The sequence below is a fragment of the Astatotilapia calliptera genome, chromosome 12, assembly GCF_964374335.1.
Source record: "Astatotilapia calliptera chromosome 12, fAstCal68.1, whole genome shotgun sequence".
NCBI lineage: Eukaryota > Metazoa > Chordata > Actinopteri > Cichliformes > Cichlidae > Astatotilapia > Astatotilapia calliptera.
The window spans coordinates 37,110,370-37,347,808 of record NC_137433.1 but is presented as its reverse complement, the minus strand read 5'-3'; the positions used below and the strand labels follow the sequence as shown (position 1 = coordinate 37,347,808).

Sequence of the window (237,439 nt, the reverse complement as noted above, 5' to 3'; positions counted from 1 at the left end):
GGAACGAAGCCAGGGGCCACGGTCGATGGGCCCCTGGAGATTCGACTGCGATACCAAAATCAAAGAGTAGAAAACCTGTCACCTATGACATTGTCTTTCTGTAGAATGTTTTGATTCTCTGAAATACAGCGTCAAAGCAGCCTGGATGAAAAATGTAGATATTTGCTGCTGAAAACTGTTTACTTTTTATTGTTGTTCTGTTGTTATCGTGGCACTGGCTACCTACTTTTTGCGCTCTGTTACTGTCTAAACAGGATGTTGATCAAAGGCTAGATGGGTATACGGGGAAAAGACTGTACAAGTTCTTTTCTTAGGACTGTTAAACTACAGTTTGAGGTCTAAAAGCATGTTGTATTTATGATGTCGTGCCTGTTTTTTGTTTTTTTTTTCTTCCTAAATTTTAAAGCAAATATTCTGCTTTTTATTTGACTACATTGCTTTGCATTCTGTCTTACTAAAGCCATGTCACATGTCTGTTTTCACTCTAATGTAAACTATCAGATATCACAATAAAATTTTCAATGGCATTAAGTCTCAGTTTGTCAGAAGGTGTCATTATTTTTACATTTTAAATTTCATATGCCATTTTCCGTAGCACATTAACTTTTTCTGAATGTGTGCAAGTAAGAGAGCTTTTTGTATATTAAATTTTTAAACATATACAATCTAAAGATTATGCAACTTTTATTATTTATATTTTGAAATGTAAAGAGTAAGCAACCAAGTGCTACTAATGAAATCACTTGATTGATTAATCATTAATCAGAATGACCCTCCATAAACGTCATAAACATCAGCCATGAGAGAAGCAACTGTTGCCACTTTCAAGGAACTGAAGTCCATCATTCTACAGTTTTTCAGAACAATCTCCCCCGGAGTCGATGTTCCCACAAATTCACCCCAAGGTCAGACCATACAAAAAAAAATCCACCTCTCAGAGTCTGCAGGCCTTGGTTAGCTTGTTAAATGTTAAAGCTCGTGAAAATTACAATTAGAAGAAGCCTGAACTCTTATGGATTGTTTGGAAGGTTTGCCAGGAGAAGGCCTCTTTTCTCCAAAAAGGACATAGTACCATAGCTTAGGTTTGAAAAGTTCTGAAGAAAGACTTCTGGAACAATGGCCTTTGGGACAGACGAGTCCAAAGTGGTGATGTTTAACCTCCTAGGACCTGGCATCCACATATGTGGACATCACATTCTGGGTTATTTAGACCAAAATACTCAATTTTTCTCTACAAGGGCCTGATATCCACTTACGAGGACATTATACTGCTACTGTTCTATCAAAATTTTAAACCAATATCCTCATATGTGGCTCTTATTTTTCTTAAAAACAAAAATAAGGAAAAAAAAAATCTGGTAATTCTTTGTTTTGACGTTCTTAGGCCCCAATATGCCCAAATATCAAAGAGAAATTAAAAATGCATGCCGTGGAAGAGTTCGGGTCTTAGGAGGTTAACATAAGGCACAGCACCACGTTGGGAGAAAACCAAATCAGCATATCAGGACAAACACCTCACAAACTATCAGCACGGTGGTGGACGGGTGATGATTTAGGCTTGTTTCGCAGTCGACCATGAACTCCTCTGTGTATCACAGTATCCTAGAATCAATGTGAGCTCATCTGTCTGACAGCTAAAGTTTGGCTGATCTGAGTCATGCAACAGGACAATGATGCCAAGCACGGCAACAGAATAAGTGAAAATGAAAAAACCTCAAGCTGATGCGTTGGCACTATCAAAGTCCAGACCTCAACCTGATAGAGATGCTTTAAGGGGGGACGCACAGTAAATCTGCCTGGGACAGCATCAAACTCAGCTTTCTGCAAATAGCCTTGCAGCATATGGGTCACCTGCTCAGCCCAGTGAGCTACACTGACACTCAACAAAATGATTGCTGCTCTAAAAGCGAATCATGGGATGTTCTTCATTTCTCACACACTGCTTCTGCTATTCGGCTTACAGTTTACCAAATAAAAAAAAAGTGTAATATGTCGTGTGTTGTTGTTCTTCTAAAGCTGTGATTGCCTCATTTGAAAACCTGCGAAGGACCAGACAACTGCTTATCATGTCCTGATACGTAGATTCAAAGTCTGTAACTGTTGACTGTAATAAATATACTTTTTCTGTCTTTGTGCACTAAACTGTTAAGGTGAGTTAGTTTAAATGGTTATTCCCTTATACATTTTTTTGTGAGCACGGATAAACAACAAGAATGCAAAAATTAGACAATGGTTATGTGCTTATTTGAGCACCATAAAAAGCCCTGAAAGTGATAATGTAAATTAGACCAGAGCACTGGCCTGGAGCATTTAAAACAGGGATGCAGCTGAAAGAGGAACTGGTCTGTGGTGGATGTCATGTCTGTGAAAGGTGATGAAATGAACTTTGACAGTTTACCACAGAGGCGAAACTTCTTCATTGAGTATTACAGGCCTTGCAGGAAATATAGGCTTTAAATGTAAAACAATTACTGAGGCATGAAATTCACGAGTCTCCTTTCTGATGTGCAAGTGTGGAGGGTTGTCAGGTCATTTCTTCAAAACACAAAGAACTGCAGGTGACAGTGCTTTTTGTTTTCGGTTTGTGCAGCTGAAGAGTCGGACGTCAGCAGTTGTGTGTTTCATCGACTGCAGCCGCACTTCCTTTTACCCGGTTTGACTGTTGGCTCAGTGCCAAAGGGCATAGGGTCATAAATATATATATAAATAATTCTAATTATTTTTAGCAGGTCTCCAAGTGACAAACAGTGAATTCTTTAAGGCGGGGAAGCTTTATATAAATTAAACAAGACTATACTGTGGGATTGGGAATTGACAGTTTATTGATGAATAAATTTAGTCTGCACAGGTTCCTCAGATTTCTTGACTATATTTTCTGAGCTTCGGGGCTGTTTTGTTTTGTTTTGCAGTTACACTGTGACTATCTTCACTTCTATGACACTCAACTATTCTCAGTTTCATGGTCAAGTGAGGCCTTTCCCCTCATTATTCCATGAAACATTTAGCAGAGAAAAGATTCCAAGACTTGAACTTGGATTTTGGGAGCTGTTCACTGGAAGTTAGAACGTGATGTCCAATAATGGAAATGAAGGAGGACTTCAACAGTTCAAACCAAATGAAACCTAACAGAGAGATCATACCACCACATCATCTGGCAAACATGGTGGGGGATTGTTATGTATGAGCGTGCATGTAGAAACAGCTCACTAGTGTTTATTAATGTGACGGCAGATAGTCGTAGGATGAATTGTGACGTGTACAGGGCTGTACGCTCTGCTCAGAGTCAGACAAAACTGACTGGACTGTGCTTCAGAGAGGACATGGATAAATAAACCAAAGCAAAATGCAAAAGCAGTCCAAGAGTTTCTCAGAGCAAAGAAATGAGATATTATGAGATTTATATATATGAGAGACTGAAGACAAAACTGAAGGCAGAAAGACCCTCAAATAAAGCAGGTGGTCTTTAATTGCAAAGTATTTCAAATATGAATAAAAATGATGGCAATTCCTAAACAGTTAATGCAAAATTGTTTTTAAACCCCTTGAAATAAACCCAAAATTCTGCACTTCAAATTGATTGTTTGATTTAGAAGCCGATGTCACTGTGTACAGATACCCTAAAATATGAGGGGTCTTAAGATGTTTAATGGGGGTCACAAAGAAGGAAAAATAAAAGTTCTGCCCTATAAATTTTCTTTTACAATATTTTGTTAAGTTTTTTCCTCCTGTTTTCTGGTTTACTCGAGTGAAGTACAATGTTACAATGTTCACTTTTGAATGCAGTCCCAAGAGTTTCAGTTTCAGCTGAGATTTATATTGGTTCTTCTGTTCTCACAACAGTTTTGCTTTTATCTCACAGGTTAATCATTCTCTGTTTGGGTGAGTTAGACTGACACACAGCGAGTACTTCAAACAGAAAGGTTGCTGTTTTATAACTGATCTTTACTTCCCTCAGTATCATCATATCCATATCATGGTCATACATGTGACGGTATCTCAACAACAAAGGCAAGAATTCTGCTAAAGTATAAAAAATGTGAATTCCTTGCAAACAACTTTAAACAGATTATTTAAAATGACTATAGCCTGCAATGGTATGAAGATAAAGACAGTGCAGTGGGGGGATTGGTATTTAAATTTAATATGATGGATAAAAGAAGACTGGAACACTTTCCTCCTCTCTCATAAAAGTATTTTTTTAAATCATATTTGATGAGTGTGAAGGCCCGAGGTGACGAATGAATCTCACTACCGCTCTCCCAGCAGCCGCTCAGTCTGTTCTCACTCACAATTGTTTAACCTGCAATAGCTCAAAGTAAAGGAGTTATTTGAATTTGAATGTCTGTATTATGAGAATAACTGTGCATTATATATGTAAGGTCTGTGGAATAAACCTCAGGAGTTTACATGCATCACGCACACACAATGACTCAGAATGACTCAACAGAAACAGTAGTACAAATAACAAACATGTCATATTTTAAATATCAAAATATATTACGTATAATAATATACATATCAGTTATTTGATATTAAAGTGCAAAAAACAAAGATATTGCATAAACAGTTAAGGAAGTACAATAATTTTAATATACTGTTAAATGTTTTTAACAATGAAAGAAACAATGACAGCCGTCTAAAAACAAGAAAACCGCAAAATAGTCCGTCTGCTTCTTTTAGATGCTTTCCCAGGCCTGTAGCTGTCTTTAGTGAGACTTGCTTTTCCTGCGATCATCCACCGCTGTTGTTTTCTATTATCCAGGCCTTTTATTTTAAGAAAAGTATTATAAGAAGTGTGTTGTTCTTTCTTTTTTCCCCAGAATATACTAAACTGTTGATTTTGTCTCGGGGCTTCCACACAGTAAATAACAAGCAGCGACATGGCAACCAGATCACAGAAAGCTGATGAAATTCAAGGACTTGAAGTGATAGCTGTTGAAATGAACCCACCCACCCACTTCACATCACCAGCTCTTGTTTCCAAGTCGCCAAATGTCTCTGATTCTCTGGTCTCTAATTGCCATGTCTCTGCTCAGACCCAGTAAGGATGAACAATTTAATTTGCATCGTAAGCTCACATGTTGTAGGTTCACAGTAAACAAAATGCCACATACAGAATCATCTCTAGACTGCCCACCTGCTTAAAATAACAGTGCATCTTTAAAAATGTCATAATTTCAAATGAAAGCTAAGACTCTGCAGTTTAAGCCCATATTCATCACATAACTTTCCAAACAGAAGACATACATTTAACCATAAAGTCATTCTGTTATGTTTTCAGATGAGTTCAAAAACCTTCTTGTTTACCTTCATTTCTTCAAGCTTCTGTATTATTCCATCCTTGGTCTCTTTATTTATTTACAGTTACACCCACTACTCCAGCCTAAAGTCATCAGAAGACACAGAAATGTAAACTTATTCCACAAAAAAGGCTGCCACACAGTGAAATATCAATGCTTTGATCTCAGGAAGCTGTAATTTCTTTAAAAAATACACTTTTTTTCAGTTTTTGGCATGTCAGTGAAACAAGAGAAAGACTGGCTGTCTTTTCCACCAAAAGACACTTTCTTATAATGGTTTTTGGAAGCATTAATTAATAGATAAATGAGAACTTTAGCGTGTGGCAGACAGACCAACCAGCAAAGAGGAAACTGCAGAAGTAATAAATGAGAAGCCTGATAGTTCTTTTTAGCTGGTGGAGACCAAAAATGGAGCTAAAATAATTTAATCGGGATTTTAGTAAGATAATTTCATAGACAGACATTGCAGCAATTATGTGACAATAATATTTCATTACTTAAATACAATGTTGGATCCCATGTCTTCTCTCTCCTCTAATTTCTGTTTTGTCCTTTTCTTTCTTCTCTTTGCCTTCAACCAGTTGCAGTACAGGTCACCCAAACCTGCTTTAGCTGGAGGTCTCTGTGCTACTCACTGGTAAACAGTTTAACCCTTCAAATCCAGGTATATCATATTTGATCCATGTGTTTTGTGAGTTTCTGAGACTTCTACATGATCAGCATGACTTTTTTTTACCCCCCCCCCCCCCCCCCCCCAAAATGATATGAATTGCATGACACATTTTTAATAACTACATTGCAAAAATATTGCTTATGTAGCAAATGTGATTCAAATTAGAGATGGCACGATACCACTTTTTTATGTCCGATACCGATACCGATATCATAAATTTGGATATCTGCCGATACCGATATGAATCCGATATAGTGTTTTTTAATCAACAAAACTGTTTTTTAAAATATCTTGCTGCATTTTGCAAGTCTGCAAGTTCATACTCAAGTTTAAAACAACAACTACACTAAAGCTATTCTGTTATACCTGTATACAAAAAAAATATTTCATAGTTCAGCAATACTGATCAATCTAATAAACTTAGACCTACACCATCCTCCCTATTCTGGTATTTTAAAGAGTACTTAGCGTAAATATTAAGCAACCTAACTAATAGGGTTCCAACTCCCAGCAACAACAAACATAAATAAATAAAAAATAAGGAACCACCCCTCACGCGCCACCTCATGATGCTTAATCGACGTAATCAACCTTAATTTGATGCAGTGTGAAAAAAAAAATGCATAGAAATCAATTATTTTTCAAGAAATATTAAATAGATTCAACATCTTTCTTCAACAAAATTGCAGACTGCACAGATAGTACCTTCCCAAAGTAAAAAGTACTATAGCTTACTAGGGTATATATTAGACTTAATAGTCACTATATACAGTAATTGACTTCTATTCATTTTACATCAAATTAAAACTTTGGGTGTCAGATAATTATTTATTAAAAGCTCGACATTTTAAATGAGAATAAGAAAGAAAAGTATGTCTTTGTGCCCCCTTTTCCCTGTTAATGCCCTATCGGCCCCCCTGGCTAAACTTTGCTAGATCCGCCCCTGCACAGTTACCAGCGTCAGCTACGTAGAAAAAGATCCTGGTGTAGAAATTAATATTAAATACATTCTAACAACAGCTTATCAAGCTTAAACGTTCTGCTGTTGTTCAGCCGCTGGTTTCCTCTTTCTGGTGCAAAGTGGGCCAAAAACAAACTAGAGACACGGACTCCCGACAGAAAAGCCGATCAGCTGATCATTTAAGCAGTTTCACGATTGAAGTAGCAGCCGGAGAGCGAGAGGCAGTCGCTTGTTAAGCTTAACGTGGGAATGCTTTACAAACATTCAGAGATGGACTTACACACTTGCTTTACTTCTCTCGGGGATAACTTTGTCGGAGATGAAATGCTGGGTTGCTAGCGAAGCTCCACATGCTATCCAGACCACCGACAGGTCCGGCATGCCACAGCTGCTCTATCACGTGATGCATACTGCTCCGACTGCTAACGTTCTGAGGTGAGTTACGGCGTGTTGCAAGTTTTGCGAGGTGCTTTCGTGATATTTAATGGATCGGATTACATTTTTTATTTTTCTCCGATATCCGATCCAGTAATTTAGGTCAGTATCGGACCGATACCGATACGTAATATCGGATCGGTCCATCTCTAATTCAAATTAAAACTCATATATGCAGATTTAAATTTGATATATATTTTTATATAGTTTGTCTAAAGGTTCAACAAACACTCCATCATCAAAAAATGAAAGATTTCTGGCAGTTATTTCATGGTTCAGGTTTTAAAGGCTCAGTTTTAATCAATTTATAACTGTAGCTGCATCAAAGCACTTTATCTTGTAAGCTACAGACGTCGTAATATTAGTGAAAATCCCAACAATCAGACAATCACCTTATATAATTTAATCATTAATCAACTAATACATTTATTTATTGTTTAATCAGATCCTGTAAATTGCCCAAACACTCACAAATGTTTACTGGCTGAAAACTTTGTCAAGTGTGTATCGTGTATCAAAGTAAACTGAAAGCAGAAGCCAGATAAAACTTCGGCGTGCCGCATAATGCCACAAAATCTTATTTAACAAAGCTGTGCGTTTCAGTCCAGAAGAAGCGTCTGTCGGGCTCTGTGAAGTGTTGAGTCTGCTCTGCAGTGAGCAGCACAAATGAGGCTGTGGCAGAAAATATCCCCAAAACCTGGGAGAACTTTGTGCGATGCTTCAAACCCACTATGGGTGAGTCACACCGTGTGTATTTATGCTGATTTGAGTGTACTGACCATTTAAAAGGTGTCACTGAGCTCTGGAGCTTTTATTTTGCAGAAAGATTATCTGACCTGCAGCTGCACAGCTTATTAAGCATGAATCATTTGGTAAAGTACAGACAGTTCATTTGTTGTAATGACGGGAGCTCCTGTGACAGTACATACTTAGATAAATATTCTCTCCACGGTGCTTTCTATCTGTCTAGCTTGTGATGCTGATGCCCACACAGCCTCGTATTTTCATGTCCTTGAGGTGGCTGGCTTGTTTTCAAGCACAAAGCAGCCTGTCAGCCTCTAATTTATCCCACATTCTGCTTTTCTCTTAAGCTGCAGGACTATAAATGCATATTATTAATATAGATTTCCAAGTTATAGTTTTCAATATTGATTTGAAACTGTTTTAGACTTTTTATATCAGAGGCTGGTAAACTTATTGTAGTTTGTGGGGCGCAAACAGCCCAATTTAGAGGGGCCAGAGAACTAATATTACCAATAACCTGTAAAAACAAATACCTCAGAATGAATCCTCTGTTAGTATAAAGAAATACATTCTGAGAACATTCACATCAATTAAAGATGTGTACCCTGTCTTTTGCCTTGTGGCAGCTGGACAAGACCCAGTACTGTGACAAAGGGGACAAACCAAATTACACATAAAGGAATCTTAAACGCAACAAGACTCAAGATGGTAGAGTCAAAGCAAAAAATAAAAACTTGATCCACACCAAGCAGAGAAACACCTGATAATAAATACAACTCAAGTCAAGTGGCTTTATTGTCATTTTAACCATGTGTAATGATGCAATGCACAGTGAAACGAGACAACGTTCCTCCAAGACCGCGGTGCTACATGTGACATATAACAGACAATCTACACAGGACTACATAAAGTGCAAAGTGCAAAAATTGCAAAACCCCCAAAACAAACACTGTGCAACAGCAGACAGAACAGAACGACACAGACACGAGACAATAGAAAGGTGCAAAATACTGAGCATTATGCAAAAAGTAACGTGGTGTATGAAGGTGTGCGTGTGTACGAGATTGCCTATTGTCAAGCACTTATCTGCACAAATGACCATAATAGAGACACATCAGCATGTCTCCACGAGTTTATAGTCTACGAAACAGATCTGTAAAATGATAGAAAAAGTACTGGCAGTCTGCTCCATGATTTCCTGTAAAATTCACAGAAAACTAAACTGTCATCTAAGCTGATTTGCTGCCCTTTAGCAAAGCCCCCAGCAGGTCGGGTTGTGGAACTCTTGGCAGATCACTTTTGTCCCCAGGCCATACTTTTGACATGTTTTTATTCGATATAAATATATCTATAACTTCTAAAAAGTATTTTCATTTACACACTCAATACTTATTTGTGGCTCCTTTATCATGAATTACTGCATCAGTGTGGTTTGGCACAGAGGTGCTCAGCTTGTAGCTGCTGGGGTGTTACTCACAGCCCAGGTTGCTTTGATAACTCACCTGTATTTTTGGGTGTTTCTTATCTTTCGTTTGATAATGTGTAATAAGGGGAAAGGAGAAGGAAGAGGGAGGTCCTTTTCCATCGGGTGGAAAGCAGCTAAAACAAACAAAGTTCATGATCATCAACCGCAACCCATTACTCTGGTGGTGTTTATTGAAACAGTCCAAGAGATACACAATATACTAAAACTCAAAACAAACTATTCAAATAAGACACTGGATTCTAGATTTGTATGAAAACCATCCAGATCGAAATAAAAACTGCTTGAAATATTTCACTGCACGTGTAATAAATAGAGATTATGTGATGTTAAGTGTAAAAATGTTACTTTTTCCTGAGAGTCTACATTTTTGACATACTCATACTGTATAATCTGTATAATCCAAAGTTATATATACAGTTGCAAGAAAGCAGACCAGCTAGAATCATCTATCATCTCCTGAGAGTCCAGCTGAGTGTCCTCAGTGCCCAGATGTTTACAGACTGCTGTTCAGAGAAGAGGGGATCCACACAGCACTCAACTTTTTTTAGGATGTGTTGCTGCCTTAAAACTCCAAAAGAGCTAACCTTTTGTTTTGTTCTATGGTAAATAAAATATGGTTTTATTTGATTTCCGGATCATTGCATTCTGTTTTCATTTACACTTCACACAGCATCTCACTAGTAATTGAGGTTGTACTGTAATTTATGAATTTTTTCAAACGTTTAGACGAACTTTAGAGAAAAAAAAGATGTTTTGGGTTTTTTTAAATCATTCTTTTTGTTTACTGATGACTGAGTGCAGTTATGAGACACAGACCAGGCAGCCCAGAGTGAGAATCTAGCCTTTACTTTGTAAGGTCCATTTCCTGTGTGCAGATAGAGCGGCAGGCAGGGGGAATATGGATGGGTGTGCTGTTGGTGTTGTGATGGCTGCAGATAGCTAACAGCAGCACACCCTGACTGTTTATGTCTGCGCGTGTTACTCACATGTTCACTGTCCTCACGTTTCCTGTCCTACTTCTCTTGCACAGGAGGGTCTCTCTCTCGGTCTCGGTGGAAGGCTGTTTTCTTTTGTTCACACTCTGTCACTTCATCCACAGACAGGTTGTGATGTGAGAGCGGAGGGAGGGATAAAGAGAAGTGTTTGGGTGTGAGGGAAGCATGAGGAGTGAGAGGTAAACTGAGAACATGAGGGTAATGAAATCTTTCCATACTATTTCTCTGCTTTCTGCTAGAGGATTTAATGCAAATATGCATGCCGTTCATGCATAAACAGAAATACTTGACGTGGAATCTCAGTTCATCTTCTTTCTCATGTGAGCTGTTTATGTCCTCACAGTTTAAACCAACGTTCTTCTGATAGGCCGCCCCTCTCAAACAGGAGGCCCAAGCAGCAGGTGGGTGGATGCCACTGCTCGCAACCAGAGCTGTGTGCCCGAGACGGGAAGACAGTCTGACCCTGACTTTAAATCCGTCCGGTCTCATATGTACAATCCATGTTCATGAAATCAGGATTTTCCACTTTCAAACGGTGAAACAGTTCATGGTTGGAGGCTGGAGAAGGCTGCGGGCACAGGAGGAGCTGATGGTGGAGCTCGAGTAAATCACTTCACAAGTATTATTAATTTTTTTAACGTTTAAATGTGTGCTTTGATTAAATTTAGTATTAAAAACCATTGGTTAGAGTTAGGAATGAAACAGGACACAGTCTGGGTTAAGACACAATCGTTGGCACTTCCTTTAAAGCTGTTTTCTTGGTTGCCACGGTGACACATCCCCAGTTTTTATCTGTAAAAAGTAGGTGTTGCAGAGAAATACATTACATACACATTTTTACTGTCCTGATCAAATGTCACAATTCGAGTCCATAAACCTGAGCTATTCATATTTTGTTATGAGGCATTAGCTCTCAGTGACATCATACAGAGCCAGGATTGGAAAAAACAGTCGGATTCTGAGTGTGGAGATCAGTCTGTGTAAGCTTATTTCTACATACGTTGGCATCCATTCTTTGAAACGTTGCCATGTTTATTATGGGCAACTACTGTTATAACCACATATATGGTTGACATATTTGCAGCTATATTATGTACCATGAATTAGTTCATGTTACTGGTTTATTGCAAAGTAAGAAACAAAGACGACAGATTAAACCAGTGAAAATGAAAAATATCCAGGTACACGTGTTCAGTTTGACCAAACACAATTGCCGCTCTCATATTTTGGACCCCTTTTGAGTGAGAGTAGCTCTGAAAGGATGTTGAGCCGATCACCCCTCTGACTTGTTGCTCCTGTCACTTCATTATCTCCCCCGTCTCTTTGTTTTTATGGCCCACCCCTCCCAGTCTCACTCCCCTCCTCAGCTGGAAGTAGCTGCCTGGGTTGCAGGCCTCACAGCAGGATCCCATGACTGGAAGCTCTAATGCTGCTGCTGCTGCTGCTGCAGCAGCTATTTCAAGCCCTCTGATGTCATCTGAAGGAGGGGCCGGCCCTCATGCCCAGAGCGTGAGTCACAACCAGAGAAGGAGAAAGAGAGAGAGAGAGATTCAGTGAGGAGGAGCATCTAAACATCAGGGGTATGCTGTTTGTTCCCATCTTGTCACATGAGACATTAAAACCTTCATGGTGGAAAAACCAGCGCACAAACTGGTGTAACTGGGCTGATGCAGCTAAATAAAACAGTCAGTAAACGCAGCGTTGTCACGTTCTTCTGTTTATTGTGACTGTTGTATTTTAAAATGAACAAATTTTTTGAATTTTAAGTATTTTAAGAATATTTTTCTGTTGAATTTTATTTCTAGAGATTCTGTACTTCATGGTGATTTAATCAGCATTAATGAATTTGATCTTTTATTTTTGCAGTTAAAAAATATATTTTTATAACTTTTAATGATTTCTATTTTGTTTTTTCCCCTCAGCTTTTAATAAAGTGTCATATTTCTTTAATCACACATATGTACAAAGGTTTCCTAAATATAAAATTCAGCCAAAACTCATTTTTCAAACAGTTTCCAAAACATTTGTCCTGTAATGGAGAAGATTGTATCAGTACTGGTTTTCTTCTGCAGTCATCTTTTTGCGTACAGCAAAAGAGAGAGGCCAGTTTCTGGCTTTGCTTTGGGATTCAAAGTTGATTTCTAACAAAACGACCGTCTTTAGTTTTGCATCTTCCTCCAAATAACATTTGGTGTTATCGTCACGGGCAGAAAAACAGACACAGGAACTGAAGGCGATGTTGTTTTTCTCCCGTCTCCCTGAGTGATGTCATCCCCATTCAGACTCTGCCTACACAAAGTCGTGGCAGTGCTCAGCATCCACTGTCGCCATGGCTACAGCACTGCACCTGCCACACCTCCCTCAGATGCACTGCCGGGCAGTCATTGGTCAGTGCCTCGGACTGACGGTCACTTTGTCCAATGGGAGGGGTGGTGAGTGATGTCATTGAAAGGATGGATTTGAGGCAGAGATGCATATCCAAACACAGATTGTCAGATCTTCTGCTGACGCACCAACTTAACACGACAGGCCATCACATTATCTCTTTGAAGGAAACAGGTGAGGGTGGATGCCAGGGTCTGAGATCATTTACAGCTCAGTCCAGCCGCTCTTTAGCACTCATATAGCCAATTAAACCTGCGCTGTTCACGATGTCGGGTATTTCTGGGTGGGGTTTGGCATACTGCGGGTAAGTGGTTCAAAATATCAAAGCTTTTCCACGGACCTAAAGATCTATTACACCCAGAAACAAACTCTACACTATACCAGAGAGATATAAACAGGAGACAGAGCACTCAGAGGATCCTGAAGAGTAACAGTAAAGATGCTGGCAGAAGTATAAACACAAGTGGGGGAAATACTTTAAAGAAATATTGTGGGAACTAAAGAACAATATCGAAATACATGATAAGCTGTATTTTGAATTGATTTTAGGGTCACTTTGATGTGAAGCATAAATCTGTGTATGGACTGTTTAGTGTCATTAGAGTAATCTATAACATTTCTCATAAACATAAACAGCACGAACATTTTCTTCTTATTTCCACTCCTCCCATTAAAGATCATCTTTCTGACCTCTGCATCTTCCTGTGTCCTTGTTTCTGAGGAGGTAAATTTTCTAAATCTGGAGCCTTTCTTAAACTTAACATTGTTTTTAAGGAAGCAAAAGGAAAAGTAAGTGAAAACAAAGCCAAATAAAGTGTAAAAACCCCAAATCAGACATGAAGTGTGAACTTTCAAAGCATAATATGTGATTGCAGTCTCCTTCTGTGACTCCCCATCACACTGAGGTGTCCTTTGATGTCCCCTCCCTCATGCCGTGGCCTTTAACACATAATGGTTCCACTTTTTAAACCAAAAACATAAACAAGTTGAACGTTTGCCTGCCGGGACACTGTGGGAAGCTTTCTGCTTTGCACTTTATTTCTTTTCTCTCATTGGTTAGACTAAGGCTAGCTTTGGGGAAAGTTAATGAGCTGGTTTAAAGCAGGAATCTTTACCTCAATAACCCATTCACTGACAAATAGGAAGTTTAGAGTGATGTACCCATCACACTAATGAGATCAACCAGTGCTTCATGGTACAGGCTCCTTCAGACACCTATGCATAAATGAGTCGCAGCAGCTGACTTGAGAAACGCCACCAATTTATGACCAGAGATGAGAAAAGCCTTCAGTTGATCCAAAATGGTGCAGCAGGAGTCCTGAAGGTGACTAGAGAGCAGATTTCTCTTATATTGGCTTCCCTTCATTGTCTCCCTGTTTAATCCAGAATTGAGTTCAAACTCCTCACATACAAGGTCTTAAATAATCAGGCCCCATCTTATCTTAATGACCTTGTAGTACCAGATCACCCTATTAGAGCACTTCGCTCTCGCTCTGCAGGCCTACTTGTTGTTCCTCGAGTATTTACAAGTAGAATGGGAGGCAGAGCCTTCAGTTTTCAGGCCCCTCTTCTGTGGAACCAGCTTCCAGTTTGGATTCAGGAGACAGACACTAGCTCTACTTTCAAGATTAGGCTTCAAGACTATCTAAAATATACCCCAGCATACCTGACCTGTGCAACAGATGCAACACCTCCCCCTGTGATTTAACTCATATGTTTTTTGCCTGCCCGTCACTTCAATTATACTGGACTTTTTACTCTGAAGTGCTCTCTCGTGTTTTGAGCGTTACTCTCAAACCATGTCCACTAGTTGCCATTTTTGGTGTTTCTGAGGACGCCACCCTGAACCTTAGTCGTAAGCAACTGGATATTATTGCTTTCACTTCACTGCTTTCTTTCTTTTTTCTGTTTTATTGTTATCATCTGAATTTTAATGGCCTAATTTGTTTTGATATATGTCTTTATATCGGTTGGTACTTGCTGTATTGGGCCTGATATGTCAAATTACATGTGCAAAACTTTATATATAAAGAGGGGGAAAAAAAAGATTAGGCTTCAAACTTTCCTTTTTGCTAAAGCATACAGTTAGGGCTGGACCAGGTGACCTTGAATCCCCCCTTTGTTATGCTGCAATAGGCTTAATAGGCTTCACTCACTATGTGTTTGTACACCTGTTACATTCCCCTAAAAAGGTCCAGGGGATGAGGGAAAGTAACAAAAAGTGTCCAGGTTGAAAAAAGGAGACTGGTTAAATTAACAGGTTTTATTAACGTTTCTACTGATAACTAAACTAAAAGAGACGGACGAGCTGCCATCACCATTCAAAGAAAGAAAACAACAAAACTCAGGTGTTGGTCAGTAAACTGAAAAGTATGTAAAAGAGGATCAGTCACCAAACACACACAGCTCACACGCTGCAACCCAACATGACTCTCTGCCACTAGAGCTCTGGCTCTCTTTCACAGCATGTCTTTGTCCCGTCTTCCTCACCCCCACCTAAGCAGTCGCAGCAGATGGCCCCGCCCCTCCCTGAGCCTGGTTCTGTCTGAGGCTTCTTCCTGTTAGAAGGCAGTTTTTCCTTCCCACTGTCACCAAGTGTTTTCTCTGTATTATTACTTACAATAAAAGCACCTTGAGGCTGCTGTTGTTGAAATTTGGTACTTTATAAATACAACATGTCACCTCCCTTTGTCGTGTCCATCATCCGCAGCATTATCTGAAAGAACAGCAGAATTCATCGTTTTGGGGACCTTGCACCTCTTTCCACTGCTAAAAAATTAAATTGTGTAGTTCAACCTAACGATGACACCAGCTCACATTTTACAGGCACTTATTCACCTGATTGTTTTCACCTGTGCTTTGCTTTTTCTCTGTTGTCTGTTCACCTTCCCAAGTTCCTTACTTTGTGTTGCCTGAAGAGCTTTGTGTTAACTCTGTAAGCTGGGGCTGGATAACTTTTCACTTCTATACCTTTCAGGTTGTAATGAAAGCTCACACACAAGCTCTGTTTGTTGTTTTTCTGTAGCTGTAGAGCCATTTGTTTCAGGGAATGTTTCTTTATCCAGAAAAACAAAATGGTGAACAGAAGCTCGGCGCTTTCTGTTTTGCTGTAAGCCTGCTGTCGGCTCAGTGTGTGAACACAGCGATCCAGGAAATTTGACGGCTTTCAAAGGACAACATGAAAGGACTCGAAATAAACAACACCGCGTCTCCACAACACTTTTTATACTTTACTTTTCTTTGTGAAAGGGCGAATTATCAGAATTACCTCTGAGAGCTTCTAACATAATTGAACAGACCTCTCAACACATCAGACACAAGATCAAACGAAATGATCGTGATTATTGCAGGAGAAGCGTGCACCTTCACAAGAAGAGAAAATGGACCTTTAAAAGGTGTTTTCATCCAAAAACACAGAGGAAGCTCTTATATTTAAACCTAACGGTGTCCACTTCCATCTGTGATATCTGTTAATGCCTCCCAGGAACTGTTTCTCATGCTACCATGAGCACACAGTCAGGTTAAATAGTGAAGTAACCCAAACATCGAACCAAGCCAATAATCAGGCTGGTAAATGTCAGCTGTGCTTTCACATTAAAAGTAACTAAACTCATACTTGTAGTTTAAATATAACTATAATTAGATTCTGTAGTATTTGTCTTAATTAGGGTTGAGATCTTTTAAACCTGCCTTGCAGGTATTGATCTGAAAACGATGGATAAATTCTTGTCCTGTTCCACGTCTAGGGCACTGAACACCATCATTTCTTTGTTTTCACCTCATTTAAAAATCATGGAAAAGCTGCTGCCTGGGAGTGAGACAGATATGAGGAGCACTTTTTAAGACGTTAACAACAGCTTGTTATGACGAGGCAGTGACAACTTCTTGTGTTCGTCGATCTTCGATCACTTATCGGTTTGCCCCGACCTCCCTCTCCCCACCAGCTCATCTAGAGTCTTCCTTTTTAACTTCACCTGGTTTACTTAGCAGTGTATAAACCTTTAATAAATGGGTCACATACACTGATGTTTTAGCTCATATAAAGCAGTGTATATGTAGAAGCTTTCCTGGTAGTGGGGTTTTTTGTGCCTCCTCTCTCTGGACTATGTAACCTCATAAATGTTTCAGAATAAAACGCTGCAGCTCAGACGCAGCTCTGACAAACCCGTTCCCTCGCTGCGGTGCAGGGAGGAAGGGAGTCACAGATCACCTCCCTGCTCCAGGATGGGTGAATCATTTCCCCGTCTTATAAAGTAACAAGTGATCTCTGGCACAGTTTCAGTGAAATGGATGCAGCATGTAAAATGGAGGGCTGACCTGTGAAATGAAAAAAGACAGACAGCTGATGGTTGTAATTTAGAAAAAGGCAGATATAGAAAGACCCAGACTTGGTGCTGACAGCCTCGGGAGTCGGAGAGGCTGAAGTTTGGATGTTTGTCGTGGTTCTGGAATCTTTACACAAACCAGGACTTTTTATCCAAATACACAGCTGATTCAAATGATTCTATTTTCAGTTAAAGCCACTGTTTAATGCTGGAAATACAAGCCAAACAATTTACACTCTGTGTATCCAACGGCTGTCTGGAGCTGTATTTAATGCACTGTTTTAATGCCCTTAACTATGGTTGAGGACTGTCATCTGAATAACCCAAATAATAAATGTTAACACTGAATTACTCTTTAGATCATTAGGGTTTTCTTTTATTAAGCTAACTTATTACAACATAACAAACAATGACATCATTTCTCAGGGAGCAAAACAACATTAAATAATACTTTTCATCCTAATCCATCTAAACTGATCAAAATTTGATGGATTAATTAACAGAACAAAAGAGAGAGACATAAATTAAATAGAAAACATCATATCTGAAAAAATATTATTTGATATTTTTTGTTTACCCCCAAAATGTTTTTCTATTATTTCCTTTTTTCTAAAATATAGAGTTAGGGTGGTGGGTAATGTTGCCACTCATGATGAGTTATGTCTGAGGTCAGGGGTTAAAGTTGTCACTGATGGAAACTTCGATCTCTGGGCTAGATGAAGTAACCCTCCGATCACACCTGTATGTATAAATTCCAGCATAGTGGGATGTCATCAGTCTACTTTAAAGCACCCAACATTGCCTTTTTGTCTTGAGCACTTGAAAGCTGAAGGCAACTGGACTTCCTTTTTTTAGGCTCTTGAAGCCATTTCACTTCTCATCTGAAAGCCTTCTTTGGTTTCTCTTGAACTTCAGATGTGAAAAGCGGAGAGATCACGAGAGAAAATACATCGAAACTAAACCCTCTGCAGGGTTAGCTGTCATTAAGTGACAACCTTAACCCCTTAGAAGAGGAAGATTTTCATGCAAGAGGTGAAAGAAACCAAAACGAAATCCAGTTGCCTTCAGCTCAAGTGTTTAAAACTACCATGACCAGGATGACTGAAAACCCAAACAGACAGATGACCATCACTGAGGAGAAAACTTGGTTACCAAAAGCTGTATGGGTGGACCACACAGACACACATGCTTGTAAATTAGTGCTAAGAAACAATCTGATAAAATGCTAGAATTTCAATTACCAACACTGAAGCACAAACTTCTTGGATGGTTTGTCAGAACAGCTGTCAATCAAACTGGACCCACCTCTAACTTTCCAGCACTTCATCAAACTTTTGATGAAGGTCAAAACGACTCATAGAGGCCAAACTGTCAGGGTGTAAACACAAGCTTTAACACTGTTAAGTTGGGAATTTCAATGTGAGAGTCTAAAGACTCACTTACTTTTGAAGTCAGCCTCATGTGGCCACCAGAGGAACTGCAGCTTTTGACACTTGCCTTCAAGTCCTTTCTTCCTCCCTCTGCAGAGCCAGAAGTAAACAGCAGAAACAGGAAACACAAACCTATATTTGAGCTATAATATCCACTTAATGATGACATTAGAACCACAATCATCAAAAGAGTGAATTTAGTCAGTTACACTGAGAGACAACATAATAACTGAGCAGGAGGAGGTAAAGGTGCAGACCTGGTCGACACAGTGAAGTCCTGCAAATGACATAACAGCACCCATTTTTTCACTAGTGTGGCCTGAGCTTTGTAAGGTGAGAGGAAGTGTTGACACTTCTTTACATGCAGTCTGTGGTCTGGACCAACCAACAGCTACAGCCCTAAAACGCACTGGTGCATCAGAGCCAGTGTTACATAAGAAAAAATAGACAGGGAATGAGGACATAACCATTACTAAGATTTTAAAAAAGCAAGTGATATTCCTAGAAAATCTAAAAATCTGAAAGGGGATGCTAAACCAAGACGAGAATCTGACTGCTGCATAACTGTGCTCAGCATTCACCCACTTTCTCCCCCTGCAGTATCTCTGCTCATGTCTGCTCTCAACGGTCTACTTCAAAAGGAGGCCTGGGAATGAAAAGTGAGACTGAGAAGGGAGAGGGATGATGATGGTGATGATGGTGATGTGCGCAGACACACATTAGAAATTTATTCACGTACCCTACGAGATTTCTGGTCAGTTTTTATTATAGCACTGAGGCGGTAGGGTGATGACTTTATAAAGACTATGTCCTCTGCTTGGCCTTTTAAAGGCACTGAAACTGGATCTCTATAACAACAGCATGTGAGACATCCAGTTTCTGCAATTGCCTGACACAGCTGTTACTGCCTATTTAATTTGATATCAGTATTAAAGCTGGAGAAGGAAATGCCAGATAACTGACTGATGGGCCGTTGGTGAGTGGTGCTGATGAACACGGCCTCTGACTCCTCCTCAAACTCCTCAGGAGAGCATGAATACAAAGCTCCATGTTCACTCTCTCGGCCACCTGTTACTCTGGTTGCAGATGGCAGTAGCCATCACAGGTATGTAGTAAAAGGAGGGTTTTTTTTCTTGAATCCCTGGTCATGTTTACCTCTAAGAACGCTGTATCCCATTTTTAAACCTCTAAATTTTGATTAGGTTGTGTAAAACTAGGAGTTGTAGGTTTTCCTTTCAAGTGAGGTCGAGGTCCACCTTAGTGGGATCCTAGCCACCTCTGGTGATGTACCTCTCCACCAAACTTATGCATGTGAGTGACGCTACCTATCCAGCCACTTCACACTCAGCTGCAAACCACCCTAGAGTGTGCTGGAGGTCACTACCTAGTGACGCCAAAACAACCACATCATCTGCATAGAGGAGAGACGTGATTCTGAGACACAACTTGGCTGACAGTGACAAACTATTCTGGTTGAACTAATGAGCAATGTGGAGTCTGTTAGTCAAACTTCCAGGAGCAGCGATGCAGTTTTCACCACGGTCGTGCCACACTGGACCAGCTCTGTATCCTCTTGAGGGCACGCGAAGATGTGGAGGGGTTTGCCCCACCAGTCTACATGTCTTTTGCATACTTGCTTGATTTTCATTGCAGATTCAAGTCGAAATCAAGCATAAGAGAAGGCATTTGACTGCATCTTACGGGGGTCAGTGCTTTGGGAGTATGGAGAGACTGGTGAAGAAATGTCTCCAAGTCCTGTTCCTCAGAGTTTGCTGTGGTGGTGTGTTTGTTGTGTATTCCAGTTGGGCTTTTACCACCCCAGAGAGGGGATCTGGGAAGGTAAGCCGACCCCGAGCCACTGAAAAGGCATGGCATTAATGCTGGTACACAAAAGGATGGGAATGATTAACAGGAGGGTACTAAACACAGAAAAAACGACATCAAAAGGTCTGAAGCCAAGAGTGTGGCGACAAGATCAAAGAGTAAGACATAAACAACTAAAACAGAGGTCTAAAGGTTAAACACGGGGGTGGTTCCAGCAGGTACTGCAATCAGGAGCAACAGAATGTTCAAAGCAGAGGATTCAGAGAAGTGAGTCTTCATCAAAATACTTCATCACCCATCGTAGTGACAGCTTGGTTTGCACAGTCAGCAGCAGGTCAGACTCAACCCGGGAGGAGCTGGACTCAACAGTATCCAGCTTTTAGTTTTTTGTAATTACACAATATTGTTTGAATTTTTATATTAATATTCATAAAAATGTGTTCACACCTACGTTTAGTTAAGTAAACCAATATAAACCTACATTTAAAAATATTTCTACTCTTTGAAATCAGGGTGCTGAGACAGGGTCTGCAGGAGGTTTAACCAGTGACAGAGCATATATGAAACACATGTTTCTGACCTCAAACTATTTATCTTTGGACCGACACACGTTACAGTAACAATAAATCTTAAGTTTGTTTCTTTTTTAAATTTCCTCTCACATTAATCACCTTCCAACCCCGGCTCTGAAATGTTCCTGTGGACACACCTGACATTTGCTACCTGGGATCAAACAGTGAAACATACTTAAACATTGTTCATGTCACACGCCTGCTCAGCTTGGTTTTCGATTGAGTATACTTTGCAGATATTATTTTTCTTTAGTCTTAATTCGATTATTGTATTTTAATGGTGTTTTGTGCATTACATGAAGTTTGAAATTGAATTTTTTATTGACTTTTTGGATTGTGAGGCATCTTTGAAGCAATAACCTGCAAGAAAAAAAGCTTTACAAATACTGACTTTTGTACTTTAAGCACACTTTTCTTATAATTGTCCTGTTTCTGAGTTTAATGGCTGCAATTCTTTATAATTTATTCATTTATTATTTTATTGTTATCTATAGAAGCTTCAAATAAAAATCTGAACATTTCTATTGTTTGTGCATTACTGCATAAACAATATAATAGAGTGTTATAATGCATTTTTGTAATTAACAGTTATGGTTTAAAGAAATACTGTTCAAATGATGTGTAAAAACAGGCTTTTTGAACTATAGATACTATATGATTAAGGAATAACTGAGTAAATATAAATGTCATTACTATACATTTTAATTCTTTATTTAGGATTTGTACAGTTATGTTCACTGGGTTTGTTCTTTTTATCTAAATCATTTTAAACTTTAAAGTTTTCTTGCTTGTTTTTCCAAAAGGGGGGAACAAAACTGACGGTTTAATTATGCAGAAAATGAGATGCTGTTGGAGCCCGTTCTTTGTGCATTTACCAAGAATATTTCAGTGGTTAATGTTTTAAAGGACATCCAGTGCCAACTTTAGTCATTACTTTGTGAAACTGTTTTGCTCAATAAAAATACTCTTAAAATATAAAACTGGAACGAATTTGGGCGCCCAGATTAGATTTGACAACAATTCAAATACTTTCTGACATCTTAACTTTGCTCCACATCATCACCCAATCACATATTTGTAGCCTGAAATACAGAAATAAAAATAATCCTGCGTCCTGAAAGCTGGAAGAGCAAGTCTGGCTTCTCAGATTTGTCAAACAGCAAAACTTCAACTTTGACTGGAGAAAAATTCAATCAGGAATTTTTCTGTATCAAAATCTGAAAGCCTCAAATCAACGTAATTTCAATGATTTACAGTCCACGATGTATACTGGGCCTTGGTGCAACCCCTCAATCATCCTCTGTGTGACACAAGCTAATTTAGCTCTCCTTTAAGCTAAACTTCTTCTGATTGGCTGTCCCTCGCAAACAAAAAGTTCAAACAGCAAAGTTGGGTGGGGCTTCCATGACCATATTAGGCTCTTTTTTCAAGCGCCAACAGAGAAAAAAAGAAAACAGCAGGCCCAGCTCACGATTCCACCACAGCAGCCTTATAAGCAGCCTTCAGGTGGTTTGTCAGAGTTCGAGCTGCACCAGTCAGAAGTGTTTGCTTTTATTCTTGCCTCTACTCCTATGCGGTCTTCTTCTGAGACCTCGGTGTTCGGTTTTGGGGGTATAACCTTGGTTCGAGACAAAAAATACACCCTTTTAAGATGTATAACACATCAAACAAAAGTTTCTGACCGTCCCTCGGTCGCAGTGGTTAGAGACGGTATGTCCATGGTCTCATTTCAGATGCTGAAGGAGTCCTACTGAACTCCACTGAACAAACCTTCACCCTGACAATATGGATAACCAAAGCTAATTATTGTGACCAATCCACAGTATGTGACATGTTAGGAGGAACTGTTTGAAAGGGGAGTGATTTCAAGGACATATTTTAATGGTTCATTCAGTGAAGAAACTTTGGCATTTCAAAGTTTTGCATCATTTTTGTGCTAAAATAGAACCAAAGTGATTTACAGCAGTTATTAAACCTGCACTAATAAAAAAGCATTAAAATTATGTGTAAATCAAACAGTACAAACTGTAATAAATTATGTTAGTTGTGGGTCTGAAAAGTAAAGCAGTTGCGGATTTCTTAAAACAACCGTATAGAAGTCCGTGAAAGTGGCACTCAGCTCGCTCTCGATTAATTTTTGGTCTCAATCGCTACTTTCAAGGCTCAAAAATTAAGAAGAGAAAAATCAGTTTTACAATTTGCTTGTGTGGCTTTAACAAATGAACGTGCACTGTCCTGAACTTCAGAACAGGTATTAAAACACGAGCAACATTTTTTAATTAAACATCTTCTAAATTTTCCCAATATAATTTGTTATTTTCTAAAACTCAAATCAGATTTTGTTTATTTTAAACTTTTATAAAGATGTTTTTGGATAAAGAAAAACTACTGTGTATAAAAGTTTCATATACACTGTAACCCGGTACATGCTTAGCCTTCCCCTGGCTTTACCACTTGACTTCATTATGTAAACAACACACAGTTTACATGTCACTCCTCAGTCTCAAATTGCCCAGCCAATGCTTTCAAGCAGCACAGACCTTAATTATTCATTCTGTTAGTGACATCAGCATCTGAGAGCCTGCAGGAATTCATGTCAGCTGCTCTGCTGACGGGACAGTTGTGAGAACGAATGAGTGTCCGTCACGCTGCAGCGCCGTTTTAGCGCTCCATGTGTGAAAAGGATAATCGTGTAGGTCAAGAAGTTCAAGTTTTGGAGGGCACCAGCTTCATTTTCCACCTCCCCGTGTTTACGAAGCTTAATCTCACTCAGACAAGGGAGAAACTTAGGACACTCAAGGGTGTATTCATTCAGGTAAAAGCCCAAAGCGTAGCAACTGCTGCCAAGAGCAACGCTAAATGATGAGACTTGAGTGGAGCAGCATTAGGGCGATAACCAAGCATCCAATAAATTACGTGTTATGTGACACAAGGGGGCCATTGCAAATAGGTCTTCTGCAACAGCACAACAAGGATCTTTAAAAGGCCGATCCCACGCAGCTCCGTGGAATTACACGCCTGTTTTTCAGCCTTCAGATATAGAGCTAATGATTTAATACTCATCCAGTGAAAGCTTTCACACTTCCTGCCCAGAACACCTGATACTTTTGGTAATTCCCAGAAATATTTATAGTGTATAGGAAGTGATGTTTGCCAGGACCAATGGGTTATAGGAAAAATTACTCAATGCCCACGGTGCTCATTTCACATTGTTTTGAGGTTGGAGGAATTACACGACCGGAGGAGTGATCAGCCAAAAACGTCAGCTTCCTGCATATAAACCTTTCACTGCAGTCACAATCACCAAGTGGAAAATCCTCAAAAGCCCCATAAAGGTTTCTTAAATGATTGCAAACAAGCAAAGATTAGTCCAATAAGGTGTGGGAGTCACTGTTGAGCATCAAGAAGAATAATAAAATGAACTGCAGGTAAAAAGGTGCGTGTTTGTATAAATGTGCAGAAAACCACCTGTCAGGCTTATTTACAGAGACCGAAACGCAGTTTTTCTATTCATTGCCTCAGAGCGATGTTTCAAGCACATCTGTCATGGATGTTACCACATCTGCACGAGACTGCAAGTTTTGATTTTGCTGCTATTAAAACATTTTAAAACACAAGACGGATTTATGGAAGAAAAACGCAGAATCTGTATTTGTCAGGAAACACCAGAGCATGAAAAAACACAAGAACACATAAATAAATAAAAAATTCTTCAGGTTTTGTCCAAAAAACTTAAAATGACCTAAAAAAACAAAATAAATGATAGAGAGTCACAAGTTGTCTTGTTATGTGTTGAAAACATCCATCCAACGTCACTTTGTAGGCAGTAAATTCAGATCTTTCTTTGGTTTAGTCTGATCGTTTTCTATAGAAGCTTTGTGTGGATGTATGAAATGTAATTTTCAAATTATGCTCTCACATAAAAGGGATGACAGGAGCCCTCTCTGAACATTTATTTCAAATGCATGAAAACAATGAATCAATACAGACGAAACTATAAACACGAGAACAAACGAGGTTTCCTTCAGTGTTGTTCAATGAAAACTCAAGAACTGAAAGTATTTTCACATATTTTTTCATACATTTTCTTGGTGCTGTTGAATGAGAGCAGTGAATAATAAGGTTTTTGTCAAAGTAAAATAAAAAAATAAAAGATTCTAACCCTGAAGCTCTGTTGAAAAAATTATTTCGAGGTGATTTCAACCAGAATGAGAAAATATCAAACTATTGAGTTTGTGAGGTGAAGAGAAGCACTTCCCAGTGCTCGAAAATCACCGGACCATCCTTTTTTCTTGTTAGAAAATATTAACTTTATGAACTATGAAATTCAGAAAACATGAAAAAAAAAAACCACACAAGAGCTTTTTTCTTTCGAGTACAGTGAGCTTTGAGGCTCATTGCTTGAGATCAGGGTGGGGAACTCCAGGCCCCAGGGGCCGGTGTCCTGCAGGTTTTAGATCCCACCCTGGGTCACCTGAATCCAATGATGAGTTCATTACCAGGCCTCTGGAGAACTTCAAGGCATGTTGATGAGGTAATTTAACCATTTAAATCAGCTGTGATGGATCAAGGACACATCTAAGACCTGCAGGAGCCCGGCCCTCGCCCCCACCCCTGCTCTAGATGCTGCAAGATTAGGTCAAAGACTTTTCCACACTGCTTCTCGAGCACTGCTCTATGAGCCACCTGCATATCCACCATCAGTCCTGAGCTGAACCATGCTTTAGTTACATTTCGTAGGCTGGTAAACGTGACTTCTTCCTCCCCACTATCACTGGGTGCTGCTCACAGGAGGCTATCTGACTGTCGGGTTTGAAAACGTGTTAAATACACTTCATCATCTGTGCCATGCAGAAGCCTCAGCGGAGATGTCTGCACAGACTCATCGATTTTGGGTTTTATATCTGAATTTTGTATCTGATTCAAACAGCCTTTAACCCCAGTGCTGCACGATGTGTGCATAGACTGTACATAAAAGATGAACGTAGCCGCCGTAAAGTCCTCCTTGTTTAATGAGGCATCACTCAAACGAGAGGTGGATCTGTTTAAGAGACCTTGCATGTTCTATAAAGATGTGAAACTAGCCGCTGAACCCATAAACATATAGCTTTTGTTTACTAGAGACACTGTAAATTAATTATGCCAGTGTTGCTAGCAAGCAGCTAACTGTAGTAGCATAGCAACACTTATTAAACCATCCAGGACGAAACATCAGTGAGATATTTAATCCAAATACCGATAAGATTATCTTTAATAATGAAGAAAACAGTCTTTATGAAAAGGAGCTTTAATTGATAGTTGTCAAAAAGCCGATGCTACTGAGAGAAGAAAAACATTACACAAAAAAAAAGAATAAAAGTAATTCTGCTGGTTGCCATTCTGACCAGTAAAGATACAATCTGGTAAATTGAGAATGTGTCAGTGCTACCAGGAGCTGAAGTCTCCGAAGCTGGTTTTGCCTTTGGACTTCTTGGCTGCCGTGCCGCTGGTGGACGGACCGCTTTCATCTTCAGCAACTGAACGTTTTCTGAGAGAAAAGAAGCAGAATATGAACACACGAAGATCCATTTACATATTGCTTCTTGCAGATAATTCTTTGATCTTTCTTGTAACTCTGTTCTTTGTAAATTCTGTTGTGCATGTCCTTGTCTGCATGCTGGGCTCATATTTTCAGGCATTTCTTCTTAGTGAAAGTAAAAGTCAGCCTAAAAAAGGGGCGGTGGGGCGTACCTTCAGTCTTTGACAGATTGGTCTGTACATTGTGAAAATACATTTAAAAATGTTTTAATGCTTCTAACGGTTCCTTAGAGACTGAGGAAATGTCCCGTTTTGTCTGGTAAATGGACGGGTTCTTATATACTGCTTTTGTATAACTTATTCACACCAGCACGTTTTTCTACAAGTGCTTTCTATCCAACATTCACACTGGAGAGAAATATTCATTCAACTACTCATTTGATTATTTTTCCACTGTGACACGATAACAGTTAATGTCATAAACCTCAGGCTACAGTCCCACACACTGACATGAATCTGCTCCGCAGTCTGATCGTCCCACTGCTTCTGTGGGACCACCGATGACCACCGGCATCCTGATACCTTGTGGTAGCGATATAATAGCCTAAACCTTTACCTGTCTCTCCTGCGTTTTGCTATCAAAAAACAAACAAACAAACAAACAAACAAACAAAAACAGCTGGTGGAAACAAAGTTAAAAAGAAAAACAAATTCAGCCACATTATGATCCAAATCAAAAATCAAACCACAGCTGCAGCACGACTACTCACGACTGCTTCTTCAAATTTTAACTAAGCGCATTATATGTTAACACAGTTAAAAGCTTAACACGATAGATTAAAACCCCCCAAAAGAATGATCCCATAAAACACCATAAGAGGCCCTTTATGGACTAATAAAATAGAGCCAGAGGACAAAACTCTATTGTTTGGATCCATCTGTTTTATAACCCAGTGACTGAGCAATTTGAACAGAAAACTTGAGCAATAAAAAGTTATTCTAAATATTATGCCAAAACATGTGAAAACAAAAGGAATATCAAAAATATGTTATGGATAATAACCCTGAATTATCCCTGTGGGGAAAATTGGCAATTTCATACAATATGCCTATTCCCATTCTCTCTTGCTATGCTGCTATGTAATCATACATTCATTGCTTTCCACTTTCTCTAGTCTCTTACATCAGACGGTGAGAAAACGCTGCAACTTTTTAATGTAAATTCTGTCAACGGAGTGGAAAGAAACACTCTTTAACTCGTGTTTGTGCGCTTGCAGCTTTCATAGTCTCGCTGGTGCATATGAATGAGTCGTGTCTGCATTAAAAGCACAGGGGAGACTGTAGTCATCTGTATTCACGTGTGTTCCTTACATTGTGGCAGGGTTGATGTATTTTCCAACACCTGCTTTGAAGGTTTTTGGCGCCTGCTCCTCCTTGGCTTTCTTCAGGGCGATGTTGGCCTGCTGTTTCTCCTCCTCCTGCTTCTGTAGCTCCTTTTCTCGCTCCGCGGCAATCTGAGAGGCAAAAATCATGTAAATCCACACAAAACTCACAGGATAGCTTGAATAATCACTCTGACCCAGGGCTGCCAGGTTTGTCAATATAAGAGCTGTGACCTGACACTCCGTGAGCAGACCTATAAAAATCAAAAAGCTTATCTGCTTTACATTCCTCCGATCTCCTGTTCAAGGTCAACATCTCAGTCGTGTCCAAACAGCTGCTATTTTTAGACTGCTGACTAGAAATCCATGCTGACTACTTGCACTGCACATTCTGAAGTTTACAGTCCGCTTCTTTTTCAAACTGACTCGACTTTCGAGGATCATCACCGGCGATGAGAGCTTGAAGGTAGCCTGTTGAGAACAGGAGCAAGCTCCTCATCATTTTTAAATCGTTTTTTACTGAGCTCTGCACCACAAGAGTTTCTCGATCCTGAGGCATCTGAAGGAGAACGTTAGAGGAAACCAATGTGATCTGTGGCGCTGGTCAGTGCTGGCGCAGACTGTGTGAGAGGCCTCGAGCTCGAGCAGAGGTGGGAATTATCTTTACCAGCCAAACGAGGCAGAGCGTGATGGTTCTGAACAAAAACTACAAACTTTTACAACTGCTCAAAAGAACAAACTTTTCAAGAGGTTAGCACCATCACTATTGGGCAACAAGCAAACCAACCCCCAAGTGCCACACTGTACACGCCTGTACACCTTAAGCCCCTCCCACAGGAACTACTTTATCTACACAGTTGGCATTTTCATTTAAAAACTCGATAAGGGGATTCTAGACTTCTCAGAAACACAAATTCTTAAGTTTGAAAACAGCACAAAGCTGTTTCCCTCTGAAACGCCTCTACTTTAAAGATATTTATGGTTTCACAGTCACGTCATAGAGAAAAATCCAAACCTGTGCATCAGCTTCTTCATACGGGTCCACGAACACTGTCGTGCTTATGATCTTGATCTCCGACTGTGGAACAAACATTGAAGCATTAAATGCAAAAAATTTTATTCACTGATTTAACTTTAAGGTAAACTTGGAAAACTGCTGCTGGATTTCTTTGTTGTGTACAGCTGTTTACTACGTTAAACAGAACTCTCCCTGCATCGTTTCTAGTCCTGGTATCTGACCTTCAGATGATCTGTGTATCCGTGGCATGACGGTGGAGTCTTGTTCTCCTCAGCTGCTTTTAATGTTTCCAATCCAGAAACTTTAACTCATTTTAAAACTACAGCTCAACCATTTAACATGTAAAAAATCTGACATACAACAAACCTGAGGAGTGATACGTCTTTTCATACATTTACAAGCAAAAGCCAACCTTATACCTCACTGCTTCATACCTTTGGTTTGTCTGTTTTGGCATCGCTCTCCACGTTCTCCATGGCTGTGAGAGTCTCAAATCCACCGACCACCCTGCAACAGAGAAAAAACACAACACGTCCTTCACTTTATACGCTGCCGAGTCCTGACAAAGGTCCCCTCATGCCGACCTTTGCCAGGAAGAGGATCGTATCCGTCATAAAACATATCATGAAAATGTAGCCGTGAGAGACTCAGACTGCTGAATAATTCATTCCCAGTTTTACCATTTAAATGACACATCCATGTTAAGAGTGATGTGATGAGAGAGAGGAGCATGATGAAGCTTACATCGCCATGAGCTGATCCATCTACATTAAGAGAGCTGAACTGTGATTGCCCTGCACTCACCTTCCACTGCAGGAGGGTGTTTGACTTTAACCTTCCCTTCTGACTGATAATGGTACCGAGTCGATTCATATCACACCTGTAAACACCAACAGATTCCAGGACTTTAACCTGCAGCTGTTTTAATGGCCAGTCACTGTCCGGACTGACGTGTGGGCTCGGTCACTCCTGGACTGACGCCTCTCACGTCCAGTTTCAGAACACTTCGAAACGAGTCTTCACAAACCAACGGGCGACATGTTTCATACATCCATGTGTTATGGATCAGCACAGTGCAATTACACAATGATGATGTATATTAAGGCTGGGAACCTATTTCATCATGAAAACCCATCAGCTGGGATTCTTCTATCGGCATCGCGAGTCAGTAACGGAGGACGAGCTTGACTTGATTTGTAAAACTCTTTCTTTAGCTTGCATTCAGCCTTCAGTTGCTCCCCTGCTCGTCCTGTTGACCATTGGAGTGACTATATGTGGGTTTCTAACACAGCTGTATGAATGCCAGCATCATCATCTTATTTGTAAGGTTATGACTGCTACAGATACCAAACCTCACACCAGGATTTCTATAATTTTGTACTGGCAAATTTATTTCAGCTTATTAGAAACTCTGATGAGCCTTTCTGGAACTGGAAACGCTGCAGTTTCCCATCGTCACAGTTAATCGACTCAGAGTTTAGGTGGAGACTCTCAGGCCCCTGAGAGGTATACGACAAAGGAAGTTCAACACAGCTGGACCATTTTGTGTTAGCTGGCTTAACAAAACCTAAAACCGCAGCTTTCAGATGGTGGTTAGAGGCAGCTTCCTGCTTCAGGCTTTGTGCTTGTTTCACACATCAATCCTTATGAGCGCTGCCTACTCCAATCAGACATCATCAAGTGATGATGATAAAATATTATAGTCAAAATATTGTAAATAAGAGATTAACGCTGTAGAAAATTGTTAAATTGTTGGGATTTAGTGCACAGAGCGGTAAAATAAATACTTTAATTCAAGTTAATATATTCTAATTTTACAGTTTATTTGTAACTTGATCCTTCTACATTAGGGCTCTGAAACTTTAAGTCTTATAAGTAAAACTATATAAATATTAATGAATACTGTTCTCTACGAGATGTGGAAATTACACACTGGTTTGCAGCTGGGTTTGATTTGGTGGTTTCAACAAGATGCACATATAAAACACGTGTTTACATCAGATAATCTATACAGCACTTAAAATCATGCTGTAATCAGTGAAAACATGGCACCTACAGACAGTTTATACTGAAACTCTCTGATGACACAGAAAAACAATTCGAGCATTAATTAAATATAGAATAAATATATATACATGAACTCATCGTGAAAAACAAAAAGGTAAACATGAATTATGATGCCAGTGTGTCACGCAGCTTATAACCTCCTTAGTGAATGAACATCGTCTGCACATGGGGACAGCTAAACAAGCTGTGAACATCAGCAAACAGCTGCTTTTTCAGTTTAAACCTATAGAAACAGAACAGCGTTTATATGGAGTCAGGCTCTGAATCGAAGCCCAGTACTCACTACAATTAATTCTGCTTTTAGACACTTCCAACTCCTGCTGGAAAAATCTGGCTTTTTGGCTGATAAACACTCAACTAACCCTGTCTGCCATTTAGTGCAGAGCATGTAAGGTATTCAGAAGCATTTTGAGGATTTTCTGTTAAAAGGCTGGTTTCTGCAGGCAAAAATGACTCCGGGAGCAGTGAGTGTGAAATAAAATGGAAAGGTTTAGGTCCAGGCAGCCAAACAAAAAGCTGACTCGCTGATAAAGCTCAGTGAGGCCAGGAGGAGCTGCAGGTTTAGCTGATAACACTCCTCACTGGATTCAACACTCGAGCTTTGTCACGTTGTTTTGACGTAGTCAAGAAGTTGCTCTCACTTCACTCTTTAAACTGCAAACTCTTTCTCCAGCTGCTTTCATACGTTCAGGCGAACCGATGAGCACAAACACTTGATGACTCGCTGACCTGCGGCATCAGATCAAACTGTAGCGCTTTTAACTTTTTTCCTACCTCCCGGTGACCCGACACATTGTTTTTATCTCTAGGCCTTCCAGCTCGAGCCTCTTTTGCAAATTTACATTAAGGTATAAATTAAGATCCCACCTGTCTGCACAACAGGTACCTGCAATGTGAACAAACATCCTCTATATAAAGGTACAAAGAACCAGCGTTATATAATCGATTTCCAAAATAAAATCATTTGCCAGATAAAATAACACAGAGGTGTTTGGGCTAATCCAGCGAATGACAAATCATCACAACATCACAAACACAACAACACAAAGCACTCCCACTAATCATTTTTACAGGAAAAAAAACGCTTCATCAATTAGTGAATTAAAATTAAATTAATCTGAAATACTTCTGACAATAAAACGATCCTGTCACTTTACAGGAAAAAAATATTGTGAAGCCAGAATTCACATGCAGATTAATAATAATAATCGATTAACTGAGAAAATAATTAACAACAAAAATTCACCGTCTCGTAGCTCCACTACCTAACATGTCGAGATAAAACCAGAGAGAGTCATAGCAACAACAGTATACTGTGTACTATAAAGACAAAAAATAATGCACACAAAAATATATCATAAGTCAACCCAGAAAACGTACCAGCTCCAGACGAGCCCGACAGAGTTTTTGTTCTGTATATAAAGTGCAGTGAATTAATAAAATGTGTGTTTGGAGTGCTGGCGCTAAATCTGAACATCCCTCATTAAAACACAGTCAGAGACGTTTGTTGCATGTCAAACCCCAAAATTTCTGTCTTTCTTCTAATAAAGGAAGAAAAAAAATCTTAACATTTGCAAAAAATGCTAATAAAAGAAACCAATAAGCCGCATGAGAAAGAAAAAAAAAAAAGACTACACGAAGTGATGCCTCCGTGTTATACGATTCATTATGGTCAAGCAAAACAAGACATTTTAAACGTGACCCTAGACGATGGAAAAATAATCTATCCATCACGGAGCTAAACATTTAATCACTTACAAAAACTAAAATGTATAAAGAAGCAGTCTGAAAGTGTGATTCCCCTCAATCAGAAAACACTGAGGATGTGGTCGCACATCATTAATACGAGCGTTATATCTGTTTCTTTAGACATTTTTAATTTTCCATTCGACATTATTTATGCAACCCATGAAGGTTATTTAATAAGATGAAGTGTTTCCTCATCAATTAAAAACAAACACATTATGTTCAGTACTAGAACAATAATAAATATTCTTGATGACCCTGCAGAAACAGTGTCCTCTGTAAAGTACCTAAATAGATCTGGTTTGGTTGCCTAGGCCTCAGTTAAATGTGCAAAGACACTGGGTTAGGCGGTAAAAAAAGCTGCTTGCAGGGTTAAAACTGAAGCTTTTATAGTGTGCTGAGCATCTAAAGAATCGGCCTGTTAAAAGCAGTCTGAATATTTTTAGACAACAGTCAAGGCTTTTTGCAAAAGACGACCATTCGCTTAGCAGGGAGAGCGAGAGAGAAAGCCATCAGTTTAGGTTCAGCATCTCCTAAATTTTTCACCGCTTTTGACCAGAAGTCAGTTTAGAAGTCAGAGTACTGGGACCACGTGTATGAAAGATAATATGAGAGGAGAGATGGAGAGATGAGGAAGAACATGCAGGACTGTTGCCTTTCACACCCAAATAATAAACACATAGACACAGTACACACATACAGTGAATATGATAACACTTAAAAGGCAGATTTACCTTCCAAATACTGAGTGCTTCCTGTCGAGGTAGGTGCACGATCGAAATGTGATGAAGCTGGAGGGAGAATTTTTTTTAAAAGTTACACAAGTTTTGGAAATAGTAGCCAGTCTTATTTTACAAAATATGAGAAATACCCTTCAATAATACACACAGGCTAAAAAAGCTAAAGCAGGGAGGTTTAAAAGACTGGAAATAGTGGAAACAAGGAACTGTGGAATATTAGCTGAATGATCAGAGAGCTCTTTTGTGACAAAATTTGCCCCAGTTGGCTTTTATAACAGATATTTAACACTAAACAGCAAAAAAGTAAAAGGAACTAATGGCTGTGCTGTTAACACGAGTTTCTGTGTACGCTCAGCAGAGACAACGACACAGACGAAACACAACATAATTCCCTGCCGGCTGACTTTCTGGGCAACTGTTCTAAGTTTAGGAAAAATATGTCTTACAACTGAGATTTGTTGGTGTTTGGACCAGAGTTTGCCATGCTGAGAATCCCCCGGCCGGTATGGGATAGGTTGGGGCGAAACTCATCCTTGAAAGGTTTTCCCCAGAAGGATTCGCCTCCTGAGGATGGAGAAAGAATGACCGAGAGAAGGAAAACAACAGAAAACATTACGTCACGATGGAAAACAACAGAAACAGTCAAGTCCTTAATAACATATTTGCTTCAGAGTCCTAATTGATGTGCAGTTTTAACACTTTCTTGTGCTCTGGTAACGTGGCTGAAAATGTTTCTGCAGGTAAAGCTTCAATATTTGCTCAGGCTAAACCTTTTACACTGCAGACACTGGGTCATGTTAGCAGCAACTGTTGACGGATGCTGTACATCCTGCTGTCCAGCTTTCAAGGTCTTGGGATTAAGCATCCTGGCTCACTGGCGGTGTTTACTGGGCGCTATTCACATTTTGAAGATATATAAGTCTGAGGTAAAAAGTAAGCAAGCAAGTTAAATATATTTATATAGCACTTTTCTCTCTCATATCCATCCACTCATTAACCACAGAAGGCTAAATAATTACCGATATTCTCTCTTCACGCTTTAGAGAGAGAAATAAACTCAGCTGTGTTTGTGTGGGTGGACGGTGACCTCCTCCCCACCAGGACAAAGTTGGTTTTGGTTATAGCATGGCTGCTATATGGAGCCCAAATCATGCAGAATACATGGTGAGTGAATGATTTCGTAATACATTTTAGAAAGACTGAGTATGGTCATACAACGTTATATTTATGTTTTGGGGGGGGGGGGGTTTCCTAATTTGCGCACTACTTTTTCGTATCTCTTTTTTTAATATACTCTAGTTCACTTCTTCTTGCTGAGGCTTGTACTGCTGTAACATGAGGAATTAATAAAGCCCTTGTATGCCTGACGAGTTTTTTCTTCGTTTAGAAAGTAAATCTAAATTAACCCGGGTCCAGTTTGGGGCTGGCAGCCGTCTGAGCAAAGACATGATATCTCCAGTGTGTTCTGCCCCAGGGTTTCCTAACCGGGTTTTCCTCCCGCTCTGACTCGCCTGAAACACCTCTCATAGGAGGAGCCCCAGAGGCATCTTAATCAGATTCCCAAACCACCTCAACGCGTTGCTTTGATGTGGAGGAGTAGCAGCTCTGACTCCCTTCCACTCCTTCACTTAGGCCAACAGGTCGTTTCTGCCTGAGAACCATGGTCTCAGACTTGGAGGTGCTCCTTCTCATCCCATGTGCTTCACACTCAGCTGCAAAGCGCCCCAGTGAGAGCTGGAGGTTGTTGTTTAATGTAATCGAACAAACCTGTGAAAACTATTAACCGAGCTGGTGACAGAGGACAGTCCTGGCTAACTGGGATAGAGTCCGACTTACTGCTGCCAATGTGAGCCAGACTCTCTCTATGGTTGTACACGGGCCAGGCAGGGTGTAACAATGACCCCACACTCCCAGAGCACTCCCCACAGTGACCGAGTCCAAGTCCACAAAACACATATAGACCGGTTGGACAAACTCCTACGCTCCCTTAAATATCCTTGAGGGGAAAACAAACCGATCAAGTGTCCCATGACCAGGATGAAAAGTGCACTTTGAGCTTCCTAACCAGATTGGTCATGTGTGTACAGTAAAGAAATGCCTGTCATTTATCCACAGACCCACACGGTTGTATAAATAAACTGTGGTTTCTCGCTGATCCACAGCTGACATGCCCTAAGGGTGGGAAAAAGGAGACTGCTAGCTGGTATAAACAGATGGAAAACGCAACGCAGGTTTCAAAAATAAAAACATCAACAAATGCTTAACAGAAGGCGACACGTCGAGCCTCGAGGACACGCGAGGGTTTTAGTGAGAAACGTGGACGGAAAAACAACTTCGACGTTTGTTAGGAAAAAGGAAACATGTCCAAGTCTTGTTTTCAGCTTTCAGCTCCACATAAGTGCGTGTTATATTTTTATATTGTGAAAGTAACAAATCAAATTAGTTTGTATGAAAACAACTCGAGTTAGCGGCTCTGCCAGTACCACTTATTCAGATTCCTGCACCATGAGAGAGACAGGCAAGAGACCCGGTTGCCCTTGATCACGGAGGCGTGTTGAGAGCCTTCAGCTGTGAATCATTATTCAGACTGACTTCATCATTAAGAATCATCATAATGAGTATACAGGAATACGCACTGCAGGGGCTTATTGGCTCCCAACAGGGGAAAGGATCTGTCGCCCTGAGATGTGTTTCACTGTCCTGCGTGCTGCCAGCTGGTGTATGTGTGTGTGTGTGTCTCCACGTAGGCACAATATGTACCCGTGAGTGTGTTTGCGATGCATACAACCAACCAATCAATTCTTTAGAGGCTTCTGCAGCCACGACGTTCCCCCGGTGACATTTTTGTATAATTTATAAAGTCGCTGACATTTTACCTCGCTACGAATGGATCGTAAACGAAGGTGAGCGAGAGAGGAGGGCCAAGGGAGAAATTAATTCCCACCAGCGAGTTAACGATTAAATTAAAGTGAAAATCCCTCTGTGGGGAATTTCAAATATTCCTCAAATTAAATCAATGGTACAAACTTAAACTTTGCTCGACCTAAACAGGAAAGAAGGAAGAGACGTGAAGACAGCTTCAGCCTAATAAACATTCTTTTTATTTTTTATCGCATCGGCGATTTCACGGTTCAGTATTTAAAAATCAGCTCTGGCCAAAGCACCTGATCTTGCAGGGTTTTAGATAAATGAAGCTTTTCAAAACTTGGCAAAGCATTAACGCTACAGTGAGCAGTTAGCTGAATGTCATATACAGGAAGTGAAAAAGACAGATTCGCTCAAAACATTTCAGCAATTCCTGAAACTCCTGACAGGAAAGCACTCCAACATGACCTAATAACTTATTTTAACATCACTACCTCCCCATGCACACACAGTATTAATATTTTGACCTTAAAATACACAATTAGTTTTTGTTTTTTTACCTCATGCTTGTATTTGAGATATTCAGAAAACTTCACATTAAACAACATGTGAAACTCATCACATCTGCTTTGGTTTCCACAAAAGGGGCCAAAGCAAAACAACAGATTGAGAGTCGCACTCCAAACCTTCCCTACAGTTCATTTTATTATACAAACAGCATGCTAGACTGCACCCTACAACGTGCTTTGGAACTATTAAAAGAACAGTTCACCCAAAATCTAATTCATGCCTTTTGGAGATATCGCCTGTAGAGTCGTCTGCCTTTTCTTGAACATAATGGAACAAGATGGCATTTGCTTGCAGGCAGTAAAAAAAGCTATATTTAAAAAAAATGTTTTACAGATCGTCTTTCCAGAAATCATGATCCGATTACTCAAAGGAAACACACGAAAGTATTGTGAACAGTAACTATTTGTAGCACACCGAGCAACTGTATCACCCTGCAAATAAAAATGACGTATCTACCCATGATGAGAGTCTCAATTTAGGGACAGTGTAATGGGTTTTTCTCCTGAGGCTGGCGAGGCTTATTATTCTTTATGATGGGAGCAACAGGCTTGTATATGACACTATGCCAGAGGCCATCCCAAAAATATCCGAATATTAAAAATGATTAGAGGAATACTTTGCCCACTGTGGATCTGCCAAGATAAGTAACAATCACGTACTTGAAACCTACTGTCTGTCTTAATAGCCTTACAGAAACAAAAGAATCTCAACAGGGGAAAAGAAAGGTTGTAATGTTTTCCATTAAGCGTGTGGCTAGGTGGTTTTCAGCCCTTAAAAAACAACTCTTTCCTAATGGTGTCCATCCTCAGCTGACCTTTATTGCTAACTTGCTGCCTGCTTCTTTTGATTGGTGGATGACGACATCAGGAAGAAAACACTTCCTACATGAAACTGTAACAGCAAGTACTGTGGATTTTATGGCTTCAGCGTGTCATGATTTCTGCACAGAGACACTGCTGCTGAACCTTTTAATTTTAAATGCTCTTTTTTAAAAATTTCAAAGCCTTTCAAAGGATTAAAGGCATACAGACCGGGCGAGAGCAAGAGACAGAGGCAACGTTTGCCCTCTTCCTCATTAGGGGGGTGATATCTTTAGCAGACAATAACAAAATCCTGAGAAAGGGAAGTGAGTCAGTAGCAGTTTGGCCTTACATACTCGTACAGCTGTGAGAAAACGAAAATATTTCACATGAATCTACGCATACCCACCTCTAGAGCCAATATCTCCAAAACTGACCCACTGATAATAAATCTATCTATAAAGATAAACAGCTCTACAAGCCAGTGGGAAAAACACACCAGTTTGATTCTGGATGAACGGCCTCTTTAAGCACTGCAGAGAATCCCTCCTTTAAGTCCGGTTGAAGGTCTGCTAAGGAGTTGTGTGCACACACTGTTCAGTCCAGGTGACGAGGAACATTTTGCCCACAGGCCAGAAATTCTGCACCTCTATAAATCTGTCATGCTGGATGTGTTTTGCATAGAGTTCAGAGACGCCCACAGACACAAAGCTCACTTTGTGCTGCAAACTCTCACATCGGCTCCGACGACACGAAGGCAGGAAATTAACTACATGTGGCCTAGCAGTCAATTACACTTTTGCTTTTAAAGTGGTTGTAAAAGCAGGAAAATTACAGCATATGCTAGATGACTGGTGTTTCACCACAGCCCCATTCAGCACTCTACCCTCAGCCGCCTCTATCCACATCATCTCTGTTGCTTTGTACGCATGTACTCCCGTATTTAGTAACACTCTCGACTTGCAGTATTTGCGCAAAGCTTCCAAAAAGGGACTATTAATGATTCAACCACTCAAACGAATTCAAAATGTAGTTTAAGTGCAGTGCTAATCTTACCTGTGCCTGTGCCAGTCGGGTCTCCTCCTTGAATCTGGAAAAAAGAAAAGAAAAAATGACCTTTGGGTGACCTCAGCTTCCTCTGCTGCACACTGAAAAACTAAATGCGGGTTTTGTTCTGCAATACAGGAACAAATGATACATCGTTTTTAAGTGTTTTTCTTCCCCAAATGTGACTGTAAATTGATTATCTTTTGGATGGGAGGCTTCTGGATGTTTCATCAGTTTTTAAACATGCGATAAACGACACAATTGACAAAACTAAAGTTTCCCTTCTTGCCAAACACCCAACCTGGGGTCACGTTTCCCTATTAGAAGCCTGACTCAAAGCTTTCCAGGATACTGGCCCCTATTGTTCATTGTAAACTTGCCCGGTGTTCCTATGAGTGCTTCTACAGTTCTCTGCATTTCTTTAGTGTTCTTGTTTAAAGAGCTTTCTGAACTTTTGACCACCAGCATCACCGTGGAGCACAGTTTTGTTGAGTGGGCCTCCTGTGCTTCCATGCAGAAAACACTTCTAACGTCTTGATGCATGCTCGACCATCCAGGTAAAGAAATCCCCAAAAAGTGGATTCTGTTCATCTGGATGTTCTCAGTGGGAGAAACGTTTCATCATCATCCAGGTGACGCTGTCGGTCTCAGGTGACTGCAGGTTTCTCCAGCATTATAAACCTTATGACTAAAACTAGCACTGAAAGAACAACGGGCCGCGAGGTCAGTTCCTTGATCATTAATATGTAAATTGTCATGACCATTGATCAACAACCACCGATCAATGGTGATCAGATGAACAGAATCAACTGTTTTTGGACTTTCTTCTAACAGCACAGGCAGCTGATTATTCTGCATTTTGCACTGTTGCCTTTGAAGCCATGTTCTAAAAAGGAGCCAGGGACAGAGAAGAAAAGAACGGCTGCAGGGAAAGGGAGAAGACAAAGAGCAGAAGCATGTTTGCTCAAACAGAATTTGTGGAAACAGGATATTGTTTTAGGTACGGTTTATGCTATGCACGCCCCAGTGTGCCAGCCGTGCAGTTATGCTTTTTCTGCCACCCTTGTTAACCTGCTTCCCCCTCTCTCATTCCTCCTTACTGCTGATTGGCTCTTTTGTTGCTGCTGTTTTAACTGTTTTATTTTTCACTAGAATCTGTTTTACTGTTCGTTGAATAGTGCAACACAAATAATAATAAAGTTTTTTTAATGCAAAAGATCTCTCGTGGCATGAAGGTGGAATCAAACAAACACTGCACCGTCTCGAGTGTACTGGTCTCCCATGTTAGAGCTTTAAAAAGGTGCAAAAGACGACAAAAAGCAATGCTTGTAATGCTTCCCCATTAATACAGTTAATAAGTATACATATTATTCAATTAATATTAAACCTGAATTATTAGACGGCTGCATCATGTTGATGTTCAACACGTCTGTGCCTCTCATGTTTCAAAGTAAAACCACCTCTGGATGTTCAGCGATTCACAGGTCCTGCTTTATAGTGACAGTGCTTTTACTGCCACTACCACAGATTTTAAAGTGTTTGTTGCTATGAAATGATTCTCTGTGAGGCCTCCTCTCCTTTTGGGCTGCGGAGGATAAGCTGAAGGCGCTAGTGGCAGTGTAATTACGTATAAACAATTCACAGCTTGCCAGTGTGAATGAACGCCACAGGACAGAATGAAAAAGGTAACGGTCCTCTTGAGACCAGATGTCCACTCAGAGCCACTTTAATTATGGAAGCAGCAGTTCTGAAATACACAGATGACGGCTGATCAGACTCGCCGCCTCATATTCTCGGTCTGTGTTTAAAGCTTAAGCTGAAGAGACGCAAATAAAGTCTATCATGATTACAACAAAAACCAATGTAATAAAACACAGATTCTAATTATTCAGGGGTGGAGGATGAACCCAGATATATTCAGGTCATCCTGACTTCTTCATAATGTGAACTCTAATCACTGTTTAAGCCAATATAAATCCTCCACATTTCAGTTAAAAGGCAGCAGGCCGAGCATAGACCATAATTTCGAAATCCATCAGTTCCATCAGCTGTCTGTTTAAGAGCCAATTTGAAGCTTTTAATGAGTAATTAGAGCATCAGCGCCTGACCACTGCACATGTTCTGCAAACTCTTGACCTCTAATACAGTGAAGTTGCATTGATTTAAAAATCTGTGAAAGGAACTTGTGAATCACAGAGAAAGGTCTCAAAGCTCAATCCAGACACGCATTAATTGGTGGCTTTAGTGGAGGAAGGTAAAAGCAGGAAGGTGTTTTAAGCAGGTATTATTTCCTTACCATGAAATTCCGGATGGACCTGTGGAAGATCGTTCCATCGTAGTAGCCCTTTTTGCACAGACGGACGAAATTCTCGCCCGCTTTGGGAACCTTGAGGAAAAATAACGCAGGTGCTTAGCTTTGTGATTTTCTTCTTCACTGCAAGATCAATACTTTTCATTTTATCGCCACTCATTTGATAAGTGCCAGCACGAACAGTCAAAAAGTGCCCACTGTGTCAAACTAGTGTCATATACCAATATATGTTTTCTTTCCCACACATATACATAATTGCATAACCTGTTAGCATTTTTCAAGTTCATGATAGTACTTTTGGACAATGACACAATGTTTGTTCTGAAGTTCAGCTTTATTTTGACGTGTTTAACAAAAATATTGCTCTTCCTGTTCAGGAACTGCAGCCGTTTTTATGCATGGTTAAAAAAAAAAGTACTTATGGAGCTAAGTGTACTTTCACTCCATCCTCCATGTGAATATTTGACTTCTCTTATTGGAGCTTCAGAAAACACTGAACTGTCTGTATTTCAGCTTTCATGCAGCAGTTACTGTCAGCGTTTTACATTCACATAAACAAACTGAGTGGCACATTTTCAGCTCTGCCTGACCTGCTACAAAATGTTTGTTGTACCCATAAGTCTGTCATGAAGTAGGGCTCGTAGCGAGAAGGCAGGCTTAGTTCACATCTACAACAGAGCGATTTAAATGTTGAAAAATAAAATGGTTCATTGAAGGTGCTTCCTGGGTTATGAAACTTTTAGACGTCTTGTAAATCATTACAAAACACCAAGCGTCAGGCGCTAATTTTGACTGACTGGTAGTCTGTGAAACGAGGCGGCGACACAGCCCCGAGCAGAAGGCGTGGCTTTGACTATGACGCCGGTCAGGTCTACCGTTATTAATGTCAACAGCCTGGAGGAACACCTCTCCGAGTGTTCGTGCGAGAGAAACACACACCCCCGGCCCGGCAACAACGGTTTCCCCAGATTTATAAAATACTCCGTTTAAACCTCTTTATTTTAACAGCTCTCTGCTGGTCTTATTTCCACATACATCTTGATTTTGCTGGGGGTGATCAACTCTCTGGCTCCTTTTCCCTCTAACATAAATCCCAGATTTTCCAAGCACTCTGGTACAAAGAGGCTTATTGTTTTAAACCACTAAGTACACACACACACACACACACACAAAGTAATTTATTTCTATATTTTTGGATATAAAACTGATTTTTGGAATTGAAAAGGACGTCTTAAAATAGTTGTCTAAGGACAAGCTGTCTGGTTCAACAGATTACTACCACCTCTATGAATAAATACATAACAAATCAATATAAAAGCCTCCTTCTTCCCCCAGTGCTTTAACTTTGATTATTAACCAGTCTCCTGCGTCAGAGACACGTCTGCAAGTCCTCTCCCTCTCGCTGTTGCTGCTCTGTAATAATGGTTAATTTAGCGTGCATGCTTTTGCGTTACTTTGCGAGTCTCTAAAATGCAATTCAATTTAGAAACATGCCTAGGTACCTAAAATTGTCAACAATCAGCTGGTGTCAGCATGGAAACATTTGGTGACGCAGACAAGAAGGAAAAGTAGAAAATGTCCTGATTCACACGTGTTTACAGACTCGCTCACGCTGCCATGCAATCAGGCAGTAATGTGAAAGAGCGGAGGAGCATAAATCCATTAAAATTACTCAATTCATTTACATTTTAGCTGCAGACATTTACTTGTCTGCAGCTGAGATTTTATAGGTCCCACATAATCCACTTCACTAGAATAAATAGTCATCATTGTTTGTGCGTCTTGTTTAACTTTAAACTCACACTCAAAGACAAAAATATCTGACTTTACATTTTCAAAGGTGTTTTTGAATATAATAAAGCTTTGATATCATGGGCGACTGAAGCGCAGGCTCCGTCGGACAATTACAAAAATCCACCCCCTTGCGGACAGCGAGGGTTGGGCAGGCTGAGTGAGCAAACCTTACATGGAGGTGGGATCTGGGTCTGTGTGACTGAATGTGACAGTGAAGCAGCTCTTATTAATTCATAAACAGCAGGCTACGAATAGAGCTGCGATCTTGTGAGGAAACCACTGGGGAGGAAGGCGGGGTGGAGGATGATGTGGGGCACAGAGGGCAGGTTTGTCTAACTGCTGCAACTTTCCCTTCATTATTCTGATTCGACAGCTCAGAAGCCAATGAAAACCAGACGCACGAGGCGCTCGGTTACCAGGGAAGAAATATGTTCCTGGAGTTCACGCTGGCTCTCAGGAGCCCCCCACGTCTAAGCTTAGAAGGGTGAACACTTTGCCAAGACACAAGTTTGGCAAAGTGTGAGGTGGGGACACTGTCTATTTTCACAGTTTCAGGTGAGTCATCCTAAAAGCTATTTATTTAAACACATGCACCAGGAAAAACTTCATTTGAAAACCTTACAGCGGAGAATGAAATCACCCTGTCACCTGAATCAGAGCCTCACAGGCTGCACTTGTAAAACTATTCGTTTTGGCAGTTAGGATTGCTAATATCCAAGTGAAGCCATCTGCTCCTTTCAGGTTCCACATTGTTTTCATGTAGCCTAATGCAGTGGTTTGGTCCATTGTCTCAATGAACATCTGTTTATGGCCAGCCTCCATTTAAGCCGGTGGTTTTTAAAATGTTATGACAAGAAGCTGAAAGCTTAAACTTTGATTCCTGGTTAGTCTCTTAATAACTGTCAAAAAAAATGTTCGCTTCTTTGGAACATGTTCGACAAAAACTGCAAACTTGACGTGTGTGCATACTCTACACACCTTATTATACGTTATTCTGACAGCTAAGAAGTGAAAACATGTCCAGTCCCACCTTCTTACGCCCACATGTCACTCACCCATTTGTTCTTGTGCTTACGGCACTTCTGCATTTGCTTCATTTCTCCCACCTGAGAGCTACGTCCAGATTTTATACAGAGATAAAAACAACTCACAAAATCTCAATGCCTGCAGAGACCTAGCTGGCACCGCAAAAACAAAAAGTTATATATTTTTATTTTCCCACAGTCCTTCCTGTGCTAACTGCTAAGAACTGAAACCCCCGACTTACCCTACAAATTTTAATGAGCTTTTATTTTCTAGTTCTGTCCTGCAATGATCATAAGAAAACATCAATGAGGACTGTTACTATACTAACAGTAAAACCTGCTGAATTGCACACTTTCTCCTCAGTTTCTTGTCTTTTCAAAATAAACGTACGACGCTAAACGGCTGAAATCTATTCATTGTATAACACAGATTATTATAATTATTTCCACCTTATCGATTAGCAATTACCATCCAAATTATTCCTACTGTTCATGCGTAAATACAAGCGTTCTTACCTTATCACAGTGCAACTCAAGATTCAGGTCTCCCTTGTTTGTATGCAGGCGTACGTATCCCTTTTTCTTCACATACTGGTAACGCACAGTGTCGTCTGCAATAGCGTCTGTAAAACACGTTTAAATATAAATTTAGTTGACGTGCATATGATGAAAATATTTCACATTTATAGCTGGCACGTCAAGCGGGAACAGTTATTCTGAAAAACAATCTTAAGAGTTCATTGATTGTTTTGTGAGTCTCAGCTTGATGTTGGCACAGGTGAGATCTCTGACCTTTAAAGAGTCTGCATGCGTCTGCAGGGAAAGCTGTTATGTAGATTTATGCCTGAGTGTTTTTCTCCTGTTGACAATCTTCAGATCAAAAAGCCGTTTTTAAACATCAGCGTTTAGTTTTTCACTAGAAACACTGGTTTAAAAAAATAAATACAAATCCCTTCTTGTATTTCGCTAAATAAAGAGCTCTGTATAAATATATTTCAAGCCATTTCATCCCTTCTCAGAAACTTGAACTAGGTCACTAAATCCAAACATTGTCCTCCTTTTCTGAAGTGTGCTGAACCTACTATACAGTTGCATAACAGCAAATCTCTTTCATGAAGCAGCTCAGCGGCTGACAGGAGAAGAAAACGACAGTCGAAATAAGCAGCTCCCACTTGCAGCTGCATTTAAACCGTGTGAGCGTGAAGCTGCACTTTCCTTTTTAAAATAAATAAATAAATAAAAAGAGCACACATGGGCAGCCAGTCGTCCCTGAATGAATGCAGGTTGAAGATGAGCCAAACATTTGTTTTTACGGGGACTCTGTGGAGGCTTTGTGTGTGTGATGTGTTCACTTGCCTGCTTCGTGTGTTGTGGCAGGAGTCATAGCCGTGGATGTGAACGAGGCAGAAACTCTTCCTGTGGAGTAATGAGCCTGAGGGGGGAAAAAAGAACAAGATAAAAGTTTAAAAAGTCATGCCGATCTGTCATATGTCAATAGAGCTCAAAAGGATGCTGAATATAAATATGATTAAGACAAGAGGTTTACTTAATGCTAAATTCTGGGGGTGTTGTTAGCATCTTTATCATGTGGCACTTGTTACGCCCCTCTGCAGCCCCTAATCTCTTTGCAGTGGCAGTGCAAGAGTGTTCAGCTGTTGCTAATTGACCACATCTAGTCAGGTGTGGATAAAGGCATACCCGAGGCAGGCTTTCATGTAGACACACTAGCCTTCGTCTTAGTGGTAACAGCTATTTTACCTAACTTGTTACATAGTTGAAAATAAAACCTCTTCTAGTTGAAATTCTGGTGTTACTCTCCATATTTATGTTGCAGCTTTTGAGCCGTTTCGCAACATAACCGGGGGCCGGGTCGTAACAGCATTAAATAACTTTTCTAGTCTTATTGACCACTGGACACACTCATAAGTCATTGTTACACATAAACTTTGCACAACTCTTGATTAAAGTCGTGATATCCAAAACACGTAGCACACACCAGGAAAAACTACTACTTTTCTTTGTTTTTAAGTCACCTGAGCAGAGCTAGCAGGAGGCAGGACGCATGAGGCTGCTGACATGTCACCTGTACTATGCAGTATTTGCACTATTCTCATATAAACATAAACTGGTATAATCTGACAGGACTGAAGCTGGCAGGTTCAAGGCTGTTTAATGCCATCTGTTGAGAATTATATAGAACATCAGAGGTGCAACAAATGTGCAAGAACAGCCTTTTAGTAGTCACATCAATGGTGGCAGAATAATCTGGGGTTCAGTATTTTCCCCCAGGACACTTGGATATGCAGGCTGGAGGAGCTGGGGAATGAACCACTGACCTACTGATTCAGGATGACCTGCTTTAAGTCCCAAGGGAGGGGCACAGGTATGGAAAAAAAGCCAGTATGTGGATCTCAAGCTTCTGTGCTGCTTTAGTGTCTTTGTATTATTCTAGATGCAGGGAAAATATGTAAAATTTTACAATGTAATTATTACCTACTTAAAAAAACCTCATCACTTTCTCTCATTATTGTACATTTTTCTCTACTGTGAAATAATCCCTGGAGCTCAGAGGCAGCCAGGGCAGATATTTCCTCATTAAAAAGGCCTGAAGGTTCATCCACCAGTTGAGGAAGCGTCTTCTCCACTCGTCATATCTTTCCAGCTTCATTCTCGAATGGCCCCCTCGTTTGCTCTAAAGGGCGTGTGAGCTTTTTCAGGCTCCGCATGATTAAGAGCCGAGAACAGAAAGATTTCTATCACGTTATAATTACGGAGCACCAGAGAAGTTATCTGAGCTTAAATTATAGTAGAAAGCAATTGTTGGATCGTAATATACACCTAACAATACCAGAAACATGTGATAAGGCAGCTAGAGTTATTCAAGTGAAAGAATAACAACTCTGAAGATTAAAGCAGAGAAGTGAAAATGGATTTCAAAAGCTAAAAGTCTGTTCTTCAGTCCCCGCTTAGCATTCTTCTGCTCCAGTTCTTGTGAAGGCGCATGAAAGTGCAGACTTCACCTTGCACGCTCTGTCTGACCTATATTCCCTCTTCTCTCAGATGCTGTCAAAGCGTCACTATGAACTCGACACAGAGAGCGACCAAGGATGAGCTGTGCTGTAAAAATGAGGCACGGCGCAGCATCAAAGGAGAGCTGATAAGAAAGAAGGTGTAGCTGCGGCTCAAATTGAATCAGCCGTCATCCTTCCAGTAATTCAAGGGCACAGTCACGGCGGTAACGTCACCGCCAGTGACCTCCTTTGTTACACATCGGTCTGTGTGTGCGAGTGTTCCCCAGAGGTATGATGACTGAGAGCAGGCCTGGAGGAAGGTTACATTATGTATATGTTGAGTTTTCAAATGGATATAAACATGCTCTACATTTTACTCTCTCTGGTTCTGACACTGATGTTATTTTTTATCAACAATATTTTACATGCAAAATATTATCCATCAATCTCCCTTAGATTACGGTAAATATATTTTATTCTTTGTTGTTTCTGTTTCTGGATACAGCTGGGCTTTATCTGGTGTTTGTTTTTGTTTTCTCATCCACAATACTGTGAATATATTTTCTAATATTTGGCTCCCTCCTGTGGACAAAGTCAAACTAGCACATCTTCACCTGGTTCAGAAGGCTCTCTTAAACCTGCTGCAGTGACGTGACTAAATAACTGAAAAATCTCCTAAATTATGTTAGATTAGTTCTCAGCAATGACATTTGATTAACTGTCAGCTTCATTACTAGTTTTGAGCTTGTCCAAAAGTAAAGAAATATGACATAAAATAATGTAACAGTTTAGTGAAACAGGTTCAGGTCACATCCTGTCGGCTTCACTTCAAATCCAGTGTGGTGCCGTGTCGGCAAAACGGAGGAAAAGTGCATCCTTGTCTAAATACTTCTGCACGTGGCTCAGTTTCCATCACCTGGTCTAAATGTTGGGACTTTTCGTTCAGCAGCTTAGAAGCTTGGACACCCGAGCCTGGACAGTTTTTAAATTATTATTTATATTCTTAATAACCATTTATGAGTCTTTGTGATTCAGCATCATATTGGCCAAAGATCCCTATAAGACTAATTCATTGCTCATAGCAAATAAGATGGTGTTTACTAATCAAGTAACCAAACGCAGCAAGATGAGAAGCTCAAAGGTTTAAAAACAGCAGTGAGTTTTTCCAAAGGTGGGAGAAACCAGAGTTTCTGAGAAAACCTATGTAAGCAAAGAGAGAACATCCAGCAACCCAAGACCCTCTTACTATGAGACTGCTGTCCAAATATATTATCTAATCTTATTAACTAAAGTCACTTCTAGCAACTTGGTTTTTCAGGCATTTGACTCTACATCACCTTAAGTTAGCGATTAAACTCTGCTGTGGACACAGACAGCTGCAGATAACAGCAGCAGATGAGATGTCTAAGTCCACCCAAAAGGTGAAGGCGTTGAATTAGAGACTGACCAATATATTAACTGGTATTAAATATTGCAGATAAATTAGTGTGTCGGCATTTATAAAAGAGATGGCAGTAACACCCTTCACCCATCTTGAAGGGTTGGAATCTCCACCTTCAGGTTTCTGGGCATCCACATGTCCACTGATCTCACCACCACAACACCATCGCCCTGGTAAAGAAGGCCCAGCAGCAGCTGCACTTCCTCGTGTCCTGAGGAAGAAGAACCTGGACCAGAAGCTGCTGCTGGCCTTCTACTGCTCCTCATTAGAGAGCGTGTGCTCCTCCTACCTGGGTGTTTGGTACGCAAGGGTCACGACTGAGAACAGGAAGGCTAACAGAGAGTAATTAACACCGCCCCCAACATCACTGGCTGCCCTCTGCTGCTCCGAGACCATCGTCAGATCCTCCTGTCTCAGGAAAACTAGAGCCAACATAGGTGACACCTTGTACCCACCACCTCACCAATCTGAGCCATGGTCTGAATAGCCCTCATCACTCAGGCCACTCACACACGGACTCTTACTCAGACCAAGTCCTTTGCACTGCTTCCAAACACTTTGTCCTCCAGTGTTTGCCTTTCTCTAGTTTATATTTGCTCCTGTCTGTTATTTATTCTGTTGTCTTATTATTTATATTTAACTCCTGCACAGTTGTTGTGGAGCACCCATCATTTCGTTGTACATGTAGAATGACAATAAAGGGCTCTTCTATTCTATTCTATTCTATTCTATTCTATGGTCACAAAGGCATTGCTGCGCATGGAGCCTTGCAATGATGAAACCAGGAGCTATAAAGTGGCTTTAAGGATCATAGTGAGGATGGTTTTCTTACAGCATTTAATTTGTCCGTCTTCTTGGCCTGCGGCTCCTTCATGGTGGAAGCCAGAAGTTCATCCCCTTTGTATTCTTTATAAAGCTCCGCTAAAGTCTCCCTCGTCTCCAGATTGGTGGTCTTCAGATGGTATGCTGGGTCCTGCTTAGCCTTTTCCTCATCTGAAACATGCCAGAAAGAGCAAGAGAAAACGGATGATTTTACCATAGCACATTTATATAATGCGAGAATTACCCATCACCAGAAAAATACTGATAGCTCACCTGGGTCCAACACTTTCAGGTCGTTCTTGACATGGAAAAAGTTGGAGACGTTGAACTTATCCAGGTTTGTGGGGTCCTAAGAAGAGAAAACAACGTCTCTGTTCCTCAAATAAAAGTACTCTTTCATTGTGTAGGTGGATAAAAATCGTGAAACTACATCTCACCTGAAGAGTTATAATATCTTTTCTTGTGAAGGGTTCATCTGTGAGCAGATCTTTAAAACTTTTGGTCTTAATGTTTAACTGCTCAACTGCCTGCATGAAAACAGAAATATTAGAAAGAAAAGCCTCTGTTGGTCATAAGGAAAACAAACGTGGGCAGCAGGTAAAATTAAATTATATGTGTTTCCTTTAAGTTTAACACAAGCTTAGTATTACTACAACTGAATGAACAACACTTTGTGGAATTCATCTGTAAAAATAAACAGAACAACACTGTTTTTTGTTTGGAGAGAGATTTTTTGCACACAGCTAATTCTGTGTGATGTAAGGCAGCATCTTGTGAGACCATGTGGGCTGAGCATCTGCACTGTATCACACCAAGACCAAAATCAATATCATCTCTTTCTCCATGTGCGTAATTTTAGACATCGATTTCTGTCTGAAAAGCATCATCGTGAGGATCAATGCAGCAAGAGCACGAGTTCACTGACCTCATAAGAAAACACATTCCCGGTGACCTTGTTGGCAACAATGTGAGAATTATTTGTGAAGACGTTGTACAGAACAGGGCAGTGATACTTTCCTGGAACAAAACGAAGCAAAGAAAAAAAGTGAGAGAGCAGCAGGCTGAGCAGCAGAGTCCAATCTGCTGCCAGGGGCTGAATCCACTCAAGAAGTCAACGAGTACCTCATGCAATCCTCTGCTGAATTATATCACATCTTCTCCCCTCACTTGCTTTTTTGGATTTTTATTCCTCCAACCCCTTTTAAGTCAAGCTTTCTTTTTTAAGGTTCCCCTCACACAAAGCAAAGCAGTAAGAAAAGTGTGGATTTAAAAGAAAACTAAAGCCTGCAGGATTTCAGTGACTATGACCTGGCAAACTGGGCTAATGACAGCATTAAATTTCTTCTACATTCATTTTGTTGTGCCTCAGGTGCATCAAAGCGTAAGCATATTTACCATCATTGTTCTTGGCTAAGTTAAGTTTGATGAGGGACTTTGCTTCCAGTTTCTGTGGAGGAAAAGAACAAATTTGCTTCTCAAACTGTACAACAGTGCTTGCGCTACAAGTACAACCACAAATGGATCATCTTACAGAGATTAGTTTCCAGCTGTGACATGGGGGAAATTGTAGAGATGTGCTTCATGATGCATGCTCAATCATCCAGGTAAGTAAATCCCCAAAGTTGATTCTGTTCATCAGGACGTAGCGTTTTCAGTGGGAGAAACGTATCATCAGTCATCCAAGTGACTTCTTCTATGTGAAAAGGGAAAGACTCTGAATCGAGGAGGGGGCCTAAGGGTACATCTTTTGCCATCTTACAATGCTGTGATTGCAGCCATTCCCCAACTCTCTGTGAACGGTACTCATGGCCATTGATCAGTGGGCTTTGTTCAGTGGTTGTTGATCAATGGTCATGAGAATTTGCATATTAATGATCAAGGAACTGACCTCCCAGCCCATTGTTTCTTCAGTGGGCTGGTTTCAGTCATTATGCAAATGTACTGTTTATAAGGTTGAAACCTGCAGTCAGCTGAGACTGAAGACGTCACCTGGATGAGTGACGAAACGTTTCTCCCACTGAAAACGCTGCATCCTGATGAACAGAATCAACTTTTGGAGATTTACTTCCCTGCATGATTGAGAATGCATCAAGATGTGCTGTATATATTCATGACTGATAAGTATACTCATTAACTTTAAACAAAATGTCTGGCATTAACACTGTATTTGTGAGCAGCACTTTCTCTTACTTATAATAAAAGCTTGAATATGAAAGAGGAGCTGAACTGCTTATAAAGATGATAGTAACATGTTATACACAGCCTTACCCTAAATATTATTCTTATCATTGTAAGACAGTGACCGCTAGCAGTAAATAACATGTTTGACATGCAGGGTCACGGTAAAAACTTGATATTCTTCTGAATTTAAAATTTATAAACAGCTCAAGGTCAAGCTAACCCGACCCTAAGCTATTGAATTCCACCTTCAGCTTTTATAATTGGCTTGCTCGGCTAATATTTGAGGTCATGTTTTTATAGAAAATTGTGTTTATTTCTTTTTGCGTTGGATGATTAAAACCACAATTTCTGTAAATGAGAGCAGCTTATGGAGCAGTTAGATCATGAAGGAATCGTTGTCTCCTCACCTCTCCAGAGATCGGGTTTGTACCATACTTCTTAATCCACGGAACAATGCTCCTAAAAACAGGAAGTACACAGGAAATAATTTTTTAGGTTATGCCAAAAGCAAGAAAGGAGATGCAAAAATATGTAAGAGATACATCATGTTGTGCAAAATTATTTATGCCAAGTGAGATGTGAAGTCACACACCAGATAAATCATCAAAAAAAGAAAAGGAAAAATCACCTTTAAAAGCCAAAACTGAAACAAAACTGATATTTGTTTGGTTTTATTTAACAGAATTAAGGCAAGTGTGACATATCCAAGCTTCCTTTGTGTTAGCTGGCTTGATAAAACCCAGAAACAGAGTTGGAAGCAAATCAGGACCAAACATAAAAACATATTTTTACTGCAACAACTTAATGACTGAAACGCGACGCATAAAGTTTGCACTTCTGCAACTTTTCTGTACAGCTTCATCAAGTGGCAGAAATAAGATATAGCCGATGAAACTACATATATAATATCTATTCTTTCAGCATAGACTATATAATTTATCATGCTTAGAGCATGTCATCAGGAAAAGAATCACTACTGGATGATTTTAAACCAAAACTCTGAACATACAGGAGGAGGTTATGTGTTCAGCATATGTTCTAATCCAGCCGGGGTTAAATACACTGAAAACTGTCCATTAATGTTGCCTCACAGTACACACTCAGAGCTTCTTCCAATATCTTCTTCCAAGACCTGCCTGGCTACTGAGGGTGTTATGTGAACACTTAAAGGCATCAGACATCATTTACTCACAGCAGGTCGAAGACGACTCCCTCCTCAGTGCAGACAGGATACTCAAATGGCTGAAGGGACAAGCTGAAACATGTCACAGCACAAGTGTCAAACTCACTTCAGCTCATCAATTAACCAAAGTTTGTCTGTATAGCATCTTTCAGGCAGATCAGTACAGCTCAAAATTATTCACAGATGACAACAAAACAATAAAAAGACATAACAAGAGTTAACAAAGCAAAGCAAATAACATACGGAAAAACATTCCTAGCATAAGGAATTCAAATTAAATTAGGAAAAATTCAATTAACTTAAAATGTTTAAAAAGTAAGGTTAGATAAAATATGCTGTAAAGTACAATATCCACCAATATAAAAGCACCAATCAGTGAATAAAAATAAAATTATGTAATGATAAATAAAAATCTAAACAGTACAATAGGGAAAAAATTACTAATCAAATAAGGTAAAAGAAATAAGTGACTCGTGCAAATGTTGGGATGGAGAACAGAGTTTGAGTTTAAACATTTCCAGCTGCAACTTGGGGAACAAGAGCTAAAAACTGCCCAACCAGATGTTTGTCAGGGGACCTGGTCATACTCTGTCAGTATGAACTGATGGGAACAAAGCTATGATGTACCTTAAAAACAAACAAACAAGAAAAAGCAGTTTCTGAACATAGCAGGATTTGATTCTATATATGGGGTTTAAAATTAGTTCAATTTTCCTTCCCTTCCTAATAAGTCACCTGCCAGTACTAAGAGAACAATTTGTTCCCAAGTGGACCAAACAACTGCATAATAAAACATCCTTCTTTTAATATTATAAGATGCTCTTTATAATTTGCAGAAATCTAGAAATGGGTTGGCTGGCAATTTTTTTTTCTAGAGTGCCTCTTCTTCTTCGTCATCATCATGTTCTTCTTTCGGCTGCTCCCTTTAGGGGTCTCCACAATGATCATCTGACTCCATCTTACCCTCTCTCTATCATCCTGCTCTGTCACACATGCATGCCCTTCTTCACTACATCCAGAAAACATCTCTATGGTCTTCCTCTTTTCCTTCTCCCTGACAGCTCTTTCTTTAAAATCATCTCCATCTCAGCCTTGCCTCTCTACCTTTGTCTCCAAATCACTTAACCTGATGTGTTCATTTCTAATCCTGTCAAATCCTGCTCACCCCCTAGTTAAAACAGTCTAGCATCTTCAGCTTTGCCTCCTCTCTTTTTGTCAGTGCCACCATCTCCAAACTATAACACTTTAAACACATCACAGCAGGCTTCACCACCATCCTTATCTTTTCCTCTATCATTTTACTCTTTTGTCGCTTTCTAAGGTGCCTCTTCTCATAATAAACGAGTCTCCTGTTACCTGCAGTGGTCGAAGGGAAGCCGTCTGAAGTTTCCTTGTGGGATTTCTGGAAAGTAAATACACAAAGAGAATGTAAGACAAGTAAAAATCAGTTTCATTTTTAAGGACTAAAAACCACTGACAAACCCCCGATCAAGTACAGCAGCCCTCAGCACTTTTTACCTTCAGAGGCTCTGGTTCATTTACAGTACTTTAGCCAAACTTAACAATTATAACATTACTTATAACGACTAACTATAGATATTGTAATCCGTGCAATTAAATATGACTCAATGATAAAAAAAAAAAATTAATTCAGGAACATGATTTCAAGCAGCTAAACAAACTAAAGCCCCCAAAACAGCACACAGCATATAATATTGATTTTCCTTAAAGGCGAAACCCTTCTGAACACGCCTGTGTTAAAGCTTAGTGGGCTAATCTGAACGCACGCTGCAAAAACTTGCATAAACTTATATCAAAGACAAAAATAAATAAATAACATGAACAGTGTCTCCACAGACGCTGGTTTTAACCAGTTAGTCTGAAAATCAGCTCACCTGCTCGTTTCCCTCCATAAAAGTTCGTGTACTCTGTACATGTGATGTACCTGAAGGGTTAAACAAAACACAGGTGAGACAACAAAGGCAACGATACAACTTTAACGATAACACTTTAAACTGTTAGTAACGCAACACTCAATACGCTAATGTGGGTTAGCTTGCTACTAGCTTCTTAAGTGCTAACGGTGGCCAAACAAGCCCGTTTCAGAGCTGTTTGATGCTCACGCTTACATTTTGTCTTTCTGGTGCTGTCGCTTCCCCATTTTGACTGATTTTGCAGGTCTGAAGAAATATCCTCAGTCACAAAATAAAATATTAAGACAATAACACGCAATAACCACTGTGTGCCTTTCCTATCTTCCTGTTTACGTTCTTTGTCGTCGTCGTGATTAACTGCACACTGTATGTAACAGCTGCACTCTGCTGCCCCCTATCGACAGTCCGGTAAAGACATTTTAAGCATTGAATTGAAACAATTAAATAAGGAGCTATACACAATCATGTAGTTCGGTCAGAAATAGAGTATTGTGACTCTCTGTAGAGATAAATTGTAGGATTTTTATGAAATATGTAAAAACAGTGTTTGTTTGTTTGTTTGTTTGTTTGTTTGTTTGTTTGTTTGTTTGTTTGTTTTACCATCATTGAAATAAAATGAAAGAGTGACAACCACAGCCTAATTTGGAGTTCCAAATTCATACTGTAGACATACTGTATCATACTGTATTTTTGAAATCAACAATTTTGTGTTTTATGTCTTTTTATGTCACAGTTGAAAAACTGTTTTCTCATTCATTCTGTGAGCCTGCAGTTCATCTCTTTTACTTTTGGGGACTGCAAAGCACACACACTTAGCAGAATTTACGGTTGAGCAGAGAAAGCATCTACTGGGGCTCATAAGAGCACTTGAAATGTTACACAAAACAGGTTGATCATAATTTTTATGTGATAAATCATAGTCATACATGATAAAAACACCAATCAATTTTTTGCTGCTTTTTTTTTTTTTTTACCTTATGTCTGCATTTTATTTTGCCATGTTTATTATATTTTATTGCTGCTATTGTTCTTGTGTTATTGTAAGGTGACCCTGAGGGTCTTAAAGGCGCCTATAAATAAATTATATATTATTATATATTATGTATTATTATTATATTATTATTATATCATATTATATTATTATCATCATCATCCATTTGAGTGTATTCAAGCTGCCATAAGCCAAACAGACAGGGTCACAAAAACAAAACATTTTAATCAATATTTTTAATAGGCTGACAAGTTGTTACTAACTTCCGCTGCCTGCGTCCACGCACACTGTAACTGTTTGCCAGTAGATTGATTCAAGGAAGATAGAGTCAAACGTCAAATGATCTTAACCTGGAGCCAAACAAAAGCTATGTGTGCATTTACGCACTTGGCACAGTAACACTATCTACAAAGCACAGATCAGACACGTTTTCAGCTTTATAAAGTGGAATATAAGGTGACCTCCACGCCAGATTTAAAACTGATTTATCCACAAAATCCTCAATTTCTAACTGAAGAGTTTATGTTTACATAAAAAACACAAACTGTCCTTCAGCTGCCTAATTTGTCCGACGGTCTGTTTCCAGAAAAAACAGCGTGTAAAACCTGCACTTACCCTGTATACTTTTGGAAAGCATTTTATTCGTTCCTCACGGGTCTGCTCGAGTTTGATCCACTATTTTGTGTTCTTCTTAGTGGAATCCTTCATATCACTGAACTTACCAAACTGGCTGCGTTTTCGCAAACTACAGGCTCACTTATGTAAAATGATCAATTTCCTTCATTACAAATCTGTTGAATCGTCCAGAACCGTCCCGTCCGAGCTTTGGACACGTATTTGTCTTCATCTTCTTTTTCCTCTTCCAATCTGTGTAGCTGCATCTCTTATTTCTGACATTATTTCTCAGTGTACAAACATAACAAGACAATACAGGATAAATTCATCTACAAGTTTATTCTTTTCTTGGCAATTAATTCGTAATTATGGCTAATCATTGACCTCTTCTAACAAGAGAAGGGAGCAAACAAAACTGGTTACAGAGGCATGATCCAGGGCCGGGTGGTTAGTAAAATGTTGTAATGTGGAGCATTCAGGTACATTCAGATTGCACACTTGTCCTCTGAAGCATGAACACATGATAAAGCTCGACCAATCCCTTATCCAAGAAACAATAAGGACATTTTTAAACTTCACACAGACACCTTTAACGGTAGAGGATGATCTGGAGTGATGGGGTATAAAAATAGAATACAGCGCAGCAACACAAGCACCGCCTGCATACCTGAGTTACAACTTGCTTTCACTTCTCTCATCACTCATTTAAAAGAACAAAGAATAAATTATATACTCCACACTGGACTTCATGTTGCAGACTGAAAAACTCAAAAACAAGTTTATGTTCTCATCCTTGGCACTTTATCCTTCAGGCAGAAACCAAAATGTGACGATGGTGCAAGAAAGGTTTGGGTTACCAGACGTGCGTCTCTCACTGATGAACGAACATCTTTATTAATGACAAAAGGAAAGAAGTACACCGCACACTGACAGAAACAAAGGGCCCCAAGAACAAGTCCTTCAGCTGGTTGCTTGTTTGGAAAGTGCAACAATATGTGGAATATCTTCTTAACAGAACAAAAAACATAAAAAGAAAAACGTTTGCAGCGTTGTTCTTATTGAGAACAACCGAGGTCCATAATTATGGTAAACTCGCGGCCAGCATCTGCTCAGAACCGCCCTGAAAATAAAAATGAGTGTTTTTTTTCCCCAGCTTGATGAAACAGTCTGTGAGTGTTTTGGTGAAACAAAGGAAAGAGATCACCGCAAATCCATCATGGACACGGTGCCATCAGTGATGGTGACATGTCCGGCGTGCTGAAAAAGGAGAAACACATTTCAGTTACATGCTCAAACAGTTAGCCACTACCGTACCCCATTCCCATCCCTCCTCCCCCCAAGCAGAGCCAAACAAGAGCTGGACTGGGAATCGCAGCAGACGTTTCATGTGGAGGCAGATATACGTCTCCTTGTGATTATAGCACAGTACTTTTGAAATATTTATTTCCTGGTTTACGCTCTCTTAACATTAATTAGCATGCTGTTGGCCAACGATGTGGACAGTGAGCCATTCATAAAGCTGTAATATCACACGTTTGCACACAAATAACTTGTGGAAAAATCCTTTTAAATTCTATTTTGGGACAAAAAGAATCAGTTTCTCAAGCTTTTGTTTTTTTAAACAGATTTGATTCTATACATGCAGTTTTTCATTACTGATGAAATAAATAAAAAAGCAATTCTCAGGAAGCTTTAGGTAGTTCGATCTGATGAAAGTTATCCAGCCCACAGATTAGTACGGAGTTAAAACTGGATGGCTTTCCTGATGCAACCCTCCCATCTATCCGCCTTTGGGACGGCCATTGTGAGGACACTAAGCTTGTGACTCCCTGAGGCTGGATTTGTGTCTCCTCCTTGTTTGGATGCTGGGATTCTTCACATGTTAGAGAAATGTGTTAACTATTAAAACATTTAAGTTATTTTATTGAAAAAGTAATAATCAAATCTATTTAAGATGTTTAATTTTTCTCTATGAACCTTTAATCTGACTGAGATACTGCAGTAAATATAAGAAAACACCTCCTATTGAGTAGATTTGAGTACTCTTTGAGTTAACTAACCTTTTAAAAGTGACCCAAATATCTCACATAAGGAAGAAAGAAAAAGCTACACTGAACCCTGGGTCATCACTTCATCTGCACTTTTTTGGCAATAAGCCCTGCCCGTGCCAAAAATCATATATGACTTTCCACAGAAAACTGTGCACAGTACATCTACGTATCTGTAGGGAAGATAAACTGTACTCTACAGCTGCGGGAAACAAGATCTTTATTCTGGAGTGTTGCATCTACCTCCATACCACCCTGGCACGTAAAAAAAAAAAAACCAGGCATGTGAGAATTTTTAGTCATACGTTATAAACATGTTTACTTTTTGCAAGACTACAGTTGGATTCCTTTTGAGGTTATTTCCCATCATGCACATGGTGGAAATTTACAAGCAGAAAAACTGGAGCAGAAACAAGGAAGGAGCTTTTGGCCACACCTGCAGTTTTGTGTGGAGTAGTTTGTTCTAAATAAAGATAAAAGAGCTTTAAAAAATAAAAAAAAAAGATCTGGCAGAATGTGGGCACAGCATGGAGAGAGCGCAGACTTTGAAAACTTCAAATAATGTTAAACATGGCTGACTTTATTGGAATGCCAAGACAGGAAAAAGACTCAGTTTCCTGACCACCAAACAGCAGATGATGATGATGCAATCCCACTACAGCTTTAGTAAGACTTGAGGTTTTACTGCGACACTGAAATCACTTTAATAGTGATTTGGTGGGAGGCCAATACTTTTCCTTGTTCTAACTGGCTGGTTAGAGGCAAGTAAAATAAGTTTCCAGGGGAAGTCGTGAGGCTCAGTCACTCAGTCTGTCAAGATGAGATTATTTTTACATCATTATTAACAATCCTTCAAAAAATAAAAGACTCCAGTTAGTTACTGGAAATTATAATCCTGTTTAAACACTTTGGGATTTTCAAAATAAAATGTAACTCCAGTTATAGGAGTTATAGAAATTAATCTGGATGCACAGAAGATGTTTTCAATAAAAGCCACCAGTTAATTATAGGATGCTTTAGTGGTAGATTTTTCAAAATAACAGCGTGTTTTTCTTTTTTTGTGCCACTTGCAGTTAAATTTGTTTTTATAATCCTAAATCATCTATACAACTTCAATATCCCCAGAAATTGCATCGTTTTCTTTAGCGATACAAATTCTGTCCATTTGCGACAACACTGCATCTATGACTTCACAGCACAGATATACTTACTGTAAATAGAGGTGGCTCTTTGCTGTGAGGATGAAACCCTTTCTGTTTACATGTGGAAATCTCATCTGTTCCCCGATCTGTCAGTCTGAAGTAGCCAATTCTGAAACACACACACACACACACACACACACACACACACACACACACACACACACACACACACACACACAGTTAGATCACAGAAAAAGACAAAAAAAAAAAACAAAAAAAAAAACACATCCCATAGTCTGTAAAGACAGGACACTGAGTTCTCCAACTCACTCGTTGAATTTAGGCGAGCAGACTATAGCGATGGCCTCTGGCAGCATGATCTGGTAGGAGCAGTGCGTGTGGAGGTCTACGCTGGACAAGAAGGCTGTCTGTGTGGGGTGAGTCTGGGAAACACAGAGGGCAGACCTCAGTTTACTTCAGTGCTCATCACACAGCAGAACAGGACCAGTGGTAGCCATGAGGACTTATTCTTGTGAACCAAACTGTAGTTTATGCAGGTCAGAATGTCTAAAAAAAAAGTTTAACTATACACGTGAACTAATACAAACTCAAAACCAATCAGTGAACAGTTTTACATTAGGCGGCAGGTTTTAGTACCTACTCGCCACTTTGGTTGATACGAGGTTCCACACAGTTAAGCAGCATTAAAGTACGATTCATTACTGAAGAATGTGATGGGTGGTTTCTAATCCCTCTGTTTAGACAGTTTTTGACAGCCTCCATTAAACAGTCCTCAATTTTAGCTTCATATTTGAGCGTTGCTTCTTCCTGTTCTTGTCGCTATTTTCAGAATGTTTTTGTAGATGCAATGAGGTTGCAGTTACATCTTTACTCGTGTGACTGAGCCATTGGTTTGCTCTGAGTTAAGAAGAATCTCAGTATGAGGTGAGCGCTCTTATTTGTAGTATTCATATAGTATTTTAATTTATTTAATACAATGCTAATATTTGGTGTTGTTGTATTAATACAATATCACCACACAAAATATTACGATACTTTTTCCCCTCAGCCCTCGTGAACACATGAGGAAAATCTATTTCAGTGTGAAATCAGACACAGAGGATTACCTCACTATGAATCAGTGACCTCCTTTTTAAGACATTTTACAGGGTGGCTTTGGTGACGTCTTTATCTTCTGGTTATCGTCTTATTTATCATCTATGCCTGATTTTACTCCTATAATTTACACGCATTTATATTTTTCTCTTCTGACATGCTCTTGTTTTAAAATTTCAGTGAGTAATGTTTTAATCTATTCTTTGAATAAAGTTTATAAGCTAAGCTGACTGGTGTGGGTGACTCTGATTATTCGTCAGCACTGACGCCAACCTGCCCATCTTTTACTCACATGTATCCAGCCGAGTGTGATAAGATCATACTGGTCCTGCATGAGGAAGAGTTCCTCCTCGTTTTCCGTGTCACAATAGTCCGGTCCGCCGCACTGCTTTGGTACGATGACGTGGGTCACAGTAAACGCATTTCTGGTCTGGACCAAACACAAAAAGCGTCTTGCTTTTATACTCATTTAAATTATGCATGTCCTGCTGTCTGCCAAAGTGCTACCCAAGGGCACTGCCTGCACAAAATTAACACTGAGCACTTACAGAGCTGCTAGCAAAAACGCTCAGTCATGCTCATAGAAAAGTGGAAAGAGCTTGAAGTTAACCCCACCAGCAAATGATATAATGTAAACAATGGGCAGAGTAGCCAAAGAGCAATGAGATAAGAGTCAAATTATCTTCTACACCTCTGAAGAGGGACATCAACTGTTGTTTAATTTAAAATCCACATTCATAAAATGTTCACAGTCTCAGAATTATTGACACAACATTTAGCACCTCTGGGCTCAAGGGCTGCATAAAAGCAACCTATCGCTCCAGCATAGCTACACTGTTCCAGCTTCTTACCAGTTTGCCACATAGGATGCCACAAGTTTCTACAGCTCTGCTTGTGTTGGCCTCAGCCAACCTCAGAAAGCTCCGGCACAACTCAGCGGGAACAGCCAACTGCCGAAGGGCATCCACCATTGTATCTGCAGAGACCATACACAAAAGCTGAATGGGAAAGTTAGACTCTTGTGAGATTCTGAAACAAGTCATGGTGCAAACAAACAAACAAACGAAATTAAGTAGGTCGGGGGGGAAAGAAATCAGCTCAGAGGAATAAATACTTTCACCCAGGAGCAGGGCAGCGCTTTAAATCCTGTGAAGGCCAGCCCACCGTGACACAAAAGAATGAACTCACTGTTATTCCCCGGGCTGACCAGAGACCCCGGCTTGAGTGAGCGGTCAAAGCTGGGCGGGCCGGTGGTGGGTGTGCCGATGGATGTGGGAGGGCGGTTATGTTGGTGGTTGGACAGTTCACCTGGGATCTGAGGAAAGGTAGGGGAGACTAACGGGGGGCCCTGGATGCCTGGGATGAGGGGTGTGTCAGAGGAAGGCTCAGCCGGAGTGGCAAACTCCAGAAGCACTCGTTGGCGCTCCTTCTCCAACTCTTGGCGGCGGATCATCTCCTCAAAGGCACTGAACTGCTCCTGCTCCCGCTGCCGCCGCTGCATCTCAGCCACACGTTCCCGCTCTGCGTCCAGCGCTCGCTGCTTGGACTGCTGCCGCGCCAACACCTCCTCCTCCTCTTTCTGAGCATGTAGCAAACACATCACATACTGGCTTAGTTTCAGCCGTGGTTTCTCTTTTTGGCCCTTTTTTAAACAGCAACATTAAATGTATTGATCTTTTTGATGATGAAACAAGTTTGCTGTAGAACAGTTAGTGTGGCACATGAACTGCTACTGATTGACTATTCAAGGTCAGCTTAGGTGCATATTAATGAACTGTGATATGAGGTTACTGTGGGGCTTGTTAATGATTCACCTGCTTATGGACTTTAAATGTAAATTGGTTTTTATTTAATTACTTCAAATCTCTTAAACCTTTCCAGTGTGACTTAACCTCCTCGGACCTGGCGTCCACATATGTGGACATCACATTTTGGGATGTCTAGACCAAAATAAAAAATTTTACTCTACAAGGGCCTGATAACCACTAACGAGGACATTATACTGCAAATGTTCTACTGAAATTTAAAACAAATGTCCTCATATGTCAATCTTATTTTTGTCAGAGATAAAATCAGGTAAAAAAAAAAAATCTGGAAATTCTTTGTTTTTACATTCATCAGGTCCCAAACAGCCCAAATAGCAAAGAGAATTTAAAAATGCATGCCATGAAAGAGTTCGGGTCTTAGGAGGTTAATGCAGCAATGTGATGCAAGGGTGTAAATTCACAAAAGAGTGTCTCAGCTCACCTTTTTGACAAGATATTGAGCATATTCCTGTTCAAATCTTTTCAGTAGAGCCTTTTTGAGAATCTCAGCCTGAGGAAACGCAACATCCTTCAGTTTCTGTAGATTAATCAGAATGAAGTAAGTGAAGTAAGTGTCCAACTTTCCTTGAAAACAATTAGTAATGCAAAAAAACAAACAAAATAAAACTGGATGACGACCTTTAGTGTGTCCTTTTTCTCAGGAATGTTGGCTGTCTTATAATCCCGATGCTTGGGAAGTTTTTCTATAAAGAGCCTTAGGAGGGGGAAAAAAATATCAAGACCCATAAAGGTCAGAAAACTCTTAAGAGAGGTCTTTACGTAAACTCCTTCAGCTTACTTCAGTCAATGCGGACAGAAATGTGAAAAGACACTCACGTAATATATTTATTGTAAAGGACAAAGGCATGCTCGATGTTGCCCTCCTCCGTGTAGATGTTAGCCATGCGGATCATCTCCATGCCTGAGCGGAAGTAGCGGCGTGGGGGCATGTCGTCATTAATCTCCACTGAGCTGCCCTTCTTGGTCAGGGCGCGGACGCGCTCCTCCGGCTGCAGGCTGACATCAGTGTGATCGGCCATCACGATGGCTCAACCTGTAAGACTGGAGAAACAGGCTGACTCAGTGGTGCCTTTAAGCCAACAGTGGATTCATAACGCCGGGTTTAAACATCCGAGAGCCTTTGAACACACTGTCAATCTGAATTCTGACTTGGAGGTAAAACTAAACATGATTATTTTGGTTAATACTGAGAAAAAGACAATTTAACACAATTATTCAAAGACTGTGCAGAGTCAGACTTTCATTCTCAAACAGGAATTGGAAAGTCTAAGCAGGTAAAAAACAAAACTATAGAGCTAACTAGAGTGGGGAATAAATAAGAGAACATTTAGTTGGCCCCCTTTAAACCTCTAAAATGCTGCACATTTGTTTCACAGTTTTTATGTCAGACACTGCTTCATCTGCTTTCAGAACTCTTTACAACCTTCATGAGTCCTAAGGAAATGTACATTTTATTAGAAGTTAACAGCAAGAAGGAATCTTGAAAAAAAAAATTAAGGCATATCCAGCTGGAGTTTTTAACAAATGACTCTATTAGGAATTCACAATGACATCACTGGAAACTATGCGTATATAGAGTATATTTTAAGTTAATTAATTCAGTAAGTATGTAGGAAACACAGACTCTCGTATACGCTAGCACAAAGAGGCAGTGTGTCCTCAGTATCAAGGCCACAACTCAGTCTAAAAATCACTGGCTGCTGAATATATTTAGGGAAAAAAAAACTGCTGGGAGGCTGCTATTGATTCTCCCATGATGGCTTCTTGGCTAGAAGGCACAGAAACACAGTGTGTAAAGAGGCGGCCACTTCTTAACAGTTTAGCTCAAGAGGTGTGGCGCTGATAAAAGCAGCGGAGGGGTGGTACTTGTGGTTCATGTTGTCCAGTGCTATCTACCGTTTTCTTTCTAACATACACAGCTGCACAAACAGTCTTGTCCCCCCCCCCGCCCAAAACCCCCCCCCCCCCAAAAAAACAATACAATTGTGTGTGTATATATAGACTATATTATATATGGTCTATATAACAAGTTCGTAATATTATGCAACACATATTTAGTCACTGCTTTGTTAAGTCTAAATTATTTATGTTGCCCACATAAAGTAGATGATGAACATAAAACTAAGGAGATATTCATGGATAAAAACTAAACTTTATTACCAATTACAACACTGATATCTGCATAAAATATTGAAACTTGTTTTGTAGACTCAGAATAGGCCTGTAGGAAGTGACTACCCGTGATGGTATTTTTGGTAAACAAAATTTGCTTTATGGATAAGTGTCTGTAAGCCTAATTATAAAAACGGCTTAAAGATATTATGTATTTAAAAAGGTGTTATTTTTCATTTGGCTCCAATACTCTTCTTCTAAGCAAGAAAGCCTAGAGAAACCTTAAACCTTTTAACATGATTATCCAGTAATCTACCCTTATTGTAGACTCACACAGAATTAAAACAGGCCAAAGAGATGACACAACCACAGCTGGGGTTGGCAGCGTGTGATACTAAATTTTATAGTTGAGATAAACCCTCAAGAACTTCAGAAGTATTCAGTCATCAAATGCGGGTAAAAATTAGATTTCTCAACATGACTGTGTATTTTAAGTCTATATAACTATATAATATCAAAATTAACCTGCAATAAAAACACGAATAAGGTGCTTGACGTGAATAAATTCCTTAGAAAATTTATTGACAGAGTATTTGAGAAAGTAAAACGTAAAAACCACAGTGACAGTAACTTTTATGTTTACAGTCAGTGTGATCTTTATAGAAACGGGTAAATTACAAATATGTCGTGCCAGACTTCGTTTTTTTATCCAAACAATTTGCCAGCTCGGTCATGGCCTATTTAACCTTCAGGGTTGCTTTCACCTCCTTTAAAAACTTCACGACACTCCCTGTGTGTCACTATATTTTCCCATCGATCCCTGTATCCCTGTCACTGAACTGATCGAGCTCTTTAAAAACGTCGCGTTAGCCTGTGCTAAGTTAGCCTCTAATAAACGGGTAAAAAGCTCTCCACCTCCGTACAAATTCCATCATCCTTCTTACCTGATCGAGCCGTGAACCTGAACCCGAAGCTCCCACAGAACTACATACAAGTGGATAATAAACACGGTCAAATTACGGCCCCAAGGCTAATTGTTAGTAAGCTGCGCCTACAACCAACAGCATCTGTACACTTCCGCAATCAAAGCAACTTCCGCCCGACTAATCCTCACGCAAGCGCAGAAGTATCCCTGTAATTTAGTTTCTTTCGCATGGATATGGGCTTTGTGTTGTGTTTAAATATATATACACTGATCTGATTTTTAAAGGTGAAAATTTTCAGACAAAAAATTGATTTATTTTAAGTGTTTGATGGTCATTTTGCAGTCTTTTGCTATTTGTTTGTGTAGCTATTAACTTCATGTGTTTTCAAGCTTTTCCTATATAAAAACATTTTCTAGCATTTCATTGGACAGTTCGCCTCGTACTTTACACACGCATGCGCTGTCCTTCCCCAGGTGGCCTTGTGCTCTGGTACTTTCCCTTGCTTAGTGATATGCATTTGAAACGGCTGGTCCAGAACAGCGGATGCGTTTCAGGCTGAATGGGGTGACGTCAGCCATCAGCCCAGGCACCAACCAATCAAACCACGGTATCCTGAGAGAGAGCGACGTGGTTACTCGTGCAGTCTGGCATCAAAATGTCGAGACCTTGATTACTGTGCTCAATAATGAATATACTGTATATTAACAGTGTAACCAGCAATTAGCCTAGCTCGTTCGAATATGATGGACGATGTTCCACGAAGCAGCATGGCTCGTTGGTCTAGGGGTATGATTCTCGCTTTGGGTGCGAGAGGTCCCGGGTTCAAATCCCGGACGAGCCCTTTATTTGTTAATGTTTACGGACTGTATGAGATCGTGGGCGCTTGGGCAGTAAAAAAAAGTATACACATCCATTGATGTAGCGCACTTTATGCAAATGAGTTCTCACTGTGTTCGTCAGGCTTATCTGCGTGTCTTTAGGGTACTTTGTGGGTTTATTAATTATATAATCGTAAATAGAATTCACATGAAATGTTCTGAATTACACGGTAGGGATGGAACAACACATTTATTTTGAATTCCTTTTTGTGATCACAGTTTACTTCATTATATTAATTGAACATTTAAGGATGAAATTGGGAATTTAAACCAAAAATTAAATGACAAATAAATTTGGAAAATAAATCCATCCACTCCTTCTTTTGTAGAGTTCTTACCATAATAACATATTTGTTTGCTTTGGCATATTTTATATCATGACCTGTATTTATTTTATTATATTAAATTCATTTCTGCTAGTTTTTTTTAAAGGTTTAAGATATTTAACAATATTGTTTAGCAACACATGAACGTTTTAAATCATTGGTCAGTTGCCACTAATGGATAAATAGCTTGTTGACCTACTTCTCATTTTTAAAATATTTTGCTTCCAAGGTGCCAGACTTTCATATAAGTTGGCAAAGTGGGGTTTTTTTGGGTTTCTGCAGGTCTATCAAATTTCTTCTTTGCAATTTCTTCTTTCTATGCATAAAATACAACAAGCATTTTTGGGCATGTCTATCTCAAAAACCTACAATTTGTAATTTAGTTTACTCTTAAAAAAGAGAGACAAAGACAACAGAGTTTGACAGGCATGAAATAGTATTTCTGCACAAATAAAGTGACCCCCAAAGCATCTGAAATTAGGGTGTATTTCTTTTCTGAGGAAAAAAAAAGTTGGGGATGAAAGATGTGGCAGGCCTGAAAATCCTATCTACAGCAGGCAGAAAGGGAATTGGGTACGGCGGTGAATGTGTAAAGCCCTCTGTAAAACACAGTGGAAGCATGTTGATGGCTTTGCACTTCATGGCGATTGCCAAGATCTTATCAAAGACCTTATCTTATCAAAAATGACAGAAATATGGACACAGATAAATACTATGAGGGAATGTAATTTGGAGGGTGTCTGACTGGCAGAAGGTTTATTTTTCACAGACTGATCCCAAACAGACTGGCAATGCAGAAAAAGCATACTTGGATAGAAAAACACACAGAGGAGCATGGACCGGGCTAGCCAATGTTCAATAATGATGACCTCAACATTAGTGAATAGTCAACTACCTCACTTTTTGTTCAACAATAAACAACCCATAACAATCCTTTTTTGATCCTTTTAATTATAATTCAGGTAGTGTGGGATCATCTTGAGAATATATAATATGTAGAATGATGAAGTAAAATAGAATATCACAAAACATTAGTTAAACTAATGTTAGGTAAAAATAAAAAAAAGTAAAATAAATATAAATTTGAATGTAAAGTAATATAGCTCACGCATAATCAGGGTACGGGGTTTTCGTGCAGTACCACCTTTGAACGCAAGGTGGCAGACACGACCATGTGGAAAAAGCCAGTGCGGTCTGTGACGCCACAGTGAAAACGACCACATCCTCCACGCGTTCCTGCTGCCAGGGGCTAAAAAGCAAGCGTCCTGTCTGTGTGAACGCCTGAGCAGTGCCGGATGGATCGTCCGCACCACAGCTGACATGTTCACTCCCTGTATTTGACGTCGCGGTTCGTGTCGGAGCCACGGGAATTGAATTGTTGACAGGAATTGCCGTCAAGCCTGATTTTCTGTCCCTAACAGTGGCACCCGGTAAGCTAACTCTCCAGGCTAATCTAAAACCAGCTAATATACCTGACTCCAGGTTATCAGACCACTAAGATAAAACGTCTGCTCAGTTTTATTGATGAACACAGGGTAGTGTGTCCGTGTTTATTCAACGTAAGCATTTAAGACCATAGCTAAATAATCAATTGTTTTTTAGTGTGGAAGCTAACATTATAAAGCTAGATAAGTAATCTTCAAGCTTTTTAACTCATTCAGTTTTCGGTTTATTGTTCTCCACGATAATCCATAGATTTGTCTTTGGTGAGAAATAAAGGAGTGCAGACAGGTGAGACTCACCCAGGTGTCTGTAGAAATCTGCCAATAAAAAAAGAGTCCCTTTAATGTATGCATGTAATATCTGTTTTCTGGCACACATTAAATCTCATTTTGGTCACTGGAAGTCGGAACTGTTATTCAGTACTACTACTGCTTCTAATTTTTACTCAACTTATATACAGATGTATTGCATAGGATGAGTTAATTGTTAATTTATCTTTTATTGCTCACGCTGACAGTTGCTTAAACCTGTAAAGTCCACTGCCTCGTCAGTCGTTTAGGGTCGCTTGTAGTTTATAGGTCACATTATGAAATGTTATAGTTTATATTACAGTCTGCAGAAAGTTAAAAGTAATAATGATTAGGAGTATTGTGAATGAGGTTGGAGACTTTACAAGTATCTCAAAGGCCCTTTATTTTAATTGTTAACTTTACAATTCAGTTTAGTGTTTTATTTAGTTGTATTTCATTTTATTACTTTCAGTGTTATTGTTGTAAAATAACTACAGTGTGTGTGCATACAGACACTATGGTTTGGAGATATGAGCACAGAGGGGTGTACTACAAACATGGTTTAACACAGCCAGCCTTTCTTTGCATTAGCTGGTGTGACCAAACCTAAAACCACATTTGGGGATAAAAGATATCAAATTCTCTGTTAAGCTGACTTTCTGCTTCAGGCTCTGTGGGCTTTCACATATAAAGGGGCATGTCGCATATGTCATACGATTCTTGCTTTATAAGATATACATTAATAATTTTTTAAAGCAATGATGTTAAATTTGTTTGGTGCTGAACTTTGTAAAATAAAAAAGCATGGCAGCTTTTCCTTTGACAGCTCTCTCTCTGTGCGTGCACCACCTACACAAACATGTTGTGCGTGGAGTGGAGCCAACACTAGACATGTGAAGGGAAATACTATTAATAGAGTTTGGATTGCAGGTGAGAAATGAGCAAAGATCTGATCTGAAAAGATGTGCCTGTTGTCACTGATGCATGATCTGGCTTTTTTCAGTCAGGATTAGACTGACATCTGTCCTCCTCTTGCCATCAGTGGTGCATTTTCGATATGAAATTGGGACGGGTGAGATGTTTCACTGCTCTCACAGGCCCGTTGGGTGATGTGTATGCGCTTTACTTTGTGTGCTAAAGGCCCTGGATTCATATTTTGTTTGTTCCACGCCTGTATGATAGCACATAATAATGCGCTATCATACGTACTTTATATGTGCATTATCTGCAAGCACCTCAAGCTTTACAGTTCTATACAACAAGATGCTTTACTTTATGTGTGAGTCTGCCGTTTTCAAAGGCTTTTCTGACTGCTATCATGGCTTGCTGTGCGTCTCGTTGTTCTTCAAGCATTTAACTTGTCCCAGGTCATGGTTTCCTTTCACTAATGGATTTCAAAAAATTGCGTAAAAAGTGCACGCAACAACAAAAACACTATAATTCAGAAACACGGTTTGCTGATCTGTTCAGCTGTTCGTGGCACTTCCTACGTTGAAATAAACGTCATCGTGTTTTCAGAACAAACTATCACGTGTCAGCCATTATTTGCAAAACCCAAATTTTACATTTTTGCAGGAAATGTAGTTTATTTTCCCCCTCGGGGCCTTTTAAATGCCCACTGGTGCTACTGAAAGAACTATACAGTTTCTGTATAATTCCAGGAACACTTGTTGACCTGTTGAAAATGGTTTATTTTGATGCACATGCTGCATTTTGCAAATTGTGCACAATATTTATTTTTGTTTTTGCTGCAGTTTTTAAAAATGAGCTTATCTCAGAAATTATGAAGACACTTAAAATAAACTTCCTGTGGTTGGAAACTATTTTGCATAATGTTTTTGCATTTATAGATTTAAGGGATATCTTTCACATTTCTGTAACTAGAAAAACGATTTTCAGTTTCTTTTGTAGTATTTGCACTTTTTAGCAATTTATGTAGTTACTAGGGGTAAAACGATACACAAAATTCACGGTTGGTTCGATACTTTGGTGACACGGTTCAATATTTTTTCGATACAAAGAAAATGTTCATGCTTTTTTAATTTGTCATTTATTAAAATTATAAATATATATTTTGTACAGTTTTTAAATTTAATGTTGCTGAAACAACAAAATACTAAATCTATCTGATGGAGAAATCCCTCATCTTTGGAAAAGAGAGTTTATTACAGAGAAATGTCTCTTTCCAAAATAAAAGCTATACTATACGCTTCTTCTGGGCTATATTCTCAGCAGCATATTAAACATATCAGGTCCCCATAAGGAGAATCCTGTGCTAACGGCTGTCTAAATGACTCGGGTAAAGTTTGTAGCATGCATGCTTGTTGTTTTTGTCTGCTTCCACTTGTCTTTGCACTAGGATGATGTTGGAGTAAATGTGCAGTCATATTCGTTGTGTTCCCACTAGTGCTGTCAGCGTTAATCTGAAATGACGTTAACGCCACAACACGGCAAATCTCCATTAACGAGTTACCGTGGATCACCCCGTGCGTGGGGCTGGACGGCGTCAACACGTTAACAAGCTAACTGCGCTAACGCACTAGTTCCCACCAATTGAGCACTGCGTGGCACATCCGACATACTGTTTTACTTTTGTCCATGACGCGCTTACCTTCAGGGTCATGCTTCACATGAAAACCAAAATAGTTCCAAACGCCAGATCTGAATGAGGGTGGGGGAGGTTAAATTTCGGGTAGCGTTCAGGCAGTTGCCATGTTGCAACGAGATTAGCTTCTGTCTTGCTAGCTTGCGCTGCGCTCAGTGGATCTGCGCTGGACAGTGCAGCCTAGGCGGAGTAGTCGAACCCAGATCCACTGAGTTCTCAACACAGACAGCATCGTCAGAAGAAAAGTATGGGCTCAAAATGTGGTCATAAATATTTTGTACTTGTAAATCAGTTTTATATGTGTAAAAATAATGTGTGTGTGTGTGTGTGTGTGTAAAAAGAAACAAACTCTTGTAGAGGACATAAAGTCAGAGATAGAAAAGACAAGGAGCAGGTGCATCTAGTACAGGTAGAGCTGCTGCAAAAACCCACAGAGCCCAGCAGCCAGCGCAACAAATTCTGGATCCTTTGCTTTTAGTTAGCAGTTAGCATTAGCAGCACATCCTGCATCCAATGTGAAAGGACTTTTATGCTGCGCACTGTGACTCACAGCAATGGTCCCGGGTCAGCCCTGACTTTGTGTTAAACTAATCCTAAAGTAATAATGGTATTTCTAACCACTGACATATCACAACTTTATCCTTTCAACAGCTACTGAAAGTTAGGGGACCTAGCTGCTATCGGATATTTATATAGAGATCCCCCAGCTTCAAACTGTATTACCCTTCAAGGCAAGGCAAGGCAAATTTATTTGTATAGCACAATTCAACAACAAGGTGATTCAAAGTGCTTTACAGAGACATTAGAAACAAAAACAGATAAAAAGCATGATTTAAAATTGATTAAAACAAGCAAGCAAACAAACTAACTAAACACACACATTCACATTCACACCTGTTCGCGCGATCTGAACCCTTATCGTAAGGGGAGCTACCAGTCCTTCTGTGGACGAGCTACTTTCTATTTTAAATTCCCTGAATTTAAAATAGAATTCAGGGAAGACCCAGCTGGGTCTAGACCCAGTCTAGACCCAGCTGGGGAGCTACCCAGAGCTCTAAACCCACACCTGTTCGCGCGATCTGAACCCTGCAGGACCTGCAGTTCAAAAAAAGCGCCCCTCCGACAGCCAAACCCATCTGTTCTCTGATTGGATTGTTACATTTGTGATTGACATGACATTGACCAATCAGATGAAAGGAAGAAAAATAGGGTCAAAATTCGTACTTGTAACTTGCAGGGGTTTTTTTTTTGGCTAAGTCCACACTCAAATCTTTTTTTTACGCACACTCAAATCTTTTTTTTACGCACACTCAAATCTTTTTTTTACGCACACTCAAATCTTTTTTTTACGCACACTCAAATCTTTTTTACGCACACACAAATTCTTTTTACACATACTAAACTGATTTACAAGTACAAAATATTTATGACCACATTTTGAGCCCATAGTGAAAAGTTGATAAAATAAATACAATTTTTTGTATTGTTCGATACATATGCGTACTGAACTGAAAGCACTGTATCGAACGGTTCCATATCGATACGAGTATTGTTGCACCCCTAGTAGTTACTATGGACTTAATGCATACCTATTATTAAAATTTGGGATATAATGGTTGTATTGATGCATAGCAACTTGAAATACTCCAAAAAAAGGCTCTACAGCATTTGGATCAGAGCTTCAGTAAGAAATGCAGATTCTTTGAAACAACTTTATTCATGTTGGCTGCAGTCTAAAAATAATGTTACTGCGCTTTATACAGAAGAATAACAGTAACAACAACAAAAGAAAAACCCATAGTGACTTGAGCAAGATTTCGTCCGTTAGAGGTTCTGAATGATTTTTGATTACCCAGCCATAGCATGCAGCATATTTACAGTCTGGTTTAGAAATGCTTTTGGCCTCTATGAATAGTTTCCTTCTTCATAACAGCTCTGAGAAGGCTGATTATTATTATTTTTTTGGTCTTTTACTTTGTTCATCTGGATGATTCTTCAGAGCTCTGTCCACATTAATTGACACGTCCTGACCAGGCCTCACTACTCTGAGTCATTAAACTGGATCATGCATGTGCTGTTGTTACCTGTGGGAGTGTTTTTAATCTAATTTTAGGGCTTACTGTGTAATCCATGATGTCCGTGCTCAAGGTTTAGTGATGAAATTCTAGTATTTTGTTAGTTTTGGCTCTCATTAGCTGTGCCTGTGTTTCACCCATACAGTTTTGCCCCAGTGTTTGCAAATAACTTAGGTGTCCAACTCCAGGCCTCGAGGTTTTAGGTATCACCATCGCCGTAACTTTGTGCTGAACATTGGCGGGGTTAAGATCTCTGTCTAAATAAATAAATAAATAAATCTGGGTATATTCCCAGATGATTAAACATGAAACGATTTTGCTGGTAATAACTGAAAAGAGTAAAGATAATCAATAACCTCTTTATGCAAGATAATTCATAATTTTATTGGGAGGGTTATATTGATTGGGTCTGATTATTGGGGGGGGGTGATAACCCCCCTAACCCACCTGTAAATTTTGCCCCTGGATATCACCCTGGGTCAACACACCTGAATCAAGTGACCAGTTCATTACCAGCCTCTGGAGAACTTCAAGACATGTTGAGGAGGCCATTTAACCATTTAAATCAGCTGTGATGGATCTAAAACCTGCAGGACACCGGCCCTTGAGGCCTGGAGTTCCCCGCCCCTGGTAGGGAGTATGATTCTCTGCATGAGGTCCTAGGTTCAAATCCTGGACCAGCTCTTTGTCTATAAGTGTGTTTGTGGTAAATGATTTGATTTCTGTAAACACCCCAAGCTGTACAATATTCAGTCGTCCTCTCAGCAATTACTTTATTGACATGTTTCATACAAGATCATTTCCAAGAGCTCGTTTTCATGTGCTTGTTTTATCTGGTTTTTGTGCTGATTTCAGTTACATATAGTTAGTCAATGATCTGTAGTTTAATTAGTTTTATTTTATTTTATTTTTTAATTTGTACCTCACTCAGTTCATTTTTATTATTATTTTTTAATCAGTGCATTATTTAACCTACTTGAAAAAGGTTTATGGTCTAAGACTGGATTTAATCCACGTCATGTTTAACTTACTCTTGATAAAAAAACTCTACCTTAACTAATTTGATGGCTGCAGTTTATCTTTAATGTTCTCATAAAGTAAAAAGGAAACAGTAACCCACCACTTAAAATGTGTGTAACTTCCTTCAGTGCACGTGCTCTGTGGCTTTCTGTGTCTGGATTCCTGCCCTGGGTAAGAGAGATGGGGTCTGAGTCAGTCCGGGTCACGTCGAAACCCTTTAATTTTATGGTTGGTGGTCGTTTGGAGTGTAGTCAGGATGAGTGGAGCACAATAACAATGTGTTTGGTGAACCAAAACAGTGCCCACAGCTATCACTCTATCATCTAATGACGGCTTTGGTTGATGATAACTGCACGAGAACCAAGCGAAACAGTAATTAGGGGTTGATGAAGGCATGCACAGCCTCACCTGGTCTTCCCTGTGGTTGTATATAAAGTGGCCTGAGAGGACAGAGTGCAGATGTGAGAGGACGGACGAGATGTGAGGTGCAAACTGCTGGAAATTGCAAAGGATCTGTTCAAAAGCAGTCTCCATTCATAGAAAAGGTAGGATGAAATGCATGCTCTGTAGTCAGCACAAGTCTGCAGAGAAAGCCTGTTGAAACCAGATCAGAGATCTGAGAGCTTGTTTATGTTTTTAGATTTGTCACAAGTCTGATAAGTACAGTTATTGGACTAATAAGAGTGACTGATATTGAATGTAATTTTGCTATTTAGTGACACAACCCTCCTTATTTATCCAGGTTTGGGACTGGCAGTCGTTACTTTTGTTATTTAAAGACCTAAATATTGATTTTATGGAAACACACATGGCATGGCAGCATTTAATACCAAGTGTTCTTATCATCATTTTGTTGGGCAACATGAATGAAATCACTGCCTGTTAATCATTGAAATCTCTAAAAAAACTATCTCTGTACGATCTCTTCGACTTCAGAGTGCAGAGTTTTATCTTTCCCTGAAGAGCATCGGTAAGAAATACGGATTCTTAGAAGCAACTTTATTTGTTCTGGCTGCAATATAAAAATAACTTTATTGCTCTGTAAGCCTCTATATATGATCCTAAAACAGAGCACTTTGTACTTTTTTGTTGTTTTTTTGTTTTTTTTACCTTATGTCAGTTTTTCAAATAGATCAAGCCTAAGTTTGAATTCATTTTTAAAATTCTTTTTTATATTTATCCTTTATTATCAGAGTTTAAACGCCTGAACATAGTTAAGCGTTTGTCATTCGCTGGTACGTCAGGTGTTAATGACGGAGCTGTGATACTGATGAATGTGTTCTCGTCCACAGACGGCATTTATGGCAGCTTTACCTGCTTCACACTGGCCAAAGTTTTATTTCTCCTTGTAAAATCTCCCTTCAGTAGACCTACCCCAGTTTGTGATCAGTAATATAACACCAACGCCATCCCTTTCATGTGAACGTGTTAATATCTAGCCTGATAAATGCTGTGTTGACTTATTACTTCTCTGTACAGATTTGTGATCTTCCCCAGCTGAAAGTAAGGATAAGAATTGTTACGAGTGACTGCAATTATGCTGTTTGATTTTATTTTTGGAAAAACACAAAGTACATCTTACTTAATCTTACAGTTTCAGGCGCCTCTTTTATTCACTGCTTTGTTTGGTTTAATTCCCCTGTGCTCTTCTTTTGTTTCGTTTTGTTACGAAATTCCACTTTTCTTCTTCTTTTTTTGTTACACCTACTTGTTTCTTGAGATCTGCCTCTTCAGACTACCCTTTTAAAACTTTCTGGTGCCAAATGACGACATCTATGCTCCTTGTACGGAGCCTCATGGTGCCGGCTTATTTAAAAAGGCGAAATGCGAGCAGAAAGTTTCTTTCTGTGCTTTTATGATGGATGGTTTAGTTTGTGGATTAGCTCACCAGTATGCATCACCCTAATTACTCACAAATTTATTAAAAGGATGCGTGGGTTTGGAGTGGTCATGGTTTGTTTGGTTAAACTAATCCATGGAAAGCAGTTATTCATGTTGTTTTTGAGGCTGGTGGTAAAGTGTCAGCCAGATGTCCTGTGAGACCTGTAACCCACCGCTGACTTCATTTCTGCCTTGTCAGCACACGAAGTTGGTGATGACGAGGGAAACTGGTCATCGAGCGGTGTTTACACGTGGGTGCAGTAGCCGTGAGATGTGACCGTAGTGCAGAAAACACTGGTAATAATGGTTAATCACCACAAGTGCTCTGATACCACGGTGACCTCAGCCTGCGAGTTCATGGCTTTCTCTGGCTGCAGTATTCTCATGCTTGCTCGTGGATGGCTACCTGATCTGTAATGGAAACCCGATTTGTCTTGTGTGTCCTTCCTGTCAGCGCTTCAGTTTGACGGGATTCATTTTCATGCCAGTGTTAGATTAGATTTCCTCTTCATTGGTATTTCATATTATAGAGAAATATAATCATTGTATTTATACTTATTTGTATTTAAATGGTGTATTTAAATGCCAGTTACACTTATTTTGAAAATGGGAACAAATCTTCAAGAATACATACTAATAAAAAAAAATGTATCACTGAAATGATAAGTGAACATTATATGTTTACTTATTTGGGGGGTTGGGTATGGATCAGGGAGAGATTATCCTGTCACGATGGGACAGGTCCTCTGCGTGCTGTCGGGATTGGTGACTAAGCTTTTTCCCTCCTTCACCCCTGTGCCAGCTCCCATGTAATCATCATGCTTTCCATCCATGGCCTTCACCATCATGTTGAAGAGCTCACGTCTGTGCTGCAGACTGCCAGTCTCGTCTGCCAGCCTTTATCTTATCTGTGGGCACACACACACCACTAAAACAGACATGGTGACATGGTGACCACTAAAACAGACATGGTGACATGGTGACCACTAAAACAGACATGGTGACATGAGCGTGACCCAACATTCGGGGCACTTGTTTTGATTGGACCGTAGCCATCTGCCAGTGAGGAATGTTTCTGCTCCTTCACTGTTTATCATAGCTCGACTTTTTGGAGCTGCACATCCTCCAGACGCTGAGATGCATGTGTGTATTTAGTGTGTGTAACCTGGAGATTATCCCAGGCAGGTTTCTAACACAGCAATTATGGTGCTCGTGTTGATATTGACATTTGATAGTTGACGATTTATGTCATCGACTGACTGCAAACATCCTTGTTGCATGTGTGTGGTGCATGCGTGTGTGTGTGAGCGTGTATTTATATCATTGTGGGGACCAAAAATTGGAAGCTTACTATACTTGTGGGGACCAGCAGCACTTACGGGGACCTAAATCAGGGTCCCTGCAAGTTTGAAGGCATTTCTGAGACTCAAAATGTGGTTTTAGTGTAAAGGCTACAGTTAGGTTATGGTTAGGTATATTAGGGTTAGGCATTCATTTTTGATGGTTAGGGTAAGCATTATGCCAATTAGATGTCCTCACAAGATGTGAATACCCGACATGTTGTGTTTGTGTTAAGGAAGATTACATGGCTGGTTCTTAAGTTTCAACATATTAATTGAATGTTAAAGCCTTTCTTCCTGTGTTTGTTGGGTGGTTCATGTGTAACGTAGCAGCAGAGCTTCTAGTCTTCTGGGTTTGGTTGGTGTCTGCCCATTTTCTTTGGTTTTAGAGGAATTAACACATACATATTGGGAAACTTTTGAGTCAGACTTGTTAGGCTGCAAAAAGAACCAGAAAACTGTAATATACTGTCCTGTAGAAAATGCGTCTTGGCTTTTCCCCTCAGTACTGGTCTCTTTAACATGTTCTCCCCTTCTTCTAGACAAACATTTGTCTCGAACATGCCCGTGAATGCGTTTCACCTTTGTGCTTTCACTCTCTAATATAGGCTGACACACCTTGACTCTCTTATAAAAAATAAATGCACAAGATGAGAGAGATATCAGTTTACTTCTGGCAGCTTTCCTTGGTTTTCACAGGGACCACTAACAGCAGTTAAACCACAAGGTGAAGCTTCAAAACAGCTGGCTGTTACTTCATCTCATTCTTAAGATTAGAGGTACTTAAGACCTTTTTATTTATCCAAGCAAATCCTGTTAATATGAGGATGTTTGGCTAAGGCAGTGGCATTATAAAAAGAAATCAAATATCTGCTAGGCTTCTGTCAACTACTTAATACAAACAGTCTGACTTCACTTATATGGACCAGTCATACTTATGTGACCTCCCAAAGACCAGTTTTGACCCATGAAATATGTTGCACCACTTCTATTTTGCACATCAGCGTGCTCAGTTTTAAGCCTTTCTCACAAATAGACTCTACAGATTGCACAACATAGTGTCCACCACACTCTCCCACTGCCTACTGCAGGAAAACCTCAGCTTTAAAAAGTTAGAAGGAGCAAGTATTTGTTGTATTAATTTTAGCTTGACTAATTTATTTTAGTACCATTGTTTACTCTCAGCTTCCCCGTGTGCCTGAACATTAGCAGCCAGCAGGAAAGAGGCCAAGGTTCAGAGCTCCTGCAACTTTAAGGAGGATTGTGCAACAGAGACTTGCAGGGAAGAAAGTTTGAAAAAGTGGTACCTAAAGATGCTTTTGAAGTTTTATTCTATTTCTCTCCTCCACCAACTCCAGAATAAGGCCTCATTAGGCCAAGTGGAGGGGAAAATGTGGGAGAGAGGGTGTAATTCACTGGGGAGAAGAGGAGAGTCTTCTTTTTGCCTCCTCAGATCAGAGACCTTTGGAGAGAGACGTAAAGACGGTGCCTGAACTCAAATTGGTTAGTCAACTTTCCCCAGATAAAATAAAACTTTTACTTTTTCAGGTAAGGCTGCATTTTTCCAAAACATCAGTGATGTTTGGAAGTGAGAAATTTCAAAGTGAATCATCCTGATCACTTGCTTGCACGTCGGCCTGCTTTTTCTTAATTAATCTTTTTCAGAGCTGTTTAACGCTTCAGTTTTAAGTAACTGCATAGGTGTCAACAAGAAACACTTCAGTTGCAGAAAAGAAATATTCAGGGTTCGGCTCAGTTCTTGACTTTGTGGATCGAGTGTCAGACAGGAAGAGGACGAATCGATGGATAAGAGAACACACGGTAGATTTGAGCTGGCAGCTGCCATGTCAGGTTTCTTTTTAGTCCTCATTTCTTTTTGTCTACCTCTCCCTATTTGTTTCCTCCTAACCAGCGACTTGTAACCTTCATTTTATCTGTCTCCCTCTCTTCCACAGCCCGCTGCACTCCTGAGGACCCTGCTGCTCCCTCCAGACTCACATTTCTCCCTCCCCACATCTATCTCAGCTCCCAAGTTACCCGTGAGCATTACTCAGCAGGCTGGGAGCCTCAGGGCAGACCGACTGAAACAGCCTCTTTACTCACCGGCTATCATTACGCACCTCTGTAGGAAAAGGTGAGCGCTTCTTTACAACAAAATGAATGGCTGTGTTTATTCAGCCCAGCTTTGCTTGTAGACCTGCAGGGTGCACAGACATGAATAGAGACTTTGTTACAACAGTGGACCCTATGTGGACATGATCCTATGTGATGTCAGAGTTTTTAAAAAAGTGGAAATCATAAGGGTTTTATATAGTCGAAACACACAGTGTTGGATAAATCCCACCAACACCGATTGAGTAAAGTGTTGAAAGACCAGTAAATCCTATTTCCGGTCGACAGACGGCACATTGGTTGAGATTGTCAGTGATAATCTGTGTGCTATAATTTCCTGTAATTGGGGACTGTGTTTATTCCACTGTTTCCTGTTCTCAGCTTGTGCTTCGTGCTACAAAAGCTCTTTGTGTCACCTTGTGTGTTTGGTGTTTAATTAGAAGTTCACAGCTTTGCTTCAAGCAGCAGTTATTTTGTATATTATAGAGTGTTTTGGTACCAGTGTTTCTCCTGCTTTGGATGAAGCTCTGTTACAAGCTCCCAAAATCTTTCAGTTGTCATAATTCAGAAGAGAATCAATCTTGGGCTCAGGAAGACTTCAGTGTGGACATTAAACTTAGGGTCAGGACTTTTTCATAGTGAGCAATCCAAACCACACAGCAGCATATTATTGTTGTAGATCGAATAATACAATAAAAATTAAAGTAATGTCCACGGTGTAGACTGCGCCACTATTTTCCTCCTCTGACACACGAGCAGAAATCAGCTGATTGTGCCTAGAGTATGGATAGCCAGGCAGACTAACCATTCCAAGGAATTGGACTACTGGGTTCTCAATTCCCATCCCTACTGACGAGTCTCCCAGTACCTGTTGCCACAATGCTTCACCTTAGTAATGCTATTAGCCCGGTAATGAGCAGTGCCTGGTTCCCTCCAGACATGATGCCTGGATTCAGGCCAAAGAGTGCAATCTTTGTTTCATCAGAGTGAAGAATTGTTTCTCATGGTCCGAGAGTCCTTCAGGTGCCTTTTGACAAACTCCGGGCAGGCTGGGATGTGGCCTCCCCGATGAAGGCCCGTCTACCTCGATCGCTCAGATTGGCCGGGATTAATAAGATAAACATGAGAAACATCAACCCATATATTACTGTTAGCGTGCTTGTTTTCTATCAGAAAATTGTCAGTATGCGTCAAAATTACTACTACTACTGTGTTCTGTTACGTACTATCACAATGTTAACACACCTTATCAGGAAGTCTCATACAGAAACTATGCTGTTTAGACAGTATAGTGAATTTCCAGCAAATAGCGACGCGTGCTTGCACACAAACAGTGATGTGTCCAACAGATATTGATAGTCTGGTATTTCAGGTCCTCAACATGCAATCCAAGTAGTTTCCTAAAAAGCGAGGTAATGCCACATTCTCTTCAGTGATTTCAAAGATTTACTCAAACTTTCTTTTTTGTGGCTTCTGTCCTCCCCACAGATCGACGTCCTGCGTCCACTGAAGAAGACATGCTCATCTGCTGCCCTCATGGCCGTGCCGCTACATCCACCAGCCTCTTTCACTTTGACTTGGCGTTCCTGCTGGCTCTAGCTGTGCTGCTCTGCCAGGTGACTGGTCAGGTGGAGAGTCAGACGCAGTCACCTGCTCAGGTGCTACAGGACTTTCTGTCCCGCTATGGGGACAACAGCACCATCACGGTCCCTCAGCTGCGATCTCTGTTAGCAGCCCTCAGCCAGGGCCAGAGTGAAAGCGACAGCACAGCTGAAACACCAACAACCACACCTCCCCAGTTCAACAACTCCAAGGTACAAAACCTTTTCATTCTCTCCATTTTAAATTCATATTTTATTTCTGTTGTGGAATAAATATAACAAATAGAAGTTAAAGACTAACATTCGTGCACCTTTGCAGGACTCTGAAGTAGACTCATAAATCCAGCTGGAAGAAACAGGCAGTACCGGTTCCAGATAGCTGAGCTGTTTAGCATATTTCCCATACTTAGTGTCGTGGCTCATTGACTCACTCACTTGTTGATCTGCCTTTGAATAGATTCGCTGTGAGTACTGGTGGCCAAGTATGAACCTTTCTAAAAAAAATAAATGATGGCTAGGACGTCACATGTGAGTCAGGCGTTGGTTTGTGACACTGAAACGTTTCGTTTGTCAATAACCGGCCGAGCTACAAAGAATATTCAGGGTGTTCCACAGTTTGACTTTGCAGCATACTGAGGCATCTGCTCCTTCTACCACGTCACAGATCTTAAAGCTTTTTATTATTTTCAGCACCAACTTTTCTTTCCCACCTTTGTAAAATACAGTGTAGCAAACAAATACATGTAAAAATATAAATCTAATGAACTGGTATTTATTACATGACAATAAATAACATTAAAATCTGAGCGATCACTTTATTCACCTAATTTTAATTTTTCACTCACTGTGTTTATTCTGGCTTCCTCTGTTTTTCTGATCCATCTTTTTAAGTCAGGATTAAAGCGACATCTGCCACATGCATCCCGAGTCAACGCATGCGCAACTAATCCCAAAAGACACATTAGTTTCATTGATATATCAGTTCAAGAGCTCAGATTCTCCGATTATAAAGAGGGAGCTCTGACTTCTATTTCTGTTCCAGCATGAACATGAAGGTTTATTCTGAGTGGCAACACCTGTCTCTGAGCAGGTTCAGCCCGCCTCAGCGTGCCCAGTATAAATGTTACAGTGCTGTGATGACGCAGTCGGTGGAGGCAACAACGAGGCCCAACGAAAAGGATTATTTTAAACTGTTACTTTGTTAACATTAACTCATTAGAGTCGAAAATTTAATCATCATTTTTATTTGGTCAGATGCTGTTTATTTATTTATTTATTTTATTGGTGACACCAATGTTATGCAATGGTGCCTTCCTGTTAATTTCGTCTAGTCTAGACTCCAAATATGAGTCTTGACAGACTCATTTGTGTTGTGTTTTCAGTCCACATGAAGGTGAAAAGCATGCTAACCTGTCACTGCATCCTGGTTATGTCCTGGCTAATTCACCAACGGTGAGATGTTCGCTTGTGTGGGTCATTTATGGGGATGTTTCCTGTTCCAGTGCTTGCCTGCAGACACACTGGCCATTTACAGCATGAGCGAGGAGTCGCGGCTGGATGGCCAGGGTTTTCAGGAGCTGTGCCCCACCATGCTGCAGCAGCTGGATGCTGGCAGCTGCAGGGCACATAAAGGGGAGGAGCAAAGCAGCGACACCTACCCCAGGCCCTCAGACGCTGAAGGTGAGCACCAACTAAATACTAATATTTAACATATTTGTATGTTTTAATTTCCTCTGGTGGAAATTGTACATATGTGTTGATCAAAGTTTACCTTTTGCTCCTTAATGTCTTTTAAAGCCTTTTTCATTGTTTTTCATTGTTATTTAGAAGAGACACATTTGGATTCATCCAAGCAGCATCTCAGACAAAAACAGCATAAATCCAGAAAGTGTTTCTTCTCCAAATATTTTCTTTTTAACTTCCTCTGCAATCGCTGTATTTCTTTCAAGGTTTTCTGTGCCTCATTGTTCATGTCTGTTGTCAGTTCAAGTATTATCACACACCTTGCAAATCTCAGCTCGAAATTTGTGTGTTTTGTTGCCTGGTGATTTTATGGTGTCCCCGAAGGAGGTGAAAGCCAAAATAAGCACGCACAGTTAGCCAAGAGCTCAGATTGCATTTCTCAGTTTTCTGTAAAAACCAGCACATTTTTCAGAGTCCACAGTCCAGCTTCTCTCAGCGTTTTCAGTATGCAGCACAGATCTCATCCAGGTAAAGACAGTCCAGGCTGGAAAGCTCATCTTTCCTTGGCTGCTGAACCGCTGAAGCTTCGTGCAGGCTGCTGCCTGAGAGCCGCTTTGACGTGCACATCCTGTCAGAAATTCTAGGAAATGCTGAATTCAGTGCAGGCTGCTGTTTAAAGAGAAAAAGAAAAACCTTTGAGTCTTCATGAAGTAAAACTAAATTGGCTCTGGAGTGTGTGGCTGGTATAAAAAGCAAGCTAATCACAGACTTGGAGGTTTTGGTTAAGTCATGTGATGTTTTGTGCTCAAGGCCTCAGGATCATCGGTTCAGAAAAGTCCAAAACATTTGTTGAGCTTCAGCTAAAAGAAAAACGACAGCTTTCTTTATGCAGGCAAAGACTTTGGGCTTGAATCTTGTGCTGTAGCCGGTGTCCTTATTTATTTCATCCTTGACAGGTGAAGAAGAAATGGCCCCAGAGCTGTGGCTCCATTTCTCACTCTCCACTGACAAATTTGTTTTCCCTTATCAGGCCCTCATGGCTTCAGCTCACTTCACACTTTCCTCTTTAGGCAGCTTATTTTGGCTTGAGAGATGTTTTCCTAGCTGGAGGTTTACGGGTATCAGAGAGGAAATTTAATAACCTTTTCTTTTCTCATCATGTGAATAATCCAGCTTTACCCAATGACTCACATTAGCACTGATATGCTGCTAATAGACATAAAATAATGATCCTTTTTTAACCAGATACTTGTTTTAATGATGTTTGATGACATTCTCTTTATTCTGCTGCTTATGTTCTTAACCGCGTGTCCAGCAGCTGTGTTTAAATGGTTTTTGACTCGTCTGCACGGCTCTTGTACACCGTGAACATTTCTCAATAGATTGATGATTTTTCCAGAAGTCTTGAGCCTCTTTTGAAAGAAACACTCTAGACAGCAGTAATGGAGACAGTTTGCAAACATGGAATTTGCAGGTTACTCACCAGCCACTTTGGTGTGTACTCCATCTCAACTCGTTAGAACCAACCATCAGAGTAGGAAAGGTGATTTAGGTGACTGATAGGAAAAATATCCAAAAAAGAGAAAATATGAAGTGAGTGGCACGTCTCTGGGAAGAAATGTTTTGTTGATACCAGAAATCAGAGAGTGGCCACACAGCTTAGAGCTGAAAGTAAGTCAACAGTAACTCAAATAACCACTGGTTGCAACCAAGGTATGCAGAAAAGCATCTATAAACGCACAACATGTTGATCCTTGAAGCGGATGCACTACAGCAGCAGAAGACAACATCAGGTGTTGTTCCTGTCAGCTCAGTCCAGGAAACTGAGGCTACAGTTCACAGGTATCATCAAAACTAGTTGTTTGGGGTATATTTTCTCACTTTGTTCTCCTTAGTACCAAAGGAGCATTGGTTAAACACAACAGCCAACCCGAGTATTGTCGCTGACCTCATCCAACCCTTTTAATAAAAGATTCCAAGAGGACAGTTTTCCGGTTCACAACATCAGATCCTCTCAGACTGGTTTCTTGAACATGACCGTTCACTGTGCTCAGATGGCCTACACAGTCACCTGACCTCCACACCTTTGGGAGATTGACATCACTGTGTGATATTATCATGTCGTTATGAACCAAAATCTCAGAGAAATGTTTTCAGCATCCTGTGAATCTGTGGCATGAAGCGTTAAGGGCAATGCTGAAGGGAAAATGGGACCCAACCCAGCACTAGAAGATGTACCTAATAAAGTGTCGGGTGTGTGAGACCAAAAGACGCAAAACTTAGCAGGGATGCGAAGTCGGCAAATCAATTTCCCATTGGAGACAATAAAGTTACCATTGAACATAAGAACCAATATCAAGTCAGTGATGGGAATGTTGGTGTTTCTTGTTTTTCTGTACCAGAGCTACTGTAGGTCCATTAGCTACTGGAAACACTAAATAATAATGATGAAATATAAAACAGTGGTGCCAAGTAGTGGGGAAACAGAGTTTTGCTATTGAGTCAGAAACCACAGAGTGTTTCACCATAGTTTCATCAGAAAGCGGAAACGATTCAAACTCATCTAAACGGCTCAAAGACATCTGGCTCTGTATTCTCTAAAATTCTGTTTGAGTTTCTGATGTCATTAAAATGTTTAGGATAAAGTTCCCATGGTTCATAGCTGAGCTGGATGCTGCTATTGGGAAACTACTGTCACAGCTTCTGATCTGCATGCAGCAGATTTTCTTTGAGGAAATACTTTTTGAAATATGACCTGATTATCCTTTCTTTTGTATCCAGTTTAGTAACATGACGGGATGCTGATTTCCATTTTTTACCATTTCTGATCTGATACAATCTCATGTTTTTCTCCCCTTTATGCATTTTTTTTAACATTATTAAATATCTCTTTTCCTCAGCTGTACTCATCTCCCTTCATCACCATTGTTGCTCATCTGTTTACTTGTTTTTTCCTCAGCAAGAAGTTGAGAAGTTGTCTCACAGCATCCAAAAATTTGTTTTGTAGGATATGGAAAATCTAACCAATGGCTACTTCCTTTTATTCTTTTTACAGGTGTTGCTGGATATATTTAACTGTAGCATTGTGTGTGAGCACTTCAACTACTTCATGTACTTAAATTGTTTTATTTGACTGCTTTCTAGAGTCCAGGTGGAGTAAAGCTGCAGCGTATCACAATATAATTACTAAAACTAAAGAAGGGAACAGAAAGTGGATTAAACTGCAGGATTTATGTGGTGCATGCTTCTAGCTGATTCAACTGTCTGTGCAGCCTGTTTTTCTCCTGATCAGAAAATCTGTCAACACAAGTTTGAGCATTGATTTTAACCCCATGAAAATATAAGAACAGTTTAATTGAGTACTTAAAAATCAATAAGCTGCAGCTGCATACAGTCATATGAAAAATAAAATGCATCTGCTTTTAGCTCTCTTGGTTTTACGTATCAGGTCAATGTCAATCAATAACACGCGACATATTATACTGTCATATCGTTAGCTTCATAGCATAAGTGCCTAAGTCATTGACTTAGTCAAATGACTTAGGCAATTATGCTATGAAGCTAACGATATTTTTATCTGACAAAACAAAGTCAAATCCAAAAGCAGCGAGTGGAAAATCTAAATGCACCCAGTGATTCAGTAGCTTGGAGGAGCACCTTTAAACAGCAATACCTGGAAGTAATGGTTTCATCACTCTCTCACAGGACTTTTGGCCACTTTTCTTTACAACGTTGCTTCATCTCATTGATGTTTGCACGCGTTGTTCTTTAAGATCGCTGATGGTGTTTTTTAACGCCCACCTGAACGCTCCAAACCAGCAAACTGCCAAAATGTCTGGTTGTATCGAGCTGGTTAAACTGGCTGATGAACAAGTAATCGTGTGCCTTTGAATAGCAGCACCTGGCTGCAGGAAGCAGGAAGGGGTTTTAAAAAACTGTTAAAGAAATAACGACACAGTGTAATATGTCGTGCGCTGTTGTTCATTTGAGGCTGTATTTAAATGACTGGAAGACCTTCTAAGGATCAGATTTTTTTTTTTTAAATTATATGTATACTTAAACCTTAAAACTGAAAGATGGTGTTTATTTCTTTCATATGACTGTTTGATACCAGATTTGAACTGACATCAAATAGGCTGATGCTATCGTATGCATTTGTTGGAATAATGAGAATTTACTTTTTCACCTCTGCAGTGATGGAAAATCTACTGCCGTTGGCATGAACGTCAAAGTAGCTGCTGATCTTGCAGACATAAGACACTCACACAACAGTTTTCTCACATCCAACACCCGGAGCCCACATGATGTTTTTGTTGTTGTTTTTAATGCTTGACCTGTATGATTGAATCTGGCTGACGTTATCTTTTATCCACAGCTTGAGCTGGATTTCTAGATGGATGACTGCACGTTATTCACAGCGCTTTGTTTTAACGTTGTACCTTCCTGTTACTCCAACTCCAGTTTGGGGTTTTTCTTTCTTAAGTGTGACAATCATCAATGTCTCCGCCCTGACCGGAGTTTTCATCGTGCCCCTGATGAAGTCGCGCTTTGGGAAATACGCACTCACCTATTTCATCGCGCTTGCCATTGGCACGCTGTTCTCCACTGCCATCCTGCAGCTGCTGCCAGAGGTTTGACATCGGGACATGCATACATGCAGACCTTTGACTTTCATGCACTCATACAAAGATTACGCTCTGCTTCGTTCATGGCATTGCCATCAAAAATCAGTCAGTGCTTTCCACCCGACCCTCTCATAATGAGCTGGTGTAATTCAGCAAATGCTTATAGTACTGTAATTAATGCTTTTCATGGCTTCATTAAAAATACCAAAAAACAGCTGATTGTGAGGGGGTTTGGTAGGAAACTTGGAAACGGTCTGACCTGCCGTCATTTACAAAATTGCGGCACTTTGGCCGAGCTCGCCATTGTCTCTCCTGTGTTCATAACTCTTTCCTGTTTCTGACTTTGTTTCCTTTCTGTGGCTTTCTCGGGCCCTGTGGAATTTGCTCTGATCTGGTGTGTGTGTGTGTGTGTGTGTGTGTGTGTGTGTACCTGTGTCTGTAGCTCTCCTGGTACTGAGATCTAAGCCACCTATGTTGTTTAACTGAGGAGAGAATTTCTGTTCTGATGCTAGAAAAGCTGTACAGACCTGAAACATGGTTTTAGTCACTGTTTGGGGGGGTCATGTGTTTCACTGTGTGTAACAGAGCCCTGGGAAATGGAGCACTGCACCCTTAAAGTGTCCTTCAAACTGAAATGTGACCCCTTGTTAGCATTGCTCCTTCTGCTACGAGTGGGCTATTTAAAGTTCGTTTGCCCCCTTTTGTCTCTGCAGTGTTTAGCCTGAGGCTATGACAGTGGTACAGACACACCTGAGTAGATCATAACAACCGTGTGTGGGCCACATCTTTGTGAGGACAGAAAATTGGCATGCCGCTGTACTCGTGGGGACAAAAACCCACAAGTTTGAAGGCAGATTTGAGGCTCAAAATGTGGTTTTAGTGTCAGGGTTACGGTTAGGTTATGGTTCGGGTTTAGGCTGAGGGTTAGGAATTTGTTTTTGATGGTTTGGGTTGGGGTAAGCAGCTAGGGAAAGCATGTCAATTAGATGTCCTCACTAAGATATGAAAACGAGAGTGTGTGTGTGAATGCTTGAGATTGGAGTAAACTATAATGACGTCTTCTTTTTATCAGTGGAAATGAGGAACTGGTGATTATCTTCAAATACAAGTAAAAGGTGGTCTCACTTCAGCTGTTTTCAGCGGATTATCGGCTCGCTGTTCCTGAAAATCCTTTCATGTCTCTTTTTTCTCAGGATGATTTCATTTAATTGTTCCTTTCCAGGGAGTTAACTGCTTGGTCTTCCCCCCTTTTTTTAAAACTCATGACGTTGGTTAACACACTGGTCATTAATCCGACAAGATTATTTCCAAACTGATTACCTCTTTCTCTCTCTCTCTTCTTCCCCCTTCTTTCTCCTCTGTTAATCAGTTTGGGGCTATGGGATCCTATGCGTGACACTGATCTCTCTGTGCTCGCTGGTCGGGGCGTGCGTCGTGCCCTTCATGAAGAAAACCTTTTACAAGCGACTGCTGCTCTACTTCATAGCCCTGGCCATTGGCACTCTCTACTCCAACGCCCTGTTTCAGCTCATCCCAGAGGTAGTGTTGGTGCTGCTGAGGCTCAGTATCTCTGCCCACCCCCACAGTGTATTTCAAGTCAAACATTCAAGAAAAGACTTAAGTGCAGAGGTTCAGGTTTAATTTAAGGGGTTTAACAAATAACTGTTTAGACATTTAGGAGTGTCAGATCAACACTCTGCTGTATTCTTAAAAAGTAAGGATGGACTCACCAGCTCAGCAACAGCAAAAGGCCTGAAATACCACAGAAGACAAGAGAAGCAGATGATCACAGAATTATTTCCATGGTTTACAAAAACAACTACATAACTGCATACAAGAGACTCCTTCATCAACGTAAATACAAAAGGCTTCCAGCAAGGTGCAAACCTCTGGTTACACTCACGAGCAGGAGGGCCAGATTACACTTTGCCAGAAAATATCTGAAAGAATCCGAAGAGCTCTGGAATGAAATTCTTTGGACCGATGTAGCCGGAATGGGAAGAGAAAAGTTTGGAGAAGTGTAGCAAATTATATGTCAAGCATGGTGGAGCCATACATGCCCAACAAGCACGGGCATGTATGGCTGCCAGTGGAACTGGGTCACTAGAGTTTTTTCTCAGTTCTGTACCGTGTGCTGGGCTGTACTCTCTGCTCATATTACTAAAAGGTTTCTCCAAAAGTCTCCAAAAAATAATCTATATATTAGATATTCTTCAGTGGACGAGTCAGTCACCTGATCTCAACCCAGTAAGGCAGTTTTCAGTTTCTAGTCCTTACATTTAAAATGTTGTAGTTTTAAGCGGCTACATATAAAAATAACTGTAATTCCTAAACAGTTAATGCTTGAATTAAAGCTGAAACTCTGCATTTAAATCACATTTTGATGACTTTAAAATCCACTGTGGTGATGCGCAAGGACAAAATGATAAACTGTCATTGTTCAAATCCTTGTGCACATGTATTTATGTGCACTAGTTATTTTTTTTCTCCTTTCACTTAATGTGAGATAAATCACAGTTTCACAGTGAGTAGGATGAGTTTTTATTGTATGTACCACTGAACAACAGAATAATCTGCTTTAAAGTTTATAGTCACCATAGACAGCACAAGCATTAAGGAAAATCAAGGTTTTTTGATTGGAAATGACATTAATAGTCTAAATTGTCTTACAGACATCAATCAGCTGTGAGTCAGTCCTCGCTTAAATTCAACTAAATTAATACGATTTTTGCAAGAAACACAAAGGACAGTGATTCAGGGCCTCAGATCCTGATCGGGGCCCTCTGATCCTGGATCGGGGCCCTCTGATCCTGGATCGGGGCCCTCTGATCCTGGATCGGGGCCCTCTGATCCTGGATCGGGGCCCTCTGATCCTGGATCGGGGCCCTCTGATCCTGAACCACTGCCCTTCATGAAAGCATTCTTTATTGCAACACATTGCTGCACGTGTTAACATCATCTTCTTCTGCATGCTAGGCCTTTGGATTTGACCCAATGGTCGATTTCTACGTGTCCAAGTCCGCCGTGGTGTTCGGAGGCTTTTACCTCTTCTTCTTCACTGAAAAAGTTCTCAGAGTGCTCCTAAAGCAAAAAAACGGGGTGAGTGTATACCAAGAGTGATACAAATTGACTTCATTGTGTTTTATTTTATTTTATTGTTAGATAGTCGCTGTCGTTCAAACCAGTCACCAAGATTACAGAAAGTACGTGCAAATGTTGAGAAAGAGTAATTATTTTCAAATGTGGTTCACGGTGTGTTGCAAAAGCCTGAGCTGTCCTCTGTTCACTATTTTAAAACTGTTCAGACACCTGGCAAGGCTTGAAGTGTCTTCTCGTCATGTTTCTGCTGAGTGGGGAATAGTTTATCCCTGGTTACTCCTTCATGTGTTTCTCAGGCTAGCATCTAATGTTTCTGATTCGTCTTTGCTGTGATCACGCCACACAATGAAATATTTATTGTCAGCAGCAGCAGCAGGTTACACTAGTTGGACAGGGTGTTGTCGTCTCAGTAACTGAGAGAAAGAACTGGGAAAGTGATGATTCAACGCTGCAGGCAGTTTACAAACCGCGTGTTTGATCCCATCTGTTGACTGACACAGAGGTTTGCAAAGTCACTAGCTGGAGTTGAAGCCAGAGGTGCTGCTAATACAGTGTACATTATGCACTGTAGTCTTTGTTGTACATACTGTACTAAAGTGAAAAATGAGACACCTGAAAATGTTCTCGTGACTTTTAGACATAATAGGAAGGCGAGATGACCTGAACATTCTTGTTTTCCGTGACTTTGAAGAATAATTTAATCACTCAAAAGAGGATTTTGCTGACAGACATTCGTGTTTTTGCCTTCATCGGGGCATGAGATCGATAGAGACGTTTAAAAAAAGAAAGAAAAAGAGCCAATCATTTAACTCCACACACGTAACAGCCAATGAGGCACAACATGGCGCGTCATGGACATTTGGTCACGTGATATATTCCCAGTCATTGGTCCCGACGAAGGGGAGCGACCAATAGAAAACCTTGATGGTGAAATATGTGGTCTGTAAACGGGAGAAGTGCAACTGCTCAGGAAGATCCACTTAAAAAGACATTTTAAAAAATAAATGAAAATATTTGGAATAAATCATTTATTACCTTAGATGCGCTCATGTGTTAGAAGATGCCTGATAAAAGGTTCTCCGAAAAGGTAAATAAAATATTTGAATCGCTGTAGAAGCTCACGGAGAGGTCGTAGTTCACACCACCTGGATCTTCATCCTCTCCTCCCTGTGCACCTCGGAAGTGGGAACAACTGCGGCAGAAAAGTTTTATTCGGCAGTTTATCAGGTGAAATTCTATAAATTAACAGCTTCAGTCACTCAGATGTCGCTGCTAATTAAATATCAGTTATTAAATATGTTGAGCTGCCTGCGACCGCTTTCACCCTCTTCTTCTTTTACACATTGTTTTGTGAAAACAGTAAAATATTTGAAAGATTAACACCATAAACTCAAATACGCAAAGCTTGTTTTCTATAGCTGTAGACACTGAATATTGCAGCCAGTGCTGTGGTGCAATTTGATAGGTGGTGTGTAGCATGTGTTTGTATTTCAAAGTTCTCCATTATAAAAAGATACAGCAGGGTGTCCTGTCATCGGCTCTTAGAAAATTAAATTCCTTAAACCCGAAAAGCCTCAGAGTGGATACTTTAACGGTTTCAGTGTTAAAAATAATAACTTTGCACAGATTCAGCACTCGTTTTGTAGATTTTCCTCGATTTTAAATCTAAAATTTTAAATGACAAGCCAATAAAAGAAACTGTGGGGTGTGATTGTGGGACCGTTGCTCCACCTTGTGGTTGCTCTTTTTCAGTCCAACCTAGTTAACTGCTAACAATTTTACGAGCTAAAGGAGCTCCGGATCTGGTGTCGTGTCCTTGAGTGAAACAGTGACTTTGTGCTGTGGTTTACTCGCGACTTTGTTGCACGCTTTTGAGCAGATTTCATTCCTCGTTGGCTTTGCAGACAGTTCACAGAACTCGACCTCACTGAGTCACTGAAGGAGAAAATGGTTAAAATCACGTGGTCGGCCTTTTCAGCTGTTCAGTCCCAGCAAATACGACAAAAGCAAAAAGGAACATCTTCAACTTTTAAGTCAGATCTCTTATCTGCACCTCCTCTTAACCAGATGTTGAGGTTATTTCACCTGTCAGGAAGATGCTGCTCACAATAATCAGAATGTGCTGAGATTTTTCCCCGCCTGTCTCTCAGAGCCACGGCCACAGCCACTACCCCGGTGCAGATCATTACTCAACCCCTGACAGGGATTTGGAGGAGGGGGAGAAGGAGAAGCTGCAGCAGAACGGAGAAGCCAGCAGCCTGGCTCTGGGCAAAGTGGACGCAGGGGAGGGCGAGCTCATGCTCAGCCCTGCACAGACTCCACAGGTATGGATGTAACAGCTTAAAGAGCAGCTTGTCTGCTGGACTTTTAAAAGAAGAGGAACGCAGAAAATGAAAATGGGAATTAACTTTTGTATATGTGGACAGTGTCAGTTTATGACTGGAGGTTCACACCTAAAAACAACAAAATCACTCTTGTTGAAATAATCAGATCTAAAGAAATTTAACTTACAAAGTGGGAACCACCGGTTTCTCTCCCTCCGCTCCTTCCAGGACTCTCAGAGTCCAGACAGCGGTGGCCGGTCAGGCACCAGTGGTGGCGGCTGCTATTGGCTGAAGGGGACGACCTACTCTGATATCGGCACGCTGGCCTGGATGATCACACTGAGCGACGGCCTGCACAACTTTATTGACGGCTTGGCCATCGGGGCCTCGTTCACCGCCTCTGTTTTCCAGGGCATCAGCACCTCGGTGGCGATCCTGTGCGAGGAGTTCCCCCATGAGCTGGGTGAGTCAGGGCGGACTCTGAGCGGGCGGGTGTCCCTAATGCCGAGATAATCAGGCTGCAAGCTTAACCCCAGCTACTTTCCTTTTGGCCCTTTAGTATAAGATCTCCTGAGAACATTTCTTAATGAATTTAATGGATATGTTTTGTTTGCTGTCACAAAACAAACTACTTGAAACGTCAGCTGTTCTGACTCTGTTGCATGTTTTCCTGCTACCAGGAGACTTTGTGATCCTGCTGAACGCCGGCATGAGCATACAGCAGGCTCTCTTCTTTAACTTCCTGTCGGCCTGCTGCTGCTACCTGGGCATGGGCTTTGGCATCCTGGCCGGTAACAGCTTCTCTCCCAACTGGATCTTCGCCCTGGCAGGAGGAATGTTCCTCTACATCGCTCTGGCAGACATGGTCAGTGATTTGTGAACTATGAGATTAAATCAACACAGATGGGTCTCTTGAGGTAGTGGGCTTTTGAAATATGTTCTCGTGTTGCTGTTTAGTTGGTTATGCTGAGAAATAAAAATAATAAACAAGTAAAAATCCAATCAGAAGTACAGAATTTATTTGTAGCGGTAAAAGTCTTTTTTAAATTCTCACTGTCAGACACTGTACAGGATGTCCAAGAGTCATATTTCAAAGAAAGTTTAAAAGCTGTGCATTATGTTTCTATGTAATAAACTTAAAAGGTGCCTAATGAAATAAATGATTTGTACTATACAGTCTGTACACTGATTGCTAGTCAGTTTGCTTTTGCAGTTTTTGTTACATCCTTCACGTTAGGTTGTGTTAATATATTTATATTGAAACATGTGCGATTAAGCTGACAGCTGACCTGAGGCGGAGCTCTGCTGCTCATTTTCAGATTCACATTTTTTATTCTTGGACCATAAATGAGAAAAATAATCCTGAATGATTCTTTCTCATCTTAGCCTTGATTGCCTCCAAGCTTACCCTCTCTCTGAAACAAGCTGTTTTTGCTCCTCCCACTCTAAGCCAGCTTTCTTCTGATTGGCTGTTTATTACAAACAGAAGGTTTGAACAGCTGGTTAGGAAAGGGGAGAGTCCTTGTAAATATTTCATGTGTTGGACTTTGAACAATTTGAATGAGGGGTAAGATAATGAGTAGTAGTTGGTGTGACTGAGCTGAATAAGGTCGAGCTGTTCTTGTTTACTCGTTAGATACTTATGAAGTGACACTCTGTTTTATGTGTCACAGTTTCCAGAGATGAACGAGGTGAGTCGTGAGGAAGAGGATGCAGGCGGCAGCAGCTTCCTCCTCACCTTTGGCATCCAGAACGCCGGCCTGCTGACGGGCTTCTCCATCATGCTCCTCCTGACGACGTACTCTGGACAGATACAGCTGGGCTAGCAGCAGACTCCTCCAGGATCACCATCAGCTGCTGTTGGAGCCCAAACAAAGAGAGGCTGGCTCAAAGTTTCTCCTCTATTTTTTCCTCCTGTTCTCATTTTTCGGGTTCTGGACTTTGGGGATTTTGGTTGTGCGGCAGGTACGTGCAATCGTCTTTTGAAGTTATACGAGAAGCTGCTTTAGTGCAGTTCCTGCATGCAGAGGGTTCAAGGTCGAGGGTTTGACGGCCCTGTCTCCTCAGCGTTTCAATCCTTTCTGCACAGCAGCCCTGAAAACGTCCTGAAACATCAACTGAAGCAGTCGCAAAAGACGGCTATACTTGATGTGCAATACTCACCCAGTCTCTCAGATGTTCCCCTTTTCGTCAGACTGCTCTCCAGGCATCTTTCCTCAACCTTCATCCTCATCATCCATCCTGGTTGATGCCATTGAGCCTCCACTCAGGCCAGTTGAGATTCCTAGCGAGTGTTTATATCATGAATCCTCTGTGAAAAGCACAATCAGGTAACAGCAGCTGTACTCCAAACATCTCTGATTCCCAGGCACTACACGTCCCCTTTTCTTTTCTCCATTCCATACCAAAAAGCAAATGTTAAAACATTTAAACTGGAATTATTCCGACTTCCAGCTGGACTTTGTTGTCTGTGAGTTGATTTTATATTTTTTTACACATGAATACTGACTTTTAAAGACCAAATATGGGCAGACCATTGAGAATGGTGAAGGGCTACGCAGTGATGTTTGGAAGCGCACGTGTCAGCCAGCCAGCCGGTAACTCCCAAAGACTCCGGGGTCAGACACGGAAAAGGGACTAAGTGGCTTCATCCAGATCACGGCGGCAGCATTTCTCTGTAGTTTACCATCTGTGCCCTTCATTAGAATAGCAAGTGAAAAGTTTTAGCTTTTTTATTCCTTCTGATCTTGAATTCCGAGTGCAGATCTGCAGTTTTCACATATCCCATAGACTATTTTTCCCAGATTATCTATTCTTTTACGGTGTCATTGTAACAGAATACTGTAAGGTGGATCATACTGTATAATCACGCACACGTCACCTCGCCTGTGACCTTATCCGTGTTAGCGGTTCAGAATTAAGAACTATGGCCAAAAGTATGTGGACAGACTCGATGCCTCTTTTTGTCACCGGGCAGTTTTTAAAGGGGTTTTTGGCCATTTTAACGATGGAAACAGTCTGCACTGCATTTTTAACCCAATCCCACTAAGGGGAATCAAATGACATGATTACGATATTTTTAACTCAGAAAGAAAATGCAGATGCTGAAATGAAAGTTTCTTTCTTATCATGTTAGTTGGTCAAAAATCAAAGATCAGCTGAAACTGAAACAAGGATGGACTTTCTTTTCTTTTTTTACTTTGTGTTTCTTTTCTCATTTTTAGGTTTTTCATTAAGAACTTGTCCTTATTTTCTCTTTAATGTGGCTCAAGTTTCCTAAAACCCTGTGAGCCAAAAGCTCTTAAACACTTTTTTTTACTTAAAGGGAGCTAAAACAGTTTATTTACCTTTATCTTAATGAAATATTAGTTAATTTGATCTGTGAACCTTGCACAGCAACTCTAGAGCTCAAGACTTAAACTGCATTTGGACATCAGCCCAACAGATCTTCTTTAAATGCTGAGAATTACTCATTTTACCCATTTAGTAGCATTTTGCAGACGAATAGTAAAGCTACTGCCAGCGCTGTGCAGAGGAGCTGTGTTGGCGATGGATCTCGTGTGTGCAAATGTCCATCCAGTTTGATGGACACAACTACAAAACTAGAAGAGCAGAGGCTGTTGTTAGGGGCATTGGGTTTGGGTGTCCACATACATTTGGCCATGATGCTGTAAAAAAAAAAGGTTTATGATGTAAAGGGTTAATAGTTTATTGGATGGTCGGGGGGGCAGCTGTTGTGCTCTACAGCAGTGTAAGATTGTCGGGTTGCTTTCTGTGTTTGTCTTACAGGTGGATTAAAAAGATTTCCCCTCATCTGAACACTGACACTTCAACAGAGCTGACGTGATCCATTATGTAGCATCTTTACATACTTTTCCTAATGTGAGTGTAGATTCGAGCTGTAGAATATTATTTATTAGAGCTCGAAGCTGAAACCCGTGATGGGTTTACAATAAAGATGAAATTGTAGTTCCAGGAAGGAGAAGGCAAGCCATTACAAAGAGTACCCTGAGTGGTACAGCGAGTATTACTGCTGCTTGATACGTCATGTAACAGATTATTTATTGTTGCTTAAGCCATAAAATATTTATTTTATGCTTTACATCTAAGATCAAGTGTTGTGCTTAGTTTCACACCATGAGTCCAGACGGAGTTTAGTTTTTATTTAGAATAAACGGGTCAGATACAAGCTAAACCGTCTCTGCTCTGCACACTGTTAATGCTGTGTTTAAAACTGAAGCCAGTGGATTTACAGCACACACAGACTGATAACATATCCACTCAGTCAATGCAGATAATACATTCAGAGACCAGGAGAGGTTCTTTGGAGCAGAAACAGGAACATTACCGACCAAAAACCAGACGCAGAACACAGAGAAGAACACTTTATCGGGCAGTTTATAAACGCAGCAGAAAGATTAAGGTGAGGAGGTTGTATTGGGGGTCAGATTGCTCATGGGAGCAGGAGGGTGGGATTTCTAATAAAACTAAGGAAGCCAAAATAGGAGAGATAAATGATAAGAATTCGGCTAATTGTGAATGTGTGTTGGGGCTCGGTCAGGGGCTGTAAGCAGGAAAAAGCAGGGAATTATAGAATTTAATAACAAAAAATACTGATATGTTCAAATTAGAGCTGCAGCATAGTGATGGAGAAGACAAGAAAGCAAGAGGGAGGACAGAAGAGACAAATCTATGAGGAGCTGACCCTCGAACCAACCAACCCACTGACAGAGGATGGGCTTTCTGGCCATTTTAATATTTACAGCGCTCTCGCAGACTTGTAAAGGATCATTTTGAAAAGTATTGTATCTAATTTCATGTATGAGAATCCTCGTTAGCCTTCTGTGTGTGTCATGGAGATCGTTTTTATATATAAATTTCATTTTCCAAGAAATTGTATTTGTTGAAGTGTCATCATTGATTGATACTGTGCTTGATTTTTGGTTTATTTTTCACCCGTTTAATTAGAAGTGACCAGACAGAGTCATTTATATGAATAAATATAGTATCTATCTTTTTTTTTTTTATATTTTAATTCTGACTTTTCCCACCGCTGCTGAAGCCTTGAGGCTGATACTAAAAGCCCAACGTGATGATGAAAACAGCTCACTGGATGTAGCTTCAGTTTCTTTTTGTGTAAAAATGATTAAAAGCCATAATTAGTTTGTCATAGATAAAGCAAACAGTAAAGCTATGATAAACACAAACGGAGCCTTTAAAAAAGTATTTGTGTATACAATAGTGAGCCAGCTTGATTGCTTCAGTATTAATCAATGTTATGAAATGCTCTTTGTCCTCAGATTACCGAGCTTCCCACCTTTAAGAGGTTATGTTACTTGGAAGAATATGTTTATTAGAGGTCCTTCATTCTTGGAGAAATGTACTATTCAGCAAATATCATGAAAGCATTAAGATGACAAATACTGTAGCAGACAGGATCCAGGCTACTCGAGTGGATGTTCAAACAGTTCTCTAATAACAAAGAAAGCATTCAAATTTTATCGTTCTTGAGGAAAAGAAGGTCTCCTTTGACCGGGAAACCACAATGAAGCTGATTATGCTTTGCACATTAGTTTTTCACTCCTGCAAAGACACATTTCTTAGAACCTTCTTTTTTTCACAAACATCTAAATACAAAATGCACAAAAGCTCCTTCCATACAAACTCACCAACATATCAAAACAGTCTTATTTGTGTACGTGTGTGTTTTCAGATCACACACACAATAAAGGTAAGAACACTGCTGAGCACTCATTACAAAAGTCTGAGAGCCTATCCCAGCTGCCATAGGGACTGTTTCCTTTGGGCTTTGATGCCCACCAGGCAGTGGTGCAAACAGACAAGTCCCCTAACTGGAGTACCTGTTTATATCTCAATAAATGTGCAGCATGAACCCAGTACACTGCCAATGCAATAAAAGCATACCTGAAAATATCAGTTATGGACTGGCCTCACAAGAGCCTGGACTGTTGAAACGTAGCGGCATCATCTTGGCAGAGAACAGGACAAGAGACAGCCAACATCCAGTAAAGAGTGTTTAGTGTCCTTCAACAAGCCTGGAGAGTTATTCCTCAAGACACCTTACAAAAATGAGAAGAAAATTCCCAAAGAGTTCAGATTGTGTTCAAGATTGAAAGTAGTCATACCAATCACTGACTTTAAAACTCATTAGTGATTTTGCCTTATATACTGTATTTAATCTTTTTGTGGAAAATGTAAAGAAATTAGGCATTGCTCTTTGGTGCCCACCAGGGGGCGATGTAAACAGCCAACCCTCATTGCACGTCACATGCGTCACGCTGAAGGAAAACAATCTGCGTCACTTCCTGACTGACACAGATGCTTAGAAAACGTTTGGTAGCAGGAACTGTGGGAAGCTGCTGTGGTGACTCTGATGTGATGGCTGTGAGCCGTTGGGGACAGTGATTCTGAGAGGTGAGCGGGGTCATGTCGCCTGTTTCCTGTTCGGTAGTTCGATGCTGGTGTTCCGGTCCCGGGGGGACGGGTTTGAAGGCACCGGCTGGTTTGACACGTTGTGTTAACGCGTCCATTCATTGCCGCGCTGCTAAACTCTGTGAATAAGTGACAGCTAACAGGTAACTTTAGCTGAGCACGCAGTTAGTTATCAGTCTGAGCTTAGCTAATTACCTGCAGGCTGCTAGCCGTGAACAGGTTAACAGGTTGGAGGTTTTACTAGCTAACTTTACCTTAGCTTCCTAACTAACCGGAGTGGGTTTTTATATGTGTTTCGTTTCTATTTTCAGCTTTCTGAGTAAACCCTTCACGTTAGCTTGCTACAGACTGACTGTGCGTGGCTTAGTTTTTATCATCAGTTAATCCTTTCAGTTTGTTTTGCGAGCATAGAAAGTTTAGAGAGTTTTTCTTTAATACTTTTGGATCTATAGCTTTCAACTTAAGGAATCCATCAGAGGCCTGTACCACGAAGCAGGATTTGGGGCTGAGCGAGGTAACTTCAGGGTTAACCCAGCGTGTCACTGTTATCAAGGTGTGGTACATCGCCATGGTAACTCATGCAGCAGACCTAACCTGCTCAGGTGGAGGTCACGTGCATGATGAGATATGTCAGACCTCTGTACGCGGGTTGTAAGAAGCTCTGATGTTTTTATCTTTCCCTCGTGACCACCTTTAAGAAGTAAAGCAGTCAAGCAAACCAGTTAGTGCACATTAGATTATATAAATCTAAATATAAAAGAACCTGAGATGTGAGAAAATGTGCCTATATATGTATAATAGGAAAAGAAAAACTATACAGGATCTTTGAAATAAATATATTTCACAGCAGTGTAGCAACAGAATAACAGTGTACATTCACCATTCCAGAAATATTACACTGACCTAAATATAGAGTCCCTACCTGTCCAGTTTCAGAATGTGCTTTATACATGTATGGAGAGACGGGAGGGGGGAAGTAGCTGGGGACTGATGCTGCAGGGTTATCGAGGGTTCAAGAGTCTGATGGCTTTGAGAATGAAACTGTTGCAGAATCTGGCTGTCCTGGTCCTGATGCTCCAAAACCTCTTCTCAGAGAGCAGCGGGGAGAACACTGCGTGGTCAAGCTGGGCGGAGTCTCTGATGATGTTATGGGCTCTACTGAGATGTGTTTGTGTGTGATGTCCTAAATGGGTGGATGGTAAGGGAAAGGTGTGCTCTCCTTAACCAGCACATGAAGTGCAGGTGCTGCTGAGCCCGTTCAACCAGTGTTAATGTGTTCAGTGACCAGTCCGGACGATCATTTATCTGTACTGCAGGGAATTTGGGGGCGATCGTGGCTCAAGAGTTGGGAGTTCGCCTTGTAATCGGAAGGTTGCCGGTTCGAGCCCCGGCTTGGACAGTCTCGGTCGTTGTGTCCTTGGGCAAGACACTTCACCCGTTGCCTACTGGTGGTGGTCAGAGGGCCCGGTGGCGCCAGTGTCCGGCAGCCTCGCCTCTGTCAGTGCGCCCCAGGGTGGCTGTGGCTACAATGTAGCTGCCATCACCAGTGTGTGAATGGGTGGATGTTCAAGGTTCTTTATTTGTCACATGCATAGTTATACAAGTATAACACACAGTGAAATGTAGCCGGGATGACTGGATATGTAAAGCTCTTTGGGGTCCTTAGGGACTAGTAAAGCGCTATATGAATACAGGCCATTTACTGCAGGGAATTTGATGATGCTGACTATCTCCACAGCACTGCTGTTAATGATGAGTGGTGGATGACTGTGCTGTTTTCTCCTGAAGTTAACGATCACTCCTGATCGTTGACAGTAATGAGACCCACCACGATGTGTCAGCAGTGCAAACCACAGTGGACTTGGGACAGAATAAGAATTTCTTTGCATGTTTGTGATTGTCCATTGCTGTGAATACTTGTGCTTTTATTTGAACAGGCTTGTAGCTAGATTAATAAACTCTGGGTAAACTTATCAAGTTGATTTTCACCTTCACAAAACAGCCTGAACCTGATAACTGGAGCAGATTTAGGCAGTTGTTTTAAATTAGAGCTGCACACAAAGAGAGGATCATGCTATTGGACCCATCTTTACACAGTAACCTTAATTGGCGGCCTCCCTGCAGATATGAGGCCCTTTATTGTCTGTGTTACTGCTTTTCAAACAAGCGCAGTGGCTGTTACTCAGTGTTTTGAGTTTTGAAGTGACCTCTGCCCTTTTATTTTGTTTGCTCATCTATTCAGGTTGTTCTTGTGATGTTAGTCTTATAATTAGTCTGTGTTAAACCACTGTATGCTCAAAAGATGGACAGTTTTAAGTTGAAACTCCGAGTTAAGATAAGATAAGATAAGATAACCTTTATTAGTCCCACACGTGGGAAATTTGTTTTGTCACAGCAGAAAGTGGACAGTGCAAAAGTTATGAGGCAAAAATTAGAATACAATAAGAATAAATACAGTACACAGCTGTACAGAATAGAATAAAATAATATACTATATACAGTAGAATAAAATAGAATAAAAATATACAATAAGATAAAAATAGAATACGAATGCTATATACAACTGAGTAAAAATACAACGATGCCAGAAAAGATTATTGCACTTAGTGTTATTGCACATGTGTGGATGTGTGTGTTTGTTCAGTTAAAGTCTTTGTTGTGGAGTCTGACAGCAGTGGGGAGGAAAGACCTGCGAAATCTCTCCGTCCCACACCGTGGGTGCCGCAGTCTCCCACTGAAGGAGCTGCTCAGTGCTGTCACAGTCTGCTGCATGGGGTGGGAGATGTTGTCCAACAGGGATGACAGCTTAGCCGCCGTTCTCCTGTCACTCACCACCTCCACTGGGTCCAGAGGGCATCCTAGAACAGAGCTGGCCCTTCGGATCACCCTGTTCAGTCTCTTCCTGTCCCCAGCAGAGATGCTGCCGCCCCAGCAGACCACGCCATAAAAGATAGCAGAAGCCACCACAGAGTCATAGAAGGTCTTCAGGAGTGGGCCCTCCACCCCAAACGACCTGAGTCTCCGCAGCAGGTACAGCCTGCTCTGCCCTTTCCTGTAGAGGGCGTCTGAGTTATGAGTCCAGTCCAGTCTGTTGTTCAGATGAACACCAAGGTACCTGTAGCTGTCCACAGCCTCAATGTCCATACCTTGGATGTTCAGTGGTTGCAGTGGAGAATGCTTGTGCCTGCGGAAGTCTACCACCAGCTCCTTGGTTTTACTGGCGTTGATCTGGAGGTAGTTCAGCTGGCACCAGTCCACAAAGTCTTGAGTCAGTCCTCTGTACTCCTTGTCGTCCCCATCAGTGATGAGGCCGACTATTGCAGAGTCATCAGAGAACTTCTGCAGGAAGCACTGGGTGGAATTGTGGGAGAAGTCTGCAGTGTAGATGGTGAAGAGGAACGGAGCCAGAACCGTTCCCTGTGGGGCCCCCGTACTGCAGACGACCCTGTCCGACACACAGCCCTGAGTCCTCACATACTGTGGTCGGTCGGTGAGGTAGTCCAGGATCCAGGTAGTGAGGTGATGGTCCACTCCAGAGTTCTCCAGCTTGTCCTTCAGAACCGAGGGAAGAATGGTGTTGAAGGCACTGGAGAAATCAAAGAACATGATTCTCACAGTGCTTCCAGCGGTCTCCAGGTGAGCGAGGGAACGATGTAGGAGGTGAATGACGGCATCATCCGCTCCAATGCCAGGCTGGTAGGCAAACTGAAGTGGGTCCAGTGATGAGCTTGTTAGGCGCCGAAGCTGAGCCAGGACCAACCGCTCCAGGGTCTTCATCAGGTGGGATGTCAGAACCACCGGCCTGTAGCTGTTGAGGTCCTTGGGGCGTGAAGTCTTTGGCACTGGTACAACACAGGAGGTTTTCCAGAGCTGTGGGACTCTTCCCAACCTCAGGCTCAGGTTGAAGAGGTGCTCCATCACCCCACACAGTTGGTCCGCGCAGGACCTGACGACCCTCGAGCTGATGCCATCTGGGCCCGCTGCCTTCTTGCCATTAATCCTCCTCAGTTCCCTCCTAACCTGGGTGGTTGAGAGAGACAGGCTGGAGCCTTGTGTTGAGTGTGTATTGGATGCTGTTGTTGGGGGTGGGGGGGAGTGAGCAGGGTGAATAGAGGAGGTGTGAAGTGTCTGAGGTGTCAGAGGTGGAACAGCAGCAGTGGGGGTGGGTGAGTCTGCAGCCGATGTTATAGACTGTCTCATGGTTGAATCAAATCTGTTGAAGAAATGATTCAGTTCATTTGCCCACCTCACACAGAGTTGCTGACATGGTTGATATTTGGGACCAGAAAACACGTTTCAGCAACAAAACATCCATAAGGGATGTCAACGAGAAAATAACGGAGGATCACGTCATGGTATAAAGATCAAACAAGATCAAACAGATAGTTCGGGACGACGTGTCGGATCCCTATTTAGAATACAAATTCAGTGCACATTTAAAGAGCCTGTATGTAAATGTTTTATTGTGAAAATTTAGTCCGTGCTTTCCAGGTGGCCTGTTTGTTTCCCGTCTTGTGGCTGCTAACAGCTGTGTCAGCTACCACTCAGATGAGTCTGATGGACGCCCACTCTGCTGTCTTTGAGTGCATTAGGTGATGATAGTCCTTACAGGAAGTGGTCAATGCGTTGATCAAGGACTGCCGTCACGGGCTGAAGTCCAGGAGTTTTGCCTTAAAAGTACTACTACTAATAATAATGTAGCTACCTCCAGTAAAATGTACTTTTTTTTTTGTACACTCCATCAGAAGAACCCAGAGAAGGAGCAGCCATGGCCTGTGCTCGAGTGCCACTGGATGAGCAGCAAGTGACCGAGCCTGGCCCTCTGGGAAAGGAGCGCACGCTGCCTGCACTGGTGAGTCGGCACTGATGGTTTTATGCTAATGTTCACTCAGACAGCTGCTCACCTCTCATACTGACCAGGATCCCAACCTGTGCTTTCTGCCATCCATCAGCACCCAGACAGGACAGAGGAGCGCTGTTTCGTGCCTTACAAGCCCCCTCCAGAAGACGGCTCTCCAGCTGACGTGGAGGAGTTTTTAGAACATGCCAGATTCATCACAGAGGACCTGGAGTGGCTGCTTGCATTGCCTCATGACAAGTTCTGGTGTCAGGTACAGTCGTGTCAACGTGTTATGTAGAGAAAACTCAACGGCTCGCGCTCTGCAGGACTGCCTGTGTTTTATTTTGTGCAACACAAAGACTAATGCTTCAAACACACCTGCTCTTTAGCAGACAGTAATGTCACATGATCCTGGCCTATGGATGCAGTGTTCATAGACCAGTATTACACTGATCTGTTTCTGTTATCAGAAACATGTTAACAGTTTGTGTTGTACCAAGATGCAAACTGTCAAAAAAACACAAGAAAATTGTGAACAGATAAAAATAATAAAGATTAAAACAATCAAATAAATGAATACATAAATAATGTAAATACAATTAAAAAGATAAATATAAAATAATTATATAAAAGCAAAAAACTGTAATAATAAAAACTCTATAAACATTAGTACAAACATAACAGTAGACAGTAGGAAAGCTGTTGCCGTGAGAGCGCGTCTCAGTACGTCTCAGTGCCTCTTAGATAATAAAAGCAGGATTATTTTTATGGAACTGTAATAAATCCATGTACAGCATGTGTGGGTAAATAGAGAAGCCTTTAATAAGCTACCAGGTTAGTTTAAGGAAGCAGGGGAATCTCTGTTGTTCAATGAAAAAGGTGCCAAAATGGTGAATGACCGACGGCTCAGAAGCTGCACAAGAAAAAGTCAAGAGGAAAAGACTCAGGAAGGAGTGCAGAGAGAGGCTGATGGTATCAGACATGACCTTCAGCTGCCGAAGGGTCAAGAATAGTTCTTGCTGTGATAGTAAGACTTTAACATTGATGCCACATTCAGGTGCACATTTGTCATTCAGCTGCAGGCGTCCTCTGGAGCCGGGTAGCAGTTTAGATTTCTGGTGACTCACGTGTAGGAAATGGTGCTGATGCTAGAAGATGTTCTCCTCCTGATGTCGCGTGGCCTGTTTCTCCCATCAGGTGGTGTTTGATGAGTCCCTGCAGAGGTGTTTGGACTCTTACCTGCGTCACGCTCCTCGTGGCCTCGATCTCTCCACGCTACCCTCCTCCCCGGCGGTGGCTGACATGCAACGCTCCATCCACAAAGCGGTTTTCTTGACCTTCCTCCGTATGGCCACGCATAAAGAATCAAAGGTAGGAAAACTAGATCTTCAGCGGGTCTTACGGGCTGACGTTGGTGGTGACATAAAGTAGCGCAGTACGAAACCTTAACTTCCTCCACCTCCCTGCAGGAACACTTCTTTACCCCAGCCGTGTTTGGGGAGATCATCTACGAGAACTTTCTGTTTGACATTCCCAAAATTTTGGATCTTTGTGTGCTTTTTGGAAAGGGTAACGGCCAGCTGCTGCACAAGATGATAGGTGAGCTGTGTGTGAAATCTTATTTATGTTTCATGCCAGTTGTTGCACTCCGCTCACTTTCAACATGACGGCCTTTCAGAGAACATCTTTACTCAGCAGCCGTCCTACTACAACGACCTGGATGAGACGGTGGCCACAGTTTTACAGGCGAGAGCCCGCTTTTTGCATTTCACTGAAAAATATCCAAATGTCACAATTCCAAATGAAAAGCACATTGTTTCTGTCGGAGAATATTTGAATGCGCTTTTAACTTTTAACACTGTGTCAACTTCAGGTATTTGACACGGTCCTGCAGAAGTGTGGTCTCCAGTGTGAAGGAGCCACCGCTGCAGAGCCAATGAAGCTGAATGCACACAAAAAACCCACTGCCATGACCATGAGCCAGCAGGTCAGTCAGACAGATGTGTAACAATATGCAGTTAAATAAATAAAATACTGAAACATCTGAGATCCATGAAGGAGACCACATCAGGTTGGCTCTCTCAGTCCATTAACTAAAAGAAAGTGACACAGCTGTGCAGGGTGAAGCTGAGTTTATCAAGTGGTCCATCTTCCTACGATCGAGCCTTCGACTGAACAGATGCAGATTTTCAAAGTCCTTATTGGCACATCGTGTTTGTGCTGAAAGGAAAATGATATCCTTCCTATTAAAACCATCTTAACTGTCGGTTCTCCGAATCGTGTGAGTCGCTGTGAATTGCGGGATGGTATTATCTCCGCCCCTTTCATAAAGGTTGGTCCAGTTTATTTGCTGCTAAATAAGGTGTGAAAGAAGGATTGAAACTCGTTTTTTTCTTCTTTTTTTTGAGTACAGTGGGTCACTTCCTGTCGCTGTTTTTAAAAAAAACAAAAAACAAAACATGCTGTCATGTTCATTTGTAGCAGCTGTGGATGATAAGCAGAAGAAAAGCAGAAGAAAAAGCGATTTCATTGGGATTAAGGTTAAAAAAAGATTACAGAACCTACAAGAATCAGTTTGTTTCACTGGTTTGGTCACAGTCTCACAGTGTCGTGCAGCTCTCTTCAAATAGAGCTCAGATTCAGAACCTCACGATAACCTTCTGTTCACCCAGGATCTCTAAGGATCTCTTCCATCTAAAAGCCAGCTGTCTATGAGCTGTGCCTCACCTTTAGTGCTCCAGCCTGCTAAACATAGGTTGTTATTATAGGAACAGATTTTTGCACAGTCATTTCAAGATAAAGGCCTGTACCTCGGTGGTGCAACTGGCTTAACTACTAGGCTGACTACGGTTCTACAGAAGGTGTTCTGATTGATAATATCTTTTATAATTTCTGTCCTAGGAACTGTTAGATATAATTTTGTACCTGTGTGACTCAACCACCACCATCAATGCCTTCCTGGACATCTTCCCCGCAGCCTGCACCAGCTTCCAGTCCCACAGCTTCCTCAGCAGGTAGTTACCCTGAAAGTTTACCGTGAGTCGTACCTCCATAAAACCTTCTCACGATCTTTGTGTTTTCTCTGCTGGCAGTCTGACCTCGTTTTATGAGACCGGTGTGCCTGACCTCGAGAAGGCGATCAGAAAGAGAAACTTTGACGATAAAAGGTGAGCGTCTGCTGCGTAAAGACAAAACCAAACAGGAATGTAAGTGCGAGGGGAAACGTTTACCACCTGAGCGATGACAAACTTTCTTATAGTCTTCAGGAGGACCTGTGGAAGAGGCTGTCTCACTCCTGTCGTAAGATGGTGGAGACGGTGCACCTGCTGCTGCACCACACCTGCCTACAACCAATCCTGGAGGGGTGAGACGCCCAGAGTTTTTGCATGGAGATTAGCAGGATTAGCATTACACGTTTAAACAGACACACCCATTAAAACTTCTACTGGTTTCCTCGCAGGAGAGAAAACATGCAAACATTTGCAGAGGAACTGCTGCAATATTTCACATCATTTTTACCTGAGAAAAGGTGAGATGGACGATTAGTAATTTATCTCAGTCTATAAGCCAATATTATAATAAGCACGTTTTCAAACAACAAAGAAAAAAGTTCAAACAACTTTGCAAGTAAATAATGAAATATTAAAATTAACAGAGAAACTGAATTTCATCAGTTATTCACACTGACTTATTGTAGGAGCCTTTTTTTTTTTTGGAAAGTTTGAAACCTTTTCAGTGTTTTGTCGTTCAGTATACGGGTTATTCTGGTTTTTGCTTGAACTCTCTGATTGCTGCTGTAATGAGAAATATGTCATCAAAACTTAAATTTAACATCTGTTTCTTGTTCCTTCCAGATTCTTGACGGACTACGATGAGCAGTTCCCTGTTGCAGACGACATCAGCCTCCTGCAGCAGGCCGTCCCTGTCATGTATCCTCAGCGCTTCACAGCAGGACATTTCTAAAGGCTGTTATGACTAACAGTAGCCTGAAAGCACTCACGCAAACAGTTCCACAACACATGGCCACGATTTTCAAACGTACAAAGAAAGCTGTTGCTACAGCAAGCATTGAAAGCCTCAGAAAACTTCTGAGCCTTCACTGTTGGCTTTCCCTGTGAGCTATGTTGGTTTTAGACGTACTCATTTTAAGTTAAAATAGTTGACCCTGTTTCAAAGTTCACTAATGCCATTAACAAAATGTAAAGAGACCACCACTGTGGTTTGCATTAAGTTTATATCTGCATTCATATGTGCAGTTATGGAAGGACTGGTATTCCAGTGGACCACACTCCAGGCAGTCACTAGAAAACACCAACTTCCAGAAATAAACCACACTCGGTTGCATTGTGTGGGTTGTGTTGCACCATCCGATTGCTGTAAAATAAAGCGTGCGGCACAATCAGAATATATGCATATTTGTGGGTGAGAGATAAAGAGGCAGAGAGGAAGTTCATTTCTCACGTCCACCGTAAAGAGAAAAGTCAAAAATACCAAATCACTGATTACTACGTTTACATAAAGGGATGTACAATTTATCCTACTATTATTAATTAGTGATAAAGTGATCGGATTTCCTCCTTTATTATATTTCCGGGCTGTTTTACGTGTTCTGGTAACAGCAGGAACATTAGATGGTAGTTTATCAGCAGATTTATGATAATGTTGGAGCATTTATCTGTTGAGCTGAGCGAGTGTGTGCTGCGTGGGCTCAGCTTAGAATAGAAATACAGTGTTTGTAATTGAAGTGAGATCCAGGAGCGCTCATTTGGCCACTTATGGTGACGTATTTTCATTTCATGAAGGACTTTTAACTTTAACTGGGGATAATGCAGTTTATATATTCAACAGTGGCATTATTGCACTATGTGATGTTTTTTAATTAAGTAATTAAAAACATATGAGAATTTGTTTCATCCCTTATTGTCTTCCATTGTAATATCGTAATATTTAAGCTTCTTAGGGTTCAGACTGTTACTCTGATGGATGATGGGATGGATCTTAAATCTCAAAGCCAGACTTGGGTCTTAGTGTTGGATGATAAAGTGACTGTTGTTTTCCTCGGTACCTTCCTTAACCACCTTTTGCCTCAGTGATGAGACCAGGACGTCTTACTTGCTCCAGGGAGTTGAAAGTGCCTGGGACAGCGTGGGGCGACGGAAACCACAAAGCCAGACTCGGACTAGTCAGGCTCAAGCTTCTGCATCGCTATCGGCCAATCGGGAACCAGCAGCTGGTGCTGCTGCTTCCTCTTTGGCTGGCTCTAAACCTCAGGAGGTCAGAGAGCCAGCAGAAGGAGAGAGTACGAGGGGAGCAGAGGCCATGCTGGATGTCCCTCAAAGAGGAAACAATGTGAGCTCTGATTGTTACCGCTCAATGCACGATTATAGCAGCCCAGAGATTTTCCTTATTTTCTGTCCTATATATCCTGTTAAAATGGCCAAAGTTTTAAATAATTAGGTCAGCAAAGCTACTGCGATGGAGTCTAAAAACAGCCTGCCTTTGACGTGGTTTCAGGGCGCCGTGTATCCAGTGATCGGGGCGGAGCTGGAGTCTCTGCTGTCGTGTATCAGGGACCTACTTCCTGATTTGGGTGAAGGTTTCCTGCTGGAATGCCTGAAGGAATACAACTACAACTCCGAGCTGGTCATCAATAACATCCTGGAGGACCGGTTAGCTCCCAATCTGGCCAAACTGGACCGAGCCATGCCACGGTAACACACCGAGAGATTTATACATAATGCTGATATTTATCATCTGCTCTGTGATCTGACATTTATAGCAGTGTCTAACATAACATTTCTTTATCTAGATAATTTGATTATGTACTTTACTTATGGCGTAATCCATAATAATATGGGATCATATGAAATCTGTCACTGAGAGGCTGCAGTGGGCTAACAGGCTGCTCCATTTCTGCTGAGACCACAGGGTCAGTACATCTGAGCCAGCTTGGCTTGAGCCAACAGTCCAGATTGCTGCTGGTGGAATAGTGCAGAAACATATGTTTTATTATCTTCATTCGTGTTTTTAATGCTGCATATTATACTTCCCAACCTTAATAGCCACAGTTTTCCATTACCTGCACACCACAAAGCAAAAATGATGTCAAACTGCTTTGAGTTTGTGAGTTAATTTGACCTTCCCAGCCTTCACATCTAAAGGAAGTAGAATGGGATGTGGTAGAATGAATCCTGAATGTTTTAGGTGCAGACAGATGTTTCAGGGACGCCACATCTGAACACGGCTGCAGATGAAAACAGAGTCATTGTTCTGGAATAAAAATCTGCATGGTGTGCCTACAGAAGATATTTATAGCAACTTTAATAAACATCTGATGCAGAGAAAAACCTCCAAGGGCAGCAGGACGACAAATGTTTTGCTCACCTTTGTGTTACAGCACACATTTTTCCTTTTCATGTTTTTGTTGAGTCTGCAGTTTTGACGTTTGGGGCTCGTGTGCCTCAGTCTCGGTTCTCTGGGTGGTGTTTAGTGATCTTATAGTTTTAGAGTAGAAAAGTACACACGGTCTGGGTTGTGCTGATTAGGTTTAGATCACTGTAGAGTTTTATGCTATCATGTTTGTCGTGGCTCTTTTAGGCCAGTGAAAGAGGAGCTTCCGGCTGTTCTGAACAACAGATCCAACGTATTTGATGGTGACGAGTTTGACGTCTTCCGCAGAGAGCAGGTGGACATGTCCCGCGTCTGGAAGGGCCGGAGGTAAAAGCACACATCGAGATAATCACCGATCGGGAAGTTTATTTATTTATTTATTTATTTTTATTTTTTTTTGGCCTGTCCCGTTTGGCTCTTTTGCCATCAGAATTGTTGTCTAAAGGCAAAGAAAGATGCCCAACGGATTTACTTTACCAAACTGACCATCCCAGCCTTGCCGTAATGGTCCATTTGATTCACCTTTTATTGTTTATTTTATTTTCACTTACTGAATACGGGACAGACTTGACTGGGGGAAAGAAGGGGAGAAAGAAAGAGGGAAAGAGAAACAGCTGAGAAGAGGGACGGGGGAGAAGGGCAAGAGACAAAAACCAACAGAACGGGCAGAGAAAAAAAAATGCATATATCAATCACCTGGATCACCTGCTGAGAAAGAAAAAAGAAAGCAAGCAGAAGAGAACAAGAGTAATAGAATAAACAACATCACAATGATATATGGGAATATGACAGTAAATACTAAATATTAAACATTATTGTGCAGCACATAAGATCAACAGAACACAGTGTGCTTTGAGGTAGGAGCCAAAAAGGGTGTAGTTTGTGGGTGTGATCACCCGTGTGTACACCTGTGAGCATGGACACGCTTGTTTTTTGTTTTTTAAAAGGTTCCTTCATGTAATGATCTGCTAGAGGGTGTGGGGGGGCCACAGCCCCGTCCTCCAGGGCATGAAGCAGGTGTGGAGGAGATCAAAACTCCAGACATCCAGAGGCCCCCAGAACACAAGAGACCAAGGAAGACCAACAGAGGGGCAGCCGCGCCACTGTCCCAGAAAGAGCTGAGGAGAGTCCCAGATGAGGGCTCACTCAGCAGCCGTGGAGCAGAAGCCAGGGGGAGTTGCAGTGACGCGCCCGTGAGCTCCGCCGGCAGCCAGCTGCGCCTGAGTGACCGAGCCCCAGGCCGAGAGGCCGGGGGCACCCCACCTCCGAAGTGGCCCGAGCGAGCCCCAGGCTCCAGGCCCCGATAAGCGGCCGCCAAGGAGTGAGCCGGTGTGTACCTGGACGCCCATCCCCGGACACAAAGAACCACCAACGCACCGATGTCTGAGGGGGTCCGCCACCGGCAGGGGAAGTGGTGGTGGGGGGAGATAGGCCTCCAAACCTTGGAGGGCCTGAGGTGTCCCCAGAGAGGTGGCGTCTGATACCCAACCTGACATATAGACACAGACATACAGGCACACACAGACACAAACATCCATTCCCACCCTCATGCTCTCATATGCACTTACTCCACACTCAACCAACGTGGAGACAGACATAAAGAGACGCTGTACACACGATCACACTCCCCAAGCGTACTCTACAAACCGGGTCTAGGTGCCCCCGCCCCTGGAGGGGGGAACTGCACCCAGACCCAGGTGGTGTTACCCTTTTCCCTGCGGTGGGGGGAGGCAGACCGCCCCGACTCCGCAGCAGCAGGAAGGCTCCACACTCCAGACCGCAGTCGGACGGCCAACTCCTCCTCCTAGTCCTAGCCCCCCTGCTCCAGCAGGTCGCAGAGAACGGGGGTGAGAGAAGACTCCAAACCTCCCTCCACCTGCTCATTGTAGTGTTGATGCATGTGTGTTCTAAGGTGCATTTAAAACCCAGGAGGGCATGGAGCTACCTGCCAGAGAGCAGCAGGTAAGCGCATGGTCCCTCCTGCTAGCCCTCAATGTCTACGTGTATTTAAAATTGAGAGGTGGGCAACGACGCCAGGGGTGGGGTGTACACCCTGATGGTACTTTGGACTCCGTGTATCGTGCCCACCCCCAAGATCCTATATGTATGTGTAATGAGAGTGTGAGTAATGTGAATGTCTAAGTTGTGGGATAAAATTGAGGCAGCGGCAGCCAGAAGGGGACAGAGGGGGGAGGGGGGGGTAGCCTCCTCTGCACCCTGGTGACATACCCCTACTCCAAGGCCCTGCATGTGTGGGTGGTTGTGGTGGAGCGGGAAGAGGGAGGCAGCTGGAGATGGGGAGGGAAGGAAGGGAGGGGCAAGTGACCCCTCCCTGGGGCCAGCTCCCCCGCTGACCCCAGTAGGCACCCCCATACTCCGCGACCCGCCAGGGAAAGGGGGCCCAGGCCCATCCAGACCGGGCCCAGTGCAGCAGCGCCGCCCGGCCCCACAGAGCCCGGGACAGTCCACCCAACCCCACCACAGAGAAAACTGCACCCACCCCACCATCCACTCATCTTCCAGACTACATAAGACAATAAACACCCAGGCTGAGATCTTCCTCCACCTCTCCTGTATCTCCCCCTCCTGCAGAGGGAGCTCCTGAGGAGAGGAAAGCTCCTGCAAGATGTGACAATCTCCCCCACCAGTTGAAGAGCCCCCCAGGTGGCTCGACGCACCGGCGGCACCCTGCTCCAGGGCTGGGCCCCCATGCACCCACCCGCCCACAACCCCGGCAACACACCAACCAGGACCCAAGCCCCCGAGGCCCGGTCCGGGTCCCAGCCCAGAGACGGAGCGCCCCCAGAACCTCACGCCCATCCCGGACCCACCCAGGGGCAGCCAGGCTACCAGGTCAGTAACCCACGTCCGTCAGCACAGACCCTCCCCTAGCCCCGCTGCACGCAGCCGCGAGGAAACGGTCACCGGAGAGCCAACAGAGCCCCCAACCGGACATGACCGCTACCCCGGGTTGAGCCCCCCAAGGAAGATGCCTCCGGGGAACCCCCCGACGCCCTAAGCCTGTCCCTACCCCCACACCAATCACAACAGTGAAGGCGGGACCAAACTATGACCCCCCCCACCCCCACTAGGTGATGGAGCTGATCAAAGGAGTCCAGAGCAATTGATCTAATGTGGTGGCAGAGGCTGTATCGAGACTAATGTAATCTAATAGATAATTTCTATATTGGTTAGAATTAAGATTATTTTTATTTTTCCAGTTCATGAGGACTGTTTTCTTGGCTATGCATAGGGCAGTGAAAACCATATGGGAACCGATCGGGAAGTTAAAAAGAAAGTGGACGTGTTTTCAGTGTCAAATCTACCAGGTCCAGAGTAATATGTTCAGATGTTCACTTCCGTGCTGCTCTTATTTCAGGATGTTTGGCTCATAACTCAAACTCTGCGTGCCCTTAAAGACGCTTTGTTTTCCTGCAGGAAAGGTGAGAACGTTCGGGAGATGCTGAACGACAAGCGGCACATAGCGGAGCAGAAAGCTCGTTATCACACGTACGAGACAGTGGTGGACGAGGTCATCGTCGAACCCGGAGAATCCGCGACGGCCTACGAGCTGGACGACTATGACGACGAGTACGACGACACCTACGACATGAACCAAGTGGGCGCCAACGACCTAGACGGAGATTCTTTACTGACCAGAAGGTATCTTTGGTGTCGCTGATTATGATGGAGTGGAGACGCAGCGAGCCGGAATTAATTTCTGTTCCTCTGCAGGCCGTTCACGGTACCGCAGGTACTGAGAAAAGGAAACAAGGAAGAAGACGAGGAGGACGATCAAGACGATCAAGAGGAAGATGCTTCAAAGGTACGGAGATCATTTGATTGGATTTGAAATCTTTAATGCTGTGCGATGATGGAGTTTAGAAAATGTTGATGTTAATCTGTTACCTCACAGCTGCCTTGTTATTACGCGGAAGTCACACTTTCCATATATGATTTAACTTGCCGAAGTTTCAGCATTTAAATGGTTTGGTTATTTATGATTTATGATTTGCCCTCAGCCCCCGTGATCGGCTTTGCACCACCACATTTCTAGAATCCTGGACAGTCCGTGTCTTATTGTTTGTCACTTCCTTTTATTTCAGAGCGCTGTAAACAGGGACCAGTTCGTGCAGGACCCGGCTTTGCTGAGGGAGCGAGCCGAGGCTCGAAGAGCAGCCATGCAGCAGAGGAAAGGGTAAAGACGATGCTCAGTTTGCGCAGGTTCACTCTGCTCAGCTGTTTCCGTCCAACATGTTCTTGAAAATATGTGCCGTCTTCCCTCCTGCAGCTTCCGGCCAGAGCGTTCCAGCAACGTGGCTGGCCGACCCAAAGGACAAGGACAAACCACTGAGACGTTACAGGACCGGCGAAAGAAGGAGACCAACAAGAGCCGTGTAGCCAACCACAACCGGCGCAGCATGGCCGACCGCAAGAGGAACAAAGGCATGATCCCCTCCTGACCTGTGGCTCAACCGCAATGGACTGATGGGAGAAGGGGAGGATGAGGTGTGCGTGAAAGCTGAAGGATCTGGGCTCTGGTGTGGTTCTGGTTTGACTGTGGTTCAGGTTCCAGTCACTGTGAAGGCCGTCACAGATTTCGTTAGTTTTCAGAATGGTTTCGGTAAAACTGCATTTTGGCTTTTTCTTTTATTAAAAGTTGCCAACAAGCTTTACTGAAATAGTTGAGAGATCTGTGTCGTGTTTGAGCCCAAAGGATTTTATTCTATAGTTCAATAAACATCAAGTGTGAGCGAAGGACTGACGATAAAGAATAACATGTAACAAATCATTTTATTATTAAGATCCAGGGTGATCTAACAAAGTTTCTTTGACATCATCATCATCGACAAACAGACTACATAGGAATAAAAGGAGGAGACGTTCGGGAGTTCCTTCTGTAGCTGGAAGAACAATTACTGACCTGGAGATCAAGTCTGGAATTCAGCGGCCGACTCGTCCTGTTCGAGCATGTGCGAAAGCTGCTGCACGCGTGTATCATCATCTACTCCGCTCACACCACTGCTGTCCAGACTTCACCATAAATGAGGAAACTCCAACTCATAACGATGCTGTCGTTTGTGTTTGGAAGCACTTTCTGCAAGGATGGTCCTCGTGGAGAACTTCCTACACACTGCCATGCACACGCTATTTTCTATTCAGCGATGAGCTTTTTGTAACAATTTCAGCACAAAGTTATGCTTTTTGGAGTTGGCATTGCAAAAAAACATCACAAAATAAATACAATAAAACTATATGTTTAACATACTTTGAGTTTGTGGTTATTGGCAAAGTTTGGAAATAATTAGATTAAATTCCCGTTTTGCAGTAGGAACACACTTCAGAGTAAAAACGGTGATAATTATCTTCAGCTTTGGTAAGTACACGGCTTCTTTTCTGTGTTTCAGCACTGCAGAGAGATCACAGTTTGGATATGTCGTCTTCCAAAGAGCTGTTTGACATTTTTACTTAAAATCAGGTGAGAATGTTGTTACTGTGTTAGTAAATTGTACGAACCTACTGCCATTTACATCAAACACAGGGACAAAAAAACCAAAACTCAACTATGTCCAAACATGATTAAATCTGCCTGTCAGCACCTCTGCACTTCATTAACTCAATAGTCTTGGCTTGTAATCGAAAATGTAAAAATGGTTGTGCAGTGGATTTAGTTCAGTTTAATTTCCATATCTAAGTATATATACATTATTGTTAGGTAAACCTCTGGGAGAGAAAACTAAAAAGACAAAGACAAAAAACAGATGACCCTCTTATGAGCGGAACTTGGCAACAGTGGAAAGGAAGAACTCCCTTTTGACAGGAAGAGCTCGCTTCATCTGGACTTTCCCTCCAACCTTAAATTGGATAAACTGTTCTGAAAAAGAGATGGACCGACAACCCCACCCTTGAAGGCGTTACATGTAATGTTCAGTCAATTCTAACCAGTTAACCCTGACCTGTCCCAAAGCCTCTGGCCCTGATTGGTTTCTGTGATTTCAGGATTGGACAGGAAGTGATGTCGGTCCTCCGTTTCATTCGTTTTCCTGTGGACAGACTCCAACACCAGCTTTTGGACTACAGCTGTTAACAGACTGTCCTGATGCCTCAGTTAACCTGGTGTGTCAACATGTGAGCGACTTTCCCACCCGTTGCAGATTCTGGGTGGAGCACAGACTGTATACAAAAGTCCTGTTGCATAAACTGCTGTTTGCCCACTACCTGACGTTTTATTCAATAAGACTTGAAAGTGACAACAGGGTTTATGAAAGCTAACAAAGAAAGAGAGCTGAAGGTAATTTTAAGTAGATTTTTATGCAACCAGAACTCTTTCTGGAGCCACAGAGGAGAGAGAGATTTAAGGCCCGTCCACAGGCTACATCCAAATTAGCAGCCCTGCAGCTCATTGGTAAGGAAAGAGGATGGGCCATAAGCTAACGAGGTTCTGGTATTCTGATTCTTTAGGATGGAGCCAGACTTGCTGTCATTTCAGTCTGGCTTCATTTTTTTTTCTTTTCTTTAAATCTTAGAAACACGAGTGGAATTCTTCTCATCAAACTGCAGAATTCAAATTTCCCAAAGATAATTCATTTAAATGGAAAATAAGAGCTGAAAAGACACTGCAGCAGATCTATGATTTGTAAAGTAAAACTGTAGCAGCTGTGAGAGCACTCGTTACACAGAGCTTCATAAAAAGGGACAATATCCTTCTATGCTGCCAACACAATCCTACCTGTTCAGCATCACTGATTGTGCAGGTGAAACTAAACTGGCTGCTGATGTATGCTAAGCATGATTAATTGCAGGAAAAATAAATAAAATGGTAAAGGAGGAGTTTAAGGATGTGTTTTTTTCCCTACATGATACCAGCTGGTACACACTGACTCCTGCACTACGACTACAGAAGCTCTACAACTACCACTGAACTGCAAAGTACCAAAGACGACCATTTTTTAAACTTTCAGTCCTCCCTGGTTGTTGGTTACTGACATCATTTTGACCTAAAGTGAACCAGGTGATCAGTACATCCACACTAAAAACATAAAAGCATTGAACGCCTTTGCACCAGCAGCTGACTCAGATACTGAGGTTGTCAGTTTTTACACATACTGATCCCAGAAACAGTTGCATTTGCTGCTGTTTACACACCGAGTTGTACAGTAACGAGATCTCAAGAAGAAGTTCTGTTCACAGATAACACGACCAGTGGGGAACTTCGTAGTACTGCTTTAAACTACCACTGTATGTTGTAGAGGTTAAAATCTGATGGCCGGTCAGCAGCGACGACAAGTTTATGCTCCCAAATCCACAGCTGGAAGGAGGAAGTGTTGAGGTCGCTTTAACCAAAAACAAAAAATAAGTGTCACTGAGGTCGGGATGTGAACCGACTCCCCGAGATGAAACGACTGTTAGCTGTCTTTGCAGATGCTGCCTGGAGAGGAAAAGATTCAGACACACATTTCAGTCCCGGTCGTGAAAACGATTAGACTGACAAAGACTTGAGACTTTAAAAGATCAGCCTTCTTCCACTGCAGACTAAAGTGTTTTACTACAAGTAATTTTAAGCCTTTACAAGAGGATGACAGAGGCGTGTACGAGTGTGTAAACTCACTGAGGATGCTGCGCTTGCACAGAGGACAGGTGTGCTGCAGCAGCAGCCAGGGGTCGACACAGTCTCTGTGATACTCGTGAAGACACGGCAGCACCCGCAGACACTGAGACGACATTTTATAGATGCATCATTTATTTAAATCACAAAGTTAGCCAAAAAGCAGAGCGTGTTTGACTATTTACTCTCATCATTCACAGTCACTCCCTTCTTACTGAATTAAACAGAGTTATAGTGTGTGTGTGTGTGTGTGTGTGGGGGGGGTGTCGGCTGACCTGGTTGTTGTTAAAAGGCTCCAAACAGACGGCGCAGGTTTCCGCCTCTGCCAGCTGCGACGGGTCACACCAGGGTTTGGGCTGACGGTATCGTTTGGTCTTCAGGGATGACATCCTCTTCAGAACGTCCTGTTTGGGAAGGAGCTGAAAAACACAGTTCAATTCAATTCAATTGTATTTATATAGCGCCAAATCACAACAAAAGTCACCTCAAGGCGCTTCATGATACAGAGAAAACCCAACAATCATATGACCCCCTATGAGCAAGCACTTTGGCGACAGAGGGGAGGAAGAACTCCCTTTTAACAGGAAGAAACCTCCGGCAGAACCAGGCTCAGGGAGGGGCGGGGCCATCTGCTGCGACCGGTTGGGGTGAGAGAAGTAGCCAGCAGAACATCTCATGTACCGCTGATTTTTATTTCTGTGTGGGTGTAATTGTAGAGACGTTAGCTCATAGTATTAGATGACTTGAGGTGAATGTTGTTGTGATTTTAGTGTTATATAAATAAAATTTAATTGAAACTGCACGACAGAGGCCTGACTTAAAGTTCTCCTCACAGACAGCTTTTGTTTTGTGTAGGCTGCTTTGTTGTGCTCTTTGCCTCGAGCCTCTGTACTGCGGAAGTTTACACATTTGCTTAATGAACGCAAGGTCGCCGATTCACTCCCAGCCACACACACTGAGGTTACATCAGGAAGGCATCCAGCATTTAAAAATATCTGCTCTCAACTGTTGCTGAGAGCAGATACCTCAGGAACAGTTGCTGCTGTTTGAATCTTTTATTTGAAAGGAGCAGCCAATCAGAAAAACTTGGCTTAAAAAGGGGGGGGGGACCCGAGGGGCTGTGCCAAAGCAAATTTTAAATAAAAAACATAATTGTCTACCTCTAAGTCGTCGTTCAGCTGGCGGCCTTGGTACTGCCAGCGAGCCTGAACGATGACTCCTGTGCTGAGGATCAGAGCCACCAGGAGGACGGTGTCCCACAGCTGCTGCAGGTACTTCTGTGAAGCAGCAACAACACGGATTCCTCTACATCACAAACAAGAAAAGTCTTCCAGATAAATTAGCTTATATTTCTAATTCTGTACCGTTCCATCTAATCGGGTTATCTTGACAAGTAGGAAGTCAGAGGTTTAGGCTCTAACACGAGTTACTCACTCGGCTCCTATGCAGCAGCTTAAAAGCAGACGTGTGTTTGACTGTGTCGTGTTTGCCCACCTGGACCTGAGAGTTGGTCTCGCCGGTGCAGATGACCCCCTGCCACTCCCCGTAGCGACCTCCTCTCGACCGCCCGCAGCTGGACCACAGCGTGAGCGTGGCTCCCTGCCCGAACACACAGCAGCAATGCGCTCACTGTCAGCTCAGCCTGTCATCTGTTCACTCACCACTGGAGGGTGCTAACAACTGAGATGGGTGTGGATCTCACCAGGTTGTCCTGCAGGATCGTCCTGTATGTGATTTTTGCCGTCGCCTGAAGGCCCCTGTGAAGAGGTCGGTGCAGATTTAGGTGCCGATAAAAATCATCTGCCACCTTCCAGTCCTCCTGCTTTGTTTGCATTTTTCTCCATTAGTGTTTCCAACAACCAACAAGCGCAGACTGTATATCAATGATGGCTAAGAACATCTGCATCCTCTCTCACGGGCAGCAGAGGGTGACATTTGTGACATCTACTGGACTCAATCACTACTTGTAAGTTTTTTTCATACAACACAGTGCTTGTATTGTGAAATACGGACACACTGATGCTGCCATTTTCAAATCCACATAAGACACATTTGACATGAAAGCCTATCGATAAATTGTAAACATCTCGCCTTGATGTGATTCTCCTGTCTCAGTGAGGCTGTTGAAATTGAGTGTGGCAGAACCTGAGTTTACTGCATGCATGCTTGAAATACCCTTGAAACCCATTTTTAAGGTAAGTTAACCTCCCACTGTTACTTTTTGAAGTTGTTCTGTGAAACTATGCAGGGCGCATTCAAATTAATGCACAGTTTCCATCAGCGTTCCGTCCCTCTGAATTGCAAACACATGTGCCATTATATGCAACTCACACTCATGGACGCATGTATGCAGCTGCATCTCTGATAATCAGGCACTGACCTGAGCAGTGCTCCGATCAGCTTGGTCACATTTTCTGATGTCTGGATCACAATGATGGGCTTGGACAGCACCTGGGATAAATCCATCTACAAACAGGAAAAACAGGGTTAAGAATTCAGCAGACTGAAATGTAAACACAGTCAGAGCTGTGCAGTTGAAAAAGACTTATTTAATGATATCTGCATGTTTCCATGCATAATGGTGGCTCTTCAATTAAGTTAGATACAACATAAAATACTATAATAGTCTCATATGAGAAAATAGAAATAGAGGTTGCGGCAACATCAAAAGCGGATTTACACAGTAAACCTAAAACAGCCACCAGCATTATTACTGTCAATGATCTGATAAGAAGCATGCACAGAGTGCAACAACGGCACATTTGGCTGGGCTGTTATGAAAGAAAGGTTCAAAAAACAAAAACCCTTTTCATCATGCTGTGTACTGCATGTCCTCTCACTGGCTTAATAAACATTAGATTCGGCCTCTCTTGCAGACAAAGAGTTAGCTGAGGTGCTTTGTGATTTACTAAATTATGAAGCGTACTTCCTAAACGATCAACACAAAAAGGTAAATGACACACAGGTTCATGAATGTCAGGAAATTTTGAAGAAAACAAATGTATGTTTCTCAGGTTTTCAGGGTCAGAGTTCATGTTTCAGGTCCAAACAATTCTCTTCCTCCTCATCGCCTGAAGAATCCCAGCAGAGCCTGCTCTTGAAGAGGTCTCCTCCTGTAAAAGGGAGTTCTTCCTTCCCACTGTTACCAAAGGGTGTTCACAAGGGGTCATCTGACTGTTGGCGGTTTTCTCTCTTATACTGCGATCAGTACAGTTACATCTGAGATCATAAAATAAAGCAGCAGTTTGGCTATGATAAAACTATTAATGATGAAGTTGTATCAAACGTGCCTCCCCGCTTAGATGTCTGCTGGGAGGGAGTAAGATGTGAGGACAGGGAAACGAGAAAGGCAGCTGGGTTACACTCATGGGAACTGTAGGTGCTGCTCTCAGATGATCCTCTCAGTTTCACTCTTCTTGAGGGATGCATGAAGAAATCCAAAAAAGCTTCTGCAAAGACATCCTTTTATGTTGTTGTCATCTCTGTCGCTTGGGGACTTCACTGGACCTAAACCTCAGATCTGTTTCTAATAGAATGTGAACATTTGAACTGTTGTTATATATGCAGCCATTTTTATGCCTTGTCCTGACACAGACTGGCATGAGGATGTTCACACTCCAGCGGCACTTGCAGTATAACCTGCAACTTTACTTTCAGCCTGTAACTTGCATCAGGGTCATGTACATGGACTGGCACATGTAAAAATAAGTCAAATAAGGAAAACGTCTGAGGAAGTTGCCGTACAGTTATGATGGAAAAGATGGAGAAACAAGATCCGTATCAACTGCAGACACATCCTTCTTTCTGACTTTTTACCTCACTGACGGTGTTTTGGTTGAGAGCCAGAATAATCAGCGCCGACGCTCCGAGGACCAACGCTCGCTTCATCTTGAACAGAGAGAAATCGATGTTACCTTTCAGGTTTAACTAAAATACTTCTAAAATACTGAAAACAGACTGATCACAGAACTAAAGCAGAAAGGCAATGTGGAACATGTGAAAACTAAGCAGTTGACTGAACTGTACAAATACCACTCACTTTATTTACCACAGCATCAGCGAAGGACTCCTGGTTCCCAGTCGAGGCTTTGCTTTCGTCTATCTCCACGGGCACAACCCCGATCCACGGCTCCTGCTTCTTGATGTCAGCCTCGTCTTCTCCTTCGTCCACTGGTGTCACCTCATCTCTAACCTAAAGACAAAGGACAGGGAAACAGGCTGAACATCTGCCCTGCACCAGGGTGGAAGTTCTGACGGGTGATTGTTGATCTGTTTTTAATATTAGTACATCTTCTTTTATCTCTTTTACCTGAAAGGTGTGATTGGTCCACATACAAAAAAGGCAACACGTTAAAGTTAAATTTTTCTATCTAAAATCTTATTTTAAGCCAAAAAAAATAAAACGTAGTTAACAAAACAAATTGTTATTTTGGGCTCGTGTCACCCGCATGTACCACTCTATTAAAGGACCAGGACAAGAGCCGAGCAGCTTTGACCCCCCCAGGCCCACTCACCAGGACCAGGTCTGCCTCCAACTCTTCTCGCTCCTCGTCCCGCTGCTCGGAGCTCCCACGGCCCAGGCTGGACTCAACCACCTCCCCCTGGAGCAGGTCGCTCGCATCTGGCCGCTGTTCCAAGAAAACCTCTACCAGAGCAACCTGCTCCGCCACCGCCAGCAGCCCCGGCCACCGCAGCAGCAGCAGTAGCAGGAGCGGTAACGACACCCCGAGGCAGCACCAGCGAGGGGAAGCCATGACCCCCAAAACAACACAGAGGAAATAGAGCAGAAAACTGCAATAAATCCACGGTTTTAATCAACTGTCAGACATTGTTTTGGAAAAGCCGTAGCGCTTCCCTTCGCCAGTTAGCTCGCAGAGCCCCGGAGAATGTAAACAAGAAAAACAGCTTCCGGTCGAACCCGGAAGCTGCAGGATAATTATTCTCTTGCATAGGAAAAACGCAAAAAAGGCCCTTTAGACAGCATCGACAGAAATTAAATCACATGCTAATGCTGTTGATTAGCTATTGATGTATCACACTGGTTATGAACTGCCAACTTTAGCATATGACTGTTTCTCACGCTAGCGTACAGTCGCTGAGCTTTTAATTTAAACAGAGACGAATAAAAACACCGAGAGAAGTACTCTCCCACACTTCCTTTTTCGCTTTAAAGCTAGGACTCAACCCTACAGCTAAAGTTCCGTATAAAACATTTTCAAAACGGCCTGGTGTTTATACTAAGATGGTGAATAACTAAATTCCCTTTATCAAAGTCTAATATTTTTCAGAAAGCACTGGAGATAAAAATCAGGATCTTTTAACAAGTTCATTTTCTCACTTGCCCGGTACGATATAGGATAGCACACTCACACATTATTAGTTTTAATGATAAATTAAAACGAATAATACGCAGTTAAACATAACTTTATAAAAGTGGCATAATACGCAATAACTTAATTTAATTAACGATGTGAAAACGCTTATTGTATGTGCGCATGTGCAAGATTTGTTGTTAATTTATTTTCTTTTCCTTTCTGTCCCGACAATGTCTTACCCAAAAGGGAAAAAACACCTACTATTAAACGTTAAAGAGCTTAAAATTCTCAGTGTAAGGCCTCGTAGATTAAATTACTTTACTCTTTATTTTCAGCTGATTAGCTCGACAATTTAATGGCGAAAGATACATTGAATAATTCTGTATTTAATAACATGATTTTAATAGTGAGTGAACCTATGAACAGAGAAGGCGGGGCTTCTGCTCTCCGTGGCCCCTCCCTCTGCTGCAGAATGACGCTCCTGTCATTTTCCCCTTTTTCTTTGGCTGAGTTAGCCAGCTGGGCTGGATCTTTAAGCATAGGGTAAAAACGGGCGGTGTGAGAGCCGTGTTTACATTTTTCCCCCCTCTCATACGTTTTGCACCACCGGGTAGTGTCACCGGAGGATAGCAGGACGCTGAGGCCGTGGATGAGCATCACGTGGAGGCGTCAAAGACGGAACTTTGAAGGAGCTCTGCTGTCTTTATCCACAGGTCGGAGGCATGAGCGGGAGAGTGGGAGACCTGAGTCCTAAACAGGCTGAGGCGCTGGAGCAGGTCAGTTTCATAATAATAAGAGTTTGATAACGCGACTGAATGGGGTGATGCCTTCACTCTGGCCTTATCTGTCTTCATCTGCTTCGCTGTTTTCACAGTGTGTGGTTTCCGTCACAGTGTGAAACGCTCTAATAATGTGTGTAGAGGCTCACAGTGAGCTGTCACAGCATGCGCACAGACGCTGTCCTGCATTTATTTCCTTTCTAGCCCATATATCACAGTGGAGTCTCCTCTGTCTAATTAACCGAAAATATTAAGGGTTTATACGCAGCACTAATGTTTTCTGTTAATGTTAGCCATATACTGATGTGTTATTGATCAGCAAAGAGACTATGGAGGAAGGTTAAATTTGCTAAACTAGATTAAATTTAAATATCACCCAAGTTTGACACTGTGGTGTCTTTATTTCCTGTGAGTCTGTCAGTAAGCCACACTTTATGAAGGGCTTATAAGGATTTTTTTAAATTATTGTCAATTTGAACCCGTTTCTCTCTCCACTCTGAAGCGTCTAATTGATAAATTGAACAATACTAACTGTGTACATGATGCTCTCCCATCCCGTATTGTTAAGGATTGTTTCAGTGTAATTGGACCTTGTTTATTGTCCATATTGAACTTCTCCTTGCTTCTGGCTATGTACCTTCAGCTCTCAAGCATGCCATAATCCAACCTGTTCTAAAAAAAAAGGAACCTTGAGCTTAGTGATTTTGCCAATTTTAGGCCAATTTCTAAGCTTCCCTTTCTGGCTAAAATACTTGAGAAGGTGGTTCTGCTCCAACTGCAGACCTACCTTGATGAGAATAATATAAATGATAAATTTCAATCGGCCTTCAAACAACATCACAGCACAGAATCAGCATTGCTTCGTGTTTTCAATGATCTCCTACTAATGGCTGACAACGGACGCCCCTCAGTCTTAGTGCTTTTGGATCTATCATCGGCATTTGACATGGTTGACCATAATATCTTATTAGCGAGACTTGAGCACACTGTAGGCATCAAGGGCGCTGCCCTGGATTGGTTTAAATCCTATCTCTCCAATCGGCTCTCTACGGTACATCTGGCTACATCCTCTTCCTCGGCTGTACCTGTTTGCTGTGGTGTCCCCCAGGGATCTGTGCTGGGCCCTACCCTTTTCTCATTATACTTGCTTCCTTTAAGTGCCATCTTTGAGAAATACCATATTGCTTATCACTATTATTCAGATGATATCCAGCTCTATTTTGAGCTAAACGACGATCTTGCTCTGTCTCTGAATAGCCTCCGAGAATGCATGTCTGAGGCCAAGAAGTGGTTGTTGTCGAATTCTCTTATCCTTAATGAGAAGAAAACTGAGATTATGATTTTTGGTAGTAATGCTCTTCGTGCCAAACTCCGGGATGCCTTTGGTTTTCTTAGTTGTTCTCTCTCTGATACTGTCAGGAATCTGGGTGTCTTATTTGACAGCTCCTTTTCACTTGACAAACAAGTGTCTGCTGTTGTCAGATCTAGTTTTTACCAGCTTCGTCTTATCTCTAAGGCTAGGCGCTATATCCCGCATAAAGATCTCGAAAAGCTCATCCACGCCTTTGTAACGTCGAGGCTAGACTATTGTAATTCACTTTATTGTGGTCTCCACTCTTCCCTTTTACAGAGATTACAGACAGTTCAGAATGCTGCAGCTCGCATTCTAACTAAAACCAGCAAGTTTGCCCACATTACTCCTGTCCTTGCCGATCTGCACTGGTTGCCTGTCAAATATCGTATTCAACTTAAAATTTTGTTGTTTACTTTTAAAATTACTAACAACACTGCACCCAGCTACCTTAAGGACCTTTTAAACCCTTATGCTCCTGCTAGGGCTTTAAGGTCATCGTCACAGTTACTGCTGGCTCAGCCCAGATCTCGACTTAAGACTAGAGGTGATCGATCGTTTGCTCTTGTCGCACCTGTGCTGTGGAACAATCTCCCGATTGGCATCCGGGCATCTGATTCTATTCATTCTTTTAAATCACAGCTTAAAACATATCTTTTTAAACTTGCCTTCTCCACCTTTTAATTGCTGGTTTGTTTGTTTGTTTGTTTGGTTCCTGTGACCTATTGACCTCTTGTATTAATTCCCTCCTATCTTTCTATTGGTGTCTTTTATTATGGTGGTACAGCTTTTATCTTGCTATTACCCATGTGCTGTAGTCATTCTTATTGGTAGCTTTTATCTATGAACATAACTCGTTATTTTTATTTATCCGTTATCAATGTTTGAACCTTTTATTGTTTTATGTAAAGCACTTTGGTATGCCCAAGGCTTTTAAATGTGCTCTATAAATAAAGATGATTATTATTGTTGTTGTTGTTGTTGTTGTTGTTTTAAACTTGATTATATTTTGATTTTTTTAAAGATCAGAATTCAGCCCATAGAATAAGGATGGCGTTGTAGCAAATAATCAGCTAATCTGACTAAGAAACTCAGATTTTAGTTGCTGTCTAAAACCCATTAGATAGTCAGTGTTCAATACATTTAAAATCCTAATATTTTACAAGCCAGTGATGTTCCAAATAATTATTTGTGTATTTGCAAAAAAACATTTGTATCCATATTTAAATGAATGTAAATGACTTTTTGGCCTATAATTTGCCAAACAACGGACAAGTAATTCTGAGACAGAAAAAAGGAGCTGCAGTTAGTTTTTGGCACAGTAACATTTACGTCTCACTGACATTAAAAATGTCCTTTTCTCCATCTGTATGTAAACAAAGTGTTAATAAAAATATATTAAAACGTCTTTTTTAAGATTACCCCTGTGCTCGTCGGTGCACATTTTCCACCAAGAAGTGAGAGTGGGAAAACATCACTGAAAAACAATAGGTGCTATTTCAGATTTATAGTGCTGTGCAAACGTCTTGAGCCATCATCATTTCTTTATATTTTGGGGCCGGTGATGTCGGTGATCTTGTCTAAATGAATGGAATTATGAACTTGGGAAAGTACAATCAGATTTTCATCCACCATACAAAACCATCTGGAAAGCATGTGATTGGCAACGGCTTCGTTTTTCAGCATGACACTGATCCCAACCACACAGCCAGTGCAGTAAACCCATCATGGATAGAAAACAAACAAACAACACCAAATGGAGCACTAGCAGTCATGATCGGCCTCTCCAGAGCCTGGATTTCAACATTATCATTGCAGTGTGGGATCATATAGACAGACAATGGGAAACAAAAAGCCACCAACATCTAAAGAAGAGCTTCGAATGTCCTTCATGAACCATAGAGAACTATTCCTAAAGACGTCAAACCAAATATTGACTTTCAAGCTCCTGTTTGTGCCTTATGTTTCAGTAAGTCGTTGCACCCATTTCCCATTTTTCTAACAAATTATTAACTATAAAGAAATCTGATGTGGCTCAAGACCTTTGCAAAACATAAGTTCAAACTTCAGTATTATGTTTATTGTTCAAACTAGTATTTCAGACAGTGAAACAGTGATTTCCTTTAACCAATAAATTACATAAATTACTTTTGAAACATGCTGCGGTCATTGAGCTGTCAAGAAAAATAACATTTTTTGTCCTTGCACAGGTTAGTAACAAGTGAGCATATCCTGAATAATCCTTCTGACTCTTAGGGTCCCTGTAGTTTACAAAATGGACTTAATTTTGTATTTGTTATGACAAAAAAACAGTAACTCATCCAATAAACCCACAAGGACAGTGTTTTACTGGAACATTTCTGGATACAGTTATTGGTTAACAGCTTGTGAGCGGCTAATCACAAGCCAGTGAGCTTGTGGTTTCACAGTCAGATCCACCCTTTGTCATGTGATGGATTGTGTAGATTACTGGACTCATCAGATGGAATTAATTAAGGAAGAAAAAACAAACCTTTATGTTTGTGTTGTTTAAATCCAGCAGGAAACAAATCACATAAAGCCAAACAGGAGCAACACAATGGAAAAGCCACAGGCAGACAAACATTCAGTTCAGTGTAGGCAATTAGAAACACCAGGGTACACAGCTGAAACCAATCAGGGAAAACAAGACAAGGGAAGCAAAACTGAATATAGGGCACAAAAATATGGAGAATATCAGAATAAAACAGGAAGGAACTTAACATAGCGATGGAGACTTAACTAGACACAGGCAACACGGGTGAGGAAGGGTGAACTGAGACAGGGAACACAATACACACAACAGTAACTGTAAAAAAAGGCAGAAGAGTGAGAACACAACAAGACACTGAGAATTAAACTGAAGAAAGTTTATAATAAGAGAACTTAAAGGTCCAAAAACACAAAACACAGGGTTCATAACACGACTGCCCTAAATGATGGGAAACGTCACAGTGGGTACGGAAATTTGTTTATGAAAAAACAGGCTCTGCCACGACTTTCTCGCAAAATAATTCCTTTCTGGATAAATAAACATTGAAAAAAACAAAAACAAAGCAGTTCTTAGTCATTAGCAACATTATCAGCTGCACCCCATTAAGAGCAGTCCTGTTGGAAGACCACGTTCAGCTCCACATCTGTTATCATATGATGTCAGGGGTCTGCTGTCATTCATCATTTAGCTGAAGGGAAAGTCTGTTATCTGCATCTATACACACTGCAAAGTGTACGATAAGGCCAAAAGTTTATGGACATGTTCTATTAGTTCATATTAACCCTCCACAGCAGAGGTCTCCGCTGCAGGGCAGGAGTGTTTTTACAGTAAGAAAGATTGAGACATATACTACACTGTTATGATAAAGGTAGATAAATTATACATAGACTAGCATTTCTACTGCAAGGCTCCTTCACCGAGTCACACCCACATTCATACAGTGCTTTTATCTTTGTTGATCTGTGCGCACACTCACACAGCATCAGGGTTTAGTAGTTTGCTCCAGGCGATCGTGGTGATTCCAGCTTTACTAAACAGCCGTTTAGTTCCATGTGTCTTTAAAAGTTCACTATTATGTGAACATTGTAATCCACATGCAGTGTGGTATATTGCTAAAATTGCACATATTTTTCTAAAATGATCTCAGGCTTATTAAATTAAAGATGGAAATTAAAGATCTCATTAACTGTCATTTAAAATGATGGGTCATGATCGTTTTAATCGAGTAACAAACCAAAAAATAATAAAATTATTTGCTCTTCTTTTCTCAGTCTGGTGCTGTGAAGCATATGAGATGCTCCTGTGTCTCTTATCCACATCCGTTAAGTTATGGGTTTATGGGAAGTTTTGGTGCTGCTGAAAAAACTGATTTTCATTGCCTGGCAAAGTATCTGATTTAAACTGTGGGTGCAAAAAAACGTTTTAGTGATTTATGGTTAAAACCAGCAGCAGTTACTGTAGGTTTGGTGCGTGGACAGAAGGATGTGACTTTATTTCTATATATGAAAAGACATTAAAATACATACAGTTAGACCAATAAAATTGTAGGTTTAATCAATATCTTTTTACAGCAGTGGTTTTCAGTGGTTGAAAAAGTATTTCAGGCCTGAGAGGTCGGTTGGGTTGTCTGGCTTTCTGGGTGTGTCTCGTATTTTGCCGGAATATGGTGTTAAGTGGAAGGTGTGTGGATTTCAGGTAACGTCACGTGATCAAGGTGACACACTGATATCAGGACACTTGACATGTTTCAACATGATAGTGCACATAAAGCCAGGCACTTAAAGAACTGGGTTTATTATTTCAGAACTGAACTAGTCCGCACAGATACATGAAACCTCCACCTCATCCAACACCTCAGGGATGGACAGACACACTGACTGAGCTGTAGTGGCTGTATGGGAACAAACTCCACCATCCTAATGGAAAACCTGACCATCCTGCATTTTGCAGCAACTGAACTTTTAATATTTGCCGTTTATTTCTGCCCTTTGTTTTACATTAAACTGACAAAACCAGCGATACAAATATTTCTTCTTTGTTTTAGGAAGAAATCTGACAAATCCATCCTCCATCTGTTTCTTTTCTCAACAAATACTTTTCTATGATTGCAAAACCTGCAGCCACACCCCCAAGAATTAACCTCCTGCACCAACACGGGGTCGATTTGAGTTTATACGACCTCTTTTATGGGCCCCAAACTTATTATTTGACTTGATTTTATTTGCATGTTTTATCAGTAGAATCTGCTTATTTCAAAATAAACTTGTGCCTTATCTGTTCGCATTGATAACAGATAAGGGGGAGAGCTGTTATCAATGTGATACAATGAGTTGATACATTGAGTGAATATAAATCATGATACAGCAATTTTGCAAAGCTTGCATTCACATTTATTTGTGCCAGTGACTCTTGTAAGTCACAATCTGTAGAAAGGAATCAACCTGCATGTGTTGCAAGGGGAAATGATTCCATACTCGTCCTTATCTATATATATTTGTTTGACATGCTGTTGGCTATAAAGTAAGTTTAGAGCCTAAAATGTCACGTGAGCCTGCCTCGGGCTCTGCAAACATGTTTACAGGCATCAGCTGTAATGGAAAATAGTCATTAAGTCACAAGATTCAGTGACACACACCACTGTGAAGGAAAACCTCTTTTAAGTCCGGTTTTCACTCCCAGGCTCACAGCTGGAGACATTTAGTGAAACGTTTCCTCTGAAGTCATATGCCTCTTCTTTTCTCCCGTGTCTGATTGCAGTTTCGAGTACAGGTACAAGATATTCTTCCTCAACTTCCTGCACAGCATGACCACTTCCTCTTACGTTGGCTCAGAGGTGAGTTTACTACCACTTTGCATCTGTCACTTTCCCATAATTCCACATCCTACACGCTAAAGTTATTTTCTCCTGTAATGCAAACTGGGAAAAAAATCTGGTTACGTTATTTCACTTGTGGAGTAAGACGAGTGAAATAACGTGGTGGCTTATTGCATGAAAAGACATGAAGCAACGTGTTTTCATGACTCTGCTCACATAAACCAACATGTGCACTCAGCACGACACCTCTTATACCGTTGAGAGAGGGGGAGGCGGGTCTTCTTGTACCCCTTTTTAATGCCCCCGTAGGCCCCACCCTTCTGTCTGCGTCTGGTTCACATTTTGACACACACACACACACACACACACACACACACACACACACACACACACACACACACTAATCTGCCCCTCCCTGCCTGTCAGCTCTGACACTGTAAAATATACAAATGTGAATAAATACAATAAAATAACACGATGCAGACTAACAAGGGGAGCCTATAGAGAGTTTATTGAGCTTCTTTTTGCAAAGCAAATGTGTTTGGCAAAACGGTGCCATCAGATCACGATTGCTAAAGTTGCTGTCGAGAGGAGAAGTTCTTTTGCCAAAAGGTGACAAATAAATAAGCGATAAATACAAAAATTGGAGGTCTTCTTTGTGTAACTGATATCCAGAGTCTGAATAGGTGGTAGTTTTGCACCCTGGAGGAAGCGCAGCGATTAAAGCAGGCCTTGTTCTGATTAAGTCCTGAAGCAGAAGCCTAGCACTCTGTGTATCAGGCTAATCCACGGCTAATCGCATTAAAGGTGCACTACGGCTGTCTGCTGCTCTTCTAGGTTTCAGTTCCCTGGATTTTTGATAACAATGAAGAAGTGTCTCATAATGAGCATTTAGACTGGCGGTTAGGGCGTGCTGTTCTCTTTAAGTCGGCCTTACTAAATGAGCATAAATGCTGTGAAATGCCTGATTTGCTTCTCAGAAAGCTGAGCGTCACAGCTCCAAACATCGACAATGAAGGTCTGTTTGGACAATGCATGCTCTAAATGATACGAGTTATGTCACGCTCAGCATCACACTGTAGGAACAGTGCAGCTTAGTGATTCCCAAGAGGCAAAAGTAGCCCAGGAGGTATTTGTGCCATGGGGTACATGAACAGATTAGTTCTGTATCTGTAACCAATCTGAAAAAACCTGCATGCAACCTGAACAAATCTGAGCTGAAAAGTTGCCTAAAAGTGATGAATAAGCACTCGAAGATGGCGCCTGGTCGAACCATATTGACTTTCAAGATCATGGATCATTGGAAATGTAAAAACTCGATATTTACCTTACATATATTTCCATCTGTATGTACACATGCTGCACCTGTTTCCCATTTTCCTAACAAAATATAAGGTAATGAGGGGTGGCTCGACACTTTTGCACGGTACTGTAGTTAAACTATGAGGATGACACAGTTAGGAAATATTGATTAAAGTGTGGCTGGCAGTTCAAGCTGTTGGTTAAGAATATGGAAATGCGTAGTCTTAGCTAAACGTAGAGGATAAAAGCTCTTTTCATCTGCTTCCTTATTCACCAAATTCACCACAGCAGGTGGGATGCCCTTCCTGATGCAACCTTAAAAGGATTTATGTCTTCTCCTCAGATTAAACCATGGGTTTTTACACTTGGTAGGTAGACTGCACTGGATAAAAAGTTGCAATAGCTTCCTAAAATTATGAATAACAAGTTTAATTAACTAAACGTATAGCTAGCTTAAAATAAAGGACCGGTTATTTTCAGTGTTCACTAAACACAATTTAGAGTAGCTTTTAAAGAAAGAAAGAACTGAAATTAACTGGATGAGTGATTGAAAGCGAATTCTAGTAGTAATTGATGGTCGTCACTGTTTGCTGGTCATAACTGCAAGTCTGCGATAATCTGAATGTCCAGATTTACGTGGGCCTGGAGTGCCATTTATGTTGTGCTTGTACACCACTCAAAGAATTTTAGATTACAAGCCACAATTTGAACGTTAAACATCAGAGGTGTTGTTGGTGGAGATGTTGTAGAGCCCATCTGACGGGAGCTTTTAGATGAAAAACAGTGGTGTGGTTTATTGGTGTGAAGCAAATAGCTCGACTTGGCACATGGTGAGGACGCATGATCACCATTAAAATATCAAATTCTGTGCAGACTGGGGGAGCCAGGGATTGAACCACCAACCTTCCATCTTGGTTTCCTGGTAAATAAACGAGAATAGAACATATACTGTGGGAATGAGAAGAAATGTGAAAAGCCCGATCACTTCCATTAAAGCCAGTCAGGGATGTCTGTGTGCTGTGAGTGCAGCAAGGATCAGCAGGAGAGTTAAATGGCAGAGAAAATTTTACCACTTCAGCCTGTGATCATCAAACAGAGTCTGCTGAGTCAGCTTTTATTAACCACAAGCGCCAACATTTTGTACAGAGACTTCCTCTTCTGACGACCACGGTGTTAATCACGTTTGTGGGAACATGTTCATATGATGACATTTTGTTTTCCTTTGATATTAGCACGCGTTCTTTCTTTAGAACAGTAAACAGTAAGAGTCCCTGTAAGGTGCACAAATACATTATCGCTTAATTTTGGAGTTTGATCTCCCTGCATTGTTTTTTAGCGAGCATGCACCAGTGATAGCAGCGAGACTATCAGAGTTATCCGACAATGAGCTGCACACGGAGGCTTTGTACCCGTAATGAGGCACATCGTAAACTTTTATTACATCTAAAGTCGACGCTGAAAATGTCTGGAGCTGTGAAGTGAAGGTGCATGGATAGAGCCCAAATGTGAAACATAAAAAGGAGCCTTTACTGGTACAAGCAGAATCCCCAGAAGTAGCTACAAAATAGGAATCCAGTGCAGAGATCACCAGGCAGCTTAAACAGAAGCCCTGACAGACTAGCTGCAGTTGAATACTCCAAAATGACCTCGAGGGTCTTTTCCTTAATATTTTTATGAGGGAAAGCATCATGAGCTCATAAGGAATTTTATAAGGAAAAGAGATCCATGATGCACAGAGCTGATTAACCTCCTAAGACCCGAACTCTTCCACGACTTGCATTTTTAATTTCTCTTTGATATTTGGGCTGATTGGGTCCTGATGAATGTAAAAACAAAGAATTACCAGATTTTATTACCAGAAAAATGAGAGCCACATATGAGGATATTGATTTAAAATTTCGATAGAACAGTAGCATTATAACATCCTCGTAAGTGGATATCAGGCCCTTGTAGAGCAAAATTGAGTATTTTGGTCTAAATAACGCAAAAGGTGATGTCCACATATGTGGACGCCAGGTCCTAGGAGGTTAATCATGTTATTCATTCTTCCTGTTGGAGAGAGGATCCAGTACTACTCCTTATTACTTCTTATCAAATGCAGTCAATTAATGAAAGTTTCTAAAAGCTGGCATTAGAATTAAGTGATTGTATAACTTAAATGTAATTGGATAATTCTAATCTTTATGTAAAGACTGTTTGTGTGTATAAATCCACTTTCTTCATGTAAGAAGCAGATTTCATCAGAGCTGCGATTACATCTGTGGTTTTACCAGCCTTTCATTGAAGGCTCAGAACACAACGGCAAGTTATGGCCTGGAGTGAAAAATACTATTAACCAGCATTTACAGGTGTGCCACTTGTCAGCCACGTTAATCATTAGCTTTGGTTAATGGTGGTAAAGGTAAAGGACGCTCCTGTGAAGCCTCTGCTAAAGGGGGTCATAAGGGAAGCGCTGAAGCACTTTTGCCACACAGACACCTCCAGGTGACTTCAGTCAGTTAGAAAGCATCGAGACACAGGTGGGAACAGAGCACAGGTGGGAACAGAGCACAGGTGGGAGACGGCTGCAGAGGATCAGGACGACAGACAGGGAGCGAAAGCACCCAAGAAAGAAACCCGGGGAAAAGCAATCAACAACATAAAATAGCAAATGGAAAACAGGAAGCCAGAGAGCGTGGCGAGGTTCATTAGCAAGCAGCAGTCATAAACAGCACTGATGCGCACAAAGGCACTGATATCTGCAGAAACAGTAAATGGCCTGTGTTTGTATAGCACTTTACTTAGTCCCTAAGGACCCCAAAGCGCTTTACACAACCAGTCATCCACCCATTCACACACTGGTGATGGCAGCTACATTGTAGCCACAGCCACCCTGGGGCGCACTGACAGAGGCGAGGCTGCCGGACACTGGCGCCACCGGGCCCTCTGACCACCTCCAGCAGGCAACGGGTGAAGTGTCAAACAGTGTCAAAGCATGGTGGGGTGGATGGTTGATGAAGTGGACAACTACCCATTTGTCTTATTTTTGTGTTTTCAATGCTGTAAATTTGGACATTCTGGCCTCTAATATCATATAGACCAAGTGGCGTTTGAAAGAATAACTGTCATCTAAAATTTAAAAGGTTGAAACCGTTACTTCAGACCATTAAGGTGACATGCATGTCATTACTGACCCAGAGTAAGAGGTGGCCAGGTCTTAATCCTGGCCCTGCTTTGTGCTTGAGTGTCCTCAAGGTTGCTGTTAGTGTGCCGGGGGAAGCATTAGCTGCAGTGTAATCTAGTGGTTGAGTAAGATGTCTCGGTTCACAGCACTGTCGTGTCTTTCCACCGGACTGTCAGCTGCAGAGCTAATCACCTTAAAAGGAGCATTAGCCTGTGTGTGCACTCTGCCCTGCATCACTCGTACTCACACCGTGGTCTTAATGCCGACAGCGTTACGGAGAAGAGCTGCACGCCGACCAAAGTTTGATCATTTAAGAGACTGGTTTATATTTCTGCATAATGGCGCCACCATCATTCAAAAACATCAGCGGCAACATTTTAATAACTCCTGGCTTCTCGGCTCGTTGTGTCTGACACCTTTACACGATTTATTTTAATGTTATTTGGCCAAAGTTGGAATGACATAGTTCCAACATGAGCACTGTACTGCCATTATTCCTGCTAATATTTCCGTTAGATTCCTGTTGATAAGCAGATTTAGGAATAATATGAGAGAAAATTTCAGAGGAAGCTTATATAAATGAAAGCCTTTCTACATCACCAGCTGCCCCTTTAATTACAGCACCATGTGTTTGCGCAGTGGTTTTAGCTTTATGTAACATATCCTACATTGTATAATTCAGCATTAAACATTTGTTTAAAATATTAAATTTTACTATCTAAATTTTAAGAATCGCAGCAAAATTATGTTTCTTGTCTCTTTTCTGCGCTCTCTTATTTTATCATTTTAATTTGCACCTGTTGTATAATCCCATTCAAGCTTCATCTCTCTACAATGTGGAATAGAAGATGGATTTCAGCATTGATCATTGCTTTTTATTTCTCCTTTTCAGCCAGGAACTTCAATATCCAGAAGTCTGAGGCAATGCTGCGAAAGGTAATAAACGTGGACTTTCAGTTTTGTAGGCCTGGACTTTTAAAGGGCTTCCACGTGTAACACTCTTCTAGAAATGCATTGCACTGCTGAACCGCGAGCCAAAGTACGACCATAATGCGTTCCCATGTAGTGAACGACATTCATGCGCTTAGCTGCAGCACACAATGCTCATTAGTGTGGGAGTGGCTCCAGATTAGAGAGGAGCAGTGTGGTAATTTTACGCTGTGGATAAACTGAGTCATCACTGCCACCAAAGAGATAAGATGTAGATAAAAAGGATTAAAGAAGCATTTCCATTGATGGGATAAGATTTACAGTGACTAAATTTGCTGTTGTCCACTAGGGGCAGAATATGTGAAGCTGCGTTTGCGATTATTTGCTGTTTCTGTATTTGTCGTGTTTGTATCATTGTTGCCTTCTATGAAACACAGTTTCAAACCATGATTCAACCAGGGATTAAAGCGACTACTAATCATTCACGTGTTGCTTCCATTGCTAGTTGTCATCTTCAACAAAAAATGCACACGTACTTTATGCAAAGTCTGAAGGGAGGATAGGAAATGAGAAAATAAATGTCAACCAACACTTTAGCCCCTGATGACATCAGACACCTCTGAGAAAATGTCCCATATTTTCAAACCTGAATGCTGCAGGTAGGATCTGGTTCGCGTTCATGTTTTCGCTGAAGGCAGATTTCCTCTGTTGTTTGCCACCTTCACGTTTCACTCCAAGTTGGCATCTGAATAAAATCCCAGGTTCTTATGCTGTATGCGGACCAGTGTCCTGCAGGTTTTAGATCTCACCCTGTGTCAATTCACCTGAATCACATGATTAGTTCATTATCAGGCCTCTGGAGAACTTCAGGACTTGTTGAGGAGGTTGTTTAACCATGTAAATCAGCTGTGTTGGATCAAGAACACATCCAAACCTGCAGGACACTGGCCCTCGAGGCCTGGAGTTCCTCACCCCTGCTGTGTATATAAAAAAGAAAGTTCTCAGTGTTTCAGCTCTGTCATTGAGACAGATTATTAATGTGGGTAACACAGTTGTTTGTTTCAACTGCAGCCCTGCTGATATTTAATGGTGAGAACTACTAAATAACAAATGAAAAAAAATTAATAACTTTTGAAGTGATGACCTCTAATCTTGAAAAAAGAAGTTACAAACAAACTCCAATAAGAAGTGAACGGGAAACCAGAGGCTAACAACCCCCAGTTACTATCTCAAATAAAAACAACAGGAAACTGCACAATGATGGCCTCATAAAATCAAACAAGAAGCACAACAGGAGACACAACAACTGAGGGCATAGACACAGACTGAATACACGCATGGAGGGAAAGGTTCAGGCAAAGAGCTGAAATAAATCAGACACTCAGAGTGTGGAAAAGAACAGAAGAAGGAAGTGAAAATGTAGCAAGCGACAGAGAATTGCACCAAATAAAACAGGAAGTTAACGAAAAGTTAACTGTACTCACACAGACAACAGAAAGACTCACAAGGAGGATGGAAAGTGAGCAAAACAAGAGTAAACATACAGGAATCAATAAGAGATGAGGACAACAGAAGCACAGATGGCACAACAATAACAACAGAAGCTAACATGCGTCCATCTTTTCTTCCAGCATTTGGAGTTCAGGAGACAGATGAAAGTAGACACAATAATCACTGAGTGGCGTCCACCAGAGGTAACCCCCTAAAAAGGTTTTATGTACATGTAATGTAGCTTCATTGTACTTTTAGAAAATGACACGGCTTCTTCGCTACTATTCCAAGCAGTGTTTGATATCAACATGGGGGTTTTCTTGCAGGTAATCGAGAAATATCTGTCAGGAGGCATGTGCGGTTATGACCGCGAGGGCAGCCCCATCTGGTACGATGTCATCGGACCCGTAGATCCTAAGGGCCTCTTTCTGTCTGCCTCCAAGCAAGACTTCATCAAGTCCAAGATCAGAGACTGCGAGGTGCTTCAGAAGGAGTGTAACCTCCAGTCGGAGAGAGTAAGAGCAGACGCAGCGTTCCTGTTCACACCTCAGACTAAAATCTGATTAACTCAAAGCTCTGCTGCAGCAAAACTGCATTCAGGTGGTGCAAAATCTGATTTTGTCTTTCACCAGTTAAAAAACAAGATCGTTAGGATTCAACTTTTAGTTCTTAACAGTCGTTAAGTCGTCCGCACCCACAGGCCCGTGGTGCTGCAGGCTGACAGGGACCAGCGGGTACCCTCAGAAGCTGGGAATTTTTATGAGGGCGATCATGGCTCAAGAGTTGGGAGTTCGTCTTGTAATAAGAAGGTTGCCTGTTCGAGCCCCGACTCCGACAGTCTCGGTCGTTGTGTTCTTGGGCAAGACACTTCACCCGTTGCCTACTGGTGGTGGTCAGAGGGCCCAGTGGCGCCAGTGTCCGGCAGCCTCGCCTCTGTCAGTGCGCCCCAGGGTGGCTGTGGCTACAATGTAGCTGCCATCACCAGTGTGTGAATGGGTGGATGATGGCTTTGGGGTCCTTAGGACCAAGTAAAGCGCTATACAAATACAGACCATTTATCAACAAAAACTTGCTAGTTTGGGTCCAATCCCGCAAACCCACCTCATCTTCGATAGCACGGTATCGTTTCATCGTTTGCACGGCTTCAGAACAACCAGGAGTGTTTCAGAAACAGGATCTTTCCTGGTTGGGCTTTTTATTTTGAAAATCAACCAGCCTGAATACTGTGCACGTTTGCCATATTCCTGGGATAACTCCCCACCTGGTGACCCTTTGGCCTCCAGCACTGCATCTTTAATTTATTTGAATAAGGATCAAAGTTAATGCAGCTGTTTTAAAGTTCAACAACTGTTTAAGATCACAGTTATTGAAAATTAGCTCAAAATTAGCATTCTTTAATCTTCATGAATTCATTAATTTTATAAATACTAAATAATCGCGTCCTAATGTTTACATTTTATTTTACTCTGCTTGTCTTATTTGGATGTCACTGAAACTGAATTATTTTATGTTCTAACATTATTTAATCACACTGTGGCTGTTTGTAGCAACTTGACTGTTAACTCTGCAGTAAACATGCATCTCTGCCACTTTTTAAAAATGATTAAAAACATGTTTTACTGTCTTTATGTCACCGTTTCGTTGCAGCTGGGGAAAAACGTGGAGTCGATCACAATGATCTACGATGTTGAAGGTCTGGGCCTGAAGCACTTATGGAAACCAGCTATAGAAACATATGGAGAGGTATAGACTTGTATGCACGTAGTGTAAAAGCAGAAAGAGCAGAAGAGAAGTTGGTGCTGATGTTTCTCTGTTGCACCAGATCCTCCAGATGTTTGAAGACAACTATCCAGAAGGGCTGAAGAAACTGTTTGTTATCAAAGGTGATTTCATACTTTTTTAAAATGACAAATTTAGCTGAACGTCCGATTGACAGATTTCTGCTTTTTCTGTCACAGCCCCTAAAATCTTTCCTGTGGCTTACAACCTCGTCAAGCACTTTCTGAGTGAGGCCACGCGACAAAAGATCTGCATCCTGGGAGGTGAGACAAAAACACTGCATGTCACTACCTCCTGTTTACAGGACGTCACCCGAAAGAGTGAAATTTAGTGTTACGGTTTCGCCGCTTTCACAGCCAACTGGCAGGAGGTCTTATTGAACCACATCGATGCCGAGGAGCTGCCGGCGATATACGGGGGTAAACTGACGGATCCTGACGGAGACCCTCGCTGTCGCAACAAGGTGAGTCAGGCTGCAGCATCCTGACTTGTTTTAGCTCGTTTTAGTTTGTTTTTGAATTAAAAATGGCTGAAAAGTTGGAGGCGAAAAATATCCATCACAGATTTACAATCAGTGCTTTGGACTCACTCATAAGACATTAATATATCTGCTGCATATAATCTCAACATCTCTAAAAGAGCAGCCTCGGTCGCTGTAGTAGTATGAAGATGTTTTCTTTGGTTGCCGGGTAAATTATCGACTGTTATTCTATTGTAGTTGTTTTGCCCATGTTGATAAAGACTGTATATAAAAGATGGATGTAGCCACCTTGACATCACTCATTGGACGATCTGTCTTGAAGTCTTAAGCACAATGCCCTTCGCCATCTTTGGGTTTTGAAGGCAGACTTGTCAGTCACTATGCAGCCACACCCTAAAGCGTTCTCTGCTTATAAAGCTGTTTTACTCTAACTGTGGCCATAATATAATATCCACATTAATTTGGATGACACAACACTTGAAACTAAGTTTATAAACTCCTCAGGACCTCATCACTGAGGTCACAAATCAGGTGAAAAGAAGCTTTACATAGCTTTGGTTCCTCGTTTCAAAGACTTGAAGTGCCTCACAAAGTGACAGAGAGAGTGGATCCATGTTTACAGAGACGTGAATGTTCAAGATGTTCAGTAAACATGTTAAGTGCGTATATTTTCCCTTTTTTCTCGAGTCTGTTTGCTCATGCAAAATGAAATGCGATTAATGTAGAATAAAAATGAACTATATTTAATCGTGATTAATCAAAATTAATCCACAGTAACGCTGTGATGAATCTGATTAAAATTGTGTATGTATGTATGTATATATATATATATATATATACTGGACCCTTACTGGATACAGACGCCCCAGGCAGGAATCGAACTTGCGATCCTCTGTTCCAAAGGCGTGTAGTTTAACCACTACGCTATCCAGCTGCTCTTTATAACATTTTTTGTGTTTATTCTGCATTTACTTCATTATGTTGCATAAATATCTGTTACAAGCTTAAATATAAAGTTGAAAAGTGTAATTACAGTCAGGCTATTGATCAAGTAATGGCGATTAATCACAGTTAATAACAGAAAATTGTAAGATTAATGAGTTCTTTTTTATTAAGCTTTCAAATTAACAAAGCAATGTGACAACTTTAATTTTCAAAACTGCTGTGAGTGGAAAGCGTCTGACTCCAACTACAGCCAATCAGCCCTCCCGTAGACGCAGAAATAGTCACCAGTTTACCGTCCCGAGTCCCGTCTTGTAGTTTCCCTTCACTGATCTGCATCGTGTGCTCCTACAGTTTTAGCAGCTTCCCCTGTGCTTTGATATCATCCTAATATGTTGTGGGTTTACATTTGCCTATGTTTTACATAACCTCCTGCTACAGCCAAACAAACTACCACCAGGCTACTAACGCTGAATCATAAAATGTTCTGCTGGCTCTGTGTGTGAGGGATCCTGTTACACATGGATGAACCAGGTCACTGACGATGAACGGGCTATTCCAGACTGGCTGCCTGCTGCAGGATAAATCAATACAGCTACACACACACACGAAAAAACTGTTCAGCAGATCTTTCTTGATACAATACAAAGGGCCTGTGTGTTGCACTAAAATGAATGACCAATAATATGTTTGCAGACCTGCAAATAAAAACAATCAGCTAAACCTCCCCCCCTGCTGAGTAGATGTCAGATGTTCTGTGAAGCGAGTAGTGGCCTCACCCTGCAGAAAACAGCAGCTTTGGTAGTCCTGCAGCCGTAGACGCAGCTCCAGGTGACACAACTGACCCGTGTTTGTCACTGTTTCTGTAGATAAAAAATTGGGCCGAGAACAGATGAGGAACAGAACGAGAGAAATTCATTTTGACTTCGTTGAAGGGAACAGACGCTCAGCCTCAAATGTTTTGCTTCTTTCTCTCCTTTTTTTTAACCTTGTGTGTTTAACTAGTTGTCCTTTAGCTAGCTGTGTGTCATTGATTTTCTATTGTGTTATTTTGATTTTGGTCCACGTGTGAACTTGTGCTGCCCAGTGTAGTTGTGTTGCAGAACGAGTGTTTAACTAGAAAGGTTTAAGAGTTTGTGCTGATTTGTTTCTGGATATGACGCCTCGTTATTTTCAGGTACTGTTAAACAGTTAGTGGCTTTGAAACAGCTTTGATAACATCATTTTTATATAGCTTTTAAAATAACAAGATTATTAAGTGCTTTACTAATAAAACTCTCTGGAACAACACGAGTGTAAAAGGAGAGAAGAGAAAATCGATAAATGCAACTTTCTGTTTCCAACAGGAGCCGAGTGGTCGGGGACACAAATCTGAGAAATTTACTTCATTTTAAAAACCTACTTTAAACAAAATGAAACATACATAGCGCCTTATGCACCTCACAGGGTTTTTCCCCGTCACTCTTCCTCCTTCTGTATGAACTGTGTAAATGAATCAGACTGATGTTCTTCTCACTTGCTGTTAGTTTTGTTTTCATTCTTTGCCTCTGCCTTTCTTTTCTGTACCTGTTCGTTTTTCTGTGGCAGTCATAAAATAAAATCATCTAAAGGTTCATATCTGCAAGATTTTTAGAGAAGTGGTTACACAATAGTTTGACTTCCTCCACAATAAAGCTGACATCCAAAAGCAGCTGAAAACTTTACGGGACACTTTGTGAAACCGTGACAGCTTTTCTCAACCTCGACCTGCAGTTGGGAGCTCTGTCTGTCTGTTCGTGCTGTTAACCTGCTCGTCACCTGCTGGACCGATGGACATTAATTCAACAATACAGGCAGCTCAGGTCTCACCAGGAAGTCACTGCCCTCTGCTGGTTGCATCCTGTATTGCACTGTTATGGGAAATCGCTGAACATCATTGGTTTGACTTTATGTGAATAAAAAGAAAAACCGAAAAGAGAGAACACTTTGCTCCTTTATAACATTTTTACCAGTTTTGTGCACAACTAGACATTTTACAGGCTTTCATAGCTGTATAATGGCACAGTAAGTGAAGCCTTTTCTTCTTTCCTTCACTTTTCTGCTCTCAAACCTCTCACTCATTGTCTATGTGAGTATTTGACGCCTGTTTTTTTTGACTCTCTGCTGCAGATAAACTATGTTGGACCAGTTCCTCCCTCCTACTACGTGCGCGACCATGTGAAGGTGGATTACGAGCAGTCTGTGACCATCAGCCGAGTTTCTTCAGAGCAAGTGGACTTTGAGATCTTGTTCCCCGGCTGCGTTCTCAGGTCAGTGATAAAAGTCATACAGAGTCTATGATTAAAGGTCCTGTCAAAAGGAGACAGTCATGTAGAAAGAATAGTGTCTGTAAATTTCTCAGAGTGGAGTCGATGAGCCGTAGCTAAGAGGTCTTAAAAAGAATCATTACAGAGACAGCGTGACTCAAAGCCGCAGAGCTCTGATATGATTATGGCTCATCACGCCAGCTTGTTGTGAAGTCACTCACTTCATTCATTGTGCGATTAAAGGTTGACGCACGCCATCCATTTTTGGAGCGTGGGGAAATAGATCAATCCATATCTTTAAAATGATCTTATTCCGTTCACTTATATCACAAGAAATCAAACGACAAACCAAAAGGGTCTCTGTTCAAGCTACAGCTGGAAAAATAGGAAGATTAAATCAGCTACATCTTTAAACTTTAAGCACAGAATCGTGACAAAAGAAGAAACAGAACAAAGTTAGGTTTGCTATTTTGAACATGTGACAGTCATGCTGACAACGTAAAATCAAGTGAGTAGGGTCCCAGTCAACCTGAGCTGCCACTTATTGCTCGGGAAGAATGTGCCCCGTCGTAGTTCGTCCTCTCCCAGCTGTAGTGAGACCATAGTGACATCATTCACTGGTTTCTAAAGTCCCATTGTGTAGCCTCGAGACAAGCGTTTCTGCCATCACCATCTTGGTTGTGAGAAACCACGGCTAACGTCCGTACCACTGTAGAGCACAGTCTAGCTTTCAAAATAAAGGCTTTGCTAATTCAAAGCATTTTTACATCCTGTTAGGTGGCAGTTTGCCAGTGACGGTGGAGACATCGGATTTGGGGTCTTTCAAAAGGCCAAAAAGGGTGAATGGAAGAAGGCGGCTGAGATGGAGGAAATCGTGCCCAGTCAGCGATACAACGCCCACTTAGTACCCGAGGATGGCTCACTGACCTGTGAGCGTCCAGGAGTCTGTGAGTGGCCTTGTGTTCGAGTGCTTCTGTGATGTTAAACCCAACTGTCTAAATACTCCATTCTGTCCTCCACAGATGTGCTGAGATTCGACAACACCTACAGCATCTTCCAGGCCAAACGCATCAGCTACAGTGTTGAGGTCCTGCTTCCTGATCATTTACAGCCCGCGCAGAACAACGGGAAGTCTGGCGACCACGTGGAAGTGGAGTGCGACAGTCAGTTATAACAAAGATGATGTCATCAGATCAGCGATGTTTAGCCGCTCAGAAAGCACAGCCTGACATACTTGATTTGAACATGTCGTGTGGATTAATAGTGTTATATCTCAGTGCTGGGTGACTCGTATTCATGTGGCATCTATTTAGAAACTCCACCCACTCTCCTCTCCGACATCACGGATCCCAGATTTTCAGCCCATTTTATCTTTACTCAGCACTGGTGTTTCAAACAGGCGCCAAATAAATGAGCTGGTTATACCACAGCGTGATACGGTGTAAACAAACAGCTAAAACCAGTAATGTTCAATTAGTATCAAACTTTGTCCATGTGCAAGGAAGTATTTTCTATAGATGCAGTAAAATTAAAGTAAAACTCTAAATATTTGAATTTATTGCAAAATGCACTAAATTTTGTGCTATTTGTCCTTTTTTTGATTCATCATTTATCAGCTGTGCCTCTAGTGATCACGCTTTCCCTGAACATACACTGTCATGTCAAAAAGAACATTTCACAGGACTCTGCAGTGAAAACTAAGAATCGCGTCATTCAGTAGCTCATAGAACCACCTTCAGCACCGTCATTACTTCAGCTCGTTGACATCTGCAGGTATTGGTTTATGCACAGCTCTCCTAAGGTCCTGTAACAGCATCTCAGTCAGGTTGAGGTCTGGATATTGACCGGACCATTGCAGCACCACGAGTCTTTTCTTTTTCAGCATTCTGTTGGAGATTTGCTGCTGCGCTTGAGCTCATTGCTTTCTTTTTCACATGACTGTGTTAACAATCAACTTGCATTCACAAAAAAAACAAAAAACGCTTTCATCTGAATGTTTTTCAAAGAATTGCATTAATGTAATTTATTATATAATTTAATATTTAAGTTTTAAGTCCAAGACTAAAAATATGAAGGCAGAAATGAATATAATAAGTCCTCTTGTTTGGTAAAATATACAGTATATATTATTCCTGCTATTCCAGTGAGTGAATCGTGTTAGTCTGACTCAAAGCTGTACTAACACAGCTGTGCAGAAATAAAAATGGAATAATTGTAATATTTGTTTTGTTTGATTTGAAGCTTTCATGGTACGTTCCAACATTGATGCTTCACAGATTCAAAGACCAAAAACTATACTGATGCAAAACAAATGTAAAAACCAAACTGGACAGAGTTTAGATACAGGCAGTGTTGTAATAACTGAGAATGTGACACTATGGTAAATTGTAAATGGACTTGTTCTTATCTTTTCTTCTTTCTGAACACTCAAAGCGCTTTACACAACTTGTACATTCACCCATTCGCACAAGCACATTGTTCTAAGTGCTTTCTAAGTAACATTCACACACATTCATACTCCGATGGATGCATCAGAGAGCAATTTGGGGTTAATATCTTACCCAAGGATATTTGTCACGCAGGCTAGGGGAAGCCAGGAATCGAACCACCAACCTTCCGATCAGTAGATGACCTGCTCTCTCTTCTGGGAATTTGCTTCACCGGTTATTTTTCTGAACGTGATCAAAAATTTTTTAATAATCGTTAAATAAAACAAGGAAGGCATCCAAAAAGGAAGTGAATGTAGATGCCAGTCATTCAGTTCTGGGCTCATGTTTTTTCCCTGTCACCTGTGGATTACCTTTAAAGCAACCAGAAAAAAGCATCAACATAAGGTAACTGTGAAACACCTGGAAATTAGAATCAAACACCACAGCAGCATTACTCACCTGATGATTCACGCTGTGGTCATTCGAACGTGTAGTAAACTCTGTGCTGTGACATCTGGGGAATAGTCAGTTATTTTCTCGACATTATTTATTTCTTCCAAATTACAAAAAACAGTCATTCAGACTTAAATGAGCAGCTCTCCCTGACTGTATGTTCATCAACGACCGGCTGAGCAGGATTACAGTATTAATGCATCATAAAGATGAGCTACAAATCAGACAAAAACAGAATCGACCTGCATGTATACAGCGCTTTTGCAGTCTTACTGGCCATTCATGCAGCACTTTATGCAATACACCTTTAAGTACTTATCCAGCCCACAACCATTTAAAATCACCAGTGCACTTAACAGTCTCTGAGTACCCAGAATAATAGAGCCTGCACAAGCCACGCAAAACATCCCAAGCACCGCTACCCCAGAACACCCACAGTACCCGGGGCCTTGTGGTTCGTGCTCTTTAGTTTAAACTGTTTTTTTTCTGTGAATTTTTATAGCTAAACCAACAGTTACCGTGATGAAGACTGAAGGTGTGTGTTTGCAAAGACAGAAAGATTAAACCTGGAGAGCAGGTGTGCAACTGAGTGTGGCGCTCAGGTAAGGCAGGAATCACTGACCGGAGCTGCCGTGCTGAGCGGGAACAGCGAGCTCTGTGACCAAAGACACGAGGCGCTGCCTTGATTCATAAATATTTTATGTACAAAATAATGTTACAAGTATATTTAACATGTGTCACATTAGAATAATGATAAGTACTTTACATACAGTCTTCATATTTCACAGTACATACATGGGGGGAAGGAAATCACAATTCTAGCTGACTGTTTACAATAAATACATGCTCTGGATGTAGGCATTGGTTTCATTTCTTACAAACTTACAGTGAAACAGAGTGCAAGAGTTCGGGTGTAACTACAGATGTGGCTCACTTCTAGTTGCTTTCGTGCAGCCAGTTTGGAAAAGTAAAAAGTGGGATGTCTGCAAAGGCCACATCTGTCAAATACAACCCGAAACATGAGAGAAAGCTGAATGAGGCTCGCTGAACACGGAGGTCCTTGGCACATAAACAGACAAGAGGGTGGAAAAAAACCCACTTACAGTCAGTCCGTTCAAACCGGCCTGTTTGCTCTGCCTGTATTTTCCTTCAAAGTTTTACGTTAATGCAAAATGCCACGGTCAAATATGTGACGGTGCACGCGCGGCGAGGCTGCGGCGGCTGATTCTATCTGACCTAGTTTGTAAAAACTGTTAAAGTAAACGAAATGGAATGATCATGTTTGGTCCTATATTCGTGTTCACGCTACGTAACACTTAAAAGGGTTTTTCAGCTGTTGTTTCCATTCACAGCATTTTGTCACCATCACAAATTAGCATTAGATCAAAACCTCAAACACCCAACGGCCCAGCAGTCAGAGTTTTTGCTTCTGAATAACATCTTTTCTTTTCTTTTAATTTACAAGTCAGTGTTGTCATATTTCAAGTCTCTTAAAGCAGGCTAGCTTCGTTAGCTAACTCATCTGCTTATTTTAAGGCAACGCAATCCATAAAAACTTGCTACAAAATCAAACCACAGCCCGTATTAGTGCTCCTGCAGGTTCTATAGATCAGTCTGAAGCTAACATCAAAGGGAAAAACACGTCTGAGGCATTTCCTGTTTAATTACCTGCAAATCATCAGGATCTGACGCTGTATCACAATATTTCACACTGTTAAATTTGGCTGCAAATGTGTGACGCTCACTCTGTGGATAATGCATAGCCTGACTACTGTGTGACGACTAGTCCTTTCTTAAGTTGTGTTAATAAACATATGTGCGTTACAGTTACAACTCCGTCTACGACTAAATTGTGTATCAGTCTTAAAAGTTTCGGCTTTCTGCAACAAATCAAATAAAGCATTTGTTCACTGTAGTGTGTTTTCATGACATTAGGTTTTGGATCCAGAGGTTGTTCCACACACACGGTGTCTGTAAAGAGTTTAAAGGCCTCAAAGGCTCAAACATTATAGAAGAATATGGGCTCGTGTAATCTCAGTGATACTCACAGTCAACAGACACCAGCAAGGACTACACCCTGAAACACATTTAGACAAAGTTTATGGAGGGTGAGCAAAGACTTAGGCCTACAGTGGCGTCGGCCTCACTGAGGGTCAGCAGGGGCCCCTGGAGTCATGAAAAAACAGAGGGAGGTCGTTTATAGACGCATGAGTGAAAGGGGAGTGTTTGAGCTGTCGTCCTGCTGCTAAACTTCAGAGGTTACTGATCAGGTCTAGTTTTAAAATGTGTCGCGCGGTCAAGTATCTCGGTGGTTTTTGAAAGTCAGAATGATTTTATCCAGATTAACTCACTAAAATATTAAATTATGAAATGACACCACAAAAAAAAGCAAAGTTAACTGGATAGATGCTATGCTGAGCTTCCCTTCACCTGAAACGATCACAGCTGCCGTTCCTGAGAACGTTTTCAGAAGTTTCTTCCTGTTTAGAGTTTTGTTTTGTCTCTGTCGTTGCTGAGAGCTTTCTCGTAGGGTTGGTTGGATCGGTGATTCTCTCTAAAGTCATCGTCTGATATAAAATCCATTGACAGGACTGGTATCGCAAACTGGTGCTATGAAAAGTCTTTTTTTTACATTTTGAGAGACGATCTCTTCCTCAAAATTTGCCCTTTTTAACAAATCCATTTTTCTTATTCCAACTATGATAAACTCGTACGTCATCAGTCAGAAGGGTCTCCGTTAGTTAAGGATGAAGGTGAAACGCTGCTCACAGACAAAGCCGCGCTTCTAAACCTCGCTTTCAGTAAAGCCCGTTTCGGCTCATCTGCCTTCCTCCGCGGGGCGAGTTTCCGATTTCAGCTTGACAAACTCTTTGGCCACCTCGTCAGCAGGACGCTGGGACAGGATACGCATCACCGTCATGCCCGTCTCGTCGGTGTGAACGCGTGGCCCGAGAGGACACCAGCACACGCAGCTCTTGCGGTCGGCCACGTCGCGCAGCTGAACGACGGCCACGCCGACCACCCGGTCCGCCCGTCCAAAGCAGTAATCCTTCACCGTCACCTGCAGCTCGTAGCAGTCCGGGGATTCTTTACCCAGGACGCTGCGAGCAGAGGAAACAATTAACCATCTGCGGTATCTCAACCCACTCAACAATCTTACTTGCTGGCGCTTCAGATTTCCAACTCACAACTGGAAAGCCTCGTTGAATTTAGCCGTCCAGCTGTTGTTCTTGGATTTTGTGGTGAACTTGCGCTTCTTGTCAGCCAGGAATGGACCGACCATGGAGACGTCGACGAAAGGCCGAAACATCCCAGACGTCTGCCACTTCATGTCGTTCACCGCGATGACTGGAGGGGAGATGAGAGAGAGGGTGAGCAGATAAAGGACAAGAGACAAACACAAAGCAGTGGGGGTGATGCTACTGCATGCACGCATGTAGATTTACAAACACAAGAGTGAAAAAATGATAAGAAACTACTGAAGATATAAGAAAGCATTTCGAGTTCACCCCAAGTTTACTTGATTTGGTCAAAATTTGCTCCTCGCTATAAGTTTAAATTCAAATGTTTGAACAGATCTGCTCCGTGTGGAGACGAGGTCTGTTGTTGTGATTTAAACACATCTGTATGCGTGCGTCTCACCTTTGACGTTGACCTTGCGCTCTTTGCCGAGCAGCATGTCGATCTGCAGCAAGGCCTCTCCGATCGGCTTATCTACCCCCGAACCTGCACGACACAGCCGGAGCGGTATCACACACTAACGCGATTAAACACATCTTTAAACTTCACTCACTGTGTAATTCACTTCTTATGGCGGCTTCAGTGACCCATTTTCATTTCTTTATTTCTGCTTTGGGCAAGCTTGTTAATTTAATCTCCACACAAGCTGATAATGGAGAGTTGGGTGGCAGAAATGTTACACCATCAACAACAGCGAATCACCAAAGTCCAGTCAAATACAGGGAGGAGGAGAGGAGGCATGCGCTTTGTTTCAAGGGTTCATTAAAGCTCATCGCTGTGATAGCAACATTTCCAAAATTCTCCAAACTTTTCTCATTATTTTCCTCTTTAATATTAACTGTGAGCTGCGAGGGGCTCCAGCTCTACACGAGTGTGAAGGTGTTGGTTCTGTTTCTGTGATGATTCATGGTGAGGAGCACTCCACCTCCTGGGGTCTATTTTACTCGGAGTTTAGCGAGTTCTTCTTGTATCAAAGACTTACCCCTATCAGGTCTGATCTTCTCATTGGCGGTGATTCTGATGCCCATCCCATCATGCACTGAGAGGACAGGGAGGGGGAGAAAAGTTTAAGGAACATTTTAGCTCGGTTTGAACCACAGAGAAGACAAAAATCATCCACACTGTGCGTGCAGCGAGTGAACTTTGTGTGTGTGCGATCACCTTGGGAGTGCTGTGTGGTGACAAAGGTCTTGATGAGAGCATCGGTGCTCTGGGAGTAGAGGGAGAGGGCGTAACGCAGCGATGCCAGTTCAGGACTTTTCTCGACGAACGCCTTCTTCAGCCCATTTCCTCCTGCGTGGAAATATTGCTGAAAGGAAAGGAAGTGGCAAGGTGGAAGTGAGGAAATGCTCACTTTAGAGGAACATCTCAATACTGAAGAGTATTGAAGAGTAATACAATTTTCTTCTAAACTCTAAGCTCATCCAGGCACTTCAAATACGGCAGCGAGACGGAAAAATGAAGCTGTAAAAGAGATGTAGGTGTTCACCTACCTTGATTGACTCGAGGCTTGCATCAATAATTATGCACTGCTTGGGCGTCAGGGTTTTGGCTTCACCTCCTCCCTACAGAAGTCAGAGAAGTTATACATCACAGATACACAAAACCAGATCATGAGCACACAGCACACATCAGTAAGTCCTGATGCTGGATAATAACTACAGCTAACTATTAAAGAAAGTCTGGAAGTTTGCAGTTATGAGCTGTGAAGGTGGTAAAATGGATTTGAATGTACTGCGACTTGTGCAGGTTTACTGACTTTACCTACGATTCAAACTGCAGGGTTATTATTGAACTGTAATAAGAATTTACAATGAAACATAAAGGCAGCTACGCCCTTTATCGACAGTCTACGTGTGTTACCTTGAGGTTAGAAAGTCCTTTAGCTGCTGTGAGGAGCTGAGCTCCCTGCAGAGAGAAAGACAGAGAGGCGGAATATATGAAATCTTAATAACCTTCATTTTTTCATTATTACTGCAACATTAAAGAAATCTAACAGCAGCAGTCGTTTTGTAAAAATGCTGATGTCGGACACTAGATGGCAACACAGGGCTGGATCTGCAGCACACTGCATCACACTTAAAGATGGTCATGTATAAGCTAGCTGTAAACTCTATTTACTTTGTTTTTTTCTGTAAAAAATTATTTTTGTAAACTAATTTAGTACATTTAGGAAAATTAGTATGATGCTGAGAAGACAGAAAAACATAATAAATACAACTGTCTCTAAATTTGGTTAGATTTGACCCCCAGCAAGAAACAACTCTGTCTCAGACATATTACCAAAAAAGTTTTAAAAGAGAAATCAATACAAATTGGGACAAACTGTCCTAGATGGTTGTCCTTTCATAAATGTGTCCTTGTGTGTGTGTGTTTTCCATCTCCTTTACTGTCCCCAGAGTAATCTCATGAGTATGTAAACGCTGGACTTTTGATGGCCACTCAGTTGTGCTGGTTAATGTGCTCACCAAGCTGTCATTGCTCTGAGGCAGCACGATGGTCTTCTCCAGGCTGCTCAGGACGATCTTCCACAGATCCTTTAAGATCCTCTTCAGCACCGTCTTCTCACAGATGTCAGCAAAAATACTGAGACTGGATTACAAGCAAACACGGAAAAATGTGAGGGACCGTGTCACTCTGTGCCCGTGTGCTGCACAAAAGACTGACACAAACACAAATAAACCCTAACGAAGAAAAACTAACACGAACATGATGACAAAGGATACATCTGGCTTTTTCAAAATGAAAATAAAAAATCCAGATATTCCAGTGAAACAGATAAGAAGCAAATATCAATGTTGCTAAAAAAAACCCTTTTTGTTGTGATTGTACAGCACGCTCTGTCTCATAGCTGAGGCCTCATTCATCGAAATAATTTGATTGCTATGGAAGCAAAGATACGGCCTGATCAGGTGACGCAAAAAGATGAAACATATTAAGATGTTATGATGCTGGGTTTCTGTTAAATCTCTCCTTGTTTTATTTAATAATAATAATAATAATAATAATAATAATAATAAGGTATATCATTAATAACCATGTTATATTGAGAGGTGTGTAGTTCTAAACAGATGGACTTTGAGGCGCAATTTAAAAATAGAAAGTTGATGGTCTGGAGATCTGGTGGAAGTGTCCTCCAAGGCCTGGAGCAACTAAAGGCTCTGAGTCCTGTAGCAGTTCAGGCGAGCAGATGAAACAGAGTAAAGAATTCAGCTCATTTGATCAGAGGTAGTGATGATAATTCTCTCAGGATGAACACAGAAGCATTTTAACTTTTCTGTTTCCATCGACTTTCTACCACTTTGTCCAGTTGAGGGTCTCTGAGGGACTGGAGCATATTGTAGTGAGTTTTGGGATTTGGGGTGCATGGTCATTTTTTAACGACTCATCTGTTTTCAGTCATAAGCCAACGAGCAAACGGTGGATAATCCTCCTTTCTTAACCTATAATGTTTTATTCTGAAATGAGTGAGACCTTCAAGTCATCAGGAAGGTGTTTACAAGACCTCACAGCCAGCTGTTCTCCCAGACTTCTACTTAAATCCACAGGTATTGCCCCCTGGTGGCCACTAAAAGAATGCAGCTAGGTCTATCTTTTCTACTGTGTACATGTTTTACATCAACTTCTTTTTAATAAGCTCTTGTAGTGGATTAAAAGTGGATTAAAAGTGCCAAAACACAACAGTTGTCGCCTTAAGGCTCTTTATACTGTAAGGTACAGACACTGTTCAGCTTAAAGACACTGTAGGACAAGCCCCTTTGTTACCAACAGGCCCCTCCTGTTACTCCATACGTTTGTACTTTAAAATGCTGTCTGTAATTTGTCACACGACGACTTCGATGAAGGCCACAACCTGACACAAACACACGCTGGTTGATGGTCAAGTTGTTTTATATACTACAAGTGTTGCTGGAGCTTTAACCAATTCAAATTCCCCTCATTCAAAATTTGAATGTCACCAGTCTTACCCAGTAATCTATCTGGCCTTCAAGCCAGTGACTCCCTGATCTTTAAATTCATTGTGAGATGTCTCTGTGTTTAAGGCTGCTTATTGTGCAGCGCTCGTCCTTTCCATCTCCACCTCATCTGGGTCGTCCTGACTCCATCAGCCATCTGTTTACACTGCTCCACCAACACAAGTGTCTCCGGTGACTTCAGTCACTATCTTGAACCTTCAGCTGGAGCCTTTGCTCTGTCTCATCACTTTGCATACTCATATTTTGAATCTATGTTTCCCCCGTACTGTAATACTGTTCATATGATATTCCAAACAGCACACTCTGTACCAATAAATAATGAGACAAAAAACACACATATGAGTTATAGCAGCTTGCAGCCATAAAATATTAAGGTAAAAAAAAAAAATGTCTCGGAAGTTTCTACCTATGAGCACTGCGGTACCGCCAAGCTGGATCGATTTTAACTCGCAGAAAGTAAAAAATCATTTGGGTTAATGGAAATACACGTTTCATTTAATCCATGAAATTAATGACTTAAAACTTCAAGAGTACATTCAAGTTAGGACAGTCACTCTGGTGGTGTACTCTGATATAATCTACTTTACAACATTAGCTACTTACTTCCCATCCAGAAACTCCATGAGGGGCCTCAGCATGGTGTCAGCGTCTGCCTCAGCGGTGCTGTGGTTGGGGGGGCCTTTCATCTGGTAGAGAATCTCAGCCATCTGACGCATGCAGCCGTTAATGCGAGTCTGGAAACTGGAGGCAGAGACCGAGGCAAACTTAGAGGAAAAAGACTTCTGCAAAGGCGGTGAATGCTCAGTCATTCAAGTGTGTGTGTGTGTGTGTGTGTGTGTGTGTTAGGTTCCAGCTCTATCAGGATAAGCTTGGCTTGGGCTTTTAGTTGGCTTGATTAAGACACCAGGAAATGAGCATTTTTACCTCTTAGCAAACATGGTGCTGAAATTGTCCAGGACGGTGCTGAGCTTCACCTGCAGATCGTTCAGGATGTCAGCCGCCTCAGTATCCAGCTGCAGCACACATAAAAGAGCAGGAGCAGAAGGGAAGAGGAAGAGGAGGTGTTCACAGGTTATTTCAAACTTTTATTAGCAGTTCCACAGTCTGCTCGATAGACTGCAAAAACCTCAAGCATGAATCGGATGCAGCTTCGCGGCCGAGTATCCTGTGCTTCTGCAGCACGGCTGTCAAACTCGTTTTCATTTAACGAACTAGAAGGAGCCCAGTTTGATCTCGAGCGGGCTGGATCACTAAAGCCGCAATAACCTTAATATACATATATGCTACATGTATGCATAGAAAATATAAAGTACATTCAGAAATCATTTACATTTATTGAGTCATAAATTTATAAACAAATGATAAGATTGAAATTAGAAAAATGTAAATGAATCCAATAATCCATGACATTGTTACAACCTGTGAGCCAGGCTCAGTAAATATGTATGAACCAGACTGTGGAGTTAGACGAAAAGGCAGAAGTCGTACAAAACGCGTGCACGAGCTCTACTGCAGGAAGCGTGCTGAAAAGATGACGAGCTGTGTGTAACACCACATTTCTTTCACGGTAGGTTAGACACTGATGACTGCGAGCGCGTGAGTCACACAGCGACTTACAGTTTGGGCGTATTTGCAGTTTGATAGGTAGGCAAACAGGAAGTAAATGCTGACTAAAATGCACATTGGAAAGGCCGAGTTGTAAAGAAATCACATATGTAATGGGCGATACGAATGATGACTCCTTTTATGCCTCTTAAAAGCTATTTACCAGCGTGAAAAGGACACTTCGAGCTGTAGAGTGCACGCCACTTCCTTAAGAGTAGAGAATATATAAATACACCTCTGAAGTTTGAAGTCTGTAGTAAAAACTATTTCACCTTTTCTTAGCAGGAAGCTGTCACCTGTTTTTCATAAGGCTTCCCATGAGTCAACTTTGTGAGGATAAAAGTGTTGTGAACAAAACAGACGATAATAAACCTGATGGCTGACGTTTCGAGCAGAAATAAGGAAGCTGCAAACACAGCAGCTTTATATTAAATGATTTTAAATGACCAGGCTAACCTCTCTTTTAATGGACTCACTGAAATACGAGCGCTGCACATTTCTGGGTTTCAGTTGCGCCCTGTAGGTAAAGCAGCCATGATTTAATTTGAAAAATAAAATAGATTTTTACTGTTTTGCCTCGAACACAGAAACCAGTGTGCGCACAGTCGGAGGAGCAGCTTGACTTTAACAGAGGTCCGTGCTTTCGAAAAGTGGAACTCCTTTAATATTTTATGTTTTCTATGTTCTCTTTTCAGCTTCTGCAAGTATGTAACTAACATCTGTATCTAACGTGTGCCATGTTTTCAATTTGCACACATGTAAAATTAAAAGATCGTGTGATCATTCATGCAAAAAATGACCCTTAACTCCAACCCAAATGCCACAGAAAACGTAAATATGCAACTCCCTGCTCGAAAACTACCAAAAAACCCACAAAGCACAACATGTGCTGCTGCACATCACACATCTGGGCACCCTGGTTAGACCTGTGTGGCGTGTGTGGACTGTGTGGGCGTGTCCAGACCAGGTTTTGAATTGACACATCTCTCTTCTGTCGAGACCATCGGGGTGGGACAAATTAAACACCAATAAATCTTATGGGAGTTTGGTGACATGACATAAATTTCAACATAGCAAAGCAAAGGTCTCATTAGGCAGAGTGATTGAATAACTGTGGACGCACAAGGCTACAAACCCTCAGCAACAATCGACTGTTTCGTTTCGACAAAAACGCCGAGACTGAGCCTGCAAGATAAACTGGCCTTGAGAAGCCTGGTAACAGTCCTTCAATAAAACTAAAATACAACCTGAAGGTTTAAGCCCATTAGTATGCTGGACCTCAAGCATTCACCGCGTGTTACACCAGTCAAGTGGCTAGACGACTACAAGATAAGGCATCCCATCTCTGCAGAAAGTGTGCCATCAATAACTGTGGAACTGTGTTATTAGCTAGAAGACATTGGGCATACTGCCAGAACATATAATTGGACTAAAGGAGGGTCACGACTTTCAAGTGACAGTGTTTTAGCGTTTTGCATTTTAATTGAGAAATGTTGCAGTGAGTGAAGTGAAAGGTTGGACTGCAAACTCAGGCCTTTCAGAATAAATCTGTTCTGGTCTGAATCCAAAACGCAAATGCACCGCGGCGTGGGCGTGAACGCTAAAGTGTTGAACATAAACATTCTGACAGAAATTTGTAAGTGACCGTGCACATTTGAGATGTCCTTGAAAACTCCACGACATCAACAATCCTTTGTAATATTATTAGGCAGTATAATAAACGGAGAACGTGTAATGACTGAAACTGGAATAGTAGATAATAGCGTTTATATGTGGTATATAAATACAAATCACAAGCTCACTGTACTCTGCACTCATTAACAAGGTAGCAAAGCATATCCTGCTTTATGGTTTATGTTTCTTACTGTAATTCACAATTTACCCAGTGAACATCATGCTATAGTAACTCAAACTGAATAGGCCACAGATCAAGCCAGCATCAAGTAATTTTTACAGACATCTATGCAAACACACTTATTTGTTCGGGCCATTAGAACAACACTGGCTTTCATTTATCAGACCTAGAAGCTGTGCTCGTCTCTTATTTACACACTTAACCCTCTGCAGAGTGCTACCATCATTAGCTTAAAAGAAAAGAAAAAAAATCAATATTATTCTCAAGTTTCCTGCCAAATTTTGTGTGTTCGACTAACTGCTAAGAATGACATGCTGTGCTTTTACATTACATTTCGCATTTACCTTCTTTACAAACCCAACAGCACTGTTCATCATGTGTTGGTGTCATCTACAAATCCTCAATTCTCTAAGTATAATTCATGTGAACTTTGGGAGGAGAAAGAAAGTGACTATGAGGACAGCTTTCAGGTTAGAAAAGCACCTGTAAGCTTGAACACACACACACACACACACACACACACACACACACACACACACACACACACACACACACACACACGTCAGGTATTCATGTCTTGTGGGGACCTCTAACTGACATAATGCTGTCCCTAGCCATTTACCTAAACCATGAAAAATACATTCCTAACCCTCAACTTTACCCTAAACCTAACCATAACCCAACCCTGACACTAAAACCACATTTTGAGTCTCAAAAATGGCTTCAAACCCATGAGGACAGGCACTTTTGTCCTCACAAATGACTGTTGGTCCCCACAATTGGTGGGCCCCCCAAAGATGTCTAAACAGGTACACACACACACACACACACTCACAGAAACACTCCTGTCTATAGAATCACAGCCTCCAATTAGAGGTGTCCTTTACAGGCACTATGTGTTTGTCAGACTCTGATCCTTCTCTCACACCCAGCCGTACCTTCTTGGTCGCAGTGGTAGCTTCAGTCTTGCCAGATAGACAGAAAGGCAAAATGAAAAGGAAAATTACAAAAAAGTAAAGAGAATAATCACACAATAATGTGCAGGAGATTTAAAACACAAAGTACACAAACACAGGGCTGTGTTTTTACCTCATTATTATTATTATCATAGCAGGTAAAAATAGGGTTTATTTTGGGTGGGCTTTTGTAATGTCAAGTGGATTGGGTAAGGATGAGTGGGTGATTTTAATAAAAGCTTTTACTTTATTGCCTCTGGTTTATTGGGATGCTACAAGGGACGCAAAAGAGGACACTGACATTGAAGGTAGGAGTCCAATGTTTCACTGCTGTCTGCTAAGGTACGCTGCTCAGTGCTTTCTTTTTTTGGCAACTCACATAATCAATGATATCCGATATTAGCATACTGCGAGTGAGGCCTTAAGCCTCCCAGTGTTTATTTGAAGCCCCACAGAAAACATATAAATACTATGCACTTAGACAAACAACAGCTGCTATATGTTACCTGACAAAATCTGAAGAATATTGTCGAATTCAAATACACAAAGTAGCCATAATTCACATGCAAAGTGTCGTTACAGGGAGGCCAATCAGTGCTCTTAGTTTTGTAAAAAGGCTCCCAAAATTTCAAGATACCCAGGAGGTAGAAGAGAGCACACAAAATGTTTTTCATCCTCTGTTATTGTAGCACGCTCCGTAAATTTGTTTTAATAAACAGAAACTGTAGAATAAAGCCACGTCAAATGGGAGATGCTACAAATGAAATAGACTGGTAAATATATAGCACCTTTCTAATCTAACTGAGCACTCAAAGCGCTTTTTATTACAAGGCACTACATTTAATATTCGAGGCATTTAAGCACTTTCTAACCATCACACACACACACACACAATGACGGATGCACTGACGACAGCTTAGAGTAAAGCAGACAACCTGCCTTACTTCCTGAGCTACAGCTTTGACTTACAGATATCTAAGTAGTAAATAAAATTAAATAGACCAATCTTTGTCACATCTCTTTATTGTACTTTGAGCACATCATGCATTTCTAATGTAGAAGACACATTTCATATCTATCTAAATAGATCTATCTAAATAGATCTATCTATATATATATATATATATATATATATATATATATATATATATATATATATATATATATATACACACACACACACACACACACACACACAGTGGGGCAAAAAAGTATTTAGTCAGCCACCGATTGTGCAAGTTCCCCCACCTAAAATGATGACAGAGGTCAGTAATTTGCACCAGAGGTACACTTCAACTGTGAGAGACAGAATGTGAAAAAAAAATCCATGAATCCACATGGTAGGATTTGTAAAGAATTTATTCGTAAATCAGGGTGGAAAATAAGTATTTGGTCAATAACAAAAATACAACTCAATACTTTGTAACATAACCTTTGTTGGCAATAACAGAGGTCAAACGTTTACTATAGGTCTTTACCAGGTTTGCACACACAGTAGCTGGTATTTTGGCCCATTCCTCCATGCAGATCTTCTCGAGAGCAGTGATGTTTTGGGGCTGTCGTCGAGCAACACGGACTTTCAACTCCCGCCACAGATTTTCTATGGGGTTGAGGTCTGGAGACTGGCTAGGCCACTCCAGGACTTTCAAATGCTTCTTACGGAGCCACTCCTTTGTTGCCCAGGCGGTGTGTTTTGGATCATTGTCATGTTGGAAGACCCAGCCTCGTTTCATCTTCAAAGTTCTCACTGATGGAAGGAGGCTTTGGCTCAAAATCTCACGATACATGGCCCCATTCATTCTGTCCTTAACACGGATCAGTCGTCCTGTCCCCTTGGCAGAAAAACAGCCCCATAGCATGATGTTTCCACCCCCATGCTTCACAGTAGGTATGGTGTTCTTGGGATGCAACTCAGTATTCTTCTTCCTCCAAACACGACGAGTTGAGTTTATACCAAAAAGTTCTACTTTGGTTTCATCTGACCACATGACATTCTCCCAATCCTCTGCTGTATCATCCATGTGCTCTCTGGCAAACTTCAGACGGGCCTGGACATGCACTGGCTTCAGCAGCGGAACACGTCTGGCACTGCGGGATTTGATTCCCTGCCGTTGTAGTGTGTTACTGATGGTGACCTTTGTTACTTTGGTCCCAGCTCTCTGCAGGTCATTCACCAGGTCCCCCCGTGTGGTTCTGGGATCTTTGCTCACCGTTCTCATGATCATTTTGACCCCACGGGATGAGATCTTGCGTGGAGCCCCAGATCGAGGGAGATTATCAGTGGTCTTGTATGTCTTCCATTTTCTGATGATTGCTCCCACAGTTGATTTTTTCACACCAAGCTGCTTGCCTATTGTAGATTCACTCTTCCCAGTCTGGTGCAGGTCTACAATACTTTTCCTGGTGTCCTTCGAAAGCTCTTTGGTCTTGGCCATGGCGAAGTTTGGAGTCTGACTGTTTGAGGCTGTGGACAGGTGTCTTTTATACAGATGATGAGTTCAAACAGGTGCCATTCATACAGGTAACGAGTGGGGGACAGAAAAGCTTCTTACAGAAGACGTTACAGGTCTGTGAGAGCCAGAGATTTTCCTTGTTTGAGGTGACCAAATACTTATTTTCCACCCTAATTTACGAATAAATTCTTTACAAATCCTACCATGTGGATTCATGGATTTTTTTTTCACATTCTGTCTCTCACAGTTGAAGTGTACCTCTGGTGCAAATTACTGACCTCTGTCATCATTTTAGGTGGGGGAACTTGCACAATCGGTGGCTGACTAAATACTTTTTTGCCCCACTGTATATGATTATATGAAGTGTGACTGCACTTCTATGTTTGTACTCGTATTTCTATGTTTGCAGTGTTGTAATTCCTCAGACATGAGGAACCCTCTGCACACCATCACACTCACGATGAATCAGAGCTTCCATTATGAAATTAGATGAGTTCAGGTGAGCACCCCCCCATTCAGCTTGGCATTGTTCAACAGTTTCTTGCCTTTTTTTTTTTAAATAGAACAAACAGTTTTGCTTATCTATCCAGGTAGAGAGGTTAGGTCAATTGGTAACTCTGAATTGGCAATACATGTTTTGCATGTGTATATTAAGATAAGGTCATTTTGTTCTTCATAATGTCCACTTAAAGCCTAAAATTTCACACATACTCTGTAGCACTGCTGCTTTTTTTGGCCAGTGAATTCAAAATACATAAAACCCCCTGAAATATATATATAAAAAAAAAGCATAAAATATTTATTCGCTCTGGAAGTGTCTGCCGATCCTTCACAACAGCAAGCTCGATTCTGCTGTCACTACCCGCAGAATAAATGTTGCACGTTGGGATAACTATGAGGCAGGGATGCATATTAGCTACGATTTTAAAGTCAGGCGAGGCATTTTGGAGGGGCAGCAGAGGACAGAGGTCTACAGGGGAAAGAGGGCGGCTGGATAAACAAACCTTGTTTACTTCCTCCTTTGTCTATTAGAAAAAAAGCAAAAAACATCAGACAAACTTTTCTCCTTTTTTCTTTTCATTTGGTATCCTGCACAAACACAAATCTAACAGCCAAACACTGTCAAATATAGGCTGTTACACACACACACACAGTCAGTATAACACACACCTAATTTTGTAAGATGCGTTTGCAGTTCTGGACTTGTACAGCATAAACAGCTAATGTAGGCTACAGCTGTCTCAGACCACCCTTCCAACCATTAAAAACAAACATCAGCCAGATATGAATTTGTGAAAGTGGTTCCTTATATTGACACACGTCCTTTTAAATTGAGGACAACTCAAAATGCTCTCTGAATTAGCTAAATGAATATTCATTAGGCTTAAAAAGACCCAGGAGGCAGAGCTAGAGTTCAAACGTGTTGATTTGATGTTGATTCTCTGTTGTTTGTTTAATGGCTCGATTCCTGCTGTTCTTCTGCTGGGTAGCTGCACTTTAACCAATTTATCCTCAATTTTAGGTCCAATAACTGGGTGAGCAGTAGCCTCAAACATGCCTGGCGTGTCATCCTGACTGATGTTAAGTACAAAGTGGGCCGGAAAACCAGCATCCATGCCATGTAAACAAAGCAGGCTAAAGAATCATCAGCACTGCCACTCTTTTTGAATAGTATAAAGCCCTGGAAGACTTCCAGGTCTTACAAATCCCTGTACTCACTGCACTGGTTGAGCCAAAGACATAAGCTGTGTTTTAAACACCCACCTCTTTGCTCTTGGAGTCGTCCTTTGGGCAAAGATGAGAAAAGAAATTAGGAAAAGAAAGTCGACACCATTAATCTCTCTTTTAAGTGAATTATTTTTTAAAATCTGAACTTCGATTGTAGTATTTTCAGTAATGTAAATCTGAAATGTTCACATAGCACAAAGTGGAGATGAAGGGCGACGAGTGATATTACAAACAAACCAACCTGCTTCTCTTTGTCTGTCTTTTCAGCCTGCAAGGATACACATTTGTGAGTGAGCTAATGCTTAAATTCACACACTAACCATGCAAAAAAACACTTGTTTTTACATTTTATTAGATTCATCTTCTCAGTAAGGCTCTCACTTCTCCAGGCAGACTCACATATTTATGAAGCTGATTGCTGCCTACAGGTAAAACCCTCCCAGCTGGACTTTTGCCGATTCACAGTTTTATGTCCAGACTCTTCTAAGCTGAAGAGTTAAAACGAGCCCCGAAATTTTAAAGGCACAAGGTGTTTCCACAGTATTATGCATGAGCTCACACAGGATTAAAACCTTCAGCTACCTTCAGATAGACCCTGTCATTATCATAATTTCAACCCCTTTGATCATTTTAGGATCATTAACACCGTGTACGCAGATAGCTAGCCCCCTGAGATTTGAACACACTTAAAAGTCTAGAGCTCTGAAGTGTCTGCAGTCTCTCCTCATAAACATGAAATCATTTCAATAATTACATGCTCCCTCTGTGCTCGAAGGTGTGGTAATGTGGAAGGAGTTGAAAGGGAAGCCTGCAGACTCTTGGACCTTCATGGCACATAATTGGACCCCACTGGTGTGTACTGGGACCTGTGCACTGTCCAGAAACTTCTTACTGATGAGGAACAACTAAAACTAAGTCCATTCGTATATTACAGTCTAACAGCAGTTCATGTAATGGTCACAAAGTTTTGTCTACTGATTCGTGTTTGTGGACACATTTTTCTTTTCTTTTCTTTTGGAGGCAAAAAATGATCTCATACCAGCGCTTCCAGTTTGAAAGAACAACTCAACCCATTTAATCAGGGACAGGGTATGGAGGTTCTGCAAGCTGCAGGATTTCTTTCAGGCGATTGAGGTTTAAATGCCAACAGTAACTTTATTTTAGTCTTTCACTTGTTTTACTTTTATGCTTTCATTGGTTAGTTTTGGCATCACAGCTAATTGGTTAGGTTTGGAACAGTTTTCATATAACGACGGAGGTATAAGTGCTGGTCAAATGACCAGGCTTCCAACTGATGTCAGTGAGAGTGGCTAGAAAGATGGCATAAAGGGAGCCGAGTAAACATCACTACAGGTCACAGTAAGATAAATAAGAATTATGTTGAGCTCTGAATCATGAAATGCTACTTTAGCTGAGTCAAGAATAAAAATGGCTTTATAAATGTGGATAAATACGTTTGTATATATGTGTGTGACTTGGCATGCTGGTACATTTTAGGCCCATGAAGGTTCTTATCTATATCAGATCTGATGTCAACATGTTGCCTAGTAACTGTGTAGCAGTGGGTTAATATGACCTAAATGTAGTATTTATGCACCCATCATACCTTACTAACCATTGCATCATTTTTATTTTACTACAGTAACACTTAAATTATATACACAAAAACTGAATTATGCATAGTGTATCATGAGGCCATCAGGTTGCCTGGCAACCATCTAGCCACAGGTTACAATGTCCTGTTTTTAGCATTTATGCACCTGTAACACCCTTTAACGCACTGGATCATTTTAATGCCACGGCCAAAAGAGCATTATCTAAATGTGCTTTTTTTAAATGCACATTTATTTAAATGAATTTTAATATGGAGTTGTTAAAGAAGAGCTCACTGAGACATATAAAATTCATTAACCAAACCTTTATATTAGTGTACATGAACGTGACCATTTCATAAACTGCCATGAGACCGGGCTGATTTACCACTCGTGTTAGCCACCGTGGTCTTTGTCTTCCACAAATGTGGGAGTTTCAGGACAGGTATGTTTTTTTTTCTTCTGTAGTTTGTTTTCTTTGATCAGCTAATTATGTACAGTCAGTAGCTTCACAGTGGGGTGCTGACGGCCATTCTGACCTCCTGCAGCTCCCTTCAGCTAATCTTTCAGGGACCAAGGTACAGACTTTTAAGGCCACTGACTCCAGTTCTGTGTAAAGCATCTCTCCTAAATATAAAAGAGTAAACAAACACCACTCAAAACCGGTTTTTAAGGTGGAAGTGAAGATAAATTATACAATTTGGGATTTTGGCGAGAAAAACAAGACAGCAGTGATATGGAAATGCTGCAAATTAAAAGGTTTACAACATCTTTTTATTTTGCAGTTATTTTTTAAATATGTCTGCTCTGAAGCAGCATTAACTTGTGTGTTTATGTTTCTAAATGAAGGTCAAGTATTTACTTTCAGTTCTCAGTTTTTTCTCTTCATATCTCAAAATATCTTGTTTGGCAGGTTGTTTTTTAAAGCCTTTTGTAACTTATTTTTTTTTATATACAATAACAATTTAGGCTGCATAATCACAAATGAGCACAAAGACAAAGTGCTTTAAAAAACAAAAAACATGAACACAGTTTAGTTGAAAACACACCTTTTCCTTCTTGGACTCAGACTAGAGAGGTGTGAAAACAAAAGAAAAGACAAATAAGACAAATGTTAATGAAATACAAAGAAACTGAACTGTCGTGTGGTTCTTGTTATGGCTCACCTTCTCTTTGCCCAGCTTTAGAACAAAAAGCAATAAAAATATATTTAAAATTAAAACAACAGAAAACAAAAAAGGCCGGGGGAGACAAAAAGTGAATGGTGCACAAGGACGTACTTGTATGTATACATACGTGGATCATATGTATACCCGCTCAGACATAAACATTAACTCTTACACACAGGAATGGTAAACTAACTGGAAGGCTTATGGTTCAGTCACACAAGAGTAAAAACAGGATGGCAACCCCCTTATAGAAAAACTAGGGAAACAAATCAGTGACTAAAAACATCTGATTTATAAACACAGACAGACTGACAGCACATTGCAATCAGTCTGTCTGCACTGATGAGCACAAACTGTCTGTTTCAGACCAGATCCCCATCGTTACAGCAACAATTTCTGAGGTAATAAGAGTTTATAACACGAGTTGTAATCATTTTGGTTGTCCAGCAGTTTCCCGAGTGTGACTGCAGCATTAGTTAACCATGTGTAATAATTTGAGTCAGTGATGTCTGTCAGCAGGAGAGGAGAGGTCAGTTATGGAAACACTGGACATGGAGCCAAACCTTCTCCTGCTCCTCCTCACTGTCATCATAGGCTGAGGACTCATCCTACAGGAGCACAGAGGGTAAACAGCTGCTTTAAAGACAACACAGCCGCAAACTAAAACGTCTACTTCCAGTACAAAGTTGCTCTCTCTCCACAAAACTATTGAAGCGTCAGCTCGGGGAAAATGACAATTAATGGTATATCATTGCTGAACAAATGTTTTATACATTTCAGTGTGCTGTCGCCTTGTTTTGAAAAGGGAAGGCACGCCGTGTTGCCCCATGAGAGCTCTGCATTTTCATTTTTAGTACTGGTTTAAAATATCTCAAGTTTTCACTTCCCACTCCAGATTTTCAATCTTGTCGGCTTTAATAGCAGGAGTCGTGTAGCACCCCGCGCTTTTCCCACAGCATCTTTTTAGTGCTGCTCGATGGAAAAAAATAGACATCTGGTGGAAAGAGGCACTTAATGCATTGCCACCAAGAGACTAATGCAGAGAAACAGGCACAGATGTGAGGGAGCATCTATGGTGTGATTGACATACATCTGTTAATGACTTAATTCTGTGCCAATCTAACACCCAGTTTCACTTGTGATTTTGCTGGAATAAATATTTGATTGTTTTTGCACAAAATCTGTATCTAAACTGCTGCAGGCAATATCTTAAAGAACATCAGTGCAAAACACTAAAGGCAGCAAGACTGTTTTAGGAGACAAACTAAGATCCAACTGATTTTCCTGAATTAGAATCAAGAGTTGGATACAGACACTGGCAGACGTCTGGGTGGAAAGCTAAAGTTAAAGGATTGGAAACTGGATTATTTTTCCTGGGCTGATGTTGGTGAATTTTCTTGCGTAGGGCTTTAAGCTCTGAAACACTTTCCCCTGACTCTCATTTGGAGTTTGGTTGTCCACCTTTTAACATAAAACTATCAAAACGTTACACTTGGCCATGATTAGAGCTCCTTCAGTGTCACTTCTATGAAATGCTTTCAGCTCTCCTAAGTTTGAATCACTTCCCGGAAGTCCTGTTCTGACCACTTGCAAGTGCGCCTGTGATTTCACATGTATTTCAATTAAAATGAACCCAGAATTTGTGTTGTGAGAAGTCAGTCGGGTCTCCAGCTACAACTCAGAGACTAAAATGAAGTTTTCAGTATAAGAGCCTGAAGGCTTTGCAGCAGGTGAAGCGTGTGACCAGAAATATGACTTCCACGGGGCTGTGCACCATGTTGTTTGTCACACGGGGTCAAACTGTCTACTATAACCTCCTGAGGTATCCGAGTTAGAACAGTCAGTGTAAATACACCTTTACTATGCAAACGTGTGACCACTCACAGTAAACTGAAAAGGTTGGTCGAGTTCTCTCACTACCTGCCATACTAGTCAGATCTTGTTCCCTACATATTCTTTCTCTTCCCCAAAATAAAATCATATTGAAGAGTCTTTGCTTTGGTGTCGGAGACTCACCACACAAACATGCGCATGGAAGTGGTCGAAAAGGAAACTCAGGGGCACAATGAAAAAAACAAACCTAGTAGGAGCAGCAGACGAGGAAATTTGCAGGGAATCGTAGCCAAATGATACTTGATTTTAACAGGTGGAACTTTTTGATTGTAACTTCTAATCAAACTAAAAAGTGATGAGTGAAGGAGTTTATAAAACACAAAGGCCTGATTTCCAACATAAACACACGGTCATTATGCACAAACTGACCTTTTTCTCCTTCTCTCGGTTGTCAGCCTAAGAGTGAGCAGGAGGAGTCAGGAGAGGATGAATAGGAAAGGAAAAGGAAGGTTTTATCATTATAACGAGTATGAGCTATCAGAAAAATGCTCCTTTTTCATAAGGAAGGAAATCCTTTAATAAAAATTTAAGGTTGGGTGATCCAAGAATCAAAAAGTCATAAAACGAATATAAACATCATTGGATTTGAACTGTTTTTACATCCTCAACCTAAATCTTAATATAATGATGCAGCATGCTGCCCTGCAGACACACTGCCGGCTGACTGAGGTTGGGACACTGAAGATATCAGCCGAGACAGACTTTATCCAGCCTTCCCTCACCTCTGACACGCTACCCTGTGCCACAAAGAAAACAGCTCCCTCAGACATGGACACATACACAAAACACACACTGAGCTGACTATCAGAGTCATTTCAGCAAACCATTTAGTGGCGGCTAAATACAACATGTTTATACTCCATCAAATTCAATTATCTGGCAGCCCACTGTCTGGTCTATTATGTACTCACTGGAGGGGAGAGGAAGGAGTCTGCATTAGGACACGGCTGTAAATGTGTAAAGAGCTTTGCCAGCATGTGGTATCAAAGGCTTTAATGAATATTTTGGCATCACGTCTGCGGAGGGATTTATCACAAGTATTTAGGAAGAAGCACAATTTTCTGACAGATTAAAAACTACAGAAGACTGTATATAAAAGATGGAGCTGCCAGAATCATGTTTTCAGGAATTTGGTTGTTTTTTAAAAAATATTTTATTTTGTAGTCAGAGTGATAAACTAGGAGTGGATCTGAGATCCTGAGGACACTGAATCTCATGCGAGCGGTTAAGCCATAAAACCAGCTGGCTATACTGCCTGCACTCACTGGTTGCATTTTTAGGTACACCTGTTAAGACAAGCCTCGGATCGGCCAATCACATGGCAGTAACTCAGTGCAATTAGGGATGTGGGCGTGGTCAAGACAACCTGCTGAAGCTCAAACTGAGCATCAAAGTCTGAAAGAAAGCTGACTGTGGCATGGTTGTTGACAGCACACAGGCCTTGTTGAGGTCAGAGGAGAAAAGCCAGACTGGTTTGAGCAGACTGAAATTGAACACTAACTCAAACAGCCACTCATTACAACCAAGGTATACAGAAGAGCATAGGGGCACATGTTGAACCTGCAGCAGCAGACCACGCTGTCCACTCCTGTCAGCTAAGAACAGGAAAGTGATGCTACAGGACACACGGACTCCTCAACAGTGGTCAACAGAAGAATAGTGTTGGTTGGTCTGATGTGTCTCATTTGGATGGTTGCTATATTTGGATGGTGAGCTCATAATTTGGGCGTTCATGTCCACCGTGGTGGCTTCCAGCAGGGAAACATACCACATCACAAAGCTCAAATCATCTCAAACCGGTTACTTGAACGTGAAATTAGTTCTCTGTGAATGGCCTTCCACAGTCACCAGATCTCAGTGCACCTTTGGGCTGTGGTGGAATCGGAGACCAAATTATGGATCATTAAGGACAAAAATCTGAGTAATGCTTTCAGCCCCTTGTTGAATCTGGATAACACTGAAGCAGGTCTGAAGGCCAAACAGGGTCCAACTCAGTACTAGCAAAGTGTACCTAATGAAATGGGCGTGAGTGTATTTGACTGTATACATGGTAATATAGGAAATACTGACAGAGACTAAAATCATCAAGGCTTTACTGGGGTCAGAGATCAAGTGCATTGTATCGAGATGAGTCGCCCCCTGCTGGTCAATATAGAGAGCGGCAGTTTTAGGAATTTAAAGGCTTTTCAGATGACGACTTCATCCGTCTTTTATATACAGTCTGTGCGTTCGCACCTTTCAAATATTACACCCGAGCTTGTTCTGAAACTGTGTTTTTGTCTCCCGTCACATTGATTCTGCATGACAACAAACTGCCGACTGCAGTTTCAGCGATTGAGTCTACTTCGTCAGAACTGAATGTGATGATTGTGTTAACAGCAGTCAAATCTCCCGTTTTTATCTCACACAGATTTCTACTTTAATATCATCGCAGCTCTGAGGAAGAGTGTGATATTCTCCTCCTTACCTCAGATCCCTCAGAGTCTGAGCAGCCAGACTGACGTTGCCATCGACAAATTAAAATAGAAACATAAGAAAACTCGGTCAAATGAGACAAATGAGAGAAACAAAAGGACATTTGAGGAAGCTATATGAAATATTGGCTGTGACCTAGAATCCTTATCTCACCTTGGTCTCCTCTGACTGTTAGCAAAAAGGATCAAACCCACACAAATGCGGTCATTTAAAAACACAAGTAACATTTTATAATAATAAAAACAGACTAAAGTAGATTTCAGGAGTGTTTTATATCTGCTGTTGTGGCCTACCCACCATGTTATCGCCGCCTTCGTTGTCAGAGACAGCCTGGTCCAAATATCATAAGGAAATAAAAAGAAAGTGCATAAAATATATGAAAGAAGAAAACGACAAACCCACAAAGGAACGATCTCACCAGGAAATAATCCTCCGCTATGGTTTAGTAAGGACATGGATAATGAACTATAACTGTCAGTTTGGGATTTTTGCTTGTCTATAGTTCATCCGGCTAAACGTTTCCCATTTAATTTATCGTTTTATTTAATATGTAAGTGTATTTAAAGTGTTTGTTTATTATGTATATTATTTGTTCATATAAAAGCCTGACTAGAGCCATCAACTGTTAAAAATGAGCAACAGCTGTAAACTCCATTGATTTAAACTGTGTTGTTCCCATCAAAAAACTAAAAATAATTGTCACAGCAAATATTTGGACTTTCACAGAAAAAGGCAACGACGACGACGGCAGTCAGACACAACAGGGGAACAGAAACAAATCAAACCAGTCAAAAAGAAGTCGACCCACCTCCTCGTCACACTCATCGGGTTCCTCCTCATTCTCAAGCTTTCGAGAGAAAAAACACCACGAAGAGAACGTTTTGTTTTTTTAAAAACACACATCTACATCATTTATATCAGCTGGAGTTTATTTTGAGGAGTGAAAATTGGGAGTCTAGGAAGAAGGAGAGGAAGCTCTAGCTCTTGTTTATGAGTAAATTGGGATCAATCTAAAAACAGACACACACGCACTGCAAGGTGGAAAAAGGTTTGATGACAGGAAAGAGGTGTGGAGTGGGTTTTACTGTACTCAACAGATCGTTTTGGGTGGAGGTGGAGCCACAGGGAAGCAAAGCAAAAACAAAAACCCACTGAGACATACCATCTCCTCCTCAGCTGTTAACTGCAGGAAAAAAGACACACACTTAACTCTCGCTTTCTTAAATCTGTGATTATATACATGCAGGCTCACACTTGCTGCAGCTTTTGCACCTTTGTATTTTTTACACCTTGAAACTACAATCACAGGCTCAGCAGAAGGAAAGATTCCTGCATCCACAGAAGGTTCAGCTCTGCTGCTTCTCCTTGTGGTGACTGATGAACCCAAATACATACCAAATAGGTTCATTATAGAAATCAGGTCACACCTGGAGGATGGGGAGGTGACCCAAACAGGTCCAGCAGTGGACTTCAACACACCAACAGACAAAATGGATTTCTTTGTGGCTCGTAGAGCTTTCAGTGCATCAGTGATAGATTTTTAAACCTTCGTCCTATGTGCTTTTTGAGTATGACTGGAACTGGAATGCTGACAACATTCGACTGCAGTGTGCACCTAATTTAAGTTTGTAAAGTGAAGGTTCCCCTTTGTCTGTTCGGTCAACCTACGTTTGTAACACACTCTGTTCTGCACAGGTGTTGTAGCTCAGGAGATAGAGCAGGTCATCTACTAATTGGAACATTGGTGATCCCTGGCCGCTCCACTCTGCATGCCAAATATCCTCGGGTGAGATACTAACCCAAGGTTGCTCTGTGACGCATCCATCAGGGTGCGAATGTTAGAGAGAAAACACTTAAGCATAGAAAAAAGTGTTTGTTTGAATGAGGCATGTTGTATAAAGCGCTTTGAGTGCTCAGCTAGAGCAGAAAAGCGCTATAGAAGAACCAAATCCATTTACCATTTTTCACATTCACACTTCTGAACAGAAAAAAAGTGTTTTTTTCTGGCATTTTTCAGTCATGTACTTCATGGAAAAGTCTTTAAATCAGCATTTTGACCTTTTAAGTGACTGAAATCAGTGTCTGCCTGGCAGATGGCTTACAAACTTTAGGGTTTGGTGCGTGTGCATACACCTGTTAATGCTCACCTGTTTTGCTCCCATGGACTCAAACATCTTCTCCAAAAGGACTCTCATCTGCTGGATGTTGTTCATCAGCACGCACGGCTGGAGGAAGATAAATCAGGGAGGCAGCGTTTGTAAGCAGACCAAACATAAATGAGGAATTTTAAAAAAGAGGAAAAGTCAAGAATATAAAATGAAAGTAGATTAGCAAGATAAAAGGGTGATGACAGGAAGATTAAAGACTGAAGTTAGATGAGTAAGTAGCAACCACTGAAATATTAATCCACTCCAAAGAGAGTTTACTAGCTTTCAAAGTGTCTCCCTCCAAATCAGAGATGAGCCCTGAGGGAGGTGTTGTGGTAGCAGAGTGGTGACGCAGCAGTACTCACTATCTTCTCCTTCTCACAGTAGGAGGGAAAGCTCTTGGCCAGCAGAGCAGAGTACTGCAGGAGCACTTTGGTGATCGTCTGTGGAAACAAGATAACACTCACATAAGACATGCTTTCCCTGGGATCCTCTGGAGTGAAGAGTGACGCTGAACACTGATGTTTAGCCTTTTAGTCTGGCGAGCTGAGAGCACTGCTGTTTGAACTCAGGTAGCATCAGACACTCGCACTGTGCTAACTGAAAATGTCAGTCTGTCTGCCTTAAAGAGCTGCGTGTAGTTTCAGGACAACACGAGCTAATCTAATGTTAAAGACAATAAAGAAGATGCCTCATTGTGTTTGACTCATTTACCTTTTACTCATTGATGACACTTAACTGTTGTCACACCGGATATGTGTAAGTCATGGAAATCTGAGCTAATGCAGAAGCTTCTAGTGAGAAGCCAAATGTCATATTTTGCGTGATTAGCCGTTAAACAGTCTTCACGGCGCCCGCTTCATAATAACACTACATCTGTGTGATGTCTTTCATGAGCCCACCTGAGAACAGCTGCCACCAGTAGGCTCCGCCCAAGCACCGGAAAGTCACTCACACTGCACTGCATTGTGATATTTTGCATGCCAATATTGTATTGATACAGGAACACCAAATATTAATATCTTATTATATAATTTGCAAATATAAATGAAACAATGTGTCAGAGTTCATGTGACATTGTGTGATGCACACAGTGCCGTCAGCTGTTGGAAGATCTTGCAGAAAATCGCTGCTCATTAATCAGAGACGTAAAGAAGCACTCTTCCTCTGTTTAAGTACTTTTAAAATGTGTGCAGTTGTCAATCACTGGCCTCACTGCATGTTTCTTGTTTTGTTATCGCATCCTTTATATGAGAAAACACATAATAATCAAAGGAAAGACATGAGATTTGCATGAGCTTTATACTCTTCAGCACACAGCTGGATTCTGTAATGTGCTCGTTGAAGACGCCCTGCATGAATAAAAGCTGAAAAAATATTTCTAGAAGAAGTGAAGAAAACATTTATAATGTCCAGCCAGCAAACTGGTTGCTTTTTGATGGGAAACAAAGAATGACATGTTTGCTTGCAATAAAAACTCAACAGGGCACTTTTAAATAAATCACAGAGTTAATTTGTCATCATCACAGTGGTAACTTGTGCCTCACAGCACCGTGGGCTCACTGTGAGAGATTTCCCTACTTTCTGCTGACTCAGCAAGATTACAAACTATTGCATTAAACATGCAGCTTGATAGCTGCCTGCACTGCTTAGTGCGGCTTTATATCACTCAAGTTCTGCAGCCATCTCTTTTTCCTCACACTTTTAAAAACAAACTAATTATTGTTTCTTGCATAGGAAAGCAGAACAATGTGAAACTGGAGGGTGACAAAGAGATGAAGAAGAAATAAAGGCAGACGTAGACGGAAAAGTAGGAACACAAAAGACAAGAGTCCCAGGATTGATGGGATGGGTAGAGATGAAAAGACTCAGGAGGAGATTAACATGAGCGGAGCGGCACAAAATGAAAAGCAAGTCAAGGGTCGGGGACAGAGAGATGGACAGCTCAGAGTGATGGCTTACATTAGCCTTTCTTTATTTAATGAGTCCCGTATCGATCGAGCCATAACACCAGACGCGCGCACACACAGTTTCTCTGCAGAGGTTTGTTAGATTGAACGGCTCTGCTTAAAAGGACCTGCCTTAAATTACATTTCAAGAAAAAACATAACCCTACACTTTATGCCCTGTTTGTATGTTTTACAGAGAAATACCTGAAACTCGTTAGTGAGTTAGAAATGATTCAAGAGACTGAACAAAGAAGACTCGAGTAAAGACCTGAGTAGGAGTCATGGTCTAAAGCTGCAGCGAGCAGGAACTTTCAGGTAAAGAATCTCACCTCTGCACCACTGATGGATACAGTCATGAAAAACTTACTCCAAACAAACAACTGCATACCAGAGTCACATGCTAGTAAAGATATAGACATGAAATTCTTTAAGTGCAAGAAAATTCTGATCTCAAAGCCTTCTGCATACAATTTTCCTCCTCATGTCTACATTTATACAACCTCTTGCCTTTGTATGATGTATCGGGGATGGCTGGAGCTAAACCAGCTAATATTTCTGTCTTGAAATCACTCAGAAACAATTCAATTTTACTAGATTATAAAAGGAGGAAACGGTCTTCTAAAAAGGCTGATGCTTTTGAATAGAGTCAGATGATCTTCTCGATTAACTGATCAATCCACGCTACCCACTATCCCACTTTAACTTGTCCAAATATCCAAAACAGAAAATGTGTGTGTTATGAGCAGTGAGGTGCAGGGAAATTCAAATATTTAAAAGGATATAGCAAATATGAAGTTTTTTCACACTGCATCTCTGAGCATGAGAGAACAGTCGCTGTTGAACCTGTGAGCTTCCTAAGTCTGTGCTATATCAGATTACACTAAAGTGCAAATAGTGCAGCAAATATTCTGGTTTCACTCTGAGCTAGTGGTCATCATCTCTACGTATTTCCCCAAGTGCAAGCGTGCCCGAAGTGAACCGACTCTGCTGCTGCAATACTCCAGAAATGTACAGAAACCTATTAGAAGGGCTTCCCCTTTGAGAAATTACTGAGGAAAATTATAGAAAAAACACTTTTAGCTCATTATCTGGATTTAATTAAACAGAAATATTCTGTTAATTTAGAGTAAATTATGTTTACTCTTGTTTAAACTTCATTTCTGTCAGTAGTTTATTATCCAGTTATGACAGGCCATGCTCGATGTTTTATAAACTGACAAAAATTCAGTTTTTCTGCTTTTCTTCTTTTGCAGTTTTCACATTTTCAAACTGGGCCTCATTAGAACCATCGGTGGGATGATTCTGGCCTCACTGGCTGCATGCGTGATACGTGAGTATTTTTGTAAAGCGCTCTCTTAAAGAGTAACCTGACCTATCAACAGTAGTTCTTGGAAAGCAAAAGGATGTTTTAATATGCTCCTAATGTGAGACATGGTCTCTGCATATGTTCGCGTTTAGCCAGCAGAAAACAGAGAAATGAATAAAAAACTAAGATGCTGTCAGATCTGAGATGTTTTTCAGTGTTGCAGAGACCAAAGTTACAAAATGGGCTCTAAACAAAGGCACGGGGCTCACCTTGGCAAAGCGTCTGTTATAATGTGCCACCACCGTGGGGTCAGGGCAGTCCAGTTTCTTGATAATCTCAAAGCTCTGATTGAGCTGAGTGAAGATGTCCACCACCGAGCTGGAGAACAGAACATGCTCAGATGTCTGTTGAAACTGCAGACAGAGGAACAAGAGGACATTTTTTCACTTTGACACAAATAAAAAAAACAAACAGTCTCCCTACGCTGTGTTCCTCCTTGCTGACTCGTACGTCCTCCCCTTCTCTCATTTAATGTACCGTATTCTTCAAATACTAATATTAAACCTACATCCCTTTTCGATGTATTGCTCTTTTGCATCTTATATACTCCACAAAAGGTTCAGCTCCAACATCACATCCACCTGCAACTATGTAACCTCTATGCTCCATTTTTACCACTTTCTTAATGATTTTTATGAGTCAAGATAAAATGAGAAAAAACGTATCTAAACGTTTTCAAAGGAGCTTGCAAAGAAAAGCGTCTGGACTTCTTTAAGTTGCTTGAAGACGTTTCACCTCTCATCCAAGAAGCTTCTTCAGTTCTAAGGTCAAATGGTGGAGAGTCCCAGATATAAACCTAGTGGGAGTAACCCACTAGGTTTATATCCTTTGACTACGATGACCTGGATGACTGAGAACCTTCACAGACATATATAAATGTTTAATCTTTCGATGTTTGAAAATGCACATGCAGGCCAAGCCGTGTGAGCATGACTGAAAATAACCACCTGCTCAGGCCACAAAAAGGGCCAAACCTCCTTTAGGACACACAATAGCTGTCTTAGCACAATAAACCAAGAAATAGGACGGCAGAGTGCAGCTTGGGGACCAACAGGAGGCAGACAAACACTTGTTCATCATTCTTCTAATCTACGAAAAGTTGTCCAAAAGCAGAAGGAACCAAAGGGAGAATTTGAACAAAAGGTCACGAGTCTGAAGCGGTCTTTTATTCTGTCATTACTGCAGAAAGCTTTCCTTTTTACTGCATCGTTTTTCTACTGCGGTTGCACTCTGGTGCCATGACAACAACATGATCAACAACTCTTCCTCTGTGCTCTCAGCTGCTGGGCGCATCAAGCACAATCAGGTTGTATCTGTTATGTGATATTAGATGTGCTTGTGCTGTTTTGTAGGTTTATTTTAACAACAGCCAGACAATATATATTTTAAATCACAGGCACAACCTGCAACAGAAATGCTCACATTTTAGCAGCTTTCATGCGATCTTTTATCAGGATGTCTGAAACTTCTGGAGTCATTTATATTTGTGCTTTTTTATTTTTAGGATGTGCGTCACCTTCCACTTTGCATCTCACATCCCCTCCTCTGCCTCATGTAAGCACTGTGACCTCAGCAGTGTCCAAATGGCAAGAAAACATAAATTTATCACATTTAGGCAAACCTTGTAAAGTAATATCGCTCATAATGGACGAGATCACAAACATAACGTTTCATTTTCACTAAGCGAGAAGCCAGCAAATCGTTCCCGTTTCCCATGATTCAATTCTGATTCAATTTACAGGAAATACAGAAACGTTCACTGAAACTTTATAGAGTGAAATTATACATTTTCTTCAAAGAGGACAGTTTTTGATGCTCGGATAACGACGTTGTTGAAACTGACAAGAAAAACAAGGAATGCATAACTAAAAATCTCTCTTTTTTATTACACGCGGAGACGTACGCATACCTTTATTTAGAAAGCGTAGCCATGACGTTCATAATGTCCGCACATCATCAGTTCACATGGCTTCACTAGCAATAACATCTCCTCCCACCAGCTCCCCACAAATAAACAGGAGTGCCAAATGTGTTTATCGAGAGGCACACCTGAATAAAGGCTGGAACCCACGTGTACGCTGTGCCGGTGCTCAGCCCAGATACTCGAATGTGCCCGAAGCCTCAGCGCTTTGACTTTCAGCTAAGGACAGTGTGGGAGATCTCTAAGGGACCGGGGGCTGACAGTGAGGCTTGACACAACGAAACCGTGTAAGGCTACGAGCTCTGACGTAAGCCTTTGTTCAAAAACAGCAGCAACAAAAATAATACGGTTGGTTTTGCAGCCCAGACTGATAAAACTAGAGCACACACACATCTGATTTTTGACCATGATCATCACGACAATGACGTGGAAAAAAGCAAGATCAGGATCAGAGCTGCAAGATGACGTTTTTGTCTCGCTTTTTATGCATCCACAGATTATTAAACAGTTTGTGCTTTAAAAAAAATATTCATCCACTTAACAAAAAGTCAAAAATGATGCTGGTAAAACACTGGTTTATGTTTACATAATCAATGGGCTTTTTAGCCAGATCAGCCCATCACAGCCAGCCTGCTGATACTCCACCACCCCCACCCCGAAGATTTCTTCAAACATGACATGAAATGAGCTCTTCTGGATTAAAATCCTGTGTTTGACCGAGCACTACCTCCTCTTCCCTGCGTACGTCTTCATTCAGACTCTAACAGAGAGCTCTGACGATAAACTTGTTGCTTATTCAAAGGAGTCTGTGACACTTTTGTTTTGCTCACGATGACATGACAACTTTCAGCAAACAGAATAATTTCTCCCGAGTCTCTGACTCACCCCTTCTCTCTTGTCTCTCTCCAGCGCTCCATGCATAAACTCCATGGATACCTCCTCGTTCTCAGCGAGCCAGGCAAGGACAAACTGGAGAAACCATCTGAAGGAATAATAGGAAACAGACAAAGCTAAACAAAGTTTAATCTTCTCTTTGACAGCCTGAAAAACTGGAACGTTTGCAGATTGAAAACGTTTTCAAAGCTCAGCTGTCCAAAATTCATTTCATTGCAGTTCTAATTTACCTGATTTGTTTGGCGTTTTATATTTTACATCCACATGTTATAGTTTGTAGAACAGAAATATTTAAGTGTAAAAACATCTTGTGCCTTTGTATTAAAAGGTCATTTCTCCGTGAACCTATTGAATTTTGGTTATCTAAACTGTGAAACAGAGCAAAGGCCTTGGGAAAAAAATGTGCTCGCTGATAACTCTTCTGGCTAATGTTATTATTCCTCCATATTTCTAGTGTCAAAACCCAGAGAGAAATGCTTCGAGTGTGTTTGGTATGCAACATCACACCAAATCTAATTGGAAAGTCAGAAAAATCAATCAACAAGAGCTCTCCTTTGTCTGAAGGAGAAATAATGAGAGAGAAAACACGGTCTCACGCAGGGTATTCTGGCACAGCGTCGTTGAAGGCAGGCAGCTCCTTAACGTACTCGTTGTACAGCCACTTGACCTTAAAGTGCAGGTTCATGTAGTCAGCAGTCTTACAGAGCTTATGCTTCTCATGTTCTGCAAAAAACAACAGCCACAACAGCCAAAGTAAAGACAGGTTTAAAATCTATGAGGATTTTGATACACATCTACTGCGGATGTGGTGCCTGTTATCGGACCCGGAGTTAGCAACATCCCCCAAGAACCCGAAGAGGAGAGTCCTGGCCCCTAGCCCTGCCAGTGTAGCAGAAATGATGAGGATGATGATGCAGCAGCAGCCGTTCTTCTCTGCGTGAGTAGCTTAATGTTGTTCGTGTGTAATTTACGTTGAGTAGGCTAACCACGTTATTACATTAATGCATGTAAGGTGAACTAGCAAACACCATCATAGCTACATGCGGCTGTCTTCTTGTTTGATGGCAGATACTCCCTTCACCCTGGCCAAAAAGGCTAAAATGACCAAAGAAAAAGTGGAAAACAGTTAAACATGAGAGGTTTTTGGATAAAGTTTGTGTTTTTTCCATTGTTTAAGCACTGCTTCCAGCCAAGAGTGATACCATATATGCCCCATAGCTGCAGAAAAGGCTAACATTGTTATCTTTTTACAAAAAAACAGCTGAACATGAGAGGTTTTTGGACAAAGTTTGTGTTCTTCATTATGTAAGCACCGGTTTGAGCACCGTTTAAGCACCGGCACCGTTTCAAAAGTACCGGTTTGGCACCGGTATCGGATAAAACCTAAACGATACCCATCCCTAGTCCTCACACTGATTACGTTACAGATCATTTGATAACATGTTGAACATTAATAATTATACCAGTATTATAAACTGTTATAAGCTGTTTTTGAGGTAACCAGGTTGAACGTGGAGATGCCTGCTTTTTTCATATCAACACTTTTTACCATTAAACAAAACTCCAATACTCAAACTGCTACACATGTGTAATACGTCCACTAGGCTAATAGTTTGGTTTTCACGATTGCAAGTTGATGCAGTCGTTTTTCTCCGTTATTGTCTCACTCCTAAAAAAAATTGATAAATTATACAGAGAAACAACATCTGCATCATTTATGAAGAAGGATGTACACACATAGATAGAATAAAGGGAGAATGTTTGTTCTAATTTAATTAAGTAAAAGATAAATGCAGTTAAATAAGTTTTACTGGTGCAAAAAAAAAAAAAACCCTTAGGAAACTACTGAAGACAAAAGAAATGCGTACATGCACACTCATCACACACACACTCTTACCAGCGTAGAAGTCAACTTTGCGGATACGAAATGTAGCGGGAGCTGAGATGGCAACAGAAATATGACAAAAGCAATAAGAATAGAAACTGAAAGAGAAGCAAGTTTGTGGCAGCAATAACTGAGATGAGAACGGCTTCAGAAAAACATGTTAGAAGAAAAATACTAGAGGAGCTGGAAAGTACACTACGCACAAAACAGAAGGCTGGAAAACCAGCCACCAGTCAAATTTGCTACTAAAATCTACTTTTTCGCAAGTTTCCTCTTTGTTGCTGTGAAACAACTACAAAACTAAAAACAAATCATCTAAACTCAACACACAGGGTCACAGCCAAGCTTTAAACACCTGCTCAGGCGATGTGTTTTAGGACACTAGCTTTTACAGTTTCTACAAGTCTGACGTGAGACACGATCAAAAGTCAGAATACTGAGCAGCTAAGCAGATCTCAGCTGACTGTTAGGTAGCGAAGTTAGCTCGTTATGATGACTAACCTATATGCACTTATCTTGAAAGAACCCAACTAGAGTCCACACATTTCTAAAGTGGAGGCTCCTGGGAAATCACTGATGTTATAAAAACATCAATAATTCAGCTCTAAAAATGTTAAACACTAACACCTGCTTCCTGTATTTTCCCCTTATCAGCAACAGTCTCAGAACTTTGCACACACTTTTATTTGATATTACAATGAACATTCTTACTCTCTGATGCTTACTGTCAGTGTGTTTTAGCTCAGTGCTGAGAGGTTTGAACAAGTTTTTATAGAAATGGTCTCAGGAGATGTTTAACCCTATTCTGGAATCCCGATTACTGACTTTTCTGACTGTATCTCCATATTTTTATCTCTAATCTCACCATTTTTCCAGTGGTAGTGGTCAATCTTATCCAACACTGAAGGAGATGATGGATTGAAGAAAAGACAGTGTGAATGCAGAAGGGAAGAAGGAGGAGTTGGTATCTCTGAGATGTCTCTGTCACACACACACATATACTGTCCAAGTATGCAAAGATATAGTCTTACCCTCTAGGGCATATTTCATGTCTTGAGCGAAGAGCATCCACATGACCTCTGCGCTGACTTTACCCACAATGAGCTCTTGAGGAAACCTGGAGGAATAAAGAAGTAAGACAGTAAAAATACTCGTTACTCTGCAAGTAATGGGGGTCACTGCAGCCCCTTTCCCTTCCAGTGTAACTGGAATCTGAAGGATTTTTGGAAATGTTGTTAAATGTTACCCTTTAAACTTGTCTTGATCATCTGGTTGGCTGCTGTTACTTTGCTTATGCTTCACTGAGCCCAAACATTATACGATTGGGGGTTTATCCAGGATATCATTTAATATCTTAACTTGAACACAATATCTGTGTTAAGCTCTAATCTAAGCTAACAACTGACCAAAAAATAGTTATTTGAGTTTAGTAGCACACACAGATCCCACTGTCTGGTTTTTAAAACCTGTTTGTTTTATCATCATCATCATTTATGCATATAGCACTTTAAAAACACACCTGGCAGACCAAAGTGCTGAACAATACAAATATAAATATAGGAATAAAATAGCAAAAACCAGACAGAGCAATAAAATTAATAAAAATGTCAGTTACCCACAGAGTTAAAAGCCAGGGAATAAAAATAGGTTTTTAATCAGGACTTAAAAACTGGCACTGATGTAGTTTGTCTAATATGGAGAGGAAGGTTATTCCAAAGCATCAGAGCTGCAACAGAGAACGCTCGGTCTCCTCCAAGTTTCAGCTGTGACTTAGGGACTGAAAGCAGCAGCTGCTCAGCTGACCGAAGCGAACGAATGGGGACGTGGGGCTTCAACAAGTCAGACAAATAAACAGGTGCCAGACCATTTAGAGATTTTAAAACCAATAAATGAACTTTAAAACGGATCCTAAATTCAACTGGAAGCCAATGTAGAGAAGCCAAAACCAGAGCGATGTGGTCGACTTTCCTTCTGCCACTTAAAAATCGTGCCGCAGCATTTTGCACTAGTTGCAAGCGCGCAATTGTTTTATGTTGTTAACTTTTAAACCTTATTGATCAAAAGCTCTGGTTCAACCCTGGCCATGTTGGTTTTTTTAAATGTTACTTCCATTGATCTATAGCAAACCAGAAGTAGATTTACTGGGACTTGTCCTGGTTTTGCAATGCCTTGTGGCAGTAAAAATAGTTGAATAAATAAAAATAAAAAGATTGTTTATAACAAAAGAAAAGATTCTATTGCAACGTACAAAGCTTTTGTGTTTTGGAGATTTTTTTTTATCTAGCACCTCCACAGACCACACAGTTTGCTCAACAATAAAAGTGTTATTTATTTTGTTATTATTATTTTTTATTAAAAAATACCTACCACCTTTAGTTCCTAGTTGATCTTTTATACTTCTATACTTTTGTAGTAAACAGTCTTGTTTTAGCTGTTTTCACTGCCTTAAGGCAAAACCTACTCAGGTTCTTATGTTTTTATCTTGTGTTAAGCACAATGAGCTTATGTATGAATAAAATGTACTATATGTCTTTAAACATTCATTACAATAGATATATAAGTTCAAAAATATAATACACTTGATAGTTCTGCTCCATGAAGACAACTTCTGCAACAACACATTTCCCAGAATTAGAAAATGGAAGACAAAAGGAAAACACTGACTGGTTAATGATGGGTGTGTACGAGTTCTTATCCTCCTCAATGATGGACACAATGAGTGTGATGAGTTTAGGCCAAAAGTCCAGATTCTGGATGCTTGGGCCCTGCTCTTCCGGTTGACTCTCCTCTTTCTTCTCCTCCTCTTCCAACTCTTCTTCTTCATCCTCCTCCTCTTCATCATCATCTTCAGCTTCCTGACCCTCTGCTTTTTCCTTCTTCTTCTTCTTCTTTTTCTTGTCTGGCTCGGGCTGCATACGTGAAAAAGAATATGAAATAAAGGAAGAATTGACTTGCCTGACATGTTTCAGTTCTACACGGAAGCAGAAAACAAAACAAGTTCAGAAGTTTTCTTGACAGTTGAAATTTCGATGAATAATTTATCATAATATGACACATTTTAAAAAATGTTCTTGCTCCATATTTATGTGATAAGATTTTGTACACTCCATGAAGCTGAAAATAACACCATTAATACATATTTTTAATTTATTCAGGGACTCGAATGGTTTAATGACTTTAGACACACTGATACAAAAATCTCTCTTGGCAAGGTTAAAAATTTCCCTTGTTCTGGAAATATTTTTGTGGCTGCTACAGATAGGGGTTCATTAGAGCATCACTTAAACCAGGCTGCAGTGCAGATTAATGTGATTAATATTGCAATTTGAGGAGTTGATGTAAAAACTGAGAGTTAAATCTGGTGTTTGCTTTATTTAAATATTGTTAAATCAACCACAGAATAGGGAGAAACCACTGTAGTCACATGAAAAGTAACTCATAGATCTTTGTAACACTATACAACACTGGATAGTGATAGAGAGCAAACTACTGCTTTCTATCACTCTAACAGACATATTGTTTAGGGTTTGGTTGTAGCTGATGGGAAATACTGTTGTATTATCACTTCTCTCAGTCAAACATTTACAAATTTCCCAGAAGATGTATTGATCTGTTGTGGAAGCTTAAAACATGTCGATACTTAGCCACTCACTGCTTGGACGGCGGGTTGAAACTGGCGGTTGAAGAGCTCCAGACAGTTGTTAAAGATATACTCGTAGGTGGAGTTCAGGCAGGCCTTGACGCAATCTCGCACCACGTTGGCTGCACGGGGAGGACTCTGCAGTTCCAAGACCTGCATGAGACCGGGTATTGGAGTGGGAAGACAGAACACAGTGGGTGAATATCAATGTTATCATGTTATTAATCTAGAATATAAATTTGCCTGATAAAAAGCAGGACGCTATAATCTCCAGAGAGGGGACGTGGGGTGGCAGTGCAGTGTTTCTGTATAGTATACATTGTTACTGTATTTTACATTCTTTTCTTTATTTTACCAATGCTTTAAATTTTGTGTTTGCAGCTACACCGTAGTACCAGCAAGAACTAATATAAGGCCCTTGCTGTTCCTAGCACTAGCCACAGAGAAGTGTAGCAGGAGGGACAGCCTTCCCAACAAGAGAGCGAGGAAGAGACAGAGGAAGGTGTAATTAACATGATAAGACAATAGATGGAAGGACATAATTGGAAGAGAGAGATTCAAGTAAAATAATTAGCTACTTTGACCATGCGCTACTGCTAACAGCTAAAGTATAGCTTTTAATTGTAGCATGCTGCACTACAGTGCAACTATGATGTCCTAATCCAACAGCAACCCAACCAACCTGATTACAAAGGGGAAAAAATGTATATTTCATATAAAGTGTATCAAAAACATCTATTTATCCATCCATCTACATAAGCTCTATAAACAAGCTAAAATCTATAAAATACATTTAATACTTTGAGTCAATACTTCATCATTAAAGGTATCTAACCTTATAATATAACAGCAGTGTTTTGTCTGTTTGGTATTAGTGCTATGATATTAATGATTATACACTATGAGCTGATTCTACCTTCATTCTGAAGAAAGTGATGCTGGTGAGAAGATCCACAGTAGATTTGAGGTCACTGAGGCGAGCCTTGCTGCTGGCTGGGAAGTTATTCTGCACATAAACACACACGAACACTTGGTTAATTATGTTTCTTCTAAAATGCATCAGCCTATTTAGGTCAGGCTCTTCTAGGCTCTTATATTCTGTAACTCTTGTTCATAATGGTGATGAAACTGTAACAATCATCGAATCAAGCACTCAATTGTATAACAAGCAAAACGTTTGGCTACAAATGGAAACCAATGCTATATTCACATATTTCTGTAGGTCCAGAATTAACTTAAAATAAAGAAAACGGACAACAGCTGGGTGATTTTTTTATTGTTATTTTTGGCAGGAAATAAGGAAACTGCCTTACAGCAGAAGGGGGTGAAATATGTAGTAAGTAGTCCGTGTAGTCTAGTTTGACTTCTGCCCTCTATCGTGTGCTATCTTGTGAACGACTGAATTAATACGACCGTATTCTCTGTTTGCAGTTAAGAAACTATTATCAGCAGCTGGAAGCTCTGACTCACTCTGTACATGGAGAGATCGATACGCAGGGAGTTGTGCAGCTGATCCAGGAGCTTCACAAAACGGTCTTTCTGTTGGGAAAAAGAAGGAGAAACTCAGATTCTTGTACTTCTGTCAAACAGTGAGGAAGACAGACATGAATGTCCTCAGTCTGTGTGTCTCTACTGAACATACTGTATACAGAATTTGAAAGCAGAAAAAGAAGAGATGTGGAGATAAAAGAATGATGCGTCTCACAAAAGTGTCAAAAAGGAGATGTGCTTTTTTCTATGCATGTGCAAAATACAAACTGAGCTGCATGAATATATTTGCAAGTTGGAAAGCGGGTTTGGCACTTTCTGGTACTTTGCACTTTATGACCTCTGCTGAATCGAGGAAAAAACTTGGACACAAAAATAGATTGGCATTTATATTAGGCTTTTTAATAAAAACATTTGACCATTTTTAAAACCACTTTATTCATTCACATATTCATGGATGATCCATATGTCGCTCCTGTACTGCAGGAGCCAGGGATCATACCACTCACGCTGCTCTACCTAATGAGCCACAGCAACCACAGCAACAACCATTCAGGGACTTTCTCCTCTCTTGTTGAAAATACTTGAGACGTACAGTATAAGCAGTATAAGTACATAAATATAAGACTTCCTGTGCAGCCTGAGAGTACACGCAGAACTTGTTTGTGATCATCCTTTGAGATTCTTCAGCAGAATCAGAACTACAGGCAGAGTTTTCACCTGGTGAGCATAAAAGGGAATTTACAGATCATCAGATACAATGTAGGAGATGACTGAGTAAACTTATTTGCAATGTGTAGTTACCACTCAGGGAGCAACGCATGCAGCGTGAGGCAGAATTCACGGGATGGTGAAAGTGCATATTTTCATTTTCCTGTTTCCTGAGATTTTTAAACTTTGTTGGGAGAAAGTTTCACATTAAATTCTCACAGGTGAGTTTGTTTGGCTGCACTTTTAAACAGACGCATCTGTTATTTCTCTTCTTTTGCATATCAGACAGCTACTCAAGACATATGTTCCACCCCTGCTGTGGACTACAGTGCGTTCTGGAGGATCATTCTGTTATTAGGTATTACCGAACCAACCAAGAGTAGAACTTACAAAATAAAACTGTTAGTGTTCAGCAGAGCTCTTTGGTGCTCTGCATCTTAGTTAAATACAGGAAGACATCTGGACGGGAACAGCCAGGAATCAAACCAGCCTGTGATCGATGGCCAGTCAGCCAGTACAGGCATCCCCAATGCTTATTTTTAATTTTTTCCCCTCTATCTTCCTTCATATGCTTTGGCACCAGAGATGTATTTACATGGAAAGGCAATAAAGCAACTTGAAACTGGGAGAGGGACAGAGTCCTCTGCTGTGCTGGGAGTCACGACGTGGCTGATAAACTGAGGAGGTGAAAATATTGAGTTTAATCGAGAGAAAATGAGGGGGCAGAAGAAAGAAGTGCAGGCTTTCTTGTTAGTCATTACAAATTATTAAAAAACCCAAACATTTATCTAACAGGTAAGGACAGAGGTGGATACTAAAATGGGTGCATTGCGATTGTGTAACGATTCTCAGTGTTTCGTGTCCTAAGAAAAGTAAACCCTCATGCTTGCATAACAGCTGAATTGTTAACATACTGCACAGGGTTTCCCTTTGTTTTAATCCTGGGGTGCAACGATGGACAATAGCCAACAATAACTGGCACAAATGAGCAATTAAAAAAATGTGACTATCTGTGCGTCCTGTGATGGCAGGAACAACGAAAACAGTTAATGACCATGTTTGAAACAGAGACCGATACACAGTGTGGTGCAGCTTTGTGAGTCACTGTTAAGAAAGTAAGAAGACAAGTTTGGTGATGAAGGAGAAAAGATGAAGGAGAGGGAGGAGGGAAATCCACTAACTAGTACAAGTACATACCCAAGATCAAATCTGACTTAAAAAGCTTCAGCTGCTAATATTATTTATTTACTATCCAAAACTCTGTGAAATAAACATTTTTTGTAACTTTTTTCCCCCTGTAACAAAGAGCTGTCGTCTACTTTTAAAACCACACCACTGAGCCATATGACACATCCCTTCATTACCAGGAACATTGTTTTTAGTCATTCCCACACAGACCCTCCCGCTGCTGTAAATACAGTTATTTGCTGGGGAAACTTGGATGCACCAATTTATCTGTGCAATACCATTAAAATAACCTAATTAAGACACCAAATACTGAACACACAAGAGTGCATTTTGTTTCTCCAAAATAGATTTTTCTCTAATTTAACATAAGGTCAGCGATCAGTCGGACGCTATTCAAATCATCTTTTAAAGCCATGGTTGCCAGGGTGCTGGAGCCTAAACCAGGGAAGGGAAGGCTCGAATTAAGGACCACTGCCTCGCTGCGGTGCACATTAATGACATCTGCTTATAGTAATCCTTATGATGATTAGATTTTGGAGTTTTATTATATTGGTGCTCCCCTGGATAAGCCTGAGGAAGTGTCTGAGGGGAAGGAGGTCTGGGCTTCTCTGCTTAGGTTGTTGCCCTGTGCCCCGGCCCTGGATAAATAAAAGCAAATGGAAGGACTGATGGATTAAATCTGCTGAAAGCAAGCAAATTAAACCAAAAAGTGCCAAATACATCAGGTCCTTGTGGCTATTTCCACAGATTTCCACAGATGAGTTAGTTCCCAAAGCTCCCATTTTAAAAGGTCCAACATTACAGAAGAGATGAACACGTTAATAGGTTGGTCCCTAAAGCTAATTTTGCCATTAGGTAGTGGCTGCTTCTGCTGACAGATCATAATCACAGAGGAGGCAGCAGCAGGCAGTCGTCTGCTAGGCTTCACCTCAACTAATTCAAGTTACTGAACCTGACCTCAACTGTGTCGGAGCCTTACTCTGAGGTCAGCTTCACTAAAAGCCTCTCTGAGAAGACTGTCCCACTGTTTTGGTGAGGGAATTCTAATATTTCAACATTTTAACACAAACAAATAAAACCCCAGCAGGTTTCTGTCTCTGTGTGTTGTAGCCAGCCTATAGAGACACCAAGCTATCCAAGCTACCACTGATCTCTGATCAACCTTCTCGTACAGCTGTAACCAGCCTAGAACCTTAACTTAAAGTGATGAACATGCCAAATGTCACCGCTTTGATTGTGTGAAACACCAGAAACACTTTTAACCTAAAAAGCATGAAAAAAGGACAAATCTTAGTTTTGACCTTTAAAACATCCCACCGTCCCCATGGTGTCCTTCCCCAGAGCAAACCCATCTTTGTCCACCACACTCGCCGCTCGTCCTCTCTTGGTAATGATTATAATGAACGCCTTGTTATTGTAGCTCCTCCCCACATGCTGACACCTTCCTGTCCTCTGCTCCTGTCATAAGTTTTTCTGATGAAAACAAACATATGATACATATATGTAATACATTTGCATTGTATTCCATATTCTTAGAAGACGGCCGTGTCAGCCACTGTGATATTAAGGATTTTCTGTAATTTGTATTATGACTGAAACTGTATTGACTAGATTTGGCGAGCCTGTTTTTTCTTAGATCACTATTATTGCTCGTCTTGTTCTGGGGTCCTGTGAGACATTCAGGTGGTGCTGCTCAGCTGGAGACCTGTAGATGCTTTGCTTTTACTTTGAGTTCTCCTGTTTTTGCTTATTTATTTATTATTTACTTTAAATGCAGATATTTAACTTTAAACTTGTAACACTGTAATGGTGTGACGTCTTGGGGAAGTTTTCCTTGACAAAGAGACGTTAACTTCCTGGTTAAATAAATGTTAAATAAAGAAATGACACTTCTGTGTAATCAGATATGGAATAACAGCACGGTTTAGAGATCTCTCAGTAACAGTGAGATGAAGGTTGCAGACAGCCATGAAAATCACAGCCACGACGCCCATCACAGTCCTGACTCTTTATTAACAGCAAGTGTTACAACGAGGGTTACTCTGTGCGACCCTGTACTCGCAATATGAACGGTTACCTTCTGTTAGAAGATAAAGAGCTTCTCTGTGTCTTGTTCAATCAGTGATCTGTACAGCAGTCTGTACTAACGAGGTCACTGAGTGCAGCATAACAGTTATACTGATGTTTAGCGTTACTCAGATTGTGGTTTGTTGTGCTTTGCATGTATATGGTGGCTGTACTGTTTGGAACTTTTAAACTAGAAATTAGGGATGGGTACCGGTGTCCGGTGCCATGATGGCACCGGTTCTGACATAAACGGTAGTAACCAGACCGAAAAGCAGCGCACATTTCGGTGCTTTATTTCGGTGCTTTTTTTTCCTGAGCTGAGATACACTTCTAGCCAATCATTTTACGTTTCCGAGGATAGTAGGCGGGTCCAGGTACGTGCGTTCTTTTAGAGCAGAGCTACAGATTAAAAATGCCCAAGGCGAAGCGGTCAAAAGTCTGGCTGTACTTCACAGCAGAAGATGCAAACTCAGCAGCAACAAGTGCTTTAAGCTGATACTGTGATACTGTTAAAGGAGGTAACACCAAGAATCCGATGAAACACCTGGCGACGCATAGCGTTTTTTTTCAAAAGCCCAGAAATGCGCCGTATTTGATAGCTTGCTGCGAGACCTCACACCGAGCACATCTACTGCGGGTGTGGTGCCTGTTATCGGACCCGGAGTTAGCAACATCCCCCAAGAACCCGAAGAGCAGAGTCCCGGCCCCTAGCCCTGCCAGTGTAGCAGAAATGATGAGGATGATGATGCAGCAGCAGCCGTTCTTCTCTGCGTGAGTAGCTTCATGTTGTTCGTGTGTAATTTACGTTGAGTAGGCTAACCACGTTATTACATTAATGCATGTAAGGTGAACTAGCAAACATCATCATAGCTACATGCGGCTGTCTTCTTGTTTGATGGCAGATGCTCCCTTCACCCTGGCCAAAAAGGCTAAAATGACCAAAGAAAAAGTGGAAAACAATTAAACATGAGAGGTTTAGGACAAAGTTTGTGTTTTTTTCCATTGTTTAAGCACTGCTTCCAGCCAAGAGTGATACCATATATGCCCCATAGCTGCAGAAAAGGCTAACATTGTTATCTTTTTACAAAAAAACAGCTGAACATGAGAGGTTTTTGGACCAATTTTGTGTTCTCCATTCTTTAAGCACCGGTTTGAGCACCGTTTGAGCACCGGCACCGTTTCAAAAGTACCGATTTGGCACCGGTATCGGATAAAACCTAAACGATACCCATCACTACTAGAAATACATTTCCTCTTTGGGATCAATATTCTATTCTATTGTATTCTATTCTATTCTATTCTCTCTACTGAACCCTTTTTCGTCCTGACCAGCAGACGGTGTCCTTCTTCTGCCTTCGACTGAATCTTGGGAGGTCTGAGAAAGTTTTGTGTAAAAACATTATTTTTGGTAACTTTATTACTAATGGGTTTAAACAAAGGGATCAATCTCAGCGTTATCTATATATGAACCCAAATCACATCCTTGTTTCCTCCTTCTGAAATTTCCCCACACATTAATGAAAACCGCTGCGAGCTGCTTTCAGCACCACAGCTTCTGCTTTTCCCGTGTGGAGCAGGTGCACGCTCACCACAAGCCAATAAAAGGCACCTTAAACAAGTTGCTGCAGGCAGATGACATCAAATTATCTTGGAAGGAAAGTGCTTGTATTGCTCTGGTCGTGCAAAGACTGTTGCCCAAAGCAGAAAAACACTTCAATAAGTCTACAAGCCAAACAGAAGTTGGTAACAAACCATGAATAATTCGACTGCCAGACACGCTCTCAGGCTTATTTAACCCTAGACAACCTGACGACCCATGTACAGACTACTCTGTGTCATGCTGTTAAAGCTCCGCCGGTCACCATTTTCAGATATAATGGAGGCTTGCCAGTGCACTTTACTTCTGTCTTATCATTTTGAAAGAGTTGCAGAGGAAAACTGAAAAAGGCTCTGCAATGATGAAAAGCCGGGACATTTGTTGACATGGCTGGAACTGATTGACAACATTTTATTTTTCCCTTTGGGCATTTATCTTCTGAACTACATGACTTTGGTTTAATAACACAAACAAACACACCGGGAAGTCACATCCTGTTCAAAAACTGTGGAACGATGATCTCACAGCACGTTTCCCTGTAAGGAATCAGTTTTATTTGTTTGCATATTGTAAGTAACTTTTGCACAATCAAGTCTTACTAATAAAACCAACATATTCAAGTGGTTTTCCTTTTTCTTCATTAAATACACACTAACAGCAGAGCCAATCCACAGAGAGCTTCTTCACCTTCAGCCAATTGGCTGCAATTCCCCTACAGGGCGCTCAAAAGATAACAGGAGCAAATGAAGATTAATTATTTACACCTGCTTCATGACAAAACAGACCACATTGATGGTGTTTTTAAAGTTCACAAACATCGCCCTGTTTATGTTTACTAAATAAAATGAAATATTAATAACGTTTGTTTTTGTCTGACCCATGAAATGGATACTTAACAGTAGTTCTTCCAGGAAAACTGCTGTTATATAGCTGTTATAAAGCCCATTTCTAACACACTGTGCTGACATCTACCTTCACAGTGCCTCTGCTCCCACTCACATCCAGCCACACTGAGGGTCTAAAATGGCCCCAAAATGACTCAGAAAAATCAGCTCCCCCCATGAAAGAACCACTTCAGAGGAGCGAATGTAAGTTTTGCCATTATCCAGTAAATTTGCAGATAAAACATTTTACACTCAGCTTACATGAACCTATTCAATTTCCCGTGACCTACTCCACTGCAAAAGTGCTTTTAAAGAGCAGGGATTGCTCATCAAGTTTGCTGCTGCTCCTTAGAGTTTCATTTTTTCTGATTAAAGTACTTGTCAAACAAGATATTCACAGCGTCTTCAACTTTACGGGCTGACGGCCGGCGAGATCCCAGGTCTGTATAACAGCTTGGGGGGCAAAGCCAAACAGGAGCACACTGCAGATGCTCAGTAATTGTTCCCCAGGAAAGTTGGTCTATGTGAAAGCGAGCAAACAAAAAAATCCAGCGAATCCTGTTCCCATTGACAGAATGTACAGCTTCACCCGCAAGAAACAGGTGGGAGGTGTGAGGCACCAGCATGTCTGTAGATATTTGTACCAGTCTAACACACACACACACACACACACACACCTGCTCTTCTCAACAATGGCATTAAAACTATCAGCTGATGACATGATTTCAGAGATGAATTACGGCAGAAGAAGACGGGAGGAACCGATCAATACGATGGTATCTGTTTCCAGACAGAAGCAGGGTCGGGTAGAGAAAATAGGAAAGAGAAGATGGAGACGACGACGTCTGGCCCGTGGATTATGTTTCAAAGATGACAGCGAGGGGGTCTGAGGGGGTCTGACACCGTGTAGTTCCCAGAGCACTTCCTCCTTTTTGCTTTCTTTGTATCGAATGGAAAGGCTCAAGTGAAGTCGTACAAATCAGAAAAACACCTCATTGCCATGGCAACAGGTGCTTTTGGACTGGCTAAACATTCAAGGCAATAAATAAATAAATAAAAGTAATAAAATCCCAGGAAACGGAAGGTGGAGGTAAATAATGCCTAGGTTTTCAGAGGAAGCACAGCAGCACTGCAGAGGGCAGAAACACAAAAAAGCTCCAGCAAATGAAAAGAGGGCAAAAGACACGAGTGTCACCGAGCAGATGGTTTATCAAGAGAAAAAAAACAAAATAAGAAAGTTAGTGGTGATTGTGGTTCAGTGTAAAACTACAAAAAAAGAAAGAAAATAAATAAACAGATCAAGTCGATGCAAATAATTAAACACAGCGACTCAATGATTTCAAGAAGATGTGACTCATTAATAAATGCATCTCTATCCTTTAAATATATATTATAAATCTGGATATACTAACCATAGCTGGGTATTCAGCAGTGACTGTGGAAACATGATGGGGCGAAAGCATCGTTCATTCAAAGCAAAGGTCACCAGCATGTCACGATCCCGGGTCATGTGACCCAGTGTTTTCAGTTTTAATATATTTTGATGTTGATGGTTCAAGTTCATTAGTTTATCTACGCTCATTTCTATTATGCTTAGGTTGCCGTCATAGTCCATTGTTTCTTAGACCTCTTTTTGTTGTCACCCCTGTGTTTACGTTTCCTATGTTTATTCTAATCAGCTGTTTCTCCATGTGTTTCCTGCTCATCTCCTGTGTGTGTTTTCACTCATTCCTCGTCGTCTGTTATTCTGCTATGCTCGTGGCAGGTTTTCCAGGATTTTCATGTACTTTTGCCAAGTCTTCACAGTTCAGGTTTTTCATGTTCACGCTCAAGGTTTTTTTATGTTTAGCATTAGTTCACCCAGTTTAGGCCAGTTTTTAGTTTTGCCTTGTTTTGTACAGTTGAAACCAGCCTTTAATAAATGGCTCACTTTCAGTTAACATTAAGTTTGTTTCCGCGCTTTGTTTTGTCTGCATTTGGGTCCTTTATTCTCCACTCCACACAGTCACTGTCACACAGCAGGAATCAAACCAGGGGGCAGTGAGATGCCCAGTGCTGGGCATACATGAACAGGACAGTTAATATTTTTATATTTTTATTACTACTACTAGTAGTAATAATAATCAGACATGAACCAGAAATGCGGGTAAAGTCCAAGACCACCTCCTCCAAAAAAAAGACATGGATCAGAATTGGTCTGCAATTATTTACTTGAGAAGATCGAGACCCATTTTTCTTAACCGCCCTTTTCATTTGATATGTACTTGAAGATGTAGACTTAATTTGAAACTTGGAATGGCAAAAAAAACCTATTAAATCTCGGAGGTCCTGTCTCAGCTTAGAAAGAAAAAACTCATCCAAATCCATCCACACAAACCATTTGGAGTCAAAGAAATGAACCAATTACACGCAGCCACTTTGGCTGAAGTACGAATGGTCACTAAAACACCTTTTATTCAGTCCCCAATCAGAAGGAACCTGCAATTATATCAGCTTCAGCCAGCTAGTTTTGGAAAACTGAACACTGTATGTGCTCAGTCTCATAAGTAAAGCAGAGTTTGATATGATGACATATGTGCTTTACATTTGTGGTTGTCATATCAGTTTATTTGTGCTTCCTGTTCAGTAGCTTTAATGCCTTGTTAAATCTTTTTAAAGAAATTTATTTAAGCACTTTGATGAATTTAGATGAGTTAAATTAAGAACCTTCGTATTTATGTACGAAGCGAACATTTTAATAGAAAAACATTCATTGGTGCGAGTTGCAGAGACTCGACTGAATATTCCATGCACAAATTCAAACTTTAATATTTCGCCGCTGTGCATTAATTACTGTCAAGTCCTTCAAATATTACTGACGCCCTCTGTCATCAAACAGGGAAAGAAAACAGCCTAATGAAACATTCTTTGATACCCACACAGAAAACGAGTCAATTTAGTGAAATTAAATGAGATAAGTAAACTTATCCAGGCTGGCAGCTCAGAAATAGACCTGCAATGCCGTGGCCCACAGTGAGAGCAGGTCTGTCTGCTTCCCCGGACCCTTTAAAGTAGGAGCACTCAGCCTGAGGATGCTCGTATATCGTTAGCGCCCGAGTGTGACCAGTAGGAGATTCGCTATTGGCAACCATCCCAGGAGTCATTAAGCTCGGCCTCTAACTGTCATTGTCCCCCTGCCTGTGGCTCCTCTGGGGTCCACGAGCCAAATTTGTGCCACCTCGAAGTTCAGAGCCATTCCAAAGGTCCAACAGCGATATGACATTACCTTTTAATGGGGCAGATTATTAGCAGAATAGAGATAAACCTGCTGGGTTTGTACGGCCGCTCTCATGGATACCTACGTGAAATAGACTGCAAGGCTTCAAGCGTTACCTGGGTCACCTTCTGTGAGAAGACTTTGCTCACTTTAGGTCAAACTGTAGCTTTAAAGCTACATCATCAAATACCATCTTAAAAGATTAAACTGCAGTCAAGATTCTCTAAAATTCGGTTCTTTTGCTGGTTTTGTATCTTCTTTGCTCTTTTTGGTGAATATGGTTTACTTTTTACTCCTAAAATGTTATTTTCCAGTCGAGCTCACTGAGCTCCTGCACAAGAGTTTGCAGAGAGAGAGTTAGTTTCAAAGTCGATGCCAACACAGCAACTACAGCCGGTGTTGATCTAAATAATCCTGATCATGATATGGATGTAGAAAAAGAAGCACACTGTGGACGTGATGTGGTGGGAATTACTGGAATAACCGCACTGGCACTTTTGTTGGTGGCTATGCAATTACTTTAACTAATTTTCCAAGGCATGTTTAACCAAAGTGTTTGCTTCGATTCAAGGAAATCGACACTTAAAATAATAATAATTATTATTATTACCAAGAAACTGGAGTTAAAGTGATGGCATTGAGCAAGGATGAAAGGGCACAGATTTTATGGTTATGTAATACATTTGGCACATGCATTAGTAAATAAATGGTTTCAAATATTCTGCTGAAGTCTTGTTGTGCAGAAAATTTGCTTTGAAGAGCAATAACAGAACCAGCCGCCATTTCTGAATTTGTTTGAGTGACAACAGTGATCGGTCCACTGCTCCTGAGGGAGAAGCTACAGTACAGGACGTTTCAAACATGTCCACCACCTCATGGATTACTCACTAGTTGACAAACAGGCCACAGTACTTGAGACTGAGCAGTGGTCCGACTGACTTGGTGATGTGCAGTACCGGAGCCCCTCGGGGGACTGCGCTATGCTATGCGGACAGACACCAGAGAGATGGATGTTGACCTCAGAAGGAAGAGGATGGCTACATGTCTTGTGTCTACCCTGTGACAGGATGCTGATGTGATGGAGTACACAAACAACCTGGGCATCGACATTGACAGGCTGAACTGAAAGACCAACACAGAGGTGTTGTATGTCTCTGTGCAGTGCAGCAAGATGTTGGAGGTTTTTTAACAGACCACAGCTCTGTTGCATCTAGAGCTGTGGTCTGCTGGGGGAGCATCATCAGCTGGTGACACCAACAGACTGAATAAAGTAATTGGGAACACTGGCTCTGTGACTGGCACACGTCTGAAGCTTCATGAATAATCCTCACTGCCTTCTGCAACACTTACTGGACAGTCAGCAGAGCACCTTGTCTAACAGACTGATTCAGCTCCACTACCACAAGGACAGACACAGAAATAATAGAGCTCCATTATTATGTAACTTTTTGAAGAGAAAAAGCTAACAAAGAGAAAACGAGCCAACCACTGCTACCCAATATTTGACACTTAGAATTACAAACGTCTCATCTCAGCCTTCAGCTTCATTCACTCTAAGCCTTTATTCTGAGTCATAGTGTGTGTGTTTAATCAGCTTGCCTCTCATTGAAGCTCTTGACAGTTAATACATCATGTTAATAAACTATCTCTTTAGTCTTTTTTAGTTTAGCATGAGAATTACTGCAGTTTTACCACGTCCCAAAATGTTCTCACTGGATGATCAACTTTACATTTATATTTTATCGTGATGGGTGTTCACTTACCCCGAAGTTGGAGGCTGCAAATCTGGCTGGAGCAGAGACATTGGTGGAGGCGGTGGGGTGGGCGTAGAAGGCATTGATGTTGGCCAGCAGGGTGCTCATCACTGCCGGCACCCCTGACAGCATGTACTTAGAGGACAGGCAAGAGAATTGGCTGAGCAGGAGAAGAAATGTGGGGAAACGGGCAGGGGAGAAAGAGAAAGGAAGATTGAGGATATAAATGCAGTTAGCAGGTTAAAAAAAGGCAGAAGTGGTTATGGAGAGGCGGGAAGGAAGGTGGGTAAGCAATTAGGATAAGACAGGTGAGGACAGAGGGTAAGAAGGTCGAGAATGAGACATAAAGAGGCCAGAGGGGGAATCAGTGGAAGCAGGAGGAGGATATAAATTACGGAGAAAAGGGAGAGAGTAATTGAAGTGGACGCAGGAAGGCAGGAAGGAAATAGCGAAACATAATGAGAAGGTGAAAAACAAAAGACACAAAGAGAGACGGACGGGAAATGATCAAAAAATTAAGTCAATGAAGATGAAAAAAGAAGGAAACTTCTTGTGTGGACCCGAAATTAATATTGCCAATGATGATTTAACATTGGGGGGGGAGTTAAACAGTATTTCCCTCTGAAGACCCCAAAAAAAGCTAAAGGAAACTGGATATGGATGGACCAAATGGATTTGAGTTGGGTGCAAACATACCCTGGGTGTAGAATAAAATCTGAGATGTGCAAGCATTTTTCTGTCCCCATAGCTACATTTGAATCAGTTTTGGTCCACTTGGTTTTGGCTGTGGTCTAAATATCTTAGCAGCAATGTAGCAAACACAGAATGACACAAAACAGGAAAGCTGATGCTGAAGGCAGCCAGTTTTAACGGAGGCTGGAGAATGGGAACTCCTTTATTCACTCTAAAGACTGGCCCCTGTATCCACGCGTCACAAGATGATCTCATATTCTTTGTGTTGTCATTTTGAATCCACACGCCAGCAAAAGATGTGGAGTCATACGAGGGGGTGGAGAGGTTTCAGAAAGCCACTGAACTGAAAAGATGCATGCAGCTACAGCAAAAAACTGTCTTTGAGCCAAATCTCAAAGTGATGAAACCAGGTTTCACTGTCGCAGAGGAAATGGCTCATTCAGTGGAAGATGCTGCAAAAAGAATATGAGTATTTGCGAGTGGTAGCTTTTTCTGAGAAGCAGAGGCTGTAAAGAGCAGAGAAACTACATGATAAAAACAAACTTTCTCACACAGAAAGCAGACACTACACTGAGTTGTCATATTGAGGGGAAAAATAATATATTACATTTAATTAAACAGCCAGTTGTATGGCAACTGTGCGGCAACCTTCACGTAAAACGTAATCAGAATGCATTTTTTCAGTTGACTAACATGATGACTTTTTTATATGTTAAGTGGAGCATAATGTATGTGAACAAGCTTTTAGGGAAACTGACATTTAATTTCTTTTTACTGAAATAAAACATCTCAGAAGCTGCAAGTGTCTGGCCCCTGATGTCATTGATGTTTCCCAGTGTGGAAGTTTGAAGCGGAGCCCTTAGAAGCTCACTTTTGCAGGATGCCAAATTGCTTCTAAACTTATCCACAAAATTATAAATTGTTTGGTACAAACAAATACACACATACCATTTAGAGTGTGTGAAATGTTAGACAGGGTCCTAAAAACAGGTGAATAAATTAATTTCCTCATCGGTGAAGGAGCTGTTCGGTTCACCGAGTTCTTAGTGAGACTTCTATAATGGCCACAGTGTTCTTGTATATTCCAATCACCACTTTCATTTGGCTGTGTCATTGAACGGCTCATATCCACATTTCCGCTGGGACAGAGTCTGGCCCACTTCTGCTTACAGCTTCACTTCACTCAATATTTCCCCACATGATTGCGTTATGTGATTGCGCTCCTTTTCCCAGCACACAAAACCAACACACGTCCCTTTAAGCCCAAATTCTGACATTATTAATGCAATTAAACCAGGATGTGTGTATGAATGCTTGCTGAGTGCTTCTGTGCCCCTGCCTGCAATGATCCAACCAAACAGCAGGGAAATCTCTGAGGTGAGGGGTCATCTTTTCTCATTAGGTGAGATAAACTAATTTGCATGTTGTTTATAGTTCATGACATTAATGCCTCCCATCACATTAACATGCAGGAAACACACAGGTCCACAAATAATACCGACGAGCCCCTCCTGATACATCTACCTCACATCACAGCCTGTTGGATGGACTGTAGTCAAGTGTTCGGTAAGTTTGCAAACAGAGCTTACGTCATGGCCTGGAAGATGGACTCAACGCCGTAACGCATCGCAAACTCATCCACAATTTCCTGTTGCACTTCATCAAAGTAAACCTTCCACGCGTCGTCTCCCTGAGCGGCCGGGATCTTCACCGCGCCGCCTCCCTCGACATCCGTCGTAAAGTGAAACGTATTCTAGAGAGAGGATTTAAAATTTTAAAAATGTAACTGTAATTATTAACCACATGAAACAACTTTGTTTATTTTAGGAATCTGTTTTGTGTTAGCAAACAGACTCAGACGTGTGTCTACTGATCCTCAAAAAGTATTTATGAATATTTCCATTTCAAACAGAAATCCCAAAGAGGTGTGAAAAACGTTCCAAGACTTTTCGGATAACCAAAAACAATCAAAAGTTATTCCTTCAGTGCCCTCCTCTCACCTGAAATCTGAAGGTGATCAGTCTTTCTCGGTTGCTGCCCCTAAGCTGTTTTGTTTTTATTGTTGTTTCTGTAGTTATGTTTCAGTAAGAATGGAGTAAAAATGGCATCAGTGGTTTATCAGTGATTGCACAGATATTTTTCTATTTCAGCAACCAGTTGCAAAAAGCTGCAGTGACCAACTGATTGGCCAGAGGTTGAGCGTGCAGGGTTACTGGTGGGAGGCAACCTGCTTCCAAACAATCCAATCTGCCATCTGGTCAATAAATGCAGACAGATCACACAGACTGACTGCGATGAGTCTCTTTACAATAGGAGACGTGACTCAGCTGGTTATATTCTGGTTGTATTCATATAAAAACAAGGTCACCGAGCGCCCGTGCCGTTGTGCAGTTACACTGCGTCTCTATTTGTGGAGAAACTTCAGTTTCAAACCTGTGAGGTTCTGGCTGGACTCTAAAGGCAAGGCAAGTTTATTTGTATAGCACAATTCAACAACAAGGTGATTCAAAGTGCTTTACAGAGACATTAGAAACAAGAACAAATAAAAAGCATGATTTAAAATTGAATAAAACAAGCAAATAAACTAACTAATTAACAAACAAACAAACAAACAAACAAACAACAGTATATAAAATCAAAACAGATAAAATCAGTAGTTAAATGTAAGTTTTGAAATTTAAGCTTAAAGTGTGGATTTGGTGCTTTATTCAAATGCAGCTGAGAACAGGTGAGTCTTCAACCTGGATTTAAATAAACTGAGTGTTTCAGCTGATCTGAGGCTTTCTGGGAGTTTGTTCCAGATATAAGGAGCATAAAAGCTGAATGCAGCTTCTCCGTGTCTGGTTCTGACTCTGGGAACTGATAAAAGACCGGATCCAGATGACCTGAGGGATCTGGAAGGTTCATACTGGGTCAGGAGGTCACTGATGTATTTTGGTCCTAAACCATTCAGAGCTTTATAGACCAGCATCAGAACTTTAAAGTCTATCCTCTGACGGACAGGCAGCCAGTGTAAGGACCTCAGAGCTGGACTGATGTGGTCCACTTTTTTGGTCTTAGTGAGGACTCGAGCAGCAGAGTTCTGAATGAGCTGTAGTTGTCTGACTGATTTTTTAGGTAGACCTGTAAAGATGCTGTTACAGTAATCAAGCCTACTAAAGATGAATGCATGGACTAGTTTTTCCAGGTCCTGTTGAGACATCAGATCTTTTATCCTTGATATATTCTTGAGGTGATAGTAAGCTGACTTTGTTATTGTCTTAATGTGTTTTTCTAAGTTTAGGTCTGCATCCATCACTACACCCAAATTTCTCGCCTGGTTTGTGGTTTTTAGATGTATAGATTGAAGTTCTCTGGTAAATGTAAGTAGCTAATTTGAATTTCTGTTTAATTCAATCTGATTTAATGTCTCTGTGTACACAGCACTGATTTATTCACAGCTGACTGCAGTATTGTCACACACAGACTGCATGTAATTGTCAACCTGACCCCGTTCAATTGTAAACAGACTTATCGCACACGACCATAATCGTTGTGCTCGTGCCGTGGTCTCTCTTTTATGTGGTAAATTGTGAAAGCTGTTTTAACCATTTCTTTGTTGATAGCTTCATCTGAATAGAAACTATAGCATAGCAAACTGTTTAACAAATACAGTCAGTGTCCCCACGACATGTTTGATGTCCTTTACCTCATGAAGGCACATGTACTGCACGTGGTAGGGCGCCACCTTCTCCTCTCCCTCAATCTCCACGCTGATCTGAAGACGGATGGCACCAGACACCGCCGACTTGTCTGTCCTCTTTTCTGTAAGTAGAGAAAAACACAGACACAATTACTCTGAAGTGAAACATCACTCAGAGTTGAATTTGAGATGCTCTTTAGGTCTTAGATGACAAACAAACACTCTGAGACATTTATTCCCATAATCCTCTGAGTTCTGAGTGACTACATACCCAGGGTATACCACACGTCCATCTCTCCACTGAGCGTTCGGACCTCAATGATGCTCTGTCCCAGGAAGTCGTCCGACTCCCTCTTCAGACGCTGCTTCACTCGCGACTTGATGTCATCGTCCTCGTCCCAAACCCGCAGCTTGATCCGATCTGATGAGTTGTGGCACTCGCTGTGCAGACAGGGAACAGGTGGGTGGGCTGTTGTTTTGACACATGTGGCAGCACGCAGCTGAGGCATATGCAAGCCCAGAGCAAATAAACATATGTTTGAAATGATTTAAGAACCACATGCTTTATCACTCTGCAGCCAGCAGCTCCTGACTCATTAATTTGAAGGAAAAAAAATGTTTTCGTCTTGGCTATATTTATTAAAAAAAAAAAAAATAGATGTCCTAACCCAAAGCTGAAATATAGCTTGAAGAAGTGCATGTGACGCAACTTTACATCGTGCATATTTTAAATCTCCAAACCTCTCCTCTTATGTGCTTTATCCGTACAGAGGAAAGTTTTAAACTTCTTAACTGCTCTAAAATTCATATAAATATACAAAGTGAGAGGGCTACCAATGTTGCACCAGACAATAAAAGCTAATAAGACGCATTAGTGCTAACTGACCCACACTGGTCTGCAGCTGTTCAAATATTCCTTACTTATTAATCAGATTATATAATAAAGTCAATGAAAACCAAAGGAGGGCATACAAAATTCTATCAAACAGAACATCCACAACATTCAACCCACTGACAGGAGGCGTGCTTAACATGACTGCTGCCTTTAAAGTTGGATTTTCCTGGGAAACTTTGGTCTAGACATTGACGTGGGTGTTACTTTGAAACGTACCGCCCACCATTGCTGCGGCACAATCACACACCTCACATGTCAGGCCTCCCTCATGGAAACAATGTTAGACCACAATATAAAAACTTGATGAAAACCCAGGCATTAATCTGCCTGGATATATGATCCCAAGGCCACAACCCATTGGACCCAAAGGAACCACAGATACTGATACTACTGCTGTATATGCATTTTGCTATTTCTAAGTCCTGCACACCTTTACATCTGTTCCACTGGGCTCCGTGTACTTAAAAAAGATGCTGTGATCAGGAACAACACAGCAAAGATGATCACGAGGAATACTCTGTGCAAACCCACACAGTGTTGAAAAGACCTCTAACGAACCAAGTGAAATCATCTGTGTGGGTTTCCTATGGATGTGCGGGACCTTCAGGAAAACGATTACAAATCATCTTCTTGCACAGCGGGGTCACCGTGACAGAGGCACATAGCTTTCAGCTCCAACTACGTTTTAAACCTGGAGGAAAACAGCAACTTGCACTTACAAGCTGAACTTTTCCTCCCAGACTGGGTTCAGGTTGCCGTAGATTGTCTTTGTTCTCTTCTTGGTTTTACCCACTTGGATGGTCACATAAGGATCACTGGAACCTGTCCTGTCCTTGGCCTGGAGACCCTGGGCACTGACGACTGACACACACACACACACACACACACACACACACACACACACACACACACACACACACACACACACGCAGAGAAAATGACTATAAAAATTGCATAAGAACAACAAACACCTACTCCCTACCATCATCTTTCGGTTTCTCATTCACATACACATCGAAACACACAATATCACCCACACAGTTATGCAAAGCCTCGTAACACAATACTCGTGACTCACAGGCAGATGTTGGGTAACATTTTTTACTAAATATCTTAAATAACCGCGAGGTTTTGTGCAACAAGTGGTGAAAGTAGGCTTTAAAAAACCCTGAGGCTATGATGTGGTCCCACTGTTGCACCAGAGCGTAGTGAAGCCTGTAGTGTCAGCAGCACATGGCATGCAATCTTTTTTTATCTCCTTTTTGCACATTGCATTCTGTATGCTGCATCTGTACCTTACTCTCCTAAAACAACCAAGCAATAAATGAAAAGCCGCTTCTGTGACACCTGGCTCTGTTTGGCTTCTCTCCAGTCAGCTGGCACAAAATTTTTTGATAGACGGATGATCTGAATTGTGTCTGGAGACATTTATCAACAACGGAAGGTCAACAGGTACCAAGGAGGGCCAACTTCATTTCTGCCATCTCTCACTGTCACTTTAATCCAGGTGAGAAGGCAAGCGGGATTTCTGCAGCACATACTAATGAAGGGAACTATTCATAGCTGCAGACTTTAACTAGAGCTGAAGCCTGAGGACAAATGAACTAAGCAACATGCACGCACATTTTCTAGGACCGGGAGGAAGGTTATTGACAGAAATTCGACATGCAGGGTGAGCTCAGGGTGAGTCTCATCATTCAGAACGTAGCAAATGATGCCGATTGCACAACCTGTGTGTGTCCGAGGCCATAAATAGCTGTTGCTTAACAGCAAACACTGACTGTAGTTAAAGAGTGTGACATGTTTTTTGTGTCTAATATTTGAAAAAAGCCAGTTCATGTATGAAATGTAAACAGGCGATCACATCCGTTTTTAATTTTAAAAATAGAAAAAAGAATAACACATTTATGCCATTTATGAATATCTACACTCAACCATTTTATTAGGTACACCTGTTAGAGTGCTTGTTAATGCAAATGTTCAAATAGAGCAATCACATGGCAGCAATTCCACTCATGCAGGCATGCAGACATAGTCAAGATGAGCTGCTGAAGTTCAAACTGAGCATCAGAATGAGTAAGAAAGGTGATTTAAGGGACTTGGATGGTTGTTAGTTGTGGACAGGCTGGTCTGAGTATTTCACAAACTGCTGATCTGCTGGGATTTTCCTGCACAGCCATCTCTACAGTTTACAGAGAATGGCCTGAAATACTAAAATCATCCCGCGAGCAGCAGTTCAGCAGAAGAAAACGCATTGTTGATGCCAGATTCACCAAAAAAGCTGGGAGGCTGAGTAAATTAGAATTCTTTGACAGTCGCATACCCATATTTTATTTATAATAGAACATAAAAAACAAATTAAATATTTGAGCTTAGAAAATGTACCATATTCAAGGGCAGCAACACGTCTCCAAAAAGTTGGGATTGAGCAACAAATGTCTGGAAAAGTAAATTGTGGAACAAATTCAGAATGATGTAAATCCCATTATTAGTGCCTAATATCACTGAAAGAGTCTGAGAAACTTGAAAAATCTCTGTGCATAACGGGCAAAGCCTTTTAACTGCATTCACATGCATCGCTCCGTGGGCTCAGGAGGTTTTAGCTCAACATATGCTCCCAGCCAGATGACTTTCTCCTGCTTCTCTCCAGGGAAGGTTTTGTGTATTTCAGCAAGACAACAACAGCACGGCTTCACAGTAGAAGAGTCTGGGTGCTGAACATTTGCATCATCGCGAAACTAAAACTACAGCAAAGAAGACCCAGGACTGTGAAGCAGCAGGAATCTTCCATCAGACAAGAACAGGACAACATTGTTCTCCTGTTAGTCCAGCAGGTGGTCTCCTCAGTTCCCAGATGTTTGCACACAGTGGGAAACATGATGTCATCAAAATCAAAATTACCCAATTTCTTTAAATGGTCCGTTTTCTCACTTTAACATTTGTTTCCTGTTTTTTCCCAAATAAAATGTCGATTAACGAGATGTATGTTCGAATGTACGATTAATATGCTGTTATGAGCCATAACGTTCCAGTCATATATTTGCTGTCTGTTCATTTAGTGGCCACGTCTCTGTGCTAAAGAGCATTTTGAATATAAATTGGTTATTCCCTACTGGAATCGAGTGACTCTTCAAAGAGCTCTCTGTGAAGCATCTCCTGTCAGTCCAGAGGGGTTCGAGTTAAAAGCGCTTCGAGTTGTATTTCAGATGGATGACATGACTGACGTTTTAGACAGCTTGATCAATTTATAGACACATGCAGCCTTTTCTTTATCGTGTTTAAAAAGTTCACTTGTTTAAAGGGTTTTATCCCATTTACAACTACAGAGAAAAGCTTTTCTTGTGCTTACAAGCAGCCACACTGATAGGAGGACTGTACAAAGAGATTATGCGTCCAAAGCTTCTGAACATGTACTTTTTAAAAAACTATTACTGTCATGGTCCTGGGTCGGTGACCCAGCGCTTTGAGTCTATTATTATTATTTTCTAGTTTATTCTGATTTTGTATTAGTTCTTTGGGTTTGGTTGTCGTGTTTATTATCCCTGCCTCTGTGCTCTGTTCGGGTTCCCGAGTTTTGTGTTGTAAAACAGTCTGTGTGTTTCCTGTTTTACTTTGTAGGTCAGTCTCGTTATGCCCATCACTTCCAGCTGTGTCCCCTCCTGTGTGCCATTTCCTGGTTACCTGGTGTGTGTATTTATAGTATGTGTCGCGTCGTCTGTGTTTCTCTGTGAAGCTTCTGCATCATTTTGGTATGTCTCCGTGTCTCTCTGTTCCTCGCCTCGTGTCCTCGGTTTGTGTTAGTTTTCCCAGTTTAGGTTTATATTCAGTTCTGCCCTCACCTGGTTTTTCACTGTAAATAAATCTCCACCTGCATCTCCACTGCCATCTGCATCTTGGCTCCTCGTTCATTCCACCACACGACTGCTGCCCCAGCCGTGACAATGACTGCATATCAAGAATTGGTTGAGTATGTTTGTCAGACCTCGTTCAGCAGGAAAGTGAATGACAGCCATTAGGTTATGAATGATTTTCAGCAAAGCAGCAGCTCCACGCCCGTCCCTGTATCTCATCTTTAAATGAGCTCATCTCTGCTGATTGGGGAGACAAGGTGTGATGGCTGCTATGGAAACACTGCTGCCAATATATGGTGTGATATGTCTGGTTGCTTTGGTAACAGTGGCAGTCCTGATGATGTGCGGCGAAGAGAGGTGGGGATGTGAATCCGTTCAAATTAGTAACTCCTTCCTATAAACAGTCAAAGTTTCAGCACAGCTCAGTAGACGGTGTGAGGAAAGAAGATGCTTTATGAATATGGGTGGATATTTTTTTAGCAACTGTCGCGCTCCGGCTCAGCGACACTCTGCTTCACTTCTACACAGCTGCAGGTTTACACAGGTGTCGGCGACAACTGTGCCAGCTTTCCTAACACTCTCATCGGATTTGAATATGCATGAAAAAAACTGCTTTGCTTTTCCAACTTTCTAACACCCACAGTCACTCTTTGGGAAAGTGTCGGAAATTGTGCACTGAGGCCTGGTTGACTAAAATTTAGGCCTCCTTAAAGGCACTGTGTGTTTTTTGCATTTACCAGAAGAATTTATTTACTAACGGACATTAATGACACCTTAGGGACTCAGCCAATCCCAGGTGATCCCAGCCCATATCAGCTGACACCTTAGCTGAAACCCATTAGCCTGACTAAAGCTGCTGCTGCCTCTGCAAGACACTTTGCAACCCACCATCCAAACCAGTTTCATATTTGTCACTGATGCCTGTGGAGGTCTTGCTGGTGCTGTAACTACTGTATACTTTCCACATATAAGCGGAGATTATTTTGACTAATGTGGGGCCTAACTAAAATACACTAAACTAAATGTGGCTGAAGTCAGTGTTAACCCTTTAAGACCTACCATAGAACCAAGTCCGCCAGAGCTTATATTATATTTTTACATGCTGTGGAGCCATTTTTGGGAGCATTTCAAGTTGCTATACATCAATACAACCATTATAGCCCAAATTTTAATAATATGTCTGCATTAAGTGCATAGTAATTACATAAATTGCAAAAAAGTGCAATAAACTACAAAAAAATTTAAAATCGTTTTTGCTTTTTTAACATATATTTCTAGTTAGAGAAATTTAAGAGGCGTATCCCTCAAAACTGTAAATACAAAAAAGTTGCACAAAATAGTTTCCCACCAAAGGAAATTAATTTTAAGTGTCTTCATAGTTTTATTTTTGAAATACACCAATTTTCATATACTGCAGGAAAAACGAAAATAAATATTATAATGCAAATTTGCAAAATAACAGCATATGCATCAAAATAAACTATTTCCAGCAGTGCAATATGAGTCCTAAGCATCCCAGAGACGACACAGAAAGTCATAAAGTCAAAAATAACTTTTAAAAACACCAATATAGGCTCATAAGGCCCTGATGGTAAAAAACTACATTTCCTCAAAAATGACGTCACTTCCGGTTTCGACATGGCGGACATGCAATGGTTCACGCTGATGGACATAGGAAGTGTTATGAACAGCTGATCGGATCTGCAAAGCGTGTTTCTGGAATATTATGTTTTTGTTGCTGCAAGTGCTTTTTATGCAGCTTTTGCAAAGCTATATGTGGAAGGAAACCGTGACCGAGGACAAGCTGATGGCATAAGATGTAAGTACAACTCCTCCGGTTTCATATGCAGAAAAAAATATTGCGCTAGCTCACGTGATTGCAGTGCTACCGAGATTTAAAAATAGTTAGGCAAAATGGAGCGTTTCTGCTCCGACCGGCTTTAAAGGGTCAATAATAAAAGGGAACCTTTACATTTTACTAGAGTGAAAAGAATCTGGGAATTACTTTTCCTGGATGTCTGCAAGAAATTTGCTCCTAACAGGAGTCTGAAAATGTTGGGGAGAGTTTGTGCAAATGTGTTTTTATCTTTCAATAGCTGAAAGTGAGACAAAAGCAGAGGCAGATTAATGATGCCTTGTAGTGAAATGCGGCATTTGGACTCCAGTTTAAAACTACCGTAAACATTTCAATGGTCTCTGTAGAGAAAACAGGCAACTGTTTAGGTCTTTAACTTCAAATAAGAAGTAACAAGTAAATACCATTGATGGTGATCTTGGCTGACCACTTGGAAGTGCCATCCAGCACACTCTGTTTAATGTTCTTCATGTTCTGGGTGTGGACCATCTTGGAGACGTTGAACACTTTACGGATCTCCTCAAAGATCTCTGGCTTGTTCCTCTCGCGGATTTTCATCCGGTCTTTCATGGCCATGATGATGTGCTGCGTCCGGTCCTCTGCCCCGGTCTTGGAGCTCTTCTCGGCCGCTCCTGAAGGCGATGCAGCGAGTTCACAGGAAGCAATAATAAATATGACAATTCAGCTGTCAGGTAGTTTAATAACTTTACTTACTTTGCAGGCAGTCAGCGTTTAGCAGCTCTTGGCATTTCTCATGCACTTTGACCCCACACTCTGCACAGCGCATTCCCTGCCGGGCGATGCCCCACAGCAGACCCTCGCACTCGTAGCAGTAAGTGGGTGTGGTGGCGGTCCACACTTCAAAATTGTGCGGCGTGGTGCAGGAGATGGGGTAGATGAGAGCCTGCAGGGTCTTCTTGTATACGTGGTTTTTCTGTTGGAGGAAAAAAGAGAGAGAGAGGAAGCGATAAAGAGAACGTGCGTCTGAAAGAAGCATAAAAGCGAGGAGTAGGACTGGTTTTTTAAAACATTTCCCAAAGAAAGTAAACGGAGGGAGCAGACAACACTTTGAGACTGATATGGAGCAAAAAGGCGAGGATGCATAACAAGGCAAGACAGAGGACGATGAGGTCAGTGACAGAAATGCACAAAAGACTATTCGCACTTAGTAATACATAATTATATAAAAGTATATATTAGCTAGTTGTGTTCACTGTAGTCTGATTTAAGTAAGGTCTGCAGAAGTAATTCAGGAAAGCTGTCAAAATTAACCACAGCGTAATTTTAAGGAAGTATCATTTAAAATTACAGCGAGCTTTGATTATGTACAGCAATTAATTTGATTGAAATTCTACGACTTTTCTCTGACGAACTAAATTCTGATGTTGTAGGAGGAGTGTGGGAGGAGGTGAACAATCTATACAAGACCAGAGGACACCTTGACAAGAAGCCCAGTTTGATTTGGTGAATTTTGTATCGAGGGCAAGTGAGTCATTATTATTGTTAATGCTCTCTTTATTCTTTTCTTTATAATTACCATCGTAGAGATGCTGGTGTAGTGGAGTTACTAATAGAAATGACTGTTTTGTATCAATACTTTCACTTTTATTGATCTGACCTTTTGATTTCACTTTGTGCTTTTCTGTGATTTTATCACCTCTGATTTCCATTTGTCTGCGACTGTTTTTGCCACAGGATGAACCTTTAGGCTTTCTGAATTGGTGAGAAACAAACTTGGAATCGGAATCCAACAAAATAAAGAGTCTGCAACACAATTCATGAAGGTTTATATATTATAGGAAAAAAGGTGAGAGGCCATCAATACGGTTCAGTCCACCAACACAACCTATGGCCTTAAAACTAAAGTCACTCAGTTATAAGGCGAGCCGGTATTTATTGCATGGTCTATTTTTAGCATTGCACTTGAGCTGCACAAGTCTTCTACACTGTAGGACTCTAGTAAACTGCGTTTCATCCAAATAAGAGGCTCTTAATTTTTCATGTGTAATTATACTCTGAAAAGAAAATCCCAACCTTTGAAACTCCTCCTGTCCTCTGCTGTATCATTTTCTGCCAAATCCAGTGACCTACTTTATGCACTTTAATTATTAATGCTTCTTCTGATATATAATGTAATCACCATCATGACTTGGCACAGGCGAGGCATGGAAAAGAATTGCAGAATGAACTATAATAAACAAACATGAAGTCTGCCCCTGCCTCCATTAAAACATGAAGCTGTCTGAAGTTGACTCAGCAAAATCCAGAGCCTACAGTATATTGGATCTCCAACAAACAGATTAACAATATGGCTGCAGGATAATGACAGCAGGAAAACAGTTGGAGGGAAAAAAGTGTGAGAAAGTGTGTGTGACTGTTTGTAAAAATAAGTTGAGGTCTGCGTGAGTCCCTATTAGCTGGCATCGAGGTGACAAGTCTCCCTGTAGGTAACTCACACCTTTATTGTGTGTGTGTGTGTGTGTGTGTGTGTGTGTGTGTGTGTGTGTGTGTGTGTGTGTGTGTGTGTGTGTGTGTGTGTGTGTGTGTGTGTGTGTGTGTGGCATATGCACTTGGCCACTCACAAGCTCTTCGTCTTTCAGGGAGGTCCGTGTGGCCAGTGTGTGGGCGAGTCCAGCTTTCCTGGACTGTAGCATAGACTAGAAATGAGAGAGAAAACAGAAATCAGGACTTCACAGCCACAGAGAAACACGCAAACAAACACGTTTAAAAGACAAAGACAAAGAAAACTTTCAGCTTTAAAATTCAGGAAATCAATAGTTTGTGTGATGTTGGGCTTTTCTTTGAAAGCAGTGAAAGCTCAGCATCACAAGAACGACACACGCTTTTGTTCTCCTTTTGTCTTTGAGGCACACTGTCTGAAACACACTACTCTCACGTATTGTCTCCTTGAGGACGAACCCTCACGCACGCTCGCACTGCTACAGTTGTGAGGCTCTTTGTAATGAACGATTAGCAGGAATCTTTCAAATTTGCTCGGCAGGTTTGTCGAGGCTGAAGGCAGAGTTTTCAGTGGCACAAAGGTGGTTATGTTTTACCTTCTGAGATGAGCAGATAATATTCACTACGAATATCACGTATGTCATATATGAGGCTGTTAAGTCATAGGTTAGGTTAATTCAGGGGGGCATGGAGTAACTGCCCACAGATTTACATTTTATGATTAAGTGTTTATGGAGGTGCTGAAAACCATTAAGTGTACAAAAAAGATATAAAATAACAAATGCAGATAGGATCATGTGAGCTGTTGCTCTGCCGGTATCATCACCACACAGTGATGCTCCTTCACAATACAGCGAATCTGCGAAACATTGTTAGATAATTGTCGACACTGCAAGATCTTACTATGAACCCTGAAATGATACAACTATACGTATTTATTCACTGTATTTATGTTCATTACTATTGGCTTACCTTGCTTTTTTACTTTTTTTTGTATTTCTTGGTCACCACAATTTGCTTATCTTCACTAACCTGACCTTTTGGTAAGTTTTGGTTAAAAAAAAACAAAAAAAAAAAACACACAAGAACAAGTTTTGCAGTTGGTCTTCAGGTTTTTGTTCCACATCTGGAATTTCAGCAAATTGAGCAAAAATATAAAAAATAAGATCAAGTTTAAATTTTAGGCCTCTGTTGTGCGGCTGTAAGAAATAAAAAGAAGCACTAAAGATGCTCTGAGAGAAACATCATATATTAACTTCTCTCGTGTCTCAGTTGGAAATGTTATCGTTATCCTTCACATCTCTCTATGACCTGTTCTTGGCTGGAGTAGGCGGCACTCGATTATTCAAATCATGTGTCAAACGCGGAGCCTTAAGCTGAAAGCTTTGTACAAGAAAACGAAGCTAATATCATTACTGGATTTTGATGAGTCTGCTAACACAAAGGAAGCCCGGTTATGTTGAGCTTGCTTTGTGCTCCGCCCCTCTCTGCATCATTTTCACTCTCAGCATTTCAACATTTATTGAAGTTGTTCTCCTTGCTTCCAGTCTTTGTGCTAAGCTAAGTTAATTTTCTGCTTCTTGTTGGTTTACATTTAATGTGAAACTATAAGAAAGTTATTGACTAAAAAGGAAGTAAATAAAGAGAACACAGGTTAGAAACCACTAAAGCTGAAAAGTGTTTCCATTTCTCATTTGTGTGACGCACCTGAGAATATTCTTCAAATACATGCACAGATTTCTTAATCCTACAGTGACTCCTCTCACAGCAGCTTGCTGTCAGTTATCATCATGTTAAACTGATCAAAGTCATTTATTTGCAGAATGAGTCATTACGAAACTCTTCACTTGAAGAAGCAGTATTTTGATTGAGTGCAATGAAGAGTTTTCTGATTGTTAGTTGCCTGTATTTAGTTTAGCTTCCTTCATTGGAAATTAGTGAGAGGGAAATCAGATCACAGTTACCGAGAGATACTTATTACTCTCTTTTTGTGACATCAAGGGCTAAAATTAATTAATTTACAATGTCAAAAATGGCCCATTATATGGAGTGAGGGTTTTTTGGAGTATAGATTGTATATATACACATTCAAGGTCTTAAACATCTATATCAATAAACCAAACTTTCACTGGTTCTGTCTAACCTAACAAAGGTAATTACGTATCGTAGCTTTAATATTAGCCTGGCATTGGATCACACTGAGCCCTGAATTCGTGCTCATATGAGTGGAATGAGCTGTTTCACATACGTGTCACATTCACTGAAACCAGGAGAACCATCAGTATGATCAGTTTATAATCATGCATGTGAGATAGATATAAGACCTTTTGCTTAGTCACGGTTTTTCTGATGATTAATCACATGCCAGTGCCACAACCTCCTGTTATTTTTCAACTAGTTTGTTGTGTTCGTGTGAACTTATCAGTGAAGTGAGGTTATCGAATTCTCTGAACAGTCATTGCGAGCCCTCTTAAAACACCATCGTCTTTCCTGTTAGAGCTAACTGTTCAATAATTTGCTGTAATGGTCAGTTCTCTGACATAAGCCTCTCTGGCTGAAGTGCATCAGCCTGAAAGGTATTACCAAGCATGCTTAAAGAATTAAACCCTCTCCAGCCGTGACTCACTGGAAAATTTCTTTTTTCTTTCTAAATGCTCAGCTTCTCCTAATCCATTCTGACAGCTAAGCTCATAGAAGTGGATACGATACCACTGGACAGGTAGACAGCCCAAGGTGAAATATCTTTAAAGTGCCAAAAAGAGGTCAGTCGATGCTGGAAAACATAAAAACATGTCCGTGGTCCAGTAGCACAGACTGGAAGCTCCTGTCTGTGAGCAGGGAAGGTTAAAAGAGTATCTAGAATTTATATCTTCATATCTTTTGTAGAAGGATGTCCTAGCAACAGGATGCAACGCAATTATTTTATTCTATGCCAGGGGTGGGCAACTCCAGGCCTCGAGGGCCGGTGTCCTGCAGGTTTTAAATATGTCCTTGATGCATCACAGCTGATTTAAATGGCTAAATTACCTGATCAACATGTCCTGAAGTTCTCCAGGTAATGAACTATTCATTTGATTCAGGTGTGTTGACCCAGGGTGAGATCTAAAACCTGCAGGACACCGGCCCTCGAGGCCTGGAGTTGCCCACCCCTGTCCTAAGCAAACCTAGCCCTAATCTAAATGGAAAGAGATCCATAACTTTAATTTCAATAACACCAGGGTTTAAAAAACAGGACTGGCCATCAAATGTTATTAAAAAAACAAAACACTTTAAAGGTTTTATGAATTTTTAAAGTTATATTTGTCATGGTGAGTGCTGTGTGGCAGGCAGGATGAAGGATCAAAGGATGAATGTCAAACACAAAAACTAGAAACTAAACTGTACACTGGAGACTAAACTGGGAAACACGAGCTAGGGAATTCTCGGAACACGAAGGGAGCAAACACAGCACGGAGTGAGTGTAGCTTAACAACGCCACAACGACCAGGAGAAGACTGAGGACTAAAACACACATCGGAGAACTCAGAGAACGGGAAACAGGAGGGAAAGACAACTGCAACTAATTAGGCAGGACGTGACAAGAGAAGGAAAAGTAAACATGCTAACAAAGCACACGAGACTATCAAAGTAAAAGCGGAAATACGGCACGCTGCAGCTCAGTCCACATAACATCACAATCAGCCAGAACCAGAAGTCCACTACATCTAGTCAATACGCATCCCACTGTATCTATGTGTGCCTGTTTCCTGGTTTGGCTGCATTACTCTTTGGCTGGACACCATGTTGCTCCTAAAAAGCTCTCTGCTGTAAGTGTGCTTTGCATTGTAAAAATAGCAGCAATTTTGTAATTATCTTATTTCTATTTATCTGAAACTTTTACTCTTTACAGGTAACATCACAAACCACTGTCTGTTCACATTTTTACTCTTCTTTCCGAGTTTCTGCAGTTTCATCCTCAAACTACTTTAGCTCCATCTGAAAAGTTTCTTGTTCATCCGTGGGCATCATCTCCTGTCTGGGAAACTTACTCTTTATGATTGATGAATTGACAAAGCTTGATGAAGTTAGATGAGCTTGTTCAAGAATCTTTATATCCCTTCAAACCTGATCTGTCACATCAGCCATTGAAAGAGTGACCTTCACCCTGGAGCATCACTTTAAATCAAAGGAGACGAGTTTCTTTAATCAAACAAGTCTCAGGGACTGAATATTCACAGCTGCAGCCAATGGATCTACGTCTGAGCCTCTCCAAAGTACTCAGCTGAAGACTGAGGGGAGAAAGCCACTACTTACCTTAACATTTATTAGCGTTTTTGTAGAGTAGTGGATGTGTTATGTAAAAAAAATGGAGCGGTTTAATTGAAAACACAAATCCCCCTCAAAAAAAGGCCAATCTGAAAATATTCACACAAAGTTTTGTCAGCTTATTTTGAAATAAACGGATTTATATTTGACTCGTATGTGCTGCGTGTGTGTGCACGCTCACACTGAATGTATGAAAACCCACAAAAGAAAAACTCGCACTGAGCAGATCAAAATGCTTCGCTACAAAGCAGAGTTTGAAACAAAGCGCCTCAAACAAATAATAAAGTACAGCAGCTGAAATCTCTGGTCTTTTACTCACCATAGCCTGAGGGCCGACAAAGGCAGGGAGACATGTGCAAAGAAAGAAAACAAGAAGAAAGAAAAGGTTAGAGACAAAACAAACAGGTTCCCCTCTGAGAGGACCAGCAGCTTTTACCCTGAAACCAACAATTCACTGCTTGCAAACAAACTACTACCCAGCGATCGCTGCTGTACAGTGCTATTTCAAGCATGTACCTGCAAATTATCAATCTTTAAGAATCAAATCAGGTGATTGTAGTACGTACAACTCTTGCATCAGTTTTTTTTAATTGCCACTTTAGAACCTGAAGGCCTTTAATAGGTCATTACAGCTGAAATCCATAAGTAAAGTTATGGCAAAACATCTCGTGCACCACAGTCACAAAGAGAAACAAAAACTATGCACTAGACAAAACAACACATTGGAAAATCCCCGTAATACATATTTGTGCAATGGGTACATGAAAAAAAACAAGCAAATGAGAGCAACGGTTGCTTTGGTGACCATCGTCAGGCCAACAGTGTGTACTCCACCAAAGCTCAGCATTGAAGCTCATGAATCTGAAAGGGGGACTATTATGCTTTTATTTATTTTCTGACTTGTATGTATTGGTACTGCACAGGTTAGTAAACCCTGTGAACCAAAAGCTGAACCTTCAGACTTCTGTGAACGGATTCAGCTTTTTTTACCTTACACGATAACTTTGAGACGCACTTTTGGCTGTGAGCACAGAAGCCCCACCCTTCCTTTGCTGATCCTCTGCTGCTCAAACCTTTAGTTTATGGTAGCAGCCAATAAGAAGAAAGTTAGCTTAAAAGGGGAGGAGCTTAAACAGGAAATGAACATACTAAGTCCCCTATGATCTATACTGCCTTAGCTTTATTTCGGATATTTATCAGCAGTTTCTTTAACCCAAACGTTTCAACTGAGTGATAAGGAATGGAAGCTGCAGATATTCATTTATTTCACACTGCTGTTTTGGTGCATACGGTAAAAATACTGTTAACTAACCAATAATAAAACCTCCCGTTCTTAAAATTCATAGACTTAATTGATATGTCGACACACCTTTTGCTTCAACAGTTTCAACTCTCCTGGGAAGGCATCTCTCAAGGATTAGGAGTGTTTATGGGAATTTTAGGCCAAACTCCCAGAAGCACATTTAAAGGTCAGACACTGATGTTGGATTAGAAGGCCTGGCTTGCAGTCAAAGGTGTTCTACTGGGCTTAGGTCAGGACTCCATGCAGACCAGTCAAGTTCTTCCACCCCACAATCTCTCATCCATGTCTTTATGGACCTTGCTTTGCGCACTGGTGCACAGTCATGTTGGAACAGGAAGGGTCCATCCCCAAACCGTTCCCAATATGTTGAGAGCATGAAATTGTCCAAAATGAAAGAGTTCCTTTCACTGGAACTAAAGGGTGGAAAACAGCCCCACACCATAATCCCCTCTCCACCAAACTTTACACTCGGCACAATGAGTTGCTGTGATCCCAGTCACTTTCACTTTGTCATAATACCCCAAACAGCTGACTGTGGAATATTTAACAGATTGGAAATTTCACTACACTGCTGGAATTCCCTGAGCTCCTGGGAGCGACTCACTCTTGCATGTCCAGCTGCTTTATCTTATACACCTGTGGCCGTGGAAGTGATTGCATCACCTGAATTCAATGATTTGGATGGGTCAGTGAAGACGTTTGAGAATATAGTTATATAGCTAGACCTTCACTTTGCCAATAATTAGAAATGCAAAATAATTTTAGATATAATCAAATATGAAACTCATGCTAGCTGGGAAAACTTAATTAAGCGAGTTGTTCATTATTCACAGCAGTGACACTTGACTCCATCATTGTAGTTAAATGATAAACCTGTTTTATTGCTCTCATGTGGGAGATTGTTTAGCTCGCTTAGTCACGATTGACTGACATTTTCAAACTGGTACATCTGCATATTCAAATACAAGTCAGTATGAAAGGTGGCTGTCTTTAATTTCAATTAGCTGATCAAGTTTAGGGTCAGAAAGGGTCAAAATTAAAATGTCACAAGGAAAATGATTGAGTGTTTGCTTACCAGCTCACTAACGAGGGGAATGGGCCTTCTCTTGCGGAGATCTGGCATGCTGTCAATGCCAAACGGTGTGTTCCCCCTGTACACAACAATCGAATGTGGAAATGTATTGATCGGTTTTTAAATAAGGAAAACAGTACAGCATACCTTCAGTTCACGGCCTTAGTCGTTTGCAGATTTTTCTTTAGAGCCTAACTACCCACAAAAACCACAAATATCCTCCGCAATTTTTTGGGAGGAATTTGTAGCTTGTGATGGCGAAATACCCCTGTGCTCAGAGGCGGAGACTTGTAAGTAGCCAATCTGAGGGCGTTCTATATCTCTGCTGATTGCATCTCCAGCATTCTCATATCATAGCAGTCTTCTTAAAGCCCAAATTAAGGGTTTAAACTATAATAACAGGAATTTATATGCATTTTATGACCACACCCAAAATTCACAGTTTTTCACTATTCACGGGTGCTCTAGCAACGTGACACCTGCAAATTTCTAGGGTCGACTGTATCATACTAACTCGCTTGAACGAACACACACACACATCAGAAGACCTTTACTGACCCTGGCTTGGCCCACGGGTGCTTGCTGAGGTCACCATCTTGATCTCGGCTCTGAAAAAGAATGTCATAGGTCAGGCGTTCAGCTACTGGGTCTGGCTTTACTGGATTCATAACAGTGGTGCATGCACATGCACAAGCATGAGCTATAGAGGAAAGTGAAAAGGAAATAACAAGACAGAAGCACAGGGACTCAAATGTGTTGGTTGAGTTTCAGTACCGCATGCCAAACAGGACTCTGCGATCAACTGAATTGTCGTCATGCATATATGAGCCTCATTAATGTGGTTTCCCCTTGTACAGTAAACACAAATAACATGTGCTCCCAGAAAACACAAACCAAATATTTACCATGTTTTTGTTTTTTCTTCTAACAGGTATTAAAGGAAATACCACAGTGACTAACACGTTTCAATCTTTTATGTCCTAATCAGTGCGGGCATTATTGCATATACATAACTACATATAACTGAACATCTAAGTGATATAAATGCAAAAGGAAAATTAAATATAGACACAAGCATGATGGAAATGTATAAATACAACAGAAATATAATTATAGAAAGAACAGTTTCTTTAAAAATACTGCGTTTATAATTGGGAGAAACCACAAAATAAGTAACCTGATCTCCATCTTGACTTCCATCTGTAACACAGCACAGAAGAAAAAAGAAAAACAAATGGAAAACAGTCACAGACTAGTTTGTGAAATAACATGCCACACCCTGGATTACTCATTTTGTTGTTAATTCCTGAGTAATGCTAAAAGCGGCACAGTTGCTGAGCTATCAGATAGATGAGGTCTGAGGTCATAAATGTTTCATTAACATGTATAATTTATCATGAAAATGACTCCTAATATTTCGCTTCTCCTTCCTCTTTAATGTGAGGCTAGCTTTCCAAGGAGATAATTAATGTTTTCTAATTCAGCAAATGGCCACTGCCTTAGAGGAGTAAGGGACTCTTGAGTGGCAGGTGATACATTACTCTCAAGGGACAAGAAAAGTGTAGCGCCAGCAGAAAACATTTGGTACGGTAAATACCCAACGGAACCGTTTGGTACTGGGGCTTATTCATAACCTCTGGGTGAGGGTATTTAAAGAGGACACCGGTGGTTAAGCTTTCATCAACGAAAACGATGCACTGCAGCCAGGACAGATCAAAGAGTTTCAGTAACGGGAAGAGGCTTTGATGACAGGAAGCTGGGAAGGAAAAGTTTTCCTGTTTGTTCTTCTAGAAACACTTGTGTTGACAAAAAAGTTAAATGATGACTCAGTTACCATTTAGAGACATCTGAATGAATTAAAATACCCATTCTCCTTTACAGAGAAGATGAAGTGTGTTCATATCGCTCTTCATTTGAAACATTTTAATGGTTCATCTACTCTAATCACAAAAAAAGCAAAAAAAAACAACCCCAAATTAAATTAATCAGATATTTTTATCCAGTCCTGACTCAAAGAGTTAAATTAACTGAATCAGTTTGATCAATTAAATTCTATGTTTTTGCTCAATTCTTCGTTAACACAACACATCTCAGAGTGGAATACAGCTTAATAAATCCAATATTCTCCGGTTAATGACCAGTATTGGCTGTTGAAACATTACCAGCATTGATACTGAAAAAGTTGTACAACCAAATAAAATTCATACAATAAAACAACAGATGAGCCCAACATTAAATGTCATGTAATGACTACCTTGCTCAAACTCATCCTGAGAGAAGGTGGACACACTGGCAAGGCTGCGCCTGGTCTCTCTCTTCTCACGAAGAATCTGCTGAAAGCTCCTCAGACACTTTAGCCTGCGCTCATCCATCTGGCTGATCTCTGTGGATAGCTCTGCTGCTTCTCCTTCTGATTTGTCCTCAGAAACTATAGGGGCGTCCATGCTAGTTTGTTGTGGTAGTGGGACATCAGTTTGCCCTTGCTCTTCCACGGCTGCAGGTTCGTCAGCCAAAACCGAGGCCGACAGTGAATCCGCAGTGGTACATTGTGAAAGCTGAGCTTCTTTAAGGCTCACATCTGCAAGAGTTTCTGCATGTTTTTCTGTAAGGCCATCAGGTTGAGGCAGTTTTGCAGCACTACTGCAAATCATGTCAGGGCAGACTGGGAGTTCCTCAGGACACGGTGGGACAATGTCAGAAAAAGGGTGTTGGTAAGTTTCTGTACACTCCAATGTAAGGCTGTTGATGGCTTCTTTAAGCATAGGCTCCACATAGAAAGTATCTAATGTATCTACAGTGCTGGTTATGCTTTCCCTAAAAGCAATATCATCACCACCAACCACATCACCTTTTTGGGTTATATCAGATGTTTGAACCAATTGTGTCTCATAGCAAAAAGGTTTTGAAGGCAACTGAGTTGTAGGCAGCTCTGAAGGCATTGATATTTCAAAGTCTGTTTCTTCTTCAGGATTCACAGCTCCAGGTGCTTCAAGTTTGCGCAACGCTCCCCGCAAGGCAGAGCTAAAATCAAGTACTGCTCTACCTATGCGTTTGACGTTGAAACCCCCAGCTTGGGGATCTGCATTGCCAGGGTGAGAGAATTGATTTCCTAAGCTTTGGTTACTGACGTCAGTCACGCAGGATGGCTCAGTCCACGTCATTGCTGTAGACTCGTCATATGCTAAATACGTTTCAACTTGACAAGTTGTTGTAAAGCTCAGATCAGCTGAATGCCTAAAGTCTGATTCCTCTGCTTCAGCATCATGCCCATCAACTGAGTGGTAACCAGAACTTTGCGGGTAGGACAAATCAGCAGCACATTCATATGCTACAGTGGAGTTTTCACTGGGATCTGCCGATCCATGAATCCCAGACTGGTTCTGAGGCCGCCTCCTTCGCGGCTGCCATTCCTCTCTGCTAGAACTGCTGGCAGGTGAGTTGTAATGCTTTCCAGAGTGTATAGAGAGATGTTCTGAGCTTGCATTAGAACACTGCCCAGATGTACCATATCCCGTCGCACCACTGTATTGTTCCCAGCTCCCAGCTCCTTCACAGCAAAGAGGGCTCACACCTTCATGCTCCCTTATGTAAGCTGTTTCCCTATGCCACACGGATTCCATAGGTCCACTGTGTGTTGGTACAGCATTAGTCCAATGTTCCTCCCCATCACGAGTCCTCTCTTGCTTTCTTCCATGACTAGATGATGGTCTTTCTATGTCTGATTCAGATTTGGAACTATGACCAGAAGACAAAGAGCTGGTGCTCAGGCAGTCTTGACCATCCTGCCTGTCAAGGTAGCCAAAGCTGAGTTTTCTTGCTATAGCGCCTACTGGGATATCAGAGCTATGCTCAGAGGTATCCTCTGGTTCCTCTGGTTCCTCTAGTTCCCGATGATCCACTGATTCAGCGATTGGGGAAACTGTTGAGTCTTCTGGCTGGGATAGCAGTAATTCTCTATGTATGCTATGGCGCTCATTGCATGCTTGAGGGAAACAATTTGACTCTGACTTTGGCACTGCACTACCTAAACTGCCATAAGCACTCGCAGGCCTCCTGCGGCAGGATGGACCATCTTTGCACCCTACCCCTGACCAAGTACCTGCATGGGCTCCAGGCTTGTTGCTAGAACGAATGCCCTCAATCTCCAACAGAACAGCATCTACACACGATGATACTTCCTCAACTGACCCTCGAACTGAGGTCAGGTAATCCCTGAGGTCGGAGATTTCCTCCTGGATCTTGTTGATCCCCCTCAGCTCTTTTAGAATGTGCTCGATGATGGCACTTGACTCCTCCTCTTTATCTTCATCCTCTTCTAGCAGTGTACCAGGGAGAGGTCTGTTAAAATTGTAGTCAACACAGTCACCAGTAGAATAAGGTCTCTTTGGCCGAATACGGGGTGAGGCAAAATTCCTTCCTGCTGTTGATACGAACTTCTTGCCATTCACGTCTGGACCAACCGGAGCATAGTGTAGGGGTGGCCGTAATTGCTCCGGAGCATCCCGAAGTCCTTCTTCGAAGGAGATTCGTTTAATATTTGCTGGTGATCTACATCTTTTATGCTGCAAAGTGCAGGGTATTCTTATACACCCCTCTCTGTTCAGTTCCACCTCTCCTACACATGGTGGCCCAGATGCTACACCATGCGTTTTAGTGTTTGAAACTGTGGGGGAATATGCTTCTGCCCTTGGGCTAACCTTTGGGTATATGCTCCTGCGCTCCTTTCTGCTCTCATGTGTTTCTCTCGCCTCGTCTTCCTCAATACCTGAATAATAGAGGTGGGAATCTGGGACATGGTGGTCTGCAGATCCTTGCAATAAACGATGTATTTTGCCCCGAATAACTAGTGCTACCCTTGGGTTTGGAGCCCTCTTCTTAGGTGGGTGAACTTTTGACTTTGCGCCTCCTTTAGGGGAAACACCTGCTCCATGTTGTCCATTGAAACGATTCTTGGAGAACATATTCTAAAGAGAGCAGTCTGTCCTTATCTAGTTCCCCACATTGTCAGTGGGAGATGTGTATATATGATGTATCATAGTTCATTAATAAAGCCTGTCAGAAGCTTATCCAGCCCAGCCACTCAAAGTCAGTGGCCCATGGCTAAAATGGGAAGACAAAAAATAAAATGTGTAAAGATTAAAAATACTCTGTCATCATTAGATAAGCAAAGATGTCACAAGTTAATCAACCTGTACTCTTTAAAAAAAAGGCGCATGCACACTAATTCATGCACAAAAAAAGCAATGCTCCCAACACATTTCCTCTCCTTGCTCTCCATGAGCCTTAAAACTTGTCCTCGCTGTACTGGAACGATGAGGTTAAATCAACCCTTCAGAAAACAATTGTTATGTCAGAACAGCCTGACCGGGTCAGATCAATCTGAAACACAAATTTCCAGCTCTGAACATCAGAAACTAATTACATTTGCTATTTATCAAACATTTATATGTTCAAATTAATACGATTAATTTGATTATTTATTTCGTAAATGTTACAAGAATATCTGAAAAATGAGAATGGCATGAACTTCAATTAGGAAAGATTATAACGTAGTGCTGTAAGTTCCAGCTCATTTAAAATCCTTCCAGCTTCAAGCACTTGCACCAAATATAATAACGAAATGGTTACTATTTAAAATTGCAAAGCTCCTGGAACAGACAGACCACGTTGTTGCAATGCAATGTATGATAACTGCTCTTTCCTAATCCACTGCATTCACTACAACTTGACATTACTCAGTGACTGACGACTAAAGGAGAATGTCAAAACACAGCTTGTGTCTTTCAAAGACGCACATTCAGCAGCAGACTGACATATGTTGTAAAATTAACAAAGCCTTCTGTTCAATATTCAGGTAACTCAAAAAGTACATTTCAAAATAATGGACAAAGTTGTTCGACCTCTGAGATTTCTACATGTTTAATCTTTTTTCAGTTGTTGGTGAGAAAATATTGAACAGAAGAGGACTGAACAGCATTGGGACTCTTTGGTTTGTGGCCAGATTTTGGCCTATCACCCTCAAACTACAGACTTAATCAGATTCACTGACTGTCCTACAGCGAGCACTTCACACTGATCGCAATTACAGCAAATGAAAGTGTCAACTGCAAAAATCACATATGAACCCAGTTCCACTACATCAACAAACACACTCACGTGGATATAAAAAGATGAGCCATTGTTTAAAAGCTTTCAAAATGGAAGCTTGTGCTTTTTTTTCCTTATAATTGATCAAATCCTAAATGCTGAAATCTAAAAATAAATATCATTATTCATGAAAACAGACCAAGCACATGATGGTTGTTGCTTTTACACGTGATGAATGTTACAGACAGGCTATATAGGATTACAGGGTAATTACTTGATATTTCAAAAAGGGGAAACTATAAGTCAGCCAGCTAACAGGAAAAATGAAGATTTATTTTAGAAGCTTTAACGCAATCTAAATGTTCTTTTGACCGTTTTAGAGATAATCCTTAATATCTTTTTATTGCAGAACCAACAATGAATTCTTATGAATAAACGTCTAGCAAGGACGAAAGAGCACATGAACACAAGTGCCCAATAAAAACATATTATTGTTTAGGCAGTATGAAAATTCCTATAATGACAGAGGAAGCATTAAAGCCTAATTAAAGGTCATTAGAGAAGGATAAATGAGGACAGACATGGAAAATTTCAGATTCAGTAAAAGTGCCTCTCTCACAGCAGAGACACCCTGTTTTCTGCAGCTTGATTTAGAAACTGACACAACTGACTGACACTCATTCTTAGGTTGGGCTTTGCTGAGCTTACAAAAAGCTGGGAATATTCTCAAATGAGCACCACACTAAAATAACAAAACCAAACAAAATGAGAAAGTCCAGTAAAAACCGGTCTTTTTTGCCATGGTTTAAATAAATATATAGATTGATGAACTTTTGCTGAGTATACCACATTATCATAAACAGTCAATTTGCTATTTTATTTAAACATTTAATCAATTAATCCCTCCACCTCTTAGAAAACAGTGACAACTATCCATCACAAATTGACGGGTCCTGTTTTGGTCTACCAACAATCCATACGGCTGGCAAACCAACTCTTACGCAAGTGAAAGAAAAGCACCAACAAACAGGATAACAAACTGCATGAACTACCTAGTTACTCCATTATACTATATAATTAGAACAATAAATATTAGCTACTCACAAACAGCTTTTTTGAAACTTGTACATGAATTATTCTTTGTTTTGATGTTTACTCCTCTGTAAACATTTTATTTACACGATGACAATGAGGAATAAAGTCAGTGACAACCTTTACTAAAACACTATGGCCATTTTCAGAGTGAAAAATCAAGCAAACAGATTTTATTAAACCAATGTGAAAACACCGAGCACTGTTTCAGGCATGATTATAAAAGCTAGACCCTGAGATTTGTCCTGGCTGTAGAAAATATCTGCTACCGCTGAGCTCAGACAAACCCAGAAGAATCAGAACAGAACAATTGTTTCCCCTTATTCCTGCATGTCACAGAGCTTAGGTCTACTAAAAGAAACATGGAACAAAGATGAAGGATTCCTAATGTCTTTTAAACATACGGAAGAAGCTCTAACAGCTATGCTATGCACACTCAGTTTTAAAAACGGGGAAGAATAGAGGAAAACACATAGCAACCAAAACATAAATCATTCCCCTGGCAGTGTTTCCTTAATCTGCTTTTTACAAAACACAGACAGAACCATCTTGTTATTTTGTAACATTTCTGTAACGTATCATAGTTTTTAAGGCCAAGCCTTACTTTGCTTGAAAAAAACAAACATGTAGTGTCGTGGGGACTTGAAGGATTGGCAAATATGTAATCCACAAGGAAATATTTGAGTCTGTGATTTGAAAAAAAAAATAAGAGAGAGAAAGAAGCTCCTACAACTCCAAATAAGACTTTTCAGTAAAAGGCACCTGTTCTTCAAGCTTAAAATGACAATGTTTGCACAACGAATTGGAGACGACAAAGAAAATGTTTTGTGCAACTCCAATTAAACGATTATACATTGTTTTCATGAACTCATTTTGTAACCTGGATCATTTTTGAATGAATTTCTGTAACAGTAACTTTTGTTGCCATTTGAATTTAATTCAAATGCCAAAAAAAGCATCTGATATGTGCTCTAACTAGCTTCTTCTCCTTGGCGACAGCAGCTGAGACTCACGAATATATCACTAAGAAGGCAGAAAAATAATATAAAGTTCAAATAATTAAACATTTCTATGGCAGAATCACTGTTTTCACGCTGGTTGTTTCTTTTCCCCCCCTGGAGCCTGGAGGAGAGCAGCTGGCTGATGGCAGGTTAGAAAGTCCCATCATCCCCATCCAGCCATACTGATTAGTGAGCTGCAGGGAGGATGGGAGGAAGCTCTGGGCATGTCAAGACTCCAAGTTTTGGTTTTCTTTGGGGTGACTCATTCATTCTCAAAGCCCTTATTATCAAAAGCTACCATTTGGATATAATTACAAAGATCCTTTATATAATTTAGTTTATTTTCCTTGCGACATCTTCCTGCTCATCCTTACTTCTGTCTTTCTATTGGCTATGCTCCTCTTGCTTTTGCTCGGTGTCATTTCACATTGGACTCGACCCAAAGGAGAAACTCACGCTTGAGCCAAGGGGGAGATTTTCTGAGTGTCTGCTTCAGTGCCAGCAAATGACAAGGATTACTTTGGAGATTTACCTGTTCCTGTCTGCTGAATGATCCTGCAGCATCCATTCATGTCACAGCACAAGTGGAAGAATGAGATGTCAAATTCCAAAATATTTATTTTTACCTTGCTGCAATGACCACTTAAAAATATTAAATATATTTAAATATAGTATAAATACTTGTATTAGCAATTTACAACAAAACTAATCTATTATTATTCCTTTAATGACAGGCAGAAACAGCACCTCATAATGGTAAATGCATTATGACATCTCAGACTTGCCAATATCTAGTGTGTTTCTGCTCCAGAGTAGAATCTTGTTACCTTGCTGTCACTTCCAAGTGCATTTCAGTTTTATGATTTGATGCATTTGGGAGTAAAACAGGGGTGATATAAAAACTGAAAAAAGAGGAACAAAGTTTGGAGCAAGTTGTGATTTGGCTTCCAAGAGAATTGGCCTTCTTCCTTAAATCTTTTAGGACTGTAGCGTGTCCACAGGCCGTGGTCAGCGCAGCCATCTAAGGACAGCATAGAGGTTTGGTAACAGCTACCGATGAAGGGTTCTGGGTTTCCATGTTGGATTTAGTGGGTCAATGTCTACAGACAAAAGGGAATTTGCAAACAAAAGTTGTGAACATACTGTAAGCACAAGCTTAATTGGACAAAGATTTAGTTACATAGTTGCTTCTTAACTAAAGTATGATTTAACAATTCTAAGCTATTCACCCATCTTACCAACAAAATAGGCCATGTGTCCTTTCTGATGCCACAGCCTAAAGTTTATTAGTAAAAGGGAGGCCTATTAGAGCTGCTGGAATCAAAATGGAAAGATTTGACATACATTGCATCTCTGCTGGCTTCCAAATAATTGGACGCCAGTGTAGCGATGCAAAGACAGGTGAAAGCTGGTGACTTTGGAGATATTTATTGCGCCAGTAAACAGAGTATTACAGGAGTCACAATCTGAAGTAATGAGTACAAGAGTGATACCTCACCGAGTCAGGGAACCAAACTAAAGAAAAAATGTCTTATAATTAGAGAAGCTACATTTAGCTACTTGTAGGAGATGTGAGCAATCACAAGCACACAAAGTCATTTTCTGACTAACGTGTTTTTATTGCAAATATATCAGCACAAAAAGTTTACTTTATCAGCCCTTTTTAAAAAAAAAAAATCCTTGAAAAAAATGCAACCTGCCTTGCTAAATGGTGGGAAATATGTGCGATATATTAAAGGCCTCGATTACCAGCAATGAACTTATGCTGAGCAAACCATGATTAACAAGCAAGGGGAAAAATGCAAAAGATACTTGTCTTTTGGACTAAGGGGTGCTCTCAGCCCAGGTGCATCATCTGTAAGGAGAGGTTTGGTAATGCTAATATGGTGCCACAAACTAAAGGACTTGGAAAGCAACTTTCCCTTATGATGACAACTTGGCCTCCTCAGGAGCCCTGGATCCAAACCAGAGGCTGCAGGAACATTAGTTGGATTGTCTGAAAGTATCTGACAAGACGATGTGCGAGTGGAGTGGTGACACTCTTGCATAAATGATTTCAAGTGTCTGTGAGTAGATGCTGTAAAAGCTGTCAGAAGTCCAAAGAAAAGAAGAACTGATATCAGCTATGTTGCAAAAATGTGAATACAGATGTGCGTTGTGGATCTGGATTTGAGTTTGGCTTATCCTCAGCCTAAACATCTAGAAAACCACTGATTTATTCCATATTACTGAACACTAAAATACATTGGCTGCACTTTGACAATGACAGTGTCAAGTGGATTGCTTTTTTTCACTTCATCTTATCTGCATCGACACATAACAGCCAGCTAGGCTTTTGAGCAGACAGATGTTGAATGGTGAATTTATAAACTTGAACGATTGTCCCTGTGATTGTTCTGCCAGGAGTCTGATTGAGCTCATCTGTTTAGACAAAGCCTTTTGGTAATGGCTTTCTCCTCGGCTGGTCCAAAGGCCTGGTAAAAGCTCCACAGCATGCTTCCTATTCAGAGGCTGTAAACTTATTGATCAGCATTTTAAACTCTCCTCCGTAACCAGGCAAACAAAACCTGCCTTCTGCCAATATCACACACAGGCTATCAATCAAGGCCGGCTTCAGTAGCCAACATACTGCAGGTTTCCATGACACCGGGCATCAAGTTACAAGCTACACAGGATAACCAATCAGAGGTAATGAAAGAGGAGGGTTTATGAAGGAAAACACAAAAGAGGCATGCAGTTTCTATTAATGTAAAATACAAGCACTTCATCCATGAACCAACCATCCACACAAGAGACCAGCAAACAGCACAACGCTTCCCACAGTCAGCTAGAAAACACGACCTCTGACTGTTACAGAATTACCAAGTCATGTGATTCATACCGTTTTTCTTTGATGTTGTTTCTGAGTTAAGGGTTCCTACTTTCATTTCTTTGTTGCTGTAGTTTCTTTTGCGTTTTAAGAGTATTTAGTGTTCAGGTTCCTTCTGTGTTTGACGGTTTTCGTCCCTCCATCTCGTCTCTTGTTAGGACCTCTCCCTCTGCCTCTGTGTCTGCTACGAGTCTGTATCCTGATTTTTTATTTATTTATTTTTAGCTGTGCATCATCTCATTTCACCTGTATCTCGGTTCTCCCATTTCTTGTTCCCAGTGAGCTCTAAGTCCCGTCTTCCCCTTGCCCTTTGTTAATGTGTCTGTTTGTGTTCCCTTGTGTGCAGCTCTGTTTGTCCCAGTTTTTCCTGGATTTATTTCCTGCCTCATGCGTTTCTTACATTTTGTTCACCTGATGGATTTTATTATTATTTATTTCTAGACTTTTGTATTGCCTGTTCATTCTTTGTCTACCTTGGAGTCCAGCATTTGGCTCCTCACTCTACATGTTGTGACCCTGATGTTGGAGACTAATATTGGAACATAATAATCATTTTAGTATAGATTTGATTTAATCTCATCTAGTGAGCCTTCTCAAGGCTCTTCTTGGCCCCACAGAGACTAACAAAGAGCAGCTATGATTAACATTTTTATTGTTGTGCCAGAAACTTGCTGTTTTAGTAAAGATGAAGAAGAAGAAATAAAAAGAAAATGGAAATGCTAAAACAGCTAAAACAACAAATCAATCTCACTGCATTCAAACACCTCACTAAACTACTATGGACATCCTTCTGCTTATCTACAGGGAAAGAACAGGTACCGTATACCCAGGAAAGTACATAAATAAGGCTGATTAGTAACAATTCTCTGGGGAGTGTTAGTGTGTGTCTGTGTGAAAGAAGTGTATGCTCACAAGCATCTTTAACGTGTCAGTGTGTGTCTAATGAGCCTGCTATTCTGTTCGGGACAAAGACTGCCTGACAGAAAATAAATACCACTACTAGGAGGGGGCATGAATCCTGTGAAAAGAATGACAACCAGATGAATAGTGGCAAGCTGGCTGAGAAAGGGAGACAGTTAAAAGAGAAAGCACCGAGAAGAAAAGTGCGATAACAGCTGTTTCCAAAGAGTGACAAAGTAGACGGCAATGACAGGAGCAATTTTAGGCAGTAAATAGATGGAGTTAGTATAAGGGGGAAATAATAGCTTAAAGACAATATGCTCATGGAATATGATTTGAAATAGAATTGAAATAAAGAAAAAGCTCTACAGTAAAGGGCAGTGATCTGCTGTAGTCTAAGGGTCCTCCTTTCTTCTCAGTTGTTAAGTCTTTGAGGCCAACCCCAAACTCATTTCATTTCAAGTGGGACTGAAAAAGGTCTGAGATCAAAACCAGTTCAACGCAAGTTTAGGATTATTTGAGTTTCTTTCTTTATAGTCCAGCGATCAGCCAAATTACAACAAGACCAAAGCGAGCGTAAAAACGAAGAAAAGTCATTCTTAATCTAAGACGTTGCTTTGAGCTAAATGCTAACATCCTGCTACATGACATGCTGATTCTTAGCAGTCTCTGCATGCCCACAATCACAGTTTCACATACGAAACATTTCACTGTGTACATGAAGTAAGCCTGCAACAGACTGACGACCTGTCTAGGTTGTTCCTCGCCTCTCGTGCTGTGGCAGCAGGGATAGACTCCAGCACCCCCTCGACACTGACTCGAGTAAGCAGAAGAAGATGGATGGATGGAAGTGAAGAAAGCTGATATGAAACCGGTGAACACTAGTGAATATGGATACGCCGTGCAGCAAAAAAATAAAATAAAATAAAATCTATACCAAACTATCTGACAGGTGTCAGAACATTTCTTTAAAACCAAAAATGTCAGACTGATGGAAGATAACAGAAAACTCAGAGGGCTGCCAGCGAATAAGGTTCATCCTCTGAGAACCATGAATTTAACATCAGTGTTGTTTTTGTCTGCATCTTCTTTTTATGTGTTGCAATCACTTTTAGTCCAGTTCTGGAATAAACTACAGCAGCTTTATTATATCTCATTTATTATTATGAGACTCTTAAGGAACAGTTTTTAATCTTTTAACATCCAACAACTGGCATCACTTCCTTTTTTTGCTATTTGACATCCCCATATGGAAAACAGCTGGACCAAACTGTGCACGTATGAGAATTTATTAGAAAGAGATCTTCAAGCTGCTGAAAAACAACAACCTAAAAACATCAGAAATTAACTTTAAAAAGTGTCCTCAAACTTTTTTGTAATCTGTCAGTCAGTTAACTAGATCACGAATTATGCAAATCTCCAAACTTTCTGTGTGAAATTTCAGATCTCTAGCACAGACCTCATGGGAGACGGCAACTTTTTCGTTTTTGGTGTCACTGGTGCTGTTTGACTATCATTCAAATCCTCGATGGCTTCGCTTTCTTCTAATTATGCTGCAGGTCTCTGCTGCGTAAGAGACAAAGTTTCCCTACTGATTCATGCAGTAGCCAGTCATTATATTTCATACAAAAAAGAATAAATAAAAGTTTGGTAGCAGCTTTAAATCCACATGGCCACAAACGGTGCTCATCAGGTTTATCTAAAAGTGCAGGCGGTTGTTTCTGTTTATGCATCTTTTACTGAAATCCAGTGATATTACAGTTCCCGATCATTATGAAACCCTTGTTAAAATTCTTTGCTCCTGTGTAGGATCCAGTAAGAGCACACATGTGCACTAGTACACACCCACCAATAAGATTGAGTCACAGCTGAGTGGGACGCTGGCCCTGCTGTCACCTTCATTAGCCTAATTCTCCTATGCACTCTAATTGATTTATCATCGCCACTTCAACACCGTCCAATTTCATCAGTCATATATCCACACACACACACACACACACACACACACACACACACACACACACACACACACACACACACACAAAAATATATAATCAGAAAGACACAAGAGCCCTTTTTTTCCATTAATCAAACACAAACTATACAGCACCAGCAACAAAACTTGGTCCGCAGCATGAACAGATGTAAATACGAGGTAAAATGTTTGCGCTGGAGGCTCAAAGCTGCAAAAGCAGCCAAGAGGAACACTCTGGCAAGGTGTGCCACAGTCATTCAGCAGCTAACGTGTAGAGCAGCAGGGAGGGGAGGATGTTAGGTAGAAGGTTTAATCACTTTCCTGAGCAAATCAAATAAGCCGCCCTTGCTGCCTCTCCTTCCTCTCCTTCCTCTTAATCCTTTCCTCCCCGTTTCCTTGAGTGAACGTCTGCTCCATGAACCGCAGCTGGCTGCTTGCCACTGGTAACCCGATGCGAATGACAATGCACTGCCTCTTGAGGCTAATTGATTTAGCTTACTCTCAGCCATTTCAGAGATGCCAAACCATGATGCTTCTTGCTGTTCCTGCCAATTTTGGAGAAAACCATGGCTCTTTACAGAAAGCTTTCTCCCTTCTGCTGACTGTAATAAATTGATGCTGCCTGGTCCTTCAGCCACTGCAGTCAGTGATTAAAAAGAGTCCAAAATGATTCAGATTTTTTACGTTTAAATAGTTGCTTCAGGGCCAATCAGACATAATATGATAAACCTGCTGTAGGTTTGCGCCGTCTCACCATCTTTTTAACGCATCTCCATAAGAATCTGACAAACGCTCCCAACTAAAGGAGTGACGGTGCACAAGTGAGAAACTGGGCAGGATTTGAGCTCCTCTCCCAAGATCTTATTTCATTCTTTACAAAATTACTTCTGCGCCATTTTCTGTCTATGAGGAATAAAAGTGGAACCATTATCCCAATTTGTGCAGTTCATTAAGTTAAAGCACAAATGTTCTGTAGAAAGACTGACTGGAAAATGAGATCAGCAAACGAGGAGATCATGACAAGAGTCTTTTCGTATGACTGCCAAAGTTACTTTACCTAAGAAACGTGCATATTCTTCTGTTTCTTTGCAGTTTTTGAAAAGTGATGATGGCGGATCATCAGAAGCACTTACTGATCTTCATGTTTGAACGTAACGCGTTTTCTGACCAGTGCTGAAGCTCCGAGGGCTGTTTTAAAGCCGGCATACCCAGTGTGGAAATCCCTTTGTTCCATTCTCTGTCATGCTAAATCACTGAACAGTTGGTGGCATGAAGGAACAAATAAAGCAGACACACACATTCAGTGGGAGAAAGCCTTGTTTAGATAAACAATTTAAGTTTCAAAGCAAAAAAAAATCCACTTTGCAAGTGTTCAAAGATGAAGAAAATTCACGCGCACAGGTACGAGGCACGATGTGTTTCCCGTTTCGTTGTTTGTTTACGAGATAATAACACAGGGCAGCTTTTAACAGTGAGAACTGAAGATCAGTTTATGGCTGTTAAACCCATCCAAACAAACGTGGAACCCCAAACAGCATTAAAGTCAGACGCTGTAGCTCCACATCAAACAAAACCTTTCCTGTATTCAGCAGTTGGTATTTTATGCGTATTTATGGACACATTTGTAAGTGCAAATAAATAAACATGTATATCTGGGAGTCTCTGTGGATTTCACACACAGTGCTGTTGTTTTGCTTTTTTCCCCATGTATGTGAAGTTGTTGCCAGGATACTATAGACAATACTTCTCAGTAGCATCCTCCCTCCATCAAAGCACTCCTTAGATATAAAGGTGGTCTTGTATTGCCATTTCTCCTCCATCACTCCATCCATTTAATGCTGCGGCAGGTCTGTACACAGTGACCCTTGCTGTCTCTATTTCCTTGCTCTGTCTGCTTCAAGGTATTCAGCTCATTCATCACTTGTCGTGTCTGGGCTAAACTAGACATACCATCAGTAAACACACACACACACACAACCCAGTGTGACTATCAGTGTGAGGACATGCCACTAAAAGGCCTTGACCACATCCTAGTGTTAAACACTGGGCCTAAAGGAAAAATAACTTAAAACACACAAACACGTGACTTATAAATATGTTCAAAGGCTTTATTTTTTGTGACGTTTTGCCAGGAACAGTAAATTCCCACATCTGACTATCAACACTTAGCTTGATGTTAGTGTACAGTTTTTAATTTTTATCAACTCGAGTCTAAAGCCACCAGTGACATCGTTAAAACAGCAACTCTGCACACATGCATCCTGAATAGCCCTCCATCCACTGGCAAATATTCTAATCTACATGAAATATTGTTGTTGTTAAGTCAAAGCCACAGTGAGAACTACTTAAAAAAAAAATCAGTCACCTCCTGGGCTGATAGATTAAGCCAGTTAGTAGTGCTAACGACAGTGAGTCAAGCCCCATAGATTTGCATGTTTAGTTGCTTTACTTCAGACATGAAAATATACATGTTTGCAGGCATGTATAACATAGTCATTGTTTTTTTTAAAGCTAACATCACTGCTCATGTGTGTAAAATTAATTAAAGCTTATAATTTGCATTTGGCAGAGCATGGTCACTTTGACTGGCAGGTGGTATCCGACATTTCATTTAATATGACTCACTGAGCTGAACCTCTTGACTCCATTTGTAGTGTTTCTGCCTTAAATCTATTATCTGACAAATCCGTGTGGAGTAGCTGAGTGAAATCCAGTAATTTACTTACCGCTAATTAGCAGGTATCTGTGCGACACTCATCTAAATATGTGCACGTGAGGTTTAAAAAGCCCCAAGACAATGACAGCAGCCACAAGACTAAGTCAAATCTGTACAAACTATGACAGCTACTATTGCCTATGTCTACTCTTTAACACACAAAATTAGTTCACATCTGTCTATTCCACCTGCAGTTAATATGCAGCCATTGATATGCTGGTGCAGACATCCCACATTTACTTTTCATTTGGAGTATTTCATATAAAGTCAGTGTATTCAAAGTCACCGCTTCCCATAAGGTTAGCACTGGAGATAATAATGTAAATATTAAAAGAAGCTCTGCCCCAGCCTGAAATTCATTATTGTCTTTTTAACCTTCAAGTCAAGACTTTAACCATAAACCGGATGACGTGATGGAAGTAATCTACACTGCTGTCTGCAGAACCCAGTGTTTCAAGCTTAAAATGGTTTTGCCCCAAGGTGAGGGTACAAACTGAAATAGAGTATTTTCAACGAGTTTACTCATTTGCACGTAAAATGTCAACGTGTCCAATGCACGAATGCCTGTGCAGGTTAAAACCTCAGGTCATGCACACATTACTTGAGTGGCAGCAAAGAATCACTGTGGCCTTTAACTACATCAGCCTGCCTTCAGGAGGGAGAGCCTACAAACAATTAACAAGGTCAGGACTGGTGTGCTCGGTGGAGATCATTTTAATCACACGTCAGTCCAAATGTGAGGAGGTCAAGACCCAGATCAACTTTTTCTTTTTTTGCTACAGTCATGAATTTTTATTCAGATCGTCTATGAGTCGCAAGTTGCCTGAAACTGGACAGTGTGCTTGTTTAAAATAAAAATCTGATACATGTTCTTGTGAGCTGTCTGCATGTCAGCCATCAAAGTGATGCTGCACCAGAGTGATCAAAACGTCCCTATTGAAATGTCTTATGGAAACATTTCAGAAAAATATCTTGACATGCATTACAAAGTATATGTTTCACTCACTGTTGCTACAAACCTGACATGAACCATGTTGTTTTAAAGTTTACAACCAGACGCGAGAGATCGGTTTGTGACGGTGCCAAGAAAGATGACAGAGAGATGTCCTCCCCCGTTACCTACAGTAACTGCAAAAACACTGAGCTTCACTTCATACAAACAGAAACTGAGACGGTGGATTATTTGCAAAACCTCACATAATACAAAAAGTTTCCAAAAACTTTTCAGGCAATAAATGAAGAATGCACTTCCTGAATCCGTCTTCATTTCAAATCACAGTTAGTTTCGAAGTTTCTCCTCACGATTGTTAAGTGTCAAATCTTCCCAGATTTACATGAAAATCTTACCTGATCAAATATTCCAACTTCCTGTGGGCTCCCTCAACTTGTTCTCGCTCCCTATGTGACTATGAATCTTTGTAACCACTCTTGAAACAAATGGGAAATCAACAAATGGCCACAGGCAGTATAGACGATGGACGTAACCACCACGATGGCATCCATTCATCGACCTTTGGCCATCACGGCATTGATTTTTGAAGCCAGAAGTAACTGCATGGGTGAAAAGGTGGAGTGCTAATTTATCCCTTAACGCTAGCATGGTGCACCTATAAACTGTACAGGTGCAATGAACAGACTGAATTTCACTCAGAAAAACTGTCTTGACATCTGTCGATGAATGCAGGCCACCCCCCATTAAAAAAGGGAAAAGAAGCAAATCTTGAGTGGCCACTAGAGGAACTGCAACTTTTGCTATGACCAATGGCTTCATTTTTAGCTCTGGAGGTTGTCCCTTTACAACAGGGGTAGGCAACTCCAGGCCTCGAGTGCCGGTGTCCTGCAGGTTTTAGATGGGTCCTTGAACCAACACAGCTGATTTAAATGGCTAAATTAGCTCCTCAACGTGTCCTGAAGTTCTCCAGAGGCCTGGTAACGAACTAATCATGTGATTCAGGTGAGACCCAAGGACACATCTAAAACCTGCAGGACACCGGCCCTCGGGACCTGGAATTACCCACCCCTGCTTTACAACATCATGGCTATAAATATGCCTCCTGTCCACTAACAAGCTAACAAGTTTGCTTCTAAAATGATCTGTTCAGTTTATGTCTCGATGGAAAAAAACAAAGAACAAAAGCTGAAAATAAAACATCCATTTAAAGTTGCTTGTCTGTAACATTTTTATAAAAACACATTCTCTCTCCCCCCCCCCCAAACCTATTACTGCCTACAGCTGGTAACTCAAACTCAACCCTTCAGTCACAAGCTCCTTTAATCATAGTTGCCGGGATTTATTCAATTACTCTAAGCCCAAAAGACAGCCACAATACAACCCGCAGGGCATGGACATAAGGATGATGAACTTTGTCTGAAATATTACTTTTAATTATTGCAAGAAGCTCTGAAAGCTGCTAAATGGCTCATATGAAAAATGCATTTACAGCAAAGATTCAAAAGAATGATTAAAACACTTAGAAATTACTCATATCAGTCCTCTAGTCGTCCCTCAACCTGATGAATGTCCTGACCTGCAGGTTGAGAAGTAATGTAATGAAGGAAAAATGTTAATTACTTTCTGCTATTACTCTTCTAAAAAAATGTTTAAAGCTCGAGCTTCTGGACACGCCCCGCGGCGCTAAAGCCTCGACGCGTTCACACCCTCTACACGACACGAGTTGGGGATCACGACTTGTGAACCCACACAGGGAGCTGTTCTGGAGCGTCTGCACAGAGCTGGAGGATGAAATACTTTTGTCTTTTCCTGTGAAGCTCAATGCCAAGTCAGACTGGCAGGGATGGAGAACAAGAGGCAGGGATGCTGTATCGCATTAACAGAAAATTATGTATCAGCACAGCCGGAGGACGAGACGGAAAGAAAGTTTGATTTTGTTTCAGCAACCTTGGAAAAATGTGAATTTCTAACATAAGATCTTCACAAGAAAAGGAGAGGAAATGTGTTTCCTTTATGAACACATGCTTCAGCACTTTGTGTCACACACACATATCTGCACACACACAGCTTAATCAGGAGGTCATTAAACACATTAAAGTTCTCCTGAGTCACTAAATGTAGTTTATCCTAAACAATTCAAAGGACAGAATTAATTCTATTAATTCTAACTCTAATGATATTTTTGCATTCCTGCCGTGATTCCGTCCTGAGTGAAAACTGAATACCTACCTCATGCAGATTGAAAATAAGCCAAGGTGGTAAATAAAGAATCAAAGTCTGACAGCAAAATCCAAGCATCCGACAACAGAGCGGCTACGATCCCCAGTGAACACGAACAGAGTGATTGCACCTCTTTACATCATTTTCAAAGATGTGCAAGACAAAAGGCTTTGAAGTGACAAGCTGGGAAAACTAATTAACCCCCTTGTAGTGCGATCCACTCAGCTCCACAATAAATCAGAAGACATTAGCAGATTAAACATTAATCAAAAAAGAAGAAAAAAGTTGGCAAGCTTGTCCTTTGCTTTCGCCACGTCGGGCGTGTCAATCAGTGCACTCTGTCACTTTCCCCTCGTTTCCTCTACTCGTCTCTGTGTTGATCACAGCGCTCAGCGAGTCGCCTCCCAGCAGTCTCTTTCACCTCCGACTCAGTCTGCACACACGGCGCTGTCTCCTCCTCCTCTCCCTCTCCATCTCTCTCTCGTTCTTTGGTCCTGCCTCTCCATCTCACACCCTCACATCTCCCGAGCGATCTTTATTGCTTCCAGGCTTTTCCCTCAGCTCACCTCTTCCTATTAGCTCCACTGATCGCAGCTTGTTGCACGGCCGACAAAAGCACCGCTTCTTTTTGCGTTCACTCTCTTCTCACTCGCCTCTCTCTGTTGCTCTTTTTCTCTCATAGTTTCTGACAGCTGCACGTTACTCAGCTACATCAGTATGCCCTCAGCAGAAGATATCTGAAGGACTACACTCGTATACTTTCAGATATATGCTGTGCAGACACATAATAATTATGCCAGGAAGAAATTAATTTGAACGCTTCATCCTTTAACCCATCACAGAAACTACCCTTTTAATCTCTGCTTTGAAGTGATTCACATTTCTAAAAATAAAACATTTTTAATGGTTAATTTGGAATCATTAATTAATGTTTTGCTACCGCTGAAGAGTTCCCATTAATTTATAATTAATTAATCTCTCCAGTATGAAAATTAAGAAGTACTTTAAATCGTTTGCTGTCCCTGCAAATGAAAACAAAGTGTCTCTCTGTGGGTCCAATCATCACTTTAGTCCAGACGCAAACATGTCCAGACTGTCCGGATGTCATGGTCCGCGGCCCGGTGTCCGAGGAGCTGATGGGATGCCCACGCCCACGGGTGTGGCTGTTAACTCCACACCTGCATCCCATCTCAGTAACAGCTCGGCGTGTTTTTGAGCCACCTGCCTGTCCACCTGCCCGTCTGGAGTTTGGATCGCCTCCGGTACCAATCACCTCTACTTTCCTGGAGCTCCCCCGCGGACCCTCACCCCTCCCTCCGGCTCCCACGGCCCCGTTACAGCGTCCCTGCGTAACTCATCCCCCGGTCCCTTGGTTTTTCTAGTTTCTCGCGTGTTTTCCTTTGACCCTTCCGGGACACCTTTAGTTGAAATAAAGTTTATTTTTCGTACTCCTGTGCGTGTTGTCTCTGCTTCTGGGTCCAGCTTGTGTACTGAACTTCGGTTCATGACACCGGAGCGACCGTGTCAAACTTGTGGATAAATTTCTGAATTTCTTTTTCAAATCTATAAAATTCTGTTTGAGTCTGAAAGTCGTAGCTGAAGTGAATTTCTGTGAGTGAAGACAACATATGTGCAAAAGATGGCAGCAGATTTGACATTTTTGCCCATTTATCTCAGTTAATCGACGTATTGGCGCCAACAGATGGAAGGTAGCAGATCTGATGGCAGATCAACAGTCTTAGTGCCGCTCTATGGCTGTGTTGATACAGCAAAGTCACGCTGAAGACAAACTATATCACGCTTTAAAATGTTGTGTGAGAGCTCATTTTTAATGAAAACTATT

General features: G+C 41.1%; 8 protein-coding genes, 1 long non-coding RNA gene and 1 other non-coding gene across 16 annotated transcripts in view; 5 read left to right on the top strand and 5 right to left on the bottom strand.

Moving 5' to 3' along the window:
• Positions 1–26,401: 26,401 nt before the first annotated feature.
• Positions 26,402–54,977, bottom strand: ppil2 (peptidylprolyl isomerase (cyclophilin)-like 2). Its single transcript, XM_026187151.2, has 20 exons — positions 54,780–54,977; positions 54,546–54,595; positions 54,007–54,052; positions 52,660–52,722; positions 51,875–51,926; positions 50,682–50,733; positions 50,212–50,303; positions 49,724–49,813; positions 49,560–49,635; positions 49,297–49,457; positions 45,369–45,444; positions 44,529–44,635; positions 41,179–41,268; positions 38,892–38,925; positions 34,047–34,164; positions 33,595–33,651; positions 29,482–29,554; positions 29,045–29,107; positions 28,019–28,161; positions 26,402–26,657 (listed from the first exon to the last, which is right to left on the bottom strand). Exons 1-20 carry the CDS (start codon positions 54,809–54,811, stop codon positions 26,555–26,557), a joined length of 1,578 nt encoding a protein of 525 aa, XP_026042936.1. The 5' UTR covers positions 54,812–54,977; the 3' UTR covers positions 26,402–26,554.
• Positions 46,263–47,399, top strand: LOC145419412 (uncharacterized). The gene is made up of 2 exons (XR_013900797.1): positions 46,263–46,395; positions 47,073–47,399. It is a non-coding gene; the product is annotated as an uncharacterized LOC145419412 (long non-coding RNA).
• A 1,533-nt stretch (positions 54,978–56,510) lies between the features above and the next one.
• Positions 56,511–65,535, bottom strand: LOC113034011 (STAM-binding protein-like A). The gene is made up of 10 exons (XM_026188283.2): positions 65,379–65,535; positions 63,139–63,363; positions 62,941–63,016; positions 62,744–62,839; positions 61,685–62,075; positions 61,348–61,472; positions 60,789–60,926; positions 59,711–59,823; positions 59,450–59,549; positions 56,511–57,447 (listed from the first exon to the last, which is right to left on the bottom strand). Exons 2-10 carry the CDS (start codon positions 63,339–63,341, stop codon positions 57,391–57,393), a joined length of 1,299 nt encoding a protein of 432 aa, XP_026044068.2. The 5' UTR covers positions 63,342–63,363; positions 65,379–65,535; the 3' UTR covers positions 56,511–57,390.
• A 594-nt stretch (positions 65,536–66,129) lies between these two features.
• trnap-ugg (transfer RNA proline (anticodon UGG)) lies at positions 66,130–66,201 on the top strand. Its single transcript has one exon. It is a non-coding gene; the product is annotated as a tRNA-Pro (tRNA).
• Positions 66,202–67,762: 1,561 nt separating this feature from the next.
• On the top strand, positions 67,763–94,638 carry slc39a14 (solute carrier family 39 member 14). 2 transcript variants are annotated; one of them, XM_026187114.2, is made up of 10 exons: positions 67,763–67,994; positions 79,174–79,352; positions 80,819–81,144; positions 82,434–82,611; positions 88,609–88,778; positions 90,216–90,338; positions 92,489–92,662; positions 92,891–93,125; positions 93,343–93,527; positions 94,336–94,638. In XM_026187114.2, exons 3-10 carry the CDS (start codon positions 80,848–80,850, stop codon positions 94,486–94,488), a joined length of 1,515 nt encoding a protein of 504 aa, XP_026042899.2. In that variant the 5' UTR covers positions 67,763–67,994; positions 79,174–79,352; positions 80,819–80,847; the 3' UTR covers positions 94,489–94,638. The 2 variants fall into 2 exon arrangements, with proteins under 2 accessions (XP_026042899.2, XP_080143597.1); XM_080287471.1 differs by lacking the exon at positions 88,609–88,778 and adding an exon at positions 87,076–87,245.
• A 4,303-nt stretch (positions 94,639–98,941) lies between these two features.
• On the top strand, positions 98,942–115,613 carry ascc2 (activating signal cointegrator 1 complex subunit 2). 3 transcript variants are annotated; one of them, XM_026186250.2, is made up of 19 exons: positions 98,942–99,097; positions 103,861–103,967; positions 104,068–104,226; positions 105,153–105,326; positions 105,425–105,554; positions 105,634–105,701; positions 105,829–105,942; positions 106,857–106,969; positions 107,048–107,122; positions 107,215–107,319; positions 107,416–107,484; positions 107,810–107,884; positions 109,046–109,304; positions 109,470–109,666; positions 110,553–110,672; positions 113,784–114,008; positions 114,081–114,171; positions 114,452–114,543; positions 114,637–115,613. In XM_026186250.2, the coding sequence occupies exons 2-19, from the start codon at positions 103,884–103,886 to the stop codon at positions 114,806–114,808; spliced, it is 2,322 nt and encodes a 773-aa protein (XP_026042035.2). In that variant the 5' UTR covers positions 98,942–99,097; positions 103,861–103,883; the 3' UTR covers positions 114,809–115,613. The 3 variants fall into 3 exon arrangements, with proteins under 3 accessions (XP_026042035.2, XP_026042036.2, XP_026042037.2); XM_026186251.2 differs by having other exon boundaries at positions 98,967–99,097; positions 103,864–103,967; XM_026186252.2 differs by lacking the exon at positions 98,942–99,097 and adding an exon at positions 99,119–99,258.
• Positions 115,121–128,521, bottom strand: rnf215 (ring finger protein 215). 2 transcript variants are annotated; one of them, XM_026186256.2, is made up of 11 exons: positions 127,909–128,521; positions 122,466–122,609; positions 121,991–122,143; positions 121,768–121,839; positions 120,332–120,417; positions 119,654–119,708; positions 119,446–119,550; positions 119,112–119,228; positions 118,227–118,370; positions 117,955–118,057; positions 115,121–117,774 (listed from the first exon to the last, which is right to left on the bottom strand). In XM_026186256.2, exons 1-11 carry the CDS (start codon positions 127,999–128,001, stop codon positions 117,752–117,754), a joined length of 1,095 nt encoding a protein of 364 aa, XP_026042041.2. In that variant the 5' UTR covers positions 128,002–128,521; the 3' UTR covers positions 115,121–117,751. The 2 variants fall into 2 exon arrangements, with proteins under 2 accessions (XP_026042041.2, XP_026042040.2); XM_026186255.2 differs by lacking the exon at positions 127,909–128,521 and having other exon boundaries at positions 122,466–122,886.
• Positions 123,721–145,314, top strand: LOC113033013 (SEC14-like protein 2). Its single transcript, XM_026186253.2, has 12 exons — positions 123,721–124,042; positions 130,666–130,741; positions 136,081–136,124; positions 137,750–137,812; positions 137,936–138,124; positions 139,257–139,352; positions 139,432–139,492; positions 139,568–139,651; positions 139,745–139,851; positions 142,960–143,099; positions 143,874–144,043; positions 144,119–145,314. Exons 1-12 carry the CDS (start codon positions 123,989–123,991, stop codon positions 144,268–144,270), a joined length of 1,236 nt encoding a protein of 411 aa, XP_026042038.2. The 5' UTR covers positions 123,721–123,988; the 3' UTR covers positions 144,271–145,314.
• Positions 145,315–146,659: 1,345 nt separating this feature from the next.
• LOC113032925 (protein unc-13 homolog B) lies at positions 146,660–209,319 on the bottom strand. 3 transcript variants are annotated; one of them, XM_080287470.1, is made up of 42 exons: positions 209,227–209,319; positions 207,359–207,578; positions 207,049–207,276; positions 201,658–201,799; positions 200,315–200,484; positions 200,050–200,165; positions 197,951–198,114; positions 195,678–195,828; positions 184,194–184,262; positions 183,640–183,729; positions 182,736–182,876; positions 181,748–181,992; positions 180,115–180,200; positions 179,949–179,984; positions 179,096–179,137; positions 177,795–177,921; positions 177,190–177,286; positions 174,593–174,736; positions 171,434–171,511; positions 171,069–171,146; positions 170,084–170,104; positions 169,730–169,768; positions 169,219–169,251; positions 169,075–169,089; positions 168,914–168,943; positions 166,816–166,842; positions 164,551–164,565; positions 164,434–164,454; positions 162,034–162,060; positions 161,829–161,849; positions 161,069–161,089; positions 157,594–157,620; positions 154,120–154,208; positions 153,799–153,936; positions 151,687–151,810; positions 151,082–151,126; positions 150,712–150,783; positions 150,380–150,527; positions 150,201–150,257; positions 149,621–149,704; positions 149,167–149,326; positions 146,660–149,079 (listed from the first exon to the last, which is right to left on the bottom strand). In XM_080287470.1, the coding sequence occupies exons 1-42, from the start codon at positions 209,296–209,298 to the stop codon at positions 148,797–148,799; spliced, it is 3,993 nt and encodes a 1,330-aa protein (XP_080143596.1). In that variant the 5' UTR covers positions 209,299–209,319; the 3' UTR covers positions 146,660–148,796. The 3 variants fall into 3 exon arrangements, with proteins under 3 accessions (XP_080143596.1, XP_080143594.1, XP_080143595.1); XM_080287468.1 differs by lacking the exons at positions 157,594–157,620; positions 161,069–161,089; positions 161,829–161,849; ... (7 more) ...; positions 169,730–169,768; positions 170,084–170,104; XM_080287469.1 differs by lacking the exons at positions 157,594–157,620; positions 161,069–161,089; positions 161,829–161,849; ... (9 more) ...; positions 179,096–179,137; positions 179,949–179,984.
• A 6,309-nt stretch (positions 209,320–215,628) lies between these two features.
• LOC113033876 (protein unc-13 homolog B-like) overlaps positions 215,629–237,439 on the bottom strand; it is a 110,085-nt gene continuing 88,274 nt past the window's right edge. The window contains exons 15-17 of the mRNA XM_080308665.1: positions 216,343–216,392; positions 215,788–215,863; positions 215,629–215,661 (exon numbers count right to left, since the gene is read on the bottom strand). Of these exons, the coding sequence (XP_080164791.1) occupies positions 215,629–215,661; positions 215,788–215,863; positions 216,343–216,392 (159 nt within the window). The remainder of the gene's footprint in view (positions 215,662–215,787; positions 215,864–216,342; positions 216,393–237,439) is intronic.

Excerpts from the sequence above, each read along its gene's own strand:
- LOC113033013 (XM_026186253.2), top strand. The coding sequence starts at position 123,989 with ATGAGCGGGAGAGTGGGAGACCTGAGTCCTAAACAGGCTGAGGCGCTG. Across the intron at positions 124,043-130,665 it reads AGGCTGAGGCGCTGGAGCAG|TTTCGAGTACAGGTACAAGA; the intron begins GTCAGTTTCATA and ends GTCTGATTGCAG. Across the intron at positions 139,353-139,431 it reads CTATAGAAACATATGGAGAG|ATCCTCCAGATGTTTGAAGA; the intron begins GTATAGACTTGT and ends CTGTTGCACCAG.
- ppil2 (XM_026187151.2), bottom strand. The coding sequence starts at position 54,811 with ATGGGGAAGCGACAGCACCAGAAAGACAAAAT. Across the intron at positions 38,926-41,178 it reads GGTCCATCCGGAATTTCATG|ATTCAAGGAGGAGACCCGAC; the intron begins GTAAGGAAATAA and ends TCTTTTTTCCAG. Across the intron at positions 28,162-29,044 it reads ATGAAGAAGCTGATGCACAG|ATTGCCGCGGAGCGAGAAAA; the intron begins GTTTGGATTTTT and ends TTTGCCTCTCAG.
- slc39a14 (XM_026187114.2), top strand. The coding sequence starts at position 80,848 with ATGCTCATCTGCTGCCCTCATGGCCGTGCCGCTACATCCACCAGCCTC. Across the intron at positions 88,779-90,215 it reads TGTTTCAGCTCATCCCAGAG|GCCTTTGGATTTGACCCAAT; the intron begins GTAGTGTTGGTG and ends TCTGCATGCTAG. Across the intron at positions 90,339-92,488 it reads TCCTAAAGCAAAAAAACGGG|AGCCACGGCCACAGCCACTA; the intron begins GTGAGTGTATAC and ends CCTGTCTCTCAG.
- LOC113034011 (XM_026188283.2), bottom strand. The coding sequence starts at position 63,341 with ATGGCCGATCACACTGATGTCAGCCTGCAGCCGGAGGAGCGCGTCCGC. Across the intron at positions 63,017-63,138 it reads CTTTACAATAAATATATTAC|GCTCTTTATAGAAAAACTTC; the intron begins GTGAGTGTCTTT and ends CCCCCTCCTAAG. Across the intron at positions 59,824-60,788 it reads TCACACTCGGCTGGATACAT|ACTCACCCCACACAGACAGC; the intron begins GTGAGTAAAAGA and ends TGTGTTTCCCAG.
- rnf215 (XM_026186255.2), bottom strand. The coding sequence starts at position 122,705 with ATGGCTTCCCCTCGCTGGTGCTGCCTCGGGGTGTCGTTACCGCTCCTG. Across the intron at positions 122,144-122,465 it reads TGGAGGCAGACCTGGTCCTG|GTTAGAGATGAGGTGACACC; the intron begins GTGAGTGGGCCT and ends CTTTGTCTTTAG. Across the intron at positions 119,709-120,331 it reads CTGATCGGAGCACTGCTCAG|GGGCCTTCAGGCGACGGCAA; the intron begins GTCAGTGCCTGA and ends ACCTCTTCACAG.
- LOC113032925 (XM_080287470.1), bottom strand. The coding sequence starts at position 209,298 with ATGCTACAGTCCAGGAAAGCTGGACTCGCCCACACACTGGCCACACGG. Across the intron at positions 162,061-164,433 it reads CTGAGTCCAAGAAGGAAAAG|GCTGAAAAGACAGACAAAGA; the intron begins GTGTGTTTTCAA and ends GTATCCTTGCAG. Across the intron at positions 161,850-162,033 it reads AGACAGACAAAGAGAAGCAG|GACGACTCCAAGAGCAAAGA; the intron begins GTTGGTTTGTTT and ends CTTTGCCCAAAG.
- ascc2 (XM_026186250.2), top strand. The coding sequence starts at position 103,884 with ATGGCCTGTGCTCGAGTGCCACTGGATGAGCAGCAAGTGACCGAGCCT. Across the intron at positions 114,009-114,080 it reads GATTCTTTACTGACCAGAAG|GCCGTTCACGGTACCGCAGG; the intron begins GTATCTTTGGTG and ends GTTCCTCTGCAG. Across the intron at positions 114,172-114,451 it reads AAGAGGAAGATGCTTCAAAG|AGCGCTGTAAACAGGGACCA; the intron begins GTACGGAGATCA and ends CTTTTATTTCAG.